Below are 288,358 nucleotides of genomic sequence, written 5' to 3'. Positions count from 1 at the left end.
GGACAGCCTGTGGATGTGCCAAAGATACAGACCCCCCCAGTACAGTAACTCTTACAACGTGCTCAAATTCCACCCCAAGTCATTGGGTCTGATGCAGGGATTACTGAGTTAAATTTGCAGGAGATTAGATCAGAGAATCATAGTGGTCCCTTCTGAATTTAAAATCTATGGGTGAAATCCTGGCCCCATTGAAGTCAATGGCAAAGCTCCCAATGATTTAAGGGGGTGCAGAATTTCACTCTATGAATCTATTACTCTAAATAATTCAGACAGAACCCTTCAAAGAGGTGTGTCTGGTTTTGGTCGATTAAATATAAAACACCCTAACATTTAGTGTAAAGCCAGAAAGCCAATTAATCCCCCAGCTGCCTTATGCCTAGCAAAGTAAAACACTACCTAAGGCTTGCCTACACTACCCTAGCGTTGCCACGGTTAGATCATTATAAAGGGGGTTTATACCAGTATAGCCATTCTGGTACAGGAAGGGGAATTGCTATTCTGGTATAAGTCAGTTTTATAACTGCACCCACACTAAAGCTTCTGCCAGTATAAGTATTTGGCGGTTGGGGGGGGGGGTAAGGGAGGGGGGAGAATCACACCCTTAACTGAAATAGTTTACTGATAAAACTTGTAAGGATGGGCCAGGCTCAAGACACACAATTATTATGAGCAGTAAATTAAAAAGAAAAAAAAACAGCTGGTCCTGAACCAGTGCCAGTTTCTTGTTACTCTGCATCGATAATATCTCATTATGAGCTGGGTGAAACCTTGGGATTGAGAGTGATATGTTACTTGAAGGGTGAGTTCACACCTAATTGTAAGTATAAACCCTGCCTAAAACAAAAGGAGTGTGTGAACCCACCCAGGAGCTTTGGCTGAGTATTGTTTTGGGTATGTCGAGGGTGCAGAGGGAAGGCAGAACAAAAAAACCCTGAGATTATGTCTACATTACATCATTTACAGCAGCACTTCTGGGGAGAGCTCTCCCGTCGGAGTAGTTAATCCACCTCCCGGTGAGCTGGTAGCTATGTTGAGGAGAAGCTCTCTCACTGGCAGAGCGCTGTCTACACCAGCAGTTCGGATGGTATAACTAAGTCACTCAGGGGTGTGGATTGCTCTCTCTAAATACATCAGAGGGGCAAATACCGGGGAGGGAGAGGAGTTATTTAAATTAAGCACAAATGTGGATACAAGAACAAATGGATATAGACTGGCCATCAATAAGGTTGGGCTTGAAATTTGGTAAAGGTTTTTAACCATCAGAGAAGGGAAGTTCTGTAACAGCCTTCTAAGGGGAGCAGTGGGGGCAAAAAAACTAACTGGCTTCAAGACTGAGCTTGATAAGTTTATGGAGGGGATGGTATGATGGGACTGCCTACAATGACATGTGGCCCATTGGTGACTGCCAGTAGCAAATATCCCCAACGGCCAGTAATGGGACACTAGACTGGGAGGGCTCTGAGTTATTACAGAGAATTCTTTCCCAGGTGTCTGGCTGGTGGGTCTTGCTCACATGCTCAGGGTCTAAACAGATTGTCATATGTGGGGCTGGGAAGGAATTTTCCCTGGGTCAGATTGGCAGAGGCCCTGTCAGTTTTTCACCTTCCTCTGCAGGAAGGCACAGGTCACTTGCAGGTTTTACTAGTGTGAATAGTGAATTCTCTAAAAAAGAAAAGGAGTACTTGTGGCACCTTAGAGACTAGCCAATTTATTTGAGCATAAGCTTTCGTGAGCTACAGCTCACTTCTGAAGTCTTTAAACCATGATTTGAGGACTTCAGTAACTCAGCTAGAGTTTAAGGGATCTATTACAGGAGTGGGCGGGTGAGGTTCTGTGGCCTGCAATGTGCAGGAGGTCAGACTAGATGACCCCGTCTAACTCCCGACAATGGTCCCGTCTAACTCTGAAGTCTGAGTCTATGTTTGCCCCAGTGCAAGCACAAGGGGATGCATTGGATTGTACAGCACCATGGAGCTGCTCCGAAAGACCCAGAGTGGGCATGGCTGAGTGGGGTTCCTCCAGCGATTCCCTGGGGGATAGCTCTTTACAAACCTTTCTAAAGGTGTAAAAAGGTCCACTGCCTTGTGTATACCCGCAGCACAGATGGAAGTACTGTGTTTCCAGCAACTGCCACCTGGAGGTACACCCGTCCTCCAACCCAGCTCATTCTAGGGCCCAGATCCTGGAAGATATTCACACTCTAACCTCCATTGATTTCAGTGGAAGTTAGGAGCTGAAATACCTTTGAGGATGTGGGTCCAGGTGCCTTAATTTGGCCCATAACCAGCAAGTTGTACTCACAGGTACAGAAGAGTCAAATATTGTGTCTGAAATTTTAAGAAGACTGAATACATTTATAACCAGTAACATCTGTGTTTCTGTAAATGGAGGTAAGGGTAATAATCTCAATACTCCAGGGCTATTCACCGCAGGGGTCAGGAAGGAATTTTGCTGTTTCTAATATATTTGCTGCATTTTGACAGTGTTCTGTATATAATGTTTGTCAAGTGCTTTGGGGCAAAAGGTGCTCTGTAAGGGTAAAATATTATTATTACATGTTCCTACTGCTTATCTGGTAATTATATTTCAAGTTACTAACCATATAATTAGCAGTTTCCTGTCTTCATTGCTCTATAGGGGGGGAAAAAGAGAATTACTCTGTAACAACACAGTACTTTCCTTGCATTGATGTGGCCAGTGTAACAACAGTTATTACATGTGAAGGTACACAGAGTCCTGCCGTGGAGATCTCACTTGGCCACCTTGATAACCTAAGTTGCCAACAAGCCAGCTGCGCAAACCTTACATATTTGAGATATGATACATTCATACTGATTACTAAGGTTCATTACCTGTGGCTAAAATTTTAACACTACAGAACACAGCTTTGCAGATCTACAATGGACTGTATCTAACCTGGAGGCCAAGGATGAAAGGGAAAACTGGCTAAGTGGATCTATTTTACCTCCCACCTGCTAAACAAGAAGCTGATCTTAGCTGGGTTCTGGAAACTTTTGTTTCTGTTTGGGACCCTGCAGCCTTCCACACCTTTTCCTTCATGACGCACTGGATTTTCATGTTGGCCTAGAAGTAACAGATGCAGATTCCTCCCCTTCTAAACTGAACCACCATGTATCTATTCTGTTTTGAACCTTGAGTCACACCAGTCCCCATTCCCTGTGCAGTACTTGATCATGCTCTCTCTCCAGTGTTCCCAGAACGTACTGAACCTGGGACTGAGTCTGAAATGTTTCATTTACAATGTTCCCTGAAGCAGTCCAATAGTCTTTTTTTACTCTCCCAGTAAGCAGCATTTAAATATCCAGTGCATACGGGGGGGGGGGGGGGAGGATCTCACTTGTATCTCAGGTATTTTTCTGTTTACTCATGTAACCCTTCTGCCCCTCAGAGTTGGCAGCAACAAGGACCGGGTTCAGTATCTAGGGGTTCCATTCCAATAACGCAATGCAAAACCGGCTCGAGCCCCAACCCAGTGACCGGGGCAACTCTATACCACCCCAGCTGGGCGCCTCCAAGAGGCCATACTTCCCCTCTCGCAAGCACAGAGTCTGAGTGTAGCAAAAGCCTTTTAATAACAGAGAGAAACAATGTGGCATTATGTTGGGGATACACCACCAACAGGATTCCTAACACAACCCATGAGCAAAAAACCCACCCCAAGCAAATAGGGGCATGTCCTTTCCCTTTGGTTCTTGAGTCCAGCAACCCCAAATCACCCAAAGTCCCAAAAGTCCAATGACCCAAAAGTCTCTGTCCCTGGTCAGGGCAGCCCCAGAGTTCAAAAGTTTATCTACAGAGCTTTACCTCCCAACCTGCGGGGAGATGGGGGGGGGGGCATTAGACCTTACATGGTCCAAAACCAATTGCACCAAGTTTCCATGGGGCTCTGCTACACCAGCCGTCCCACAAATCACTCCACTCTGCCAGCCACCCCCATGAGCTGCTCTGCTCTGCCAGCCGTCCCACAAACTGCTCTGCAATATAGCTTCAGGCTCCCCCACTACTTAACGCAACGCTCAGTGATTTCAGCTCTTAGTCAGTTCAGCTCTTTGGTGAATTCAGCTTGTAGTAGGGGAGCCTCAGTGCTGGGGCACCATTAGCCTAAAGCGAATTCAGCTCAGCAGCCTGTAACTAGACTCCTAATAGAATCAAAATTAGCTCTGATATTCCATAGTAGAGAGAGGAGAAAGTGCAATTAGCATGTAAGGCCCTCACCAGGAGGCCCATATCACCAGGTACTAATACCTATCACCAACCTCTCTCCAGTCACTGGCAGTTGGAACCCATGACCCTTTCCTAGCAAGTGCTGATTAGTTGATGGTGAGTCCCTCCATCATAACAAAAGGCCAAGTACAGTTCCACTGTCCTTGAGTCACATAATCAGGATAATAACAGTTTATTCCTGCACCAATAACAGAGAAACTGGGGCTCCTACAGCAGCCAAAGTGACCATCTAGGCGGAGTGGGTGTGCCTATGCAAATGAGATCAGCCCCTGAAGTTCTTTTCTACAACCCACCATGACTTGCCACCAGATGTCAGGGCAGAGCTCATTCTGACTCTGCTTACACTCATTAAAACAGGATTATGGATTTTTATATCATGTTTTTCTCCCCCCTGTTATTTTGGTTTGACTCCTGATTCATGTCACTGAGATCAGGATTCCCTATAATAAGCTTCCCAAAAGTTTGGGCTTTGTGGGATCTGGGTCATAGTTCAGCCTGTGAGAGAGAGTTAAAAGTCCACTCTTTTCCCCTTCTTCATGGTACTAAGCACCTTCAACTCCCATTGGCTTCATGGGAGCTGAAGGGGCTCTGCATATCCCAGATCAAATGCACCAGCCCAGCATGGCTCTGGATTTTCCTATGCTTCAGAAGATCCAGGCTCATCTCTTATATTTGCTATCTTCAATATGCTTTACAAACAATAATTCCTTCATTCCCCCAGTACCGATCGAGATATTGATGTATTTGTATTACATCCATTTTACAAATGGGAATGCAGAAGGAGAGAGATTAAGTGACTTGTCCACATGAACAGAGTGAATCAGTATCTGAGCCCAGGGGAGTGGGGGAACCCAGGAGTCCCTGACTTCCTGTGCTGCACTCAGACCCCCTAGACCTTTTTGCTTGCTAAGTACACTCTTGTTAGTTTAGGTTTTCTCTACATCTTCTGTTAATCTTCTTTTTGTATGTTTCCTGTTATCTCTTCTAGCCTTTTTCATCTCGTTTGCTGACCTTTAATCCTATTACGAGGAACTATTTTAAAAGGTCTGTTTGCAAGTGATGCTTTAACAGCCTTTCCAAAGTTCTGCCTATTTTTACGGTTTGCTGAGGTAAGGAAGCAATCTCTCCTTCATCTCTAGCATCAGATCTTACTGCGTCTTATTCATTTCTTATTACCGGGATAAACCTTAAATCCTCAAATTCTTTCTAGTCCTTATTCACTTTTGACTCAGACAAAATACCCATTGGGCCTGCTCCTCAGAGTCCTCTTGACACTGTTCTGGTAATATGAAGGGGCTTTAAAGTGTGAGTAGATTTCTTTCATGCCCACTTTATGGCCATTTTACACAGCTAAATAGTGTAAAAGGGCTTGGTGTAAATGGGAATCAGACCCACTGACTTCAATAGGCATTTTGCCTGAGTAAAGACTTCAGGAGTTGATCCGTTGTTATATATTTGCAGTTTTACCTGCCCTGCAGCCACTAATATCCCTTATTTAGCTAAGGCCTGGTTTAAATTTGATCAAATCAAATACTGTAAACATTTAGGCAACAATCAAAGTGGACTTAGACCTTTTTTGGAGGTTCAAAAACCTTGGGTGAACTTAAAGAAAAAAAATTCCCCACCCCTGCCCTCTGGAGCCAGCTGGAAAGGGGAAATTCTAAAACGCGACCAGAAAGGCTCCCCTTGGAGTATTAGAACCACATGATAATGGAAATTTCACGAGGACGTCCTCATGGCGTGATTTACAGCCTGGCTTCCAGACCTCCGTTAAGATTCTTGTCTCTTGTTGTACAGTGTGATTGTAATCTCCTGAGTGTAGATCTGAGGGTTTGCTTCAGCCCGTTCTACAGTGACAGGCCAATTGCAAGATTCAGATTGCAAATCCAACCAGGGGTGTTTGGATCTGGGTCCCTCAGAACTTTCCAGTATTATTTTCATATCTTTGCTCTGCTGCTCTGTAATGTTCCTTTGGGACCTGATTCTGCATAGTGTTAAATACCCTCAAACCTTAAAGACATACAACCAGGGCTGAGGCTGCTCAGATCTGGTGGTGTTCAGCACCTTGCAGGACTGGGACCTTCATGTATATTCTGGTCCTTTTGTTTTTCAGACATTAAAGGTCCAGCCCCGGAAGCACCCACCAACTCCCCTTGAAGTCAAGTGACTTGCCCAAGGTTACATAGCAAGGCAGTGTCGGGAGGACAATGGTTTGGAATCCTGGTTACTTGACTCTGCCTCATGTCTAACCAACTAGATCACAACTTTATCATTGACTCCACCTGGGGACCAGGATTTCACGTAGTATTACCTTTCCCATTTGTGGGGATGGATGATGAGAATACTAACATTTACCTACCTAGCTACATGTGGCTGCCGAAAACGTAAACCCTGTTTATTTTTGGATTTTGCTTATGGTATACTATCACTGGCCCAGTTTTACAGATGGCCAGGCTACAGCACAGAAAAGTTAAGCAACTTGGCTAGGAGCCAGCATGATTTGGTGGATTAAGCATAGGGCAGGGTGTCAGGCTATCTGAGTTCTTGCCCTGCTTCTGACACTGACTTGCTATGTGACCTTGGGCGTGTCATTTAACGGCTCTGAGCCTCAGTTTTCCTGTCTGAAAAGTCAGGGAAATGTAATTTACTTTCCATGTAACACATCTGTGTTTGTAAAGAGCTGCATAAGAGCTAAGTCTTGCTTAGGTCAGGCATATCTGGAGAAAGAAATCAAGACCTCCTAGCTACCAGCCATGTGTCTTTCACATGCATTATTGTGAACAGTTTTCAGTCTCCCCCCAGAATTTCATAATAGATCAAAATTTCAAGCAGTTAGGAGTCATGTGAAATGTACTGGTGACATATTCCACAGAAATTCTCTTGAAAAAAAATTTACCAGTTTCACCCCACTCTCTGTGTAACTTAGAAAAAATAAAGCACAGACTGCCTGAATTTTCCTGGTTGTTGTTTAACTAATTACTCATTTTCAAGAAATCAAAACTAAAATACTCCCCAAATTGTCCTCCCACAATGACTAACTTTCTACCGACGCGGCTTACTTTAGCGATACCCAAAATAGCAAACTTCTAATCACATAATCCAAACAAGACAGGATTTAGCGCCTCTTGCTTTAGATTTTCTTTCTGGTCTCTCATTAGAATCAGCATTTTAACTAGTCTTCTCTCCATTAGAGTAACATTTACATTGTTAATTTTTTGTTAATGCTTATTTAGCTCAGCATGGTATGCTGCAGGGCTTTCTGAAGACTCCTCCACAACGGGAAATGAACTGTTGCTATATGAGAAATTGTTGTCAGCAAAGTTTCCTCTTGCAGTGGCACTGAAAACAGCTTCATTGCTAGTGTAGACTGCAGCGAGTGTAGGACCAATCCTTCCTGAGTGAAGACTTCCGAATTTAGCCATAAAGCTTTTTCGGGTCCTTCTGGAGGGAAAGAGCTCTTTACAGGGCCAGAAGACATGATTTGTTATACCGTGCCATTTAGAAAGAGCAAAATGAAGTGCCTTACAAATATTAAACTATCCACATTAATCTGTCATGAAAGTCTTTTTGCCAGCTGCAGAAGCAACTCTGCTTAGAGTAGGTTTTGATTATACATATATACACAACTATACCATAGCATGTGACAGGATCCTAGCATAGGTAACTAGAGTACTTCAGGGATAACAGCTCTTTATTATTTCCTTTTTCCTCCCCTTCTCCAGCTTTCTATCTGACTTCAGAAGACACCCCAGGAAAGTAGGTAGTCTAGTAAAGTAAGCATTCTATGTCTGCTAATGAGCTCATTTCCTCTCTACTCTCCAGACTGGTTTCTCCTCTCCGACCCCATCAGAGAATCCAATAAGGCCCAATCTAAAAGCTCCTTAGAGCATTTTAATTGCAAAATTGATAACATCTCATGCCAGTAAACTTGGCTCCATTAGTGAGGGAAGTGCCTTGTGTGGAAAATGAGGTCCTGGAAAGATATGATGGCCAAATGCACTTTACCACCCTGCTGGAATGGCAACACTTACTCTCTGCGTAGCTATAAATCATTTACAAAGCCATGAAACAGGACATTGACCCCATGGCCTAATTTTAGAAGGACAAGGTTATGCAAGGTCATCAAAATCAACCATAGCAATTGCTCTCTTTCCTCCTTCTTCAGAGTGCTTGTAATTTACCTTGGTATTGCCTGTTCCATGGGGGAAGCAACTGTGCCATCCTTGATTCAATGCAACTTCTGACGCCATGTAATATTTAGTAAGAACTCAGGAGTCAGGCTGCTTGGAGAGAAGACAGCACTTTTATTAATGGCATGAGCGTTCAGCTCATCTTCAGTCTCCTCAGGCTTCTGGAAATACCTCATTGGCACTGAGCATATTCAGAATTCTAGCCCAGGAATTAGCACAAGTTATTTCTAAATTATCATTGCGTCGTCTGATTGCCATAGCCATGCGCATACCAGCTGATATATAGGTAGCAAAAGCCTGCAGGGTTTCTCACAAGTTAAAATGTGTTGCCTCCTACAGAGCTCAACCCTGCAAGTTGTTGAGCATTTGAGATTCCTCATGTGCTCAAACGCCAGAGGGCTCGACACCTTGCAGAATCAAGCCCATAGTACCTATGGGTGAGGTAATATCTTTTACTGGGCCAACTTCTGTAGGTGAAATAGACACGCTTTTGAGCTCCACGGTGCTCTTCTTCAGGTCTGGGAAAGGCATGAGTGTGCCAGCAAGCTATGACCTCGTCCACCTAGTCTTTCTCATATCTTGTCACCAACACAGCTACGACAACCCTGCAAACATGTTTTAAAGTGCAGTTTTAATCAGAAAAGTGTTAATCAGAGTAAGTGAGATCAGAATCAAGCCCAATGTGTATAGATCAGCTAACAGGGACATGGCAAAATCTCCCACTCCTGCATCATGTGACAAAACTGTGAGTGTAGAATCCTTTGTATTCTCTCTGCTCTGCAGATGACACTTCTTTTTGACTGGCTGCTCTCTTGCCATCACCTGCTTCAGAAGAAAAGCTCCTAGTAAAGAATGTCAAGATACAGTCACTTTTAAATATGCAATATAATATGCCCTCACTTCTTTATAGGTTTTTTTTAAAAGTGCCGGTTCCTAAGGAGGTGCCAGCCGAGTCCTCTATCTGCTCACAGAACAGTTACAGCATGGCCATCAGTAGTACAACCTCTAGAAGGGGAAAGAGAGTTGGTTTCTCATGGCTCATTCAACCCCTGGCCTGTGGTGAGATTGACTTCAGTGGCTGGTCATTTTTGCCCTCCACAAACTGAGCTGAAATCACTAGCTTATTTCACACAGCCATGAGTCAGATATCACATCCTGAGGTTCCGTGTCTCTAGCTAGGAATGTATTTGGCACCCATTGCTGTATTATCTGAGCACCTCACAGACACTGATGGACTTATCCTCACAACACCTGCATGAGGTGCGGAAGTACCCAGTTCGACAGAACTATGCTTTCTGTTGAGCACGGTGGTCTTTACTTTTTGTCCTAATTTGCTTTACCATGTGGTTTGCATGCTGTTAAGCTGTTGTCACAGTTTAACCCAAAGGCAGCTACATTTCCACATTACTGGATGGAATGGATGGAGTGCTCAGGAGCCAGGTTTGTCAGGACATGGCTCTTTCGTGAATTGCAAGAGCATTCAGCACAGCCTGGGTCTGCTCAAGCTTCTGGAAGCATCTAGTTCATGCAGGATATGCTCCCATGCTGATATTATATTCTCTCATTTGCATAATCACTCACATATGAGTAAAGTGATACATGTATAAGCCCTGTGACCTGAAGTTCCAGAGGGAAAAGAGCTCTCTACTCCCTCTCTTAGTAAAAAGGGGAAAGTGCTGTCATAGATTTATTTGCATATGCTACCCAATTCCCACAATTCCTCTAGTGACACTGGTGGAGTCACCATAACTAGACATGAACATGGCCGGTCATGGGGTCACAGAGACGGGAAAGACCTCTGCCTGTATAGCAAAGTAGGATTCTACTCCAGGGCCTGAAGTACTTACTCTTGGTTCCCTTTTTGTAGGGACTTAACAGCAAGAGGTGATCCAGAGAACAGCAGCAGCAGAGCTAAATGGACTCCAGGGAAGTCTCACCTCCACAGCACATTAATAAAGCTGAATCACTATGCTGAGTTAGATGGTGGTACCTCTGCGTGGGACTAAGCAAGCAGCTCCTTTTGGACTGGAGGCAGGCCTGCAAAGGGATATTTGGATGCTGCTACTTGCTGCTCCAAACCCTGAATGGGTTTTGGTGGATGGGTGAGGTGGTGCAGTCAAGGTAGTATCATAGAAGATTAGGGTTGGAAGAGACCTTGGGAGGTCAGCTAGTCTAACCCCCTGCTCAAAGCAGGACCAACCCCAACTAAATCATCCCAGCCAGGGCTTTGTCAAGCCTGGCCTTAAAAACCTCTAAGGATGGAGATTCCACCATCCCCCCAGGTAACCCACTGCAGTGCTTCACCCCCTCCTAGTGAAATAGTTTTTCCTAATATCCAACCTAGACTTCCCCCACTGCAACCTGAGACCATTGCTCCTTGTTCTGTCATCTGCCATCACTGAGAACAGCCTCGCTCCATCCTCTTTGGAACCCCCTTTCAGGTAGTTGAAGGCTGCTATCAAGTTCCCCCTCATGCCTCTCTTCTGCAGACTAAATAAGCCCAGTTCCCTCAGCCTCTCCTTATAAATCATGTGCTCCAGCCCCCTAATAATTTTTGTTGCCCTCCGCTGGACTCTCTCCAATTTGTCCACATCCTTTCTGTAGTGGAGGGCCCAAAACTGGACACAGTACTCCAGATGTGGCCTCGCCAGTGCCGAATAGAGGGGAATAATCACTTCCCTCCATCTGCTGGCAATGCTTCTACTAATGCAGCCCAATATGCCATTAGTCTTCTTGGCAACAAGGGCACACTGTTGACTCATATCCAGCTTCTCATCCACTCTCATACACTGCTGCTTAGTCAGTCGGTCCCCAGCCTGTAGCAATGCATGGGATTCTTCTGTCCTAAGTGCAGGACTCTGCACTTGTCCTTGTTGAATCTCATCAGATTTCTTTCGGCCCAATCCTCCAATTTGTCTAGGTCACTCTGGACCCTATCCCACCCTCCAGCATATCTACCTCTCCCCCCAGTTTAGTGTCATCCGCAAACTTGCTGAGAGTGCAATCCACGCCATCCTCCAGACCATTAATGAAGATGTTGAACAAAACCAGCCCCAGGACTGACCCCTAGGGCACTCCTCTTGATACCGGCTGCCAACTAGACATTGAGCCGTTGATCACTACCCGTTGAGCCTGATGATCTAGCCAGCTTTCTATCCACCATTCATCCAATCCATACTTTTTAACTTGCTGGCAAGAATACTATCACCTGTGGGATATTCTCACTGGTGGAAGGGAAGGGAGTTAGACAGATTATTACCAAAGTTACCGGAAGAGGGGAAATATTTTTCTCTTTATTTGCATATATAGTCTGCTGCTGGGTTTTCCTAAATGTATGACTCTCTTCTTTTCTCCCCATGAATGATTCTTTGTTTGTACACAGTCTTGAAATGCCTGTGAATGGGGAAGTTCTACCTCCTAAGGGCACCAAGGAAGGGTGCATTTAGTTTTTCCCAATTTCTGGATAGGTGGTTGAGCTGGGTTAGTTATTTGTCAAGAGGAATCATAGTTGTATTGAACCCAGCCCTTTTAGTCACTGTTAGCCACTTGGCGGAAGGTTTACACCTACCCTTACAGAAGTGTGCATAGCTTGTATGCTAGTGTCTTGTCTGCTGGGATAAAGCCTTTCCCTATAGGTACAATCATGAGTATTTCCATTTCTTTTTAACAAAACCTGTCAGAAAAGAACAGCTGAGCATTTTGGAAAACGTTGAGAGAACATTGAGTTGAATTCTGCTATTAACTACATTGTTCATACAAACCTATCTGCTTCAGTGAGGCTGAGCAGGTATACATAGGAGAGCAAAATTTGGCTCATTGTCTCTAGAAATATTTCTACTGATTATTTCATAGTCTAGGGTGTGTAGGGATTATCCTCTAATCTCTTTTTTTTATTTTAAGGAACATTTCTCATGAAAACAGGAGCAGTTTCACTCTGGAGTTCATCTCCAGCTATTTACTCTTCACCTGAAGTCCTAACCTTCTATAATATCATGGCCATCACCATAGCAGCCAACTATGATGCTTCTAAAAGAACTATTATTATTTGTAACATTAGCTCTTAGAAACACTGTGATGGGGTCTGTCAGGCCTTCTTTGCCCTCCACTTAGGAAAACCCTACTCAGCCTTGGGCACCAAAATGACTTAGTCCTCCAGGAGCCTAGAAGGACTGGATAGAGGCAATAACCAATCAGAAGCCAGCAGGCTAGTGCAAAAGGCTTGCCTGCTTCACCTCTACGGGAGTGCTGGGTGAAGCTGGGACAGGAGCAGAACCCTGGAGCCAGCTCAGGGACTTTGTTTAAAGTGCTGTGATGTTTTGTGTTTTTTACTAGTTTAAAGGTGCAGATTCTAAGTTTGTTTGGTGATAAACCATTTAAGGACTGATACTGAGCTCACTGTTCCATCCACGCTGAAATCATGAGCGCATTGTGCTAGGTGCCTTATGTACACACAGTGAGAAATAACACCTGCCCTGAAGACCTTACAATCTAAATAAGCAAGATAGGCAAAAGGGTGGAAGGGCAAACAGAGAGATGAAGTGACTTGCCCAAAGACACACAGCAGGCCACTGGCAGAATCAGGCATAGAATCCAGGTCTCCTGAGTCCTAGTTCCATGACTTCCCTACTGGAGTACACAACCTCTAGAACTATGACTTTAGCTGAGGAATAAGCCTCAGAAATCTAGGAAGCTCCTACTCATTGAATATCCTGTTTCCTGCAAATGTCCCCCAGTCATGCAAAAAGGGCAAGAAAAATAGACCTATATTGTCCAGAAACAGATTCGTGTGAAGGGAATTCACAGCCAAATAAAAAAGTACTCAGCTTTGTTAAAGCAGTGATAAATGTCCTGGTTCTCGTTTACTCTTAGGCTGCTTTCCACTGCTGTGGTACTGTAAAGAGACCTTACAGTGGACCTAAATTATATTTACACTTACTTTAAGTGCCATTATTGTGACAGTGAGGCATAGAACAGCTTTAGTGTAAATGAGAATCAAGAACAAGGTTGTTAACAGACTTTTCACTGATAGCAGTCTTGTTAAAACACTGTGATTGTTTTTAAAAAAATCATTGGACACAATATAAATTACTTAAATCTGGAGCTAGGAGCGATACGTGCTGGCATTGTCAGGAAACGGATGCCGATTTGGTTCATATGCTTTGGAGTTGGCTCAATATAATCTGATTCTGGAAGAAGATCAATAGTAAAATTAATTATTTTATGTCATCTGACATTGTGTTTAAAGGAGAACATGCTGTTTTGGGGTTACAAGGTACCATGTGGAGACTTGATTATTCCAAAAAGTTCTGGCTGTGCAGAGCCCTGATAGCACCTAAAAGATTTATTCTTCAATATTGGAAGTCAAAATCCAGTCCAATAATAGAAGAATAGTATACAGATATAGCTGTGCTAGTATTCATGGCAAAGAATTCCTTCTGCAGTAAAAACTTATAAGTGAACAGACTTTGTAGAAATAGTGAATAAATTGGTGGGCTGGGTTATGACTTTCTTCTGGTGCCCTTTCTCCTCCCTCTTCCTTTTCTTCTTTCTGCTTTTTTTCTCCTTTCCCTCTGTTTGTCTCCTCTCTATTTGTATTGCCTTTTATATCATTTATATTTCATTTTGTGTGTAAAACCTAATATGATTGATAATTTTATCTTCTGTATGGTAACTTCAACAGTAGTGTGTGGGGTGGGAGGGGTATTATGTTTTGTTATATAAAAATTAAATTTTATAAAATGTTTAAAAGACAGGATATTCTGTGGAACTCGTCACTAAATATAACTAAAACCAAAAGCTTAGTACAGATTGGACATTTATATGAATGAAAGGTTGAAATTCACCCCATGGAAAGGAGAAGCACGCGGTCTATATGCCACGTAAGTCGTCCAAACAGGGCTTATATAGTGTATAGACTCTTTAAATTACAATGGAGCTCTAAATTCCAGCCATGCTTAACATTAAACACATGCTTAAGCGCTGTCCTGAAGAGGGATCGATTTATGCACTTACTTAAGTTCCTTCCCAAATATAAGCCTAAGCTAGTGTGGAGGAACCTTGACCAGAAGTCACAAAATCCATATTTTGAGGCCTCATGTGGGATTTAAGTGGTGTATAGACCTTGTGCTTGTCTTCTGCCCCACAGCGAATTTCACCCTGGTGAATGAATATTTGCCATCACCATCTGGTATAGCCAAGGTCTTAATCTGATGAACTGGTACCATTGCCTAGAAAATAAATTGGGAGACACTGATATAAAAGCGAATTGTAGGTTTGCAGGGTCCAAAGGTTTTTTACATTAAGGCAAGAGTGCTCCTGATAATAGAAGCAAATACTAAGTCAATTTGATTGTAAATCAGCTAAATAAACAGACCTAGGGTACTTTGTTCAGTTTGTCATTATAAGGGATGTAACATGAAATCCTGCTAAACAAATAAATGATAGAGGTATAAACCTGTTAGAAAGAATTAATGTACTTCACACCAAGGCTATGCATTTCAGCACTCTTCCCTGCACTTCCATAATTGATCACCACTGAAGTAAGCATTACCAATCATGTAAATTTAAGATTATATCATTCGATCCAACTGAATTATGTTTACATAACCCCCTTTAAGCACCTTGAGACAATAATAGCTCAGGGAAATATCCTGTTGTTAATTTTAAGATGCTTTAAGGAATCTATGCATTACAACTCCTTCTGATGGAACTTTGGCCATGCAAGATTTGTCTAATCAATTGGAGACAGTTGTATACAGATTTTCAGATTTATTTCTACTTTGAAAGAGACCCTCCGATGAAACAAATCACCTTGCTGAAAAGGTGGTTCTTGAATGATGTTGCATGTTGTGTCTGAGGATTCTATAGGTGGCATGTTTCCCCAGTTCACCAGCAGCTTTTTATCTGCTACACTCAGCATTTGAGGACTGCTGCAGCAATTAAGGAGCGGGCATGGAGAGGGGAATCAAGTTGCATCATTTCTGACTCATGCATCGTCATTTTAGATTTGACAGTCAGCAGCCACATCACAAGAAAACCGTCCTGAATCTAGAATGACTAGGTGTGTGATTTTAAGGATGGCAAGTACAGCAGCAAAACACAATGCTGGTTTGATTTTTATAAACTACATTAAAGTGAGGGTCTTCAGAGAGGGATAAAATATTCACGTACTATATTTGTTTCCCCACCAGTAAACTGCACAAAGATGACATCAAAATAGGAGGTGGAATAAGTATATGCATGATGTCTCTTCACAAACTTATTTAATTCACTAGAAGGGACACTTTTCATACAGCAGCATCTTATTTACAGTGAACCACTTCTTTATGCTTTCTGTAAACATCAGAAGCAATTTCTGATAAATTACAATCCGGGAACAGCAAACCAGCCGTATCACCTGAGCTGCTTAAATGAATTCATTATAAAATATACAGCTATTTTTCCTGTGATTTTCTTCAGATCATGTTTGGAATCATTATTCTTGTGAGTTTTCTTTTCCGGATTTTTTTTTTTTAAATCTCCTAGGAAGAAGAGGCTTCTGCAATTTTTTTTTTAACTTTATTATCCTTGACCTGGAGTGCCTTTGATTCTACTGTACGACAGTCTTTGTTATTGTATATCACTAGCAATTGTGATAACACAAACAGTCCAAACAGCAGGTAAGAGCTAGTTTAAATTCAGATCACAGATTTATCCATGTAACTGTTTGAGAAAGGAACCTGTAATTTTTCAGTGACCTCTGGGCCTCTCTTTACCGGAATGAATGCTCTCCATGAAGTAGTAGAAAAAATGAAATATTGTTTGCCGTTTTACTTGAATCTACTACTGCCTTCTTATCAAAGGGATTGTCTCCTGCTGACTGCATAGAAAACAGAGCACAAGAACTGACATTGGTCATTCAAAGTATAAAATCCTGCAGTGCTGGAAAGGTGATTTGAGATGTAACAGCAGTTAGCATATTTTCTTGTTTTCAGTTTTAGGTGCAGAAAATGACAGTGAAATAGTTTCTTTGGATTGGACCTGAATTTGTTTGAGGAGGCCTTTGCCACAGTGAAAGGTCTACTTAATGTACTGTCATACAACTCCTAAGACAATACAATGGGTAGTAATGAGAGACTTTAGATATTTGTTGGGAAAGTAACACGACAAAACACAAAATGTCCAGTGAGTTCATGGAATGTATGAGGCAACTCGAGGGAGGGTCGCCAAGGGTCAAGGGTCAAGGGTCCACAGCAATCAACTGCCCCACCCCAGGAGACGGGAAGGGGTGGGGCCAGAACCTCTTCCAGCCACACTGCCTGGGACGCTGCCCAGCGGGGCACAGCCTCCCGGCTGCCTGGGAGAGCCCCTGGCTGCTGCAGCAGCAGGCTGCCCCGCCCCAGCACCCAGGCTCAGGTTCTGGGGGCAGGAGCCGACTCGGAGCATGCCAGAGGTCAGGGAGGCTCCAACTTGCTCAGCTGCAATCACGGAAGCCAAGACCAGGCAGGAGGCACCCCAGGACTGCCACAGCCAGCCACTCTCCCAGGCAGCTGCTGCACTGCACCAGGCAACATCCGGAAGTGGCTTTGTCCTGCTCCCTGCCCGGCTCTGGCTGCCAGGAAGAGCAGCCAGGAGGGGAGCCAGTGCAGTGGGAGGACATCGCCTCCCCCCCGCCACACACACACACACAGGTAACGTGGGTTGGGGAGGGGACGGGGAGAAGACACATGGGGAGGTCACATGTCCTCCCCTTCAGCTCGGGGGGCACCAGTTGTCCAACTAATTTTGTTTCAGAAGGTGGAGGAAGTAACCAGAAATACAGTCATTTTAGACTTGAATCAGACTAACCGAGAGGAATTGGTTGGGAATCTGAAGGCTGAAGGCAATTTGGGTGAAAATCATCATGAAATGACAGATTTCATGATTCTAGGGAAAGGAAGGAGTGAGAGCAGCAGAATAAGGACAATGGACTTCAAAAAAGCCGACTTTAACAAAGTCAGAGAACTGGTAGATAAGTTCCCTTGCGGAAAAAAATTAAGGGAAAAAGATGTGCAGGAAAGCTGGCAGTTTCTCAAAGAGACAGTATTAAAGGCACATCAAACTGTCCTGTTGTAGGAAGAGGCCAATATGGCTCCATCAGGAGCTCTTTAATGGCCTGAAAATCAAAAAGGAGTCCTACAAAAAGTGGAAACGTGGACAAATTGCTGAGGAGGAGTACAAAAGACTAGCACAAGCATGTAGGGACAAAATCAGAGAGGCTAAGGCACAAAATGAGGCTTTGTCTACACGACCGCTTTTTCCGGTAAAAGTTTTGTTGGGTCGGGGGGTGTGAGGAAAAAAAAGACCTCTGCCCTATTTAAGTTGCACTGGCGAAAAGTACTGGTGTCAGCTCTCCTGCTGACATTCCTCCTGCCGCTCTCTGTGGGGGGGTTAATTATGCCAGCAGAAAAGCTCTCTCCTGCCGGCAAAGAGCAGCTACAGGGGAGACCTTACAGCGGCACAGCTATGTAGTGTAGACATAGCCTAAGTCACTCCAAGCAAGGGACATCAGACGCAATATGAAGAGGTTTTATGACTCCATTAGGAGCAAGAGAAACATGAAACATGAACGGACCCGCACCACAGGGGTCCCCATGAAGCTGAGTCGCTCAGGCTTCGGCTTCAGTCCCAGGTGGCAGGGCCCCTGGGCTTCAATCCTATGCGGTGGGGCTTTGGCTTTCTGCTCTGGGCCCCATTAAGTTTAATGCCAGCCCTGCTTGGTGGACCCCCTGAAACCTGATCGCGGCCTGCCAGAGGACCGTGGGACCCTGTTTGAAAACCACTATCCTCGGGTACTTAAGGTACTAGCTGAAGCAATCTCAGAACCATTAGCAATTATCTTTGCAGGCTCATGGAGGACGGATGAGGTCCCACAGGACTGGAAAAGGGCAAACATAGTGCCAATATTTAAAAAGGGGTACAAAAAGGACCCAAGGATTATAGACCAGTCAGTCTAACTTCAATATCTGGAAAGATACTGGAACTAATTATTAAACAATCAGTTTGTAAGTACCTAGAGAATAATAGGATTATAAGGAATAGCCAACATGGATTTGTCAAGTTAGATCATGCCAAACCAACCTAATTTCCTTCTTTGACAGTAGTGGATGTCAAAATGTAGTGGATGTAGTGGATAGGGGGAAGCTATGAACATGATGTATCCACTGATGTAGTGGATAGGGGGAAGCTATGAACATGATGTAGCTTGTTTTTAAAGGAAGGCTTTTAACACAGTCCCACATGACATTCTCATAGGCAAGCTATGGAATTGTGGTCTAGATGAAATTGCTATAAAGTGAGTGCACAACTGATTGGAAGACTGTACTCAAAAGTAGTCATCAGTGGTTCGCTGTCAAACTGGGGGAATGTATCTAGTGTGATCCCACAGTGGTCTGTCCTGAGTTCAGTCCTAGTCAATATTTTCATTAATGACTTGGATAATGGAGTATAGAGTATAATTATAAAATTTTCAGGGGACACAAAGCTGGAAGGGGTTGGTAGCACTTGGGAGGACAGGATTAGAATTGAAAAAAACCTTGACAAATTGGAGAATTTGGTCTGAAAGCAACAACGTGATAGTCAATAAAGACAAGTGCAAAGTACTACATTAGGAAGAAAAAATCAAATGCACAGATACAAAATGCGGAATAACTGGCTATGCAATAGTACTGCTGAAAAGGATCTAGGGGTTATAGTGGATCGTAAATTTTATGAGCCACGAATGTGATGCGGTTGCCAAAAAAGCTAATGTCATGCTGAGGTGTATTAATAGGAGTGTCGTATGTAAGACATGGGAGGTAATTGTTCCACTGTACTCGGCACTGGTGAGGCCTCATCTGGAGCACTGTGTCCAGTTCTGACCACCACACTTTAAAAAAGATGTGGATAAACTGGAGAGTCCAGAGGAGAGCAACAAAAACCATTAAAGTTTTCGAAAACCTGGCCTATGAGGAAAGGTTAAAAAAATTAGATATGGATAAAGACAGAGGGAGGACCTGATAACAGCCATCTAATATGTTAAGGGCTGCTATAAAGAGGACAGTGATCAATTGTTCTCCATGTCCACTGAAGATAAGAAAAGAAGTAATGGTCTTAATCTACAGCAAACCAGATTTAGGTCAGATATTAGGGAAAACTTTCTAGCTACAAGGATAGTTAAGCACTAGAATAACTCTTCAAGGGAGTCAAGTATCAGAAGGGTAGCCATGTTAGTCTGGATCTGTAAACAGCAGAGAGTCCTGTGGCACCTTATTGGCTAACAGACATACTGGAGCATAAGCTTTTGTGGGTGAATACGCACTACGTCAGATGCATGGGAGATTTCAGAGTGGTAGTCGTGTTAGTCTATATCAGCAAAAAAAACCGAGGAGTCCTTGTGGCACCTTAGAGACTAACAAATTTATTTGGGCATAAGCTTTTGTGGGCTAAAACCCACTTCATCGGTGCATGCAGTGGAAAATACAGTAGGAAGATCTATATACACAGAGAACATGAAACGATGGGTGTTGCCATACCAACGGTATGGGAGGATGTTGACTCCCCATCACTGGAGGTTTCTAAGAACAGTTTAGACAAACAGGGATGGTCTAGGTATACTTGATTCTGGCTCAGCACTGGACTAGATAACTTCTTGAGGTCCCTTCCAGCCCTAGAGTTCTATAATTTGAGACCATCCATGAAAATTCTTGAAGCCAATCTGTAGCCTGTGATTTCTGAAAACAGATAATTCTCCCATGTAAAAGGCTGGGGACCTCAGTGGTGTGATGGAGAACCATAGTGAGCAGCTTTCCTCAGCATCCATCTGTTTCCTTAGGAGACTCCTCCACGTCAGGTGTCCACAGACATTCCCATTGTTTATGACTGAACTCAGGGAATGAAAGAGCAAAGCAAACCAGTGCATAGATGATGAAAAATTGGATTCAGTGATGACAGACAGCTCCATCGGGTCTTGTCCCAGCTGTACCACAGAGCTACAGCAGAGCAAAGAATTACTTAGTCGAGCTGTTCAAGGTAGCAATAAATAGAATAGTCTGTTTCAGCCACACTTCCTCTCTGCCCATCTTGGGAAAGCTATGGGCAATATTCCATCTTCCTTGTTGATTAAAATCATTTGTAATCGATCCAATTTCCCGTCATCCAGGAAGCCAGTGTCAGCGCAAGAGGCCACAAATGCACCTGTGCTCTCACTCACTCTGCAGATGGTCAAGAGAGGCAGGCTGTGTGTAGGAACCAGGCTTATTATTCAGAAGCCCAGTGGTGAAGCACTTCTCCATTTGGGTGGGAGTTATTGGTTCCTTCTAGTTAGAGCAGAGAATTAGCTCTCCTGAAATACACCAATGTACAACCCCAAATCAAGCAACCATCTCTTGATGCTAAAGTCCTATCCAGGTTCAAACCTATCGTTTCTTGGGAAGATGATCAAGAAGGCATCTGCCAGTCAACACCAGGAACATTTGGAAAAAGTGGAAATGGTCAGTACCTTCTGATCTGGTTGCAAAACCCAACATATGCTGAATCTCTGAGCTTGTCAGATAGATGGCCTCCTTCAAGTCACAGATCCAAAACAGCTTTTCATGCTGATGTTAGATCAGTCTGCCTGCATTCAGTATCTCTAACCACAGAATGAGTGACTGTGGGGAACTGGATTGAAATAGTGGTTTTGTTCTCTCCTTTGGGGCAGATTTAAATCAGTAGGTACACCGGAAAATTATTCATCAACCCGGAGAGTTCTGCCAAATGGAGTCCCTGTGATTCCGTATTATCCCTTTGGTTGTCTGATTTACATGTGAAGCTACGCCAAGTACCAGTAAAGAGGTATGGACTGAAATACCATGAGGACATTTTTTGAATTAAAGTAGCACCAAGCAGCCCATTGTGTAAGGTGCTCTCTACATGCACATTGTAAGGGAAAGACTGGCAATCTAAATAGAAAAGAGGGGGAAGAGGAAACGGAGGTGTCGTGACTTGCTCAAGTCTATGGCAGAGTTCGCAGTAGAGCCAGAGTCTCCTGTGCCCCAATCTAGTGCCCTACCCACTGCCTCCACTCTAGATTGAGACGGCAATGTCCTCCCACTGTCCCACTGGCTGAGATCACAGACTGATGTGCAAGTCAATTAAGGCTCATATGGGATAAGACATAAGCATTAGGAATGGGGCCAATGTTCCATTTTGAGATTTTCACCTGTTCTTCGGTACCCTGGTTTACTGGTGCACTTATAAGGTTATCAACTTCAGAGTCATCTGGGGCCAGGTTTCAGCAGTGATTGAGAACGATTTCATTCGTCTCCAAAATATCTGGGAGCTGCAGCCTTTAATCCCAGATGTGGACACAGAGAGCCATGCCTTTGTAACCCCAGCGTTACATTACTGCAGCACACTTTATCTGGGATTTCCCTTCAGAAATCACCCACAGACTGCAGCTGTTGCAGAACACAAAAGTACGCCTGCTCAGGGGCCTTTACAAGAATCAGTAATGTTGTCACTCCATGACTTCTACTGTCAGCATATAGGCCAGCGAGGGTGCTTTTAGGTTTCACCACAGGTGGAATTCACCTCTATGCAGAAGGCTAATGCATGGCTTATGCAATGCTTTAAACCTACAAAATAAGGCTTAAATGGGATTTAAGTGGGGCATAGGCCTCCTGTACCCCCTTAGTTTATAAAGATCTAAATAATATAAGTCTACCTAAGGAATTGCCTATTTTCCTATGTCCTACTATGCTTATTGAGATCAGCAAGACTGGAACTGGTGACCATTCTTAGGTAAAGGACCAGAGACTGTTCCATTACACCAATATAAATTGAGAGTAACTCCACTGACTTTCTCAGAATTAGTCCTGATTTATTCCTGTATAACTGAGCTCAGAATCTGGCCTATAAACCTGAAAGAGCAGGAAGTAGTTATCTCTGCCATTCTTCATCCTAGCATCTGTTAAGGCAAGACTGAAAAATTCATATTAATTCCAATTCATATTGTTTTGTTAGTCACAATGGAATGAGACTTAAACAATTGTTCTTTTTCCAGTCCCCTTTCTGACTATGTACTGGGGCATGTTTCCATCTCTCTTTTTTGTTTTTTTAATCAGCAAATTGTTCAATTAACATGATATTTGTCATTAATTATGTGTTAATGAACTGTATAGAACTGAAGAACATTTGACTAAGGGAAAGGATAGGCTAGTGCTGGTTAAAGCAGTGGACTGAGATCAAGGAGATTAGGTTATATTCTTGGTGGATTCCCTGGGTCATCTTAGATAAGTAATTTAACATCTGTGACAAACCATTTACAACACACACTTTGCTTCTTTACAAAAGAAAAACTTTCTAAAACTTTCTAAAAACGTACTAAACTTTCTAAACTACTACATGCCACAAGGGGCCACAGCAATGGTTCCCTCAACCCACCCAGCAATATTGTTAACCTATCCAACTATACTCTCAGCCCAGCAGAAGCAGCTGTCCCATCTCGGGGGCTCTCCTTCTGCCCCTCCACCCCCACAAACATGATATAGTTCTGTGGTGACCTAGAATCCTATTTTTGACGTCTCCGACTCAAGGAATATTTCCAACATACCTCTGAACAACATGCTAATCCACAGAGACCTCCTTACCAACACTACAAAAAGAAGGATTCTAGGTGGACTCCTCCTGAAGGTCGAAACAGCAGACTGGACTTCTGCATAGAGTGCTTCCGCCGACGTGCACAGGCTGAAATTGTGGAAAAGCAGCATCACTTGCCCCATAACCTCAGCCGTGCGGAACACAATGCCATCCACAGCCTCAGAAACAACTCTGACATCATAATCAAAAAGGCTGACAAAGGAGGTGCTGTTGTCATAATGAATAGGTCGGAATATGAACAAGAGGCTGCTAGGCAGCTCTCCAACACCACTTTCTACAAGCCATTACCCTCTGATCCCACTGAGGGCTACCAAAAGAAACTACAGCATTTGCTCAAGAAACTCCCTGAAAAAGCACAAGATCAAATCCACACAGACACAACCCTGGAACCCCAACCTGGGATATTCTATCTACTACCCAAGATCCATAAACCTGGAAATCCTGGACGCCCCATCATCTCAGGCATTGGCACCCTGACAGCAGGATTGTCTGGCTATGTAGACTCCCTCCTCAGGCCCTATGCTACCATCACTCCCAGCTACCTTCGAGACACCACTGACTTCCTGAGGAAACTACAATCCATCGGTGATCTTCCTGATAACACCATCCTGGCCACTATGGATGTAGAAGCCCTCTACACCAACATTCCACACAAAGATGGACTACAAGCCGTCAAGAACACTATCCCCAATAATGTCACGGCTAACCTGGTGGCTGAACTTTGTGACTTTGTCCTTACTCATAACTATTTTACATTTGGGGACAATGTATACCTTCAGATCAGCGGCACTGCTATGGGTACCCGCATGGCCCCACAGTATGCCAACATTTTTATGGCTGACTTAGAACAACGCTTCCTCAGCTCTCGTCCCCTAACGCCCCTACTCTACTTGCGCTATATTGATGAGATCTTCATCATCTGGACCCATGGGAAAAAAGCCCTTGAGGAATTCCACCATGATTTCAACAATTTCCATCCCACCATCAACCTCAGCCTGGTCCAGTCCACACAAGAGATCCACTTCCTGGACACTACAGTGCTAATAAACAATGGTCACATAAACACCACCCTATACCGGAAACCTACTGACCGCTATTCCTACCTACATGCCTCCAGCTTTCACCCTGACCACACCACACGATCCATCATCTACAGCCAAGCTCTACAATACAACCGCATTTGCTCCAACCCCTCAGACAGAGACAAACACCTACAAGATCTCTATCAAGCATTCTTACAACTACAATACCCACCTGCGGAAGTGAAGAAACAGATTGATAGAGCCAGAAGAGTTCCCAGAAGTCACCTACTACAGGACAGGCCTAACAAAGAAAATAACAGAACACCACTAGCCGTCACCTTCAGCCCCCAACTAAAACCCCTCCAACGCATTATTAAGGATCTACAACCTATCCTGAAGGATGACCCAACACTCTCACAAATCTTGGGAGACAGGCCAGTCCTTGCTTACAGACAGCCCCCCAACCTGAAGCAAATACTCACCAGCAACCACATACCACACAATAGAACCACTAACCCAGGAACCTATCCTTGCAACAAAGCCCGTTGCCAACTGTGCCCACATATCTATTCAGGGGACACCATCACAGGGCCTAATAACATCAGCCACACTATCAGAGGCTCGTTCACCTGCACATCCACCAATGTGATATATGCCATCATGTGCCAGCAATGCCCCTCTGCCATGTACATTGGTCAAACTGGACAGTCTCTACGTAAAAGAACAAATGGACACAAATCAGATGTCAAGAATTATAACATTCATAAACCAGTCGGAGAACACTTCAATCTCTCTGGTCACGCGATCACAGACATGAAAGTTGCGATATTACAACAAAAAAACTTCAAATCCAGACTCCAGCGAGAAACTGTTGAATTGGAATTCATTTGGAAATTGGATACAATTAACTTAGGCTTGAATAGAGACTGGGAATGGCTAAGTCATTATGCAAGGTAACCTATTTCCCCTTGTTTTTTCCTACCCCCCTCCCCCAAGACGTTTTTGTTAAACCCTGGATTTGTGCTGGAAATGGCCCACCTTGATTATCATACACATTGTAAGGAGAGTGGTCACTTTAGATAAGCTATTACCAGCAGGAGAGTGGGTTTGTGTGTATGTGTGAGAAAACCTGGATTTGTGCTGGAAATGGCCCAACTTGATTATCATACACATTGTAAGGAGAGTGATCACTTTAGATAAGCTATTACCAGCAGGACAGTGGGGTGGGAGGAGGTATTTTTTCATGCTTTGTGTGTATATAAAAAGATCTTCTATACTTTCCACAGTATGCATCCGATGAAGTGAGCTGTAGCTCACGAAAGCTTATGCTCAAATAAATTGGTTAGTCTCTAAGGTGCCACAAGTCCTCCTTTTCTATCTGAGCCTCAGTTTCACATATGCAAAATAGGGATAATTCTCCCTTCTTTACTGTGACTTAATTAACGTCTGTGAAGAAGCACTTTGAAGTCCTTGGATGGAAGATGCTAGAGATGTTTTTGAGCAGCTGCCATTCCCGTGGTCTCCCAAACACAGTCTACCTACTTCATAGAGTCCAAACTAATCTTCTCCTTGGTTTTATTAGCACAGAAATGAATAATAGTAACAACATAACATTCAGCTCAAATCTACTCCACAGGCTTATCTGCTTCTAGGGCTGCTACCCCAACTTTTCTCAGTCCACACCCTCAGTCCTGTGTTTCTAGAGATCCACATCCATCTCTCCTATAACTGGGTAGGTATTGAGCCTCTTGCCTCAGTGGGTGAACAGACCCCACTTAACCCTTTCCTAGCAGGCTAAAAGAGAGAGGAATGTTTTGTTGCCAACCCACTGGATTAGGAGGTAGGTGCTCTGAGTTCAATTCCTATCTTTGCCACAAGCTTCTTGTGTGACCTTGAGTAAACCACTTAATCGCTCTGTGCCTCAGTTTCCCACTTGTCAAATTGGTGTGATTATAATATTTCTTTTCGCCCACTGTATTTCTTTGTCTTCTCTGTTTAAAGTATTGCCAAGAGTTCAAAAATCGTGCATCGGTCCACAGAAAATCATGAGATTTTAAAAATAATAAATCGTAGGTTCTCTGTATTTGCCTTCTGGTTTTGAGCTTTTAAGGTTCACGTTCTCAAGCTTTTTTCTACAACCATGAGAGCTAGAAATGTACTTTGATTTTCACATAATCACATTACTTCAGGAACTGAGATTTTAAGGAAAAGTAGAGACTATCATGAGACTCATCATAACTTTGAGTTTTATGTAGATTAAGCTGTAAACTCTTTGGAGTGTGGACTGTCTCTTAATACGTACTGCATTTAGCACAAAAGGAGTATTTAGCTGGGAGTTCTAGGAATTACCATAATACAAATAACATTAATAACAATCAACAGCTGCTAATAGGGTGAGAGATTTCAGGCCAGACTGTTACCAATTGATTTATTTGTGTATTTATTTATTGTATTAGCCCATCTTAGAAACCAGTTCTTCCTCTATACAGAATTAACTTTTTTGAAGCATTGTCACTTTAATTTGTAAATGATATCATTGCAATATATCACTTACACTGAGTTACATGGGGTTGAACCAAATGTCAGTGTAGAGCAATGAACCATTTTTGTTATTTGTTACTGTATGGTAAGTTTATGTTGATTACTCTAAGTATCACTTTTGAAAGTTAACTAGCATTAAAGTGTTGATAATTTCCCACTTTTGCAATCATATTTGCATAGTGTACAACAGAGTTGAGGAGAAAAAATTATCTTAAGTGCTGTTTTTCATCAGCCCTGTCAGTCTCTTACTGTTTGCTTCATCTTGGTATATGGGGCATTCTGTGACAAATGGTTATGACATTTTTCATCTAAGCTTTGCATTATTATATAATAATCTTGTTCTTTCTCGTGAGTGCACACTTTACATGTAGTGGGGGAAGGGTGCAGGGATCTGTTTTACAAAAATCTTGCCTGCATTTATAAATCCTTTCCCTCCCCACCTTCACAAAACAGTAGCACCAGAAATGCTGCCGGTTTTCCTGTGGGCTCAGTCCTCCCCACATTGAAGTCAATGACAAAATTCCCAATATATCGAGTCTAATATATAAGAAGTGTGGGCCCTTTCTGTTCTGCATTCATTGTCTGTTCAGAATATTACTGAACAGAACAAATACAATTATTATCACAGGCCTGATTCTCCTTCATTTACCTCTTCAGTGAAGTCCCCCCCCGCTTTACACATAGGGTGATCAGATAGCAAGTCTGAAAAATCAGGCCTTTTTTATTTTGGAGTGGGGCCGGGGGAGGGACTGTACAGATGCACATATAAGACACAGCCCCTAATACAGGGACAGTCCCAATAATATCAGGTCATCTGGTTACCCTATTTATACCTTTATAAGTGAGAGGATAATCGCGCTTTACCGTTTTATTGCAGCAATACTTGTAAAAGATACTGAAACATTTCCTAAGCATTAACAGCCAAGAAATGAAATCCCCAGCGTTCAGAAATGCAGCATGAATAAGATATCTCCATAGCTATTTCTCCCTCAGTTACATCTCACCTTGGTTTTGTAACCAAATTTAGGATCTAAATGTACTCCTATTTATACTAGTAAATACAAGAATAATAATAATGCCTGGCATTGTGCTTTTTACTTTCAACACCCTTTTTATACATTTTCTAATTCATCCTTAGTCCTATTACTAATTAAGATTTTACTTTATCGTGTGTGTGTGTGGCGTCTTATATTTTGCAAAAACAATTGTACATGAGTTACTAATTTATAGTAAGTACCTACTTGAATTCAGAAGATTTCAAATTTGCTTCTCGGAAATATTACATTTTTGAAATGTTTGTCTTCTCTGCTAGTATTTATCTTTCTGCTTGCCTCACACTTCTCGCATGCAAGTACAGTATAGAACATGTTATGCTTTGCATTAATAACAGCCCAATAAAAACAGACAATATTCTTAGCTAACTATGTGTTGAGTTGTGTAGATCCTAATTCTACTGCATTAGCAACGAAAGAAAAGCAGATATTTTGTCCTTACTAAAAAAACACTTCTGTGATACAAATGCAAACCGACATATGGTAAAAATTGCATGCAGCTCTGCTGATTTACAGCACTCTCTTCACTCACAGATAATTCATTAAAAAATCAATTTCATACTCTGTGTGTGTATGTGTGTGTATACATATATATTTTATATTTAAAAATGTACTTTTGTAAATATCAGTCTATGAAGGTATGACATAGCTTTTCATACAGATGAGAGGGGGGAAAAAGCCTAAAATATATGGCCACCAGAAGAAAAAGCGAAGGTATCCTTAGAATTCATCCTTCAAGACAGGTCAAGATTGTGGGTTAGATAGCACAGCTTTTAAATCTACTACCTGAACCATCTGCTGTGAGTGCAAGTTGAATCTGCTTATGTGAAACACAACTATGTCGACATTTATATTGTGGTATACAGCACAAAAGGGAATAGAAAAGTGCCTGATTCAGGGCTCTCTCACTGACCACGGGAACAATGGGAGTAACTATAATGTATACTCGCGGAGATAGCAATATAAAACCTGAGGGTATCAAGGCCATTTGCATTGTAACCAGTGCAGCTTTCAAAACAAATAGCAAATTAAAAAAAAAAGATTTTTTTTTTAATTTTTACCACTGTTTCATAAAATAATGATTGAGTTGAAAACTGCAAGGAGGAAAAAATACCCCTGATGAAAAATGAATTTTGGCAACTTCAGACCACTTCAAAATATTAATAGTCAACATACATTTATAAGGGGAAGACCTGAAATCTCTCCCTTAAATCCCATACTCTCTTCTCCAAAAAAGTATGTGTTATTAGGACCAAAACGTTCAGTAACTTCCTAGTCAAAGAATGTATTTTTCCCTTTTTCTGGTATTGTTTGCTAAATGCAATGCACTGTTCACTTTGATCCACAGCTTTGAGATCTGTGCATTTCTTCCCCTCTAGGGAAATACACAAATCAATCACTGCATACAAGAGACAACATTTTTCCGCTATGCCCTTGCTACAGCAGGTGAAATATTGTTGAAAATGGCAGGAGGGGAATAAGTATGTGGAATAGGGAAAGTGCGCCATCATCTCCCTTTCAAAGGAAAATCCAGTAGTAAGAACAGATGTAAACAAAACTAGAGTGTTGCAAAAGAACATTAAGATGAAATGGCTGCTGCTCTGTTTGAAAATATTGGAAGGAATGAGAATCTCAATCTGTTCATCCTGATCTGACTCCCATTGAAGTCAATGGCAGAACTTCAAGGGGCCATGCTGGCCCAGTTTGGATGGCAATCTCAGAAGATGTTGTGCATTGCTAGCGAGGACGCACTTCTGTCACTGTTAAATCCATGTGAAATTTTCAAATTAAGTATAAACTAAACTGAAAAGTGAGAATAAAATAAATTCTAAGAGTGTCCGCATCAGGGGTTATACTGGGACAATTTAGCAGTATATTTATCCAGTATAATTATGTTGGTAAATTTTCCCATGTAGAAAAGCTCTAAGATTGAAGTCCCAGTATCCAGACTGTTACCACAGATTACAGAGCTTCTCTTCCTGTAGCTTGGACTGGAGTCAGGTAGTTTTGTGTCTATATAACTTCTTTTCCCCCCTTATTATTATTTGTAATGGCTTTGCTTCCCCCACCCCCTTACTGTGCAATTTACCTGGCTTCTGAACAAGAAAACCTTGGGGGGTTTTGTTGTTTTGTTTTTATTTTTGATTTTGGTTTTTTTTTGTTTTGTTTTGTTTTGTTTTCCCTTGCCAAAGTATATGCCTGGCTTTTTACATGGTCCCTAGAAACTCTGCAAAATTAAAATGTGAAAATTATAGGGTAAATTTTAGATTATCGTTTCCAGAAAACAGATCCTCATGTCACATTGAATCAGCCATCTGAAGGAATTAACAATTTAGTACATGATCAGTGGACACATGTTACATCAGAATAACACACTTTCTCAAAATGGTTGAAATGTTCACTGTTATGCTAATTCTTTTTACAGAATGAATCATTAATTCTAAATACAAAAGCTAGCATAGAGTATGTTGCTACAGGATATGTTTTTTTATTTTAAAACATAAATAAATCTGTTGCACTATAAAAGTGCTGGCCCCTAACTCAGAAGCCAATGGATCATAATCATCCTCTGCTAGGGATGCTATTTGTTTACAGTCCCACCTTTGGGCTTAGATCCCTTCCTCCAAGTTGCCCAGTGCATCCTGCCTTGTCTGTTTCGGTCCTTCTTTAGACTGTAAACTCTTTGGTGCTCAGATTGTCTATATTGTGTTTCTTGTGCAGCACTGAACACATTCCAGGTGCTTAACAAAAAAAAAATAAAAAATTATAATATAAGGTCTGATTCTGCACTGCTTGTACCCCAAAACTCCCAGAGACATCAGTGAGAATTCAGGACCAGACCCATAGTGAATTATTTATTTTTAGATTACCGTTTTCTGTTTATAACCTGGCCCAATCCTGCACTCCTTACTCAGGTAAAACACCCCTTGATGCCCTGTGTAAATTGTTAGCTGTAACATAATTTATAGTTCATGGGGCAAAACTATAGCATCAACTAAAGACAAGCGGATGAAACGAAAGAGAATTTACACATTGCCATTGATTTGCTTCACATTCTCAGTGAATGATTCTTCCAAAGTCATCTGCACTGTCGATACTTACAGAGCTCATCTTACTGGGTTTTGTGTGTGTTTGTGAATTGCTCATACATTATTCCAATAGGGCCCAATCCTGCCATATTCAGAGTACCCTGAGCTGCAGTTGCAGGATTGGGACATTGAATCTCATTTAGTTAGATGATTGATATTCAGAGGATACATCAGTTGTCCACAAATCATAGATCTGGCTTTGCATGTGTGTGTGTGTGTGTGTGGGAGGGGGGGTTGCTAGTGTCATTAAAAGGAGCAATTCTAAACCCATCTTAACTCACTTTGAAACCCTTCCCCATCCCACACTGTGTTAATACATAGGTCATGTATGAGCCCTCAAGGGATCGCCGGAATTAGGCTTGCAAAAGGGATGCAGCATCTTTTCAAAGAGAATCTACACAGATGTCATGCCATATGGACCAAGAGAATTCTGGCCAATTGGGTCTTTAGGAGTTTTATTGTGTAATTTCTTAATGTGTTAATATTTTGGGGCCCAGGGAGGGAATGGATCATCACTTAAGCCCCAAGGATTTATGTTTTAAAAGACCATAATGTATTTTCAAGCACATTATCAGGGTAGGCTCTAAATATCCACAGAAAATATGATATTTGAGGCAGTGGGGGAGGGGTGTTAGCTAGAAAAGTCCTTAGGGGTACATTTTAGCTATTAATTGTGTTGGTTTATAATCTGAGGCATTCCACCCAGACCTGCAAAATAGAAACAAGTAAAGCCAATGACCAGCACAGGACTCGTCATGTGAGTAAGGGCTGCAGTCAGACAACCTGTGTTCTAGACTCCAGTCAGCCTTTTGCTGACTGTTTCATTTTTGGGTGAGTCATTTGATCTCTCCGTCCTTCAGTTTCCCTACCTGTAAAATGGGAGTAATCATATTTACCTTACTGCAGTGCTGTGAGGCTTCATTCATTCATATTTGCAAAGTGCTTTGAGGGAAGGTGACCCAGAATGGCAAAGCATCATGGCTAAAAGGAGCAGAAATGGTGATTCTGGGGGGAGTTGTCTTCCTCTGCACCCATGCAAACAGTAATCTCACACACGATGTGTATATTTATTTTTAAGGCAAATAACCCATCTTTATATAAACCCAAGAGGAAACATTTATTTGATGCCAAGGAACCTATACATTATGTAGTGCCGTAGACACTCTGGGCCTGATTTTGATCCCATTTACTCCAGTGTCCATCAGGAGCAACTTCATTTAAATCAATGGAATGACACTGGTGCATAACTGTGTGAGTGCAGAATTACGCCCTTGGACATCAACTGGAGCCAGTAATGCAGTATTCTCATCACATCACTATTACTGTTGGCTTCTGATACTCAAAATCTCAGCTTGTGTAGGTGTGTTGTTCGGTGTGTTTGAATTGTGAACAGCTTAAAGCAGCCTGATGGAATTCTACTTGTAACTTTGTTTTACCAGGCAAATACTATGTCATTTGTTTCTTCCTCATCTGTCAATATGGTCAACGAGAGACAAGATGGGTGAGGTAGCATCTTTTACTGGACCAACTTCTGTTGGTGAGAGAGACAAGCTTTGGGGCATACACAGAGCTCTTCTTCAGGTCTTAACAACAACACTGGATGGGTTCTGCTCAATGGCAAATAGACTGTGTGCCTAGGCTGGTAACTTTTTGCAACCTTTATCCAAGTCTGATTACAAGTATTTTCCCAGCAAACTCTTCTGACTTATCAGGTTAGAGGAAAATGTCAGCAACTTCGGTATCATTATAATTGTATTTATTATTAATGGAAACAAAATGCCATTAACAGCCGTGAGGGAGAAGGAACCAAGAGCTGTACATGGTAACTCTGTGTGTGTAGTGTGTGTGTTCAGGATGTGCCGTGAGTTTGCGCTGGTGTAAGTGTAACCCACTGGCTACTTGCACATGCGTGTGTGTTCAAGGTGTGCAGTGCTTGCTTGCCTGTTTTCTGTAGTGTTACTGCGTGCATCTTCCAGGCCTTAACTTGAAAACAACAATCTATTTGTGCTTATGTAGCTGAAGAGGGTATGCTGGTGATTCAATGCAACACACATTTTAAATAAGTTGAATAACAGAATAACCCCTTTGATACCCTGTGAATGGTGAAGGGTTTCCGGTCTTGCTTAGAGCCTGTTTTACCCATTCTGGGTGCCACTACTGTATAAGGCAGACAAGGTTATAAACTAGAACAGTGCACACAAGAAGGATCAGTGATTCAATGTAGACACGTGTGTGTTACTTATCTCCAGTGTACATCCGGAGCTTATCGTGAGCCAAAACGTGCCCTTCTCCTTGAAATTCACCTTGAATGCAGTGAGCTGGGATATTTTTTCCCCTCCCTTCCCTGACAATTGTCAGTGGAGAAGCTGCAAAAAAAGCTAAAAAAGCCACTGCAGCCTGAATGCAGCCCTGGCAGCTGTCAGCTCTACTGCAGTGATGTCAGCTGCAAACCCCAGCCACCTCCACCACGAGCCCCCATCATGAGCAGCAATCAAACTCCTATCTGCACACACACAAAGTCACAAGAATAAGAATAATTACAGCAGCATGGCAATGAAATCAGCCATGGATGATGAGTGGAGGAGGAGGAGGAGGCTGAGCCTGAACCAAAACAAAATCCTCAACATAAAAATAAACCCAGCTCTCCACAGCTGCGTCAAACCCATCCCAATCAATAAAATCAAAAATTAATGGTGATCTGTAAGGGAAATTCTAAAGGCTCAGTGCATTCATTTGCCTCAGCCAAGGGGCTGCAAACTCCCCTCTCTCTCTCTCTCAGAGTGGGTGGCTGAGTAGGTGGGACATTGCATGTGACTTTCTTGCAAGGTGAAACTGCAGGAGAGTCAGTGAGGATGGCCTCTCCTAGGTTGCTGCTGGGGCCGAGGAGGAGGGGAGGTGGGGTGGGCTGGAGGCTCTTTCCTTCGAATCTGCTCTTTGATGTTCTCTTAGCTCCTGGTTTGAAAACCATCCTTTCCATGGACAACACCCCGGGCATAAAATAAAGAAAGGAGCGTCTCCCAGCACAGAGAGGAGGGATGCACATGGGGGCAAAGGAGTGTGAGGCGCCTGTGAGTGATGGAGGGGGCGGAGGGCTGGAGGGGGCGAGGAGGGGGGGGGTTATTATTATTTTTGATTGCGAGGATTATTTTCCTTTTGCTTTCGGTGCAGGGAGTCCGCAGATGTGTCTTTTTTGTTTGTTTGTTTTTTGGCTGAATCCTTTCGGGGGGGGGGAAACAAGTGGATCAACATCACGGAAGGAGGACAGTGAGCAAGCTCAGGGCTGGCTAAGGATAAATGGGATGACACCCCGCCCGGCTCGCCTCTTCTTTGCCTCTCCAAAGCGCCGGTCCTCGCTCCGGCTCCTCTGCGGGCAGCGCCAGGCTCTCAGTGGGTTGCTAAATGCGCGATGCAGCCTGGTGACTCCCCCCCACCCCTTAATATAGATTCTGCTTCTGTTTTGCAGCCTTTTGCCTTCCGATCCAGGCTCTTCTCCCGCCTCCCATGCATGCTAAGATGTAACCAGAGGCTGCTCTTGTTTTACCTAGGGGGAGAGTCTGCACCTTGGAGAGCATCTTTCCGTGGCGCCCTGGCTCTGGGTGGAGTGACTTTCCCCAGGCTTGCCTTAGCTTCCGTGATCTTTCCTTTTAATCTTTCTTCTTCGTGTAGATCTGTCTGGTTTTTGGAGGTGCCCGGGACTCGCTCCTGCTGCAGTTTGCTAGCTGCACACAGCCTACCCACCCATGTCTGCCCCCCACCCCCAAACAGCCAAGGGATTATGCACTCAGAGATACCTGGCTCGCCTTCTGCACCAGCCCCAGGACTGGATGGAGAAACTCAGAACACAGCCAGCCTCGTGCATCGGGGCACTGAGCGGTGTGAGGAGCTTGGGGCTTAGTTTGCGCCTCTGTGTTTGTGGATTGCATGGGCGGGGGGGGGGGGGTTGGATGAGCTGCTGGATTAACGGCTAGGCTTGCTTAAACCTGTAAAACAAAATGCATTTGATTTGCAACAGCTCCCTCGCCCACTGAGCCGGCCAGTCCCCCTCCCACCCACCCATCCCTCTTCGGGCGCGGGCTGGAAAGAGAGGGCGAGGGGGCTCGAAAGAGGTAAAAGCTGGTCCGGGGGAGGGATGAGGGGGGTGGAACTGCTTGGCTCTCCCCCCCCCCCGGGTTTGTATAGAGGGGAGCACGGGGCTGTGTGCGGTCAGTGGGGGCGAGGGGATGGAGTGTGGGGGGTTATAGACAGGATGTAGGGGGGGATACAATCTACCCCCCCCTTTTCTTCTTCTTCTTCGCGATGGAGGAGTCTTTTGCCTTAGGGAGGTATGTAACCAGGGTGGATGCTACAGAAACTGTTTGGGTCTATTTTGTCTATTTCTCTTTCTTTCTGTTGCTCTCTCTCTCTTTCTCTCTTAATGATCTATGCTCATTATACTTGTGTGACCTTTGAAATCAAAGCCCAGTGTATTCCTAGTAAGGTGCATTGGCTGGAAAGGGATTTGGAGAGGGTGTCTGTAATGCACCCTGGCAATCTCTCTCTCTCTCCCTCCCTCCCTTCTTCCCTCCCTCCCTCCCTCTCTCTCTCTCTCTCTCTCTGCTGCATTTTGCATGAGCTATCTAGGTCATTAGCATTTTAGCGTATGCAAGACTTGACAAAGCTGATGAGAAGCCAGATGGGCCCCGCTCCTGTTTTTTTTGCACCACTTGGGACCTGAGCGAAAGGACTGACTGCAGCAGGCAAACGGGGAAGGTTTATTACTCTCACCCAGGCCCCTTTATTCCAGCACATCGGCTTTGCGGCAAAGCGCACCCAGTGCCTTGCAGAGGGTAGGTAACGGGATGACCCTGCAGCCACCGATCGCTTCCTTCTTTCCCCCTTTTTTCCCCTCTCCTTCCCTTCCTTCCCCCCCCCCCCTTCCTTTTGCACGGCTGGCTGAGTGGGTGTCTGCAGCCTTGCAGCAGCCATTGCAGGGCTGTTCATTGTCTGTGTGTCTGGGGGAGCAGGGTGGGTGGGAGAAACAGGGGAAGGAAGGGTGACCCCCCCCCCCCGCAATTGAAAAGAGACAGAGGCTCGCCGCAAACAGGAGCAAGGAGAACAAAGACAACCATTCAAATGCATGGCATGTTATCCCATTGTCTGTGTGTGTCTCCCCGGAGCGGGGGAGGCGGTGGGTGCGAGGGAGGTAGTGTGGGGGGGTTGTTGCTTTTCTTTTTCTCTCTCTTTTTTTTATCCCCCCCCCCTTTTTTTTTTTTTTGATTCCTTCTTCCTCTTCCTTCCTCCCGAGGAAAGGCCCCTCTCTCCGTGTTCACAGCGGACCTTGATTTAAATGTCCATACAATTAAGGCACGCGGTGAATGCCAAGAACGAGGCTGAATAGCATCGATCCCAGAGCAGAGGAAAAGGCAGCTGCAGGGTGCTGCGCCAGGCTTGTGTGTGTGTGAGAGAGAGAGAGATACAGCGATTACACCGAGTCTGTCTAATCTAACCGTAATGCAATCTCTCATCTGTTCTTTGCAAATAAATTATACATCTATATGCCATAAAATATGCATATATATACATATATGTGAGCCTTACACATACGTAAAGTATATATGTCTATGTCTATCTCTATCTCCATAGCTGTTACAGATATAGATATATAGATATATGCAATACTAATAGACAGATGCAATTGTGTATTTGTACGTTACATGGGGGTTAAAAATTTGCAAATGAGTTTCCATTTCTGCAGACGAGGAGACCTTTTCTTTCAAAAAAATCAGCCCCTTGACCATGTTTCTGTGGTGTGGAGGTCTCTGTCCCTTCGCCATCATCGCTCTCTCTCTCTGACCCCCCCCCCACACACACACACGCGCGCTCTTTTACTGCAGTTAGCTCTGTTGGGAAATCAAATATTCAGCTGTCACAGAGATCTGGATGTGACATGAATCTAGTTACCGTAAGGAAGAGCTGCTCAGTGCAATGCCTCCCCCCCCCCCCGTTTGTTTTAAATAGTTTGTTTTAAAATGTTAAATTGATCTTGATCAGGATGACTTGCTGAAAATTCAGGGGGATGGGGGAGGAGGCAGCCGGACCACTAGGGAAAGCCTTTTTCGGTGCCTGTTTTTGTATTTTCCCCTTTAATCCTTATAATGTAAATCAAAAGTGTCTGGGACAGATTTATGTCTGCAGGATCAGGCGGTGTGTAAATCTCTTGGAAGGATAAACATGTCATTTGTTTCCTTTGTATGGTAATGCTGCCCCCCCCCCCCAACAGCTGCCCCAGCCATGCATCCTCGCTACAAAAGGTCCCAATTACGCTCCAGAAGTGACCCATCATCTGCCTCATTATTCCCTAGCCCAGACCCAGGGAAGGAGAGGGCTGGGCGTGGGGGGAGGTGGTGTGTTTATGTGTATGAGGAGCGTGGGGGGGGGACGCAAAGCAAATGATTTACAGGATAGGAAGAAGAGGAGGCTGGAGAAGACCGGGCGAAGGCGGGTGGAGAAGAGGGATGGAGAATTGCACAGACAGAGGCGGGCGGACAGGACGCTGGAGGCCGCAGGGTCAGCAGAGTGGGTACGGAGCCTGCATGACACTTGGGTGTCAGCTAGTGAGGCCTAGCCTGGAGGGGGGGATCAAAGGGGGCGCAGACTAGAAAGGGTGTGAAGCCTGTGCGTGTGTAAATCTCTTCATCATTCAGAAGGATCCGCTCCCCTTCTATGCCCCACACAGGGGCAGCAGCAGGGAGGGGCTCCCCAGCTTTGGGGCTGTTGAAATCATTCAGACAGATAGAGGCTTTAACCCGGCTGCCCGGGTCTTACCGATCACTGGCTCGGTGGCAGCGCCGGACACCTGCAGCCTTCTCTCTAGACACCGCCAGAGCTCTGGGATCGCCAAGCGCCCTCCAGCCCCCCGCCGCCCTGCGGAGAAGGAGGCCGCTGTGAGACCCGCGAGCCCTGAGCTGGTAGGTCCAGCCCCGGGCCCAGCCCAGGGTGCAGCTGGCTGCGGGGGCAGGGCAGAAAGAGGTTCCGCCTCTGATTTGGAAGGGGCCGATCCTGTCTGGGCTGTGGCCCCAGCGGGGTCCTCCGCAGGATGCGGCGGCTGCCCCATTTCCCGTCCCACGGCCCGCTCGCGGGGGGCTGCTTGTTGGGCCCCCGGCTTCCAAACGCCCAGCTCCGGAAAGGGTTTTTCATTCGCTGTTTGTTTGTTTGTTTTTGCTGTTATTTCTCATTGCAGATGGAGGCCCCTGGACTAGCCATGTGAACGGGAGCTCTGACTCCTGTCAGCTTCTGCCTGGCTGGCGGTGCTCAAAGGCAGCGCTTTGGCATGTCACTGATTGCACATTACCTGCCCGAGTGTCTCCCCTCCCCAGTCATTAGAAGGTAATTAAACACACACTTCCAAATTATACCCAACACCTTCAAGGAAGGGCCTTGCTGGGGGAGAAGGTGTCGGTTTTCTGTTGATTACAGACAATTAACATGCATCCGATGAAGTGGGTTCTAGCCCACGAAAGCTTATGCCCAAATACATGTGTTAGTCTCTAAGGTGCCATAAGGACTCCTCCTTGTTTTTGCTGATACAGACTAACACCGCTACCCCTCTGCAACAATTCCTCTGGGTGTGGGACAGGTTTCTGCAACACAGGATCCAATTCCCCCCCCCCTTCTCTATTAGTGGCAAGAATGCCAGGCTGGGCCCTAGGAGGAAAGGAAATAGTTCGTCTGAGCGGCAGGAAATGCACCTGTCAAAACCCTTCTCCTCGCAGGCACTGGAAGATGCTTGCTCCAGGATGGAGAGGGCTGGGCGGGTGTGTAATCGACACAAACCGGAGTGGACTTAAATTCTGGGGGAGCGCTCGATCGGAGGGGGTGTTGTATGGGGACAGGTGTATCAAACGTGTGTGTGTAGAGCCCGTTAACACACAGCCACATCCACAGCTATATACTCCGTTTATGAGGATACAATCACAGCGGGTATTTTCTGTGTTTATCGCCTTGTCTGCTCTACACACGCATTAAAGGTCTTCAAACTTCGCTTCCTTTTTTGCAACCATTTTTAAAAATCCCTCCCTTTATTTAATATGTTTTCAGTCCATGAGGTGTGTGTGTCTGTGTGTCTGTGTGGTTTTGATTTGTTTTAATCTTTTCAGCTCCCAAAAGCCGTTTGCACCTTTGGGTTTTTTTACATTTGGTTTGGTTCATTTCGGGCTGTTGTAAACCAGGCACGCCAATAAAAGCTGGTTCAGTGGTGTTCTGTATCCGTTTTCTTTGTTGCAAATAGAGACTTTTCGCCCGAGTTTCTCTTCTTTTCTTCTCTTTTTTAGTTTAAAGATGGGCCGCTGTTGGTTTGGGGAAGGGGAAGGGCTCAGGTAAGCTGCGTGAAAGGTGGAAGGAGTCAGGTTTTTATATATAAAAAAATATATTATTATTTTTTTAAGAAAACTCAAACCTAGATCGCTTTAAAAAAATCTTATCTCCCGCTTGGCTCTTTCTTTCCCAAATATTTAGGCTGGGAAGGTGATGCAGACAAAGTTCAAACCTATTTTTCATGGGGAAGGTCAAAGGACCATTGGAAGTTGATGTCAAGGTCATTGTGGTGGGATTCGCAAAAAGAAAAGGAGTTCTTGTGGCACCTTAGAGACTAACCAATTTATTTGAGCATGAGCTTTCGTGAGCTAATTAATAAACTGGTTAGTCTCCAAGGTGCCACAAGTCCTCCTTTTCTTTTTGCGAATACAGACTCACACGGCTGCTACTCTGACACCTGTGGTGGGATTCATACCAAACATTTTTGTGTTTCTTGTAGAGGCCACAAACCTACAAAAATACACACACACACCCCTTTACAGTTAACGAATTTCCTGGTACATTTGGTCTCTAGATGATTATTTTTATTTTATTTTATCGCAGTCGGTAACCTCTAGTGTGGAGGTAGAAAAGGGCACTGGGATTTAAGCTAAGCAGGGATTTCTTTCTCGCTATCGGGCTGTATTTCTGTCCAAATATTCTGGAAGAGAACGGGGACGAGCGGTCTAGCCAAGGTGTCCCGAGAATGGTACTTTATTTAGCGTATTTAAACTGCTGTTCGTTTCCCATTTATTTATTTTTTTAAAGTGCTTTATCTTTGATCGGGGAGTCTCTATCCATTTAAACGGAAAGGAAATGTCCCTCCACGTTCCTAGGGCTGCCTTTCATCCTCGCTGGGCGCGCACTTCCCCTCCCTTGGGTACCAGTTAGGACGACAGGCGCATTTCCTAGTAGCACCAAATCCTTTCTAGAAAGGCCTTTTCGGGGGGGGGGGGGGGATGTTGCGTTTAAAGGTGGAGAGGGGAAGACCCGAGCGGTGCTAAGACTGGTGATGTTGCGAGCTGGGAACTTCAAACTCGCCACGGGATTTGGACCCGTGGACGAACTTGGCATTTGGAGTCCAAATTCGCCGGTGTCTTTTTTAAAAAGTTTAAAACAAAGCGAAAGAAAACGACCCCCTCCCCCTGCGCCCGAGCACTGCGGCGGGGCGTGTTTCTGTGGGTGACCAGGGCGCTGTCCTGTCCGGTCTAGTTAGGGCTAAGCCTTCAGCACCAGGTGGAAGAAAGGGAACGGGTTCCTCCCTAGATGGGACACGAACCTGGCGCGCCCGAGGAGGGTCCCTGCATGACTGGGCTAGCGGGCAGAATAACCTGTTTCCATTGCAGGGCAAAGAGACCCCAAACCTGGAGGGTGGGTTTGCCTTGGGTCACCCAGTTCCTGTGACACCGGCTTGACTCCAGGGTCAGTCCCGAGGACCACTGCAGGCTCCCGCCACCCAGACACGCCACCGGCAGCCGGGCAGCCAGGGGAGTGAGCAGCGCCCTCCGCTCCCGGCCCAGCTCCTTCTCGCCTGGCCGCTCCTCGCGCTGACCTTGCCGGGCTGCTCCCCCGGGGGGGAGCCTCGAGGCTCTGGCTGCAGTAGGGGCAGCAGCTTCGATGTGCTCCCCGCCCCTGCGGCTACACAAAGCCCCCCCCCCCACTGCTCCACTGACGCTCGCCCCCCCCCATGCATTCCCCAGAAGCCCCATTGTAAACACCCCCCCACCCCCAGGCTCCAGCACCCCAGAAAGCAAACGCTGTAAATCCCCCTCCAGTTCCCATTCCCGGGGCCTGATCCGAAGCCCGGTGAGTGAAGTCATTCCGCTGACTGCAGTGGGCTTTCGATCAGACCCACAGCCCACCTTCCTATAGCCCTCCCCAGCGCACCGCCCCATAGCCCTCCCCAGCCCCGCCCCTCCGGCCGCACAGCCCTGCTCTCTTGCAGGGAGCAGATCCCTCGGGAAAAATCATCTCAGTCCAAAATATCCCCCCCCCCCAAAAAAAAAATAAATCATTATCCCTCCTGAATCAACCCGCAGTAACAAAGATCCTCCCACCCCCTTTCTCGTCCCCTAAAGCTTATTCTCCTGCATGGACTGCTCCAAAGGGGGCCAAGGCTCCTAGCTAGAGAGAGACACGCATCTCTGCAGCTCCAGGACTCCTGGCTTCAGCGCTGGGGTAGGATTCGTTCCTGCTGCGGCGGGGACAGGATCGGGCCCCTGAGGCTAATCCCTGCAAGGCAGGGACGCAGGACCCCCCCCCCCCCCAATACACTTGTCAGGGATCTGAATCGAGGGGAGCGGTGCTGGGACTAGAATAAACCTGGCGGGGTTTAGAGACCTCCCTGACCCTGGGGATGAGCTGGACCCAGCTGCCTTTCTCTCTTTGGTGGAGGAGTAAGATATAGAAATGGGGGAGGGGGCACTAGGAGATGGGCTGGGTTGGTTTGTTTGTTTGTTTGTTTTTGTTTTTGTTGTTTTTTAACACGGGGGGAGGCGGGTCGTTGCAATTTTATTCCAAGCAGGTCAGCTTTTAACGTCCTCCCACCCACCCCATTTGATGTAAACATAAGGGTTAGAAACCTGCCAGGCTCCGGCCCCGGTTGGATTCTGTGGGAGACTTCAGCAGCTGGTGTGAAGAGTTGATGCCCCGGAACAACCTTCAGGCTCTGGACTCAAGGTCAATTTCCTCTCCCCCCTGTGGAGGGGGTGGAGTGACTGAGCCCAGGGCAGGCTGCAGCCCATGGGGGCACAGGGGGTGGAACCCATAGATAAATAGGGACCGCAGATGCAGGGGGAGAGGATAGAGGGGAAGATAGATAAGACCCAAATACACTTTCATCTACAATTTTATTTCATTTTTATTCCTTTCCACCTCCTCCGCCTGTACCCAATTTATGTTGTATTCAGAGGCCGGTTTAATGTCAAAATGATCTTCTTCTAGGCCTCAGTGGGGGTTTCCCCCAACCCTTTCCCTCATAAATCCCCACAGAGGTTTCACTGCCTTAATATCCCCATTTGAGGCTCTGTTAGTCACCTTCCAGTGAGATAGCCAATCAGGAAGGATCAATGCAGGGCCCTGGCACTGGGAGCCTCCCTTCAAGGTCAAGTTCAGGGTTCTCCTTCCTGTAGTGGGGTTTGCCCTCTTTCAGTTTATTTTTGTTTCATGTCTCTCACCCCACCAAAAACAGCCCCACCGCCCCCCGCCACAGTAAAACTGAGAGCATTCTAGGCTCCTTTTGATTAGATTTCAAGGGAAATCCTTTTGTAATACTCTGGTCACATTAATAATTTATAAATACATTAATACATTAATTCAATTAATTCAAATTTCTTAGATCTAAAAAAAGGAGAGTCCCATTTTTCTTTAGCTTTTCCTGGACAGCACCTTCATTCCAGCAGAACTCCCTGTGTGTGCAAAGCAAGACAACCCTCAGTTATACATGATTCATATTTCACTCATGTGTTGCCTCCCCGACTTCTCCCTTTCCCAGCAACCGGAATCACAAATCATCTTAAATGCTCTAAATTTAGAACTCCAGAGAGACTGTGAACAGTTGTTTTGATGATCTCATTGCTTTAAATAAAGGGGGTAAATAGAAAACCTGCAGTTCCTTCTACCACTATGGAATGTCTGCTCACCCAGGTACACCAGCACATGGCTTTACTCCTGTCCCTTTGCTTGGGCCTGTTGTAGAGAAGGTTGTTATTAAGGCACTTTGAAAAGAAAGAAACCCTGGATTTTAGCAATATTATTTCTACTGTCACCTAAATGCCCAGAGTCTAAAGAGTAGTCTTCAACTAACTCACTATCAGGAGCTGCAATTACAGATCAGAAAGACAAGGGGAATCAACAGAGCCAGGGTCTTCTGTTTGCATTTATTTGTTTATTTAAAGCCTAAAGGCCTAGATGAAAAGCTTGTATGCAAACCTCTAACCAAACTGCTTCAAGCTGGCTAAATTCTTTTTCACTGACTGAACAAGGCAAGGGTGTACGTGCAGAGAAAACATCATTTCCCACAAACAGGGCACGAGGAGGGGAAAAGGTTTAGATGAGTGACTTCTCCTCTTGTCGCTTACGTTTCACCATTGGACTTCTGGAAAGAGCCTCTCGCTTTCTGCATGCTGTCTTTCTACATATTGTGCATATGTGTATGCATATGGCTATGAACATAAGAACAGCCATACTGTGTCAGACCAATGATCCATCTAGGCCAATATCCTGTGTTCCAACAGTGGCCAGTGTCAGATGTTTTAGGTGGAATGAACAGAACAGGGAAATTTTGAGTGATCCATCCTGTTGTCCAGTCCCAGCTTCTGGCAGTTGGACATTTAGGGACACCCAGAGCATGGGGTTACATCCCTGACCATCTTAGCATGCAGCTGGTGATAGACTTATCCTCCATGAATGTAGCTAATTCTTTTTTGAACCCAGTTATACTTTTGGTCTTCACAACATCCCATGTCAATGAGTTGCACCGGATGACTGTGTTTTGTGTCAAGAAGTACTTCCTTTTGTTTGTTTTAAACCTGCTGCCTATATGTACACACGTACATATACACACGAGTCCTGATTGTCCATTGCCCTGCATGTTGTGTCATCATTTACACCAGAGCAAAAGCAGTGTAAAATGCTCTGAGTTTGATTCGGTAGAATTTCACACTCCATCTGCACCAGCACAAATGATGGCAGAAGGTGGTGTGCATTCTGTAGAACTAAAATCAATCATGAACAGATTGATCTAAGTTTGTATAGACCACTTATCACCATCACATCTAAACAGATCCTGGGGAACCATAATTTTTGACACCATTCTTCCCTCAGACAAAAAATAAATATACAGTAATATACAGGCTAGTGGGGCTAATGCTTTCGCAAAACTCCCATTGACTTTCATGTGAAAAAGGACCACACAAGGAGGTCCACACTGCAGAGGGAACCATCTTGCACTGGCAGGTAGATGGTCTATGCAATTTTTTGGTGAGGAGGCCAAATAGGGACTTCTCCCTCTCCCGAAGCTATATTTCATGGTTCGCATTGTTCAGTAAATTCCCAATGCAGGAATGTATTCTTCTCCCTCTTCCATATATTTTTCTGTGATTTGTTAAATGTTTTGCAACATCCTGGTTACCTCGTTCTCCAGATTTTTTTGTGGGCCTTTAGGGTTTTCTCAAATAAATCATTGTGAACTACATGACAGAAGAAGGAATCTCTCTGATATTCATGAAGACATTTTTATAAAAAAAAATATTATTTGTTCAGGGGGGAAAAAAAATTTCTATAGCTACCGAACGGATTCTTTTATGCAGCAGCCATACTAAAGAGCTAATACCTGGCTGGATAATCTCACTGTTAATATGGATTCGCCTGGTTGAAGTTGCTCTACTGGTAATACTTTACATGGGGATGACAGAAGTAATATGTGTGTGTGTGTGTGTGTGTAATTTTCTGTGTCAATTTGTTCCACTGTGAGTGTGAACCTTAAAAGTTATTTAATTTATTACAATAACACATAAAGCCTTTTAGAGCTGCAGACTTAGAAGAGGAAATTATGCACATAGGTTAATAACCTACAGCAATCTGACTGACAACTAAAATTAGACAAACACAGCAGAGTGATATGCTAAAGACTGTCACATTATGGGGATTCAAATCCAGACTGGTGAGGGGTTGTGTCACCGCGTGCCCTGCAACCCAGGGAGCCTTACAATGCTTGGCTGCTGTAACTCTCTGCCTAGGACACTCATAGGCAGCTTACACAAGCGTGCAGGTCACACCTTGAATGGTAGACAGCCCTGGCTTAGCAGATTGGACCCCAGCAGCAGACTGACTCTCAGATGTCCACCAGCCTTGGTTACAAGGAGCCCAACACATTTTCAGTCCCAATTTCCCCCAAAAACATCCACCCTGAAGTGTCCAACCCTTTCCTGGATAGCTCAACATAATAAGGTTCAATGCTCCTGTAAAGAGGCAATATATACAGCAACTTATCATTTTAACCAGAGTTAAGGCTCACTTAAGTTAAACAGCACTGAGTTGGTTTATCATAAAAAATAAACAATTTTATTAACAAAAGAGCCTTTTATCTTTGAAAACTCATGGCGAACGGGGGAAGTCCCGGATGACTGGAAAAAGGCTAATGTAGCGCCCATCTTTAAAAAAGGGAAGAAGGAGGATCCTGGGAACTACAGGCCAGTCAGCCTCACCTCAGTCCCTGGAAAAATCATGGAGCAGGTCCTCAAGGAATCAATTCTGAAGCACTTAGAGGAGAGGAAAGTGATCAGGAACAGTCAGCATGGATTCACCAAGGGCAAGTCATGCCTGACTAATCTAATTGCCTTCTATGACGAGATAACTGGCTCTGTGGATGAAGGGAAAGCAGTGGACGTGTTGTTCCTTGACTTTAGTAAAGCTTTTGACACGGTCTCCCACAGTATTCTTGCCAGCAAGTTAAAGAAGTATGGGCTGGATGAATGGACTATAAGGTGGATAGAAAGCTGGCTAGATTGTCAGGCTCAACGGGTAGTGATCAATGGCTCCATGTCTAGTTGGCAGCCGGTATCAAGTGGAGTGCCCCAGGGGTCGGTCCTGGGGCTGGTTTTGTTCAATAGCTTCATAAATGATCTAGAGGATGGTGTGGATTGCACCCTCAGCAAGTTTGCAGATGACACTAAACTGGGAGGAGAGGTAGATATGCTGGAGGGTAGGGATAGGATACAGAGGGACCTAGACAAATTGGAGGATTGGGCCAAAAGAAATCTGACGAGGTTCAACAAAGACAAGTGCAGAGTCCTGCACTTAGGACGGAAGAATCCAATGCACCGCTACAGATTAGGGACCGAATGGCTCAGCATCAGTTCTTCAGAAAAGGACCTAGGGGTTACAGTGGACGAGAAGTTGGATATTAGTCAACAGTTTGCTCTTGTTGCCAAGAAGGCCAATGGCATTTTGGGATGTATAAGTAGGGGAATTGCCAGCAGATCAAGGGACGTGATCGTTCCCCTCTATTTGACACTGGTGAGGCCTCATCTGGAGTACTGTGTCCAGTTTTGGGCCCCACACTACAAGAAGGATGTGGAAAAATTGGAAAACGTCCAGCGGAGGGCAACAAAAATGATTAGGGGACTAGAACACATGACTTATGAGGAGAGGCTGAGGGAACTGGGGATGTTTAGTCTTCAGAAGAGAAGAATGAGGGGGGATTTGATAGCTGCTTTCAACTACCTGAAAGGGGGTTCCAAAGAGGATGGCTCTAGACTGTTCTCAGTGGTAGCAGATGACAGAACAAGGAGTAATGGTCTCAAGTTGCAGTGGGGGAGATTTAGTTTGGATATTAGGAAAAACTTTTTCACTAGGAGGGTGGTAAAACACTGGAATGCGTTACCTAGGGAGGTGGTGGAATCTCCTTCCCTAGAAGTTTTTAAGGTCAGGCTTGACAAAGCCCTGGCTGGGATGATTTAGTCAGGGATCGGTCCTGCTTTGAGCAGGGGGTAGGACTAGATGACCTCCTGAGGTCCCTTTCAACCCTGATATTCTATGATTCTATGATTAAGTGGTTCAAGTATAAGGAATGAAGACGGAAGGAATTACGAGTAAAACAAAACAAAATACGCTCCGAAGGGCTGAAACGTAACTTAACAAGCTACTATCTGGGTTCCAGGTAAAATCTTACCACATGCTCCCAGCAAGATGACTCAAAATGGCTGACCACAGCTTTGGCTAGGACCTCTTCACAGAAGAACAAAGGGCTGGCTGGCTTCCCTTGTGTCCCGAAGTGAAAGAGATCTTAGGGGCTCTCTTCCCCTTACTCTATAGTTCAGTTCCCAAAGACTCCAACCCTCCCACTTGGGTGGAAGGACCCAATTTGCTCAGCTTGCAAAAGCACTCCCCTCCTGCCTCTGTCCCATGATGGATGCCAAAGGTGGCTTCTGTCCTTCCTTGTTATATCTCCCAAAGTTCAATTACTTGCTTCAGAAAGCAGGAAGCTGTCCTGTGTGCTCAGCTTGCTGTGACCACCAGGAAGCTGGCCTCATGCTGTTCTTCCCATGCTATGGGCTTCCCATGCCCTGGCATGTAAATGGGGCTTCCATTGTTTTGATTCTGCCATGCTTAATTTACACAGGAGACAGGTAAATAGCTGCCCCTGTCCTGTCTGGGTGGGAACTGCTCCTTCCTTTGTTTGGCCACACACTTTCAAACATAGTATCAGTGAGTATTCATAATTCCTCACATAGTGTTAATAGGTACATTTCACAGTGCTATTAATCACCAGCGTGTTACAGACATTCATAAACAGAGCCCTACAGATACAAATTCATACCCACAAATGCAGATATCCGGGGATCTAAATCCGTATCCGCGGAACTGCAGGGCTCTCCCAGGAACTGCCGTGGCAAAAGGAGCAGAACGTGGGACCGCCACTCCCAGGCCTGCAGCTCCTCCGGCGAGGCTGTACTGCCCCCAGCCCTGCCAACTGCGGCGGGCACCAGGCTCGCCGGCAGCTGTCCCTGGTCGCGCTCTTGTGTTCAGGCAGCGCACACGCCCCCAGACAGGAGACGCTGCGTGGAAGGGACGGGGGCAGGGCTGTGGGCGGTACAGGCTCCTGGCAACAGCGGCCCCCCGGTCTTCTCCTTTCGCCGCTGCAGCTCCAGGGATAGCCCTGCGGTTCCACGGATACCGATTTATATCTGCGGATATCCACATCCGCGGGTATATATTTGTATCCGTTTAGGGTCCTATTAATAAAAGACCTTACATGATACACCAATAGCATATTCAATCAGTTGGTTCAATTGCTTATTATGTGAGGTGTAGGCCCCCCAGTTTCTCTTCTCTTCCGGGGTGTAGCCACACTGGGTCTTCTCCCCACCTTGTTCACTTGCTGGCTTTGCTTATCTGATATGTAAATACATTCTCATTGTCTTTCAAAGTACTCTGGAAGTAACTGCCCTTGGAGAACCACATTCCTGTGTTTTTGGTGGGGTAACTTCTGTTTAACTGGCAAACACAGCTGAAGAATTTGAAGAATTATCATTTCGGTCTGTGTCCATAACTTTTCATCATTTGATATTAATAACCAGTGAGATACTCTGAGAGAACCCGCTTCAATACAGAAATAAAACCTCCTCCAACCACTAGGGTGACCAGATAATCCGATTTTATAGGGACAGCCCCAATATTCGGGGCTTATTCTTATAAAGGCGCCTATTACCCGCACCTCCTCCCCCATCCCGATTTTTCACACTTGCTATCTGGTCACCTTACTGACCACACACCCCTTCTTGTCATCTACCACTCTACACTGGAACCCCTGTGGGGTATCATCAAACAACCACAACCCATGCCCAATGGGGACCTCCTCCTTAAAGAAATCTTTCCTGAACCGCCACTTCTGGCCTTCAAACAGCCCCCCAGCCTCTCCAAGCTCATCGTCGGAAGCAAGCTCCCCACAGACCAGCACACACCAACCCAAAATGGCATCAGACCCTGCCAGAAGAACAGATGTAATATCTGCAGCTCAGAAACATAATAAGGTTCATATCTCCCATATCTCCACTGCTACAATGATCAACACCCTCCCACAACACATCTTTCAAGATCCATGGGTGCTACACATGCTTATCACAACATGTGGCAGAGGCAACACGTGGGGGGAGTTATGGGGGAGGTTAAATGTCCCTCCAGATTGGCCTGCTGGGGGCAGGGAGGGAGAGGGGCTCTGTCTTTCTCTCCCTGTGCCACCCTCCCATCACGTTTGGCTGCTCTTCCTGGCAGCAGCGTGGGGATCGGGAGGAATCCACTTCTGCCTGAGAGCGCCTGGCTGGGAGGCAATGGCGGCCCACTCCCCGCCCGGCACCGGCTGCCAGGGACAAGTGAGCTGGATGCTCAGCCCTTGTCATGGGCAGCCAAGGCCAGGCAAGGAGCAGGCCGCAGTTGCCTCCCAGCCAGCAGGGCAGGCCGGGGGTCACTGGGCAGAGGCTACGTCGGGTGATCATGTGTCCTCCCCTTTAGATTGAACCCTCCCAGTATGGGGAGACACCAGTTGTCTATGATATGTGGTGTACCTTATCCAGTGAATTAAATACCCCCAGAACAACTACGTGGGTGAAACCAGACCATCACTATGCTCTCAGATGAGCTCACACAGGAAAATGATAAAAGACAAAAACACCCCGTCACCTGGCGGTGATCACTCTACACGTGACCTCTCAGTCCTCATCCTCAAAGGAAACCTGCACCACACTTTCAAAAGACAAGCCTGGGAACTTAAATTCATAACTTTGCTAGACACTAAAAAGCATGGCTTTAATAAAGGCTCTGGATGTATAGCTTATTACAACAATCTGTAACCCACAAATCCCCTTGCCTTCCCCATTTTGTTCTATGACTACAGGGGTATTAAAGGGTCACTTCACCTTGAATGTTCCTTTCACAATATGTGCTAACTACTCATGGTAGACAATTTGTTCCACCTTATATTTAGCGGTGACACTGAGTTCCTTTCCTAGACCTGAAGCAGAGTTCTGTGAAGCTCGAAAGCGTGACTCTCTCACCAACTGAAGTCACCCCAGTAAAAGATATTACCTCACCCACCTTGTCTCTCTAATATCGTGGGACTGATACAGCTACAGACACATGGCATATGACAGCTTTTAGATACAGATTCTAACAACCGTGTGTTGGGATACACCGGGCTGGTCAGGCCAGCTGAAACTCGCTGCTAGAAATCAGGGTGCCTCTTGCTCTCTGCCCTGGAGCTCTTCTTAATGTCACAAAGGCATATTACTAAAACTATGGCTGGGGATTTGTTCAAGATACCAGTCACTTACTTTTCCTAGTCAAATATTTATCGATGGCAGAATACTGTGGCCTATTCTATATATTTTTTGTTGCATTTCCTCCTCCCCTCCCCTAATATTTTGAGATATTACATAGCAAAGAACTAATACGGTGAAACATTACCAAGGAGAAAGCAAATGCTCTGCTCTAAAGAAAAAGCCTTTGTCAGGTTAACGAAAGATGGATAGGAACCAGGTATAAATGAATGTACAGGGCTACTACACCAGTTGTGTTTTCTTAGGTTGGTGTGAAATTCACCTGTAGTGTGGCAGTTCAGGGCAAGCCCTTCTCTGCTATTTGAGCCCTGCACACAGGCTATGAAAGGAGACTGTAGGTAGAAGCAACTATGGAGAGGTACCTGTTGGTTCATCCTCTGTGTGCCATTGAAAGCATGCCCATGCTGGCCCTACGCTGATCAGTGCAGAAGACTGCTGGGGCTATGCAGAGGGCAGACCAAGGGAGGAGCCACACGCCTGGATCCAAGAAAACACATAGAAATGTGCTTTTAACTTTAATTACATAGCAGCCTTGTTGAAGTCACATTCTTAAAATTAAGCATGTGCTTAAGTGCTTTGCTGGATTTAGGCCGTACAAGGATTCATTGGCTCCACAACCCTGCCACTGCTGGTAGGAGGAGATTTGAACTCTATTTTGGCCTTAAACTAGAATAACAAATGCAGGGGGCAGTGTAAAAAGGGCTGCATAGTGGTCTTGTGCCTTGGGCCTGAACTGCATAGATTGTACCTCCCCACCCAGCAGCATGCCACCCTTAATATTGCCCCCAGAAATAGAATATAAATACTATTGATAGCCTGGGGAAAATCTAGATCAAATTCATTAATTAATTGGTTATTTAATTAATTATTGACTGTAGTGCTCACTTAAGAGAACATTGTCAGGTTTGTCTGTCTGCCTGTCTGTCTAAGTATATATATATATATATATATATGCCCCCTACTCCTGGGGGAATTCTAGGCCACTGTGCAATGCAGAATTTTGCAGAAATTAATGTTGTGCGCGCAGAATTTCCTTTCCCCCACAGAAATGGGCTGCAGTGCTGCTAGCTGCCGATGGACTCAGCAGAGCCCAGCTTGCTCATAGAAGAGATTGCTGAGGGGAGGGAGAGGGAGCTAGAGGGTTCCTCGCAGCTGCAGTTCCCAGCATGCCTTGAGGGAATGCAGGAAGCTCTGTGCAAGCCTGGGACCAGGCATCAGGCTGTTTCTCCCTCGGGATCCCTGGTTTCAGGGGAGTGGGGGAACAGGTGTCTGGGCAAGGGGAGCCCCTGCAGTTGGGCTTTGGGGAGGAAGGGGGTAGAGAAACAGGAACTGAGTTGTCATCAAGGTTTCTTTAACTCTCTACTCCTGGGGGAAATTTTGTGTGTGTCTGTAGTGTTACAGACATACTTACTGACAGGTATTTTGAAAAAAATTACCAAAATAATTGAATTGGTGTGATTATGTAGCATTAGTTTGACAAATAGAATTTGCAGAATTTTAAAATCTTGTGCACAGAATTTTCAACTTTTTTTGGCACAGATTTTTTATCTTTTCGGTGCAGAATGCCCCCCCAGGAGTAGGCCCCCCCTTCAATTAATGTCGTAGTTGAATGCTGAATTTAAGATAATATATTTGCAAAAAGCAATGTCGCTTATTTATGCAGCAAGTTATCCCCACAGAGCCGCGGTTCTCAAATTACGGGGCGCACCTCCCTGGGGAGGCGTGGGAATGTGTCATGGGAGGTGTGAGCTGTTCGCTTCATTTATTTATTTATTTATTGTGAAGAGCTCCAGCTGTCAGACGCGGTTGGCTGGGGCCTGTACAGAAGGGTTGTGCACACCCAGGAGGTTGCAGGAGAGGGGACAAAAGGGACAGCTGGAGCCCCCTCACCTGGGACTGACATGCTGGAGTGCCAGCTCCCAAGCTTGGGCTTTCCTCCCCCACCTCTCAATCCTTCACCAGGAGGCAGCCCAGGCTTGGGCTCTCCTTCCCTCCTCTCCCACAATCCCTCACCAGGAGGTGACAGAGGGGCTCTGGCTACCAGCCCCAGGTGGCAGCAGCACTGCAGAAGTAAGGGTGGCAATGGGGGGGGGGGGGGGCTGAGTCTGCTGTGAAAAGTGACCCTTACTTCTGTGCTGCTGCTGGTACATCACTGCCTTCAGAGCTGGGCGTCTGGCCAGCAGCCGCTGCTCTCCACTCTGTCTTAAGAGCTGGGTGGTGATATATGTACTTGTGTGGGAGGGAGCGCATGAAAGAGCACAGACACAGAGAAGGGGGGGTGGGATAAAATACGTCTGAAGACCACGGCCATAGCGTATTGAAACAGAAAGAATTTTAAAAGCCACATTTAGGGATCCTACCTGAGCCTGCAAAAGGCATTTGCACCGGGGGGACATATATGACCAGACAACATCCCATTGACTTCTGTGAGACTCTGCCTGCCTGGATCCCTTTTTACTGTTGCTGTTTGTTTTCCTTCTGCCTTTTTCAAAGCTTGGACAGTGAACATAGAGACTAGTCAGAGGAGTTCCCCCACCTCTTTCAATCCTTTTGCTACCAGCTTCAAGGGCTAAATCCTGGACTGGACAGGGCACACAACTCAGTCATTCACCTAGGAATATGGCCCCTAGTTTCTAACAGATTATTCTCAAAAAGGAAAAAGAGTTATTTTTTCATTAAACACTTGAGGGGGGAAAGCCCTTGCCAGTGTCCTTTATACAAATACAGCCAGAACCAGTGTCCTGGTTTAAACATCACATTATGAGAGCTCAGAAACTTTTTGGCAGCGTCCCACTCTGCCATGTTAGGGAGGACACCAGGCCTTGAATTCGTTCCGGGAATACCAGTCAATGGGTCTGATGCTGCAGACCCTTATTAATGCAAAACTCTCATTGACCGCAAGGTCAGGCCTTGGGTCTTGGCATATCACAGAGCTGGCAGCACTAATGGAAAGGGTGTCACCTCCACCATTCTCAAAGCAACTTCTGCCGGGAGATTTACAGAGCAGCAGCACTGATGGCAGCTTGGGAGGAAAAAGTGCCAAGACATCAATTAACAGGAGGCGTGTGCGGGGGAAGCATAGCGGGCATGGAATCAACACAGGGCCACTCACTTGGATAAAATGCCTGTGGGAGAAGAGGAATTTTATTTTTTTGAAAGTCATAAAGTTTTATAATAATTTATTTGTCAGGCGTTCACCGTGTGACTGATACATTCACAAAGAGAGAACGACTCCAGTCAAAGGATTGGCTTTTAAGACATGACGGAGGAGAACTCTGAAACTGTTTGGTAAAACCTAAGAGTCCAGTCCTTGGCCTCACCCAATCCCATTTAACAAGATGTGTGTGTGTCAGTGAGTATATGTGCATGTAAAATCCAGGAGGCTGGTCACATGAGGGATCTGGAATGACAGTGCTGGTTAGCTGAGCGAACATTTGCCATCTCACTCCCAGAAACAACAGCAGTGTGTACACTGGGAGTAGGTGGTGTGACAAGGTGTATAGGCCCCATGCTGACCATGAAGATGTCAGAGGGGTTCTGAGGGCAGGACTAGGCTGCTGGAGACTGCCTAAGCTGGAGACTGCTGGAGTGACTCCTAGAGCCACAGGGGAAGATCCCACCCAGGAGCTTTTCATCCAGACCCTATGGAGAATGCAGTGAAAGCCCAGAGTAAGTTGGAGATATTTAAGATTTAAGAAGTCCCGCAAAGGGCAGGGCTAGTTGTAGGGAGCTGGGGGCCTATGCTGGAGACATCCAGTGTAATAACTGGAAATGGTCAGGTTCTCCCACCATTTGGGAGAGAAACCTCAGGGGACTCTCTTACGGGTGGATTATCACCTTAAATGACTGCTTCTTGGAGCAGCTTGTCCTGCAACCCACAAGAGGAGAGGCAATTCTTGATTTAGTCCTAAGTGGAGCACAGAATCTGGTCCAAGAGGTGAATATAGCTGGACCGCTTGGTACTAGTGACCATAATATAATCAAATTTAACATCCCTGTGGTGGGGAAAACACCACAGTGGTCCAACACTGAAGCATTTAATTTCAGAAAGGGGGACTACACAAAAATGAGGAATTTAGTTAAAAAGAAATTAAAAGGTACAGTGCCAAAAGTGAAATCCCTGCAAGCTGCATGGAAACTTTTTAAAGGCACCATAATAGAGGCTCAACTTAAATGTATACCCCAAATTAAAAAACATAGTAAGAGAACCAAAAAAGTGCCACCGTGGCTAAACAACAAAGTAAAAGAAGCAGTGAGAGACAAAAAGGCATCCTTTAAAATGTGGAAGTTAAATTCTAGTGAGGAAAATAGAAAGGAGCATAAACTCTGGCAAGTGAAGTGTAAAAATATAATTTGGAAGACCAAAAATGAATTTGAAGAACAGCTAGCCAAAGACTCAAAAAGTCATGGCAAAAATTTTTTTAATTACATTAGAAGCAGGAAGCCTGCTAAACAACCAGTGGGGCCACTGGACAATCGAGATGCTCAAGGAGCACTCAAGGATGATAAGGCCATTGCGGAGAAACTAAATGAATTCTTTGCATCAGTCTTCACAGCTGAGGATGTGAGGGAGATTCCCAAACTTGAACAATTCTTTTTAGGTGACAAATCTGAGGAACTGTCCCAGATTGAGGTGTCATTAGAGGAGGTTTTGGAACAAATTGATAAACTAAACAATAATAAGTCACTATGACCAGATGGTATTCACACAAAAGTTATGAAGGAACTCAAATGTGAAATTGCAGAACTACTAACTGTGGTTTGTAACCTATCATTTAACTCAGCTTCTGTACAAAATGACTGGAGAATAGTTAATGTCATGTCAATTTTTAAAAAGGGCTCTAGAAGTGATCCTGGCGATTACAGGCCTAATTTCGGTACCAGGCAAACTGGTTCAAACTGAAGTAAAGAACAAAATTGTCAGACACATAGATGAACATAATTTGTTGGGGAAGAGTCAACGTGGTTTTTGTAAAGGGAAATCATGTCTCACCAATCTACTAGAATTCTTGGAGGGGGTCAACAAGCATGTGGACAAGGGGGATCCAGTGGATATAGTGTACTTAGATTTTTAGAAAGACTTTGACAAGGTCCCTCACCAAAGGTTTATCTTAAGCAAAGTAAGCTGTCATGGGATAAGAGCAACGGTCCTCTCATGAATCGGTAACTGGTTAAAAGGTAGGAAACAAAGGGTAGGAATAAACGGTCCGTTTTCAGAATGGAGAGAGGTAAATACTGGTGTCCCCCCGGGATCTGTACTGGGCCCAGTCCTATTCAACATATTCATAAATGATCTGGAAAAAGGGGTAAACGGTGAGGTGGCAAAATTTGCAGATGATACAAAACTACTCAAGATAGTTAAGTCCCAAGCAGACTGCAAAGAGCTACAAAAGGATCTCTCAAAACTGGGTGGCTGGGCAACAAAATGGCAGATGAAATTCAATGTTGATAAATGCAAAGTAATGCACATTGGAAAACATAATCCCAACTATACATATAAAATGATGCAGCCTTAATTAGCTGTTACCACTCAAGAAAGAGATCTTGAAGTCATTGTGGATAGGTCTCTGAAAACATCCACTCAATGTGCAGCTGCAGGCAAAAAAGCTAACAGAATGTTGGGAATCATTAAGAAAGGGATAGATAATAAGACAGAAAATATCACATTGCTTCTATATAAATCCATGGTATGCCCACATCTTGAATACTGCGTGCAGATGTGGTCGCCCCTTCTCAAAAAAGATATATTGGAATTGGAAAAGGTTCAGAAAAGGGCAACAAAAATGATTAGGGGTATGGAACTGCTTCAATATGAGGCGAGATTAATAAGACTGGGACTTTTCAGCTTCGAAAAGAGATGACTAAGGGGGGATATTAAATCTATAAAATCAAGACTGGTGTGGAGAAAGTAAATAAGGAAGTGTTATTTATTCCTTCTCATAACACAAGAACTAGGGGTCAACAAATGAAATTAATAGGCAGCAGGTTTAAAACAAATAGAAGGAAGTCTTTTTTCACACAACGCACGGTCAATCTGTGGAACTCCTTGCCGGGGACGTTGTGAAGGCCAAGACTATAACAGGGTTCAAAAAAGAACTAGACAAGTTCATGGAGGATAGGTCCATCAATGGCTCTTAGGATGGTGTCCCTAACCTCTGTTTGCCAGAAGCTGGGAATGGGTGACAGGGGTTGGATCACTTGATGGTTACCTGTTCTGTTCATTCCCTCTGAAGTACCTGGCATTGGCCACTGTCAGAAGACAGGATACTGGGCTGGATGGACCTTTGGTCTGACCCAGTATGTCCGTTCTTATGTTCTTAATACAGTCATTTGGTACAAACAGCACAGAAGGGAAAGAACAAGAAACATCAGCTGAATGGCCATTAAAACTTTAGGGGGCTCACTTCTGTTCTTTAGCCCTTTCACATGTAGATATCCTACATGGCATAGAGGGACCCATTCTCTGCCTGTTATTCTGTCTCTCTGACATACAAGCGCCATGAGCATACAGGAACATTACAGGGTGGCTCCATTCTGGACAGACCACACTGTCCTTTTACTTATCCCTTTCTAGACTTGGCCACACAGAGCAGATGATCAAAGAAAAGTACATGATTTTCCCTCCTCTTAGTAGAGGGCACAATACGTGGTCCCCACACCATCTCTACCATTAGGATCACTTTCTCAGGATGAGTCCTTCCAGCTCCCCATGGCCTCAGCCTTCAAGGTCTAAATCCTCACATGACCTAGCTACTACCATGCCTAGATACAGTGACCGAGGGGCACTGTGTGTAAATCCCTGCAATACAGAGACAGAGATAGACCTGTTCATTGACACAGCTAACTTTGGGCCTATACCTCTAACCCTTCATCACGCAAATAGTGCCAATGGGATTACTCACAGGAGCATGAGAAGTCTGCAGGATCAGGCATATTATAACACTTCACATTGATATAGCACTTTACACCCAAGGTCTCAAATCACTCTGCCAATGTTAATTATGCCTCACATCACCCCGTGGATACAATTAAAACATCCATTTACCAGCTGGGTAACTGGGGGATGGAGAAGTTTTGTGACCTGCCTAGGGCCATGCAAAGAGGCAGTAGCACATCCAGGAATGGAACCCCAAAATCCCAGCTCCCAACAGCTCACAGACACAGGAAATAACATTCCTAAATAGAGAACCAGGTCACAGCGATGGGGTGTATAAACCCATCATGCCACAGCCACTAAGGAGGATCCAGGGAACTACAGGCCAGTCAGCCTCACCTCAGTCCCTGGAAAAATCGTGGAGCAGGTCCTCAAGGAATCCATTCTGAAGCACTTGAAGGAGAGGAAGGTGATCAGGAACAGTCAACATCGATTCACCAAGGGTAAGTCATGCCTGACCAACCTGATTGCCTTCTATGATGAGATAACTGGCTCTGTGGATGAGGGGAAAGCAGTGGACATGTTATTCCTTGACTTTAGCAAAGCTTTGATACGGTCTCCCACAGTATTCTTGCCAGCAAGTTAAAGAAGTATGGGCTGGATAAATGGACTATAAGGTGGATAGAAAGCTGGCTAGATCATCGGGCTCAACGGGTAGTGATCAATGGCTTCATGTCTAGTTGGCAGCCGGTATCAAGTGGAGTGCCCCAAGGGTTGTTCCTGGGGCCGGTTTTGTTCAATATCTTCATTAATGATCTGGAGGATGGTGTGGATTGCACCCTCAGCAAGTCTGCAGAGGACACTAAACTGGGAGGAGAGGTAGATACACTGGAGGGTAGGGATAGGATACAGAGGGACCTAGACAAATTAGAGGATTGGGCCAAAAGAAATCTGATGAGGTTCAACAAGGACAAGTGCAGAGTCCTGCACTTAGGATGGAAGAATCCCATGCATTGCTACAGGCTGGGGACCGACTGGCTAAGCAGCAGTGTATGAGCGTGGATGAGAAGCTGGATATGAGTCAACAGTGTGCCCTTGTTGCCAGGAGGCTAACAGCATTTTGGGCTGTATAAGTAGGAGCACTGCCAGCAGATCGAGGGACATGATCATTCCCTTCTATTCGGCACAGGTGAGGCCTCATCTGGAGTACTGTGTCCAGTTTTGGGCCCCACACTACAAGAAGGATGTGGAAAAATTGGAAAAAGTCCAGCGGAGGGCAACAAAAATGATTAGGGGACTGGAGCACATGATTTATAAGGAGAGGCTGAGGGAACTGGGATTATTTCGTCTGCAGAAGAGAAGAATGAGGGGGGATTTGATAGCTGCTTTAAACTACCTGAAAGGGGATTCCAAAAAGGATGGAGCTAGACTGTTCTCAGTGGTAGCAGATGACAGAACAAGGAGCAATGGTCTCAGGTTGCAGTGGGGGAAGTCTAGGTTGGATATTAGGAAAAAACTTTTTCACTAGGAGGGTGGTGAAGCCCTGGAAAAGCGTTACCTAGGGAGGTGGTGGGATCTCCTTCCTTTGAGGTTTTTAAGGTCAGGCTTGACAAAGTCCTGTCTGGGATGATTTAGTTGGGGATTGGTCCTGCTTTGAGCAGGGGGTTGGACTAGATGACCTCCTGAGGTCCCTTCCAACCCTGCTATTCTATGATTCTATGATTCTAAGGGACCATTGGGAACATCTAGTCTGACCTCCTGTATAACACAGACTGGGTATATACTGTGTATAACAGAGACTGGGTAGATACAGCCACAGCAGCCAATTGGCAGACCATCAATAGCTGGGATATTAGCCTGCAGACCCAGCAGGAAGGATGTAGAGGATTCTGTATCAGCTGCTGGCGCTGGTTGGAGGCCACTCGGGGAGCTGGAACAAAGTGCTGGAAAAAGTTGCTCTGTAAAAGCGGCTGAGGGAGCAGAGGGTAGCTGCTTAGTACAGAGTCCGAGTAGCGCTGATTCTAGGGGCAAACAGGGTCTGGCCCTGGGCAGCAGCTTACAGGACCGTCTGTTTGTTGCAGTCTTTGCTACTCTAGAAGGGTGGGGACTGTAAGTGACCCACCTCAGGGGCTGAGTCATGAGAAGGGGCAAAACCACTGCAGGCTAGAAGGCGCTGTGGGTAGGGGCCATCAGACTCAAAGAGGTTGCTGTGCCATGCCTGCCCATGACGGGGTACACTGGCTGGTGAATGACCCCTCTAAAGAGGGGTGCCCATTTGTAGTACCGCTGGGGTGGGGGAACCCCCTCTGATTGGCTATTTCCCCTACTGCCCTGCGTCTGCTCCTCTCCCATTGCACTCCCCACTACACCCGGCCTGGGAAGGAGGAGTGGGGAGGTGAAGAACCCCAGGAGCTGCAGAAGTGGGGCAGTAGGAATGATGTGGGGGCTGGGGTGCAGACTTGATATGCGGCAGAATTAATTGCTGGGTAGGGGGAGGGGCAGATGTGGGGGTGCTGCTAGATTTCCGCCCACCGCCACATTTTTTGAGACCACGTCAAGCCCCACTCAAGCACTGTTATTGGTTACTGGCCCTGGTCTATTCGAGTCTATTCCACATAGGTTTTTATGCCACACTCTTCACTGTGGTGTCTGAGTGCCTTCCAGTTGTGCAGTAAGCCACGTGGCTACACATCTGTCACATGTTGTTTGTTCTCTCATTGCCTCCCCAGAGAGAGAGACGTGTGTGCCATGGAGTGTCCTGTTTTGTTTTTTATTAAATTAATATACCTGTCACTGCATGTGTGTACTAGAGATGGCAAGGTCAAAGAAATGCACCTTGCGCTTGAAGCAGAAAGTGTTGAGATTTGTGATGGCTGTTGGTTCCTGGGGTAGGTCACTCCACAGCCTCGGACCACCTCTGGGGAAGGGTCTGTCTCCTGCATGGACAAACTTTACTGTTATCGTTGCAAGGTACATTGTGCCAGAGAAGCAAAGTTGTCAACCCCTGCTTTTATCCTCGACCTTTAGATAGTCTTTTAGGTATCCTCAGTCCACGCCATGGATTGTTCGGAAGAGAAGGGCTGAGATCTTGAACTTGATTTGAAATTCTGTGGGAAGCCAGTTTAGAGAGCAGAGGGCAGGTGTGATATGCTGCACAGAGGAAGGCATTTGCAGAGCACAACAAGTTTTCTGGTGTTATAAAACCCTGGAACTATACGACGTATTCTTGAATGCCACCTACAAACAAACACTCTAACTGTATACACAGATGCAAACAGAGCACTCTAGTAACAGCACCAAAAAGCAGCGTAGCTGGCTAAATCTGACAGTAGAAGAGAAGGTGGGTAGTTTGGGGTTTTTTTAACTTTCCCCACTCCCGGCAGAAAATTTGCTAATTTTAAAGGAAAGTTGCTAGTGCATAGATATCCATCATGCTTCCTTGTGGTCATATTGGTTTTTACTTTAAAAAAGCCAAATTGGGGCTATTGTGAACTACCAATTAAATAACTTGACTAAAAGGAGAAAGTATAAAAGACTATGGGGTGGAAAATCCTATTCAAAATTCTAATTTGAAGGCAGTTCCTCTTCTAAAGGCAAAGCATCAGATGAGGAAGAATCACGTAATTTAATCATTTATAGTATCTTTCAACACATATGCCTATTGGAACATTGCAAGGCCTGGTTATACTCTTAGCCACACTGGTATGAGTCTGGAGTAACTCCATTAAAAGTCTCTGGAGTTTCACTGGTGTAAAAGCAGTATGAGATCAGAATCAGGCCCTAAAACAATAATTCCATTTTGCAAGTCTAAAGCTATTAATCAACTAAGCTGTAACCTCCTGTAGATTACATTCTTATCAGAACCTCTTCAGTTTTGAACACAAATTTCTGTAATTTTTTACTAGAGATGATTTCAAGCTACACCTTTTACATCAGGATCCAGAGTTACAGCACCTCCTAAATTCAGGGCTCCTCAGCTCTGGACCCAAAGTTTAGACCCAGGAGTTTGGTTTAGACCCAAGTTTGACTTGATAAGGATAGCCCTTTAAAGAGTGTGGGGCCCAGGCTCCCCTCTGATGGATCAGCAACACTTCTAGCTGATCTTGATCATCTAGAAGTCAAATGGCCTGTTTAATTATTAGGCCCAGCTGGGAAGTGGTCATGAGAGGCTTACGAAAAGGGTTAAGTGAGCTGAATTTTGGAGAGGAGTTGCTGTTAGTTTGAGCTCTCTCATCACATGACTTGTCCTGATGTAGAAGGAGAGGGCTGTAGAGTGAAAGGCCTCTGAGATTCAGAAGACTGCTTTGATTGTGAGTTTTGTATTACCTTGTGAGTTTTTGTTTCAACTAATAAAAATGTGTCCTGGAAGAAAGGCCTGAAAGACTGGATGTGGTAGTGAGGCTGGGGAGACAGGCCAGCTGCCTACAACACATCAGTGAGATGCCAGGTATACTATTCTAGCTGTGTCCTGTCCTGTTCCAGAATCATGAGACAGACTTAATCTAAAGGGGGGTGTCCAGTTCTTCACTTGTGTAACTAGGAAGAGTAAATGACAATGGGTAGACTTACAAACAAGTTTAAAAGCAGGAAAACCAATGAAGTAAGGGGCTTATCTGTAGGTGTGTGTGTATGTATATGTATGTATGTATGTATAATTAAAATATATATATAAAAAAATGGGGATTAATTTTTTTAATTGCAATTAATTTTTTTGAGTTAATCGCATGAGTAAACTGTGATTAATTGACAGCCCTAATATATATTATTATTAATCGCGGTTTTAATCACACTGTTAAACAATAGCATACCAATTGAAATTTATTCAATATTTGGATGTTTTTCTCCATTTTCATATATATTCTGTGTTGTAATTGAAATCAAAGTGTATATTATTGTTTATTACATATATTTGCACTGTAAAATGATAAAAGAAATAGTATTTTTCAATTCACCTCATACAAGTACTGTAGTGCAATCTCTTTGCCGTGAAAGTGCAACTTACAAATGTAGATTTTTTTTTTTGTTGCATAACTTCACTCAAAAACAAAAACAATGTAAAACTTCAGAGCCTACAAGTCCACTCAGTCCTACTTCTTGTTCAGCCAATCGCTATGACAAATAAGTTTGTTTACATTTACAGGAGATAATGCTGCCCTCTTCTTATTTACAATGTCACCAGAAAGTGAGAACAGGCGTTCGCATGGCACTTTTGTAGTCAGCATTGCAAGGTCTTTACGTGCTAGATATGCTAAACATTCGTATGCCCCTTCATGCTTTTGCCACCATTCCAGGGGACATGCTTCCATGCTGATGATGCTTGTTTAAAAAAAATGTGTTAATTAAATTTGTGACTGAACTCCTTGGGAGAAAATTGTTTGTCCTGTGCTCTGTTTTACCCACATTCTGCCATGTATTTCATGTTATAGCAGTCTCGGATGACCCGCACATGTTCATTTTAAGAACACTTTCACTGCAGATTTGACAAAATGCAAAGAAGGTACCGATGTGAGATTTCTAAAGATAGCTACAGCACTCGACCCAGGGTTTAAAAATCTGAAGTGCCTTCAAAATCTGAGCAGGACAAGGTGTGGAACATGCTTTCACAAGTCTTAAAAGAGCAACACTCTGAGGTGGAAACTACAGAACCCGAACTGCCAAAAAAGAAAATCAACCTTCTGCTGGTGGCATCTGTCTCAAATAATTAAAATGAACATGCATCAGTCCACACTGCTTTGGACTGTTATCAAGCAGAACTCATTATCAGCATGGACACATGTCCTGTGGAATGGTGGCTGAAACATGAAAGGACATGAATCTTTAGTGCATCTGGCACGTAAATATCTTGCGATGCTGGCTTCAGCAGTGCCATGAGAACGCCTGTTCTCACTTTCAGGTGACATTGTAAACAAGAAATGGGCAGCATTGTCTCCCATAAATGTAAACAAACTTGTTTGTCTGAGTGATTGGCTGAACAAGAAGTAAGACTGAGTGGACTTGCAGGCTCTAAAATTTTACATTGTTTTATTTTTGAATGCAGTTATTTTTTGTACATAATTCTGCATTTGTAAGTTCAACTTTCATGATAAAGAGTGCACTGCAGTACTTGTATTAGATTAATTGAAAAATACTATTCTTTTGTTTTTTACAGTGCAAACACTTGTAATAAAAATAAATATATAGTGAGCACTGTACACATTGTATTCTGTTGCAATTGAAATCAATGTTTGAAAATGTAGAAAACCTCCAAAAATACACATAATAGTGTGTGTGTATAATATACTAGTGTAGATATGTTGCACCCTAGTGATACAAGGCTTGCACCCATGTAGATTATTCTGGTTTCAGACCAGTATCAGCTATATTTGTGCAAGTCCCTTTACATGCTGGTGCAGCATGCCCCCTCTAGGGGCTGCACTGGTACAGCACCAGTTTAGCTAGACCTGTATGTGCAAAAAGCAAGCTACTGAAGAGACTCCCATAAGGGACTGAAAGGCAAAACCAAACTTGCTTTGGATTTGTCCTGTAAAGTTAATTGTGTGTACGTGTTTGCAAGATTAGGCCCTCAGGGCTTGTTTGTATGGGAAACCTTTACCTGTTATATCCGTGCAGATAAACCACTAGTTATACTGGTATAACTCCCCATGTGGACACTCTTATTCTGGTATAAGAGTGGGGTTTTTTGGTTTAGATTAAACCCCTTCCAAAACAACAAACTCTACCAAAATGAGGGCGTCAAAACAGGGAGTTAAGTTGATATAACTCAGGGGTGGCCAACCTGCGGCTCCGGAGCCACATGTGCCTCTTCAGAGGTTAATGTGCAGCTCCTTGTACAGGCGCCAGCTTTCCAATGTGCTGCGGGGTGCTCACTACTCAACTCCTGGCTCGGCCCCAGCCCCTTCCCCTGAGTCTGCTGCGCCCTTGCTTCCGCCCTCCCCCGAGCCTCCTGCACATCACAAAACAGCTGATCGTGGCAGGCGGGAGGCGCAGGGATGGAGGGTTAGGTGCTGATTGGCGGTGTTGCTGGCGGGTGGGAGACGCTGGGGGCGGGGGGTGAGAGCTGACCGGGGCTGCTGATGTGTTACTGTGGCTCTTCGGCAATGCACACTGGTAAATTCTGGCTCCTTCTCAGGCTCAGGTTGGCTGCCCCTGATATAACTCATCATTGGCAACCGGGTATCCAAACTGGATTGTGGTATATGCGTAAGAGGTCTAATCAGTAGTAAACTATGTAGGCTCAAATTCACACCTGAGTTCATAATGGTTTAACTTTCCTGTATAAACAAGCCCTTAGACTGTAAACTCTTCAGGCTACAGCATAAGTGCCAACTTTTTCCCAGAGCCGGTGGGTGCTCACCCCGCCCTGACTCCACCCCTGCCTCGCCCCCATTGCAACCCCTTCCCTAAAGTCCCCACCCCAACTCTGCCCCCTCCCTGCCCCTATTGGTCTCCTTCCCCAGCCCCGCCTCGTCCCGGAGCGCGCCGCATTCCCCCTCCTCCCCACGCCCTCCCAGCACTTGCTGTTTTGCAGCGGCAAGCACTGGGAGCGAGGGGGAGAAGCAGGGACGTGGCGCGCTCAGGGGAAGAGGTGGAGCAGAGACGAGCTGGGGTGGGGGCACAGGGTGGGGAGCTGCCAGTGGGTAAAGAGTATCCACCAATTTTTCCCCACAGGGGCTCCAGCCCCAGAGCACCCACGGAGTCGGCGCCTATGGGCTAGAGTCCTTGTTTGTTGTTCCGAAAGGGGCTAATGGCTGCCAGCAGCTGTCTCAGGCTATGGCTACACTCTCAGATGTAGAGAGCCGGGAGTTAAACCAGGCCTCGGAGACAGCAGCAGGGAAAGCGCTGCTGTGTGTTCACACTGGGCTCCTTGTGACTGTGGAGCACGTCCACATTAGCAGCTCTTGCAACGCCACGGAGAGCAGAGCATCGTGGTAGCCACCCCGGTGTGCAAGCGGCTACAACATGCCCTGGAGAGCTTAAAAACAGCCCAGGGCATAGCTGTGGCTGGGGCAAGCAGCCCAGGCTGGGGGGGGAGGCACAGCTGGGGCCATGCCCCAATCAGGGCCCAGCAGGCCCTTATAAGAGGGCAGTGGGCCAGGAGCAGAGAGACTCTCTCTAGCCTTTTGAGAGGGAGGGACCTGGCTGCTGCAAGCTGAGTAGGGTACCTACACTGGGGCAGGGTTGGGGGAAGGCCAGAGGATCTGGGACTCCGGCCTGGAAACCCCCCAGGCTTCAGGCCTAGTGTAAGGCCAAATACGTAGTGGGGTTGCAGGGGGCAGCCCAAGGGTAGGCGGAGACAGCAGGTCCAAACCCTCCTTGCCGGTGATAAGTGGTGATCATACTGCAGTCCACTCCAGGAAACAGGGGCTAGATGGTGACTGGCAGAGGGCGTATACTGAGGCGAGGTAGGGATAGGGGTTTGGGGGTTCCCCAGGGAGGGGAGACCCAGCGGGACTGCGGAGCACTGCAAGGGGGCAGAACCCCAAGGAAAGGGTCACTGGGGTCCGGGAGGGACATGGGGGCAAGCGGGACACTGGCCTGCAGAGGGCGCTCTGATGGCTGGTGAGCTAATTCCTGAGACCTCCAGCAGGAGGCGCAGCAGGGGTGAGTCTACATTGTTCCCTGGGCATCCTACTAGATTGCCAGCTGCTTTTCAAATGAGGGGGTAGGAAGTGTGTTGTGTGTATGTGGGGGGAGAGACAGTGTGTTTTGGGGGGCAGAGTGTCAGCATGCATCTTGTAAGTTCAGACAGTGGCAGGGGGAAGGGAAAAACCCGACATCAGCCCCCACCCCCCTACCTCTCTCTCTCACACGCACACATGCATGCACAAATGCCTGCCTCTGGAGCAACAGCAGCATTGCACAGCAATGATTTGCTTTGTGCCCCGGAGCAGAGAAGCAGCTGGCTGTCAGAAACGGAGCTTTGCAAGGGGATATCTGCATGCCTGCAGCTGAGTTTAAAACAATGACCGAAGTAGCCACTTGGCTTCAAGGGATTATGGGACTTTCCGGAGGCCAATCGCAGCGTGGTAATGCAACCCATTGTCCACACCGACACCCGGGCGTTTCAGCCAGGGTGCAGCAAGCTCTATGCTTCTCGTGGAGGTGGATTACCAGAGGCGCTCCAGCCGCGGAGTCCAGGTACTCTCCGTGTCTTGCCAGTGTGGACACCTCAGGAGTTAGGGCGCCCGGGGCTGATTTAATGCGCTCTAACTTGCAAGTGTAGCCAAGCCCTAAGGCTAGGTCTACACGATAAACTTAAATAGATATAACTAGGTTGCGCTACACCCCTAAGCAATGCAGTTACACCAACCTAACCCCCAATGTAGAAAGCGCTATGTCAACAGGGGAGCTTTCCCCTGTCAACATAGCTCCCGTCTTGCAGAGGTGGATTAACTACGCCAATGGGAGAAGCTCTCCCGTCAGCATAGGAGCATCTCCCCTGAAGCACCACAGTGGCATAGTTGTGGCACTGCACTGTGTTAAGTGTTGACCTGCTCTTAGATCCAAAGACAATCACAGACCTTGTTAAAGCCAATGGGTGGGCCGTGTACTCTTTTACGCTCGCCAGAAAGAGCACTCAAACCCCTTTATGTAGTAAAAGCAATTGCAGACCATAGGGAAGGGGGGCATGGGGCGGGGCAGGTCAGAATTAAAATGGGCCAAGAAGTTTCCCTGGTTCCAAATGCAGAGATTAGTTGCAGGCTGCGGGGCTGGGGGAGAAAAGCCAAAAGGAGGATTTGTGAGGGTGAGTGTGAGAGGGAGCAGAGAGCCTGAGCTGCTTGGGCACAGAACTTGTTAGAGTGGCAGACTTGGGGAAATTGGGTTTGAGAAACAGGGCTTCCTGTAGGGGTTTCTGATTACATCAAGAACATTGCTGATTCATAGCACTGTTTTTTTTTGGGGGGGCGGTGTTCCCCCCTCATCCTGATGGGAGCAATGCTGCAATGTCCTGAATTTTGGCTAACAGTTTAGACCAAAGGGGCAACCTTTACTTAAGTGTTCAGAAAGCACTGTGTACACGTCTATATAAATAAACCTAGTACTGTAACTTGTTTCTTCTGAAGTCCCACTGGGTATGCAATTAAGTTTGCAAAAATAAATGTCATTGAAATTTTTTATTTCTGTAGAGTCTTTCACTCTTTGTATGTATTTAATAAGATTGTAATTCTTTTTTTAACAAACATTTGGTGTAGAGGGGAGACATGCAATCAGCCTATTTAGATCGCACATTTTACCTACTATTAAATTGTTATAATGGAATAATAAGTGTGATCTTGATTGTAAGAGGTCTGTTACCCCCTAGATGGGGTGTGTCTAACTTCTACTAGAGAACCTTTTACTTTTTTTAAAGCTACCAGTTTGTCAGAATTTTTGTGTGACTCCCCCACTAGTCTGATATTACACCACAAAAGTGTGAGCTCCCCCTTCTGCCCCACAACAGCAGTGCACTCAGAAGCACAGCTAGTCTGATTTTTTCGGAGGTGCTATGTACTCTGAGCTTCTGCTGGAGTCAACAGAAAGGTGAGGGTGCTCAGCACCTCTGAAGAACAAGGGCCATGTATTCCCAAAGCTGTGCATGTCCTCCATGAAGCATGTCAGGGATACCAGGAAATAAAGAAAGGGAAGATGTGTTGGTTTCTGCTGCACTATAAAGATGGCAGCAAAGAAACTTTTTAGACATCGTCCTGTAATAATTCTCTATTGAACAATATTCAAAACAATGGGAAACTAAAAATGGAAGAGAAAAGATCTGAGATAATCTAAGGTCTGGTCCAACTCCTAACTCCCAGTTGGAGCTGGGTCAAGCCTCTAGCCCATCCCTCAAGCTGTCTTTAGGAAAATGGGAGAAGGTGGGGAAACAATTAGCTCTTTGAAATTATTTAAAAGACAAGGCCGATGATAAGGGCAGAATGAGATCCAATGGCTGGAAGCTAAAGTTAGACAAACTCAAATTGGAAATAAGGCACAATGTTTAACAGTGAGGGAAATTCATCCTTTTACCAAGGGATGTGGTGAATTCACTATCACTTGAAGTCTTCAAATCGAGATTGGATGTCTTTCTGTAAAATGTGCTTTAGCTCAACCAGAAGTTATGGGTATGAAGCAGGAATCAGTGGGTGAAATTCTATGCTGTGTTATAAAGGAGGTCGGACTAGAAACTAAATGACCATAATGGTCTCTTCTGGCCTTAGAATCTATGGATCAATTCAAATATTTTTCTGGTGCTGGGGGATTTTTTAAGCAAAATCCTAGGAACACTTGCAGATAAACATTACTGCCCAAGTTCTGCCCTCAGATACATGTGCGCCTTTCCTCATGAACTGACATAACTTGTGGGGAGGTGGTGGCAGGGACTAGATAAAGTATTTGGCACACTACAGAGAGCAATCTTGCACTAGCCAAGCACTGATGGACTAAGTAGGGGTTAGAAGCAGCTTTCAGTGAAGTCAATAGGAAAAAATCACAGTAACTTCAATGTGAATTGGATCAGATCTTTGGGAACCTATTGGTAAAGTATGAGGCCTTTCTTGTTTTTAAATATTTTTATAGCAGATTTAGTCATTCCAAAATGTCCTTTTCTAACAGATTCAAGACTTGGGATGTGTACTCTCCAACCACGTAATACTATTTGATGCTTCTGTGCGTCATCTCTTAGATCACAGACAATGGAGGCTGAATATAATTGTGGAGGAAAGCTGATTATACAGTTGCTATTGGCTTCCCAAAAACACCATCAAAGTCAAAATTTACCAAAGGAAATTCTCTTTCACACAATGGGTAATTAAACTGTGGAACTGATTGCCATAGGATTTTACTAAAACCGAGAATTCAGAGGGACTGGGAATTTACATAGTGAATACTAACAAGTGTTGGAAGGGAGATAAAACCTCATGTTTCAGATCTGAAGCTATCTTCTAACTATTAGGGGTTAGGGTAAGATTTTCAAGCGGGCGAGTGGGGGCAGATTATTCCATATGTGCTTAGTGTGGAATTCTTGCATCTTTCTTTGGAGTATCTGGTACTGGCCACTATCAGATGGACCACTCATCTGATCTAGTCTAGAAATTCCTATGTCCATCACCGGACCTGGCTCTCTGGAGCCATTCCTGCAGTACAAAAGGACAGAAAGGAAGGAGGTAAGTGCTAGACAAGTGACACTGGACAGTAGAGGCAATTCCCACTAAAACTGTGATTTACATCTTCCTGAGCCTAAATAAATATGAACTAATTCAGATTTGGGCTGAACAATATTAGAACTGGATCCCAAAGTAAATTGAAGTATAGTCGCTTGATACATACAAATCATGCAGTGCCCATATCTGCACTAAGGATGTGTTTCCTGATGACTTTTTTTCACAATACATCACATTTTTGTGCCTCTGTTTTATTTTTATTATATGAGTGTGTGTATGTATATATAATTTTCATATTTATTCCAGGAGTTAAGCACTAGAATAAATTGTCTAACCTGCTATTAAAAAATCTCCAATGATGGAGATTCCACCATCTCCCTAGACAAACACCTGTCAGGGATGGTCTAGATCAGTGATTCTCAAACTGTGGGTCAGGACCCCATTTTAACAGGGTCACCAGGGTTGGCATTAGACTTGCTGGGGCCTGAGGCCAAAGCTGAAGTCCAAGCCACACCACTCAGGGCCAGAGCCAAAGCCTGAGGTCTTAGCCCTAGATGGTGGGGCTCAGGTTACAGGCCCCCCACCTAGGGCTGAAGCCCTTGGGCTTCTGCTTTGGCCCCCTACCCTGGGCAGCTGGGCTTGGGCTTTGACCCCCATGTGGGGTGGTGAGGTTCGGGAAGGCTCAGCCTTCAGTCCCCCCTCCTGGGGTCATGTAGTAATTTTTCTTGTTAGAAAGGGGTCGCAATGCAATGAAGTTTGAGAACCCCTGGTCTAGCTATAGTTCTGCCATGAATGCAGTGGACTGGACTAGATGACTTCTTGAGGTCCCTTCCAATCCTCTGAGTCTGATTATTTATATTCGGCACATGATGGAAAGGATGATCCTGTGGTTAAGGAACAGGACAGAAAGTTTGTTTACATGAACATTTAGTTCATGACAAGCTGGGGTTTGAATCAACCCTGCACTAGCCTCCCTTGGATGAACTCTCCGGAAGCACCCTGATGTGTATTAACAGTTGGTTAATACACTTTGAGGTTCTCCTCTTTCAAAGAGGCCGAATCAAAGTACATTAACAAACTGGTAATGTGCACTGACAAGGTGGACAGGACAATTGGTCTGAGGCAGGCTCATGAGAAGGAGATTCACCGCCCTGCTTGCAGTGAACAAAATATTTGTGTAGACAAGCGGGACGTGAGTTCTATTTCCACCCCTGCTGGATATTTTCTCCATGACCCTAGGATGAGTCATTTCCAATCTGAACTTTCCACAATTCAGAGTTTTGGCTTTTCTCTGTTAATAACATATAATGAGGTGAAACTATTAAAAGGGAAAAGTCATAGAAGGGCTAGAACCAAAACTCCCCATCCATACACCTCTGAACTTTGTGACATTTTGGACCTGGATGCAGATTTAGTGTCTCAGTCCCATCTCTGAGTATCAGGAACAACATTGTAACAATAAAATGTATTTGGCTGTGGAATAGTCTCTCCAGGGAGGTGGTAGAAGCCCCATCACTTTTAAAAGAGAGACTGGAAAAGGCAATAAAAATATATATTCTAAAGAGAAATTCTGCACCAGGGGGTTGAGCCTGAAGTGGGATGGACTAATGAGGTGAAGACAAGTGAATAGATGATCTTGTGAATCTGGCATCTACCCCAGCAGCACTATTCTTTGCCTCTCTGGCTAGGTCTAGTCCTGTGCAATGATAATTAGCTCCACCAGAGGTCAGTAGCTGACTTATTTTGCTCATCCTAATGTGGTTCCTTTTTTCTTTTTGAAGGCTTTGGAAATAAAATGAGAGAGAGCCAAATCTCTCACTCTTCCCATGCCAGGGGGTCCTATTTAGGAGGAACACCCATTATTTGTTAATATTTATGCTTTCACAGTTTCTTAATGTTTAATATTACCACCCATCACCATCATGTCTGAGCACATCACTTTGTCTCTCCATAAAGGTCACCTACTACTACTCCAAAGTATTTCAATTAGACACAGCGGATTAAGCAAAATTCCCAGATGCAAACTCCACAAACTTCAGTGAGGGAGGGGATTGGGATTGGAACCCGGATCAAGATCTGAATTTCAGAGCAGGGCCATAGCTCTACAATGGGAGTTCAGATCTGGATCAGAACTAGGCTACTAATGCCTAATTCATTTCAATGGAATTTTTAAAAATGTGTTCCTGTTTCTTCACTTCCTAAATTTCTTCACTTCCACTTCCTCATCCCTACATTTCCCCTGTTTAACACATCCAAATATTGGCAGGTATCTTATGGAATTGGTAGTATCAAGGATCAGTTACACAGGAAATGCCATGAGGGCTTTTGATTTTAGTAGCCAAGCTAAATTTAGTAGCCAAGCTAAACCTAAACTTTAGGAGATAAAGTTTCCAAGGTAGGGCTGAGATGCCAGCTTCCAGTGGCTGCGTTGCCAACTCTTGTGATGTTTAGCATGAGTCTCCTGGTGTCTGGCATCCTTCTGAAAGCTGCATCTCCTGGAGTGATGGTAGTACATGAGCATCTCAGCTATCATTTAAAAATACAAAATGAAGTGATTTCTCACCCTCATGGTTGTGGAGGAAAACTAGCAAATGTAAATCCTAAAGGCTTAAAAATCAGAAGGGAAATAAAAGGACCCAAAATGTATTGTCTTAAAGCCAGTCTCACGACTTCTGGGAGCATGACTTTGAATGCTTGGGGTTGGCAGGACTGCAGGGGGTGTCTAAACAAACTTTTTAAAATGTCCAGTTAATTTATTAACCATTAACTCAAGGTAATTAACACGTTTGTAGAGGCTGACTAATAATTTATCAATTAACTTCATGTTAAGAATTGAGCATTCTTGGGATATGTCTATACTGTAATTAAAAACCTGCAGCTGTTCCATGCCAGCTGACTGGGCTCACAGGGCTTGGACTGCAGGCTATTTAATTGCAGGGCTCACTTCCAAAGGTTTAGGCTGCAGCCCATGCTCTCGGACCCTCCCACCGCTTAGAGCCCTACAGCCTGGGCCCCAGCCTGAGCTCAGAAGTCTACGCTGAAATTAACCAGCCTCACAGCCCAAGCCTGAGTGAGCCTGAGTCACCTGGCATGGGCCAGCAATGGGTGTCTAACTGCAATGTAGACATACCCTTGGACAAGGCAAGGGGGGAACCTAGGGTTTATCACTAACACAGGGTAAAACTACCACTGTCTTGTTCACCCTGGTAATTTACCATGTGTCAGTTATCATGTTAGCTAAAACATAGTAAAAAAAAAAAAACAAAAAAAAAACCCACCCAAGTGTAGACAAGCCTAGTGAAGCCTCATATAAGTACTGGAAGTGGGAAACCCTTTCTTCATTCACGTCTAGGGGGAAAAACTCCCATTGATTTCCAGGGGGCCAGGATTTCACCCTGTGCATCCAACTTGCCTTCAGCACTTTGGAGAGTTACTTTACATGGAGTTTAGACACAGGTCCCCACACTGGGTATGTCTACACTGCAATTAAAATCCCATGGCTGGCCTATACCAGCTGACTTAGGCTTGCAGAGTTGGGCCTAATGGGCTGTTTAACAGCAGTGCAGACATTTGGGCTCAGGCTGGAGCCCAGGCTCTAGGACCCTGTAAGGTGGGCATGCATACTGGCTGTGGTCATGGGTGTAGTTTGGGTGACATGGGGGGATATTGCCCGCCCAAACTGCAAGCCTTGGCCTGGCTGGAGCTCCCCCCGCCCTCAAATATAGAAGTCAAATTACGCCTAGGACTGTGATCCCTTTGCTCTCTGCCCTTTCATAGGGAAGTGAGGAAGAGCTCACTGAAGCCAGCAGTCCCAGAGCAGAAAGGTAGTGTTTATGTTACAAGGAAGGGAGGCAAATCCGCACCTGACTTAAAAACGTTTCCCCTCTATTATTTTTGTAAATATTCCCTGCCAAACAAGGGAGCTGTCACTCTCGCCTACAGCTACAAGGAGAGCCAGTTACCCTTTCTACTCCACCAGGAAACAACCCGAAGGCAGGCAGGGTTCAAATGAGAATCACCTTTCTCTCCCTTTAGCAGTAACTTTGCCACTTAGTGTCTTCTGTTGCTGCTGTAACATCATGTGCGTAAAACAAGAGTAGATTAGTCCTCCTTTTGCTGTAAGGTTTTTGGAAGACGTTTTATTAGCTTCTTTTAAGGCAAAATAAACTACAGTATTTAAAACGGGAAAAGAAAACAGCTGGCAACAGTGAGATCTGAATTCAACCATGCTCCTCACCACCAGGTGTCGCTCTTGTCTGCAGCTGCACAGTTTGCTGCTGGCCATTTTTAAATGCTGAATTTATGAATAAATTCTGTAACTTTACCAGGTGAAGGTAACAGCTCGGTTTTAAGACTCCCCCAGGTCTGACTGTCAAACCACCAACTGTCTAAATGTCGTGGTGTTTGGATCTAGTGTTTTAATTTAGCCCATTATTTGCTATATATGTGCAACATTATTAATACAATATTTTTTATCTATTAATATAGAGGTAGCTGGAAAATTGAGATATGGATTTAGACTTTGAATTTAACATCCCCTCTAAATCCTGAAGGCTTTTGAATCCACAGTTTTACCTTGGGTCTTTCTCTATTCTGCAAAAGAAACCCTGGCTTTGGCAGGCCTCCCCTGCTCTGCTGATGTGAAACAATAATGTGATTCAGCATATAAGGCTATAAAATATGCCAGTCTTTGGTGACAAGGGAATTCGTCTCTCACAGAAAACCAAGGGAATAAATGCTGCAAGCTTTGGCATAATTCTCTAAAACTTCAGTTGTTTGAGGCTTCAATGGATGTCTTTGTGCTTTCTTCTTATGTGTCCAGAACTGCAACTTTTCCTTGACTTCCCCTCACATAATTTTCCACTAATTCTGTTTTTTACTCTCGTTCAAACATCTTTAAAGACACCACGTCCAATTTATCATCAAATGAATCAAATCAAAATTCCAAGCCTTTAACTGGAGAAAGAATAATTTCTAACAAAATCTGAGAAACCAGTTGTGTTGAATAAGAAAGCTTATCAGCAAATTGAACAGCTGATAAAAACAAAATAATTCTTGGTCCACAAAGCAGAGACATTAAATCTAACTCATAAGGCCCCCTCCTGCGAACACCTAAATGTATCAGTTACATGGGGGAATCTTAGTACATGCATATGCTCTAGTGGTAGGGCCCCATATTGCCATTCAGAAGGATGGACTTGTATTAGAAGTGAAATGACCCCAATTCTGCAATGGATCAAAAGGACCCCATTTCTGCAAAGAGTACCATCATACCAGAACCTTGGACCCATGGGGAGTCTCGCTGGCTTTAATGGGGCTCCATTTAGGTGCAGGGATCCTTAGGTGCAGGCACCCTCATGGTTCTTTTTGCAGGAGTGAGGGAGGATTTGCTAGCAGCCTTCAACTACCTGTTGGGGGCTTCCAAAGAAGATGGAGCTAGGCTGTTCTCAGTGGTGGCAGATGACAGAACAAGGAGCAATGGTCTAAAGTTGCAGTGGGGGAGGTCTAGGTTGGATATTAGGAAACACTATTTCACTAGGAGGGTGGTGAAGCACTGCAATGTGTTACCTAGGGAGGTGGTGGAATCTCCATCCTTAGAGGTTTTTAAGGCCTGGCTTGACAAAGCCCTGGCTGGGATGATTTAGTTGGGGACTGGTCCTGCTTTGAGCAGAGGGGTGGACTAGATGACCTCCTGAGGTCCCTTCCAACCCTAATCTTCTATGATTCTATGACAGGAGCCCACATATGGATTTTTGGGATTCATTCTGGATAATCATCCAAACTATAGGATGCTGTAATGCTCTGGATATACCCCCTCAAAATTCCTGATGAGGATTTTGGAATAAACAAAGAAGGGTGTTCTACAGATAATCCATCTCTGTTTTTGCTCCGAACCCTGCAAATGCTGCAACATGACTTCAGGAGTTCAGTCATTTTATTGTATTACCCATGAAATGAGAACACGATCAATAAAGCTCTGCACTACGTATTTCCCTAGAGAGTCTCAGTGCCTTGATTCTACAAACCTCCCCAAGACAGGGAACACAGGAAATGCTTCTCCAAAGCATACATGAACCTCTTGAACCTGTAAACGTGTCCAAACTGTGGCTCATGACGTTTCTAGCATATCTGCTTGGGAATCGGCCAGAAATGCTGCTACGAGCTGACTTTTTTGCGGGACTTTGGTACTTCTGCTTTGGAGAACCTGACTTCTTTTATTTCATCCACGCTGCTCTGCCCATCTCTGCTTTGAATGCTGACTGGTCCTTTTTGGGTTGCACTTGAAGCAAATACATAACAAACTTGTCGTCAAGAGATTTCAGGGCTTTAGAATTGTTTCCACTTGTTTGTCTCAGAAAGATCAATTACAGTATATTTATATTGTCATATCTCCTTTAAATCAGACTGAAGAATGAGAGGAACCTGAAGATAAATTGGCATAGTAGAAGCTAACCTCAGAGTTGATATAATTACCAGTGCACTATCCCAGGAACTGCACAGAAAGCCTATGACAATATGCACGGCATCCAGAAGTCTTATCTTATGAATGTTTTATATTCGGTCTTTTGTTCTGACTAAAGGTTTGATCCTGAAGGATGCTGAGTACCCTCTGTGGAGTGCTGAAAGCCTTTAACTCCTGCTGACGTTGAAGGAAACTGATTAAGGGTGCTCTGTAGCTGGCAGGATTGGGCCCCTCATGACGTTTAACAGTGTGTATGGCACCAACAAGATCCTCTGCTTTAACTTTCCTAAGCCTGAATGATTTATGGACAGGAACTAGGTCTATAGCATATTAATAATTGATGTTTCTCTTTTGAGATGTACTCTCACAAATGATGATGTGAGTTTAAAATAGGTCTGACTTTTTTTTTTATTATATTGCCGCTCTGGATGAGGACAGAAGGCTGCAGTGTTTTCCACTGTGCAGTAAAATATAATTCTGTCCAGTCAAAGAGGGATGCTAGTCCCTTTTCAGAATCATACAATGACTCTCTAAAAAATTAAGGCTTCTCCCTCCCTTTGAACAGATTGCTAGGATGGGTCTCAGGCAAATCTGCAGATCTTCTCACCCCCATTCAACAGGGCTAGTGTGGAAATAAAGGGGGTCCTTGGTGGAGCTTCGATTGGCTCAAAACAACCAGTGTAACTTTGTCCCTGTTAAAGCCGTGGGCCATGTCTACACTACGGTAGTGCCACTGTAGTGCCTATGGTGTGAATACTTCCACAATAGGTAACCCACTTCCTTGAGTGGCAATAGCTAGACCAACAGAACTCCCCCATGACCTAGATGCATCTGTACTGGGGGGTTAGGTTGGCTTAACTTTGGTGTTCATGGGTGTGAATTTTTCACATCCGTGAGCTAGGTAGGTAGGTTAATCTAAATTTTTAAGTGTTGACCAGGCCTTTGACAGTCCAGTCACAGTGATCAACGCAGCTTGTAATCAGGTACCATAACAAAAGCAACTGGGCTCTTTCACTTGGGTATAATAGTGTTGAAGACAGGAGCTAAGTAAATGAATGGGAGGGAAAAGTAATGTCTTCCCCTGATGCTTGTTTGTTACTTAATTACATTAGTATTTAAGGCTAACCAATTTATTTGAGCATAAGCTTTCGTGAGCTACAGCTCACTTCATCTGATGAAGTGAGCTGTAGCTCACGAAAGCTCATGCTCAAATAAATTGGTTAGTCTCTAAGGTGCCACAAGTCCTCCTTTTCTTTTTGCAAATACAGACTAACACGGCTGTTACTCTGAAACCTGTCATTAGTATTTAAATAGCTGGAGCTAATCCTTGAATCATTATAGTGAATAGGGTGGGGAAGGAGTATAATTCACACATTTGCTATTACTATCCTATAGTTACAGACAATTCCCTACAAAGCGAAGCTAAAAGGTTTGTCCTGGGTTATGTCTACACTGCCGTAGTGTAGACACTTCCTACATTGATGGAAGGGTTATTTTGGTCAATGCAGGTAATCTACTTCTCCAAGAGGCAGTAGCTAGGTTGATAGAAGAATTATTCCATTGACCCTAGCTGTGTCTGCACTGGGGATTAGGTCGATCTAACTATGTTGCATAGGGCACAATTTGTCATAGCCTTGAGCCATGTAGCTAGGTCAACCTAAATTTTAAGGGTGAGCCAGGCCTAGACTAGGGAAATTCTCAATGGAGTAACTACATTGATGTAACTGCACTATTATAAACCCCTAGTGCAACTGACTGTTGTACAGCATGTCTACATTAGGGAAATTTTGACAGGTGCTACTGCATCGAATCATTGGACTGAAAGGGACCTTGAGAGGTCTAGTCCAGTCCCCTGCACTCATGGCAGGACTAAGTATTATCTAGACCATCCCTGAGAGGTGTTTATCCAATCTGCTCTTAAAAATCACCAATGATGGAGAATCCACAATCTCCCTAGGCAATTTATTACAGTGCTTAACCACCCTGACCGCTAGGAAGTGTTTCCTAATGTCTAACCTAAACCTCCCTTGCTGCAGTTTTAAGCCCGTTGCTTCTTGCTTGTCCTATCCTCAGAGGTTAAGAAGAACAATTTTTCTCCCTCCTCCTTGTAACAATCTCTTATGTATCATGTCCCCTCTCAGTCTTCTCATTCCAGACTAAAGAAACCCAGTTTTTTCTATCTTCCCTCATAGGTCACGTTTTCTAGACCTTTAATAATTTTGTTGCTCTTCTCTGGATTTTCTCTAATTTGTGCACATCTTTCCTGAAATGTGGCACCCAGAACTGGACACAATATTCCAGCTGAGGCCTAATGAACGTGGAGTAGAGTGGAAGAATTACTTCTTGTGTCTTGCTTACAACACTCCTGCATAGGTAAATACAAGATGTAATTACATCTGTTCAAATTTTCCTAGTCTAGAGAAGCCCTGGTCATTAAATTTGTGAAGGTTCTTTTCAGCCGAAAGGACTAGACTCTTCACTGTCTTTAAATAAACCTGCAGAAAACAGCAAATATTACATAAGACACCATGCCCTCTATAATGTGGATTCAGTTTCTCCGAGGTTCCTGGTGATTAAGATTCTGATGTAAGATTGATTGGGAGGTTTTGCAAGTTTTAATAAAAAGTTCTGTATTCACAGGAGCTCAAATTTCAGCAAAATATCAATTAAAGTAATTCATGCATTCATTATTGTTTAGTTATACAGCATCCAAAACATAATGTTCTTTTCATAACTAATAATAAGATAGTATATTATCCTTGCCCCAAAGAGTTTACAATCTAATTTTACATATTAAATAGTGAGTAAGAGTGACAGACAATGGAAAGGAAGATGGGGGAATGAGAGACAAATTACTGTAATTAGATAACCCTGTCAATCAATTTTGGTATGTGAACATCTTGATAGTCCCTTTTAAATTTATTTAAATCAGGTCTTTAGTGTCTCACGTTGGACACCCAAATACCAAGGTACCTTGAATCACTGGCCACTTTCCCTATCTATAGAGTGGGGGTAATATTTATCTTAACCATGTCTTGAGGTTCAGAAAGTGTTTGTAAAGTATAATACTTAGCTAGAAAATACCACAGAAGTTTAAAGCATGGTCCCATTGGAGCCACTTGGGAGGGCCATTGCTCACAAATGTAGGGAGGGACCACCTGAATGGATCAGATTAGCAGTATACCCCCCGGTTCGGCAGTCTGCTATGGAAAACTGGCCATCTCTTTGTGTAGCTGTATGATTTGGTCTGATCACAGCATGCTTGGAGTTTGGGGTTCCCCTCTACAATGCAGCAAACCTGTTTAATTCTTGTTACTGTTTTTTTTCACTTCCCTGATCGGTATGACCTGCTAGCCCTGTAGAATTATTTTTGGTCTTTAAGAAAGTGAGAAAACCAGCATCTTGACCCATCTGGTCAATTTAAAGATGCCATGGCATTTTTTCCCAAGTGTGGATGTTAGTTCCAGTGTGTGTGAAATGCCAATTTGAATATTTGTATTCTGTCAAGCTATTCTTCAGGTTGGTTGGGGGGAAGTGATGTATTTTAACTTGGGGTCCCAGTCTTCAGGATGGAAAGTATGCACTTAAAGTAAATCTTATCCTGAAACCATTTGAACCTGGGTTGGATTTTGTTTTGTTTTTGAGTCTCTATCATTCTGTTACAAAGCCTTGTCCCTGACTTCTATGTTGAAGAGATAAAGTATTACAATTCTAAGAGATTTTTTTCTTCTGCCTTCCCTGCAATCTGGCCTTTCACAGAGACAGAATCCTTGTTTTGAAAAAGACTAGAAACTACAGAGCTGTTCAACCATGACATTTAAATGAGTGAGATTTCAAGGCCTTGTATGCATTGGTTCCCAAACAGGGTTTTAAAAATGGTATCTGGAAACACAGTTGAACCAGCTAATGTAGCTAGGATGTAACATTGTTAAAATCATCTTTAAATACCATTAGTGAAATGCTGGGTCTGTTTTCATTATGAAACATGTTGTGTTTGGACAGTGCGTGTCAGGGTAGTGCCCTGTCAGAATAACACAGATTGGTCTTTTTGTGAAGACAGACCTAATTCTTCTTATAACCATATTATGGAACTTTATTATAGTCCCTGGTCTTTAACATGGTCTGTAACATGGTGATAACAGAGCTTGATGCCACATAGACAATCTACAACAAACAATTAGTACATGGCCAAGGCAGTACCATGTTGTTATAATGTGTTCTCTTGATTTAGTAAATCTTGTAGTGTAGCCAGGCCCTTTGTCTCGCCCCTATCTCTAAGCAGCAGGCATATGCCAAAATATTATATATCTCCAAACTATTAATCCTCAAACTTTTACATTTCTCATATATTCTTTATATCAGTGTACTTTTTCTTGGTACATTTATATGAAGCTATTATACACCATTTATAAATCATTGGCTTCCCATGTTAAATGTTACAATAACCCCCCCCCATCCCCATATTCCGTGTATTCGTATTTGTAAAGATTTTATGGGAAAACTCAAACTTTGCAAACCTCTCTGAAAGATTCACTGGGATATTGCTGCCCCTAGATGGAGAATTTATTTTCTAAACAAATATGACTAGTAAAAAGAGCATACAGGAAGCACTTTATAATCTATAATATGCACATTTCCTGGTGCTTGGAGGGAGTTAATATGAGGTGAAGCAGGGGAATATAGTGATATAAATAATTTATATTTTTACATTTATTATCATTTGCATTTCCATAGTGAGTAGGAGCCCTAATCATGGACGGGGACCCTATTGGGCTAAGCACTGTACAAAAACAGAACAAAAAGGCAGTCCCTGTTCTAAGGAGCTTACAATCTAAGTATAAAACAAAAGACAACAGATGGATGTAGACAGACGGAGGGAGTACAAGTAAACAATGAGACAGTATTGGTCAGCATAAGAGGTAGTGGTTTCTGCACAGCAACAGCCTAAACGTGGTCATGTTTTTGTAGGCATCACAGCAAAGAAGAGTACAGAGGAGTGATTTGAAGGTGGATGATCAGGTGACTACATACTACAGCCAGGGATCTCTAGCTTGAGGTGGGCAGTATATATTATTATTATATAGCAAAACACAGAGAGCTGGAGTGACTAGTCCGAAATCAGGTGTGCAGTCACCACCACACCACCTGGCCCTTCCAGAGCCGGGAATACCACTCGACAGCAGTTCTGACCTTCTCTTGTATCAATAACCACTAGACCATATGTGTTTTCAGAGCTGGGAACAGAACACTGTCTATTTAGGTATGTGCTAATATGGCTCTGTTCTTGTCTGAGAGCTTTGCAAGCTTTCAAAAATACAGATAAGTCAATCACTCTTTTTTTTTTTTCATCATAGCCTGTAGGCAAAATAGTCTGACTAATTCAGAGAGGTTGCTTGTTTGTTTGAAGTGGGAGAGTTGTATGTGCGTGAACAACTAATTGAGGAGAAGATTGAAGAAATTTTGGATTAATGCAGAAAGTGGTATTGTTCTGACGTCCTGCTCCAACCAGTAGACAGTGCTCTGCCCCCAGAACTGTACTAGTATTATCCAGGTACACTGAAGAAGGATGACTTTCATTCTCCCAGGTATAGACAGGGAACTGAGATACGGAAAGGCTTGCCCAAGGTCAGTGCCAGAGCTAGGACGGGGGCATAGCTGCACGCCTCCCCTCACCACTGGAGCCCAGAGCCCACACCCCACCAAGCTGGGAATGGAACCCAGGAGTCCTGATGCCTCAGGCCCCCAGCTCCCCCCAAGGGACCCTCTCCTAGAAATGAGGCCCCGCTCTCCCTGTTGCACCACACTAGCTCAGAGCTGGGCAGCCATGACCCCCCACACCTCTCCCATGTTACCCCACCATTGCCCAGAACCCGCTGGCCAGAGGCAGCCAGAAGGCTGGGGCGCCACCTAACATGGTCCCTGCAGCCTCAAGGGACTACATGCCCCAGCATGCAACGCTCTACGCGGAGCGACAGGGACCCGGGGGACTACGCTTCCCAGCATGCATCACCCCCTCCTGACCCTCGCAGCCCGAAGGGTGGCGCGCGGCCCGCTGGGGGCTGTAGTCCCGCTCCCTCCCGCAGAGAGTCGCGACGCTCCTCCCCCCGCTATCCCCTGCCGGCAGGGTGTCCGGTGCCTGCTTGGAAGACGGAAGCCGAGGAGGAGGGAGAGTCGGAGGAGCGGCGGGATGGGAGACTCCAAAGTGAAGGTGGCGGTGCGGGTCCGTCCCATGAACAGGAGGGGTGAGTGCGGCGCAGCCCCCTGCGCGCCCGGCCCAGGGGGGAAAGGGAGAGACACCGACCCCCCCCCGCTCTGAGTGGGGAGAGACCCCGACCGACCGACCCTGCCCCTCGCTGAGGGGGAGACCCCGACCGATCCCGGACCCCCCCCCCCCCGCCGCTCTGAGTGGGGAGAGACCCCGACAGACCCCGACCCCCTCCCCGCTCTGAGTGGGGAGAGACCCCGACCGACCCCGGACCCCCCCCCCCCGCTCTGAGTGGGGAGAGACCCCGACCGACCCCGGACCCCCCCCCCCCGCTCTGAGTGGGGAGAGACCCCGACCGACCCCGGACCCCCCCCCCCCCGCTCTGAGTGGGGAGAGACCCCGACAGACCCCGGACCCCCCCCCCCGCTCTGAGTGGGGAGAGACCCCGACCGACCCCGGACCTCCCCCCCCCCGCTCTGAGTGGGGAGAGACCCCGACCGACCCCGGACCTCCCCCCCCCGCTCTGAGTGGGGAGAGACCCCGACCGACCCCGGACCCCCCCCCCGCTCTGAGTGGGGAGAGACCCCGACCGACCCCGGACCTCCCCCCCCCGCTCTGAGTGGGGAGAGACCCCGACCGACCCCGCCCCCCCCCCCGCTCTGAGTGGGGAGAGACACCGACCGACCGACCCTGCCCCTCGCTGAGGGGGAGACCCCGACCGACCCCGGACCCCCCCCCACGCTCTGAGTGGGGAGAGACACCGACCGACCCCGGACCCCCCCCCGCTCTGAGTGGGGAGAGACACCGACCGACCCCGGACCCCCCCCGCTCTGAGTGGGGAGAGACCCCGACCGACCCCGGACCCCCCCCCACGCTCTGAGTGGGGAGAGACACCGACCGACCGACCCTGCCCCTCGCTGAGGGGGAGACCCCGACCGACCCCGCCCCCCCCCGCTCTGAGTGGGGAGAGACCCCGGACCCCCCCCCCCCCGCTCTGAGTGGGGAGAGACCCCGGACCCCCCCCCCGCTCTGAGTGGGGAGAGACACCGACCGACCCCGGACCCCCCCCCGCTCTGAGTGGGGAGAGACACCGACCGACCCCGGACCCCTCCCCCCCACGCTCTGAGTGGGGAGAGACACCGACCGACCCCGGACCCCTCCCCCCCACGCTCTGAGTGGGGAGAGACACCGACCGTCCCCCTCACACTTACACACACACACACACTAGTCCCTGAAGAGAGAGGGACACCCCCTTGCACGCCCCTCGCTGAGCAAAGCCCCGCACCAAGCCAAGCACTGTGTATGGGGGGGGGGGGAATTTACTGCCCTCCCCCCCCCCAGGGAGCCTGGCAGCAGGTAGCACCAGGGCAAGGGAGGAACAGACCCTGCTGCTGTGGAGGGTGAGTGGGGTTAAGCTGCCTCCACATAGAGTAGTTACCTCCCCCCCTTGACTAATTCATGTCCCCTCTGTAACCACCCCATATTTCTCTCCTTTATGAGTCTCATTCCTTCTAAGGTCTCCCCCTTCATAATCTTCCTCCGTCTTCTCTTCCTGTCTCCCACCTCTAGAATCCCCCACCTCTTGCACCCATTTTACAATGGGGCTCCTTCCTTGTCTCCTCACTTCCTTCCCACTCAGATTTCTTCCTTCCCTGTTTTCCCCCCTCTCATTCTCCCCCGCCCATCCGCTTTCCCTTCTCCCTTCCACCAAATGACTCCTCCCTCCGGTTGTGAGAGTGACCCAAAGTGTCCCAGACTCTATGAGGACATGAGGATAAAAGAAGCTGAAGAGGAAGTGTGAATTGACGAGGGAATTTTTAAAATACAACTTGCCTATGGGGTGTATTAATTACAGTCTGGGTATTTTTCTTTTCTTTGACTGTGATTTTTTTAAACTCAGAAAAATGCAGTTGTTGCAGCTGGTCAAGAAACAAATGTACAAAAGGAAATACAGTGTTGTTAAAAGTCAGGAAATAAATTAAGGAAAAAATATACATGTACACACAATTAGTGTCTCAATACAACACTTCTAATGCTCCTGAAACTTACTGTAATGAACAATGAGGTAATGCCAGGTTTGTGTACTGTTATGCAGTCTTAAAGTCTGACTGTCTTAGGGATCATCCTCTGGTAACACTTCAAAAGTTGTTCTTGTGTTTTTTTTTTTTTTTAATAAACCTAAAGGCAAGAGAGTGATTTTAAAAAACCTGTGTTGTAATTTGCGTTTTAATTTTCAGTAACATTAGTATGAATCTTGGGAGGTCTTTGGATGTGAAATGAGAAATAGTCTGAATTCTGTTCATGGTTATTGCTCATGATCCCTCAAAAGGAGATTTTAAAATATTATAAACCTGTTGCTGACTGACTGTAGAAGCTTAACCTTTGAAATATTCTTGACGTCTGCATGCTGTTATTGTCTTTGGACTGTAAATTCCTCAGGGTAGGAAGCTTTCTGCTGTAGATCTATAAAGTGGTATGCAAATCTATTTGTTATGCTTCTACTCATTTATACAATGCCTGGTAATAGGTTCTCTGCAGAAGAAGTACAAGGATCTCTCTGCTGAAAGGATTACCATTTTATCTATGGTACTATTGGTCCAATCCAGCTCCCATTATAGCTAATGGGAATTGGATTGGGCCCCATATAAATAACTACATCTGCCTCCTTGCAAGACAGGTTTACCACACTAACTTCTTGCTTTGCAGTGGGTGTTTGAGTAAACATTCATTGGTCCACTTATGTTACTTATTTGTTGCATCTTGTTGCAGATTGCATTCCAATACTATAAACACTTATGTGCATAATCTCATTGAGTTCTGTGGAACCACTCATATGAGTGAGGTCACCTGATGGTCTTCTGGGCAAGAACCATATCTTTGTTGTTGTGTATTTAGCAACTAACATAATGAAACCCTGAACCTTTTTGGGGTGCTACCAAAGTATCTAGTTGTTGTTGTTGTTATTATTTATTATTACTATTATTCACAGCTGTTTTCTTCAATTGAATAGAACTATGTTGGGGTCTCTTGGTTCTTTTTACTAAAGAATATTCACAAGCTCTCAATTTCATCATACAGGTTTTTGATACCAATCTGTAACTTCAAGTGAAGTGACATACATTTATTTTTATGGTAGCTAGGGTGAGTGCTGGACTTCACTTTATAAAAGCGTGTGATGTGACCTAGTTAAATGTCAACTGGACCCATAAAAACAAATAAGGGAAATCTAATGACAGACAATTTGAGCTCATAAAATTTATTTTTACACTTCTGTCTTCAAGTTTATTTTTCGTTCCAAGTAGTATTGATAGATGCGCTAAATGTGTTTGATTCATGAGACAGGTTTCAGAGTAGCAGCCATGTTAGTCTGTATCTGCAAAAAGAACAGGAGTACTTGTGGCATCTTAGCGACTAACAAATTTATTAGAGGAAAAGATCATATATAAATCCTTTCAGTTATCTAGTGATGTACCATACCTATATGTTAGTGTAGAGGGATCTTAACTATACCATACCCTTGTTCATCTTAACAATAACATTAGCTGAAAAAGATGGTTTAGTGATCTCTGCTTCAAATTTGAAGTACCTAGATTCCTTGGAACGATATGTTTAAATCTCTGTCATGTTAACTCAGACCTTCCTCTTTCCAAGGTAGATGAATTGAGTACCGCTCAGTTTGTTGAATGTAAGAAAAAGGATTCTTGTGTCAGCTTTGATATTAAGGCCTTCTTTTCAAGAGAAGGAATTTTCCTTAGGGCTTGTCTACCCTGGCAATTTACAGCGCTGCAACTTCCTCGCTCAGGGGGTGAAAAAATACCCCCCTGAGCGCAGCAAGTTTCAGCGCTGTAAAGGGCCAACGTCGACAGTGCACCAGCGCTGGAAGCCACGCTCCTTGTGGAGGTGTTTTTTTAGAGCGCTGGGAGAGCTCTCTCGCAGTGCTCTGCCACAACCACACAAGGCACGTTAAAGTGCTGCTGCGGCAGTGTGGGCTAGCCCTTAGTGTCCTTGCTGTGTATTTTCCACTATTATGCAATGTGCTGAGTGCCAACTTTCTGCTGCCCTGCACTTTGGAGGTGGTTGCATTTCCACTAGGTTATGAATATATTGTTTGTGAAATGTTCTGGATGAAAGGTACTGCAGAAATATAAATGATGTGTCTGAGAATTGAAGTTTATTATGCATGATTAATCTTTTTGTTATAGCATAGCTAGTTTCACAGATGAAGTGGTAAATGTCATATCTTGATGACAGTATGTGAAGCACAAGGATTTTACTCTCCATTATCCTCTTTAAAGTGAATGGTTAGAGTATATTAATATTAAACTCTCATAGTGTAAACAATAATAAACCTGGGGATCACTGTGGAAAACTATGCAGTGACACACAGATAAAGCATGTGGTTCTAGTTTGTTTTAGCTTGCTTAAAATATAATTGCATAACTGAGAAATGCTTATAACACCTTGGGCGTGCTGAGTATTTACTCTCAAAGAGGGACAATAATTATGATTATGGCTAAGATTATGTAACAGATATTTTCAGTAAAAATCATGGACAGGTTTCGGGAAATAAACAAAAATTCAGGGAAGCCCGTGACCTGCCCTTGATTTTTATTAAAAATATCCCTGACAAAATGGGGAGGGAGGAGGTTCCAGCTTCCAAAGGGGCTCTGGGGCCTGCCCACCCGCCACAGCTGGTCCACGGCAGGGGGGTGAGGGGGGTTGCCATCTGCAGGGGCTGGGAGCTCTGGGGTCCCTCTGCTGCCCAGCAGCTAGGAGCTGCTGGGGGCCTGCTGACAGCAGCGGTGCTGCTTGCTGACAGTTCCAGCCCTGGGCAGAAAATGTCACAGTCATCTCTGGAAGTTATAGATTCCAGGAATGCCTATGTTTGCTGTAACTTTGCTCAGATTTTTTTCTTCTTAGTTTTGTTTATTTTGAGCAGTTTTGACAGCACTTTGTATATAATCAATTGGTTTTCCCTTTGTTTGGGTCTTTCACATAGCAAAGGGAAGAAATAATGACTTTTCAGATTTTTCTGAAACAAAAGATGGCAGAGAGCATATGTGGTATCTGAAATTACTTTCAATTTAAAAAAAAACACCTAATTTTTAAGATGATGGTGCTTCTTTAAAATAATTTTTAAAAAGTCTTTTTGTGTTATAAAACTTCAAATTAAAAAACAAATGCTTTCAAAACTCTTCACATTTAATGCTGTTTAGATTACTGCATTTTTCTCAGCTTGGATAAACTTTAGTAAACAAAAACCTAACTTCTCATTTAGGTTCTCATGCAGTAGCATAATACCACAATGTACAGTTGTAAACTCTGCAGAGCCATATTAATCTGTTTTAAATTGGATAAAAGAAATTCCATTGTCATTAAAAAAAAAAAATCAGGTAAAACGTCTATTGGTCTCAAACTTTGTGAAAGCTTATTTTGAACTTTTATATTTTGGGCCACATTTGACCTGACAATGTTGCATTTTTAAATAAAAGCTTTAGTTATTTATACACTTAATACCATTTTCATGTTTCACAGTTTTCATACTTCAGCTATTCAGTATAAACCACATTAAATACACCTTTTAGTCCTTATAGCCAACAGATTTCCTAAAACTGAAATGGTTGTTTTAAGAGGCAACATAACTCCTCAGACTTGACCAACATTTTGATAAATTGCAGACGTACAAGTTTTACTTTAATATCTCACTTTTCCTTTAGAATTATCCTAAAGCAGTTCTTACAAACTATATATTAAGATCACTTTGTCTACCATTGAACTATAGCCCCCTCAGAGGTAGCTGTTTAAAAATACCCCACATAACTATGTAATAGTTCAGAAATTTCTACATATGCCTGATTTCTTGGGTCCCAGATCCAATCTATAAAATCCTCTGAAAGCTGTATCTGCCTTAGAACTGGTAAGTTAGGTGTGGACCTAAAGTTATATTTATCTACAAAATTTGAGGTGAAATTGGACATGCAGTTCCTTAATTTTCACCCTAAATAAAGAGATAGAGTTTACATAACCCTACAAGCTCTTTGAGCTAGGCACAGGGCTAAAAGCATATGGCCTGTGTGTGGGATCTCTTACAAGACTCATAAGGCTTGCCAGGGGGTTAATGCACTTAGGTGAAGCCCCACTCATGCAGCTCCTTAGGTGTTCAGGACCTGGGCTCTTCTTCTAATGATTTTAAGAAGATGAGTCTCCCCTCATGCACACCTTGGAGGAATCAAGAAAAAGGTGGGGAGAGAGGAAATGCCCACCATTTTCCTTTATGCCCCAGTTGCACAGTAGGAATTTTCAAAAAAAATTCATCATACTGACACGTATGAGTGATGAGTGCACATTATCAAACAGTTATTCACATGGCTTTGTTAAACACCTGATGCAAGTCCAAAGGTAAATTTGGGTAGGTGGCAAAGATACTTTTGATCGCTTTGGTTTTCAGAGTAGATGTCCCAATTCCCATGCTCTGCAGCTCTGAAATAGGCTTTTGTTACTCTACAGTAAATATTTTCCAAGATGATGAAACTGTGAAGTCTCAAATACTCCAAAAGTAGTCAGCTGATTACTGTATCCTGGTAGTATTCTTCTGTCTTCACTGAAACAAGTGGTTGTTGATTGTGCTTCCCCAGTTAATGCTGTATCTAGTCCCAGTAGATCTGGTAGTATTAATCAGTATTGCCAAACCCAAGCAGTCAATCAAGAGGTAGCCTTAATGCCCTTAATTTCCCCTTCCAACATAATGAATAATGTATAATTGTTTCTTGAGATCCTGTTTAACACATACCAATCTGTCTGCAGGATTTCTACATAGAGGGTGGTTTTACGGTATCTTTGTAACAATCAAAAGAGAGGGTGTATAATATGTGCTAAATCTGCTGGCACGTTTTTTTCTTCCTTTCTCCTGAGGACACGTGGTGTTGAGAAGCTATTCCATCTTGCTTACAAACTTCTGAATGTACTTCCCAAACAGATCTCTCTAAATTGCACTGAGACCCTGATCGGGTGGGGAGCCCCAGACAGGAAGCACTTCATTGCCCTTTAATCCCCTGGGTCAGAGGAGGACAATTGGCTCCAAACACAACGTTGATAGACCTACTCTTCAAGGCTGGATTGAGAATAATTCATCTTTTGTTCCACTTTGTGCTTTACACTAGAAATGTAAACATTTTTAGTAATTGTGAGGAATAAGCTGCTTATTAAAAATCTTGGAATGCAATTACTAGCCAACCAGACCAAGAAAATTTGGCGTGTCACAACTGTAGAGCATAAATATAAACTCAATTAAACTGACAGTACTGTGTGATAATGATAGGCAAGCTGATTGTCAGTACGTGGAGGAGGAAGTCAAAACTAATATTAGAAGAGCTTCGGAAATTTGCCTGGTTGAAAATCTTTCAGAACAAAACTACTTCTCTGGTCTTTACTGGTGCCTGGTGCTTTATATAATGCATTAGAAGGGAACAATTATATGGTTGGGTCACGTTAGATTAATTGGAACTAGTGCTCGCCAAACAAAATCTAGTTCTGGCACCCTTGCACCGTGGCTTTCTGTTTTGTGCTTATTCATAGGATGACAAAGACATAGGTCATTCTCACACTTACACACACACACACACAGGTTTTTTTTTAACCTTTTTGTGATCAGCTAAAAAACAAATCTATTTCCATTTTACATGTAGCCATTTATGAAATGAAAGAAACCTGCTTCTACTATGTTACTTTTGTAGTTCCCAGAAGTGTGCTAGGTGTTTCACAGAATAACTTGAAACACATGGTCCTTGCCTCAAAGAGTTTACAATCTAAATTTGAGATGTTATGCAAAGAGTGGAGGTGGGGATGAGGATTACAGTAAACATGGTTAGTCAGTTTAGGCATGAACACATCTTGGTGACTCAATTAAGGTTTTTTTTAGCATATAAAAGTGAGGATATTCTGTTCAGGTTCTTATTCAGCTTTCATCATCATAGTATCTGAGCATCTTTCAGGAGTGATTTAAGCAATATGACCAGTATCTGTCTTGAATATAGAAATAATATTATTTACTCATTTTGGGCCTTGTAAAAGTGGGTTTTCTAGATGTAGTGTCATAATATTGCTCCCATTTCACCCTATCGACAGCTCCACCTGTTAGTGAGTAGACACTTCAGTCTTGCTTCACTTCTACCAAAAACTAGTTTCAGTCCTTGAGGTGGAGAGTATTCCCACACTCTTCTAATGGTTTTATTACCTGTACCAGCTAGCCTATTACTTCCAGGGGTGTCACCCCTCTTCTCTCTAAGTGCACCTTGCTGATATTATACATGCGCACAATTATTACATAAAATGTTCCTAGTAGTTGGTCTGGAATCTGCTGGTGTCTCAGTGCTGGCAAGTGGCATGACATCTCTGTGTCACACCAGTGGATGAGTACATAACTGGAACTTGCCTCATACTAGGGCCAGCCTGCCCCCAGCTAGGTATGCAGAACTGTGACAGCAGCAAGGAGAGCCTTCAACAAAACTCAACTAGTACTTTCAGTTTGAAAAGAATAAATGCTTTTAAATCACACTAAATCAATCACAATAGACTGTCTCTGGCACTGAAGTTTAACACTAGTTCTGGTGTTTTTTTGTGTGGCTAGTGGGGAGCTTGGTGGCTAGAGGAAGTGATAGTGCATAAAATCTGGTACATTAAGAATGGCATTTGATACTTTTTTATTTCTTTATAGAGTTTGATCTGCATACAAAATGTGTGGTGGATGTGGACACAAACAAGGTTATTCTTCATCCTGTAAACACCAATCTTTCAAAAGGAGATGCCAGGTAAGACTCTTAAAATAAGAAGCAGTGGTCTAATACATTAGGTACGGACCTAGCAACTGGGAGATTTTGGTTCCAGCATATGATCTTGGGCACATTTCTTAAATTCTCCAATATAGTTACCCCCATCTTTAAAATGAGGCCAATAATGTATACCCACCTCAGTAAGGTACTCTTGAGATCTACATGTGATTCTAGAGAGAATACTTGCACACCACCCTTCCCTAACTAATATTGCAACCCATAATGCTGTTAGTTACCTTTTCATTTATTCATTTCTGTACTCCTGTGTGGGTTGTTTTAGATGTGACAGCTGATTTCAGAGCAGGGCAAAGTCTCCCTCATTTTTGGAAGAAAGAAATTTGCTCATACTTTTTCATGCAACTTTGCTTGTGTCTGGTCAGTAAGGGAAAGGACATGCAGGCATATTGGAGAGATCTATAGCTATAGTAGGTGCCTAGATATTGAGGGTATTAGATGCATTAGGAATGCTTAGCATGGAGATGACAGTTGAAGGCAGGGACTAACTTTTATGTAGAAAATGACCAAGAGACTGCAAATGTATTAACCCCTAAATGCCAAAGGTCCTGGTGATGTTTGAAAGAGGGGGAGAGTGACTGGCTTATTTCTTGTTTGCTCTCAGGAGAAGAAAGGAGAAACCGAAAACAAAGTGGGGGTGAAAGAAAGAAGGGTGAAGTGTAGAGAGAGACCAGTGAAAATGTACTGAAAACAATACAGTAAAAGAGATGACATTATCCATTATTTTAAAAAAGAGCAAAAACAGGAGTTAGGAAGTATATTGAAGCTAGGAAGGGAAGGAAAGAATAACAGGTAAGAACTGTAGTTCTTTACATTTCAAAAAACTTACTTAAAGTTGGTTGACAGTGTTAAATACAATGCATAACTACTTTTTTTTCCTTAAAATTACAGTGGTTTTGGGAGTGTAGTGGCACAGTAATTCATCCTGTTCAGAAGACTTAGTCTTTGGGCTAGAAGATGTCACGTAAACTTCTCAAGCCCTAAGTAGCATGTAGAAAAATGAGGCAAGAGGAGATTAATGAGACCCTGTGCAGACTTCCACTGATGTCAATGAAAAGGCTTCTGCTGAAGTCAGTGGAAGCTGGTTCAGGGCTTTTGTGACTTGCCCAAAGTCAAATAGGAAGTCTGGCAGAGCTAGGTATAGAACCCATATTATTTAGCTCATGATTTCAGTCCTCTGCTGTAGCCACAAGACCAACTAATTCTGTCTTGAAAGTTGTCTAAAACTGTTCATGTAAAGTCACAGGTAGTTGGTAAGGAACTTGTAGTTAAAATACCTGTTGTGGGTGGGGAATTCAGTCATGTGGTAGAAGTGCTTTCACTTCCCTGGACTGAGTCAGCTCACTAAACAATGGGCAAAGTTCAAATTTGCTAGACTATTATATTGGGATTACAAGGTGTGTATCCCCTATGAAGGGAAAACTAGCATTCCTCCCACTTCTAAGCAAATAGGCTGAAGGCGTAAGTACAAAACTGAGAACCATATAATTGGAACAAAGCCAGATGGAGGTTGGGGGTGTGGAACACAGTAGCTCATATTCATTGTGGGTTTTTTTTTATGGGTTATGTGGCCACCTCATCCCTGTCCTTTACCTGTGACACTGGCCAGTCTGATTAAAGTTCTGCATTACACATCCCTCCATCCACAAATGTCAGAAAATCTGGTACTGTTGCCAAGTCAACAGGCAAGCATCTGATGTAGTATTTTCCATTTCCCAGTTTCCACAGTCTGTGAAATATTACTTTAGGGACAAATACAGTCCTGCATAACTGAAAAGGGTAGCAGAGAGTCAGAGAAATTTGGCTGTGGTATGAGGGTTGAGGGAACATATCTCTAGCTAGCAGATTTATACCAAAACATCTGTGCTGTCCCTACATCCTACCCACACAAATTCCTCAAGGCCAGGCCCATGAGTCTGGAAAATTTCTCACTGCTATGTTCAAGTTTTAGGTAGAAGATTTCAGGCAGTAACAAAAATTCAATTGATAAGGTGTCCTAGTTTGGGATAAGGGACTGTGAAGTGAGGCTGTACATGAACAAGGCAATTTATAATTCAGTTACTAGTAACTCTTAGCCTCCTTTAAAACGGAATAAAAGGATTCCTTCTCCCCACTTGCCTTTCCCCTGCATCACAAAATAATCAACTGTAGAGTTTGGAAGGTTTGACTCCTTTTTTTTTGTTTTATTTTTTATTTTATTTTAAACATTAAACAATCCAGCAAGTCAACTGTTCCAGCTGCTTTATGGCTTTACTTACATATGACTGGATGTTCAGTGACTAATCTTTTAATGATACTCTAGATTTGCAAAGCAAAACTTCATAACTAGGAGTGTTGTTTAAAAGAAAAGTTGGAACTCCTGAGTTCTATTCCAACTCTTAATGGATATCTTGAAAACTTGGGCTTTAACATCTCTGCTTCTGTTTTTCCCCATCTGCAGGATGGATCTTGTATTTATCTATTTCATTAGAGATGGTGAAAATTAATGAATGCTAGTCAAATGATTTGAAAGCCTTAGATGAAATGTGTCTGGCTGTGTGTGTTTCTGAACAGGTTACACCTTGAAGACACTTATTACCCCTGCTAGCCTTCCTTAACCCAGGAGTGACCTTACATGGGACAGCGAAATCTAGCCAGTTACTGTATTGGGTAGCCCTTATTATGGCGGTGGCAGTAGTGTCGGTAATCTGCTCATGTAAAGTAGGTCAACTTCAAAATCTACAGAATAACCTCCAAGCTGGTTATGCTACAATATTAGCTCCAATCTTAGTTTGGTTTTGTGTGTGTTCTTCCTCCCTTTGTAAAGAAGGAAGCTATCTAACACACACACACACCCCACCCCCTCTGTTCGGTAACACTGTCTGCAAAGGCCTACCAAGAAAAACTTCTCTAAAGCTGCTGTCATAAAAATGCGTAGCTATAAATCCTTAGACGTTTGTCTTCCGTCTAACTCCTCCCATCCCCACCTCCAGACTTGCAGCACTGCAGTAGCACGGCTGCAGCACTTAGTGAATATGCTGCCTTTGCCAACAGGAGAGCTTCTCCCATCAGCATAGGGACTCCACCTTCCTGACTGGCGGTAGCTATGTCAACCGGAGAAGCCCTTCCGTTGACATAGCACGGTCTGCCCAGAGGTTGGGTTCACAGGCACTGACTTTTGTTTTTGCTGGTGGATTCCCCACCCCCACTCCATCCTGAGCCCCGTTGCCATTTGGCCTTTTCCCGTTCCTGCTCTGCCCCCTTCCCTGAGACCCCCCAAGCACCCCTGCCACTCTGTCCTCTCTGCCTTCTCCCCTGAGCGCCTCCCACTTGCTGTTCGCTCCTTTCTACCCCCTCCTGCATTAAGGGCCAATGATTGGAGGAGTGGGCAGGGAGGAGCGAACAGCTGTGGCCTCGGGGGAGGAGGTGCAGCATGGATGGGGTCCAAGGGCAAGAGGTCAAGCAGGGGCGGGGCCTCAGGGTGGAGTGCAGGCCGGGCACCCATAAAGTTGGCGCCTATGGTTATGTTGTTATAACTAGGTCACCTGAAAATCCACACCCTGGAGCAATGTAGTTATACCAAGATAAGTTCCTAGTGTAGACCAAGCCTAATTTTATCTTATGGAGCTGTTTGTGTTCTCTCTGTTGCAAAAGGTCAGAGCTCATATTTCCTCACCAACATAAAATTTTACAGTGCATTGTAAGCATTATTCAAAAGTTTATTAGTTTGTAGTTGGCATGGGGGAGGTTGTGACTTCATTTTGATAAGGGTGAACAGATAAGATCTGCATAACAACTGGGATGTCTGTAAGAACTAAGTTTTTGAATAACCCATAAATAGATTGCACTTCCTGAAGCTTCTACGGCTTCTTGATTCTAGACTTTTTTTTTGTTTAGAAAACATAGTATTTAAACAGACAGATTTTTTTTTTTTTTAAAGGCTAGAAATTAACTACTTTTGACCAGTTAGGGAAAAGGAGATAAATTACAGGGCATAATTATAATTGTGTGTAAATGATAAACCCTTGGTTAATTTGCATATTGGTCAAACCCAGGGTTATAAACAAAGAGCGATGGTTGTAAATTACAGCACTTACTAAATCAGTCCAATAGACGCCAGCATTACAAAAAATATTGGACTTTATTTTTAACCATGTGCCTTTATTAATCGCTAAAAGTAGTTTCAGATACTATGTATGTTCTTTAGTTCCAGTCCCTATTTATGGTTTTATAGTCACATTACTATTTTCAAAATCCTTCCCTTCCCCATTATTATATGACAGACTGACAAGCAAGGGACCTTCCAGGGTAAATTGTACAACTGACTATTTTATGCATTTGATAATTTTTGTATATAAACAAAAACAAACAAAAATGATATTTCAGTTATACTAATATTAGGTAAAAACTGTTCAGTTACAAGTGTCATTGATGGTGACCTTAAATATCTAACACTGCTCTGAGTAATAATAAATAAATTAAAAAAACATAAATCGTGGTTTGTTTTTTAGTGTTCAAAATGACAGCACAGTCTGTTGCTAAGGAAACTGGTTTCAGAGTAGCAGCCGTGTTAGTCTGTATTCGCAAAAAGAAAAGGAGTAGTTGTGGCACCTTAGAGACTAACCAATTTATTTGAGCATAAGCTTTCGTGAGTTACAGCCCACTTCATCAGATGCTGTAGCTCACGAAAGCTTATGCTCAAATAAAGTGGTTAGTCTCTAAGGTGCCACAAGTCCTCCTTTTCTTTTTAAGGAAACTGGGTTGTATAAAGAATTTACACAGTTTTCACTATCCCCTAAGGATTTTCAGAAAGCTGAAGATGAAATCAGCTGGCATCTTATTCAGCTCTGAGATTTTTTGCATCCTCAATATACATGTTTGGAACTCAGGAGTTACCTCTCCTTTGCTCACTTGATAAGCAGCAGCCCAACCAAATATAATCAAGAACGTTTTAGTGCCTTTATAAGATTCTTTGGCCACGCACCTTTTGCAGGTTTTTCTGAGGCAGATGTGGCAGCCTCTACAGAGACTTGAGGGGGGAGATGGCAAACAATTATGGGCTACAACCTTTTCCTGTAGAAATTCTTAACAGGCTCTACTTTGAGATCTATGGGGACATGGCAATTGGATCATTATGGCTACTGCTAACCACTTGGTAATATCCAGTGATGAGCTGCCAAAATCTTAACAACCGGTTCCCTCCTCACCCCACGAGGGGGTCGTGCCCCCCAACCCCGGGACTCCTGCCCCATCCAACCCCCCACGTTCCTTGACATGCCCCCACCCCCCCGGACCCTTGCCCCTTCCACCCCTGTCCCCTGACTGCCCCCAGAACGGGCAGAAGGGTCTCGTGGGCTACCGTAGTGGGTGCCCACCGCAGTGGGTGCCCACCCCGCCCCTAAGAGCCAGAGGGACCTGCCGGGGGGCGAGGTGGGGAGTCCCAGCGTTGCTTGCCTGGGGCAGCTCCCAGGAAGCATCCGGCAGGTCCCTCTGGCTTCTAGGGGTGAGGTAGCGTAGCTGAGGGGGAGCAAGGGGAGCGGCTGCTCCCCCCACTGATCACATCAAAAGTGGTGCCTTAGGCACTGACTCCATGGGTGCTCCGGGGCTGGAGCATCCACAGGGAGAATTTGGTGGGTGCAGAGCACCCACCAGCAGCTCTGCGCCTGGCCCCAGCTCACCTCCGCTCCGCCTCCTCCCCCTTCTCCTCCTCCTCCCCTGAACGCGCCACCCCACTCTGCTTCTCTGCCCTCCCCCCCCATTCCCCCCCCCGCGGCCTTCCCGCGAATCGGCTTCGTGCTCAGGCCCAGGGAGGCAGAGGTGAGCTTGGGCGGGGAGCGGTTCCCCTGCGCGCCCCGCCCCCTACCCCGGTTACTTGCTGCGGTGTGGGTGGCCCTCCTTGCACCCTCCGCCCCAGCTCACCTCCGCTCCGCCTCCCTGGGCCTGAGCACGAAGCCGGCGCTTGCTTCTCAGCCCTCCCAGGCTTCCTGCACAAACAGCTGATTCGTGGTGTGTGTGTGTGTGTGTGTGTGTGTGTGTGTGTGGAGAAGCACAGCGGGCGGAAGCATAACTTGGGGACGGAAGGGGAGCAGAGGTGGGCTGGGCGCAGGGCGGGGCAGGGCAGGGAGCTGCTGGTGGGTGCTCTGGAGCCACCAGATTTTCCCCATGGGTGCTCCAACCCCGGAGCACCCACGGTGTCGGTGCCTAAGGCACCACTGTTGCCCTCGCGCGACAACCGGTTCTAAAAGGGTTTCTAAATTTAACAACCGGTTCCAGTGAACTGGTGCAAACCGGCTCCAGCTCACCACTGGTAATATCCCTTAGGAGATAAATCTTATCTAGGTGAATTTGACAGGGTATTGAGAAAGCAGGACTAATTTCCATGGAGCTCAGCAAACAGCCTAGCTGTTCTAGAGCAGGGTGAACTTTTCATAGACCGCAGATTTGAATGAGTGGCTGATTTAATAAGTTTGAGATGAAACAGTAGATAATCCAGTATGCTGAACTCTTCAACTCTTTCTCTCTGTTGGGACTGATTGTTTTTTAATGAAGTTAAGAGCTCTTTGTTCCTGTTCCAGAAGAGAGGGAGATGGGGTTTTCCCCAGACCGGCTCTTCTCAGGTAATAAAGATGAGACAGTGTAAGAGGTTGATGTGTCAAAAGACACGGTGCTGGAAAATAATGATATTTGAGTTCAGAGTAATAAGTAGCATAAAACCAAGAGTTCTGAAGGGACTACAGAGTGAAGTGGCTGAACTGCTAACTAAGATATGCAATCTGTAGCACAATAATTGACTTGAACTTGTCCATAGAATAGCAGATAAAGGAAAGCTAGCTGATATATTATTATTTGGATTAAAAAAAAAAAAGGCTTTGGCAAAATCCCTTAAACTAAGTAGTGAAGGGGTGAGAAATAATTGCTGTCATAGGTTCGCTGTCAGCGAAGAGATGAGAGAGTAGGAATAAATGGTCAACTTTTTGCCATACTGAATATTGACATTGATTCATAAAAGGATTATCCATTTATATTGATGATGGGAGCCGTACACAGTTACATTAGGTAGGGTGACTTTCTTTTAGAAAGCATATCAACTTCATGATTCAGGGCATAAGCCATGACCACTTGTTTCTTGAGGTTACGCAGAAGCTTCCTTTATTGGGCAGGTTCCATAACTATTCAGTATGTGGTTTCCTGAACTTTACTCTGAAGCATCTGGTATTGACCATGGCCAGAGACTGAATATTGGACTGGATGGATCACTTGTCAGGTCTGGTTCTGCAATTTTTATGTTGCTATTTGACCGCAAGCCTGCTGGGGAAGGAGATGTTTCTGTGCCTGAAGATGAAAAGAGAATGTTACAATTTACAGCCTTTTTCTTTCCCGTTTCCTCCCTGTTGTTAGCTGTTGTTGTAGCTACTCTTGCTTGGGATGGCATCAATTCACAATTGATGTTCTGTGGGTGTAGAAACAGAACTTGTTAGTTAATTGGCTCTGTGCACATCAGTATGCTATTGAGGAATTTCTTGCCTTATGGATGAGTGTTCATATTCAGTTCTAAAGCTCCAATTGTGAGTGGAATTTATGGGTTACATATTCAATTTAGTCTTACACTAAACAAGTCTTCATACTGTGTCTTGTAATATAAAAGTATCCACTAAGGAAGATGGAATGGACAAAGCATTTATGAAAAAGTTCAAAAAAATCCTGGACTGTGACTTGTTAGCCTGTTGACAATGAGCTGAGGGGAAGCCTGCAATTCACAAGATCCATATTGGTGTACTGAGGGTCTGGAAATGGAGCTAACCAGTAACTCTAGTGAGCAAAAACAGCCTTGTGAGACTGATGTTTCCTGTATTACTAATATTGCCTGTGTAGCTTTGTTACCTGAGTGTTTGAAAACAGCATTTAACAGATGTTTTCAGTAAGATCACCTGGAGATCTTTCTTATGAAATTCCTTCATACAGACTCCTGCTGACATTTATAGATCAACTTCCTAAGGAAGCTTAAAGCTTAGCTATAAAATATTTCCTCTAATTCAGGCCTTTATCATTTAAAATTATGATTTAGCTGTTTGAGTGGTTGCACAGATTTCTGGCAAAGTCGGTTACTTTTTAAGTCAGTTATTAGTAGGACTTATTGTAGTACAAGGCGTATTAGATCTAAATTATGTAGCATGTTTCCTGATTTATGTAGTAGAGCTGAACTGTATTTTGTACTCAAAAGGGATCTTTAATTTTACTGAAATATTTCTGAAAGTGTGTGGGTCAGTGTGTGTGTGTGAGATATATAAAAAACTCAAATGCCACAGGAATTCATCAAGAGCTTGTGTGGATTCCTGAGATGCTTGGGCACTCTGCATGGCAGCTGACTGCCCATCCTGCATGGAACTTAAGCTGGGTAAGTGTGGGGACAGGCAGAGATAGAAGGATTTGAAACACTATCTTGAGGACATCAGAAGGAAGTTTCCAAGAGTATGCAACTGCCATCTAAGACTCATAAACCACACAGAAGTGGAGGTTCCACTCCTATGTGGTTTAGGAGTTGAATAACACAGGAAGGTGGCTGCCATGTGGAACACCTATCACGCATAGGAGTTGGACATTTAGGAGCTGTGCTAGAGAAGAAGGTGGCTGTTGTACAGAAAATGGTAGGTGTCTATACTAAGGAACAGGAAGGTGGCAGCAACAAGAGAATTTTTGCAGATTTGTGATATATGGATTAATGTAACATCCTGGCAAAAATGTAAATATATTCAGCCATTTGGGAGGTTAGATAACTGCATAATGTCCAGGGCCTTAAGTATTAATTTATGAAACTAGACAAATGTGGTCATCACATGACAGCCTTTGAGCTGGAGAGCTGTCTGATGTGGGACATGAAACAAGGATTCAGAAATTCCTACAGTTGTCAAATGAAACCTACTATAGTTATTTTAATGTTCTTTTTTTATTTTTAGAACAAAAAGTTGAAATGACGTGTGAATGGAATAAGAATCTTTTGGTTCTGCATTTGAAAGACAACCAGTTTGGGACTGAGAATATAATCAGGTTGTAAAATAGTTTCATACTAACTCAAGACTAAAAGTGAAAATGCAGAAACTAATCAAAAACTCTTGCTATGGAGCAAATGTAATAAAGAAAACCTGTAACTATCCCTGAAGGCTTTTGTGTGTTTAATAGGGCTATAAGAAGAAGCTGCTGTATTTTCTCAAGCAAAACATGAAATAAACTTTAAAATTTTACAATTATGTAAATGTCTAAAAGGATAAATGTTCTTCCCATCCCTCTTTCCTCCCCCCAGTCTGGCTCTTTGCTAGCCACTCTTCCCTTCATTGTGACCATCCAAATCAGAGCTATGTAAAGTTTTGTAAATTTTATACTGTGGAATATAACATGAGTGAAAACTCTTTTTAAATTAGAACAGGGTCTTGAGCATCTCCGAGCTCCCCTGTTTTCAGTGGGAGTTACAGGTGCTGAGCACCACTAAGAATGAGTCCTTGAATATGCCAGTTGTCTTCATGCAGCTTCATAGCATGTCATAAGCTATAGTCTTTGTCACTGAGACTCACAACTAAAATTGATTTTGAAGGCAGATTACAATAGGATAGGTTTGCAGTCTACAGTCAGAGATAAGACAAGTTTCTTTTTAGCCTTGTTAATCTGGCAAAATCTATAATAACCTACACTGTTTGCAAAGAAGAGAAGATAAGGTGGCATCCATATGTGAAGAGTATTGTTGTTTTGGCTGCCTTGTCTGAGAAGTGCAACCCCGACTGCATTTCAGATTTTTTTTTCTTCTTTTCCATAACATCCTGAACAGTAGTGTGTTATAAAACCACCTGTAATATGCCTGCCAACCTTAAGTTCACCTTACATAAAGGTGTTTTTGTTTTTTCAGGATATGTAATACAGCTGCAAGTTATGGAATGTCTTTTAACATTGTTGACCTACTTGCTACTGTCTTCTGCTTTCTATGGCATGGTGATGTTAGTTGTTAAGCAGCTTGCTATTCAGGCAAACATCTCTCAATAGTTGGAGAAGTTTTTTAATTGAGAAACAAGTCTACTTCTAGATGACATGCAAGAAGTGTATCATTCATAGTCCAGTCTCGGTGCAAATTGACATTAGCAGTAAAGATGAATCATCATTCGTGATTTAACAAAAAACAAGAGTCTTTATATATATGGCATATGAAAGCTAGAAAAATCATCTACATGAAAATATTGAAATGGGAGTCAGGTTTTTATGTCAACATAGCAATTTACAAAGAACTGCCCACAACTATTTTTTTTTCCTTTGGAAAAGTTAGTCTACATCAAAAGCTTGGTATACCAGGTCATGGATTTCCTTTTAAGGCTGTAAATGTAATACAGATACAGTCATCTTGGTGTCTTAGCATGTTTTAATTCGCCATTTCCTTGAATAATTTCATTTAGTTAATATCCCTGTCCTGAAGTCCAAGCAAAATGGGTGAAATTCTGGTTCCATCTGTCAGTTTGTTGCAGTGAAGGTAGGAAGTACCTTTCAAAAAATCCACATGTTTCTAAATAAGAAAAGAATTAAAATGTTCCAGCTTGATTGTGAACCACTTATAACTACTCTCTGGTAACTGTTTTCCAACCAGTTATGCACCCACCTTATAGTAGCTCCATCTAGGATATATTTCCCTGTTTCGTTTATGAGAAGGTCATGCAAGATAGTATCGAAAGTCCTACTACAGTCAAGATATACTACATCTACCGCTTCCCTCCATCCACAAGGCTTGTTACCCTGTTGAGAGTGATGGTCGCAATTCCACCCAGCCTTGGAGATACAGAGCTTCTCCTCCACTTTTGGGAGCAATTCCTCATCCCTTGTTTCAAGTTCAACATAATGGTGCTTCATCATCACTGTGGTTGGTGTGTTAAGAGCAGGGGTGGATCACTGCCTGCTACTAGAGGTAAGTAGCAGCCAGTGTCCTCCCTGTGGACAAAGTTGCATCCTCCTCCCCGGTGGTGTGACAGCAGTCCTCTCTAGGTGGATAGCTTCCTTAACCTTGGAGGCCTCTCTATGAATACTCTCAATGAATTCCTCCTGGGCACAGATGCTTATGAGCCTAGCCACCACCTCCTGTTGCTTTCCCACCTGCTTCCTGAGAGATTCCACCAGCAGACACCTCCTTTCACATTGGACAGTCTCCCCAGCTTGGCTTTCTATGAAAGGGAAATACAGGCCAGAGTATCTACAAATCCACATCTGGGTAGAGGCATCCATGGTCAGGTTCTCTGTCTGGATACAGATGCAGGTGGACGAGACAGGAGCAGCACCAGCACTGGTTATGCGGCCTTTCTTAACCATAGTGATTATATTATGTCTCCCTCCTACAGACTTCCTATCCAACTTCCCTGTTTGCTAGTTACCTTGGATCGCTTAGCCTCTGGCTTTTAATCCCTTCTCTTCTAGGTCAACCCTGCCTCCTTGTTAATCACACAGGGAGAGGGCAGTCACAAGGCTGACTGAGGATGATGAAGGGAACAAAGGCTCAAAGCATACCCAGACACTCAATCCCAACTGACACTGTGACTTAAACCAAAAAGAGAGAGAACCAAAAACCAAACAGCCAAACAAGCTCACTCACCCCAAGATTAGTACTCACAGCTTGCTCAGCAGGGAGTTGTCCTTCTCTCGCTCTCAAACTCCCCTGTGTGCTAACATGACCAATAACAGTTGTTAAAGAAGCTTTGTGCATTCTTATGGGAGTTCGTAGCTTTTTGATGAGGAAGGACTGGAGTATACATATTGAAATATTGTATATAGTCTTCTAAATATTATTCCATACCTGCTGTGGAAAGAAAAGTGCCTATGATTATTTTCTACATTGTTTGTAGTCTCATTAAGGGATATTGAGTCAGAGATGAATTTCATATATGTTAATGTGGTGGTGTCTTCATTGTCCCGAGGAATTTTAAACTCAGCACGCAATATAATTTAGAATTTGTAACTCTTAATTTGAGGTATTTGGAAGATTCCTGGGGAGGGAATAATTTTATAGCTTTCAAAAGTTAAATTGCCTCTTGAAATTAAATCTTTGATGTACTTAATTCTCCATTACATTCAGACAGCCCAAGTAAGGGTCATTGATCTGTTTCTGCTGTCACTTACACAAGTGTAAAATTGGCAGAAAACAGATTTGAGATCAGAACTAGGGGCCTTTATTTCCAAGCCTCAACTATATAGGGAAGATCTTAATTAATGAGAATCTTGAGTGGGTAAGGTACTCTTCTTGGTTTTGTTGTTCTATCTTTGTCAATGACCCTTAAGCAAAAGACAGAGGAAAAGATCATTTTCTCTCTTCCCTGCCTACATAATCCAGCATTTTATAGGTATTTTTGTTGTTTTTAGAAGCCTGTTATACAGGAATGCAGTATCTGCTGTTAGTTGTTCAAAAAGCAGCACCCTTCCCTCTGAACTGGAGTATCTGTCCTCACAGTAGAAAAACCAATAAGGTTCGCCAATTCATGGCACTCTTCTTTTTAAAGGGACACACTGCGTTTTTAAATTGATGGTTTAAAAACATACTTTACCTGCTGCAACTGAGATTATTACAACTGAAAATTTGTAATCCAGTTTTTGTCTCTTTCATGTAGTTTTATTGCCATCCCTTCAGCATGGACAATAAAAACAGATTGGCATATTAGCTTTGTTTCTTGTGCATTGAGAATTTACATACAGTACTGGGGAAATGTAAAATAACATTGTTTTGATTTTAAACATTACATGATTGAAAATCATGAACTCTCATATTAGGGCATGAACTTCTGGAAAAAAATGTAAGCATTAGCCCACAGGTGAGTGTCCCTTTGAGAAGTGGTGAGGCTGAAGGAACTAGAGCAAGCCGCAGTCTTCCCTTTTATTTATTCAGCAACAGTTCTGTATGATTCTATATATTTTTAAAAAACAAGTCACCACTGAGAGGAAGGATGGCCATCTTGGTAAATCTGGATTCAGTTCGTAGCTCTTCCACAGATTTCCTGTTTGACATTGGGGAAGTCACTTAATCTTTCGGGATGTATCTACCCTGTGGCTGGGAGTGAGACTCCCAGTGCAGGTAGACAGACTCACTCTATTGGGGCTCGAGCTAGTGTGCTAAAAATAGTGATATGGGTATTGTGGCTCAGGTTCTCAAGCCCATCCAGCCCCCTGGGTCCCAACTTGGATGGCTAGCCCAGGTCTCTGCCGGACCCACAATGTCCACGCTGCTATTTTTGGCATGCTCGTGTCAGTCTGTGTATCTGCGAGGCTCATTCCCAGCTGCATATCCTCTTTGCTTCTGTTCCCCATCTAGGAAATGGGTCTAAAGTTTTTTTTTCTCCCATTCTTTGGCTTGCCTGTTTAGATTGTAAGCTATTCAAGGCAGGAAGTATCTTAAACATTGTTGAACACCTAGCACAATGAGACCCTAACCTCATTTGGGGGCCTGTATTTGTATTATGTTAGCATCTAAATAATAATCACAGGAACTAATTTACTTAGCAGTCTTTACAGTTTCCCATCTAGTCACTTTGCTATTTGAATGCTAACAAAGGGCGCAGTAGTGTCTGTTTTGGTGTCTCTCCTCAACATGCATATGGATGGTCTCCCTGCCATGCTTCCTCTGTTTATCTTTCTGCAGAAATAGCCCTATAAAGTTTTCAGAACCATAAAGTGACCAGATTAGCAAAATGAAGAAAAAGTGGGACACCTGTCACTCACCTGTGATCATGGGTAGAAAGGATGCTAAGAGTTAGCGCTTTATAAATAAGCAAAACAAAACCCCCTTTAGTTTATATAAACTACTCTTGGGGGAATACTGTACCACTGTGCAAGCTCAGAATTAATATCCACCGCAGATTTTTCCCCCCACCTGCAGAATAATTGATTCTGACGGGGAGGCAAAGGGAAGCTGTAATTGTACATTTTGCCCACCATTGACTGATGTGGCATCAGAAGAGAGGGCAGCTGGCTCATGGGCTGGAGCAGCCAGCCATGGAGAGGGAGGGGGCAAAGGCTGCCTTTGTGATAGTTCCCTGTCCACAGGGCCAGGTGAGGAGGCACAGGATATGGGAGAGTGGGGTGGACAGAATGGGACACATGGGGCTGCTGGGGTGATCACACAGACTCGGGATGTGGGGAGCGGGGGAGGGTGCAGGGACACAAGGGGATGGGGGTGGCTGAGTGGGGGTTCAGAGTCACATAGAGACAAGGGCAGCTATGCCTGGCAGAATGGGGATTGGGGGTGCAGAGACACATGGAGATAGGCAGCTATGTCTGGCGGAGTGAAGATGCAGGGATACATGAGGGATACATGAGAAGCCTTTGCATTGCTTCCGAGGAGTGCAGGAAATACGGTTCTGTATTGTAGTTTAAATGAATTATTACTCAAAGTTTTGTACTAATACACCTAGTAGGAATCTATTGGTCAAGAAAACATTTTCTGAATCTTTTTTGTTGTCTGCATTGTTACGGACATACTTGCTGACAGGTATTTTGAAATAGATTACAAAAAATAAATGAGCCTGGAGTGATTATACTGTCATTTTGACAAATAAAATATAAAGAATTTTGCAGAATTTTAAAATATTGTGCACAGAAGTTTTAATTTTTGGCATAAATTTTTTAATTTGTTGGTGCAGATCTCCTGGCAGTAATAAACATTGATATACAGTACATCCATTATTTAAAAAATGTTTTGTAACATAAATTTCACAATAAAATTAATAACATGTAATTATTAAAAATTCAGCCTAAAATAGAGTAATCCTGTAATACAAAATAATAAATTACAATAAACTAGTCTTTCTCAACTCCCACCACTCTTCTCTCCTCCCCACTCTTCCCCTTTCCAGTCAGGGCCCTGGGGCCTCATTCTGTCCACCCCCGTTGCCCCACTCCCTGCATCCCAGGGGGAGCCTGTTCTCCATGCTGGTCCTTTTCCTCCCCTCCTGGGCTGATGCCGCCACTGCCCAGGTTCCATTCTGCTAGCCTGGATGGTGGCAGCTTTTGCCTGGAAGCGCTGCTGGAGGGAATGGGTTCTCAGGGCCTGCAGCACCTGCACTATTAGGGAGCAGTGTGGATAGCAGTTGAGCAAAAAATGGAAAATAAGGTGTTCTGTATTACGCCTTCAAACTTCTGGAGAAAGAAAGGGACTGTTCTGGGAGGACAGGATGTCTGGTTGTTCTACTGATTCACTGAAAATTATTCACTGATACAAAGGTAGCAGCCAAGAGCTGAATGCTGAATTCCATTTAGCTTGGAACTCAAACTGCCAACAGCAGATAAGCTATATTAGCTGACTCTAGAGTGGCGTCTTATGGCCTGTGCACTTTGACCCCAGTAGCAGTCGTCTGCATGGTTTCCCCCTACAGAACCTCTTGTATTTCTCCCTGCCCCTCACTCCCAAATATGAATTCCTTTGACCTTAATTTCCTAACAATAGCCACTGCAGAAGTAATACTGTTAATACTTAGCGCTCTATACAAGAGCTGTGCCAAACTGGTATGCTGTTAACTTTTCAGGTCTGTAAGGCACAGGTAGGTGTAGCACAGAACACGCACATTACTGTATGCTGAATCATAGCTGCAATACGTCATGGTAGTGCCTTGGGAGTAGGCAGAGGACAGCCCTTCATGACCCAGCCTCCACTGGTTGCAGCAGTAAATACAGTAGAGTAGTCTCATGCTAACTACTCAGATGCTTTACTTGTGAAATCAGTTGCAAGGTGAAACTGATTAGGATCACCAATAGTCTGACACATTTATTGATGTTTGTGATTTGTTGTGGAGCTCTGAAATGAGACTATTTGACTTCTTTTTGTAGGCTTTATTCTGGCTCTGTCTGTCTAATCTTATTTTTCCCCCCTTCCTCTTGTTTCCCTTATGGTACTTCACTGTTATCAGATGTTGTCACCCCCAGTCTAGAGGAATTTGCATACTAACGTGTTTCAGAGTAACAGCCTCTGTATTCGCAAAAAGAAAAGGAGGACTTGTGGCACCTTAGAGACTAACCAATTTATTTGAGCATGAGCTTTCGTGAGCTATATGTATGCATCCGATGAAGTGAGCTGTAGCTCACGAAAGCTCATGCTCAGATAAATTGGTAAGTCTCTAAGGTGCCACAAGTCCTCCTTTTCTTTTCACTGTGGAAAGTGTACACTTTCCACAGTATGCTTCCGATGAAGTGAGCTGTAGCTCACAAAAGCTTATGCTCAAATAAATTGGTTAGTCTCTAAGATGCCACAAGTACTCCTTTTCTTCATACTAACGTGGAGTTCTTAGGACTTCTGTGATAGCCAGATGTTCTGTTCACTAGAGTGGTCAGCTGGCTTCTCCCATCAGACTTTTTTTAGAACTACTTTCATGGATATAACAAGCTCACCAGTGCCAATACTAGGCATAGTAATATATATTCAACTCTAGTATTACAGCCTTTTCCTTTCCTTCCTCCCACCTCCTTCTGGTTCATCTTCAGAAGGGGAAGAAGTAAAATAGTTTTAAAGAAATATTTCATTCCCCTAAAATGTAGATTGCAGTAAGTTTTATACGCAGGTGTGCTCAGAACTGCATTTCTTTTGAACTTCAGTTTCTTTTCATTCTCCAGTTTGCCTGGAGTACACAGATATGAATGAAATTTTGGCTTGTTTGTACAATGAAGGCAGTAACCTTATTTGGAATTAAAGCCTTTGGAAAACATTGTATGTGCTAAGAAGCAGTGAGTGCCTAAGGGCTTGTCTACACTGGCACTTTACAGTGCTGCAACTTTCTCTCTCAGTAGTGTGAAAAGACACACACACACACACCCTGCCCCGAGCCCTGCAAGTTTCATGGCTGTAAAGAGCCAGTGTAGACAGCGCACCAGCGCTGGTAGCCCCTCATGGAGGTGTTGTGTTTTTCTTGTTTGTTTTTTTTTATAGTGCTGGGAGAGCTCTCTCCCAGCACTATGCCATGACTACAAAAGCCATGTTAAAGTGCTACTAGTGAAGACGAGCCCTAAGTCTAGACTGTATTTAGCATAAACACTAACTAGAGGTCACTGTATTATTGTGTCCATAATTAATGTGCTTCAAGGAACGTGTGAAACAGATTCATCTGCAAGGTGGTAAGGAAGTCAGCACCCCATGCCTCTTATGAGTTAGGCTTATTAATAAACAGATCAAAGTTCTGTATCATTTAGAAGAGATGTGAAAGAGTGAATAGTGGCCTTAAAGATGGATCTATAGAAAGCATTCCATATGTAAGGGGCAATGTCAATGAAAGCATGATGTTGAACAGAGATTAAGGTAAAGCAAAACTATTTAACTTCTAATTTAGATTACTTACAATACAGTGCTTGAGGCAGTGTTGTTGAATGGTTGAGTAGACAATTAGAAGTTAGGAATTCCTGGATTCTGTTACCACCTGTGTCTTAGACTAGCTGTGACCTCAAATTCTAAATTCTTCATTGACATGACAAGCTATAAAAGTCTTGCAAAAGTGATTACATTAACCCTGTGTTTGTCAGGCTTAATGTTTGGAAAAGGGCTGTGAGATCCTTAGTAAAAAGAGTTTTCGGGAAGCACATGCGTTATGAAAAATTAAGCTTATTTTTTATCACAAATTGGGCTTTAAGTTTTGATGTTTTAATGATTCATTTAGGGTGTTTCAGTGTCTCCAGATAAATAGCAACTAATTGCAATATAAATACTCTTACGAAGTTTTTTACTCTCTTCCTCTGTATCTGCATTCAGAGAGCTATAGAATATAATAAAAACAATTCAAAAGGACACAGTTTACTTAAATCACATTGCTATTCGAAAGGTTAAACCTAATAAGATTACTAGGAATAGCTGAAAAATTAGTTGAAAACTATGTATATTTAAAACATTCTGTTATAGTGAGTTCAGTTTCTCTCATTTAAAAAAATCCTTTATAAAATATATATTAACCCTAGACGGGAACAAAAATCCCCCATTAAAACAATTTCTAAAGTACTATAACCACCATATAAAATTTAAAACAGATAAAAACAACAGGCTGTGTATACAAGATCTTTGTCTCATTTAAAGAAAACCTATTACAGGTATATTATAGCTTGAATTTTGAGCAGCTGCAGGGTATTCTTATGTAAGTCTCTGTAGCCTTTGATGGTTTGTATATAAGCTGTAACTGCATGTTTAATATTGTGGGAAAATTATAGCAACATTGTTTCGGATTGGATTTTTGCAGATCTGGGAATCTATGTGCCTCTCTAAACTTCTGCTGTTTGAAATTATCATGAGTGGCAGACATGAAGGGAAGCCCACGAGGGTCTTAAACTAACCCCAACATGACTCTGCACAGTTGCCTGGTGGTGTCTGACCAAGAAGAGTGTTGTCACTTGGCCACATACTAAACACAAAGCAAACCTGTAATGGGTGATTACCTTTTAGCTTAATGTTGCTAACCCTTAAAAAGAAGACTGCTTGTAGCAGTTGTGAAGCAGAAAGTGGTATCTTTTTTCAAAAGGGGTTTTGTATGTGTGCACAGTATCCTGAGACTCACTCATCCTCTCCCCCTTCCTCTCCTTTCCATTGCATCTGGGTGGGATGCTGCATAAACATCGTAAAGCAGACTGTTAGAACAAAATATTGTTTGTTTCTTTACATTGCAACTGTGCATAAATTGAAATTATTCATGCTGGATTTAGCAGATAGGTGCCAGATGTTATAGGTGGCAGATGGTATTAATATTTTTGAGCCCAACTATTTTGTGCTGTAATTATTTCATACCTGCAGAAACCACTTTACCGGTGAATGAACTCAAGACAGTGATGGCTCTGAGTCAGCAAACTGGGAGTGGGAGGCTGAAAAAGTGCTATCCTTTTTAATATGAATTTGCTGGTAGCATTACTAGTGAATACATCCAGTTCCTTCCACAAGAAAAAGCCACTTTGCAAACATGGTCTGTTCCAGATTGTAAACTGGTGTGTGTGGGTTTGTTGTTGGTGATCCCTCAAGGTCGAGGATGATCTCTTTCACAGGTTTTATTTTGTATGGGTCCTTTGGTGATTGAGGAGTCTGATCCTTGAGCTGCAGGCTCATTGGCAGAAGTTGCAGGTGGTATTGGAAGTCAGGGTTTGGCCATGATTCCTGTGTGACAGTCGTCTGTCCTTTCTTTTCTGGCATTTTTCTGCGACCAGGGCAAGATGATTTCCATCAAAAATGGACGTTTCTTCTCTGACAAGTCTTTGCCAGTTATTCCTATCTTGGGCTACCATCTCCCAGTGTGTGGTGTCGATGCCACATCCCTTGATGTTTATCTTGAGGATGTCTTTAAAGTGTTTCTTTTGGGCTCCGCGTTTCCTTTCTCCTTTGGTGAGCTGAGGATACAGCAGTTGTTTTGGTAAGCATACATCAGGTATGCACACACAGTGCCCGCTCCACCTCAGCTAGTGCTGGATAATCAGGGCCACAACACTGAAGATTTTGGCCTTTGTGAGGACACTGACATTAGTGCAGCGATTCTCCCACTTTATGTTGAGGATCATCTGAAGAGAGTGCTGGTGCTTGGTGTCTCAGGTTTTTCAGGTGTTTTCTATAGGTCACCCAAGTCTCACAGCTGTAGAGGAGAGTTGGGATTACCACTGCTTTATAAACTAAAAGACTCGTATGTGTTCTGATGTTGTGATTGTTGAACACCCACCTGATGAGACAGTCTGCCAGAGACAAGGCCGGCACAGTGGATTCTGTGCTGAATCTCTATATCTGTCTGCCCTGTGAGAGATGGCTGCCAAGATAGGCAAAGTATTCTACATTTTCTAGTTCTTCTTTATTGATGTAGGTCTTCCTTGCTGGGTCTGATGATTGACCGGGAGCTGGCTGGCGGAGAACTTTTGTTTTGCCGATGTTCAGCGTTAGCCCGTGAGTTTTGTAAGCTTCAGAGAAGCAATTAAGAGCTGTTTGTAGATCCTCCTTTGTGTGTGCAACTACAGAACAATCCTCTGTGTACTGGAGTTCGATTATTGTTGCCAATATCACTTTCTTTCTGTCACGGAGATGAGAAAGGTTGAAGAGGTTGCCGTCAGTCCGATACTGGATGCCAATGCCCTGTGGTAGACAGTCTTGGGTTAACGTTTTCATAGCTGCTAACAAAATGGAAAAAAGGTGGGTGCTAGTACACAACCTTGTTTTACGCCAGTTCGGATGACAATGGGCTCAGAGGCAGAGCCACTGCACAGGATGGAGGCAGTCATCTCGTCGTGGAGTCCTCTTACAGTGATGGTAAATTTGCTTGGGCAGCCAGACGTTGACATGATTTTCCACAGAGTTAATGGCTTGCATATGTAGTATAACTATTGAATCTGGAAAGAGTTGCACAGTTTACTTTTCTGTTACAGGTGGGATAGACTCATCTGCAAATAAAATGGTGATTATTTCTCATGGACTGTTGGGAGTGTTCAGTAAATTAGATTAGCACCTGTAAATGCTTTCTCTGGAGGGGTGTAGTCCAATGGTTATAATTTATTCAGTGCCAGTTTTTAACTGTGTGTCAGTTTTTAACTGTGAAGGATCATCATTTAAAACAAAACAAAAAAATTCAACCCTTTCCTAGAGGGCCGGATTAACCTTTTGTGGGCCTGGCACCAAACATATTTGTGGGGCTCCACATGGGGACAGTGGAGCATGGCATGGGAAGGTCGATCCCCGGAGCAAGGGCAGGCCAGGGGCAATGGGACAAGGAATGGCAGGGGTGGCCCCGTTCAGCCCAGGCCAGCATGAGGGTATTGTTTACAAACCGGCAGTCATTAGACACACACTGGCCCACCAGGCCTTGTGCTGCCAGCATGCCCCTTCCCCTCGGGGGTGGGCCCATGCCATGCCACACAGCCGCCGTGCCTAACATCCCTGATTCCCTATGCCCAGTGCCCCCCCAGACCTGCCATGGCCAGTGCGCACCCCTCATAGATTCTCCCCCCTACAAATTCACAGTGTCCTTCACCCCACCACACCTGCCCAATGCCCCTCCGCCTACAGCCCCACCACAACTACACAGTACCCGCCCCAGCTACAGTGCCTCACACAGAGCCTCCCACTAGCACCCCAACACACACAGATTTCCCCAACCCCTCAGTGCTCTTCCCCACAGCCCCATCACCACAACTACACAGTGCCCCACATACCCCCCCCACTGCCTAGCACCCCAAAACACACAAACCTCCCACTCTGCCCCCCAGCGGTACTCACTGGCCCTGCTGAGGCAGCGCAGAGCAGGGATTCCCCCATCCCAGCACAGTGCTAGAGGGGTAGGACAGCTGAAGCTCAGGACCACAGAGTGGCTGCGTCTCCATCCCCCAGGGCTCTACCCAGCCCTGCCCACCTGGCGCTGGTAGTGCCCATGGCTGAGAGGAGGAGTTTCCTTGCAGGGGTGGGGTGGGGAGCTGCCGACTTCCCCAGCCTGCCGCTTCTGCAGAGCAGCAGGGAGAGGTGGGCCCCACCCCCGGGGAGCCTGAGACAGATGGTCACACAGGAGGAGTGGGCCAGGTCAGGCCAGGGCCCCTTTTGAGCGTCGGCCCGGTGCCATTGTAAACCTGGTACTGCTTTTCTACTGTAAGGCACGGTGACCTAAACTTTCCTCTTTCCCTGTTAGTTTGTGGATCCCAAGCATCAAACTACTTCCAGCAATGCTGTGTGGGTTTGTTTTTTTTCTTTTTCTTTAACTGTACTATGAAGGCTGCCATTGGGTGTTTTATGGAGGCTGGGGAAATACAGCTCACAGTTCTGCTGAGAACAGGGTTTTTATCTGGCAGATCATCTTACTGCTACCAAGGTTGGTATTAAATAAATTAGTGGCTTGGTGGTTTATAGATAGCAATAGAGTGCTCTAAGCATTTGGAATTGTGAGCTCAAATTGGTTTGTGAGGCTTTTTTCAATAGGTTTCTACTGACTCCAAACTTTTATCCTCTTGATTTGGAAAAAAAATAAAAATAAAATATTCTAGGCTTTCTGGCTGCAGAGGTAACCCTTTAAATGTAATGGAGTTGTGGAAAGTGCCGTTCAGACAATTTTCAGTAAGGCCTGGTCTACACTAGGGGCGGGGATTGATCTAAGATACGCAACTTCAGCTACAAGAATAGCGTAGCTGAAGTTGACGTATCTTAGATCGACTTAGAATCACTTACTTCGCGTCCTCGTGGCGCGGGGTCGACGGCTGCCGCTCCCCCGTCGACTCCGCTTCTGCCTCTCACCATGGTGGAGTTCCGGAGTTGACGGCAGAGCCATCAGGGATCAATTTATCGCGTCTACACTAGACACGATAAATCGATCCCTGATAGATCGATCCCTACCCGCCGATCCAGCGGATACTGTAGACGTACCCTTAGAATGTATCATTTATGCATTGTTTGTCTTAGTCATTGTGCCATATATCTGTTGACATTCAGTGCTTACAGTTTTAAACTATCAAACAACTTGCAACAGTTTGAGCCTATGCTGAAACAGCACAAACAATTCTGGGATGTGGAATCAAAGGAGAGAGAAGTGGGTGTGTGATAGTACCCACAGCTTTCTGGTGTTCATTCACTGAGTCACATCACAGTTGTAAGTCTTCGAGTTCTATTTTTAAACTCCCTGGAAGGTTTATCTTGCCTCAAAATGTTCCTGGTTCTCCAGGGAATGCAATAACCACACCGTCCCCAAACAGCCCAACTTCAATTACTTATCCTTCATATTGCTGTGGTCCAGGCACACCATGTTTCTTCTTGTGAACAAGGATCACGGCCATGACTCAATGTTCCTTTTTAGAGGCCTACTTAGGCTGAACTGTCAACCTTTCCCTCTAAGATTTCACAGATGGTAGTTCCTCTAGCAGTATGACAGGTGCTTTCCTTCACTTCCAAAGAAACTCAGCGCATTTTCCCACTTGCACAGGCCTGGGAAGAGCATGACAAGTTCATAGTTACTAGTTGGGTTTTTGTGTACATTCATTGTTAAGGCTGCGAGTTTATCATGGAAGTAAAGGAAGTCATGGATTCCGTGACTTCTGCAGTGGCCGGTGCACCTGGCAGCGACATCCCCCTCGCTCAGCTGCTAGGTGGAAGCGTGGCCAGGCAGCTTTGCATGCTTCCTCTGCCCAGAACGCTGTCTTCACAGCTCCCATTGGCCGGGAACCATGGCCAATGGGAGCTGTGGGACCGGTGCCTGCAGGCGGAGGCAGCGTGCAGAGCTGCCTGGCCATGCCTCTGCCTAGCAGCTGAATGAGGGGGGTGTCACCATTTCCTGGGAGCCCCACAGATAAGCACTGGCCAGAGCCCGCATCACCCAGTCCTGTGTCCCTACCCCCTCCCATATCCAAACTCTGCTGCTGTTGTGGGGGAGGTGCGGAGCCAGGGAGGGAGCCTGCCAGCCCTGCCAACCTCCCCCACGTCAGCACCAGCAGGGGTCCCGGGCTGTGTGCCGCCACCCACGCCCCCCTCAGCACTGGTGGAGGTCCTGGACTGCATGCCATTGCCCACGTGGCCCCCACACCCCAGCAGCCAGGCCGGCCTCCCCCAGCACCTGCGGGGCCCCTGGACAGCCCACACCCAAGTTTTATTTATTGGTATTTTTAGTAAAAGTCATGGACAGGTCGCAAGCCGTGAATTTTTGTTTACTGCCCGTGACCTGTCCGTGACTTTTACTAAAAATACCTGTGACTAAAACATAGCCTTAATCATTGTTAGTGCCACTGTATCTTGAACCTTATCATATTAAACATTACTTTTATTTATTTTGACCAAGGAGTGTGGGTGACATTCCTTGTGACAAAACAGTGAACCAACCCTGTAGCTACGGTGTGTGTATCATGAGTCACTGCCTTGGAAGAACTTATGTACTGTTTTTTTCAAGAAGGGTTAGTACAATGGATGTGGATTCATGCACTGATGCTGAATGCCCTATGCAGATGAAAAACAAGTCTTGGGTTGTGTGTGATTAACCAAGATTGCTTATTGCAATGGAAAATTTCTTTCTCAATTGCAGCTTGATATGATGGAACAGAAAGCTGAATTGGTATCAGTAGTCATGCAGGTTATTGCAAAGCATGCCAACTGAGTGTTGCTTATCTGCTGTTATTGGTCACGGAAAAGAGAATATAAATAGGAAGGTATGAAGTTGGTAAGAATGGCAAGATTATCTTCTTCTTTCCCACCTTGTCCCATTTGCTGAGTGTTACTGGTATCTTCTTATGTACCATTACCTGGGGCCTTATCAATTCCATGAAGAGGTTTTAATTCAGGATAATTGCTGCCATAATTTGGGATTCCCCAAAGGGGTTCATATGTCTTCACATATTGAAAATTATACTTTCAGTTTTCACAATAATAGGCTTCCAAAATGCACTTCTTTTTTCTAACAGTATATATGATTGTATAGCCAAATGGTTTCTAATAGGGTGTGGTAATTACGTAATGTTGGACTGATGTATGTCATCCCTCTTTTTTTAAAAGAAATGTGATTGTCTGATTTTTATCACATGCCAAACAAATTCTGTCTGACCTTTCCTCTGATCTTGAAAAATGAGATTTCTCTGCAACCTTCTCATTTCTGTATAGTAAAGAGTTGTTTGAAAGCAGGACCATTGTCAAGGCTGAAAACTGATAGTCCTCATTCTTTGCTAGGAATTTTTGTTTCTTTCTGTGACTTGGCTTTTGCAGTCGTAAACTACATTTGTTCCCATTAGCAACAGAGTTGTTGGTCATTGAACTTTAACAAAACAAAATATATTTTATAATTACTTTAGCTGGCTTATTCCTTGTTTCTTAATTCATTTATCTGATTTTATGTCAGTGTAGTGAGCTCATTACATAATGGTTGGTATGTCTGGAACAGCCTATAGTCAAATAAGCATCATTCTCTACTTACAGACAAAAGGCCTTCAGTGTTGTGCCTAGATACCATGGTGACTTGTACCTTTATACATATTTAGGTAAGTAGACTTGAGCTGTATTGTGCCCTTATGTGCATTTAAACTGTAGGCCCTTAAGGCAAGAGGGTCCATTATTTTGTGAATCATCCAACTTACTGTAAAGCATTCTGCACACCATAAAGAACTGCATGCACCTGTGGCACTATAAAGAATACAGCCAGACTAAGGAGTTAAATGGTGGGGAGAAAAAGATATATCAAGAATGAATGGCTGAGAGTTTAAAGCCAGACAAATTCAAATGGGAAGTAAAGCAAAAATTTGGAATAGTAAAGATGGAAAATACCATTGGAGCAAACTACCAAGGGGCAGGGTGGATTCTCCATCTGTTATGTCTTGAAATCAAGACTGGATGTCCTTCTGGAAGATGAATGCTTTAATGAAATGTGATGTTGGACTGAATAGAGGGGCAACCAAGTGAAATTCAGAACCCTGTGTTGTACAGCAGATCAGACTAAATGAGGGTCCCTTGTGACCTTAAAATGAGAGAGTGGGTATTCATTCATCTGGCACTTGGATATCAGCATGATGGGGGCAGTATAGTGATACATTTCAGTGGTAAAGGATATAATGATTTGATGCATTTTAGGCGATCTGGATTTGTCTTTATCTCCTGTTCTAGTAATCTCATACTACTGCTCATCACAGTAGCATCTAAGCGCTACTTATACAGGCTACTCAAATGATTGAGTTTGGTAGCTTTCTTGTAATCTCCATTTGTGTATATTCCAAAACCACTACACAGGCTGGCATGATTGTTAATGCAGGACTATTGGATTGATATGGGGAAGCTGTGAAGAATTGCACCGTGTCTATCTGCTCTAACAGTTAACTCACTGTCATGAGCTTGAAAAATATAGTCTATTTACCCTTCTACTATTACTTAATCCAGGGTGGGCAGACTTTTTGGCCTGAGGGCCGCATTGGGTTTCTGAAATTGTTATTTCAGCCAGGCATGGCTGACTTCTGCCCCATTCAACCCCCCCTGCTTCCTGTCGGGCCCCCTGGGAGCCCTGCCCCATCCACCACCACCACCACCCCGCTCTCTGTCCCCTGACCACCCCCAGACCCCCCCACCACTAACTGCCCTCCGCCACCCCATCCAACCCCTCCTCTCATTCCTGACTGCCTCCCGGGACCCCACCCCATCCAGCCTTCTCCCTGACCCCCCCCCGGACCCCCCTACCTCTAACTTCCCCCCGCCGCCCCATCCAACCCCTCTCCTTTCTGACTCTCTCCCCCCTCCCCCCCCGGGACCCCTGCCCCATGCAACCACCCCTTCTCCCTTTCTTCCTTTCTTTTGACAAACCCCAAACTTAAATCCCATTGAAATCCAAATGCTTTTGTGTCATCCTGGCCCGAGAGTACAGCCTTCATTGAAAACGCAGGTGGTGCAGTAGCACTGTTAATTACTCAGCATTTTCGGTCAAGACGACTAGCACACTTCTCAATGCAATTATTGCCTAATCAAGGGCCTCTTGTAGATTTTAATTGAATTGCTATGCACCTACATACTGTACTGATCTAAGATATTGAACACACCTAAGCAATAGACTTTACTCTTCAATGTATCTAAACTGCACTTTAAACAAATTACAGTAGTTAATCTTGAATACAGTTGCCTTTCTCTTGGTTTTCCCAAGATTTTGAAATGAAGCCCATTAAGAGCTTTGTAAAATCAGGGTTCCACTTCTACTTAGCAGGTGTGTTGTGAGGATTAATGTATGTTCAGTGTTTTGAAAACTTACTCAGCTTTTTGCATAGTGCTTTAAGATAGTAGGCTACTTTTAGGCCAGGCGTACTTCACTGTAAATTACTAGTAAGTATATGTGGTTTCCAGACTGAGGTTAACCCAGCTGGTTTACTCTACGATGAAAATGACATGCATTGTTTGTATATGGCATACAGCAATATCTGTATGTATATTTAATTGTAAATTCATTCATTGATATCTCAGATATGTACTGAGAGACTTCACACTTTAGTTGAAGGGGCTGTTTGTTGAATCTTTCACAAAGGCATCCTTTCTACCAAGTGTTTTTAAATCATTGGAGTCAAATAGGTGTTAAGCAAAAAATAATGCTTTAAATATTTTGTCTAAAAACCCAATCCTCTTTCAGTGGATAGAGCATTGGGACTCAGTTCTATTGCTGACTGCCATTGGCTTGCCTGGTGACTTTAGACAAGTCACATCACTCCTCTGTGCCTTCATTTTCCTCTCAGTAAAATGAGGATAGCTGCCTCCTTTGGTGAAATGTGTTGAGATCTATGAATGAAAGGTACTAAGAGCTAGGTGATGTACTAATTTCTAATGAACTCTTTTTTAAAAAAGAAGAAAATCTCTTTGATGTTGATGTTGACAGTCTTTCAAGCCAACTTTTATACATCCTAGTTTTAAACTCTTATCTTTCCCTTCCCCCTCTTCTGTGTGTGTGTTTTATCCCTTTTTTTTCCCGTTTCAACACTGGATACAACTGATTTTTTTTGTTTTGTTTTAATGCTGTGTTTTGTTTGGAGAAGCAATATTTTCCATTAGTCCTGTGGAACAATTAATGGAAACTTGTGTGTTTGAATTGCACAGCCCAACTTTTCCTCTGGCAGCATTCAGTCATTAAATTGCTAATGTGAAAATTAAAGTTCAAGGGGAAAAAATGAAGTCGGGGGTGAGGAGGCAGGATGACTCTGCAGCACTCATTTTACTGCCCATACTGTCGAAAACAATCATTTTCTGAACTTTTCTGTTTGGAAAAAAAAATCTGATTAATTTCCCCCCCCCCCCCCCCAATTCTTTAGAGCCTCAACTTCCAGTCTGTCACATCAACTGTGCTAGTCATGCATAAATGTTAATGTTGGATTGTCTGTTTAGGAGTAAAATACATGGCTGTTTTTCCTTTGGTTTAAAATTCGAGTGTTTACATAAGGTGCTAGATTAACATTGGAAACTTGACGTCCTCTCTCAGTGGAACCAGCAGAGCAGCAAAAGTGCTTCTTCGAGTGCTAGTCCATATACGTGCTCCATATTAGGAGACTGAACCTCCAGTACTCTTGAGTTGGAAAATTTTCCAGTCAGCAATATCTAATCAGGATGGTTCATGTGCCCTTCTTGTCCTTGTGCATATTGCATGGGTATAAAGGGCAGAATCATCCCACCACATCCAGTTCCTTCTCTACCACTTGTGGTACATGTCAGAGCAAATCTCTTTTCTCCAGTGATTACTTAGACGTTTCAAGTATTTAGGTGGGTCTTCACCACCCTTAGAGAAGAAGGGCTCTTCTCTCTCTGTGGTTGTCAGTGGTGCCAGCTGCCATGGCTGACCTAAGCATATTCCCAGTTTTTAAGAACGTCCTGTCTTGTTTGGGAGTAACAGCAAAGCTGTCTGTGTAGCCTCAGCGAAGGACATGTCCCTGAGCACTCTGAAATGTGCAAGTCCTACTCAAAACAGACTTGGTGCTTAAGGGAGGTGTGGCTGAGGGCTTTCCTTATGGAGCAGGTGATGGGGCCAGTCTCTGAACCAAGACTCTAGGTGTATAGGCCCTTGGAAGACTGAAGGCTATCGAACTGGCTGAAGAGTCCCTCAGGCGGGCACTTTCTTCATCTGGACAGCATAGAGAGAGATTTGTTTTGACCTCAAGTCCTCAAAGGAGAAAAGGTGAAAATCACCCTTTCCAGATCTGACTTTGAGGCTGCATAAGGCCACCAGACAGTCGGACATTAAAGGTACTTCAAAACTTAGAAAAAGTTCTCTGAGCACTGGATACCCACTGAGGCGGTACGGAATGTGCTACACAAACTCATTATTTTACATTCATCAGTACTGGGATGCATAGTAACTTAGCATAACTGTTCTCTGTTTACTACCTGATCAGAGACCACCTAGACAGGGTGACGTGTCTCCCCTGGCAGTCTTCCAGTCATGACTGGTTGAAGCACCTGTGCAGCGTGTGACAAAGGAAGTTCCATACAGCCCCAGTTAGCTCTCAAGTACTGTAATCACCAATGCCTCCATGTTTAGATGAGGGGCTCATGTGGGCAGCCTGGAGGCTCTGGGTCTTTGGTCCGTTACAGGAAGGTCCTCTCAAATCAATGCTCTAGAACTCAGGGCCATATACAGATCATGTGTAGCCTTCCTTCTGGACATTTGCGTCTGGTCAGTATTGGTAATATCAGATAACATGGCAGCAGTCTTTTATTTAAACATATAGGGAGGGGCCCAGTCATAGGCCTTGTGGCAAGAGGCCATCCAACTCTCGGATTTCCTCTTACAGTACGCTACTTTGTCCGCAATCCATCTCCCCATGGTGGACAATATAAAGGTAGATGGCCAGAGCAGGCATTTCTGCAACAATCATGAGTGGTTACTTCACATGGGGGACCTTCAGTACCTGTTCCAGCATTGGGAAGGCTCCCTACATGGACCTTATCATGACAGTAGAGAACAAAAAGTGTCACCGCTTCTGCTTGTGGGGAGATCCCCTGGATAGGCTCTCTTCCTGACATTTTTCTCTTCCTATGGACAGACAGCCTGTTGTGTGTGTTCCCTCCCATCTCTGCCTGCTGCCCAAGGTTCTGTGGAAGATCAAGTGTGAAAAAGCCAGAGTAATCCTCATAGCCCTGGCATGGTTGGGACAAATGTCGTTCAGGGACTACCACCAGTCTTACCACCCTTTATCTGCGATGGGGGTCTCGGCCTTACACCTGAACCTGATTTCCCTCCACCTGACACTATGAGTGCTCTCTGGTTGACGACAGTGCAGTTGGCCTTCAGGGAAATTTCCACTAGGTCCACCTCTCTAAATGGACATGGTTTACATTCTGGGTCCAACAGCATCAGGCAACCCCCATGTGTTTTGGAATACAAGAAATTATGGACTACATGTTACACCTGAAGCAGTCCAGTCTCTCATTAAACTCACCCCAGGTTCACTTTGCTGCCGTATCTCTGATTCACCCAATCCTTAAGCGATCTTAAGTCTTCTCCCACCCCATGGCAAAGAGGTTCTTGAAAAGCATCTCAAGACTGTACCCACCAGTGGGGGATCTGGCCCGAACATGGAACCTTATTCTCTCAAAGCTAATGGATGCCTCTTTCAAACCTATGGCTACATGCTCCTTACCCTACTTCGTAATGAAAGTGGGCCTTCCTCTTGGGAATCTTCTCTGTCAGGGGACTGCAGGCCCTGATGGGAGAGCCACCTTATACTGTTGTTCAGAAAGACAATCTATCCATGAGTTCGCATCCCAGATGTCTGCCCAAGTTGATGTCGAATTCCATATTAATGAAGACATCCACTGGTGTTCTTTCCCAAACATCTCATTGACAGAGCAGAGCAAAAACTCCATAATCTGGATGTATGCAGAGCCATATTGTTCAATCTGGACAGGACAAAATCCTCCTGGAAATTGACCAGGCTGTTTCTGGTTTATGCAGAAACAGTCAAAGGGTCTACATAGGGAACATCAAACTGAATTGCCCAATGAATCAGGTCCTGAGACTGGCAAGAGGGCATTTAGTTTCCTGACAGAGTGTGCACTCACTTCACCACAGCATAATCTGCCTTGTGGCCTCTCTAGCAAACCTCCCAATTCAGTGTATAATTGTACAGCAGCAACCTGTTCGTCCATCCATAACACATTCACAAAGCACTATGCGTGGGTACAGGGAGCCAGGAATGTTGTAAGATTTAGAAGATTTGTGTTGCAATTCATATTTAGAGGCTCCTTGTGCCCACCCCTGCAAAGACGACTGCAAGGGAGTCAACTACTGTGACATATGTATGAGGACCAGTGCTCAAGGAAGAAAGTGGTTACTGATCTGTACAGTAACTGCCATCCCCATTACTTTGGAGTCCTGATGTCATTGGCTTTCGTGATAGCAAAGGAACTGTGTGTGATCGGCAGGCTCTGCCTTTTATATCTTTGCCAAGTGCACGAGGAAGGGAAGGGTGCATGAGCTGCCCAATAGATACTGCTGACTAGAAAATGCTTTGGCACATGCACACTGGAAAATGCATTCACCTAATGCGTAATCAAATACATATTCCACAATGCAAAGAACATCAGTTGCTCACAGGTAACTAACCTCTTTATGCCTTCCCCACATTGCCCCAATAGTATGTCTCAACTGGAGGAAGACCACTTGCAGGTGAGTGCTAGTTTAGTGTCTACCCTTTCAGTCTTTAGTCTAGCTGTGGTGGTGGATTTCCATGATATGCGTCTTATAAGAACTGAATTGTGACCATCAACTCCAATGAACGTGGCCAGTCAATCACTGACAGGTAGGAGCTACTCTTGATCACTACCCACCTTAGATGAATGATACCTGGTGATCTTGAGGGGACATTGCTAATCTTTAAATTATCCATTCTACTCAAAATCATGGTTCAAAATGTTGCATAGGCTCTTGTTTGCCTTGCTTGCTTTTAAAGAAGCCAGATATGAAATTATGGATTAGATTTTCAGATACCAAGTGATAAATAGTAAATAAAAGAGGTTTTTAAGGCCCGGCTTGACAAAACCCTGGCTGGGATGATTTAGTTGGGCATTGGTCCTGCTCTGAGCAGGGGATTGGACTAGATGACCTCCTGAGGTCTCTTCCAACCCTCATCTACTATGATTCTATGAAATGCCATAGAAATGAGGTGTTTTAATGTGTCCTGTTGATGTAGCATTAAATGACATAACTGAACATTCAACACCTGCTGCATAGACTAGTTTAGTCAGCTGCACAGGTGAATGCTTAGGGATTTTATTAGCCACACTGTGCAGGTTACAATAATTGGACATCTTGTCTGTTTTGTCATCTTTGCTGCAGAACACTGATGGGTTTAAAGTAACATTGTCAAGTTATTAGGGCACAAAATTGACTTAACTAAAAAGCTGTCACATATTATATGCTACCTTGTTCATCTGACTATTTCCTGATGTGGCATTAAAAAAATCAATGTTCCATTTGCATGTGTGTTCTTATTTGCATGTAATTCAAACATGAAATATTCCATACATCTGGAATAGTGCAAGTGAATGGCATTATGTAGGACCTACAACAAGTTAATCATGCTTCAATAAGTGATTTGGAAACCTGAGCAATGCTTGTTCTGTACAGTCATTTTATTTTCATGGCTTTGGAATTACATGATGACTTCCACTCATGATGGAAAACATAGAAAACTATGTGAAACTGAATTTTAACAGGGGAGTAGCAACCAGTTGGTCTTAGTTCAAAATATTGCAGGTTATTCATTCTGTTTTTAAATCCTGGTATTAATCTGCCTAATTTCTAGTCTGCGGTCCTTTCTAAAAATAATTCTGTTTGCCCTTTCTTCTTTGTGTTTGATTTAAAAACCTCAATGAGCTCAGCCTGAATGGCATGGTGATTATGTGACACAATTGCTCCCTGCAATGACCTTGTCACCAAGGTTCTCCTTGATGCCCTTGTGAAGAGGCTCTCTCTTGTTAAAGGTGTGTGTATATGTGAGGAAGTGTTTGTCTTCTGTGTCACAGATGCTGTTCTTCTTTAAAGGGAAACTAATGATGTTTTGGTGGGTGAGAAGTCTTGTACTATAGATCCCCATATCGGAAGCACTTTTAATGAAAGACTGTTGGATTTTATTTTCTTCTTGAGGTCATTTTGGTGCTAAACGCTTTAGGCTTAAAACTGGGCCCACGTTCAAAGTGAAACTGACACTTCTTTAAAGCAAATCACATTCTGCTAAAGCTCAAGTTTGCTTAACTTTATTTTAAAGATCAGATGTTAAAAATTTAGTGAAGTTCCCCATATTCCCCTTTTCTCTTATGTGCTTTAACAGCCAGAACTTTATCAGCTATATTTAGTTCCTCGTCGTTGCTTGCTTTTTTGTGGAAGTCTGATAATATTTAACATGTGTTAAGTGTTTTAATCAAAGTAGAAACCAGATTGCTCCAAGACTGGAGTGGGTTGGGGCACAGAGGAGGACATGTCTTATTGCACCCGCTGTATTCTTTGATGGCCTGGGTTGCTGGGAAGCATCTGTGAGCTAGCTGCTCCTCTTGCAATATGAACATCATCCTGGAGCTCTAGATGACTTGCATTGTCTATTCTCATTGCTCACCTCTATATTAGCTTTTTTCCTTCAGACTTTCCACGGTTGTATTACCACAGATTTAGCAACATTATTAGTGTTGTAGTTGAAGCACTAGTGTGGACTCTTCTTTGTTTTTGTTGTTTTAAGTACTGTACCACGTCTTGTAACCCTTAACAGGTCTAGCTGATATAGCTACTAAAAGATATTTGTGTCCATGTTACACTAGAGTTCCACCACTCCTAGCAATGATGCTAACAATAATGGGAAATCTGAAGAAAAATGCTAGTGTAGGCAAGGATGTTTAGGTGGCCTTCAATTATATTTGCATGGTACCTTACTCTTAATTCTGTTGTCCAGAATTCTTTCCAGTAATGGTAGAACAAATGGAGAACAACATGCTGGTTTGCCAAGATCATCTCTGCAAGCTGACATAGTAGCTGAATTTCTGTCCCATAGAATACAGGGGAAAGGGAGAACCAACTGTCAGCTGTATTTCTGTTTGCCTTTTTTCTTTGTTCGTGCTTATGCTTAGAGTCATGGAATTTAAAACCAGAAGGGACCACCAAATTGTCTTGTCTGACGTCCTATATATCCAGGCCACAAACAACACCCAGCACCCACACCCTAAACCCAACACACAAAATTAGACCAAAGTGTTGCTGCCCAAAGGAGACGAGACTGTTATCTGTTACATAGAGAGACCAAGGTGCACCAATGTCTGAGGACTCTGCAATGGCAAGGAAATGGTTGAGTGAGATATACCCAGATAATCCTGGGAAGTGACCCCAACCCACACACTATGGACGAAGGCGAAATCTCCCCAACATCACTGCCAATTTGACCTGAGGGAAAATTCTTTCCCAGCCTTACATATGGTGAACAGTTAGACCCTGAGCATGTGAGCAAGGATCAGCCAGCTAAGCACCTGAGAGAGAGAATGCTCAGTGCCAACTCAGAACCCTGGCCCTCTCCGTCCAATGTCCCATCTTCTACTGTGGCCATCTCTGATGCTTCTGAGGAAGGAGACCAGGAAAAAAAACCCAGAATACATTGGGGGGTGGGAGGGAATTCTGCATGGCATACATTACTCTATCAAGCAGGACAGGGAAGCACATTTGGTGCTGTTTTGATCTCTAACTTACATCATAATGGAAGAGGGAGATCCTAATTTAGCCCAATCATCTGAGTCTGTTGCCAGTTGCATGGAAAAACTTGCACCTGTTAACAAGGACATTTGCTTTGTGGCTCAGTGCACACGGCTGACTTTTATTATTAAAATGAAACAAAACTTCTGAAGCTAGTTTATCTGATTTCATATTTCCAAGCTGTAATAAAGCAATACACTTACTCCTGGTCATACCATCTTTCCACATATTTGACTGTATGTTCTCTTGCTAAAACAGAGAAGGGCTGTGTGTGTGTGTGTCTCTCTCTCTCTCTCTGTAGGCACAGTTCTTCTAGCATCTAACTTTTTCTTTTCCTGTGGCAGTCCCAGTGCCATGCCAATCAAACTATTAGCTACAGTATATGCCAAACAGCTAGTACGTTAATTGGTAGCTCTCCTGGGTTTGTTGGTTTGTTTGTTTGTTTGAAGTGCCTGTTGTGGGCTTTTTTTTTTTTTGGTAGCTTTTTGTTGCGGGGGTTTGTTAGCTAATCCAAACACTCTTAATGAAAATTGCTCTTGCTTTGTTTTTGACAGTTCTTGTACTTTTTATAGACTGGCCAGCTGACTTTCTTCCCCTGCCAGCACATGACCCTCTTTCCTGTTTTCACAGTTAACCTCTCTTCTGAAGGAGTGAAAACTTAGATTTTTTTTTCATTTTTTAGAGAAATTTTTTCCAAAAAAATCATGAATCGTCTCATCCATCTACATGTGTATGAGTATAGTTATGATCAGAAATATGACTAGGTAAAAATTAGACCTATGAATTCAACTGTTCTTCTCCCTGTATCTGTTCAGAATTGCACCTGCTGTCTCTCCTGACAAAAATAATTTTCTTTTCTGATTCGTGCATCAACAAAATTAACTACATTCCTATTGCAAAATTTCTGACTGGCAGTGATGCAGGAGTCAGATACAGAGCATCGCTGCTTTTGAATTCCAGACTGAGTTTGTTGGACTGGCACTTACTTTGTGTGTGTGTGAGACATTTATTTTATGAACTATCAAATGTGATCCTGAGTAACCAAGACAACAAACATGGAAACTCATAATGGCATTTTTAGAGTGGCTTTTCAGAACAGAAATATATTTATGTGATTAGTGGATCATGGTTTAATATCTATGATCACAGTTCTAGCATACTACTAGCCATGCTACATGGTTGAGATGGGGTACAGACATGATTAGTCTGAAAGATTTCTGGAACTATTACCATATGGCGTGAAGCTTCTCAGCCTAGGAATATTTTCATGTGGATAGATGAGATGCAGTTTGATTCAACAAGCAGATTGACTTTTTTTTTTAAGTGGTAAGCATTGGGGTAGAGAATGCATTTTTCATAAGCTAAGAATTTTTTTTGGCCATACTTCTGCACAAGGATAATTCAAAACTGTTTTTGTTTCTAATTGAAACTTGGCAGAGATTGTCTTCAGTGCCTTTGCCATGTTTCAATTTGATTCACAATTAATAAAATTAATGCTTTCATAAGCAGTGTTCTACTCGTGTGCAATGTAATTTTTCTTTTAAATGCTTTGAGTTGCTATTTTCCAGATAAATACACATTGAAATTATTTGCTTGCAGTGCCATAGCACTGTTCTTATGTTCTTGTAGTACTTATTTAGTCACACTTTTGAATGTACAATAGTAGGTCTTTGAATATGGGATCACTTGTGAATATGCAGTCAAATAGAGCAATGAGTCACATTGAAAAGCAAGGAAATTTTAAATGGAAGACTAATTTATGTGACAGCCATTAGAAATTAAAAGTTGTGGTTTCTATAGATAGTGTAACTTGGCTCCCTCGGACATACTGTGTTTTAAGGGCTTAAATTTCAATACCATTTATATGAACGCAACATACTATGTGTACAGCCTGAGCTTGTGGAGTGAAAATATCCTCTCTACCAAGGACAGCTGGAATGAAGAAGTTATAAACTATTTAAAATAACCCTTGCGTACACATTACCAAAATTGATGGTTCTTCAACATGGATAAGCTCCTACAGCATTTGTGCTTTGAACTCTCATATTGTCAAGGAATTTATTTTTGACCCCACAAAATATTAAACAAACATCTTTGTAGTGCAAACCACATGTCACTGCAGCCAAGTAAATCAGAATAGCGAGAGAGAATGTAAATGAAGCCAGCTGACTTCTAGTACTATATATCAAGTGCTGGGGGTTACAGTGTGAAACAATGAAACTGAGGCTGGAGCTGAAATTTAGTTCAAATTTTAGATCCAAGTTCTCATTTAAATTCTCTTGAAAATCCAATTAGAGGTTTCAGGTTTCAAGGACTCATTTCCTGCAAAGAGTGATGTGCCAGAAATATAGCAAAACCCACACTGAAACGTTTGACTGCATCCTCATCCACTTAACTTCATTAAAGGCAAAAACTTACCATTGCAATTGGTCCCACTTGAAGTCTTTGATAATAGTACTCTAAAAACCTGCTTTAAGCTGCCCAGTTAGATGCGAAAGCTATTGGTAGCTATGAACAAGAGACTTCACCAAAATTAAGCATTGCAATATGGCAGCTTGATTCCTTGGCTTGTTTTTTCTTTACTTACAAAGTTCTTTACTACTGTCAGCAAAAATGAGTAGTCTCTTCAGGAAATGTTATAGTCAGTGGAGTTTTGTAAAGAGGCCATATGTGTAGTAAGTCCAAACAAAAAAGGGTGACTCTTAGAACTGTGGGGCTGGAAGGGACTTCTAGGTCACTTAGGCCATTCCCCAACCCGCTTTAAGACAGGATTAAGTGTACGTAGACCCTCTCTGACAGGTGTTTGTCTAATCTGTTCTTAAACCTCCAATGATGGTGATTCCATAACCTCCCCAAGTAGCTTGTTCCAGTGTTTAGCTATCCTTACAGTTAGAATAGATATTAAGAAACTTTCTAAATCTCCTTGGCTGCAAACTAAACTGGTTAATTTTGTCCTCAGTGAACACTGAGAAAAATTGATCACCATCCCCTTCATAACAACCTTTTATATATTTCACAACTGTCATCATGTCCCTCAGCCTTCTTTTCTCTAAACCAACCATGCTCAATTCTTTCAACCTTTTTTGGTAGGTTTTTCTAAACATTTTATCACTTTTGTTGCTGTCCTTTGGACTCTCCAGTTTATCCATGTTCTTCTTAGTGTGATGCCCAAAACTGACACAATGCTCCAGCTGAGGCCTCACCAGTTCCAAGTAAAATGGAACTGTTACATCCCATTTCTTCTTTGACACTCCAGTTAGTACACCCTAGATAACGTTTGCCTTTTTCGCAACAGCATAACACTGACTCTCATTCAATTTGTGATCCACTATAATCCCTAAATCCTTTTCTGCAATACTGCTGCCCAGCCATCTATTCCCATTTTGCATTTGTGCATGTGATTTTTTCTTAAGTGAAGTACCTTACATTTCACTGAATTACATCTTGTTGATTTCAGACCATTTCTCCAATTTGTCAAAGTCCTTTTGAATTCTGATCCTGTCCTCCAAAGTGCTTGCAACCCCTCCCAGCTTGGTGTCATCTGCAAATGTTATAAGCATACTCTCTACTCCAGCAGCTAAGTCATTAATGAAAATATTGACTAGTTACAGACCCAGGATGCCACTTGATATGTCCTTCCAGTTTGATAGTAAATTATTGATAGCTACACTTTGAGTATGGTCTTTTAACCAGTTGAGCACCCACCTTATTATAATTTCATCTAGACTGTATTTTTCTAGTTTGTGAGAATGTCCTGGGGATTGTTACAAGCCTTAGTAAAATCAAGCTATCATGTCTACTGCTTCCCACTAGGGCAGTTACTCTGTCAAAGAAGAAATTTATTTTTTCCTCTGATTAACAAATGATTCTTCATTTTGCACAGTAAATTTGTTTTACAAAACAACCCCCCTCATTAAACATATGTTTAATAGGCACAGGGGCTAGTTCAGATGGCCTGTGCATGTTTGTATTGGGAAATAAACTATGTCTCGAGAAAGGAGTACAAATGCATAACTTAGACCTATATATACTGGTTTCTGTTTTTACATCTTGTTAAAATTGATTTGTGGTTGGCAAACATGTGAAACGTGAGGTCTAGGATACTTCAGTGAAGGGTCAGTTTATGGTCCACTTATAAATCCTTTGAAAAGAAGTGTTTTGTAACTGAAACAGCACTACATGTAATCATGTTTAATTTGATCACATAGTGCTGTTCATGATTAAGTTATTTGTGGGCACTGGTGTTGAAATAGTTCTGTGATTTGAGCATCTACAATGTAATCAGCACTCTACAAGCTCAAATATTTGGTATCGCAGATGATCTTTCAAAGGGATCATTGAAGGACTTTTAATTTTTTTAAAGGAGGGATTTGAAAAGAGAAGGTGTTGTGATGTGTAGGAGGTAGTTCGATGTGTAAGGAGCAGCATAAAATGTGAAGGTGTTATTTTGGGAAGGAGGCTTGAGAGGAGTATAGAGAGAAGAGTTGGAGTAGGAAGAAATGAAGAGTTGACAGCTACTGTGTATTCATCAGTAACTGACCCTGTGACCCATAGGCACTTAAAATCTGTTGTTGTGAAAGGCTATGCTGCTTGAACTGCTGGGGTTGTCCTTAACTCCTCTTGAAAAAGTGTTAATGACCTACCTCTACCAGAGACTTACAAGAAGGTGTTGGTGTAACTTCTCAATAAAATACCATTTCTCTAGCAGTCTAGCACCTGTTCTCTCTCAGTACTGCTCAGTAAACATTTGGTATAAAATTTATAAATGAACATTTTAGTGAGAGACTCAAATCTTCAACTTTCTAGCTGCGTGGCGAGTATACCAGCAACTGTGCCCTCTGAGTTCTTTCACAGTGGGCTGGTATTGTACCCTGCTTGCGAACTGTTAAAGAACAAGATTGTCTACCCCATGATGGAGAGGCGCAGAGTCAGCAACAAGGAATACACCATTGGCTGAAGCCCTGATGGTGTTTGGCAGGAAAGAGAATGGGATTTCATTTGACAGTTTGTTTAGACGAAATGGGTACACATCACCTTGCTAAATAGCTGAAACCTCCTGCCAGAGTTGTAACGTATCCTGGCTGATCAATTATTTCTCTGCTATGGGCAGTAGTCTCCAGAAGACTGGTGTCATATTCTGCCAAAATTTATCATTGCCAGCTCAAGTTTGCCATTCGGGATATCCAATGTACTTTAGAACTGAAGTCATTTGTGGCCAGATACTCTTTACCTTGTCTACCTTACAGCTTCTGCAGTTGCTACCACTAGTTGAATTGCACTTGTATAGAAACATGCTTCCCAATTTTTATAGTATGGACAAGGCCCTAAATAGTTATGTAGTGTTCTTAGTTGGCTGCATTTCTGTGTGTGTGGATGTGGCGGGGGGAGGTTGTATGTAAGAGTGTACAAAGAGCTTTGCAATAAGAGGTACAATATAAAACACAAGATTATCAAAATGAAGCTTTCTCCATTAAATGTTTTAAGTCTGTCTTATTACTTATTTCCCACATGAGGGCTTTCGGTGGAGTACAATGGACATAAGAGTGTAGATGAGAACTATAGTGCTTCAAAATACTAAAGTTACGTAGTATGCTATTTTGAGTTGAGTATTTAAAAAAAAAATTATTCAGATTTGAAAATAGCCACAATGGTTAACTGTGGCTAGAGAGAGAATAACAGACGCTACCCAAGCAAGGGTTGAAATTAGGAAATTACTTGATTTTAAGGCTACAAGAAAAGGCCAAGGTGGGATGGTGGTAAGTAAATCATTTATTCGTGTCTGAATATCTGTGACCTCAAAGCAGAATTTTCAAAGCCTTTGTGATCCATCCCTAACTTTGAGCAGTCATCAGCTGAGCTTCCAGTGATCTGCCCTACATCAGCCATCCATTTTCTTGCTGGTTGTCCCCTATTACAATGACCCTTCACCATTCCTCCCATAATAACTTTCTCAAGGTTATTTCCCTCTCTATGCTTAATGTGACCAAAATATGTTCGTTTGCACCCAGTTGATTTCTGATTAGAGAGTCTGATCTTCACCAGCACCACATTTCAAAAGCTTCAGTTTTCTTCTTGTCAGCAGCATTAACTTCCCATGATTGACATCCATAAATAGGTTTTGAAAAAATTAAGCTTTTTACCAGTCGCACTGTTGCACATTTCAAGATGCCACGTTTTTTCCATGCATTTTTAAGGAAGACCATACCTAAGTGAGCCATCCCTAGTCGTCTTCCCATTTCTTTGGAACAGCCTCCTTGGTTGGATATGTGTGCTCCCAGATAATTGAATTAATCTACCATCTCACCAGCTTGTCCATTAATTGTGATGTCCACCTTCATTCTGTTTGTTAGTCATGTAAAAAACGAATGTGTATTTTGTTTTTGTTGCATTTGGGAGTAGTTCATATTCCTCACTAATTGTTTTTACAGACTTCAGCGTTTATTATATTGCTTAATGGTTGTACCAAAGAGCATCATGTCATCAGCATATTTGAGGTCAGTGAAAAGGTGTTCACCAAGGGAAATCCTAGCTCCTTCCTCTTTGTCAAAACCTTCCAAAGCATTTGTCATAATCAATTCAGTGTATAATTTAAGGAGGTATGGGAACAAAATACACGCTTGTCTCACACCCTGCCCAGTGGAAAACACTTCACTGATGCCTACTGCTGTTTGCACTGTGGTCTGTTGTTGTTGGTAGAGACTTGCAATGAGTTCAGTGAGATTCTTAGAAATCCACATGTCTGCCAGTATCCTCCAAAGATGGCTGTGTCAGACCATGTCACATGCTTTTGAGAAGTCAAAGAAGCACATGCTCAAAGGGTGATTTATAGTCTGCATTTTTCAATTTGATTCATATTTGGAATTTGGTCACGTATGCCTCAGCACTCTGTGAAACCAGGTTGTGGTGGTAGTTCTTCTTCTGTACTTCATTTCATGTGATTCTGGATTATGTAGAGCGAAAATTTTGATCTCATGCAATTTCAGGGAGGTGGCATGATAATTGTTATGCCCTTCTTTGGTAAGTGGGGATGGGGAATTCCTTCATCCAGTCCTTCAGCCGTTTTCTAGTTATCCATACATTGTTACCACTTAGATCAATACTTCACTCACCAATCATTTTCAGCAATTCTGGAGACACATCATCTACACCTGGTGCTTTGCCAGTCTCCATTTTCATAATATCACACACCTCTTACTCTTGCAGGATTGATAGCTCTGGCTTTGTGCTCTTTTCTGTCGTCCTGTATTATGAGTAGCTGTTGTGAGGCATACAGATTGGTAGAGTAATCTTTTCATCTGCATTTAATATCACCCTCAGTGAAGACTCTGCTATCATGATCTTTTATGTTATTTGGTAAGAAGTGTGACCACTGTGAACATACTTTTCTATTATTTCTCTTTATAATGTCTCAAGTTCCATACATTTTGTTCTTCCATTTTTGCTCTTGTCTCATTTAGTCTGCCTTTGAATCTGTCTGCTCAGTTCCTTATATTCTCTTATATCCTTTCCTCTCCAAGTCGTTCTCTTGCACTCAGCATCATTTTTTTGACAGCTTAAGTGACTTCTCATTTAACCATAGTGTGGTCCAATATCAACTTTTTAGAATGTGTGCTTTGGAGGTTGTGAGCATGATATTGTTCATTTTCTTCCAAGGTTTGTTGGGAGAGAAAATGAGGAAGTCTCTCTTATCCGAAGAGTCAGCAAAGCGTGTGCTCGGATAATCCGATCAGTAGCAGAGTCAGTACAGTTCGTCTTTGAGTAAGGGCAGTCAGTATGTCAGTCATACAGGATTATGTTCCCTAGGACAGCAGCTGGTGACATGACCCTGAGTTCTATGAATGTCTTGAAGAGGCGCTCACTAAAACACTAAGTTTAAAAATATCACCCTTGTAACTGGGGACTTGAATGTGAAAGTTGAGGCTGTAAATTCTCATAAAGTAATGGGAAACAAAGGTCTAGGTTCCAAAATGAGGAAGGCATTTAGTTGAATTCTGCTACTGTAATTACTTGGTCATTGCAAATACCATTTTGACCCAACATCCTAGACATTTATACATATGGAGGCATGACAAAGAACCAAATAGACTAGGTAATGATATGGCAATGCTAGGGGTGAAGTGTCCAGTGGGCAAAAACTTTTTCCTAGGTGCGGACTGTGGGTCAGTACTCATGGACCATTGGTTTGTCCTAGTATGCCTGTTCTTATCTCAGACCATTAGCTGTTGGCCTCAAACATAAAATTAAAACTTAAAAAGATATGACATTTGACTGGTCAAATGCTTTTGGACTTGTTCAGAATCAAAAAAAATTGTGTGACTTCTGCCCAGAATGAGTTTGAGGGATTGGCACCGGTAAAAGATGAGCAACTAAACTTGGAGGTGAGAAGGGGGACTGCACCTCATTTAAGCAAAAATGTGAACTGCTTTTGAAATGTGGAAGAAGTTGACATTCTCCGAAGACACAGAAACAAATGCTGAACATACAAGCAATGCAGCAGTCCTGTATTTAACAAATATGATAACATTTTAATAATGCTACTGTGTCGGTCCATTACGATGTGCTGATAAGCCTCTTTTGGTACTACTGTTATTAAAAATCCATTTGATCGAAGCTTTATTCCCATCTGTCCCTGAATCTGGATCTGCGTACTTTCTCAATTTCTCTCCTTTGCCCCAACAGTTGGTTTACCATCAAAACAAGCTCTCAAAGTAGTCAGAGCACCTTCATGTAATTCTGTAGTTTTTAGCAGGCATCTTTAAATACATTGGCTAACACAATGTGGCATTGATTTGGCCTGTGCAGAGTGCTGGCTCAGCAACATAGAGCTGAGGCAGCAGATGGGAGTAGAAATGTGGCAGTAAAGGTTCATCAGTAATTTATATAAATACATATAATTTTTCTTTGCTGTTCAGTAAATAGGTCAGTGAAATAGTGAATAGTGAAATTCCAGTACAAAGAATTATTATGGAATAAAAAAAGTATAGACTGGGTGTCAATTTGTGTAGAATGCAATCTGTTCCTTTCCTCTCTTGTGGCAGAACTGTGATCATGGGGGTCTGATCCTGCAACCCTTGTTCATCCAAATAGTTCTCCTTCAGGTAATGGGACTACTTGCGTAAATAAAGTCTGGCAGTGATGGGCCTTTAAGGAGGACCTGAACCTTTTGTGAAGAATGAGGAGATGGAGCAGTAGTTGCCAAATGCCCTAAATTACAAGCGATAACAGATAACTATCAACATTACTTTTTAATACTCTCTGCATTCAGCACATAACCCTAATTTAATCAGACAACTTCCTGGGTCACTTTTAATATTCTAATTCACTGAGGTGAGTGGGGAAAGTTGCCAATATTTTCAGGATTATACACTTGAAAAACCAAACCTATTTAGAGAAGGAACAAAACAGTAAGACACCTTTCATTATGGAAATAAACATATTCTCTAATCCCATTTCAGCCCATTATATGGGTTTTGGGCCACATCCAGGTTTTTTTAAAGTGCAGCTCTTTTAAGGTGTGTCTTGAAGAGCTGCTGAATTCAAGTAATTTCTTATTTAATAGTAGTACAACTGCACTGTGATTTTTAAAAAAAACAACAACAAAACCTCCCAAAGTTCCTCTGGCATCGGTGAGAATACATAGAAACTGCAACTTTTCCACTTATCACTGTGATCAGGATGTGTACCTTTGTGCTAGAGTAAGGAAATTCAAAATGATTATTGAACCACTGAGGCAACGGAAGTTATTTTTATCTTGATGAGTAGCATTTCTCATCCATAACTTTACCTCTGTTATGCATTTTTTCCTGTTCAAGTAATTTAAACCACATAGTTTGTTTTCCAATGCTGTGTTTTTTAAATATTTGAGCTTCTGATTTAAAACCTATAAAAGCATACAATTGCAACACAAAGGCTTCTAGACCATCCCTTTATTCTGCCTAATTCTGCAGTTCTGGTGTGTCTCTTTGATCCTGCAAGATACAGAGCATTTTCTAATTCCATTGGGAATTGAGGAGGCTCAGCATCTCACAGCATTGGGTCCCTTGGCTACATACCATTTCATTTCTGCTTGTGAGTTATGCATATCAGTGTGTGAAATGGATTACCATTTCCCTTTTCTGCCCTAGGCAAATATGAGCAAGACAAAGTGGGTGAGGTAATGTCTTTTATTAGACCAACTTCTATTGATGGAAGGGACAAGCTTTCAGGCTCCACAGAGCTATTCTTTGGGTCTGGAGAAGGAAAATAGGCTAAAGCGTTGTGGCTTGTGTAGTCGTGACAGAGTGCTGGGAGAGAGCTCTCCCAGCGCTCCCTTAAAAAAAGGGGCGTAGCTACGAGCCCTGGGAGTGCGGCTCCCAGCGCTGATGCGCTGTCTACACTGGCGCTTTACAGTGCTGAAACTTGCTGCGCACAGGGAGGGAGAAAATTGCAGCGCTGTAAAGTGCCAGTGTAGACCAGCCCTAGAATGTCCAAGCTAAATACAAGGTGGGGCAGATGGTTAAGTTTAAGGTGTTCACACCTGTTGTGGGACATCACTTAATTTTAAGCTGACAGTTGACACCTCTGCAGTCTTAGGACAATGGCCGGTTAGGCTGCAGCTGTGCTGCTGTAGCTCTTAAGTGTAGACACTCATGACAGCAACGGGAGGGTTTCTTCCATCACTGAAGTTAATCCACCTCCCTGAGGGGTGATAGCTAGGTCAATGGAAGAATTCTTACATCTACCTAGCACTGTCTACACTGGAGTTTAGTTTGGCATAGCTATGTTTCTGAGGGGGATGGATTTTCCACTTGCCTGGGAGATGTAGCTATGCCAGTGTAAGTTTTCAATGTAGACCAGCCCTTAGTAGTTGTAATGGGCCATAAGAAGTTCATGGTTTTTAGTGTCCAGCAGAGTTATGAATTTTAAGCACACAGACTTGTCTTTTTTGAAGGTGGGCAGGTTTCCTTTGAGGATGAGTACTGAGAGGTCAGATATGGAGTGAGTGCTTGTAAAAAGTTTCACTCACGGGCGATAGGGTAATTTTTTTCTCGAATGGACTCACACAGGGAAAAGTTGGAGGTTTTTTGAGCCCTTCAAGTACCAGTAAAATTGCACATGCATTCTTTATTGTAGCATGCATAGACAGGCTCTGTGTAGTAATATGCACATGAAGTTCATGTTCTTAAATTACCTCATTTCTGGAGGGATAGGTTGTTGAAACAAGAGCAAGCAGTAGGCACCATTATTGATAAATGTCATATTGAATACAGGATCCATAGCACAGTGCAAATGATGGATTCTGTATTATAGTAGCTAACATCTAAAATTGTTGTTTTGGAGCAGCGGGAGGAAATGGAGTCTGTATCTGAAAATGGGTAATCTGTTTCAAATAATTGAACCCAAATTAATGTTTAGATATTTGCAGGGACAGGTTTTTTTCTTCTAAGCTCTGAAGTCTGCTATACTAGTGCTTCTCAAACTTATTTGATCACACCCCCCTTCTTTGTGTTTGTAGTAGTTTATGCATCCCCCTTCTCCCACACAAGTACATATACCGATATATGCGGTGGCGATGCTTCACTTGAATCAGTTTCAGCTTCTTTGTTTTTCACTTGGTGTCAAGGTTCCTTCCCCACTCTGAACTCTAGGGTACAGATGTGGGGACCTGCATGAAAGACCCCTAAGCTTATTCTTACCAGCTTAGGTTAAAAACTTCCCCAAGGTACAAACTTTGCCTTGTCCTTGAACAGTATGCTGCCACCACCAAGTGTTTTAAACAAAGAACAGAGAAAGAGACCACTTGGAGATGTCTTCCCCCAAAATATCCCCCCAAGCCCTAAACACCCCCTTTCCTGGGAAGGCTTGAAAATAACCAATTTGTTACAAAATCATCAAAGACCCAAACCCCTGGATCTTGGAACAATGGAAAAATCAGTCAGGTTCTTAAAAGAAAGATTTTATTTAAAAAAAAAAAAAAAGGTAAAAATCATCTTTGTAAAATCAGGATGGAAAATACTTGACAGGGTATTCAGATTCAAAACATAGAGGATCCCTCTCTGGGCAAAACCTTAAAGTTACAAAAAACAGGAATAAACCTCCCTCTTAACACAGGGAAAATTCACATAAAACAAAAGATAAACTAATCCGCCTTGCCTGGCTTACCTATACTGGTTGCAATATTGGAGACTTGGGTTAGGATGGGTTGGAGAAATGGATTTCTCCAGTCTCAGTCCCAAGAGAGAACAAACACGTAAACAAAGAGCACAAAATAAAAGCCTTCCTTCCCCCAAGATTTGAAAGTATCTTGTCCCCTTATTGGTCCTTTGGGTCAGGTGCCAGGCAGGTTAGCTGAGCTTCTTAACCCTTCACAGGTAACAGGATGTTGCCTCTGGCCAGGAGGGATTTTATAGCACTGTATACAGAAAGGTGGTTACCCTTCCCTTTATATTTATGACACTTGGGTTTTTTTCTGTTGCACTATTGAGCCAACGATCCATTGTAATAAGAGCAACAGCAAAACTGCATTTGTGATCCACGCTCACAATTAAATGTGCACACCACATTGTAGCGAATGGATTAAAGTACAGATGGCAATGACTTTGTATAATGCTATGCAAACTTAACAGAAATCACTCAGAATGCACAGCACCATCTGAGGACCTGATATTTCTGGAGGAATCAACTTTGCTAGTTATTCACTGTGGTGAGTAAATTGTGTGCAGTAAGTTCCCCCGCCCCCAAAAGCTTCTCACAAATCCCCCCACCCCCAAAAAACCTCTGTGCTCTACTACCGTTGTATGTACCGTTAAATTCTTGTGAGCCTGCCAAACTTTGCACCCACCTCCACCACCAACCACTCCTACCTGCTCACAACTCCTTCCTTTCTCTGTCTCCCACGCTTCATTTGCCAACGTGGCTTCTTTAAGGGGCTTACCCTCACTCTTAAGCAGACCAGCTTGATTTGAGGGGCAGCTGGCCCTTTGCAATTCCTACCTGAAGAATGATCTTGGGCTTAAAAGTATGCAATTTGAAGTTAAGGGTTCTGGGTTATATTCCTGGCTGTGCCACACAGTTTATTTTTTAGATAGTATTTTCAGGGCCAAATCCTGCTTGCCTTTTGAGGGTGTCATATCTAATTTCAGTGGATCAACTTATGTGGGTAAGGTGAGAAGGATTTGGCGCCCACTCTGATGCCATAGTCATGGCATCAGAATTGTTTACCTGCTCAAATGAATCATGCTAGTTACAAAATAGATTTCTGTGTTACAAGATGTCGTAAATATCTTGGTAATCAGCGATGAAGGGAAAATAAAAACAGAAACCGCATCGCACTTAAAAGTGAATTTAATGCACTTGCAGGTTGGGGTAAGCACATTTAAAAAACTTTATATTTGGAGGGTAAAGGTACTTATTAAATGGCGTCTGCTTTTTAAAATGCAAAATAGTTTGCCACAAGTCTCTCAATGTTACTAGATGAGTGTGTTTGTGTTCTCTTGGGTTGTAGAGTCCTTAGTGTAGTTTCTAGAATAACTTCCGATGAATGCCTACTTCATTTGAGAATGAAAAGGTTATGGTCTGCTTAATAAACTTCGTGCATGTGCTAGCAGTTTTCTTTTCACTTTCTTTTGAATGGCTGTTGCTCTTTATCCTGGACTATTTTTCTCATTTCTTTGAAGTGAATTGGTGCTCAAACTGATTTCTCTTTCTAGTGTCACTATAGTGTATTTTAAGGGAGGAAAATACAGAGAGAAGTTAAGAAACCTCTTCCCCCCCCCCCAAAAAAAAACCAAAAAACAACCAAACAAAAACTGTTTCAGCTAATGTGGTTTCAATGTGAAAGGGTATAATGTAAAGTGTTCTCAAAAACTATTATCAAGACAGTTAAAATGGGAAACCGTTTTAAAAATGGTTTCCTCACACACTCTCTCCTTTGTATTGTGTTTATAGGGCTTAATTAAAATAAATCAGTCATGGGATAAGAGGGAAGGTGCTCTCATGGATTGGTAACTGGTTAAAAGATAGGAAACAAAGGGTGGGAATAAATGGTCAGGTTTCAGAATGGAGAGAGGTAAATAGTGGTGTCCCCCAGGGGTCTGTACTGGGCCCAGTCCTATTCAACATATTCATAAACTATCTGGAAAAAGGGGTAAACAGTGAGGTGGCAAAATTTGCAGACGGTACAAAACTACTCAAGATAGTTAAGTCCCAGGCAGACTGCAAAGAGCTACAAAAGAATCTCTCAAAACTGGATGACTGGGCAACAAAATGGCAGATGAAATTAAATACTGATAGTGCAAAGTAATGCACATTGGAAAACATAATCCCAACTATACATATAAAATGATGCTGCCTTAATTAGCTGTTACTACTTAAGAAAGAGATCTTGGAGTGATTGTGGATAGTTCTCTGAAAACATCCACTCAGTGTGCAGTGGCAGTCCAAAAAGCTAACAGAATGTTGGGAATCATTAAGAAAGGGATAGATAATAAGACAGAAAATATTATATTGCCTCTGAATAAATCCATGGTACGCCCGCATCTTGAATACTGAGTGCAGATATGGTCGCCCCATATCAAAAAAGATATATTGGAATTGGAAAAGGTTCAGAAATGGGCAACAAAAATGATTGGGGGATGGAATGTCTGCCATATGAGGAGAGATTAATAAAACTGGGACTTTTCAGCTTGGAAAAGAGACAACTGAGGGGGTATATGATAGAGGTCTGTAAAATCGTGACAGGTGTGGAGAAAGTAAATCAGGAAGTGTTATTTGCTCCTTCTCATAACACAAGAAATTAATAGGCAACAGGTTTAAAACAAACAAAAGGAAGTCTTTTTTCACACAACACACAGTTAACCTGTGGAACTCTTATTGCCAGAGGATGTTGTGAAGGCCAAGACTATAACAGGGTTCAAAAAAGAACTAGATAAATTCATGGAGGATAAGTCCATCAATGGCTATTAGCCAGGATGGGTAGGGTGTCCCTAGCCTCTGTTTGCCAGAAGCTGGGAATAGGCAACTTAGGATAGATCACTTTTTATGATTACCTGTTCTGTTTATTCGCTCTGGGGCACCTGGCATTGGCCACTGTCGGAAGACCGGATACTGGGGTAGATGGACCTTTGGTCTGACCCAGTATGGCCGTTCCTGTGTAATTGGCCTGAACTAGACTAACCTGGCTGTTGCTTCTAAATTCCAACTGATCATGGAGCACTTCCCTCTGCTACTTCACCCACCAGTAAGTTCTCCTTAAAGCTTCACAGCCATAGTGGGAGCGGGAGGAAGGGTGCAGGGAAGCATTGTGCAAACAGTTAAAGGGGTCTTCATTAGGAAAATTGCAGTCTGAATTCATCTGGCAGTAGCAATGGTGGAAGTGGTGGTGTAGCTCTGGCTTGGGTGTCTCCTACCACTGCCCTTTTTAGTGGTTTAAAAGCTCTTGAATCTGGTCTGTGTTCCAGCTCCAGTAGTGGAGTTGCCTTGGTGATGAACTTATGAGCCTGTTTTCTCAGTATAGACTTTGCTCAACTGGAACGTCGTTCTATAACTGGGATGTGAAAGTCAGAGTAACATTCAGAGGAAGGTTACAGAGCAGTCCTGAGCCTTCAGTTGAATTTAGACTTTAATTTTAACAAACAATTTAACAGGTTTCATACACAGAATCCAAAGTTACTGTAACTTCCTAACCAAAAATCTAAATTTATCACTAGTGTAAAGCACTGTAGTCAGTTGACTTGCTTGAAGTTACACAAAGGATGCACTTAGCCTCTGGTAACTATAGCAGTGAAGGGGCGGGGGGGGGGGAAGATGTTTGATAAACAAAAGTGTGAAAGGTGTTTACTGTTCACATTTTAAAATAATTTTCTACTAGAATTGCTCATGTACAAACCATAGGGGTTTTGGAAGTCTGTCTCCTATAAAACGTAGCCCTCACTCTTTCTGTACTAGTTGAAGAAGTGATGCTTCAATAGTTCATGCACGGAGGAAGTGCAACCCACACCTCTGCTGGATGTGGTGCTCTGTCCCATGTAGTGGCACTGAAACTACTTTTAGAGATTAATGAGTCTGCTACAGCCCTAGCTAACAGCCATGTGGCTTTTAGCTCATGCAGCAGAGGCTCATGCACTGAATGCACTAAGCTCCAGAGGCCCCAGGTTCAATTCTGCCCATTGATGACCGGGGTCTGTTGGTGTTACAGAAGCATGGCCTGTTGGTGAAAACAGGATCTTAAGTTGGGAGACCTGGATTTTTTTTCTGGTTCTGCTGTTAATTCCTCGTGACCTGCGGAAAGTGAGAGGTAGAGGTTGAGTTCCCCAGTTTGTAAAATGAGGATACAGCCTGGTGTGATGTTTCCTGGGGGTATCTAGGCTTCTGAGGCACCTCGGTACCACCTGGCCTTGGAGTGAGGAAGCCTTGTCTGTGTCTGCCATGGGTCAGCTCCCCAATTCCACTGGCAACACAAATGCTCCCCTTTCAGCCTACGCAGGCTCTGCTGTCCCTCTGGAGGTTAGTGATAGGCATGCTCAAACCTCTGAGCGTCCCTCTGGAATGTCTAGCCCCTATACCACTAGACACTCACAGTATTCATAGATTCACTGCTCCCAAAGAAACAGTACACCCCAGCTTACTAGATATGGCTCAGTTCACTGCTTTGCTTAACTCTTAGCACTTAAGAGCAGTTGACAGTGAAAGCAAATGAAAGTTTATTTAACAAAATATAGAAATTCAAGTGAGAGCAAGCAGAAATACTGGAAACGGTTACATATAAAATAAAGTCAAAACATGCATTTTAGAACCCAGCCTTAACTAATTATTGTCCTGTCTTATGGGGAAGCTCACCTAAAATCCTTCCAGCATATTACAGCCAGGCTTCCATTTATGAGACAAGCCATGCTTTCAGCTTGCCTCCTCTGTGGAAAAGTTTCAGGGTGCTTTCCTATAATCCGTTATATTCCCAGGTTTCTTCTTTACTTGGAAACAGGATGCCCCCTACTGGCTATTTTTCCTGAGTGCCTCTTTGTCTGTTTTGCAGCTCAGACTGTAGATAGGCCTCCATTGTGAAGAGGATAACAAGTACATGATCAGCCAGATACATGATGGATAAGCATCTTTTCCATCTTACTTCACTGGAGTGTGTTTATCAGCTTCTGGTGACCTGCCGTAACTCACATTCTTTAAGAACATGATTATCAGTACAGTTACATAATTCCTTAAACATTATCTGTACATACATTTCTCAGTTTTTATGATGACCAGTGGATTCTTGGCTCTTTGAAGAGACCTCACATGCCACCCTTTGGTAAATTTAATATGCATATATCTGACCCAGGGGATTCCTGCAAAATTCTGTGACACCCTGTGCCCTCTGCCAAGAAGGTCCTGAGTCACACCTGGTTCTTAAGTCCTTTTTTTTTTTTTAATTCAAATGAAGAGTGTTCTATAAATGTATTTTACTAGGAAATAATCCAGGAAAGACAAAGTAATGCACAGGAAAGACATTAAGCACTATATTCTGATGTCAAAAGCAAACAAAAATACCATTTGCTGTCTTAGGAGGAAGGGGTAAAGGCATAAAACAAGTTCTTTTAAAGCAGTGTCAGTGGGTGCAGGCTTCTGATGTTGAACAGTGAAAGAAGTAAAAACATGTTGACTGACTTCGTGACCTGCCAATCCTTCCTTCCATTCTTATGTGTCATGTCCTCCTCCTTTCTGATTTGGCAATGAATGAAAAACCTTGACACTGCCTTGCTTAGGCCTGGGTTATGCATTATTGTGTACCAGTATAACTATTTTGTTTAATGTGAATGTTTTTAATGGAACTAGGTATACTGGTACAACTGCTAGCATGAATAGTTATATTGGTATAAATGTGCTATATAACAATATAATTTATTCCCCTTCCTTTACATGAATAAGTTATATTGGTATAAGCATCTTTATACTTGTATAACTGTCCACACTAGGAGGGTTGTACCACTTTAACTATACTGGTATAGTCAGTGGTATAACTTGTGTGTGTAGACAAAGCCTTATTTTTCCTTCTTAATGATTTTTCAGTGATGGTTCTTGTGGTCTACTTTTTTTTGGTACTGTTCTGCTATTTAGGCCTATGTGCCAGTGTGGCTTTTGTACATGGTTAAATGATTGTTTAATGTAAACCAATTGCTTTATATTTTAGTGAGCAGTTATACAATTACATTACAGATAACTCTGGGCTAAATCCTGTATAGTAAGGAATATTTTTTTCCCAAGATACCATTACTTCACCAGTATTGGGCTCTCTAACCCATTGTTTTGAACTAAATTTTATGCTGATTTAATGTATTGTGCACTAAGGAACTATAGTAGTTGGTGGTATATTGAGAGATTGTCAGATTCCTCCAGCATTTCCCTTTTGTTCTCATCCCCACAAAAGTCTTGTTCTGTTGCTTTTGGAGCTGATCATTGCAGCTGCTGGGTTGGCTAAAGAACATCACTTTTGAGTAAAGTAATCTTTGCAATTGTCCCAGAGGCAGAGTACACTGTTTGTGCCAAGACCCAGGCCTGGGACCTTTTCATTGCCATGTGCAGCGCTGTCTACATGTGAGATTTTTCATACGTGTTTTTAAAAAATGTTAGTCACATCAACACTTATGGAAATTTGGGATAATTCACAATAAAACTGTAAGTTTGGATTGGTTGTTCAATACTGGGTGCTCTGAGCAGTGGCTCTCAACCTTTCCAGATGACTATACCCCTTTCAGGAGTCTGATTTTGTCTTGTGTACCCCCAAGGTTCACCTCAATTAAAAACTGCTTGCTTACAAAATCAAACATAAAAATACAAAAGTGTCACAGCACACTGTTACTAACAAGTTGTTTACTTTCTCATTTTTACCATTTAATTATAAATCAATTGGAATATAAATATTATATTTACATTTCAATATAGTATATAGAGCAGTATAAACAAGTCATTGTCTGTATGAACATTTAGTTTGTACTGACTTTGCTAGTGTTTTTTATGTAGCCTGTTGTAAAAATAGGCAAATATCCAGATTAGTTAACGAACCCCTGGGGTATGCATACCTCTGGTTGAGAACCGCTGCTCTGAGGCATAGCAGTACACCAACATCTAAATGTCTACTGACTAAAGGATAACATTTTAATCCTTTTGTCATAACACGATCTTTATGGGATACTCCAAGAGCTCAAATGTGATGAGGGACTAAGCAGATTACACCATACTGAGACTAATAACTCAGACAATTAATCTTCAACCAGATAATACTAAAAGCCCACAAAACTGTTCTTCTACATCTGACTTTGAAAAATGAACTAGCAGAAATTAGTCCTCAGTAGAAACTAAGTAACTTCAAATTATGCTTGGAATGTGTTGCATCTCTGAAGGAATTTAAGTAACAGTGATTTCTTTTGTTTTTGCTAGCTAGACAATTTTAGGATTTGAACTGCATATAAGCTTTCACATTTACTCTGTTTTTTTTTGTCTTGAAGAGCATACTTAGTTCTAAAAAGGAAAACTTTGCCAAGCTTATGGGGGAAAAAAAAATTCTCCAAACATCTTCAGTTTTAACATGAAGAGATATGTAGATGGAAGCTTTATAAAGTGATACCCGTGGGAGGGAGTGTTGTCTAGGGCAGTGCTACTCAAAGTGGTGGTCCGTGGACCGGCACCGGTCCGCGGACCCATCAGCTGCCTGTCTGCATGCATATAGGAAAAAAAAAATGCCGGTCCCCCACATCAGATAGCTTGAGAAGCACTGGTCTAGGGTACTGATAGCCAGAATTCTGTAATGCTGTTGTGCCTTAGGTTTCTCTTTTTATAAACTGTCCTCCTCCTTATATGTAGGTAAACTAACAACCCCTTTGAAGCACTTCGCAATCCTCTGAAATGTGCTATAGAAATAAGTTGTTAAGTGTGGTGGGCTACAGAAACCTAAAGTAAGCAGAGTTTCCGTAGTGGACGCTTCCTATCTCAGGCATATCTTGCTGCAATTAGATGCAGCACTAGTTGTATACCTTTTAGTACCATCAAGAAACAAGAGGAAAAATCATCTTAATGAAATCCTCTTATATATGCTAGGCATAGCAAAATATCTTCTGTTAGCCAATATATTTTCTTGGGGTAAATGGTTTTGAAAGATTTTGAGAAACAGTTTAACCTGGTCTGTTGCTTGCTTTCCACTTAAACCTGAAATAGAGTCTGCAGCTGGTATCTAGACAGTGAAGTTTCAATGTGAGAATGTATCCTCTGTCTGTTGGGACTTCTAAACATTGTGTACATTTTTTTCTGAACGCCTTCATCTGTTGATTACTCAGAGTAAGAAAGGGCAAAGTGAACTCAATCTTGGTACCAGATGGACCTGATAAAAAGATCTGCTTCAGATGGAGTACAGCCAGCTCATTTATCTCAAGCTGGTGCGAGGCCTTCTCTTATACGACTGTGGCTGCATCCTGGTCCAACACAGCTCAAGCTATCTGCATAGTTATTGATTGGGCATTGCTGGGGATGTTCAATAGGCTCCTGGATAGCTTACCTGCTTCTCATAAGTGGAAAGCCTCTGTAGTATATTACAGGGTGTGGGCTGATGGTGAAATACAAACTTAAAACCCACAAGTCCATTGTCACACCCCTCAGTGAAGTACCTGCAAAAAACAGTTCAGTAAAGCTTTGCCACTAACTTTGTTCTAAAGCTGTAGGATTCATGTCTTAATGTCAATAGAAGAAAAACTGATATGAACCAAGCTGCATTAATCCTTTAGTATTTGGATTTCTGTAGGGCTGACCCTAAGCTTCTCCCCCATACTGCCCAAGAAAACCTCTTTGGCCAGTGGCCAATCCTGAAATTCACCTTTCAAGCTGAAATGCTTCTTAGGTCCACAGGAGATCCTTTTCCTTCACCTTTGGACCCACAGTCCCTCAATCTGGCCTTTACTTAGTCGTTCCCTCCCTTATAATCCTAGGATAGCTCTGCTTGCTGTCCTTTCCTGGAAGGTAGCATTCCCAATTTCCTTTTCACTGGCTTTGCGGGTTAATGATCTGGATGATGGGATGAATTGCACCCTCAGCAGGTTTGTGGATGACATGAAGGTGGGCGGAGAGGTGGATACGCTGGAGGGTAGGAATAGGGTCCAGATTGACCTAGACAAATGGGAGGATTGGACCAAAAGAAATCTGATGTGGTTCAACAAGGACAAGTGCAGAGTCCTGCGCTTAGAATGGAAGAATCCCATGCACTGCTACCGGCTGGGGATCGACTGTCTAAGCGGTAGCTCTGCAGAGAAGGATGTGGGGATTACAGTGGAGGAGAAGCTGGATATGAGTCACAGTGTGCCCTTGTTGCCAAGAAGGCTAACGGCATATTGGGCTGGATTGGTAAGAGCATTGCCAGCAGATCGTGGGAAGTGATTTTTCTCCTCTATTCGGCACTCGTGAGGCCACATCTGGAGTATTGCATCCAGTTTTGGGCCCCCCACTACAGAAAGAATGTGGACAAATTGGAGAGAGTTCAGCGTAGGGCAACGAAAATGCTTAGGGGGGCTGGGGCACATGACTTATAAGGAGAGGCTGAGAGAACTGGGCTTATTTTAGTCTTCAGAAGAGAAGAGTGAGGGGGGATTTGCTAGCAGCTTTCAACTACCTGAAATGGGGTTCCAAAGAGGATGGAGCGAGGCTGTTCTTGGAGGCAGATGACAGAACAAGGAGCAATGGTCTCAAGTTGCAATGGGGGAGGTCTAGGTTGGATGTTAGGAAAAAGTATTTCACTAGGAGCATGGTGAAGCACTGGAATGGGCTACCTAGGCAGGTGGTGGAATCTCCATCCTTCGAGGTTATTAAGGCCCGGCTTGACAAAGCCCTGTCAGGGATGATTTAGTTGGGGATTGGTCCTGCTTTGAACAGGGGCTTGGACTAGAAGACCTCCTGAGGTCTCTTTCCACCCTAATCTTCTATGATTAATGGCCTTTGCTGTGCCTTTTTTTCTAACCTTCTATCAAGATAAGGTGGACCTATGTACCTGACTTAATTTTCTGCTCAAAGTAGTTATCCACAGATCCAAAGACTTACAGGAAGACCAACCCGCTGTTTGGGAATGCAAAGCAAAAGTCAGCGGCATCTAAATTCATGCTGAAGACTGAGACCGCCCTGCCCAATGAAAATCAACTCATTCCACAAAAGCTTTTTTTTTTTTTTTTTGCTGAAAAATTTAGCCTGATACAGATTTGGCTTTGTGGCATTTATGCAAGTAGTCAGAATCCCTTTTCTTGCCCTGGAGCACCACACAACTTATTTTCTGTCCTCCTAGGTATAACTGTTTATAGGGTGTTCTGTTGACAGAGACTACTGAGAGCCTCCACATGATTGAAAAGGGGTCCTCCTTGTAGAAAGTAAGAGAACAGGCTAATATTAACCAGGTTCTGACATACTTCTCTTGGGATAGCAAAGGTGGATTAGGTGTTGGAAAGATTGGTAGTAGGAATTTCTTGTGATTTATGGGGGCTTTTTCTCCATTTTGTGTTTGTCATCTGATTTGCTTTCCACCTTCCCACTCTCCCCATCTTGACTCATTAATTGTTACTGTAGCTTAACTTTGTAACAACTTTTACAAATTGCCTGAATGACTAAATGCTCTGATACCATACATTCAAGCACTTCCATACCTGGGTGTCACTAAGCAGCAGCAACAGATTGGAAACTGAGCCACTTGTAGTCTGAATGTTGCATTCAGCACTGGTTTAGGAAGTGGCCAAAAGAAAAGAAAAGGAATGTGATTTTAAGATGTTGCCAAAATGAGCAAAAATAACTTTTAAAATGTCACTGCTGATGTCACGTTAAGTAGGTTTAAACATTAAACATGATTTAATTTTCTGAGATCAGTGATTTTAATGAATGGGAATAAGAAATGCAGGAATCTAATCTCATAGGCATATACTCTGACCCCCAATGTTGGAAACTAGAGTCTCTTTTGATTTGATACTTAGTATGCTAAATATTTGTGTAACCTGCCTTCTCTCATTTCTAGTGAGAATAGGTGCATGTGGGTCAAGAATCATGAATGGTGCAAGGGTTTTAGGTTCAAAATAAATGATTACTCAGGGCTGCATATCTTTTGTCATTCTCAAACACCATACAGATTCCCCTACCTACAGTAAATGAAACTAGTAATAAACACAACTGTCTGGTATACAGTATATTTACATTAACAGAAGCGTCTATGGAGTTGCTAGGATTTAGTTAATTAAGCATATCTAGAATTTCTGTAGCATATTCCCCTAGCTGTAGCATATTCACCCTAAAGTCACTCTGATGCAGAGCAGTTACTAATACCTAAAAGTAAATGTGAAAAAAACCCTCTGCTTATCAATTTGAGACAACCTGGACTATCTAAGGTACATTTCACAGTTGTATGTGTAAGCACAACAGCACCTGATCACCACTCCGTTGCACAAAAGTTCTGAATCCCACTGCATTGAAGTTGATAATCTGTGGATTCAGGTTTTTTTGCTCACCATGTGGTCCTCATGACAGTGCGCGCCAACCTCAGGTTATGCAAGTGATTCAACCCACCCAATGCAGGAAGACAAAACTCTTTTGTCTTTATTCACTGCAGAGCTAGCCTGTGTGATTGGCGCCTGGAGAATCCCCATAGCAAAGTCCTACCATGTTACTATATCCTTGCTGTTTCTGCTCTTGGCTGTGAGAGTCTGGAGGCATAGCCAATGGTTTTGTGCTGAGACACTGCAGGTTTTTTCCCCAGTCAATTGTGTCAGTTGCAGGAGAACTTGTCAGTCCTCCCAGGAGGAACTGTGGGAAGGGCATTGGAGGACTGTCAGCACCAGAGTGATTTTTGTTTTGTTTTGCTTTGTTTTTTTGTTTTGCTTGTCTCTTCACTGCAAAATATCTGGTTCCAGCCATAGCTGAAGTGGAGCTTATGCTCTAACCTATAACCCCCAGCTGGATAAGCTAGCCCAGGCTTAATGCACTCCAAACCTGGATCGGATGTTTTCTATGTGGATGGTAGTGGGGAGGGAGAGAGGGATTGGTTGGGGGAGGTTGTGCTAAAATCTACTCTGAAACGAGTTAACATTGTAATGTAGGCCTATCCTTGCATATACTTCAACAATATTCAGAGTAGCAGCCATGTTAGTCTGTACCACTGTTCCTCATACGTTCTTGTCAACTGCTGGAAACAGCCCACCTTGATTATCACTACAAAAGGTGTGTCCCTTCCCTGTCGTGTCTCCCCCCCCCCCCCTTGCTGGTAATAGCTCACCTTACCTGATCACTCTCGTTACAGTTTCATGTTCTCTGTGTATATAAATCTCCTCGCTGTATTTTCCACTGCATGCATCCGATGAAGTGAACTGTAGCTCACGAAAGCTTATGCTCAAATAAATTGGTTAATCTCTATGGTGCCACAAGTACTCCTTTTCTTTCAACAACATTGCAACTGATACTATCTACAAATTTAGCTGTGAAACTTGTTTGACCACTCTTATGTCTCTTCCTGCTCAGCTGCATGTGTACTCTGCTACTGCAGCATTGGGTATCTTAAAGCTACACACCACAAACAAATATTTAATTTAAAACCGATATAGAGAGCAAGCATTTATAGTTGTATAGGTTTCTCTGTGGTAGATTGTAGTGTGACACAGTATAATGCAAGAATTCAAAACCAGCTTGTAAATGAATAGGCTACTTAAAATAGTTAATTAAGAGTCTTATAATTGGAACCATCGTTGAAGGAGCAAATAAGAGCTCCAGTTATGAAGACAGTCTTGGAGGGAGGATAGGTAATTCAGTGAGTGTACAATTAAAGTTGGAGTGCCCAGCTACAGGAAAGCATGGTAACATGCACAGAGGGGTATATAAAACTAAAAACGTGGTCTTTTTTTTTTTTTTTTAAATTTCAGGGAAATAATTCCATGAGTTCTGGTAACTCCATAAACAGCTCAAACTGTGCTCTAGAGCAGCGACTCTCAACATTTCCAGACTACTGTACCCTTTCAAGAATCTGATTTGTCTTGCATACTCCCAAGTTTTACCTCATTTAAAATCTATTTGCTTACAAAATCAGACATAGAAATATAACTGTCACAGCACACTATTACTGAAAAATTGGTTACTTTCTCATTTTTACCATATAATTATAAAATACATCAATTGGAATATAAATATTGTACTTACATTTCAGTGTATAGCATATAGAGCAGTATAGACAAGTCATTGACTTTATGAAATTTTAGTTTGTACTGACTTGGCTACTGCTTTTTACGTAGCCTGTTGTAAAACTAGGCAAATATCTAGATGAGTTGATGTACCCCCTGGAAGACTTCTACATACCCCTGGAGGTACATATACCCCTGGTTGAGAAACACTGCTCTAGAGATCTGAAGTCCACAGAGCCGTGGCTAAAATTATAGCTCCAAACTTCGGTGTCTCTTCTAGATGTCTTTGTATACTTTGAATGCAGTATACTATGTTCCTATGAGCCATTCTCAATAGGTAGTGTTCTTTATGTGCTTTGTTCTTTGATTTAGGTCTTCTCTTTATGTACAGCCAGATTAACAGTAATTGAGGCTACAAACATTACAGGATATAATGTGCGTATGCATATCTCTGAAGAGAACAAGGTGCTTATTTAGTATCAGGCCTTTAGTCTGTATTAAGCTTGCTGTTTTATGCAGCCTAGTGTAATCCCTCTTCTGAAAACTACAGATGTGATGTATGACTTTTGAGATTATGTCCTTATTGCTACTTTAATCCAAACACTGAATAATATGTGCTCCAGCAAGGCCTGAAAGTTTTTAAGTACCACGTGATAACATAATCCTGCCTTGAAATTCAAGACAGGATAAAACAAACATAAATGCGTCTGGGTTTACAGTAGAGTTATTTCTTCTAATAAATTCAAACTCAGTGTTCAGATTTGCAAAGAAAGTGAGAATTTTTGGATGGCACCCTTTAGAAATACCATTATGCCTTTAGTGTAAATAAGAGTTCATACAAAAGCCTATGAGAAGCCTCCAGTGAAACAGCATAAACATTTTAGAGGCCAGAGAGCCAGCTGAAATGTAAATGTACTTTGTTTACTTTTGAACGTTCCAAAATCTGAGGAGAGGATTGCTCCCCGTCCTTTTATGCCCTCTCTCTAGTCTTGAATCAGTTTGTCCTATGTCAGGCTCCCCTATCTCTGACCAATTGAAGAGTGATATAGGGTGACAAGTGCCACTATCTCCCCGTGAGTCTGATCATGCTGCCAGTGATGAACTCTGTATCCAAGCTTTGATTTTTTGTTTGGCAGACAAACTGTTACTGCTCTCTTGTGTTATTATCTTGCTTTTGGTACATATTCTGCTGTAGCAAGAGTAAGTAACTCTCTTGACTTGAACATGTGCCAGCCTGCCAGAAGGGTCACGCTCTAACTCTGCTCCTGACCCAAGGCTGCTGTCATTGCTGTTTGATCGGAACAAATGCTAATATTTGATCTGAACCAGAGCCAGATAGAAAAGTTTTTCTCCATGATGGACTGATAAGCAAACCTTCATTCTTTGAGACAGACCCAGTGGCACGAAAATAACCATGAATATAAATCAGCTTCACAGCCTTAATTGACCAGTAAAAAATTATTTCTTATTCTCATCTCATTACCCTTCCCTTCCCTGCCAAAAGAAATAAATTTGATGTGTCAGAACAGATTTCTGATTTCATTTGTAAGGTTCTGGAGAGGAGGAGGCTGGCTGTTTCCAAAGCTGTGTATTTTCTATATTTCTCAAGTCTTCTGCATGATGGGTTGGGTTGAGGGGGATCGGGGGGAGAGATTGCTTACATTGATGCCAGTCTACATATTTACATTTTTTTAATCTGATGTTCTCATTTTTTACTGTATTCAATAATATGGTATGATCTTTTCTGAATTGACCAACCTTCCTGAAAACATTTATACCGTCTTTTCTCCCCTGGAGAAAAGTGCCAAGAAAGTCACTCTGGATCTTGCTGTTGTGTATAAAACCCTTAACCTAGATCTGAGACACTCGGGAGAGTGCTCCTTTTCTCCACTCACTCTTTCAAGGCAACCTAGATTGACTAGGTTGTCAGTGTAATCTTGAGACTTACTGTAGATCAGAACTGGGTATGGGTAAAAGCTACCTTTTGGTTCATGGACAGAGACTGTGTCTATACTTAAACCTGTACAGCACTTCAGTGTAGATGCTCACTACAGCGATGGGAGGGGTTCTCCTGTCACCATAGTTAATCCACCTCCCTGAGAGGCAGTAGCTAGGTTGACAGAAGATTTCTTCTGTCAACCTAGTGCTGTCTACGTTATGGGATATGTCAAAATAGCTACATCTTTCGGGGGATGATTTTTCACACACTTGAGAGACATAGCTATGCCAATATATGTTTTCAGTGTAGACTAGTCCAGAGTCTGTGCAATTCCTCTTTAGTCAGTCTGCTAGACTTCATTTGCAACTATTTTAAGGGCTCACTACAAGGCACTTCTGTTTGGGTATTTATGAAAAACATGTCAGACCGTGAAATAAGTCCTTCCCTATGAAATCTGATCTCCCTGTGCTTCTGGGAGCACCCCAGCTGGGGGCTCCTAGCTGCTAGTCTGGGCTGGGCTGAGGTGGGACTTGTTCTTCCCCTGCACTGCCTCTCTTGGTGGGGAGATCAGACCTACCTCCAGAGGCAGCACAGAAGTGAGGGTGGTAGACCCTCACTTCTGTGCTGCAGCAGCCCTGGAGTTGGGCTTGAGGTTTCTGCCCCCCCACCGCCACCCCACAGCTCTGGCTGGTCACGGGGCTTCTGCCCCCTGCAGCTCCCGGAGCGCCCATGGTCTAATCCACCACTGGCTGAGGCTAGCAGCTAGGAGCCCTTGGCTGGGGTGCTCACAGCAACACAGGCAGATCAGCTTCACATCCATCTCTGGGAGCCTCCTCCTGCTGCAGGAACCTTCGGGGCTGCTGCACAGCTGTGAAGGTACCACAGAAGTGAGGTGGCAAACCCATGACCCCCTACAACAGCTTTGTGATGCCCCCCTCCCACCTTCCCGATCACCTTTTGAGTGGATCCCCCTGGTTACAACAGCTGAAATAGTGAAACTGACCAATTTTAAAACCCTCTGGCTGTGAAATTGACCAAAATGGACCATGAATTTGGTAGGGTTCTACTAGTGACCATATTCTTCCCCTCCCTATTTGTACTATCATAGTGCCTAATAGTCCTAGTTATTGACCAGCACCCTATTGTTGTAGGTATGTCCTGAGAGACTTTTGCCCAGTTTTGTTGGTATGGTTGGCTCCTTTGAGAATTAAACTAAGCTTAATTTGAATTTTTTTTTAAAAGTTAGGTTACTATGGAAAATATCCTAGATACTGCTTTTGGAAAGGGTGCTTCATAAGCTTTAGTTCCTATATTGGAAAGTGATTTTGAACTTGAAGCTGAAAGGGGAGTTATGGAGAAAGTTGAGTTTTCTAGTTAACATGTAATCTTCAATTTCATATTTAATGGGTTGTATTTCTTTCTCAGATCTGAGATCCCTATAATTAACTGTATTTTTGTCTTTGTTTTTTCTTACACATGCCCATTCTCATTTGTCCCCTGATGATGATTCCTCTGGGAACTGCAGGAGCCAGCCAAAGGTAAGTTTTTGATTACACTTTCAACCAGTGTTTTGAAAAGTTATGGTATATCAATTGTTCAGCCTTCAAATATCCAAATATTTACTATTTTTTTAAAAAGTGCAGTTGTTCGGCTGCTGTTTATCAAAAGAAAAACAAAAAAAATCCAAACTACACATTCCTCAAAGAATCTCCTTGCTGCAGAAGACCGTTGCACACGTCTAGCCAAAAAATGATTCTCAGAAACAAATGAGAACATAGTTGCATATTAAGCATTGAGGACTGTGAATGAATAGACTGTTTGTTTGTTTTTTAAAGCATTTTCTGGTATCTGCATTAGAGCAAACTCATTGCTGCTGACTTATGTTCCCTTCATATTTTGCATTTTATATGCAGATGGGTCTTATCTCCTCGTCCCACCTTTAAAAATTTAGTTTATTGGCATGTTTATATCGTCATTACTTATTGTTTTAAACAGCTTGTAAATGGGACTGATAAAATAAACCATATAAAATTACAGTAAAGTAAATCAGCTTGAATTTGTTTAAGCACAAAAATATAAAACAAATAAAGGTGTCTTGTGGAGGATGGTTAGAATGGCAGCAGAGGCATATATATCAGCTAACCACCTATATCGCTAACAAAATAAGGATGCCTTTTTTGCTTTGATTTGACTATAGTTTTTATAAGATGTCCTGTTGGTTTGTTTTGTTACAGGTGTTTGCTTATGATCACTGTTTCTGGTCTTTGGATGAATCTGTAAAAGAAAAATATGCAGGTAATATTTACTGTAGTCTTGTGATACTTTAGAAATGTGAGCAACAAGAGTGATGTAGTGGTGGGAGTCTGCTATAGACCACCGGACCAGGGGGATGAGGTGGATGAGGCTTTCTTCCGGCAGCTCACGGAAGCTACTAGATCGCACCCTGGATCTCATGGGTGACTTTAATTTTCCTGATATCTGCTGGGAGAGCAATACAGCGGTGCATAGACAATCCAGGAAGTTTTTGGAAAGCGTAGGGGACAATTTCCTGGTGCAAGTACTAGAGGAGCCAACTGGGGGGGAGCTTTTCTTGACCTGCTGCTCACAAACCGGGAAGAATTAGTGGGGGAAGCAAAAGTGGATGGGAATCTGGGAGGCAGTGACCATGAGTTGGTTGAGTTCAGGATCCTGACACAGGGAAGAAAGGTAAGCAGCAGGATACGGACCCTGGACTTCAGGAAAGCAGACTTCGACTCCCTCAGGGAACGGATGGGTAGGATCCCCTGGGGGACTAACATGAAGGGGAAAGGAGTCCAGGAGAGCTGGCTGTATTTCAAGGAATCCCTGTTGAGGTTACAGGGACAAACCATCCCAATGTGTCGAAAGAATAGTAAATATGGCAGGCGACCAGCTTGGCTTAATGGTGAAATGAGGGGGGATTTAATAGCTGCTTTAAACTACCTGAAAGGGGGTTCCAAAGAGGATGGATCTAGACTGTTCTCAGTGGTTGCAGATGACGGAACAAGGAGCAATGGTCTCAAGTTGCAGTGGGGTTGGTTTAGGTTGGATATTAGGAGAAACTTTTTCACTAGGAGGGTGGTGAAGCACTGGAATAAGTTACCTAGGGAGGTGGTGGAATCTCCTTCTTTTGAGGTTTTTAAGGTCAAGCTTGACAAAGGCCCTGTCTGGGATGATTTAGTTGAGGATTGGACCTGCTTTGAGCAGGGGGTTGGACTAGATGACCTCCTGAGGTCCCTTCCAACCCTGATATTCTATGATTCTATGATTGCACTCTGTTTACGTGACAGCTATGAAAAAGAAAGTATCTAACTTCTGTTCCCAGACAGATAATGGAGCAAATAATTAAGAAATCAATTTGGAAACACCTAGAAGATAATGAGGTGATAAGGAACAGTCAGCATGGATTTGTCAAGAACAAATTGTTTCAAACCAACCTGATAGATTTCTTTGACAGGGTGACAAGCCTTGTGGATGGGGGGAAGCAGTAGATGTGGTATATCTTGACTTTAGTAAGTCTTTTGATACTGTCTCGCATGACCTCATAAACAAACTAGGGAAATACAACGTAGATGGAGCTATTATAATGTGGGTGCATAACTGGTGGGAAAATCATTCCCAGAGAGTAGTTATCATTGATTCACAGTCATGCTGGAAGGGCATAATGAGTGGGGTCCCTCAGGGGTCGGTTCTGAGTCATGTTCTGTTCAATATCTTCATCGATGATTTAGATAATGGCATAGAGAGTACACTTATAAAGTTTGCGGACGATAGCGTTCTGGGAGGGGTTGCAAGTGCTTTGGAGGATAAGATTATAATTTAAAAATGATCTGGACAAACTGGAGAATGTTCTGGAGTAAATAGGATGAAATTCAATGAGGACAAATGCAAAGTACTCCACTTAGGAAGGAACAATCAGTTGCACACCTACAAAATGGGAAATAACTGCATAGGAAGGAGTACTGTGGAAAGGAATCTGGGGGTCATAGTGGATCACAAGCTAAATATGAGTCAACAGTGTAATACTGTTGCAAAAAAAGCAAACCTCATTCTGGGATGTATTAGCAGGAATATTGTAAGCAAGACACAAGTAATTCTTCCGCTCTACTCTGCGCTGATTAGGCCTCGACTGGAGTATTGTGTCCAGTTCTGGGCGCCACATTTCAAGAAAGATGTGGACAAATTGGAGGAAGTCCAGAGAAGAGCAACAAAAATGATTAAAGGTCTAGAAAACATGACCTATTGAGGGAAGATTGAAAAAATTGGATTTGTGTAGTCCAGAGAAGAGAAGACTGAGAGGGGACATGATAACAGTTTTCAAGTACATAAAAGTTTGTTACCATGAGGAGGGAGAAAAATTGTTGTTCTTAACCTCTGAGGTTAGGACAAGAAGCAATGGGCTTAAATTGCAACAAGGGTGGTTTAGGTTGGACATTAGGAAAAACTCCCTGACTGTCAGGGTAGTTAAGCACTGGAATAAATTGCGTAGGGAGGTTGTGGAATCTCCATCATTGGTGATTTTTAAGAGAAGGTTGGACAAACACCTGTCAGGAGTGGTCTACATAATTCATAGTCCATCCTTGCATGCAGGGGACTGGACTAAATGACCTCTCAAGGTCCCTTCCAGTTCTGTGATTCTATGATAATTACAATCCTTTATTTGGTAAAGGGCAAAGACCATATGGCATGGAAAACCTTTTCTCTATGTGGTTGCTCATTGTCAAGAGAGTAAGCAAAGTCTTAAAACTGCTACCTTAATCCTTCCTTCTTTGTAGTCAAACATAATGTTTAGAGTAGTAGCAGCCAATAAACATGCATTACAATCTATATACAGTATAGGTAATTGATTAATGTAACTAATTTGCCATTTTGATTCACACAGATATCTCCATTAAAATACTTAATCCAGACATATGAATTAAAATATTTCTATTCCTATTTCTACACATAATTTGAGAATCAATGCCAAGTTCACCTTTGTGGTAAAGCTTGCCACCACTCAGCCCAGTTCAGCAACACATGAGTAATTTCACTGTAGTACCTTTCAGAATTGTGGCCTTATTCTTTAGTGGTTTAGGTTGCAGTGGTTTAAAGAGTCCAGTCCTGCTTCCACTGAAGTCAATGTGAGTTTTATTGATTTGAATAGGAGCAAGACTGGGCCTTGTACACCCAAAAATAGGCCCTGATCCTACAGATCAGTGCTGTACGTGAAGAAAAGTCTTAGATGCTTTTGAAAATGTTACCCATAGTCTGTCATGTTTTCTCTGGATTAAAGGTTTGAAAACGTGGCCCCATCCTGCTGTCCGTAGTCAGGCAAAATTCCTATTAACTTCAAATGGAATTTTGTGTGTGTAAGATTGAAGAGCGGGCCTTAAATTTATAGCAGTACAGTATAACTAAGTTCTACTTTGGTCATTGGGTGAAAGAAATTTTACAGGGAAGGGAAAACTTTTTGAGAGAAGAGTTCTGAATATTTGATGTATGATTTAAAGTATCTTGCCATCTGCCTATGTGTTACATAATTATCAGAATGACACATTCTTTGACAGGTTAACAAGACTTGTGGATGGGGGAAGCAGTAGATGGGATACATCTTGAATTTAGTAAGGTTTTTGATACTGTCTCATAGGACCGTCTCATAAACAAACTAGGGCAGTATAACATAGATGAACCTACTATAAGGTGGGTGGACAACTGATAGCAAAACCGTACTCGAGTAGTTCCTCAATGGGTTCATATTAAGGCTAGAAGGGCATATCGAGTGGGGGGCATCTCAGGGATCTGTCCTGATTCCAGTTCTATTCAATATCTTCCAAAATTATTGGATAATGGCATCGAGAGTACACTTACAAAGTTTTCACACAATACCAAGCAGGAAGGGATTGCAAATATTTTGGAGGACAGGATTAGAATTCAAAATGGATCTTGACAAACTGGAGAAATGGTCTGAAATAGGGTGAAATTCTGTAAGGACAAATTCAATTGGGACACATGCAAAGTACTGCACGTATGAAGGAAGAATCAGTTTGCACAAGTACAAAATGGGAAATGACTGCTTAGGAAGGAGGATTGCAGAAAAGGATATGGGAGCTATAGTGGATCGCAAACTAAATATGAGTCATCAGCATAATACTGTTATAAAAACTTATAATTCTGGAATGTATTATCAGTAGTGTTATAAGCAAGACGCAAGAATTCTTTCACACTACTCAGCACTGACAAGGCTTCAGCTAGAGCATTGTGTCCCATTCTGGGCACCACATTTTGGGAAAGATTTGGAGAAAGTCCAAAGGAGAGCAACAAAAATGATTGAAGGTCTAGAAAACATGACCTATGAGGAAAAATTGAAAAAATTGAGCTTGTTTAGTCTGGAGAAGAGACAACTGAGGGGGGACATAACAGTCTTCAAGTACGTAAAAGGCTGTTATAAACAAGAAGGTGATAAGTTGTTCTCCTTAACCACTGATGGCAGGACAAGAAGTAATGAGCTTAAATTGCAGCAAGGGAGATTTAGGTTAGATATTAGGAAAAATTTCCTAACTGTAAGGGTAATTAAGCACTGGAATGAGCTACCTGGGAAGGTTGTGGAATATCCATCACTGGAGGGTTTTTTAACAGGTTAGACAAAACACCTCATGCGGTGGTCTGAGTAATACTTTGCTCTACCTCAGTGCAGAACACTGAATTAGATGACTTTATCGAGGTCCCTTCCAGTCCTACATTTCTATGATTCTGTGATTCACTGTACGACTGCTTTAAACAAAATCTAATTGACAAACTTTCCTCCACTCTAGCGGGAAAAGATGCAAACAAAACTTTTAAGGGTGGCTAGGTTTACATGTACTATTACAGTAGAAAAACTATCCTAAAGTTTGCTGATCCACATGCCTTATACTGTAATTCTCTCCAACATAATTGTAGTCTCTTCTCTGCAAAGATTTAATAACAAAGTGATATGGTGGCAAAGTCTATTACTATATTTTCACTTATTTTACAGAGTACTGTAAAGTACACTTACTAGTAGACCATAAAGTATTACCTTATTTAAAATTAAACTACAATTATCAAAATAAATGAATAAGGTACATTTTGTGAGTCTTCCTTTGTTTTGCTAATGCACAAAATTCTGTGATTGTCAATAGATGGTAGTTGAGTGTTCACAGAAAAAACAGATACAGAACCAGTTTCTAGCTTAATTTACAGGAATATAAATCTGGAGTAATACCATAGACTTCAGGGTAATTGTTCCAGATTTTATATCCATTGTCCCTCTCTCAAACCCCTTACTCTCTAATTGAGATACATTATGAAAGATTTACATCTTTCAGACAGTTAGTTCTTTTTGTCTGATTTGGAGTCTGAAGGGCATGACTGTAAAAGCAGTTATCTTTTTTCCCTGAATGTCAGATTTTATTTTATTTTTAGGTCAAGATGTTGTTTTCAAGTGCCTTGGAGAGAATATTCTTCAGAATGCCTTTGAGGGCTACAACGCATGTATCTTTGCCTATGGACAGACTGGTAAGTCATTGCAGAGTGTAAAAAGTGCTGTTGATGAGAAACGTGTAGTGACAGAAATAATTGTTCTGTGGCTAGCTTTGTGGCATTGCTAGGGTTTTTCCAAATACAGCAATGTAGATAAGGTGTGGGTTTTTTTCTGTTTGTTTTTAATACTTGTTAGAGGGCTGAGGTGAGAAGGCATTTTGGAATAACATTGCTAATTTCTGGTGCCCTGCTACCCTGCTTTCCCACACTGTAGATAAGTGTCTCCTGAATATTCTGTGATCATGACCGTCCTTGGGTTTGTTGCATCTTTAATATTCTGTAATGGAAGATCCCTGACTTGGCATTTAGGTAGTCATTGCTCATCATTTTTTAATTTGATAAACAAAGATGGCTTGGGTTGTTTAATTGGCTAACTTGCACTGTGTAGGTATGAAACTCAGGTAGGCATTAAATTGATGTACATGATAAGGCTGATAAGTGCTTTCAATCAATTTACATAGCTTGGCGTTTCCTTTTCAGCTTGATTTAATAAGTAGGCTGCCCTTCTTACTCTGTCCTTTAATTGGTGTCTTGGTTCCTTTACATACAGAAAATTGTGTTTAAAGATAATTGTGAAAAGTTCCAAACCATTCTTTGCCCTTTACTTCCCCCTTATTCCCATCACCCCAAAAAATCTGTTGTAAAAGCACTAACACTAGTTTCAAATGCACAGGGTCTGGAAAATCTTACACAATGATGGGTACAGCCGACAAGCCTGGATTAATCCCAAGACTCTGCAGTGGTCTCTTTGAAAGAGCACAGAAAGAGGAAAACGAAGAACAGAGTTTCAAAGTGGAAGTGTCCTACATGGAGATTTACAATGAGAAAGTTAGAGATCTCCTTGACCCCAAAGGGTAAGCAGTACACACACACAGGATGCTTGACCACGAACAATGTAACATGATCTTGTTTCTATGAGCGAAGGCTGTCTCCCTACCTTGCCCTAATGGACTCCCTATTAGGCATCCTATCAGGGTTCAAGACTTATCCCTGTTATGGGATAGTGTTGTCTTCCAGACTGCCCCCTCCACCCCGCACAAATAGCTGCTTTATTGTTATTTAAAGGCCCAATATGTGCCAAACACTTAGTCTCATGCTCAAATTGATTTTCATGAAGTGAGGAACAGGAAATTGCCAGCACTGTATGTATAGACAGGTGGGTTTTTTCTCTAGCGCACTATAACACTAAACCATTCCTGCTTTGAACGGTAGCTATGGGGTCTTGTCATCTTGTGTAGTGCTTTGAATGGTAAGTTGATAAAAATTTGTGGTTTCACTAAAAACCTTATTGTACTTGGATGGCTGCCCCTTTGTAAGTACAAATCTTTTTTTTTTTTTTAAACAGAAGCCGTCAGTCATTAAAAGTTAGAGAGCACAACGTCTTTGGTCCTTATGTAGATGGACTTTCTAAACTGGCTGTCGCCAGCTACAAGGTAAGGGACAATTTTAGGGACGGAATAGGTCTTGAAACTGGTAATTCTTATAGTCACTGCTCAAGTGGTTGTTTATAGTAGTGAGATTATTTTTATATTATGTTTTGGTAATTAAGGGATTAAGAGAGGATGTGCTTAAAGAAATCCTTTATGAAAGTCTTAAACATGTGAGTACCACTCTTACCACCTAAGATTGAAGAAGGGGGGAAAAAAAAAGGGGGAAATGGAAGATTTACAAGGCTGGTTTAATAGTTCTTCCTTGCTGCAACCTTAACTCATAGTCGTAGTAACCCAGGCTATACAAACAGTTTGGACATGTAACAGATTCACAAGGAAGGTTGGTGCATTGCCTTCACTGGAGAAAATAAAGAGCAGATACCCTGCTATGTGCTTTGAGGCTTGGTTAGGTCATTTCATCTCTCTGTGGCTCCATTTCCTCAAATGGGAACAAAGGATTAACTAGTTAGTATTTGTAAAGCACTTAAAATCCTTGGATGGAATGTACTAAATAAATGAAGAGTATTATTAATGATCATGTAGCAACCCTATGTTCAACCTAAGTAATTCAGATTCTAAGGATTGTGCAGCACAGTGTCTTCGTGAAGCTATTTGATATGCTGTCAGAAGAGCTAGTAATTATAAGATGGAATTCCAAAACTCTTATGCCTCTAAGCAGACCCACTTGCAATACAGAGGTTGGTTTATGAGTCCTGTTACGAGCACCCTGTTATTTCTTGCAGTCCTTACTACTAGTTTCTATAAATAAAATTATTTCACGTACATTTTCCGTACACACTACACAGCAGTCTTGCAAAATTCCACACATTCAGCGCAGGAAAACATTGTGTTTTTGTTTTGCTTTTTCCTTCCCCAGGATCATCCTGCTAAAGGTTGGGTGAATAAATTTTGTGACTGGGGCAGTAAGGACCATTTTCAAAATTGATGTACAATATGCAGCTCCTATGCCTCAGGGTCTCTCTGAAGCCACTGATGAATTATGGCATTCTAGGACTTCCCAAGCTTTTGTCCAGGAGAGAAACCTCATAGCCTGTTCTGTTGATTGTTTTGCTTTTATAAAATTTGAGGTTCTGTAAATTAAAATGCATGTTAATGAAAAGCTCTAACTACTGAGTGAGCTAAAGTGCTGCAGTATTTCACAAATGAAATGCCATTCTACTTTGTTCATTGCAGTAAATTAATGTTTTGTTCAGGCAGCCAACCAATAAAAAGGAATATGGTATCCCTCACCATGAAATCCAAATAAAGTTAACGGACAACGTACATATAGTTATGTTGTTTAAATTGAATTATGCTCAGTGATTGTTTACTGCTTACTCTTTAACTTAAAATAGCACAATATTGTGCTATTTTATCTTTAGAGACTTAAAAAAAATCAAACCCAGGGAGAAACTTGTGTCTATTTTACATTTAACAAAATTTTATTTTTACTATCTGTTGAAGTAGTTTAGTGAAAGCAATGTTTGTGCAGATAGTGCCTAGTACATATTATTAAAGGCCTTATGATTTTATTTAGGACATAGAGTCTTTGATGTCAGAGGGTAACAAATCTCGAACAGTGGCTGCAACCAACATGAATGAAGAGAGCAGTCGGTCACATGCAGTCTTCAAGATCATCCTCACACACACACTGTATGATGTACAATCAGGGGTAAGTAATAGCAGGAGATTTGCAGGTAGAGATTTTAACCTCTGATGTCTAATCCAAGCTACAGATTCTAATCATGGCTTTTATAATATGTTTAAATAGACTGCTGTGCTTGTGTACATATGTAATGAAGCTAGGTTTTTTTAGATGTTTTGATGGACATGTAAGACTGAAATCTGGCTTTTGAAATGCAGTAATATAAGGATGCAAGCCCAAAACTGCAGTAGATTTAATGAGGATTCCTCAATCCTAATATCTGAAGCAATAAAACATGTGTTTTAAAATAAGAGTTTGTAATATAGATTTGGGGGCTAGATGGAAAGTAAAATGTCTGCAAAACTGACTCATTATCCTCCAGATCCCTCCGTAAAGCACCCCTTTGGTATGATGCCTATAAAAAGCTTGACAGTGGTCAGCTGCTGATGTGCTGAAACCAGTGTCTATCGCACTGACCAATATTGTCTGTTTTCTTGTACTCCCCTATTAGTCAGTCTGTATCCATCTGTTGCCTCTTTTCTTATATTTAAATTGTAATCTCTTCGGGGCACAGACTGTTGTTTTGTGCTGTATTTGTACAGCACCTAGCACAGTGGGGTCCTGTTCAATGACTGGGGCTCCTAAGCACTACAGTAATACTAGTGTAATAATAGCGTCTGGGGGTGGGAAACTGAAGTATTGGAAGAGTGTTTGAATATAAAATTGGCTTTGTTCTTTACGAGCAAATATTTGATGGAACATTTTGTGGTGGTACACTTCAGAATGAAAAAACCTTTGTGCACGTATGAAGATTTCAGGTTGTAACTTTTTCATGGACTACTTCCAAATATCAGAGAGGTAGCCATGTTAGTCTGGATCTATAAAAGCGGCAAAGAGTCCTGAGGCACCTTATACACTAAAAGACGTATTGGAGCATAAGATTTTGTGGGTGAATACCCACTTCATCAGATGCATGTAGTGGAAATTTCCGGAGGCAGGTATAAATATGCAAGCATATATTTCCAAAAGTATGTTTGCTGAAAATGTTATAAAGATTTCACTTTCTCAGTCAGGAGTACTTTCTTTCCTTTAATTTTGTTTTACCTTTTATTGATGAGAAACATATTTACTTTTCCTTAACCTCTACAACCTAGCAGTGATGGCGTAACAAATTTAACTTGAAAATACAAAAATTTGAGAGGTTTCAGAGTAGCAGCTGTGTTAGACTGTATTTGCAAAAAGAAAAGGAGTACTTGTGGCACCTTAGAGACTAACCAATTTATTTGAGCATAAGCTTTCGTGAGCTACAGCTCACTTCATCGGAGAACTTCTGAAGACAAACTTAAACCAGTTTGGTTAATCTTATTAAGCTAAATTTGTCTTTTTCCTGTTAGCTATGTGCTGAGCCTGTGGCCCTTCTAAAGGCAAAGCTAACCTAACTAATCAGGTAACCAGTCTTAAGCTTCACAACTCCTTTTGTCTCATTAGTTCCCAGCAGTCAGTAAAATAATCAGATGTAGGAATATAGAGCATACTGATCAAATTTTCAGGTAACACAAAGCTGGAGGTGAGGGGTTTGCAAACACTTCAGATGATGGAGCAAAAGTTCAAAGGGATCTTGATAAATGGGAGAGCTGGGCTATAGACAACAAAATGAAATTCAATGAAGACAAATGTAAGGTGCTACACTTAAGTAAGAAAAAACAAATGCACAAATACAGAATGAGGGATAACTAGCCTGGCAGCTGCACTGCTGAGAAGTATCTGGGAGTTGTGGTGGATCAGAACTTCAACATGAGTCAACATGCTGCAAAAATAAATAAATAAATAAATAAATGCAATTTTGGGTTGCATTAACAGGCATAGCATGCAAGTCACAGGAGGTGATATGATAGTACTGCTGAGTAGACCTCAGCTGTACTAATGTGCCCAATTTTGATCATCGCTATATAGAAAGGATGTAGAGAAACTGGATAGGATCCAGAGGTGGACAACAAAGACAGAATGCAAGATATCTGAGCAAAGGCTGAAGGAACTGGGTAGGCTTAGTTTGGAAAAGAGGAGATTAAGGGAGGACATGATAGTGATCTTCAAATACCTAAAAAGCTGCCATAAAAAAGATGGAGAAAAGTTGTTCTCTCTTCCCCAGAGGGCAGGACAAGAGGCAGTGGGTTCAAACTTCAGCCTAGCAGTTTTAGATTAAAGCTCAGGAAAAACTTCCTAACTATAAGAACAGCAGGACAATGGAACAAACTGCCTGGTGAAGTTGTGGAAGTGCCTTCACTGGAGATTTTCAAGAAGAGGCTGGATAGCCATCTGTCGTGGTTGGTTTAGACACAAAAAGTCCTGCATCTCGGCAGGGGGTTAGACTAGGTGACCCTTTTGGTCCCTTCTGATCCTATGGTTCTATGAGTTTGATTCTATGAAAAGTGAACAATGTAATGCCAGCTGAGCATCCAGCATCATTGATCAAATTCTCCCCTCACTTTGAGGAGAGTGTGGAAAAACAAATTATACTGAATGTAGAATTGACATAAAGCATTTAGCTTAAATGAGTTTTATTCTTTGATTTTACACACCCCCAGTTTGCGTTCCCTCTCCCCGAATGTGGGAGTGGGAGGGGTCTAGGAGTGATGGATACAAGGCAGGAAATAGGTATTTTCCACTTGTGCTCTGTTTGAAGCCCCCATGGCTGAACGAGGAAGAACCAAAAAAAAAAAAAAAAAACCAACAAAAACTACTAATCACATTCTGTAGTTTTTTGTTCATTAAGCTATTTTGGGTTTTAAATAAGGGTTTTGTCCCTCTCAGCTCCACTGCTTTTGTCTGATTTCCTCGATGAAATTTGAATTCTGGGCACATTTTATCAGTTTGTTGTGGAAATATGTCACAGATTCAGTGTTATGACGCCACTCCTGTATCTAATATGGGTTCTGAAATGTGTGTGTTCACATCACCTGCATAATTTAGTAAGATTTTGTCTGTCTTATATTTGCTGAATATTGAATGCCTAAAAGTGGTATTCATCTGAATAGATGATAGATACAGTAGTTTTACCCACAAAGTGCTCTCCGACTCCTGTTCTCCATTTCTTTATTTTTGTCTCCTTGCATCCCTAATCTTTTTCTTATTGTCTAACCCTTTTCTCTTTCTTTAACTCCCCCTCACCCACCATGCTATATTTCTCTTTCAGTTCTCCCTCCCCGCCTCAGCCTCCAGATCACTCTCTTTGCTATGTCAACACTCCCTATAATGCTGTACTTTTCATGTAGTTTTCATGTAGTTTTTCTGTTGCTACATTGCATTTCTGGTTTCTTTGATGCTTCTGGTTAGGCTTGGCCCAAGATAGTTGTTTTGCTTTCCTCTTTCCCTTCTTGTCCTCCAGTGACCACCCTGCTGACTATGCAGCTATATGAATTTCTGGAACACGGGCTTCTGGCCTGGCTTTTTTTCTGCTGTCTTTGGGTTCTGAAATTAGATGATCCAACATACTGTGCTATGAGATGGAAGTGCAGTATGCTTTGAGACAAAGTAACATTTTCAAAAGTACCTGTATCCCAGTGAAAAAAATCAGTCCCATTGATTTTTTTTTTATGAGACATAGGTACTTTTGAAAATTTAATTGTACTCTTAGCACTTACATACTACAGTGATGGGAGCTACGGCAAAGCTTAAGATACTTATTAATTTAAGGGAAGTCCAAATCCCAAGTTGAATGTTTGAAAAATTGATTTTTGGTCCAGCTATAACTTGCAAGAGTGATAAGAATTTATGATAAAACTTTTATTGGGTTAAAGTCTACAATATGATGAGGGTTGAAAGTTTTTTAATCCTTTTCTTCAAGGAGAAGGTCTTTGGAAGGGATGTGGGAAACCTTCCCTGTCATCTTAGTATTTTTGTAAATATCTGCCCTTCATAAAATGTGGAATTATAACATACTTCCTGCTTTGCTCATTCTTATTTTCAGAATGATGCAGTCTGAGCACAGGACTTAGGTCAGCCTATACATGTCTCTCAAGGGTATGATTTTTTCACACCTCTGAGTGCCATAGCTAAGTCATCCTACGTTTTAAGTATACAGCAGGCCTGAGATTGGCATTCAGGAGTCCCTGACTCCCACTGTGGCTTTGGACAAACAGCTGATCCCTATTTTCAAAATGAGAAAACTAAGTTAGAGATGTTGCCCCTGATTAGATTGAGCGTCCTGATCTGTGGCTCCTAGTCCACTGTCTCCCTCCATTGGTTCCCTCCTCCCACTCTTCTTGCTTTATACCTGTCTGATACTGGCTGCGTTCCTCCCTTCCAGTACTTAGGTGTCTAGCTACAGATCTTGGAGTGCTTGGTGCATCCCACATTACCACTTTTGAGGCAGAAACTAAAGTAATAGAAGGATTATTTTTTGATTCAAAGCGCTATGTTTAAATGTTCAGTTCTTGTTATAATATTTATTTTAAAATGTGTTTGATAAAAGGTCCGAAGTAAGGAATACAACCTGCGTTCTTATTTGAAAACGTGGCAAACTGTGAAACTTAACTGGAAATTTTAGTGAGTAAAATCTTTTAACAGTAACTTTTCTCTTGTCCGTTCCTCAGACATCGGGTGAGAAAGTGGGCAAACTGAGTCTGGTGGACTTAGCAGGCAGTGAAAGGGCAACTAAGACTGGTGCTGCAGGTGACAGGCTGAAGGAAGGAAGCAACATTAACAAGTAAGGCTTTTAGTGATTTTTCTGACTGCTATTTTGTTAAAATAGGCCATAAAGGAAAGCTACACCAAACTTCTAATGCACTGTTTAATTAATAAGATTTCTGCAAGGTACTTGTAACCAATTCAGGCTTTTCTGAGGTTGTTTTGTATTTGAATGTTATTTCTATAGAAATTCTTAAGTGATCTGTGCACATTTTAAGAATTTAAGATGTGTTTTATGTTGGCTTATGCTCCCTGCAACAGTTATGTATGTAATTTGTGTTGCAAGGACACGATTATAAAGGCTGAAAACTTTTTATCTTGTGAGTTTCTCACATAGAAAATTGATACATTGCTAAGCAATGTAGCTTGTGTTGGAAGAGAATATTAGTGGAAATGCCACTGGCTAATGTTTTTGTCATAGCTGCTTTTTGGAAAAGCAGGGTCTTGCCTTACATCTGACACTCCTGCACTTGCAGTTATCTTCATGAATAGAGACTAATAATTATGAGAAATTGATGTGTACAAAAGGGGGACTAGATGGAGACCACCAAACTAAATTTCATTTGTCTGAAGTGGTGTTGGATGGGCAAGGGCTGTTACTGCTTTAGGTATTTGTTACACTGAAGCTATAGGTACCAATTAGATCAATATTAGTTCTGTGAAACTGAGATAAAGTTACACTACTTAAATGACAATGATTGGAAGGCTTTTGTTCTTCTCTGAGTGATTGCACATGCATGCCACTCTTGGTGTGTGCGTGCCGTGAGCACAATTGGCAGAAATTTCCCCCTCAGCAGTACCCATCAGACCAGCTCAAGTGTCCTCTGCTGCTGCACACCACCACATGCAGGTATAAAAGGCAAAGCCCCTCCTGGCTCCCCTCAGTTCCTTCTTGCAGCCCAGGACAGTTGTTAGAATTTGGTCTTGCTTTAGCAAGTTCTCTGTGTGTTTTTCTTGTATATAGTTACCTAGTTACATAGTTCTTAGTGTTAGTTAGTGATAGATATGTTTGTTTAGTATCCGTTAGTTTTTTCTCAGTTCCCCAATTTTGGGGTTCTGTTTGTCAGTACCAAGGAATGCCTCGGTCCCAGGTTTCAAGCCCTGTCTTTCTTGCTCAAAGCCGAAGCCTGCGAGCAAGCTGCGCTCTAGTTGTTCAAAGTGTTTCGGTGAGACTCACCTTAGGGATCTGTGCCAGATTGGCAAGGACTTCAAGCCAAGAACCAAAAGAGATGGAGAAGCCAAGCTGAAGTTTCTTTTAATGGAGGCTGCTCTGAGCCCACCTTCACAGTCTTCTTGGTCAGAGAGCGAACTGTGTGGCATGTGTGAGCGGTACACTGCCATTGCTGACTGAGTCCTGGCACCACTCATCCTTGCGGGTGCCCAGGAAGAAGCAGAAGTCTTCCAAAGACATTGCTGGGAGAGGCAGATCTCCAATCCCTAAGTCTGTCAAGAATGGGGGCAAAGTGTCGAATAGAGTTCAATCAAAATTGAAGCACTCCTCCACTCACTCTTTGGATAAAATGGCACAGTTGATTCAGGCACTGAAGCAGACAACATTGAGTCCAGGGCCCAAAGCGGCACATTTATCATCTGCGGCACCATCTTTGTCTCTTGTGTATTGGTCAGTGACTATTCCAATACCATCCATGCCAGAGGCATTTGCAGCTGCAAGGAACTTGCTGAGCTTATTAGCGCTGCTGTCCCCAGTGGGGCAGGAGATCTCTCTTACAGTATAGGTAGACTGTTCAGCATCAACCTCCTCGTTGCAGCACTCGGTATCAAATCAACCTCCCATGTCCCTGAGTCATCATCTGTCTGTACCATCCAGAGGGAAGCCAGTAGTGATGGCTTCTCTCTGTTCTTCTCTGGACTTTTGGCACCAGTCTCCAGTGCCAACTGAAATGGCCCCTCCATGGTCAGGAGATGCCGATTCTTCTTTCTTGGATGTTGGCTCTCATGTCTCTCAGCCACAGTGTGTGTCTCACCGCTTCTCTCCCATACTTTACCAGCCCGGGGTCTTGCGAGATTCTGCGACTGGTGCTGGCATGGACATGTAGCCAGAAAGATATTGGAGTCCAAGGCCTTTTGTAGCCATTCTGGAACCCATGAGCATTCCTTCCTATTTACAGATCCTCTGTGTCATTCATGTTCAGTTTCCTCAAGTAGATGTGGGGAGTCATCTCATCAAGTCCAGCCTGTTCCTGAGCAGGAAAAAGGTATTCAAAGGAGGATACTGTGGAACAACTATCAGAGGAGGCCCAGCCTCAACCTGTGCTAGTTTCCTCTTCTCCACTCCCTCTTCCCCCCCTCCATTAAGTAGTTCCTCGGGTGTGTCCTCACCCCCTCCTGATGACTACAAGGTTCTCCAAGAGATCTTTAAAAGGTGGCCTTAGCCTTGGACATTCAAGTAGAAGAGATTAAGGAGTTTTCTCACTGCATCATTGACATTGTGGCCCCAGCAGTGCCATCTGAGTTGGCACTATCAATTGATAAGGTGATTTTAGCGTCCATCAAGACTCTGGAACATAAGAATGGCAATACTAGGTCAGACCAGTGGTCCAACTAGCCCAGTATCCTGTCTTCCGACAGTGGCCAATGCCAGGTGCTTCAGAGGGAATGAACAGAACAGGTAATCAAGTAATCCATCCACTGTCGCCCATTCCCAGCTTCTGGCAAACAGAGACTAGGGACACCATCCCTGCCCATCCTGACTAAATAGCCATTAGTGGACCTATCCTCCATGAACTTACGTAGTTCTTTTTTGAACCCTGTTATAGTCCTGGCCTTCACATCATCCTCTGGCAAAGAGTTCCACAGATTGACTGTGTGTTGTGTGAAGAAATACTTACTTTTGTTTGTTTTAAACTTACTGTCTATTAATTTCATTTGGTGGCCCCTAGTTCTTGTGTTATGAGAAGGAGCAAATAATGCTTCCTGATTTACTTTCTCCACACCAGTCATGATTTTAAAGACCTCTATCCCCCCTTAGTCGTCTCTTTCCTAACTGAAAAGTCCCAGTCTTATTAATCTCTCCTCATATGGAAGTTGTTCCATATGCCTAATAATTTTTATTGCCCTTTTCTGAACCTTTTCCAATTCTAATATATCTTTTTTTGAGATGGGGCAACCACATCTGCATGCCGAATTCAAGATGTGGGCATGCCATGGGTTTATATAGAGGCAATATGATATTTTCTGTCTTATTAGCTATCCCTTTCTTAATGATTGCCAACATTCTGTTAGCTTTTTGGACTGCCGCTGCACATTGAATGGATGTTTTCAGAGAACTATCCACAATGATTCCAAGATCTTTTTCTTTCATGGTAACAGCTAATTTAGACCCCATCATTGTGGCTGTGGCAACTTTCTCCTCATTCCATCCCACATCAAAACAAGTGGGAAGGAGCTTAGCTATTATGTTCTCTCACAAGGCTTTAAACATTTTTATTCCTACCCTGTTCTGGGATCACTCATTGTCTCGGCTGCCAAAGAGAGGGAAGTCCAGGGGCCACAGGCGGCTATCTCTAAGCCAAAGGGTGCCAAAAAGCTGGACTCGATTGGTAGAAAAATTTATTCTGTGGCAAGGGTACAGCTTAGAATTGCCAACCAGCAGGCCTTATTGGGCAATATAACTTTAACATCTGAGATGTTGTCCTGAAATTTAAGGACAAGCTGTCTGAGGACACTAAACAGGAGTTCCTTTCATAGGTGGATGAAGGGAAGTTAGTGGCAAAAATGTTGCTTCAGGCTGGTTTGGATGTTACTAATTTGGCTGCTAAACCATGGCTTGTGCCACAGCCATGCTCATGGTTACAGTCTTCAGGGCTCCAGGAAGCTCAGCAGGATCATCCCTGTTTTCAGCTCAGACGGATGGTATACTTCACAGTTTAAAGGACTCCAGGGCAACTCTGAAGTCATTGGGCATGTATACACTTGCCGCTTTGAGAAAGCACCGTTGTCCTCAGCAGTCCCACAAATACCCATTCTTACACTTCACCAGGACCTATTGAGGGAAAAAAGTAGGAATTATAGGTGCAGGCCAACTTCTTCCCCTCCAGTTCCTCCTGGTCCCTCTAGGTGCCTTGGGGGTACTAAGCAACCATTTTGATGATTGAATCGAGGATGCCAGATCACTGCCCATGATTCTAGTTTCTCCTTCCCCTTTGTTTGCAAACCATCTCTCCTATTTTTTAGTGCATGGTCCCAAATTACTTCAGACGAATGGGTCTTATGTACCATGGAAGTAGGGTACACTCTTCAGTTTGTTTCTTTCTGTGTTCATATTCAGGGACCACTCTCACGAGGTGCTCGTCCTTCAGGAGGTTCAAACTGTCATCTGGGTGAGAGCCATAGAAGAGGTTTCTCAGTGTCACAGAGGAACTGGGATTTATTCCTGCTATTTTACAATACTGAAAGCAAAGGGACATCTCAGGCCAATTTTAGAACCACATCAGCTCAACAGATACCTAAAAAAGATAATTTTTTATTGTGTCACTAGCTTCCATTTCCCCCTCCCTATATCCTGGAGACTGCTATGCTACCCTCGACTTAAATGTTCCCTGTTTTCATGTGAAGATTTATCAAGACTATAGGAAGTATGTCAGATTCTTGGTAAACCAGTTCACAGTGCTGTCTTTCGGCCTGTTGGCAGCTCCCTGGATTTTCACAAAATGTATGGGACTGGTAGCTGCCTTCCTGAGAAAGTTAGGAGTATATATCTATCCCTATCTGGACTACGGGCTTGCGAGAGGCCATTTCGAGATTCAGGTACTGTAGCTCTTGTCCAGTCACATTGTAAGGCACTGGGACTGTTGATCAACTCAGAAAAGTCTGTCCTCTCACCCGTTCAGAGGATAGAGTTTATATGGGCTGTACTGGACGCGTGCGCACCAACCAAGAGTTGAATGGATATGTGCAACACGTCTCCAAGAACAGCAGTTACAGAACAGATAAGTAAGCTGCTTCTTCGAGTAGTGTCCCTATGGATGCTCCACAGTAGGTGTGCCTGCGTCCCTGCACTGTTGATCAGACAACTTTGGTAGCCATCTGTCCCACCCATGCATGCACTGCTCCTCACCTGCCAGGAATCTAGCCACCATGTGTGAGCAATCCCTCCTTAACAGCTCCTGGCAAGAGACGGAGCTTCAGCAGTCCATTCACTGATATTTAACTTCCTTTAGATTTGCTAATTTTAGCTTCCCTTGAAGCTTTTTTTCTTTACTTCATTTGTATTTTTGTTTGGCTGTGCCTAAAAAAGAAGAAAAGGTTTTCTTCTCACCAACCCTAGTGGGGGTGACACCCCCCCTCCCCCCCCGCCCCCCGACAAGGGTATGCCCAGCTCCAAAAAGTGTGTCTATCCCAGTGACTGACGGACACTCACAGTGCATTCGCTGCCTGGGAGAAAAGAACATTCCACAAAAGTATGTCTTGTGCCAGCAGCTGAAAGCCCAGGTCCAGAAAAGACAGAGTTTATTCTCAAACTCCTGCTCATGGAGTCAGTCTTTCAACCCCGGAGTCCCTACAGGAACTCTCATCGCAACCCCCTACGTCGAAGGGAGGTGAGCCTAGAGAGATGAGCCTCTAGGAGAAGGTCTGTGAGTCCTTGTAGTGAGCCCTGATGGAGCTGAAAACTATCTCCGGCTCCATCGGTATCATTGGTATCAACAGCACCAAACCATCTAAAACTGGTACCCAGGGCACACGTGGTACTGAATGACAGAGGAAATTGGACTGCCCAAAGACCCAATGGGCATGGGCAAAGAAACATCAGTACTGCAGGGACATGAAAAACATAGACGTTCCACCCCGGGGAAGGCTCCATGGGTACGGATATCAGCACCGGTACTGACTCCGGTGCATCTGGCATCAATAAACTTTGAGGCCAAGTCCGCATCTCCAACTCTATCGGTGCAAGCCTCTCTGCACTGACAACTACCTACAGTACTGACGTCATCTGCACCACTGGATTTCTGGTGTGCAACAGATCTTTCGATGTCCAACACACCTGACTCACCCCTACTCAGTATCGGGGCCCCAGTACCAAGTTTTCGCAGAGCCCTGGACTCACAGACATCTCCCTGCCATGCTCTGCCTTTCTCATTGTCAGAGTCAGAAAATGAGCAAGAAAACTTGGGTTCCAGCTGCTCTTCTCACCTGCCATATGGGGTTCAATTTTACTGTGAGCATCAGGCATATCATCCACCTGATCTACAGCCTCCCTGGTTTGGTCAGCCATGGTACCAACCACTGGGCCCGTACTCACCACAATGGCCACACTGGGACCCTTGGCAGGCTCAGAGACAGCAAGCCTCCCATGCCTCTAGCATGGCATATCAGCAAACAAGGAGACACCCTCCTTCTGCTGTGGTTTTGAGGGCTTCTGAACCCCAAGAACAGGCAGGAGAGGAGATTGAGGCTGAGGTGGAGGAAGAAGTCCCTCCTCAAGCCCACTTCTCATCATCGTCACCAGACAAGACGGTGATCCCCTCTGCCATCAATGGCTGATTTCACATTATTCCAGGACCTGGCACAGAGGGTGGCAGAAGCCCTACAAATACCCTTGCAGGAGATGACCGAATCTTACCACAAGCTGGTGGACATTTTGTATTCCTCCACCTCCAATTAGTGAGGCATTCCTGGACCCTGCTAAAGTCATATAGCAGAACCCTGCATCTGTCCAGCCAATATGCAAGCGTGTCGACAAAAAGTATTACGTGCCAGCAAAGAACACAGAATTTCTCTCTTCCCACCCGCCTCCTAATTCCATCACTTTGGATGCAGTTAACTGTAGGGGCTGCCAGCAGCAGTTCAGATCCACCCCTTATAACCAGGACTGGAAATGTTTGGATCTGTTCTGCAGGAAGGCATATTCATCAGCCACTCTCCAGTTCTGTGTAGCAAATTACCAAGTCTTATTGGCAAAGTATGACTACCAAAACTGCACAAAATTCCAGTTCCTTTATTGAGCAACTGCCTGATTCTCGCAAAGAACAATTCAAGGCCATAGTCAATGAGGGCCAACTGTCGGCTAAAATGTCCCTCCAATCCATGCAAGATGCAGTTGACACAGGGGCACACTTGATTTCTGTGGCCATTTTGATGAGACAGGCTTTGTGGTTTTACTTGTCCGGCTTTCCTGAAGCGGTCCAAACTACGGTGGAACGACCTTGCTTTTGAAGGGACAAAGTTATTTGCTGAGAAGACGATGCATCCCTTCACATGTTGAAGGATTCTAGGGCAACTCTTTGGTCCCTTGGGATCTATACTCCTGCCTACAAAAGAAAATACAGCCCTCAGCCACTGGTTAAGCCCAGCTCATCACAATACACATATCCGTACTGATTACAGAGCTCTTACGAGCTGCAGAGAAAGTAGCCTAAGTTCCTCAGGCGAAAACAGTCAGGATCTCAATCAACTTCCTCTCTGTTCTCCACCTCAAAATGGCAGTTTTGACAGGTTGGTTGAGGTGCCTATAGAACATTCTGCTCACCATCTCACACTGGAAAACCCCACACATCCCTTCAGAGACCATCTTATCCCGTTCTGCAGCACCTGGGAAAAGATAACCTCTGACAAGTGGGTGTTGGAGATCATTCAGAGTAGATACGCTATCCATTTCTCCTTCCCCCCCCTCCCAAACTTCCCCTTCCCTCTCCAGGAGCCCTTCTCATGAGAGTCTGCTGTGTCAGGAGGTAAGCCATCACCCCAGCGTAGGAGTCATAGAGCCTGTGCCCACACATCTAACAGGCAAAGGCTTCTACTCTTGCTACTTCCTAATTCTGAAGAAAAAGGAAGGTTGGAGACCCATACTGGACCTCAGAGTACTCAACAAATTATCAAGGTGAAGAAGTTCAAGATGGTCACCCTATCGACGATTATTCCAGTGCTAGAGAAAGGAGATTGGTTCTTGGCCCTTGACCTCCAAGATGTGTATTTCCACATTTCTATCATACCGAGTCACAGTTCTTACCACTGCCAGTACAGAATACCCTGCAGCAGAATACCTCTCATTTCCCCCCCCCCTCCTCCCCCGGGTATTCTCCAAGGTCCTCTCAGTAGTGGCGGCCTATTACGCACTCAGGGCATCATGATGTATCCTTACCTGGACAGCTTCCTTCTCAGGGCATGTTCTTTCACCAAAGCCCAGCGAATCACCCAAACTACACTGAATCTGTTCCAGAATCCGGGCATACAAATTAATGCACAAAAACGGATATTAACACTGGTGCAAAGACTAGAAGTCATAGGTGCTGACCTCAACTGCATCCAAGCGAAAGCACTCCTCCCACATCACAGATTCCTCAATCTCTCCATGCTGGTAAAGACAGTATAATCCAGCCTCCAGATCTTGGCCAATCACTGCCTTCAGCTTTTAGGGCATATGGCCGTGGGCACATCAGTCATAGCTCATGCCTGACTGCATAAGATGCCTCCAAACTGATGCCTCAGTTTGGTTTACAGGCCAAATGGAGACAGCATAGACAAATTATCATCAATGCCCACCAAGGTTAAACAATTCTTTGGCTGGTGGAAAGACCTGGTGAACGTATGTATGGGAGTCCCATTTGTTCAGCCTCCTCCATTGTTACTCCTGACCACCGAAGCATTTGGATATTAGGAAAAACTTTTTTCACTAGGAGTGTGGTGGAATCTCCTTCCTTTTGAGGTTTTTAAGGTCAGGATTGACAAAGCCCTGGCTTGGATGATTTAGTTGGGGATTGGTCCTGCTTTGAGCAGGGGGTTGGACAAGATGACCTCCTGACGTCCCGTCCAACCCTGATATTCTATGATTCTATGGTCCCTCATAGGATGGGGTACACATTTCAATGATCTCATGGTGCACGGCAAATGATCTTTATCTGAGAAACACCTTCTCATCAATCTGCTCAAACTCAGAGCGGTCAGCAATGCGTGTGCTCATTTTCTCCCCCTGATCAAAGACACGCACACAAAAGTCATGACAGACAATGTGGCCTACATGTATTACATAAACCGTCAGGGAGGTGCCAGATCACACTCCCTGTGTATGGAAGCACTGAAGTTATGTAACTGGTGCATTTCCCACATGGTCTTAATATTAGCAGCCTACCTGCTGGGAATACACAACACTACAGCAGACAACCTCAGTCACAAGTTCTCACTCATCCATGAATGGGAAGTAGATTTGATGGTCCTGCATAACATATTCCAACAATGGGGGACTATGACAGTAGATCTGTTTGCTACTTATCAGAATAAGAAATGCCCTCAGTACTGCTCCAGAGCTGGGATCAGATGACACTGCTTGGGGGACACTCCTCCTCCTCCTATGGGACAAGGGTCTTCTTTACACCTTTCCCCATTTCCTCTAATTCTGAAAGTCCTGTTGAAAGTGAAAAGAGAGAAACAAGCATACTGATTGCTCCCATCTGGCCCAGGCAGATGTGGTACTCTTATGTGTTGCAGTTGCCACTATCTCCACAGATGACTCTTCCAATCACTCTGTTCCTGCTATTGCAGAACAAGGGTCGCACCCCCCATTCCAACCTGTAGATGCTGTGACTCAAAGCCTGACTCCTTCATAGTTCCATCACATAGAGTCATTTTTCTCTGAGGAAGTACGGGAGGTGCTCTTACACAATAGGAAAGGAGCTACTCGTTGTACCTACCTGCAAAAGTGGAAAAGATTTCAAATCTGGTGTCAACCTAAAGGCGTCACCCCGAATGCAGCCACCCTACTGATAGTCCTGGACTACCTGTTGCCTCTCAAGAAATCAGGTCTCTCTATCAGCTCACTAAAGGTTCACCTAGCAGCAATTGCAACCTTCCATCAACAGGTAGAAGGATACTCTATCTTTTCTCATCCAACCACAAAGAGATTTCTCAAAGGCATAGCAAAACTCTTTCCCCAACCTAGACTTCCCACTCCTCAGTGTACTCTCAACCTAGTGTTAAAAGGACTGACTAGACCACCATTTGAACCCATGGCCACTTCTTTGTCTACTCACCTTTCAATGAAAACAGCATTCCTGATCGCCATTACCTCAGCAAGCGGGATAGGGGGGGATAGCAGCCCTGGTAGCACATCCCCTCCTCAGGGTGGTGTTCTCCAACAAAGTCACTCTTCGTCCACATCCAAAGTTCACTCCCAAGCTAACTTGCACGTTTCATATAAACCTGCCTGTTCAACTTCCAACCTTCTATCCTAAACCTCTTTAGGATAATAGGGAAACCATCCTCCATATGCTTAACGTGAGGAGGCCCTTGGTCTTCTATTTGGACAGGACAAGAGCATTTAGAAAATCTCTGAGACACTTTCTCTCTGGTGCAAATAGATCGAAAGGTGTAGCGATTTCAGTTCAAGGACTCTCCAAATGGGTCTCGAACTATATCAAGCTCTATTACCAGATGTGTAATGTAATACCCCTGTCTTCAATATGCACACACTCTACAAGATCAGTCACCTCTTCTGTCGCCTTCTCCAAAGGTATCCCTATCTCAGAAATCTGCAGAGCAACTACCTGGGGATCTGCACACACCCTTTGCAGAGCATTATGCTATCCTCATGGATTCAGCTGCAGATGCCAGATTCGATGCCTCAGTGCTGTCATCCATAATAGACTCAACTCTGAAACCCCAGCCTTCAGTAGTGGACACTGCTCGGGATGCACCCATAGGGACACTACTCAAAGCAGTGGAGCACCCATAGGGACACTACTCAAAGAAGAAGTTACTCACCTTGTGCAGTAGCAATGGTTCTTCAAGATGTGTGTCCCTGTGGGTGCTCCATGACCCACCCTCCTCCCCTCTACTTTGGAGTTCTGGTAATTGACTCTGCAGTAGAGAAGGAGCTAAGGAGGGATTTTCCATGCATACTGGCTAACCTCATGGCAGACGAGGAACAGTGCATGCACGAGCAGGGTGGACTGCTACCAAAGTTCTCCAATCGACAGCGCAGGGATGCAGATACACCCACAGGGGGACACATCTTGAAGAACCATAGTTACTGCACAAGGTGAGTAACTTTTTCAATTTATTTGGGCATCTATCACATTTAAAAGGGCTTTTTGAATTACAGATCCCTTCACTTGTTCATGGGTTGGTTACTTTCTCCATGCAGGTCCCTTACAACTCTTGGGCTGGTTATTTCTGCTCTAGCAGATCAGGCTGCTGGCAAGAACAAGAACAAATTTGTTCCATATCGTGATTCTGTGCTCACTTGGTTACTTAAAGTAAGTGAACTTCTCATACATCTTTGGAGTGGGTGGCATGAGGAGAGAGAGAGAGAATTTTTCCTTCGTAATGTGTAAAATATGATTATTCCATCATCTAACCTTAGTTTTATATGCAGCAGTCTTATCTTTGAAGAATTAGAAGGGTATTAGCCGTTAGTGTCTCCACAGGATAAATTCTATCTCCCCTGCTTATTGGTAATAACCCTGTGATGGCCAAAAGTATAGGGCATATTTTTGAAGTGATCTAATAAATATTTCGGTCCAGCTTTTTGAGTCAACTCACTAACAGCTACACTCAGAACTCTGGGGCTAATTTAACATGGGCCATCTCCTTATGACCTAAGTTTACCCAACGTCATCGGTGACATGATTAACTTCAGAGATTTTGGATAAGATGTTTAGCCCTTTGCGTCAACTAGGCAGGGGTGTATTCACAAAACATATTCCAGTCTGCAGTCCAGTTGCAGTCATATTCTCATGCTCATGTGAAATGAGCAGTTATGGAGTCAGTTTCTGTACTGCAAATAATTCTGATTTGAAGGTTACTGTTGCAAAAAGAAACTGTATCTAGGAGGACTTCAAATGAAGCTCATTGACATCTAAATGATTTTGTTTTGCTCCTGCTGCCTCCTTTTATATATAGTGGTTATAAAAGGATGGTAAGCTGCAGTTAACCAAAAAGAGAGAAGTTTGGGCAGTGACTGTGACACACTTAAGGAAAACTTAAGGAAGATCCTGTTTTCTCCTGGTCTTTGAATATGCTACTTTTAGAGCAAAAGTATGTGTGGTTGCTTTCATATCTAAAGCCAAAGAGGCAATTGCTTTCCTTATAGTGAGATGGCTTTTCCTTCCATTGGTACAGATTGAGTGACTGACAGGCAGATTGGCTAGGTTTTAAAATAATTGCATTATAGAGGTGCAGACCCAGTAGGGCATCAGTATCCCATAATGTTTAATTTTTTTTTCTGATTTTCCACATCAAAATTGTGAAGTTCAAAATGTTTCTCTCAGACTTAGTTATGAATCTTGGCAAGTTGGTATCTCTTCCTTCCTTACCTTTGTCCTATGCTTCCTTGCTATCAAGAGGCAATTATGATATTTATTGGTATAAAGAAATAAGCTGGAAAAGAAACAGATTTCTTCAGACCCACAAACGTTTATGTTGGCTCTATTACCTGGTGATTGCTAAAGCTAGATCCTTTTTTAGACTGCACCCAGCCTAACCACCCGCACATAATCCCTAGGTGATCTCTTTAAACATAATGTGATATGAATTCTCCATTCCCATAGTTTATTTGCAAGTGTTAATAAATAAAAAGTGAACAGTAAGATATAGAGGTATTTAAAATGTTTAAACTTTTTCCTATAATGAAATTTGGAAAAAAACAAACAGAACACACACCTCCCCCGGCCCTCAATAGTTGACCTTCATTGCAGTTCATTGCATCTTAGGCTAGATACAGTAGTGAAATAAAAGATCAACTGATATAGCCTCTTAGCACTATGAGACTTGATTTTCCCAGTGGTTACCTTTAACAAACCTTCCCACAATATTGTTTTGTAATAGTTAACATTGGGAAATTCAGTTAACAAGTTAACCTTGTAGATACTAAGATTTTAAACATCACATACTACAGTGATGAAGCTGTATAAAAGCTTCAATAGAATAGCAGAAGTGATCATTTTATTTTTCTTATATAGTAAATCTTTTTTTCACAATGCTGCCACACATAACACTTCCTATCTATGCTAAAATATAGCCTTGCCTTTATATTCACTGTCTTGAAGTTTGTTGAAACAAATGTACTTCGCTTCTCTGCAATGTTGTAATCAGCTATGCTTGGTTTGTTTCAGTTTACTGCAGTAGTGAGACCTATACATGTGTAACTGAATCTGAGGAAGCAGAAATGGAAAGCTGTTCAGAGGCTTTCCCATGTTGTTAGAATTAGTTATGCTGATCCTTTTCTAACATAATCCAGCAAATAGGTTGAGATTCATGTTTAGCACCTGCCCGATACATTATAGCAAAGATGGCAATCGCATGCGTAGTAAGGGCTGAAGCTCAGAAACAGAAATAGACTTTTGTTATGCCTTCCTCCAAGCAGCTCATTTCCTTTGTCCTGTTCATGTTCAGCCAGGTTAAAATCCTAACAAAGGCTTAATTTCAAAAACAGGCTCATTTAAGTGAAACTCAAGGGTGAAATTTTTAACTAATACCTAGTGAAAAAGATAATTTGATTGCATTTTAAAGAAAGGTCAAACTAAAAATTCATCAATTAAAGATGTCCAAGCTTGTTTTTAAAGTCTGAGCATTTGGGGATTGTTATTGTACAATGTGCCACTCCTTTTCAATGTGGTGCAGGAGAGAGAATGTATTCTAGGATACTAGGGAATAATCTATATTTTAGAACAGTGGTTTTCAACCTATTTTCATTTGCGGACCCCTAAAACATTTTGAATGGAGGTGTAGATCCCTTTGGAAATCTTAGACATAGTCTGTGGACCACAGGTTGAAAGCCACTGTTTTAGACCAAATTTTAATAACCATTGACATAATCAAGACTTTGTATTGCAAGATGGGCCATCTACTAGCTTTACTAATGTATGTTGCTTCTATCCCCTTTCCATCTATTTTCCTGTCCTGGTCTTTTTATCTTAGATTCTAAACTCTTCAGAGCAGGGACCATGCTCTTTTATCTTCGGAAAGCACCTTGTCCATTGTGGACACTACTGGAAACAAACTTTAATAACAATGCCAGTTGCAGCTTCTGGGTTCTGTACCCTGTTGTGTGACCTTGGGCAAGTCCATTCAGTATTTCTGTTCCCATCTTCCCCATTGTAAAACAGGTATAACGACAATTATTTATGTCACAGGAATGTTGTGAATCTCCGAACCCAGCTCAGAATCTGGCCCTTCAGGTTTATAACTTACTTGAAGATCCTTGGATGACAGATACTAGGGGCACAATTCTGTTCACATTGAAGCCATTAGGAGCCGCACCAGAATCATAGAATCTCAGGGTTGGAAGGGACCTCAGGAGGTCATCTAGTCCAACCCCCTGCTCAAAGCAGGACCAATCCCCAACTAAATGCAAGTGAGAACTTGGTCAAAAATAATAACCAATCTTCTTACCAACTTATCAGGCTTCTGATGTATTTTATCAATTATACATTCTCTTTATTCTGCCTTCTGTGTGGGTGTTCTGCAGTTTGAGGCACATTAAAAAGAAAAAATATAGAAAAAATGTAGGAACTGAGAACAGTGATCGCCTCGTAAACTATTTTCTTGTTCTAGGTGTTGGTTAGGAAAGTAATGTCTAAATTTCACATTCCAATAGTGTTCTCACAATAATTTTAGTGCCAACACATAGTTGGCTGGTTTTAGTCTTTTTTTCTTAGTTATTTCCATTCTGTTCTTGTCTCTGACATACTAAGCCCCCCACCCATTGCAGATTTACTCTTTTTCATTATGAGAGTCTAGCTTAGTCTCCATTCACCCTTCCCACTGTGCAATAAAGGAACCAGTGCCGTTGCACAACAGAGAATTATATATAAAAATAAATTGGATGCCCTGGAGCTGGGCCTGAACAGTCAACACAGTAATGGAGGGACCATTAAAAAATTAATAATGGACAGGTTATGAACCATGGTGGCGTATCACTAATAGCATGGCCCAGCCTCCTATGGAGAAGAGTTCCAATTTAGCAGTTTTATTATAAACTCTGCTTTCAAGCTAATTGATGCAATGGAAGTTCTCAAAGTGTAAACTAGGGACACTTTCCGTGGATTCTAAAAAGGGCCTGATTTTGGACATACTGTATATACAAACCTGGGATCGTTTGCCAATTGCTTCACATTTTTGAAAGTATTTCGGAGAGGAGAAAAAGTCCCTGGCTCAAGAAAAAACACCACATTGAAGAGGGCAAGTTCACACTGGATCCCATATAGTCTTCAATGGCTGCGATGTGAGTACATTGCTATTTTATTTGGAGTGGGCCCTGCAAGACAGTTATTTGCAGACATGTAGGGATGGGACTATATTATGCAGGCAAAGAGTATATTCCCATAAGCCAATGGTATTTATTCTGTGAATTTAAACATGTTGAGGATTGTTATGGAAAGCTTCAATGCGTTCTCCTGAATGAAATGATTAGACAAATAGTTTTAATGATGCCCAGTGGCAATCTTTGACCTACATTTAATGGATTATTTAAGATTAGAGCTCGTTGGAAATTTTCCATTAGAATGATTTTCTGATAGGAAAATAAAGTTTCCACAAAATTGAAATTGACCATGGGAAAATTAAAATGAAATATTTCATTTCAGATCAGTTCCACCCAAATTGAATATTTAGTTTTTTTAACAGATCCAAAATATTAGATTTCTGACCAGTTCAAGAGAACATTAGACTGCATTTCTCTATCAGGGCATTGCCTTATGGGAATTGTAGTTCAGGCCCCCATTCTATTGTATGGGCCTGGCTCTTGAAGGACATCATCTCCTGTTTAAGTGTACAGTGCTCACTTTGTATTTATTTTTTATTACAAATATTTGCACTGCAAAAAACAAAAGAAATAGTATTTTTCAATTCACCTAATACAAGTACTGTAGTGCAATCTCTTTTTCATGAAAGTTGAACTTGCAAATGTAGAATTATGTACAAAAATAACTGCATTCAAAAACAAAGCAATGTAAAACTTTAGAGCCTACAAGTCCACTCAGTCCTACTTCTTGTTTAGCCAATCGCTCAGAAAAACAAGTTTGGTTGCAATTTGCAGGAAATAATGCTGCCTGCTTCTTGTTTACAATGTCACCTGAAAGGGAGAACAGGCGTTTGCATGGCACTGTTGTAACCACTGTCACAAGATATTTATGTGCCAAATGCGCTAAAGATTCATATGTCCCTTCATGCTTCAGCCACCATTCCAGAGGACATGTGTCCATGCTGATGATAATGATCCAAAGCAGAGCGGACCGACGTATGTTCATTTTCATCATCTGAGTCAGATGCCACCAGCAGAAGGTTGATTTTCTTTTTTGGTCATTCAAGTTCTGTAGTTTCCGCATCGGAGTGTTGCTCTTTTAAGATTTCTGAAAGCATGCTCCACACCTCGTCCCTCAGATTTTGGAAGGCAATTCAGATTCTTAAACCTTGGGTCGAGTGCTGTAGCTATTTTTAGAAATCTCACATTGGTACCTTCTTTGCGTTTTGTCAAATCTGCTGTGAAAAGTGTTCTTAAAACAAACATGTGCTGGGTCATCATTCAAGACAGCTATAACATGAAATATGTGGCAGAATGCAAGTAAAACAGAACAGGAGACATACAATTCTCCCCCAAGGAGTTCAGTCACAAGTTTAATTAACACATTATTTTTTTAACGAGCATAATTAGCATGGAAGTATGTCCTCTGGAATGGTGGCCGAAGCATGAAGGGGCATATGAATGTTTAGCATATCTGGCACATAAATACCTTACAGCTCTGGCTACAGAAGTGCCATACGAATGCCTGCTCTCACTTCCAGGTGACATTGTAAATAAGAAGCAGGCAGCAGTATCTCCCGTAAATGTAAACAAACTTGTTTGTCTTAGCAATTGGCTGAACAAGAAGTAGGACTGAATGGACTTGTAGGCTCTAAAGTTTTACATAGTCTTGTTTTTGAGTGCAGTTATGTAACAACAACAAAAATCTACATTTGTAAGTTATGCTTTCACAATAAAGAGATTGCACTACAGTACTTGCATGAGGTGAATTGAAAAATACTATTTTTTATAATTTTTGCAATACAAATATTTGTAATAAAAAATAAAAAGTGAGCACTGTACACATTCTATTCTGTGTTGTAATAGAAATCAAAATGTTTGAAAATGTAGAAAAAATCCAAAAAATTTAATTTCAATTAGTATTCTATTGTTTAACAGTGCGATTAATCACGATTAAATTTTTTAATTGTGATTAACTCAAAAAAATTACTCATGAGTTAACTGCGATTTATCGACAGCCCTAGATAAAACCTCTGTAGAGATTCATCACCTTCAGCCCTTCAGTGAAGATGAATTGAGTTCACAATAAACAAACTTATATCTCCAGTGATCCTTGAGTAAAATCCAGGAAGATCTATTTCTAACTTTAAAAATCAAGCAGAAAAATATGTAAATAAATCTTTCATAACCTCTGTATAAATCTCAATGAAAAAAAACAAGACACATTTAAAAAAAAAAACTTTGCTAGTCACCTTTCAAAACAGATGGCCTAATTTTCAGAATTATTGAGCAAATCACTAAAGTCAGTGGAAACTAGAGGTGCTCTGTGCGTTCAGAAACTGGACCACAAAATTCTATCTCCAAAGAATGTGTTGGAAGCCGAATTCTTAATAAAGTAAAGGTGAAGAAGCGCAGAATTTTTTTTTCTGCTTTCTTGAGTGAGATGCCATATATATATATATATATATATATATATATATATTTTTTTTAAAGTGATTTCTGAGGACAACATAAAGCTTGGGGCTAACGTCTGATAGTAAAAGATTCTGATTAGATGGCTCGGTTAAACCTATTACATAAAGCGACAAAATGGTTAGTAATGACCAAACCTACATATTTAAATAATTATGTGAAATAATTAGCATGATGGTGAACGTAAACCACTGCTAATTAGCTGTATGGCCAGAAATAGAGCTGAGCGAAAAATTGTATTCTTGTCTTGCTGAACCAAAAAAAAATTTGTTTTGGGTTAAAGAAAACAGGACCAGAACTGAATGTTTTTTCTGTGTTTCACTTTTCAGATGTTTCACCTTTTATTTAAAAATAACAACATTTCAAAATGAAACACCGTTTTAAATGAAAAGTTGAAACATTTCATTTCAAAATGGCCAAAATGAACCATTTAAACTTCAATTCTCCCCACCCCATAATTTTTGGCCAAAACTATTTGCTGAATTTGACCCAAATTATTATTATTATTTTTTTTTTTGGTGCAGAAAAAAGCATTTTTTTCAAGGCTAATTTACTATTTGCTGAAAATTTTTTGCCCAGTTCTAGCCTGCAGCTATAAAATAAACTCATTTGAAATATGATTTCACTGCAGAGGTAACTCTTACTTGGATGCTGCCCCTTAACACACCCCTTCTATCCATGCACGGAAATCTGTCACCTGAGTTTGGTACTTTAAACCTGGGCTAGTTGGTGTGGCTGGGGCTATGAGTTAGAGCTCGGGTGTAGCTTTTACTCTGATTGGTAGCTCACTCACTTCGCAGTGAGGACACAGGCTAAATCACTCAAGTGCTGATAATCCTCCAGTGGCTTCCTATGTTACGCGGGGTTCTTTCAACCCAAAGCTATTGGTAACTTTTACTTTGTGCGAGGTGGTGTCAGGAAATAAATCAGGGGAGACACGACCTTCCGACTGATAGATTGCTGGCACAAACAGGACAACACAAGAGTGCTTTCACTTAAAGCTAAACTTTACTTAGTCTCAAGCACTTACACATGTCCGCAACAGGTTACTAAAACACCCCCAACCCTTGATAATTACCAAAGCTGAGTGTGGGTCTCGAGTGGCACAGAGGCAGCCCATCTGCCAGTGGGGAACACAAGATGCATCCAGAGGGAGAGTCCAGTCCAGAAGAGTCCCACTACCTCAAACTTTTCCCCCTTATTTATACATTAGTAATAGAATGACATGTCCCTTAAAGAAAACTTGTTAAGCAAGCAGTTCCAATGGTCAAGCAAGAGGCTTCCTTCTGATTATTGATTAACCAGGGGTGGGTTTTTCCCAGAGTTTGCAGCCTTGAGACCCCAATAGACATTCCTGGGGCACATCCTGCTCTTCTAAGATGCCTGTATCAGCAACTTCAACACAATCCTTATCAGGAAGGACGCGGGGTCAAGCTGTGCTTTCTGTGGCACTCAGAACCCCCTCCCTTCCTGCCTTGGTCAAGCTGAGTTTGCTACATGGCCACTTCACGGCCTGCTGGCTTGGCTGCTTTTAGCAATAAGCCATAATGGTTTCAGGCACTTTACTGGTTTGCTGACATCTCCCTGTATACCTACGGTTCCCCAGTGTGCCCAGAAAGGGCAGAGAAATTCTCTGATTTAGTGAGTCGTGTTCATATGTAAAGTGTGTAGTAAACTGGAAGAAAGCCTGAGCAGTTAAAACCAGCAAAATGGCCACTGAATCCTCAAAACCATTTAATTTAATAACTGGCCCATAAACTGATTGTAGGTGGTGTGATATTACATGTAACTTAGTGCTGCACCTGCCATGTTGGTTACATTTGCACTAAGGCAGGGATTGTCAACCTGAGGATCAAGACCACCCTGTCCTTCCCATCTTGCAGGGTAAGAGAGGAGCCCCAATATGTAAAAAGGGTCACAGTATGGAATACATGAAGAACTACTGCATTAAAAGACTTTTCCCCTTTGGCTCAGAGAATATGGATACATGACCTCAATAACGGTAGCTCCTAGATGGGATTATCTTTATGGCACCTTTTAAAGTGATATCCACTTCTTGAGGAACGCCTTCATTTTTCTTTTGTGGCATGATTTTCCTTTTTGGAAGATCTATTCCTGTTGTGTTAAACAGTTTAGATTTCATTCTGAGTGTAGCAAATTCAAGCTACAACTTGCTGTATGTAAAACAAAAATATCCAAAAACTTATAAACCTTTGTATGACAAATTGGTCAAGTACAATATCTTTGATCTGTTTTTTTTTTGTTTTTAAACAGATAGCATCAAGCTATTTACCTTCTAGGACAAATATTTTGTTTGGTATTTGTACAAATCATTCTGTATTGAACAAGCATTTATTATTAGCCCGGTCTCCAATTTGCTGATTAAAATGATGCACAGTAATATACTGTTTTCTTTCTGGTGTAACTTTTGTTGCAAATGTGTTATAGCTGTCTGCTTCTGCACCCTATGTGGGCTCATCATAGACGTGCTTGTTAGAGAAGGACACCCCACCAATGAGTTTAACTAGAACACAGAGCTAAGGTCAGGAAAGCCGACACAAGAATGTATAAATTACATCATCCCCTGCCTGTTGCATCATATCCATTGACTCAAAGATTAATTCCTGTGGATGGCAGGAGATGCAACTGCTGGTTTGCTTCACTGGACTTCTCCCAGTGGTAGGAAGCAGCTTTAGACACTAGAACAGGTTTGAAAACCAGTTCTTGCTCCATTGGCTTATGCTTCATTTAGAGCTGGGTTCCATTAGTCTCTTATGAGCTCTCTTCCCTTTCTCTCTCCCCAAAAATGGAGTTATAGCCATTTTGTGCCACTGCAACATGTTTCCTGCCTCAAGGGACCTCTACCAGAGCTTGCTGATTTAAACAACTACTGAATGTAACCTACAAAATACATAGATTGAGTGAGGTCCTACATTTCTGTCTTAAATAGTCCCTGACAATCATCCCTGGCATGTACTTGCTGATGTGAGGTTGCCAGATACTTTAGAATTACTTTTTTTAAATCTACACTCAGTATTTGTGAAAGTTGCCAGACTATTTGAGAACATGAAATGGTAGACGGATCTCACTAAAACAATAAAAGCCCCTCAGATGAGTGGAGGCCACTGATACCCCGAGATGAACTTGACAGCTCTGAAGATTAGTCTTCTGTATCAATCATAGAACAAATACAGCATAGGGAACAACAATGCAACGTTCCCTCACCCTTGGTCAGGAGGGACTACATCTAGGGAGAAGAAAGTAGTTTAGCCTAAATGATACAGTCCTTGGTCAATCTGTTTAGATGGACAATGATGCTGTCAGCAATTACAGGCCTGACTTTTTAGAACCCTCAATCAGATTGGCTTAATCTACCTGAAAGATGGGGTGTCTCTCTCCCTCCTGCCCTCTCTTGTTTCACTCTTCAACACTGAAACTCTGGACCAGTGATGAAGGCTCATGATTGCAGGAAAGAGAACCTTCTCAAGTGGCTTCTTTTCCTGGAGGAGGCACTCAGATATTATAGAGATAGGTACCAATAGAAGACCTAAGGAGGCCATCAACCCAGTATACATAGGCCACCCAATAGCCTTCAGATGCAAACAGCTTTTAGTTACTACCTACATGGACTGGATTTGAACTGGTGGGCTTGGGGTAAAAAGCTCTCTCATTACCAGTCCCCTCCTTTATTCTTCAGTGCTCTTTTTTTAAAAACAAATGAACAAAAAACCCTGCCTTAATTTCTTTCCTTTGCTCTCCTGCAGGACAGCCTTGGTGGTAATAGCAAGACTGCCATGGTGGCAACAGTCAGCCCAGCAGCAGATAACTATGATGAGACCCTTTCCACATTGAGATATGCAGACCGGGCCAAGAACATAGTTAACCATGCCGTGGTGAATGAAGACCCCAATGCCCGCATCATCCGAGAACTCCGAGAGGAGGTGGAGAAGCTCAGAGAACAGCTCACCAAAGCAGAGGTACAATATACTAGCTGTTCACAGCTCCTTTGTGTGTCCTACTTCATGCTGCTGCAATCCTATGAAGACACTTGTTGGATATTTTGTCTGGGCTTGAAGATAAACATCAGTAAGGCAATACTAGACGGTATCTATGGGGAAAATCAACATCAACTTTCTTCACCTCAGCTTTCTTCCTCTCCCCGTTTTTCTCTTATCCATATGAGGCTGCTGAGTGTTGACTAGTGGGGGTGGTAATGTGAGAGGCAAGCTTCCCTTGGAATGTTTCATTGAGTGGTCACATTGTAGTGTCCAAGCTTAGGCAGAGATCAAGCAGGGAGAAAGACATACAGATGGAACACGGGACACAGACATTTGAAAGTCTGTGCTTGCTATTGGGAGGGCTTTATCTAACTGCCCAGGAATACAGCAGAATTACAACACTTTCTTCAAGATGTAAATATATTCACATGTCTTCTGTTTACCTTACAACTTTCAAAATCATTTAACAATATTTATTATGAATATATCCCGTATTTCAGGTATTGAAGACAAGATATTTGTGATTTATTTGTGCCTCAAACTGAATGGAAGCATGCAGGAGCATGATCTAATGGTTAGAGAACAAGGCTAGGAGTCAGGGTAGTTTTGGGTTCTCTTCCCAGAACCGCTAAAGAAGGTGCTGTGATTATGGCCCCGGCCAAGTTATTTAATCTGTGTCTGTTTCTCATTCTGGAAAATTGGGATACTACTACTTCCATCAGAGGAGTGTTATGAGGCTCAATGGCTGAGATTTTCAAAAGTGTTTGATTTTTTTTTTCATGTTTTAGTTTTGGGTTTAGTGCACAAATAATGGAAGCCAGCTCTCTAAAACAATGTAATATAAGTGATCATTCCTTTCCTGTGTGTTAAATCCTACCCCCACCATCATCTCAATGGAATTGACATAAAATACAAAAATGGTACACCGCTTATAGCTAAAAGTCTGCACTGTAAAGATCATAAGCTGTATTTGTAGCCTCTCTTCCTCTCCAGCTTATTGCATTTGTATATGACCTATTTATCTTCATAAAATAATTGCTTGCACATATTTCTAAAAAAAAAAAAAAATGAACAAAATGTTTAGTGACCCATATGGACAGTCGCAGAATTACATTCTGAAGTTCACTTCTAAGTTTAGACCTTACAGTGTATTTTTTTCTTTTGGTGTCGGTGTCCCTCACTTTCTCTCTCAAATAGCTGTAAGCAGAACAATATCTGACACTTTCATTTTTTACTGGACAAATAAGATTTATTCCTCTCTTTTGATCTTTTTATTTTATCTATACTAGTTGAGTCAAGTTAGCCTAACTCTTCTGGAACTAATTCCAAAAGGTGGTACTGTGTCCACACTAAGTCCACCAACATTTCTGTGCTGATCTTGGAAACTAAACAATCAACTAATCCAGACTCTCTGGGGATGCGCCTGCTTTTTTACATTCTGGTTTTGGTCCTGTATATCTGAGAGCTTTGTATTTTGTAGTTATAACTATGCAATGTTGTGTAACCTGGGTGTCAAAATAAGGTAGTTAATGCTTAGCACTAACTTTATATATCTCATGTACATGCGCTAATCAAACCGCAACCAAAAAATCCTCCCTGTGTAGTAGGTATAATTGATCTCCATGCTGATGAAGAAGCAGACACAGATGTTAAGTGATTTGTCTAAGATCATATGAAATAACCAAAGCAGATTTAGAACTTGAAAATAACTTATTTCCAACTTTGTGCTTTTCTCACTAGATCCCATTGCCTTTGCTTAATCAATACTTTATTGGAATTAGGCATATTAGGCCTTTGTTCTAGAGACTGCACTGGCTTCCCTTTCCTTCATGGATACAATCCGTGCTATTGGTTATGAGCTATGAATTTCTTGTGATTTAGATACGTAAAAGGCCTTTCTGCAGGTTTTATCTGTACAATTGATCTGCTGAGATGCTCCAGCTGTCAGTCCCTAGACTTGTATATTGGGGGCTGGGGAAATTCCAGTAAAGGGGAGGAACCTATACTCCTAGCTCTTGCTTCTGCTCTTGGTCAAAGAGATCTGGAGTCTGTTCAGGGCATGCAGTGAAGTCTGTGTGCTTCTTGAGGACATTATGGTTGTGGGGTTAGGGAGTTGGTCCAATGAGGAGCTATGTTTCACAGAATCGTAGAAATGAAGGGTCAGAAGTGACCTCACCTAGTCCAGACCCCTCTGCTGACGCAGGACTAAGTATACCTAAGCATCCCTGACAGGTGCTTGTCTAGTCTGTTCTTAAAAACCTCCAATGATGGGAATTCCACAATCTTGCTTGGAAACCTATGCTAGTGCTTAATTATCCTTATAGTAGAAAGCTTTCCCTAATATCTAACCTGAATCTCCCTTGCTTGCATTGATTGACGTTGTGTAAACACCTAGTGGTTGACAGTATTTTCATTTTGTAAATGGAAATGATACACAAATAAGCATAAATTATTATAACAAATCTACTTCCTATCGAAGATAGTATAATAAGAATACCCCAGTACTAGTATTGGTGGACATTACATATGATACAGAAACATCAGCCCCATACCAATCTCAAGGGGAAAATATCTATCCACTTGGCTCTTAGAGTAAGCATGAGACTGAGTCATGAAGGCCAACAAACTTAATGAATTGACAAGGGGATAAAATTCCAGTGTTAAGCATTCTGTTAGGATCACCATGTCTCCAGCTTTGCAAAATACAAACAGGAATGTTTCAGCTGTCTGAGTGATCCATGTGAAAAAAAGTGATCTCTTAGGAGCCAAACCCAGGACATGCAAAAATAAATCTCTGCAATAATGACCATACAATAATCATTGGGACCCTAACTGCCCTTTTGTGGGAAAAATTACTGAGAAAGTGATAGCAGGCCAACCCCAGCATTTCTGACAATCTCTCTGATTCTTTTAGATACCAGCCAGTGAAGCTTCACAATTGAATATGGCAACAAGATGGGCTTAGTCTATAGTTGATCTCTTCTTGGCAATGGAAAGAATTCTTGTAATTGATTTACATTAGGGCAGATAAACTCTCTCTTTTGAGGGTCTGTATTTGGAACTAGCAGTACACGAGAGAAGTGGTGGTGATAAGTGATTTGGTTAAATGTGTCGAGGAAGATGAATTCTTTCTGCGGTAGGAGTGGGGGTTAAGTTTCCTTTATTGACCTGTCGAGTTGATGTGTCTAATCTAAGGTGTTAATATCAAGGAATTCAATGTCTTGTTTTTTCATTTGCAGGCTATGAAATCACCAGAACTAAAGGATCGGTTGGAGGAATCAGAGAAATTGATCCAGGAAATGACTGTCACCTGGGAAGAGAAATTAAGAAAAACAGAGGAGATAGCACAGGTTTGCATTTTCTTTGATTTTGGCAGTTAGGGAGAAAATCTTATTACTTACTTCCTTTGTTTATCCCTTCGTAATAGTTGTCAGGATAGCCCTTCACGTTTATGGGTAAGTAGGTCAAGTTCATTGCCCTTTTAAAGGGCTTTTGCTTAATTCCTGGGATAGCAGGTTACATCAGAGATTACTGCTCTGGGGACAATAGTAAACCTTCAGACTCTATGTAAATTGAGAGATTGCTTTAAAAAAATCCATGGATGGAGAGGATTAGAGGGATTTTATACCTTTCAGACAGTGAAATTGTTGACTGTGATTAAAGGTGGAGTGTGAGTGCATTCAATACAGAGTTATGTGCTGAATACCTCAGAAAACAAAGTTAAGGAGTATTCAGAATATTAAAAAATAATTGAACTTGCCTTTTTTTCTTTTTGTAACTTCAAAATCCCTCTATATGCTCAATGCCGCTCTTATCCCTGATGTTTAGAGCATTCAGCACATAACAGCAGACAATAAAGTTGAAAGTTTGTGCAGTTCACCAAGACTCTTTCCAGCCTTACCAAACAAATGTTGATGTAAGCACTTGCACTGAAAAACCTATTGAAAGCTGATGTAGAAAGCATATTAAATAGTGAGAAAATATAACCCTGTGGTACAAAAAAGTGCTTTTGTAGGTGACATAATCAGAAACAAGGTTAGCTTGTTGGCCTCAGACCTCTTGAAAGAAATGTTATTTACCTTTTTTTCTTTCTGCTCCTAAATTCTTGACCTGTTATAACATGTTTACATGGCTAAGATCTTCAAGAGCCTTATCATAGTTTCTGAAAAAAAAGTGAAATGTTGGCAGTGAAAGGATAAGAACTAGGGCTTGTGTAATGCTAAGTTTAAAAGGTTTAATTGTTAAGATGTGTCAAATGGAGTGATTTATTTTTGGTCTTGTGGCTTATATCCAACCTGCATTTTAGAGTGGGGGAAAATGTAAATGTGCAAAACCTCACTTCCATATCAAACCTTTTACTGACTATCTTGGTTCGTTAAAGATGAATACTTTTGCTTTTGCTGCATCAGGTTTTAAAATAGTAAAGTCTTAAGGGGTTTTTTTTTTCCCTAATGCTGTCTGATGGTAAAACCATGTTTTTAACTGCTGGAATTCTTTTGTAAAATGGTGTGTTTTTTGTTTTGTTTTTGTTTGGCTCTATTTTTATTAGAAAAAAGTGCTAGTTTATCGGGTTCTTTAATACAAACTTTACATCTTCACCTACTGTAATATTTCTTCCACACCAGGAAGCATTAATAACATAAATATACACCTCGAAGAACAGAGATGATTCAATACAATAGAACTTTGAAGAATCCACATTGTCCTTTCCAGGAGCATGAGGGAAGGAAATATTAAAAATGCCCAATATCGGATACAAAAGCACGGGGTTGAAAAGAAAAGCAGCGAGCTTTGGTGATGAGGAAAAAACATTATCAAAGCATTATGGGGAATTAAATGACAATTCTCTCAAAATTTTAGAAGCATACATTAGGGAAAGCACAAGTTATAAAAATTACTTAGACAAGTTAGATGTCTTCAAGTCACCAGATTCTGCTGTAATATATCCTAGAATGTTCAAGGAGCTGACTGAGGAGATATCTGAGACATTAGCAATTATCTTTGAAAAGTCATGGAAGATTGGAGAGATTCCAGAAGACTGGAAAAGGGCAAATATAGTGCCCATCTATAAAAAGGGGAATAAGGACAACCCGGGGAATTACAGACCAGTCAGCTTGACTTCAGTACCCGGAAAGATAAGGGAGCAAATAATTAAGCAATCAGTTTGCGAACACCTGGAAGATAATAAGGTGATAAGTAACAGTCAGCATGGATTTGTCAAGAACAAATTGTGTCAAACCAACATATCTTTCCTTGACAGGGTAACAAGCTTTGTTGATAGCGGGGAAGCGGTAGATGTGATATATCTTGACTTCAGTAAGGCTTTTGATATTGTCTCACATGACCTTCTCATAAACAAACTAGGTAAATGCAACCTAGATGGAGCTACTACAAGGTGGGTGCATAACTAGTTGGAAAACTATTCCCAGAGAGTAGTTATCAGTGGTTCACAATCAAGATGGAAGGGCATATCAAGTGGGGTCCTTCAGGGATCAGTTCTGGATCCAGTTCTGTTCAATATCTTCATCAATGATTTAGAAAATAGCACAGAAACTACACATATGAAGTTTGTGGATGATACTAAGCTGGGAGGGGTTACAAGTGCTTTGGAGAATAGGATTAATATTCAAAATGATCTGGAGAAATGGTCTGAAGTAAATAGGATGAAATTTAACAAGGACAAATGCAAAGTACTCTACTTAAGAAGGAACAATCAGTTGCACACCTACAAAATGGGAAATGACTGCCTAGGAAGGAGTATTGTGGAAAGGGATCTGGGGCTCACAGTGGATCATAAGCTAAATATGAGTCAACCGTGTAACACTGATGCAAAAAAACACACATTCTGGGATGTATTAGCAGGAGTGTTGTAAGCAAGACACAAGAAGTAATTCTTCTGCACTGATTAGACCTCAGCTGGAGTATTGTGTCCAGTTCTGGGTGCCACATTTCAGGAAAGATGTGGACAAATTGGAGAAAGTCCAGAGAAGAGCAACAAAAATGATTAAAGGTCTAGCAAACATGACCTATGAGGGAAGATTGAAAAAAATTGGGGTTGTTTAGTCTGGAGAAGAGAAGACTGAGAGGGGACATGACAGTTTTCAAGTACATAAAAGGTTGTTCCAAGGAGGGAGAAAAATGGTCCTCCTTAACCCCTGAGGAACGGATAAAAAGCAACGGGCTTAAATTGCAGCAAGAGAGGTTTAGACTGGACATTAGGAAAAACTTCTGAACTGTCAGGGTAGTTAAACACTGGAATAAATTGCCTAGGGAGGTTGTGGAATCTCAGTCATTAGAAGTTTTTAAGGGCAGGTTAGACAAACACCTGACAGAGATGGTCTAGATAATACTTCATCCAGCCTTGAGGGCTGGGGACTAGACTAGATGACTTCATGACGTCCCTTCTGATCCTATGATTCTATGATTGCTGTTTGGTATACTGCTGAAGCTTTTAATTTAATTTTTTTCCTTGGGCCTATGCACTTAAATTTTTTGCATAATACAGAAACTCTGTCTCTTGTACTTTTTTTTTTTTTTTTTTTAATAGAAAATCTCTCGTGATTCAGACCAGGAATCAACTCTTTCTTTGGCCTATGGGTCCTGTGTCTACCAATAGGTTATAGAAAACAACAGCCTTGAGTTTATGGCCTGGGACTGAGTGAAATAGCGATTTTAATCATGGTTCTGCCGTGGACTTCTTGTGCAAGTCGCTTAACCATTTTGTTTCTCAATTTTCCCTCTGTTTAAAAAAAAAAAAAAAAAAGCAGGGGGATTACTTCTTTTGTTCACATGAGGCAAGACTATAACAGGGTTCTAAAAAGAACTAGATAAGTTCATGGAGGATAGGTCCATCAATGGCTATTAGCCAGGATGGGCAGGGATGGTGTCCCTAGCCTCTGTTTGCCGGAAGCTGGGAATGGGTGACGGGATAGATCACTTGATCATTACCTGTTCTGTTCATTCCCTCTAGGGCACCTGGCATTGGCCATTGTTGGAAGACAGGATACTGGGCTGGATGGATCTTTGGTCTGATCCAGTATGGCCGTGCTTACGTTCTTATGAGCATTGTGAGACAACCCTGGGGAATTGCATGAATTCTCTCCTTTGGAATCCTAGCTTTAGTAGATGATGGACCCTCACCCGAGCATCAGTTTGTTCTGCTGAAAAGCTTTACATTTAGTTTTTGAGACTTTCCACTGCACTTTTCAGTGTAGCTCTGTTTAATTTCTGAGCTAGGTGGTATTATTAACCAAACTGTGGTCATTCTGTTAGGAAAGGATGGTAAGATAGAAAGATATCTGTCCACTACAAAGTCAAAAATGTTTGGGTGAAGAGTGGAATACTGGGAAAAAAACTTTTAACATTTCCCTGTAAAAGATGTACGCTTTTAATAAAGTACTGGTTTTAATAAAGTACTGGTTGGGGGGGAGGGATAGCTCAGTGGTTTGAGTATTGGCCTGCTAAACCCAGGGTTGTGAGTTCAATCCTTGAGGGGGCCATTTAGGGATCTGGGGCAAAAATTGAGGATTGGTCCTGCTTTGAGCAGGGGGTTGGACAAGATGATCTCCTGAGGTCCCTTCCAACTCTGATATTCTATGATTCTATGGTTTGTTGTTGAACTCTTAAGAAGTCAGTTGATGAGAATAATATGCCATCTTAAATGCTTCTAAAAAGAAAAGGAGTACTTGTGGCACCTTAGAGACTAACAAATTCATTAGAGCATAAGCTTTCGTGAGCTACAGCTCACTTCATGAGCTGTAGCTCACAAAAGCTTATGCTCTAATGAATTTGTTAGTCTCTAAGGTTCCACAAGTACTCCTTTTCCTTTTACGGATACAGACTAACACGGCTGCTACTCTGAAACCTGTTAAATGCTACTGTTCTTGTTTAGCAGGAAATCTTTCCTGCATTATTTAAATAGAATTTCAAATTTTTTGGTGTTCAGTTTCTATGGGACAAAGATGAACAGTTTGACTTGGCAAGGATTTGGCTGAATTTGTTGCCTCCTAGCTAAGAATGGGAAACAAAAGGCTGTAGAGGTGGCTTTGTGTTGCTGTTTCATTATTTCAAGGAGGCTATAGTGAAGCCCATGCAGATCTACAATGTGATCCTCACAACTATACTTGTCTTTCGCTAGCAAGATATAACCCTCTGAGACTATAGGGTTCCAACATGCACTGGCAAGAGGCCCATCAGAAATAGTTTCCTGGATGCCTTTAATTCAATAAGTTGCTGCTTATTATATTGGTTTGATTTCTTAGCAGGTAGTAATGTATACTGTAATATATCTGTTTCTTATACATCTTAAACATTAATATTTTGGCGGTTTCTCTTACAGGAGCGGCAGAAACAACTGGAAAGTCTTGGCATATCTCTTCAGTCTTCTGGAATCAAAGTTGGGGATAACAAGTGCTTCCTTGTTAATTTGAATGCAGATCCTGCTCTCAATGAACTTCTGGTCTACTACTTAAAGGTGAAATAACACTTTGTTTCAACATGTTTAAGTGGATAATTTAACCCTGTGGAAATGCATATGGGTAGAGAGTTCCTTATGAGAAACAGACTACAGAGGCATTGTTTAGTGTCCAGTGGTTAGCAAAAATGGCCCAAATACAGCTTTTTTTAAATTGCAGGTCATCTTTACTGTTACAGAGAACCAGAAAGCAATGTAAATGTGTCATAGTAGCATTTTGTATCCTTAGAAATTTTCCTTTTTGCAAGCAGTTGTCTGGCCTTTACAGCTCTTGTTATGTAGCTTTACTCAGAAAAGTGATTATGCAAAACTTGGGGCATCTTACTAAATCAGTTTGCTTCTCCATGTATGTTCACAGTTATATCTACTGACTTCTAAAATTAGTTTTTTACTTCTGTTACCACTGCAGAATCAATATGGCTCTGGGGAGAGGGCTGGGTTCTATTCCAGCTCATCTATTCTGGTGAAGTGCAACTTCTGATGGTAGAATTCCATATTATTGGTGTTGGGTGCAAAAGAACGAACCCAGCTTAAGTCTGGACTAGTTTGTAAATTGAGCAGGTTTGGTCTGGAGGCAGAGTGGCAAATGGAATCTATGCTGCAGTTTTAAGTCACTTTTCAGAGTAGAGCAGCAATTTAATGTTAAGTTCAAGTGCCAAAGTTCTCACATTGTTGGTTGTTAATGATTTCCCTCCCACTGAAGTGGAGTAATTTGTCTTGGGGCAGCCACATGATTAGCATTTGGGCTAAAAGTGGTTTTATGCTGCCTCTCTTAGGAGATGTATGTTGTCTTCTTTTTAGATCAGTCATTGTATATCACAGAGCAAACCGCTACCCAAAGAATTAAAACAAAAGAAAAAACCCTTATTCATCACTGCCCCTTATAACCATTAATAAACAACAAAAGAGCTGATTCAGGATTTTTGGAGAGGAGTCAAAGCATTTCCAGGCATCTTGTATGTAGGTGTCTGGATTCTGATTCATACGGCTAAGTCAGCCTCAACTCTGACAGCTATTGAGACTGTGGTGATTTCTTTGTTGCTTAATGTGAATACATAACAAGAATACATTAATGACAAAGCACATTCAGAAGGATGATCTCAGTCCCTGTGCAAAATGCACTCATTGTTATGTGGTGTAGGATGGGGAAACTAGTAAAAATAATACTCAATGTTTTTGGAATTCCCTTTCAGATAGAACCAGAACTATCTATCTTAGAGTTGTGGTTTGCTTCTCACTACTGTTTATAGTCACTAAAAATCAAATTTAGCAGCTATGTCCTGCTCGACGACTCCCACTTTGGGGTGAAAAGTTATTTTTTAGATTTTTTTTTTTTTTAAATTTCAGATTGATTTGTTTCAGACTTTCTTTTTGGGTGATTTTGGATTTCTGAGTAGAATGGGGTTTCAGTTTTGTGTCATTGTTGTGGAGAAAAGGCTTTTTCAAAGAGGAAGGTTTTTTGCAGGTTTTCCTGAAGATGATCAGAGTGTGGATCCACCGAATCTCAGAGCCAGCTCCCTTTTGTCAGTCTAGCAGTCCTCTTCAGCCTCTTTTGTGCTGAAACATCTGAGCTCTGCAAGAGCTGGGCAGCACTGTCTAGAGCTCCCTTTGGTTGGTGGAGAGCTCTATTCTAGGTGTAAAAGAGAAGCTGTGCCCAATTGTTCTGGGTATTCTACATGTCGACTAGTGCCACATACAACTTGCGGCACATTGTAAGTGGTCTGTTATGCTACCAGTATCTGTTCTTAACTAGTAGTCCCTTGTTAGCCTCTTACCACTGCTACTGTCACTTCTTTACATTGAAGGTACATCTACGTGCTGCCAAAAGAAGCATGCAGTGAGAGTACACACCCCTGTAGCTACCCTAGCAAGGACATAAATAACGTTGTAGCTGGCGAGGCATGGCTTAGGCAAGTAAAGGAACACCTGAAGGATGGGGATATTTATGTAAGTAGGGGAAGACTCTGGCAGCGGGGCAGGGTTCTCCCAGATCCCTGTTCCTGGAGCCTTTCCCTGCAACAGGAAAAAGCTCTGGCCGGGGAGGGGGATGGCGGCAGCAGGGAAAGAGTGAGCCATTCCTGTCTGGCTTTCCACTGCCAGAGCCTTTCCCGGGCACATGTAGTTACACACTGTAGTGTGGATGCAGCTTGCTTTCCACTGCAGCATTTGGCTACACGTATGCTACACGCTGCTGCTGGTGTGTAGTGTAGATGTAGCTCAGCATAGCACTTCTCAATTGCTAAAGGATTCCGAAGTGTGGGCCTTTTTCACTCTTTGCCGTGAAGGTCTAGGTCAATCTAAAATTTATTATTACAAATGTCACTTATAAATCAGTTCAGTTTCATTTCTCTGATTGCTTCTAGTCCTAATGTCTCCTTCCCCTTTTTTAAAGATTACTATAAGTAGCTTTCAAAACTTCAGTAATTAAGGGAGTAGGCATTCCGAAGGGTAGGAGGTAAGGGTGCGAGGTGTGCACTCACTATAGAGTAATCAGAAGGAAATGTCTGCTACCTGTTACTAACATCTGAATTGGATTCTTCCACAGGAGCACACGTTAATAGGGTCAGATGACTCCCAAGATATCCAGTTATGTGGAATGGGAATTCTTCCTGAACACTGTGTGATAGAAATACCCTCAGAAGGACAGGTTATGCTAACACCTCAGAAAAATACTCGGTAATGTTACAAAATATTGTAAAGTCAGCCCCATACCTTTAATTTTAGCAAATACGTTAGGGTGAATGGTGCCTGAAGATGATTTCTAAATAAGCTTCTTCACTTCATCTCAAGATAAAATGCTACTTGGCTTCTGTTTAGATTTTAATAATGAGCTTGCTGTGTTCCCCCTGAACAGCTCTGTCAGTGCATCTCATTCCTAATATATAGCATCCTTGCTCTTCCAGTTCTGGGTCTTATTGGATTAGATTTCAAACAGAATATCTGGGGTACGTGTGTCTTTTTTCTTAATGATGATACAGAAGTAAATTATAGTTTCAGCAAACACGTGCTAATTTATTTGCACATGTCTAAATTTAGCTGTGAGTGTCAACATATGAACTAATCTTCTATAAAAACTGTTCATATGTTATGTCAGGGGGCAATGGCGCCCGCCGGGGCAATTGACACCGCGCTGCCAAAATGCAGCTGAGAAGCTTTGCCATTTCTCAGCGGCATTTCGGCGGCGAGGCTTCTTTCCGCTGCCGCTTCTCGGTGGCATTTCGGCGGCAGAGTGTTTGGCACCCGCCACAGTCTGTTGGGAATAGGAATGTGCTATTCCCACAGAAAGATTGGGGACCACTGTGCTATGTTATCCGATTAAGTAATGGTACTTGGAAAGTAAATGCTACATTCCAACAAACCACAAAATTCCATGCACGTTTGGGGTTTCTAACAAAAGCTTAATGTTCCATATAATGTGGTGATGAACACATAATGGGCATGAAATTCCTGTACTTTATCGAGGTTCTGTATGTGCAGGCCTAGGAGCTTGGTCTATTTTAGAAATAAACAGTATAAAAGTGTAGTTTTTACCAGTATGAACCATAAAACTGGAGTTGATGATGTCTCCAGTAAACCATGCATATAGCCAAGATCTCCAACTTTTTCTTTACATGGTGTACATTTGTTCTCCCTGTATTTCTAAACAAAGTAAAAATAGCTGTGTTTCCTTCCAATGGGCTATATTCAAAGCCATACACTTTTTTTAGGCCCAATAGATTTGTTTTCAATAATGCTCTTCAAGTACAGTTTGTGTTTAAAAAATACTAAATATTATGGAGCTTAAATGAGAGTTTAAATCAGTTCAGAAATTGGTGAACCAGTGCTAAGTTACAGGACACATGCTTGCTTATTAATTTGTAATCCTCAAACCTGCTTTCCTCCCCCAAACTAACTGAGAGAATGAAACAAACTATTCTAAAAAACAGAACCTATCTGGATGTATTTGTATTAGGTTTTCTTCTTCTTTTCCTCACAGAACATTTGTAAATGGTTCTGCTGTTGTGGGTCCTACGCAGCTACACCATGGAGACAGAATACTGTGGGGAAACAACCACTTCTTCAGGTATAGAAGGTCTTAATCCAGTTATGACCTTGAGCCAGTTTTGCTTTAGCTTTTAGCACAAAGAATAATTTTGGGCCTCTACCCGAGCTCTCAAGATGCAGATGGATCATATGCTGCCCGTTCTATGGGTTTGTAGAGGCAATGCTGGCTAGAGGATGTTTTTGAATGCCCATTGTCATAGCCTCTGCGCACAGTCTTGGCTTGGTTGTAATGTGCTGAGGATGATTTTAATTTATGTATTTCCAGGAGGTTGTGGCCCATTTTGTTGTGGACTATACTACCATCATTAACACCTTTGTCACCTCCAGATTAGATTACTACAGTGCACTGTATTTGGGGCTACAGTTCACATTTTTCTGAAAGCTGATGTTGGTGTGGAATTCTGAAGCATCCTTGGTAAACAGTATGTCTCATTGTGAGCATATTACGCTTATCTGCAGTGTCTGCCTCTTGGTTTCTGGAATGGAGTTTAACGTGATTGATTTATAATTTCCTAAGTGACATGGGACTTACCTACCCGAAAGACCACCATGCTCCCTGGCATACTGCTACAGTTCTGATCATTGGAGACCCTCAGAATGGAGTTCCCTCTGTTTAAAAAAAGAAAAGTGATGACTGCTGGCAAGTGTTCTCTGGGAAGGGCCTCTCATCTTTGTAACTCGCTTTCCACCCTTGGTCTGAAATCGCCCAAATCTTTTGACCTCTAGGGCATGCTATAAAACCTAATTATTCTCCTTCCCTTTTGGAAAGAGGGAGGCTTGTGAAGGAGGAAGAAGAGGGGAATAACTTCAATGTCACCAGGCAGTTTGTTGATTAATGCGTGAGAGGGTTGATGAAATTCATGGAGTTGTAAATTATATCTGTATTGTTAAATGCTGTCAGAGGTGCCTAGGGGCATAGATAATCAGTGGATTATCAGATGAATACAGACTCCCAGTATGACACTGTGGCCAAAAGAGCTAATGTGATCCTGGATACATAAATAAGGAAATCTAGAGCAGGAGTAGAGAGATTATATTACTTCTGTATATGCACTGGTGTAACTGCTGTTGGAATACTGTGTCCAGTTCTGGTGCCCACACTTCAAGAAGGGTGTTGATAAATTGGAAAGGGTTCAGAGAAGAGCCATGAGAATAATTAAAGGATTAGAAAACATGCCTTATATAGTTATAGACTCAAGGAGCTCAGTCTATTTAGCTAAGAAAGACAGGGTTAAGGAGTGACTTGATTACAGTCTGTAAGTATTTACATAGGGAACAAATATTTAATAATGGACTCAACAATCTAGCAGAGAAAGGTGTAACATGGATTTTTTTTTTAAAAGGTATGCTCTCAGAATTGTTATGGGAAAATTCTCTGGCCTGTGTTCTACAGAAGGTTAGTCTAGAGCAGGGGTTCCCAAAAGTGGTTCGCGGCTTGTTTGGGGTAAGCCCCTGGCGGGCCACAAGACACTTTGTTTACCTGAGCGTCCAGTTCACCATTCCCGGCCAATGGGAGCTGCGGAAGCGGCGTGGACCGGGCCACCGCTTGCCACAGCCCCCATTGGCCAGGAACGCCGAACCGCGGCTACTGGGAACTGCAAGCGGCCGTCTCTGTGGACGCTCAGGTAAACGAAGCATCTCGCAGCCCACCAGGGGCTTACCCTGAACAAGCCGCTAACCAAGTTTGGGAACCCCAGGTCTAGAGGATAACAATGGTCGCTTCTGGCTTTAGAATCTATGAATAGATAGGTGTCCATCTGGTATAAATAGCTGTATCTGAAGGAGAGGAGAGAAGGGCAGTTGTACTTCCAGTCTGATATAGTGGTCCCGGTTAGGATGCTTTGAAACCTTTATTTTGACTCTACTGAGGAGGGCACCACCTTCATCCACACAATATTTTAAAAGGAAAATCTGTGGGTTGTGGGGACTTGCCTTCATTTTAAGAATCCTCTAAAAGCAAGTTTTATTACAGAGGCAGGGGATAAAAATTGTTTGTTTGTTAGACATTGTTTTTTCTTTTCTTTTTTTTAAAGATTGAGTTTGCCAAAAAAGAAAAAGAAAGTAGAGCAGGAGGATGAAGAGCAAGACAACTCTCTGGGGTGCAGCAACAGTGTCGAGCAGCTAGATATAGATGGAGACAATTCCAGTGAAGTATCCAGTGAAATGAACTTCAGCTATGAATATGCCCAAATGGAAGTTATCATGAAGGCACTCAGTGGCAATGGTAAGAGGCAGCAGATATATTAGAATACAAGCAGGGAATAGGATTACATCCTGAGTACCTTGTAACCCAGGAATCATTTTCCTTTCTAGCTTCCTACTGAATACACTTTCTTCTCTTAGTCACTTTACCCTTGAAGGGAAAAAAACCCTACAAAACTTGTTAGAATTCACAGTTTCTGTTCAGGCGAGACCCAGAACTAGAACATTGGGGATATCATGGTCTAGCATTGAGGTGTTTGGGCAGAGCTTTGTACTCTCTGATCCTGCAACTGACTCTGAAGTCAAGTTTTTTGGTTTCAGTAGCCTTATATAGCTGCCAAAGGTGTCCCACTTTGCAAAGGTGAGGGGAATTGATTCAACCTGACCTTGTCCATCTCTAACTTCCATTAGGTCACCTACCTATCCCTCTCTGATTTCTAATGCTAAACTATAGAACAAAATAACAATTGGTTTTGTATACTTTGACAAAATGTAATAGTTCATCTCTTCTAGTTATTTTTAATCTTTAGAGTACACTTCATCCATTGATCTGAGGGCTTTACAAAGGCAGAAAACTAGCAGTATCCCTATTTTATAGATGAGGACTGAGCCATAGAAAAGTGGTAACTTGTTCAAGATCATGAGATAAACTCATGGAATACAATCCAGGTCCCCTTAGTCCCAAACTCTGTGCCCTGTTCACTGGATCAGTGCTTCCCTCTAATAGCTCTGCACTCAGTGAGTGTCCAAATACTTCAATACTAGCTTCTTTATTTTCAACACCGGTTTAGACCCGATGCAGTCAATCTTGCAGAGCGTGGAACAGCAGTACGAAGAGGAGAAGCAATCCGCACTGGAGCGGCAGCGGCTAATGTACGAGCACGAACTAGAGCAGTTGCGAAGGCGGTTGTCTCCAGAGAAACAACACTTCCGCAGCATGGACAGGTTCTCCTCCCACTCACCCAGTGCTCAGCAGCGCTTACGCCAGTGGGCGGAAGAGAGGTGGGTGATGAGAATATACAGCATTTCTCAAGCAGTGGTGATCAGCCTTGCAGTCTTCTAATGCCAGCGAAGTCTCTTATAGATTTAAGATGCATTTGACTACAACGCATGTCCTTGGCTCCCAAGAAGAGCCCTGCAGAGAAGCAACAATGTTGTGGGGATGCCATCAGCCAAGAGGAAATGTCAGTGTAAAGATTATCAGACCATGCATTTTGTTCTAACAAGTCCTAGAAAATAAAGGTGGAAAAAAACTATTTTGTCACCTTATCTAGTCATTCAGGAATACTATCTACAGTGTATTCTCAAATGGCTCATCCATTTTAATTTGAAGTGAAGAATGGGAGATTGGGGGAAGTTTATGGACTCCTCTATAAACTATAGCACAGGGGTGGACTGATTCTCTGAGCCGCATAGGATAATCTTCAGAAATTTGAGAGCCGGGCACACCTGCTGGGGCTTGAGTCCCGGGGTCATGCCTGCTGGGGCTCAGCTTCAACCCTGCGGTGGGGCTAGGGGCTTCTGTCCCTCAGGGGAGGTGGGTACCGGGGCTTCTGCTCTGCGGGAGGTGCCTGCCCAGGCTCGGGGCTTCTGCTGTGCAGGGAGCAGGGGCTTGGGGCTTCAGCTCTGTGGAGAGCACCTGCCAGGGCTTGGGGCTTCGCAGCTGAAGTCCCAAGCCCCGACAGGCACTTCCTGTGGGGTTGAAGTCCCAAGTTCTGGCAGGAACCTCCCGCAGGGCTGAAGCCCCCCACCCCCCCACCCCCGTTTCCCCGGCACAGGGCAGAAGCTCTGAGCTCCTCCCACCCAGACTGGAGATTGGGGAAGAGGGGCATGGAGAGCTCTGCAAGCTGCACTTTAACTGTAAAAGAGCTGCATGCAGCTCACGAGCCATGGTTTGACCATCCCTGCTATAACAACAGTATCCAAAGATTGTCCCCCATGGAAGCAACACCTTCTTTCAGAGGCTGCAAACCTACTCTTATAGCCACTGCATTTCTTCCACTCATGTTCATCTATATGACCTGAGCAGTCCTAGGATGGGGAATAGAATAGCACTAAATGAAGGGAGGATTGTCCCACAGTCCCTACAAGACTGTGGGAGTTGGTCGCTGGCTCTAGTGGAGTAATTCATTTGGGTCCATAAGAGGGATCCTCCTTCCGCTTCTTAGAAAATCCCAGTGAAGGTGCTCAGGACTTCTGCCTCCTGTCATAACAGAATCACTGACAGTGTTTCTGGCAGTAACAGCAGCCTTATGGTGAAAGTGATGCTTTGCCTAAAGCAGAGGGTTAGGCAGAAGACACACACACCCCCACACACACCCCCACACACACCCACCCACACACCCACCCACCCACCCACCCCTGTTAACTTACACTGCCAAAGAAACATTTTTTGAAAAAATAAGTATTGAAATGAAGGCTGGAGCATTTCATCTCTAGATCACAGGTTCAAATCCAGCCCAGATCAGTTGTGACCATCTCATAATAATTTGGTGGCTTGTGTAGAAGGAATTTGGTGTCAGCATAGATCCCTGTGAAGAGGTCTCCGTATCACAGTAGGCACTAACTGATACACTCTTCTCGGAGAACAAATATTGACTGGATCATGGAGACTGAATTATCCTTTCATCTTAATGCAGTTCTTCCACTTCTGGGGTGGGAAAGGTGCGGAATAGCTCACACAGGTGCTGCCTGTTCTATGGATAAGGGGGAGGTCTTTGGGTCTTTGGACTTGGCAGCCTGGCAACTTTTGTATTCAATGAATTCATAGGTTTCAGAGCCCACGAAAGCTTATGTCCAAATAAATTTGTTAGTCTCTAAGGTGCTACAAGGAATCCTTGTTGTTTTTACTAAATTCTTAAAAATTTCAAATATCTTTTTTCAAAAAGACCAAGTTGGCATTTAGCTAATCTTTCTATTTTAAAATCAGTTACTTTGGATATTGATTCCTATGAATGCCCTACCTACCTGGCAGTGATCAGCCTTACGGTCCTGTGTGTTCTACTAGAAGTCTAGTTAGAAGTTTCCTCACTAAAACAATTTATTGGTTGTCCTCTTTTTCTTTCCCCCCCTTTAAAAGAGAAGAAATGTTGAACCACAGCCTGAGGAAGCTGAGAGAGCAAATTGTTAAAGCTAATTTGTGTGTGAGAGAAGCCAGTTTCATCTCAGAGGAATTGGACAAGAGCACGGAGTATCAGGTCACTCTGCAGATCCCAGCTTCAAGCCTTAATGCTAACAGAAAGGTGAGGCAGCAGCTCACTGAGCTTAATCATTGTTCAATAAAAGGTTGCCTCGTGGCGCACTTCACATTGTGATCCAATGGCTCTAATGATTCAGATAATTTGCCCCATGTTCACACTTGTGAATGGTGATGTTGGAAGAGCATGTAGCATGTTTGTTGTATCTGATTACATGAAAGTATGGAAATATGCTAGTTTATGGAAATGTGATGTGATGCGATGCAAGTTCTCTCAACTAGAACAAAATTCACCCTCATGTTGCCTGGTGCTAAAATTCCATTTTGCCTAAAAAAATAGTATTTCATAATGCATTAGTTTAAAATCAGTTTCTACAGCAATAATGCCAGAGTTTAAAAACACCAAGGATAAACTTTTAAAAACAATGAAACATGCTCTTAAGTTTGCCTGCTAACCATGGTCATTTGACCCAACTGCCAGTAATATGGGAGTCCCTCCATGTTAATCCCATTACGTTGTGATCACCTGATATAGTGGCCATAAAAGTAGCATTTCCTTTTTGTGGCTGTTCATTAAAGGGCTTCACTGTGCGGTTACATTTCACGTAAGATGACAAAAGCCAAGAAAGCCAAAGGTATAATTTAAAATTTCAATTTATACCTCTTGCTGCTTCATATTTTGCTATTTCATACTTGCCATCATTATTATTCTCTGTAGGGTAAATCATATCTCTCTCATGTACTTATCTGGCCCCCATCACCATAATATCTGAGCAACTCAGAATCTTTAACATACTTACCACAACATCCCTGTGAAGTAGGGAAGTTCTGTTATCCCCATTTTATAGATTGGTAAGTGAGGCACAGAGAGACTTAAGTGACTTGTCTAAGGTCACACAGAAGCATGTGTCAGAGCAGGGAATTGAACCCTGGTTTCCCATGTCCCAGGCTAGTGTCTTAATCATGGAACTATGCACACTTATGTTGACCAGATCATAAGAATTTAGGACAACAAGAGTCCAGTAAAGGATACGTTTCGACCGACACTTGGAATTTTTATTAGTCACTTCAGAACTCAGCCTTATATACGTAGAGTTTTTTGTCTATAAAGGTAATCTTTCAATAGGCTTAAAAATACGAAGGAAACATTAATTTCTTTTTTATTGTTAACAGCTAGACTTTGTATTGCACGTTACTGAAAAAATGTGACCACTCCTCCCAGGGAATTGTGGTATAATAAAATATGAACTGTCCTTGTAATGGTGGAATTTTTACACCAAGCATGTACACAAGAGAAGCACTGAAAAGAGCATGGGTATTGAGAAATTTGCTTACTCTTCTTAACATACTCAGAGGAGGACAGCTTCCCAGCCAGCAAGCCATGTGGTAGAAAAGAATAGCCCGATCCTCACTAATTATATAGGTGTAATAATGAATAAGTAATGTAGATATTTTACAAAAGAATAGCACAAGCATGTAGGAACAAAATGAGAGAGGCTAAGGCACAAATTGAGTTACATGTTGCAATGGACGTAAAAGGCAAGAAGAAGAGGCTTTATAAGTACGTTAAGAACAAGAGAAAGACTATGAAAATGTAGGTCCCCAACTTAGTGGAGAAGGAAAGCCAATAACTGATCAAGAAGGCTGAGGTGTTTAATGCGCATTTTGCTTCAGTTTTCACTAAAAAGGTTAATGGTAACCAGATACTCAACCCAAGTATTATATTAACAACTATATATTAACAACAAGGGGGAAGGAGTATAAACCAAAATAGGGAGAGAACAGGTTAAAGAATATTTAGATAAGCTAGATGTAGTCAAGTTGGCCGTTCCTGATTAAGTTTATTCTAGGGTACTTAAGGTTCTAGCTGAAGCAATCTCAGAACTGTTAGCAGTGATCTTCAAGAATGGATGGAACAGTGAGGTCTCAGAGGACTGGAGAAGGGCAAATGTAATATCTATCTAAGAAAAGTGGAACAAAGAGGACCCTGGGAAATTATCCACCAGTCAGCCTAACTTTGATACCTGGACCTTAATAAATCATTAAACAGTTTGTAAGCACTAAATGATAATAGTGTTATAAGGAATAGCTAACATGGATTTGTCAAGAACAATTCATGCCAAACCAACCTAATTTCCTTCTTTGACATTGTTACTTGCCTGGTGGATAGCGGGGAAGCAACAGACGTGATGTATCTTGATTTGAGTAGGGCATTTGACACAGTCCCACATGGCAGTCTCATAAGCAAACTAGGGAAATATGGTCGAGATGAAATTCCTATAGGGCAGGAGCACAACTGTCTGAAAGACTGTGCTCAGATTATTTATCAATCGTGTGTTGTCAAACTGGGAGAGTTTATCTAGTGAGGTCTCCCAGGAGCCGTTCCTAGGTCCAGTACTAGTCAATATTTTCATCAATGGCTTGGATAATGTAAAAAGTATGCTTATAAAATTTGCAAGCTGGATGGGGTTACAAGCACTTTTGGAGAACAGGATTAGAATGGAACATGACTGTCACAAATTGAAGAATTGGTCTGAAATCAACAAGATGAAATTCAATAAAGACAAGTACAAAGTTTTTCACTTAAGAAGGAAAAGTCAAATACACATCTACAAAATGGGGAATAACTGGCTACGTGGTAAGGATTGGGGGGTTATAGTGGATCACAAATTGAATATGAGTCAACAGTGTGGTGCAGTTGCAAAAAAGGCTAGTATTATTCTGGGTTGTATTAACAAGAGTGTTGTATGTAAGATCCAGGAGGCAATTGTCCTGTTCTGCTCGACATTGGTAAGCCTCAGATGGAGTGCTGTGTCCAGTTCGAGTGCCAGACTTCAGCAAAGATGTGGGAAATTGGAGAGGGAGTCCAAAGGAGAGCAACAAAAAAGATAAAAGGTTTAGAAAACCTGTGAGGAAAGGTTAAAAAAAACCTAGGTATGTTTAGACTTGATGAAGATGGTGGGAGGAGATGGACCTGATAAGTCTTCAAATATGTTAAGGGCTGCTATAAAGAGAACTATGATCAGTTTTCCATGTCCACTAAAGATAGGACAAGAAGTAATCTGCTTAATTGCAACAAGGGAGATGCAGGTTCGATATTATGAAAAACTTACAAACCATAAGGGTAGTTAAGTTCTGGAATAGGCTTCCAAGTGAGGTTGTGGAATCCCTGTCATTGGAGGTTTTTAAGAACAGGTTAGAACAGTGGTTCTCAAACATATTTGATTGCACCCCGCTTCTTTGTGTCTGTTGTAGTTTGCGCCCCCCTCCCGCCACACAGGTACAAATACAGTTAAAAAAGAAATCAACATGCAACTCTCACTACATATTAAAAACAGTAAGGCAGGCATTGATTCAAACAGAGCCAACTATCCATTGAAATAAGAGCAAAAGCAAAACTGTGATTGTGCTCAGTGCTTACAATTAAATGTGCACACTGCGTCGTAGCAAATGGATTAACGTACAGATGGCAATGACTTTGTATAATGCTGTGAAAGTTTAACAGAAATTTATCAAAATCCACAGCACCATCTAGAGTCAAATGTACAGCGCCATCTGAGGACCCGATATGTCTGGAGGAATCAGCTTTGCTAGTAATTCATTGCTGTGGGTAAAATGTGCGCAGTAAGGTTGTTTGTTCCCCCTAAAGCGTCTCTCTCTCTCTCACACTCACACACACACGGTGGGGGAATCTGCCCCTCATTTTGAGAACCTCTGGGTTAGAACACCTGTTAGGGATGGTCTAGGTTTGCTTGGTCCTGCCTCAGGACAGGTGGCGGGACTTCATAACTTCGCAAGGGACCTTTCAGCCCTACATTTTTATGATTCTGTGTTAAACATGTTATTGTAATTTTGCCTTAATAAAAAGTTATGAGGAAATAAATAAAAGGAAGGAAATGATTATGCAACTGCATGAGTTTGGACACTGTAGATGGTAATAAACTTACTTTGAATTTGCAGCCCCTTTCATTTGAGGCTCTTCATGAAATGCTTAAATATTCATCCTTGCAACACTTTTGTAAAGGAAGGGATCTATGAAGATCTCTGCCATTGTTGTTGGGATAAATATGGCAGTTTAACAGGACATGGCCATGCTATGTTGACAGTTGGACTTGGATTATACTATTCCAAATTTGGCTGCTTAAACTAGATATTTTTTTTAAATCAAAAAGTTACTTTCTGTTTAACTGTGTGCCAGTTGTCATGACATGGATTCCTTACTCAGGCCGTCTTCTCTAATGGTTTTATTTCTGCAGCGAGGTGCAGTTCTTAGTGAGCCTGCTATTCAGGTGAGAAGGAAAGGGAAAGGCAAACAGATCTGGTCACTGGAGAAATTGGAAAACCGGCTGATAGATATGAGGGATCTTTATCAAGAGTGGCAGGAGTGCGAGGAGGACGACCCAGTAAGTACAAATGGGGGGGAGAGACCAGTAATGTGGTGATAATGTTATGTTTAAAAAAAAAAAAAAGGGGAAACTATTGGGTGTAAGGAGGGTTGGCAAAAAGTTGCCACTTATCTTGAAACCTTTGCTTATTTCTAGTACTGAACAGAGACTCTGAAAGTTCTTTAATATTTCGTTAACCTGCTGTATCTTATCAATTTCATATTTCTTTCCACTTGTGATTTGACAGTGGATCCTAGAAGAACTAGGATTACAAGGAGAGAAGCTAAGTAGAGAGAACAAGAGTTGTGCTCCTGGTCAACTTTTGAATAGTGTGAATTTAAAATGGTTAATATAACCTGGCTGAAGATAGGCCCCAAATTTATCTTACTGTAAGCCCTGGTCTATACTACAAAATTACTTTGATATAACTACATTGCTCAGGGGTGTGAATAATCCACACCACTGAACAAGATAGTTATACCAATCCTATGCGTCGGTGTAGACAGCACTATGTCAGTGGGCACATAGCTACCGTCTTTCGTGGAGTTGGAATTATTAAGCCTACGGGAGACCTCTCTCCCATCAACTTAGAGCGTCTTCACCTGAAGCAGTACAGCAGCACAGCTGCAGATTTGGACTGTAGACTTGCCCTGACAGTTACCGTGGTGGTTCGGATCACTCTGCTCAATTTTAATTTCTTGCCTATGTCAGACACTCTAGAGGAGGGTTTCAGAGTAGCAGCCGTGTAAGTCTGTATCCGCAAAAAGGAAAGGAGTACTTGTGGCACCTTAGAGACTAACAAATTTATTTGAGCGTAAGCTTTCGTGAGCTACAGCTCACTTCATTGGATGCAGTATAAGGCATGTGGATCAGCAAACTATAGGATAGTTTTTTCTACTGTAATAGTACGTATAAACCTAGCCATCCTTAAAAGTTTTGTTTGCCTCTTTTCCCGCTAGAGTGGAAGAAAGTTTGTCAATTAGATTTTGTTTAAAGCAGTAGTACAGTGGGGAGATTTTATATACACAGAAAACATGAAACAATGCGTGTTACCATACACACTGTAATGAGAGTGATCAGGTAAGGTGAGCTGTTACCAGCAGGAGTCAGCGTTTACAGGCCTAAATTGTGGGAAAGCAGCATCAATTGCCCCATAACCTCAGCCGTACAGAACATAATGCCATCCACAGCCTCAGAAACATCTCTGACACCATAATCAAAAAGGCTGACAAAGGAGGTGCTGTCGTCATCATGAATAAGTCGGAATATGAACAAGAGGCTGCTAGGCAGCTCTCCAACACCACATTCCTCAAGCCATTACCCTCTGATCCCACTGAGGGTTACCAGAAGAAACTACACCATCTGCTCAAGAAACTCCCTGAAAAAGCACAAGAACAAACCCCACAGACACACCCCTAGAACCCCAAGCAGGGGTATTCTATCTGCTCCCCAAGATCCATAAACCTGGAGATGCTGGACGCCCCATCATCTCAGGCATTGGCACCCTGACAGCAGGATTGTCTGGCTATGTAGACTTCCCTCCTCAGGCCCTACGCTACCAGCACTCCTAGCTATCTTTGAGACACCACTGACTTCCTGAGGAAACTACAGTCCGTCAGTGATCTTCCTGAAAACACCGTTCTAGCCACTATGGATGTAGAAGCCCTCTACACCAACATTCCATACAGAGATGGACTACAAGCCGTCAGGAACAGTATGCCAACATTTTTATGGCTGACTTAGAACAACGCTTCCTCAGCTCTCGTCCCCTGATGCCCCTACTCTACTTGCGCTACACTGATGACATCTTCCATCATCTGGACCCATGGAAAAGAAGCCCTTGAGGAATTCCACCATGATTTCAACAATTTCCATCCCACCATCAACCTCAGCCTGGACCAATCCACACAAGAGATCCACTTCCTGGACACTACGGTGCTACTAAGTGATGGCCGCAAAACCACAGCCCTACACCGGAAACCTACTGACGGCTATACTTACCTACATGCCTCCAGCTGTCATCCAGACCAGACCACACGGTCCATTGTCTACAGCCAAGCTCTACAATACAACCGCATTTGCTCCAACCCCTCAGACAGAGACAAACACCTACAAGATCTCTATGAAGCATTCTTACAACTACAATAGCCACAGGCTGAAGTGAAGAAACAGATTGACAGAGCCAGAACATTACCCAGAAGTCACCTACTACACAACAGGCCCAACAAAGAAAATAACAGAATGCCACTAGCCATCACCTTCAGCCCCCAACTAAAACCTCTCCAGTGCATCATCAAGGATCTACAACCTATCCTGAAGGATGACCCATCACTCTCACAGATCTTGGGAGACAGGCCAGTCCTTGCCTACAGACAGCCCCCCAACCTGAAGCAAATACCAGCAACCACACAACAGAACCACTAACCCAGGAACCTATCCTTGCAACGAAGGCCATTGCCAACTGTGTCCACATATCTATTGAGGGGATACCATCATAGGGCCTAATCACATCAACTACACTATCAGAGGCTCGTTCACCTGCACATCTACCTATGTGATATATGCCATCATGTGCCAGCAATGCCCCTCTGCCATGTACATTGGCCAAACCGGACAGTCTCTATGTAAAAGAATAAATGGACACAAATCAGACGTCAAGAATTATAACATTCAAAAACCAGTTGGAGAACACTTCAGTCTCTCTGGTCACTCGATTACAGACCTAAAAGTGGCAATTCTTCAACAGAAAAACTTCAAGAACAGACTCCGAGAGACTGCTGAATTGGAATTAATTTGCAAACTGGACACCATTAAATTAGGCTTGAATAAAGACTGGGAGTGGATGTGTCATTACGCAAAGTAAAACTATTTCCCCATGTTTATTTCCCCCATCCCCCCTACTGTTCCTCACATGTTCTTGTCAACTGCTGGAAATGGCCTACCTTGATTATCACTACAAAAGTTTTTTTTTTTTCTCTCCTGCTGGTAGTAGCTCACCTTACCTGATCACTCTCGTTACAGTGTGTATGGTAACACCCATTGTTTCATGTTCTCTGTGTATATAAAATCTCTCCACTGTATTTTCCACTGAATGCATCCGATGAAGTGAGCTGTAGCTCACGAAAGCTTATGCTCAAATAAATTTGTTAGTCTCTAAGGTGCCACAAGTACTCCTTTCCTTTTTACTATAGAGGAAGAGAACAAAAACCTGTGAAACCTCGCCAGTTCATCAGTGCTGTGAAAATGACATTATATTATCAACTTAGTTTTTACATTATTTTGAATTTGATTCAAGTTAACTAGGTCTTACTTCAGACGAGCTGATCCATTCTATGATGAACAAGAAAACCATAGTCTCATCGGAGTGGCCAATGTTTTTCTTGAGTCCCTGTTTTATGATGTGAAGCTGCAGTATGCTGTTCCTATCATCAATCAGAAGGGAGAGGTTTGTCGTTCCTGTACATCATAATTTTTAGCTGTTTAATGGAAGTCATTAGGGCTTTTCAGTATTGTACTAAAGGTGCTCCCCAGCCACTGGTACATGTTACTAATGATATTTCAGGATCGAGTGGCTAGTCCTTTACCTTCTCCCTCCTCCCTCTGGTATCTTAATGATGCACCTGTGTGTTACTTGGGCAGCTACAAACCCCAGTCTCATAATAATGATGGATATGAAGTCAAGTAAGCTCCAGTTCCAGGTAGAGCAGTCAAAAATGAATGGGAGGCAATTGGGTACAGCCAAAGTAATACCTTGCTAATGGTAATGCTCAGAGGTCCCAAATGGGATTGAGGCTCCACTGTGGTAGGTTCTGTACAAGCTCATAAGAAGACTGTCCTTTCCGCAAAGAGCTTGCAGTCTAAAACAAGATAAGTGAATGGGACAAAACAATAGAAGGGAAGCAGAGGAGGGAAGAAGAGGTCCCATAGTGACAGATTAGGTATTCTCATAACATAGCAGTGCATTAGCATAGCTACCTGAAAAGGTTTGAAACCATTGTTTGGTGACATCTGATAATCTTTCCCACCTACCTTTTTTTCATTAGGTGTCAGGTCGTCTTCATGTTGAAGTTGTGCGAGTGAGTGGAGCGATTGGGGAGAGAATTGTAGGAGGTGATGATTGCACAGACTGTTCAAGAGAGAACGACATACAGGAGAACAAACTAGTTTGTATGGTGAGTTCTAGACGCATTCAATAAACGCTATTGTCACATCCTCAATACTGAGCCAACTTCTTCCTTTCTGTTACTACCCAAGTGTAAAAAACGTGATTAAATGTTTGTGGTGCATTAGCTTCCATGTTAGTGATAAATTACACTGTATCTCCTTTTGTTTACCACCTATGTTCAGTTATACTATCATTATCTTAGCTTGTGAATTGTTCAGTTTATACAGCCTATTTGAAAGCATCTTGGTGTTTCAAGATTTAAAGAAAACAAATAGCTATGAATGCTCAGTGCTGTGTGCAGTGTAGTATGCTGGTTGTATTTTTCATGAGCTTGCTTAATGCCCTGGGGTTCATAATTGGCTCTGAAATATCTGTCAAAGAATTTCATTTTCTGAATGGTGGATATAATGCAAGAAGACTGAATCTTGTGATCCTTTGGTCCCATAATGACATTTATTAAAAATCAAAACAAAAATCTCAAGATTTACCCTCAAACATTTTTATCACCCTTATTTGGGGCCATAATAAAACCAAATGTGGAGTCCTTTTCTTAGTAAATAATTCTTTTATTCAACCAAAAAAAAGATTTTGAGTCTAATAACCCTGATTTCTTGCATGTATATATGGGAAAGGTGTGGGAGGAGGGAACCTGTTCTCTTGTGCATGGTCGAGGTGGGATGGGAGGGAAAGCATGTTGGATGCCCAGCAGAGGGAGCTAAGTATGCAACAGCTCTATATGGTGTGTGTGTGCAAATGGAAGGCACTGGTGGCCACTAGCATGTCATGATACATGCAGATTACATGATCCAGAAATTAGGAAGTTACAATTATCTAGAGAATCCTAATTCAGTTGAACTTGGTTCTACTAGTAAAAAGGGAAACTTGCTTTGCAAAATATTACAACCTGTTTAAAAAAATGGATTGTACATTTAGAATAGAATATGACTCTGAAGATAAGGTTCCACTGGGCCTTGGTAAAACATGCAAAACAGTTCATAGAATATCATAGAATAGAATATCAGGGTTGGAAGGGACCTCAAGAGGTCTAGTCCAACCCCCTGCTCCAAGCAAGACAAATCCCCAACTAAATCATCCCAGCCAGGGCTCTGTCAAGCCTGATCTTAAAAACTCCTAAGGAAGGAGATTCCACCACCTCCCTAGGTAACCCATTCCAGTGCTTCACCACCCTCCTAGTAAAAAAGTTTTTCCTAATATCCAACCTAAACCTCCCCCACTGCAAGTTCAAGAGAGGTGGCAGTTTCTCAAAGACACATTATTAGGGACACAAGAGCAAACTATCCCACTGCGTAGGAAAGAAAGAAAGTATGGCAAGAGACCACCCTGGCTCAACCAGGAGATCATTAATGATCTGAAACTCAAAAAAGAACCCTATAAAAAGTAGAAACTAGGTCAAATTACAAAGAATGAAAAAAACAAATAAGTTTGTAGGGACAAAATTAGAAAGGCTAAGGCACAAAACGAGACTAAACTAGCTAGTGACATAAAGGGTAACAAGAAAACATTCTACAAATACATTAGAAGCAAGAGGAAGTCCAAGGACAGAGTAGTTCCGTTACTTAGTGAAGGGGGAAAAACAATAACAGAAAATGTGGAAATGGCAGAAGTGTTAAATGACTTTTTTGTTTCAGTTTTCACCAAGAAAGTTAGTAGCAGTTGGACATCTAACATAGTGAATGCCAGTGAAAGTGAGGTAGGATCAGAGGCTAAAATAGGGAAAGAAAAAGTTAACAATTACTTAGTCAAGTTAGAGGTCTTCAAATCACCAGGATGTGATGAAATACATCTTAGAATACTCAAGGAGCTGACTGAGGGAGGTATGTGAGCCATTAGCAATTATCTTCAAAAAGTCATGGAAGCGGGGGAGATTCCGGAGGATTGGAAAACGGTAAATATAGTGCCCAGCAAAAAAAGGGGAATAAGGACAACCCGGGGAATTACAGACCAATCAGCATAACTTCAGTACCCGGAAAGATAAGGGAGCAAATAATTAAGTTATCAATTTGCAAATACCTGGAGGATAATAAGGTGATAAATAACAGTCAGCATGGATTTGTCAAGAACAATCAAACCAACCTGATAGCTTTCTTTGACAGGGTAACAAGCCTTGTGAATAGGGGAGAAGCTGTAGATGTGGTATATCTTGACTTTAGTAAGGCTTTTGATACTGTCTCACATGACCTTCTCATAAACAAACTAGTGAAATACAACCTAGATGGGGCTACTATAAGGTGGGTGCATAGCTGGTTGGAAAATGGTTCCCAGAGAGTAGTTATCAGTGGTTCACAGTCATGCTGGAAGTGCATAACAAGAGGAGTCCCTCAGGGATCAGTTCTGGGTCCAGTTTTGTTCAATATCTTCATCAGTGATTTAGATAATGGCATAGAGAATACAGTTATAAAGTTTGCGGACAAGCTGGGAGGGGTTGCAAGTGCTTTGGAGGATAGGATTATAATTCAAAATGATCAGGACAAACTGGAGAAATGGTCTGAACTAAATAGGATGAAATTCAATAAGGACAAACATAAAGTACTCCACTTAGGAAAGAACAATCAGTTGCACACCTACAAAATGGGACATGACTGCCAAGGAAGTAGTACTGCAGAAAGGAATCTGGGGATCATAGCAGATCACAAGCTAAATATAAGTCAACAGTGTAACACTATTGCAAGAAAGCAAACGTCATTCTGGGATGTATTAGCAGGCATGTAAGCAAGGCACAAGAAGTAATTCTTCCATCCTCCCTCACGCTGATCAGGCCTCAACTGGAGTATTGTGTCTAGAAATCATGACCTATGAGGGAAGATTGGAAAAAATTGGGTTTGTTTAATCTGGAGAAGAGAAGACTGAGAGGGGACATCATAACAGTTTTCAAGCACATAAAAGGTTGTTACAAGGAGGAAGGGGAAAAATTGTTCTCCTTAACCTCTGATGATAGGTCAAGAAGCAATGGTCTTAAATTGCAGCAAGGGTGATTTAGGCTGGACATTAGGGAAAAACTTCCGAACTGTCAGGGTAGTTAAGCACTGGAATAAATTGCCTAGGAAGGTTGTGGAATCTGAGTCATTAGAGATTTTTAAGGGCAGGTTAGACAAACACCTGACAGGGATGGTCTAGATCAGAGGCGGGCAAACTACAGCCCGTGGGACCATGCTGCCCGGCCCTTGAGCTCCCGTCCCCTCCCGCACACCCTCAGTTTGCCTTGCCGCCAGCGCTCTGGGCGGCAGGGCTGCGAGCTCCTGCCGGGCAGTGAGGCTGCAAGAGCCCCTGGTGTAGTGTATTAAATTGCTCCCCGAAAGAATGTGCTACTTATGGTGTACTACTTAAGGCTGCCAGTCCTGGTGCTCTGAGCAGCATGGTAAAGGAAAGGAGGTCCTGAAGGGCAGTCAGGGGACAGGGAGCAGGGGGCGCTTGGATAGGCATGGGAGTCCTGGGGGGCCTGTCAGCAAGCTGGGGTGTGGATAGGCTTTGGGACAGTCAGGGGACAGGGAGCAGGGGGGGTTGGATAGGGGGTGGGGTCCTGAGGTGGCAGTTAAGGGCGGGGGCTCCTGAGAGGGAGTAGTCAGGGGACAAGGCGCAGGGAGGGTTGGATGGGGCGGGGTTTCTGAGGGGGTCAGTCCAGGGGCGGGAAGTGGGAGGGGGCGGATAGGGGGTGGGGACGGGGACCAGGCTGTTTAGGGAGGCACAGCCTTCCCTACCCAGCCCTCCATACAGTTTTGGAACCCCGATGTGGCCCTCAGGCCAAAAAGTTTGCCCACCCTTGGTCTAGATAATACTTAGTGCTGCCTTCAGTGCAGGCCACTGGACCAGGTGACCTCTCGAGGTCCTTTCCAGTCCTGTGATTATGTGAGTTCTTGGGTGGGCACGGCTTTTCACTTCATGCTCTTCCTAGCATCCTACAAGCAGTTGTGCTGGAATAATTTGTATTGTAGGGATGCTGAGAGCCATTGAACCAAACTATAAACCATGTATATATGGAAAACATTTCAAGCCAGGGGGTGCGGCAGAACCCCCAGCAGCCCTAGTTCTAGCACCTATACCTACAAATAGGGCAAGAATTACTTTAGCAGGGTGTTTGTAGAACAAAGGAAGTTTTCAGAAAACCTATGACCTTCTTTTTTACTCCCAAAAGTTAGTTGTTCAATGACACCTAGTGGTGACTTCCAGCTGGTTCAGCCAAAGCATTTTATCTACAAATATTTCAAGGCAGACTAGTCTTCTTTTATCAAGACATTTGTGTTAAAGTAACTGTTTAATAATTTTTAGCCTCCCAGTTGAGCAAGATGTTCTTTTAACAAACTGACTTTCTTTTGTGTTATGCTTGACTGTTTCCATTAAAATTGTTTACTGATTTAAAACATGCTTTTCTCTTTTTCCTTCCTCTAGATTAAAATACTTCAGGCTACCGGTTTGCCTCAGCATCTTTCCAACTTTGTGTTCTGCAAATACACTTTCTGGGATCAGCTGGAGCCAGTTACAGTTGCCCCTGAGATGGACCCCTCTTTATCTCCCATCAGCAAGGAGCCACAGTGTATGGTTGTCTTCGATCACTGCAATGTAATTTTTGTTTTATTTATGATTGCAATTGCAGACAGGCAAAGCAAGATAGTTAAATTAGTCTGCCATTGGTCTAGTCAGTTTCTTTACTAAACTTTGAATCATTACAGTAGAACCTCTTAGTTAGGAACACCTCAGGAATGGAGGTTGTTTGTAACTCTGAAACGTTCGTAACTCTGAACAAAACATTAGGGTTGTTCTTTCAAAAGGTTACAGCTGAACATTGACTTAATACAGCTTTGAAACTTTATTATGCAGAAGAAAAATGCTGCTTTTAACCATCTTAATTTAAGTGAAACAAGCACAAGAACAGTTTTTTCACCTTGTCAAATAATTTTTAAGCGTTCCCTTTATTTTTTTAGTACTTTACATTTAACACATTACTGGACTGTGTTTGCTTTTTTTTTCCTCTCTGCTGCTGCCTGATTGCGTACTTCTGGTTCCAAATGAGGTGTGTGACAGATCGTTTAGTTCCTAACTCTGAGATTATACTATATGGTCATTTATAGTAACTTAATACAGTCACTGAATTTGTAGTCTTTTACCTGCAAGCTGTTTTTATAAGCACCGTTTACTCTACCAAAAACATCACATAGAACAATAAAATGAACTAATAATAAAGGAAAATAGAAGAGACTGTATGAGAGGTGTGCAAGAGATCAGACTAGATGATTATGATGGTCTCTTCTGGCTTTAATGTCTGAAAGTTTGTGTTTGAGTTTGCCTGTCTGGAATGAGTTCAGGCCTCTTCAATTCAGGGTGTCTTCAATTCCCATCCTGGCCCTTCCACTGATTTACTGTGGCACTGGGCAAGTTACTTAACTTCTCTTAGTTTCCTTGTCTGTAACATGGAAGGATTTTGTGAGGACTGGTTAACATTTGTAAAGTGGTTTGAGGAAGGATGTTCTTTTGGTTTACGGCACTGGACTGAGATTTGGGCGTTTTGAGTTCAATTCTCAGCTCTGCCACTGACTCCCTCTGTCAGTTTGGGAAATTGGTTCTCAACCTATTTACCATTGTGGGCCGCATTAATGTGTTACCTGGGCCGCAGGTTGAGAACCACAACACGCCTTCCCAACTCCCCCCTTCTCCCCCACCTCCCCCGACCGCAATGCCCAGCACCTCCTGCCCAGAGACCCCTCCACAGAATAGGGCCAGGAGCAGAGCCCTGGTCAGGGGGCCAGGTGGCAGCTCCAACCCTGGACCCAGCTGTGAGGTAGGGCAGCCAGGCGGCAGCCCAGAGCCAGCAGCCGTGGACCCTTGCCATGTGGGGCTGGCCAGCGACCCTGACCCTGCTGCAAGGGCCTTGCAGCCTTTAGCACACCGCTAGTCCGCAGCTGTGTGCTGATTGGGCCGCATGCAGGCCATGGGTTGAGAACCGCTAGGTAAGTCAGATCATTTCTCTGCCTGGCTTCTGCATCTGAAAAATAGGGGTAATAACACTTCCTTTCTCACACCTTCTTTGTCTTATTAATTTAGATTTTAAGCTCTTGGGGTCAGGGACTGGTTTACTACATGTACATGTAGCATCTAGTACAATAGGCTTCAACCTCTTCTGTAGGTTCTAGGTGCTTCAGTAGGTGCTACTATATACAAATAGTTTGACCGGGGAAAGCACTAGAGAAGTGCCAAGTATTCATTTTTACCATATGCAGAAACTGAATGCAATTTGCAGGTAGAAGTCGGTACAAAAATCAGGACACATCAGCCTAGTGCTTCTGAGTGGAGAACCTTAAATGCCAGTGTCAAAAGCCTTTGATTTATGCAAAAAAAGCAGTCAGTGAAATAATAGACTTAGATGAATGGGATTATGTAGCTTGCCTGATCTAGAGTTCAACTTATATAGTGTATCAAACTAGTTAAGTCGTCAAACTGGGAAAGAGCCCTCTTGTACTAAGTGCTTTGCCATAAATATGTCCATTGATGAGCTCCTTTGTGAGAAGAGAGTAGCATGCAGAGTGAAAGCAAAAAGTCACCTCCAAAAGCATGTGTAGAATGGGGGGTTATTAATTTAGAAGGAATCTATGAGCGCAAAGAATTAAAGGTGTTAACATGACCCTGTAACTGTCCAACAGTAAACAGTTTTAAATGAGTTTTGGGGTTTGGTATACAGAGACCGCAGCCTACTTAATACATTGGCAAACACATAATTAAAAATCTTTTTAACCTTTTATTGAAGGTACAGTGGGAAAAAAAGGGGAAACGGTTAAAGCATTTGAAATGTTAAGTATTAAATAAGGCTTTCATCTTAACATCTCTTGTTCGCTGTCCGTTTAGTTGGAGAGAGTTCTCAAATAACCCCCACCAAGTTTTGTAAGGCTCTTAGTTGGTAACTGTCCTTTTCAGGGAAAAGAGAAGTTATTTGAGATGTCATTGCTGTTAAAATCCAATCCTGTTTCCTAAAAGACCAAACAAGACAGCAGACACATGCAAGGAGAAGAACAGCAAAGATAGAAAATGCAACTTCTGCCTCACTTGCAACCTCTCTGCTGGAAAAACATAGACACAGCACACGATCTTATCAGCCACTCTGAGACCTGGCAATCTTGTATCAGCACTAGGCTATTTAGGGCATTGCATTTAGCTGCCTTTCTGGTAACGGGCTTACAGCAAAGTATACAGTTTTGGCCAGCTAAGCCAGACTCTTATTAGACAAAAGAAAGAGAGAGGAAAAAGAAGTAATAAGGTAGAGAAGTAAAAGAATACATTGAGAGGGAGGAGACAAAATCTCATATTCCATGTGGTGTTTGGGATGTAGTTGGACCTGGTGGGTATGGCAGTGTCATCTGGATCCCTCTCTGGCCCAGACTGGTCAAGACATCTTTCAGGATTAGGATGACGAAGGCACAGAGGTATCACTCTGGACCCTAGGGCCCCGGGAAACAGAGTGAGCATCAGTTGTGGTGATGAAGCTTGCTCCTTCCCCTTCTCTTCTCTTTCAGTCAGCCAGCATTGCAGTAGTTAGCTTTGCCTTCCAGCCTCTTTTTGAGGCCCCTGAAGGTACTGATGGGTGGAACAGCCTATCCCCTCATTATTTTTGTTCACCAATTGGGCCTAATTTCTAACGCAACAGTTTTGGTCTATTGACTTCTGGTTGCACACTTTTCTTGCTTACAAGTCGGGACCTTAGCACGGTCCTTGATTTATATCAGTAGGCTGTTTTGTTTGGACTAATGCAGTGTTTCTGTTGCCCTTATGCACCTTTCCCCATCAACATTTATTGTTGAAGGTTATTGTGACGTTTTGTGAACTTTCACTCACTTTTCACAGTTGAGTTCAACATTAGGGTAAATTGGTAGGTCCAATTATCACAATAGTTAACAACGTACTCTTTTTAATGTTTAACTAGTTTTGTCATTTCCACATAGGAGTTTTCTGTAAATATTTCTGAAGACTTCATGGAGCATCTTTCTGAAGGGGCTTTGGCAATTGAAGTGTATGGACACAAGCAAAGCGATCCTCGCAAAAACTCAGCCGTGTGGGATTTGGGAATAATTCAAGCCAAAACACGAAGCCTTCGTGACAGGTAACTGCAAGGAGCAAACTCCTCCCACACGGTTTAAAATCCAGCCTCCCGGGCCCAATTTTTCTGGATTCTAGAGTGGGTTGGGGACCAGCAGTCAAATCCTGGGTTGAGTAGAAATGAATCTGCTGTTCGGATCTTTGTAACCCTCTGTGCTCACTGCAAAACCATCACGCAGGTTGGTAATGTAGGTAAAAATTATTGATAAATGCTCATTCATATTGTTTTGATTTAAAAGAAGAAAAACCTGAGGAATAAGACTGGATAATGTCCATATTATTTAGGCAACATCATAAATGTATGTATGGTTCTTTACAAAGAAACAAACGATAGTGGGGCTGATTTAACTGTAACTCTGAAATCAATGGACGGGAGAATTTCTTTGGTTACCTACCAACGTATTGGAGATCAGTCCATGTCATGAAGCGTTTACGATCTAAGGACCTGCTCCCGCTTTCATTGGAGACAACTCTGGTTTTGCCATTGACTTTAGTGGGAACAGAATAGGACTGTACGTTAAGACATGACGTGGGAAGGCAACAAACACTGGGAAAAATAAGGAGAAGGGAGACCCGACATGGGGGTTACAAAATTTCCTACTTCCAAAATTCAAGTTGATGAGATGAGCCCTTTTGCACATTGCCCTGTTCTTGATTTTTAATGGGGCAATTAACAAAGCCTTTGTAAGCTGGCCCATTTAGTTTTGATAGGTGTTCTTGATGGACAAGAGACCATCCCTCCTGATTAGGTTCACGATTTCAAAGCAAACTTTTTTTTAGTTACAAAGCAAAAACTTAAATATTACCTTATAGCATGTGATTAAGAAATTTTAAATGAGGTGAATGTATGCTGCAATTTCCAAGCATGTCATTTCATAAAGTCTAAACCAGTGGTTCTCAACCTATTTACCACTGTGGGCCACATATGCTGCTCTCTGTGTGTTATGTGGGCTGCATCCGCATCCATATATATATTATTTGTATGGCCCTGAGGATGTCATATGGGCCGCAGCTGCGTGCCGATTGGGCCACGAGTTGAGAACCGTTGGTCTAAACACCTGGTTATAAATCCAGTACCCATCTTTACTAACACTCAGGTGAACCAAAATGGTTTCCAGCAATGAATTTGTCAGTGCTGGCCTGAGGCCTAGAGCCTTGGCAAGAGCTGGAACCTGATCTGCCAGTGTCACACATGGGTCTTGCAGAATAAGTTTGTTCTTTTCAGTTTAGGGCTTTCAAAGAAGGAAGGAATAATTTTATAGGCTTTGTGGAAGAAGTGCATTTTAGGGGTAAACTTGAGGGAAGAGAGGATGTTAGTGATGGAGAAAGTGAGGATGGGTGCCACATGAAACCAGAATATCCTTAATTCTGCCCTTGGTAATGCTGGTTCAACTGCACTGAAGTCAGTGGGATTAGATGGGTATAACAGAGAGTAGAATTTGACCTTGATGTTTAATTGGCACTCGTTCTGATATGAAACTAGTATGAAGAGGTCTTGTGTCTACAAAAGTAGAGGGCAAAATGTCATCACTAGTTGTTAGCTCAGAAGTAGCAACGGGTAACTAAAAACCTTTTCCTGGCATAAATGACACTTGATGAAAAGTATTTCCCCTTCCCCTGCCTGTGATCTTTGCAAATACTGAGCAGAGTCATGTAGCTTGGCTCAGCAATTTTAAAAAAAAAAAAAAAAAACGCAAGAGAGAAGAGGGGGGGAAAAGTAAATTGTGAAATGGTATTTGGCATGTTTTCCAGATGGAGTGAGGTAACCCGAAAAGTGGAGCTCTGGGTTCAGATTCTGGAACTTAATGAGAATGGGGAGTACTGTCCAGTTGAGGTGATTCCTGCCAAGGACGTAAACACTGGTGGCATCTTTCAGCTCAGACAGGTAAGATGGCAGCTGCAGGAGTCATAGAATCATAGAAGGTTAGGGTTGGAAGGGACCTCAGGAGGTCATCTAGTCCAACCCCCTGCTTGAAGCAGGACCAATCCCCAATTTTTGCCCCAGATCCCTAAATGGCCCCCTCAAGGATTGAACTCACATCCCTGGGTTTAGCAGGTCAATGCTCAAACCACTGAGCTATCCCTCCCCCCATCATCTGTGAAAGGAGACCGGCTTTAACATTCTGAAGGAGCAGGGAATCTTGTATGTTGTACAGGTTCATAGAGTTTTAATAGTGGTCTTATGACAAAGGAACCATCAAGCTTAGGCCCAGTATTCGATCAGCTTTAAAGCAGTTACAGTCTAGAGGGAAATACATTGGATACCTTTTATATTTTGAGGTCCTCTATTATCCATCAAACAGGCACAGTGTGGGTAACAGCAGCAGAAACTTTCTCCACACTCTTCTGCCAGTGTGCTTCAGCCCTTACCTGGAGGGAACCACAGATGCTGGAGGATAGGTCATTCTCTATTGTTTGCTTAGTGTTTTGGCCACTGTGCTGAGACTGTCAACTGAGGAACCAGTTGATGGGTTATTGTTTAAAGATATGGAAACTGGACTGGATCAAATGCTCAAATCAAACTCCTCTCTCACAGGATGTAGAACAGCCATCAGAAAACAATTTTTAGTTACTATCAGCCCAGGCAGAACTTGATCGAAAACCTGATGCCAAAGTTCCCATTATCTTACTGCTAATCCTCTTAGCCAGCTACTCCCCTGTTCTCTGGTTCCTGCACATTTAATATTTTAAAATATAGTCCACTGGTCAGAGAACTCTATAAAATTAGTATCTGTTAAATACACACTATACCTCCTGCACTCCCAAACTACTATGATTTCCGATTCTGCGGAGTGTACAGCAGGAGCTGCCTAGCAAACACTGTTCCTAGAGCTTTGCTGACAACATCAGTGGTGAGGATTTACAACCAGGGAAGCCAGTCCCACAAAAAGTTAATTTCAGCTTCAGTAACATTTGCCAAATTACGTTCTCTCCCCTCAAGTGTACAAAGTCAAAACAGATCAGGGGGAAATCCTATGTTCAGTGTGTTTGAGTATTTTTGTTAAACTGTGTCCTTTGAAAAGTTTTCATCAACAGCAAATCGTGGGCTCAGTGAATGTCCCACACTTTCTTGTGGATTTAGACCTTGCAGTAGAAGTGGTAGTTCTACCTAACCAATGTCATGTCTCACATGAGAGCTTGCAGTACCACTTTCTATGTGTTGAACAATCACCAGATTCAAATTTACTATATATAAAGCCACCACCAGTAGAGGTCTCTGACACTAAGTTTTCACAGTTCAAGACTTAGTTCTTCAAATTGTTCCCTTGTGAAGGGGCAGTCACGGCGAATCCAGGCTGAAGTGAAGTCTGTGCAGGAATCTGGGACCTTGCCTCTAATGGAAGAAGCCCTACTATCTGTTGGAGTTGGCTGTGCTCAAATAAGGCATGTCAAGTCACAAAAAGTTCATGAGACTCATCAGGTAAGTTCCTGTCTCATTAAGAGATCTTTAACAGGAAGAAAAAATGATCATTCAAAGACGTGCGGATGCACCTGGAAAGCTGTGGAAAGCTCTTTTTGGACAAATTCACTTCTGGAGCAACTCCACGGGCTGTAAATTACCTTACTCTGTGTGAAACAGTGACTTCTAAACACTGTTTTGACAATACTCTTTCAGTGAATATGGGTGGGTGAATCCAGATTCTGACTTTCTCTAGGAAATGCTACCAAAAAACCTTTCCTCTTTGCCAAGGACTTCCACCATAATAGGAATGAGACTTGCAACACTAACACACACTTTTGCTTTACCCCCTTCCTCCTCTTTATTTTAAAATAACCCTACTAAATGAATAAAAACATAACCCCTTTTCAAGAAGAGTGTTTATACACCCTGTCACAGGGTGGCACAAAGAAAAGGAGGACTTGTGGCACCTTAGAGACTAACCAATTTATTTGAGCATAAGCTTTCGTGAGCTACAGCTCACTTCATCGGATGCTTCCCCTTGTCCCTATGTCCCGTGCTTGGGCTGGCCAAAGAAAGGGTCTCAGACGCCTCTTGCAGGTGCTTCACCCGTGTTCTTTTATTTACAGTGGCTGTACAGTCCCAATTCCCCCAACACCTGTCCCCACTCCGACCCCTCACTGGGTCCTCTAGCCTTTGAGGCTTGTGTCAGTCCGCAGACACAGTGCCTCAACCCTCCTACCTTCCTGCCTGGCTTGCCCCATTCCTGAGCTCTTCCCTGGGTTTATATGCCTTCCCAGTCATCAACCCAGCTGGTTCCACTAGGCTCAGCAGATCACACTGAGCCTGCTCTCATTAGGGCCTGCAGCTGGGCTCTCTGCTAAGGGTCCTGGCCTATACACCCGGCCACCCTACAGGGAAGCCAGCTCTTTAGCAGGGCACCCAAAGGTTTTATACCTCTGCCCTGCGACATACCCCAAAAAGGTAGAAAAGCCAGACACTCAATGAAGTCTGCTAGGAACTTTGGTTTTGATAATTGATTTTACTTGGAAGACAGTTGGATACAACAACCATGGGCAGCAGTATCAAACCCTAAGAAATTATAATGTATCAATGGGGATTGTACTTAAATAATGGCTAATTTGATTTTGGAAAAGTTTAAAATTAAAGGAGCAAAACTTCAGTTACTTATTTTGAGTTTTAGGAGAGCAGAGATGTATGTTGCTTTTGCCTTTTAAAATCACCCTAACGCCCCTTGTCATCAGTTGGAAGTTCAGTGTGGGTGGGAATGAATGAATGGGCTTGTGACATAGCAGCTGCCTCAGTTTCCCCACTTTGGTTGAATGTCTCTTCACAGTGGTCCTCCAGCTCCCAGCAATGTTGGTTGACTTCATGCTTCAGCTAAACTTTACTGCAGGAGAGTCTTCTTTCACTTCTTTGTCCCATAACTAAACTGAGCAGGCTCCCAAATCTATCTCAAAGCTCAACACTGGGGCGACAGCTAACAAGGTAGAGGTGGTCTGAGCCCAACTCCCTTAAAAAGCCACTCCATCCTGTGACCAGGCCTTAAAGCTTTTAGTTTTACAATTTTTTTGAAAGCTATAATCCACAAAATTAAATAACCTTTTTTTATTAAAGTGACATAACCATCTACTTTAAACTTCTGGGTTCTTGGTCTACATATCTGCAACTCTAGTTTATTTATCTTTCATGTGTATCAAATTTTCTAAAGACCTTGAAACTAAGAAAACGTATGCCTTTTTAATTTTAACGTTCACTTACATAAAATTTGCTTTTGTTACTTAACTCATCACTGGAGTTCCCCATTATCCCTTAAGTAGCTAGATAAATATTTACGCAGTGAGACTGTAAGTATAGGAATGAATTTCCAAAAAATTTTTGGAAATCCTTTGCTTTTTTTTCTTTTTCTTCATTCAGTGAATGGTGCTTTGTGTCTCACTCCTGATTGCCATCGTGATGATACTTTCTAGCAAGGGGCCCAGTTTGATGTAGGTCATTTTGATGAAAGGTTCTGTGTCCCATCAGAAAGGACTGAAAATCAAAGTGTCAGAGCTTTTGTGGGGTGACTGCTACTGTGACTTTTGTTTTAACTTTTTGGTTTTAGAATGGGTTTAATATGTTAACATTTTCCCCCACTAAATGGCTTGCCTTTAAAGCTACCTTAAAACTAACCTTTTGTCAAACTTTGGTTTCCCATGCTTGCTATAACAATTCCTACCTCTTACTAAAAAGGCAGTAGGTTCTCTCTTTAGTCCTATCATGTATCCATCAGAATGGATAGATTGCAAGTGCCTTTTCACTGTAATTATTCGTTCTTATTTAAACCACTCAAGTGTTTTAACAGTCATTTCTTGGCAATTAGATGTAGTGATTAGAATCCTTTATTAGTGGAGTTTTCCTTTAATTGTTATATAAGCTATGAAAATACATTCCAGTTGTTTATACTAAGTGATATAAATCCTCAATTACAATACCCTTCCAAACAAGATTTATAATGGAAAAGTAAGTAGTGAGTGCAAGTGGCGCTGCTATTCACTATTAAAACTGTAAAGCTGGTCTACCAGCTTCTGTCCCCAGTGTACTACATTGCTGGACATTTTAATCAGAATTACACATACAGATGGTAATATTTTAACCATAAATATTGCTTTTGCATGTAATGTATTTTCTAGTATAAAAGCATATATGAATGACTTTGATTGTTTGTTTGTTTGTTTGGGTTTTTTTTGCCTAGGAAGGAGAGGATGATATGGACAGTTATCAGGTAAATACAACAACATTTATCTTACTTCAAATATTTATATTTGTAGATCAGATTGCCTGGTCTAATTTTCAATATTAGATAGACATCCAACATTGTACATCCCACTATATGAGGCATGAATATCTAAAATGTCACTGTCCCGAAGACTGTAAAATCTCACACACATTTTTACACTATATAATATCTGACCCAGAATTAAGAGGCATTTTTCTCTCTGAAAGAATGGGACACATTAATGTATGTTTCCTGAACAAGGCATAGTTACTTTCATTTTATCTATTTTCTGACATGCTTACCCTCTGTATCTACAGCCAGTGGGTTAGGGTTGGCTGTGCTCAGAGCAGTCATAGGTATAATGTTTAAGATGCATAGAAACAAAATATTTCACACTATTTTATGTTATGAACATGGTTTGTATTGGACTTGGGAATAAAATATTGGCTAGTGATCAAAACGGTCCTACTACTCAGGACAGGGATTCTATTCCTAGGACCACCACTCACTGTGACTTTGAGCTAGGTATTTAATATCTGGTTTGACTTCCCCCCTGTAAAATGGGGATATTTTTTTTAACTTCACAGAGTTGTTGGTGTGGTATAATATTTATGATACATTGTCATTAAAAGTACACAGGAGTACTTTTCAAAAAACATCTGATGCTCATTGTTGCTGTTACCAGTAGCATAAGCATATAAGGATAACAACAAGAGATCCTGTGTTTAATTTTCTTTTTGGAGGGCTGGAGAGGGTTCTAGGTGCATTTCTACAAGACTATAGATGTTCAAAACCATGCAGGTTACGGTTTGCTTCAGTCCTTTTCTCTTGATTGATTAAATGCCTAACGAAGGAGAAGAAATGTGTTAGGGAAGTCTTTGGGGGGTGGTACAATAATAGGATGAAATTAGGCAAGGGGGAATTCACGTGGAATGTCAGGAACAATATCTTACCAAAAATAGCATGGCCCCAATCCGGCATTATCCTCTATGCTACAGCCCACCCATAATGCAGGATTGAATCCTTAGACTGGAACTCTGTAAGACAAGGACTGGTTCTTACTATGTGTTTGTAAAGCACTTAGGATTAGAGCCCCCATCTGTGCTGATTGTCGTTTCCAGGCCCTGCCGCAATATTAGTGTTAACAATAAAGTAAGGCTGTGGGACAGTCTAAATCCTGTAAATTTCTTATTTCCACGTTTTTGTTGCCTAAATGAGTAGTAGGGAATATAAGATAACTGGAGAGACAGACTTGCCAGATCAAGTCAAGACTTGCAAGGGTGGGGCATAGTCCAGTCAGTGGATGTGACTGAATGTGAGGAACAATTCTGTAATAAAGGAGAATAATGGGTAAACTAGATGACTTAATGGAGATCTCTTCCATATATCATTTCTATAGTTATCAGAGCACTAATTCAGGGGGAAAAGTGGCCAAAAATAAAAAGTATGAGCAGATGGATTGAAAGCTACTTATGTTTTCAAATGGGAAACATTGGTTTTCTTGGATCAGTACTTACACAACTTGCTTCATTTACATAGGACAGGGATTTGGAGAGACTGCGTCGGAAATGGCTGAACGTATTGACAAAACGTCAGGAATACCTAGATCAACAGCTGCAAAAACTCGTCAGCAAACCTGGTAGGTGAAACATTATTGGAATGGGAGGGGTGAGGGTGTATATCGGTTTTTTTGGTAATGTGTGTGAAATTAAGTAGCAAGGGGAAGGAATAACTGAATCTCTGAAATCGTCCGTTTGGGGAGAATAATGAGAATAAGATTCTGACATGCACTCAAGTCACAAATAGAGAGCTCTATAGAGAAAATCTGTGTATACTTACAGAGTAATAGGTGTTTTTATTGAAACTGCCAGCAGGGTGACTAGATGAGATGTTTTTTGTTTTGTTTTTTTTTATTAAAGTCAGTAGGCCATTAACCTGTGGGTTGAGGCCACCAATACGTATCACGAAAGCTGCAATGGAAAAAATGCTGCCTGTCATTCTGACGGACTGTCCTACTTTTCCAGATAAAACAGAAGATGATGCAGATCGGGAGGCACAACTGTTAGAGATGAGGCTCACTCTTACTGAAGAAAGGAATGCTGTAATGGTTCCTTCTGCTGGCAGTGGGATCCCTGGAGCTCCAGCAGAGTGGTATGAATGTTACTATATGCCACAGTGGATATAAAAATGATGGGCAGCCTGTTCCTGGCTTAGATTGCTGCCATTTTCTGCGTCACCAAATGTGGGTTATGTACATCATATGACAAAAGTGGTTAAATTAGGAGTGTTAGTATGAATTAATTTCTTGGTCTCAATAATTGAAACCCAGAAACACTCCTTAGTAAATGATACTGTTATTGACCAAAATGTAATTATAAAACCTTTGGGGAAAAAAATTCATATTTACCATTGCACTTAGCATTTAAAAAAAACAATTAGCTAATATGTTAATTATGTCGTTCCTTCACTTAAAAGGCTGCTCAGTCATATTAAAACTCCAGGAGCAGTGTGCTTCTTGCTTAAGCACAGAGTCTGTTTAGTCAGCAGGTGTTGCACATAATTTTCTAAATATTAAAAACAATAAATTACACTGGACTGAGATTGCCATACTATAGCAGCTGTAGGTAACAACTGCAGTAAAGGATGCAAAACAGTTTCTATTCTAAGCCCCCGTATTCACTTGCTTCTAACTTGGGCTGAAGTTTTCTGTGCTTGGTCTCTACCCAAAGGTAAGCTTTTGGAGGAAAAGCTGATCAGCATTTGAGTTGTTTGGAGAGGGAGCATGGCTGTGAAGAAGGGGACACGATATATTGTGCAGAGTGTGAGAGAACCTCTAACCACACTTGCTGACTAGATCCTGTTTGTTTGGCTTTTAAGTTGAACTTTGTTAAAACCAATGCTTTTGAACCACAGGAAAGTCCTCACTTCTTACTGAGGACTTCTTGTATGCCATCTTTTGAGTTAAAAAGCTGTGAATATTTGAAAACTCCATATTGAGCATGCACAGCAGAAAACAGTGTAGTTGTAAGATACATACTTCAGAAGAAATGTATTGTGAATGCATGTGCATCTAGGAAATGTGCAAAGGGTGATTCAAACAACTTACTAACTTTTTCTAATTTTTTTTTCTTACAAAGTCTTTCTAAAATGTGTTATAAATATAGGAAATTAAAGGGATAATATAGAATAAAGCATTAAGGTTGCACCGTTAAATCACAACATATCAGGAAATTTGAAAGTTAAAATGTAAACAGCAGTGTTAATTTGGACATGTTGCACATATGTACTACTTCCTATTCCTATTTTTCTTTTTGGGTGTTTAACAACCAGCATAATAGTTGTGCAATGTGGGAGAGTTAACCTTGCTTTTGGAACCTTAATATTTGCATTTCTTGACTTTTTGTGACTAACAGTCCAACCTTCAGTTGCATTACTAATGCAGAGGTTTTTGCATTAATATGTGTACATGTCAGTGTAAATAAAGAAACTTTAAATTTGCTAATAGGAGTTTAGAGGCAAGAAAACATTTCTGAAAGCAGAGGTCAAATGTAAGAATTTAGTGGGAACTAGTGTAAAAGAAGTACCAATTTAGTTTGAGTCCCTCTATACCTGCAGGAGTAAATTAAAATAAAGCCATTTGCCAAGGTTATCACTGGCTTGACCTACAATCGCAGCTGTTCAGAATGTATTATATTGTTGGCTTGTATCATAAGGTACATGTGCTGGATAAATCTGCTTCAGTTTAAATGCCACCGTTGTCAATATCTTATATTTTAGGACTCCAGTGCCTGGTATGGAAACCCATATTCCAGTTGTTTTCCTTGACTTAAATGGTAAGAGAGGACAGAGAGCATTTGAAACAAACTTTGTCTAGCCAATAACATTATAGGAACTAAGAAGCAAACTAATAAAAAGAACGAATTCTTTGAGTGGCAGGTTTATTAATGTGAAAAGACTATTCGAACTACATTTATTTCATCCAACTATATTGTTTAATGCTCCAGAATACACAGCAATTACATACAGAATGAACAATACATTTTTATACTCCCTATGTTTGGTAGACCTTAAATAAGTGAAAAGACAGGAAGAAGGGAGATATAAAATAACAAAGGGAATAAAACTTAGAAGCTAACAATAAAAGCCAGTTGTAAATGCGGAATAATCATTCAAAAAGAATGGTTCTAGTGGAGTCCCACAGATCGTTGTTCTTGGCCAGTGCTCTTTAATATCTTTATCAAAGATCTGGAAAAAAAATGCTGAAAAAGTTTGCATATGACACAAATGAGTGGAATGGTAAGTGAGAATGTGTGTGTTATGCAGAGTGATCTTTGTCTCTTGGTATACTGGGCTCACTTGCCTTTTAATACATCCAGATACAAGGTCATACATATAGGGACAAGGAATGCAGGCCACACCTACGGAATGGGGGACTGTATCCTGGAAAGGAGAGACTCTGAACAGGACTTAAAGGTCCTAGTGGATAACCAGTGGAACGTGAGCTACTAGTGTGATGATGTGGCTAAGAGGAGTTAACATTGTCCTTGGATGTATAAGCATCACTAAGAGTACAGAGGTGGTGTTATCTCTATATACAGCATTGCTGTGACCATTAGTGTGACACTGTGTCCAGTTGGGGTGTCCACACGTTACAAAAATTTGGTGTTATCCTTTTTAAGGGTTCAGAAGAGAGTTACAAGAATGATTCTGGGAAAACTTCCTTATAGCGAGAGACTTCAGAAGCTCAGACTCTTAGCTTGCCAGGGCAAATGTTAGGAAGTTACTTGATCATGGTCTGTAGGTACATGGCAAGATTTCTGATTGTAGAGAGCCCTTTTAATTTAGCTGCAAAGGTAGAAAAAGATCCAGTGTCTAGAAGCTGAAGCTTGATAAACTCAAGACTATAAATATGGCACAGGATTTTCTTTTGTTTACAGTGAGAGGAATTAACCATTGTAACCACTTACCAAGGACTTAGTGGATTCTCTATCATGTGAAGTTTTAAAATCAACATTGGATGTCTTTCTAAAAGATGTATGGTCTAGGTCAACCAGAAGTTATGGGGCTTGATACAGGAATTATTGGATGAAATTATCTGGCCTTTGGTATGCAGAAGGTCAGACTGGATGATCATAATTGTCCTTTCTAGCCTGAAACTAGATGAAAATAAAATTGTGCTGGGATTTCGAAGGGAGTGGGGCACATAACTCTTAGGTTTCTTTGAAAATTCCAGCCTAGATGAATAGTAAACTCAAGGAATTTCCAAGGTGAGAAGTTTCTGATAAGGGATGTAAAGAGGGAGGGAGATAAACTGTTTCATATATAAAATATCACTGAATTAATATAAGCGTGCTTTGATATTGGCACTGGTAAGTACTAGAATGACTACCTAAACTGAGGCCTTGCTCACATGACCACAGGTCGGTGACTGACCACACATAGCTCAACCAGAATTGTGTTTGAGAGCAGTTTTCCAACCTACGTTGGCTGTTAGCACAAGGAACACATTGTTTTTTAAATTGTTCCAGATGAAACTGCTTTAGTTTCCTTGCCCTAGATAGCCCATACTGAAGTTCTAAGCAAGGGTGTGACACAATCTGTAACCACATTAGCTGTTAAATTGTAACTGATTTTCTGTGACCAAGTCTGTAATGATTTCAAACATTGCTACAAGTCCCAGGGTACGAAGGACCTCATATAGCACGCTTCATACCAAAGGCTTCCAAAGCACAAGCACACTCCCTGTACAATGCAACACAACAGTTTCAGGCAAGGTAAAAAGGATACCCTATTGAAGTGAAACTATGGTGGAATTTTACATAGGCAGAAAGTAATTGTCCAAACTGGCATTTGGCCAGTACACAAGAATTAATGTCACTACTCTTGTGCTGTTTTGAATGGAGTACAGTTCTTGTTTCTTTTAACATTTTTGAGTCTTCTGTGCTCCTAGCGGATGACTTTAGCTCTCAAGATAACCTTGATGACCCAGAACCTGGTGGATGGGATGCTACTCTCACTGGGGAAGAGGAAGAGGAATTCTTTGAATTGCAGATTGTAAAATACTATGAGAGTGAGGTAAGCAAAAGAACAGCCCAGAATGCTTAAGATCAGGAGTCTTCTCATCTTATTAACCTCTTCTTAACAGGGCTTGTCTACACAGGGAGTTATTCCAGAATAACTATTCCACTTCCAAAGTGGATTAAGATAATTCACAACAAGGCACTCTTTTATTCTAAATAAAAGCATTCACACATGGAGTTAATCTTTTTTTAATTCATACCTTATCTATTTCTGGATTACCTTTCATGTGTAGGCAAACTCTTACCTAGACATCACAGGAGTGCATCTAGACTGACACATTAAGTATACAGCTCTTGTACTTTCTAAGGCTGATTGTTTTTAGAATTGTTCTCTAGGAATGGAATTTTATTATATTCCCCCCAAAAAACTACATTAAAGTGGAGTTGCAGTTGTTTAGGTGCCTTAACGGTGCATTTCCATTTCTTAGCATGTTTTGATTTATTTTCAGTATAACCTTAACTCTGAATTTCCTGGTTTTGTAATGCTTGGTTTTGGGATAATCCAACATTCCTGTAAATTTCTTTTTTTAACCTTTAAGTTACTGGTACTTACTCCAAACTTTAACTCCAACTTAACACAGTTGTTTTTGTCTGGGAATTTCCTCAGACTTCTAAAATTATTAAAATTTTTCTGCATGCACTCTAAACAAGAAACCCAAAGAGAGTGCTACCATGTGATATTTCTAATTATTTGAAGATATGTAGTATCAACTTTCCATAATTTTATTTTTATTTTATGAGCAGGGAAATTCCTTTTCCCCTCTCAAGCCTAATAGGATTTCTGTATTTTACCAAATATTTTTAACACTGTTCAGGCAAAATATTTCTCAGCTGTCAAGCAAAAAAAAAAAGAAAAGGGGGGGGGGTGTCTTTAAGTGAAGTATACTGAAATTTGTCTTCCAAAGACTCACATTGTAATCAGCTCTGCTCTTTCTGGAGTGTCTTCATAAGAGCAAAATGGAATGATCCTGTCCTCTTAAAAGTTATAGTCAAAAATCTAGGAGATTGGTAGTTCTTTTTCAAAGGGAAATGTCCTTGTGTTTAAAAAAGTCTCAGTTCTTCTTTGGGTGCTGATCCCTATGTGTGTTCAACACTTGGGTGCGCATGTCCCTGAGTCCATAAATTCTAACAAGCAATGTCGGTTGGCCTGCACATGAGCATTAATTCTCCTTTTGCTCCAGACCAAGGGCATAAGAGGAAGTATTGACCAACACCTCTCCAGTTCCTTCTTACCCATCGCATGCCCTGACTCAGAATTCCTGTGTCCACAGATTTCTCCAACTTTTCTATTTCGTAGCCTGTAAATAATTTTATAGTAGTTTAGTTAGTTAGTATAGCTTGTTCTTTCCCCATACCAGAGATGCTCTACCCAAGATCCGAGGCTATGCCCAGAGCTTCAGGGTTCAAGAACTGTCTCTTGCCCTCACTCCTTCTCCACAAATCACAAATATCACAAATACTGTCTCTATTGCTTGGATAAGATGCACATTCCAGCAAAGTGCAGCATCTGTTGCTCATTTCCACCGCAACCACGTGAAGCTCATGACCTTCACTTAAGGAAACACCTTATGAAGAAGACGATGAGACCTCACTCTGATCCAGGCCACGGAGACACCCCCACACGCTGTACATTGGCTCCATCAGATGAGTAGTGCCCCCAACGTAATCTTAGAAGCAGAGTCTGCAAATGCTAAGCCCAAGGGCTCTTCTTCCACAGCTTCCCATAAGAGTAGGGGGCACTCTCACAGTTGCAAGGACAGATCCCTGTCGAGGTGTGTCCATAAGATATCCCTCCCAAAGGCCGTCCAGGCTGGGTGAGCCTTCGTTCGTGGATCCTATAGATCCAGGATTTTGGAGGACACAGTGTGCAAGAAAAAGGATCTGTTGCTGGCTCTGGCTTTGAAACACGAGGACTGACGTCTGCTGGTTCTGCCCAGAAGTGCTGGACCTGACTCTTCATTGGTACCAGCCCTCCCTTCAGAGGACAACCCAACTACAATTTCCCGGGACACGTCCGAACCATCGGTCCTGATCACTGGAACACCCAAAATGCCAGGACAACCAGACACCTACACGACACCAGAGGATATATTCCTCCCTTACCCTCAGCCTCCTCTCTCCAGCCCAGTCCTCCAAAGGGAAATTGCCACACTGGAGGACAAAACTGCTTTAGCACCACAAGAATCATCCCTTCTCTAACCCATGGGCAGGAGCATCCACCCTCATATACTTTCCACCTCACCAATGAGGAGAGAGCAGTTATCAGACTCAGGTGAGTAAGGCACCCCAGCCAGTCCATCTCCTCCTAGAGTTCTGAGCCCTGATAGAGAGTCGAGGAGATCTGGATGTTATCCGGTGCTATGAGGTCTCTCCCATCTGATTGATCCCTCCTTTTGGCTTTATTGGGGCCCATGGAAACTCTGTGGCAGACACCCCAGATCCGTCCAAGAGTCATACAACACCTCTCCTCGGCACCCACCAGATCTGTCACAGTTCAAGGAGGAGGAGGATATTGATTCGGATCTGCCAGCACCAATGGGAATCTCATCTGAGCTCCAGCTGAAGCTGTCACTCCATCCTCACCATCTCCACTGGACGACCATAGGCATACCAGGAGCTACTGCAGAGGATAACCAATGGCCTCCAGATACCACTGGAGGAGATCCATGACTTCCAGTACTATCTCCTGGATATTCGGTAGGCTGCAGGTCCAAGCAAGATGGCACTCTCAGTTAATGAGGCTATCATGGAGCCAGCCAGAGTGGTCTGGCATACCTCTACCTCATGAGTCCCCATGCCTAAAAGGACTGAGAGATGTGATTTTGTCCTTGCCAAAAAAGCTGTATGTCTTTTCTCCCACCCAGCACCCAAATCCCTGGTGGTACATTAAGCCACAAAGAGAGTTACAAGATCCCAAGACCACTCCAGCTCACAAGGGCTCGAAGAGGTTGGACATTCTGGAGGAAAAAAGGTTCATACCATGAACTGTCAGGCCTTGTTAGCAAAATATGATTTTAACAATTACTCTAGCCTGGCTGACTTTAAGGACAAGCTTCCCCCTGAGGACAGAGGCCAATTTCAGTCCTGGATAGAGGAGGGCAAGTTGTTGGCAAAGGCATTTCTTCTGGCTCCAGTGGATACTGCATTCAGAGTCTTGGCCACTGACACAGTTGTAAAGCATGAGTCTTTGCTACACTCTTCAACAAAGCGGTCCAGAACACCATACAGGACCTGCCTTTTGACAGGCCAAATTTGTTTAATGGAAAGCAGATGAGTCCCTACACTTGCTGAAAGACTCACGGTCAACTCTACGCCTCATGGGAATTTACACCCCAGCCCTGAGGAGACAACACCAGAGGCAGATGTATAGGCCAAGGCCAACCTCTCCACAGACATTATACCACCCACATCCACCCATAAACATCAGGCTTCAGAGGCATCAATTTTCAGCTACCATATATCTGCCTATTCTCAGCCACCCACTAAGGGCTACCTTTGACACCTCCGGTGATATCCTTCACTGCTCTTGATGCCACTTACCTCTACCCGCGTTATCTTTGGGGGCCACCTCTCACTTTTCACCCACAATTGGGACTCTATCACGACTGAGAATTGGGTCCTAGAATTCGTCCATTAAGGATATTCCACAGAGGTTTTCTCTCTCTCCCTCCCCACAAATCCCCTTCAGGGACCACTCTCATGAGGTGATTCTTAAACAGGAGGTGGACTCCCCCCTCCAACAAGGGGCAATAGAATGAGTGCCATTTCAGTATCAAGGAAGTTCCTTTGATTTCTAGTGGATCAGGAACGTTTCCAGTTCATAGTCCTTCCCTTAAGACTAGCAACAGCAAAGGAGTATTCATGAAGGTCTTCTCTGTGGTTGCAGCCCAAATGAGATGTCAGGGTACACAGTTTTCCCATATCTTGATAACTAGCTCTTAGTAGGTGGCCCCAGTAGAGGCAGTATTGACCGACACCCGGCGACTTTGTTCCTGCTCCATCGTCTAGCAGGATGGATGTCTGCAAAGAAAGAAAAGACCATTTTAACACCCACACAACAATAAAGTTTGTCAGAGCAGTCCTCCCCACAGAAAGATTTCAGTTTATGAGCAATCTGATAGCACAGATTACTTGCAGACCAAGGACTATGGTCAAAGTATGCCTTTCTCTTCTAGACACGTGGTCTTGTGCACTTATGTGACACCATTCACCAGACTTCATCTACAATGCCTACAGGCCTGGCTTTGGTCAGTTTACTCACCAGATGAGGATCACATCAACACCAGAGTGGCCATTCCCACCAGGGTCATCACCTGTCTTACCTGGTGGTTGAATCCAGAACCAGTGAAAGTAGAAATCCCCTTCAGTGCTCCTGCCCCAATGTCACTTTTCTAACGGATTCATCCCTTATGGGTTGGAATGCTCACATGAACAACCACACCATAAAAGGTACCTGGACCCCACAAGAGGCCAGACTGCACATCAATCTACTGGAACTGAGGGCAGTCTGCTAAAACTGCTTATACATTTACTTCTATATCAGAGTAACATCAGACAACAGCAACATGGTCTGTTACATAAACAAATAGGGCAAAGCAAGATCTCTTCCTAGAAGCAGTCAGGCTTTGGTTTGGTGCATCAGAAACTACACCACCATCCAAGCCACATACCTTCCAAGTGCTCATAACTCGTTAGCAGACAGGCTGAGCAAACAGTTCTCTGCAGACCCTGTGTGGGGAACACCTCAGTTGGGATGCAAAGGGATCCCAAAGAACAGGAAATTTCCCCCGTACTGCTCCAGAGGAGCTATGAGTCACAGCTCCCAGGGCAATGATCTCCTGTTGTCATGGACAGAAGAACTTACGTATGCCTTTCCTCCTATTCCCCTGCTACCACAGGTCTTGAGAAAGATCCATCACAACAGTGCTTGTAGCACCTAACTGGCACAGACAGTTTTGGTTCTCAGAACTCCTGAGAATTTCAGTCCCACCTCCTATCAGGATCCACACCTTTTCAGATCTTCTTACTCAGGAAGAAGGCAGAATCGAATACCGCAATCCAGAGCCACTCCGCCTGGTGTTTGGATGGGCATCAAAACTAGAATGTTTTTGCTCAGCACCCATCCAAGATATCAAAGTAAGAATGCTACCTAGCTAAATGGAGATTATTCTCTACCTTGGCTCAGCATAATCAGCCTTCTCCCAGCTTTCTAGATGTCCCAGTTGTTTTAGATTCTCCTATTTTTAAAAAAAATACCCTCAGGTCTTTCCATTAGTTCACTGCAGGTTCATCTTGCAGTGATCAGTGTCTTCCTTCCTCCAGTAGCTGGACATTCCATTTTCACTCACCCAATGACAGTGAGATTCATGAAAGGGCTAGTCAGGATTTTTCTGCTAGTGGTCAAACCTACACCTCAGTGGGGCCACAATCTTGTCCTGTCTATGCTCACCAAACCTCCATTAGAACCCTTGGCAACATGCCCTATGTCCTACTTGTCCCTGAAAGTGGGATTTTTAGTTGCTGTTTCCTCACTCAAAAGATTGCGCAAGATGGGAATCCTTATGGCAGACCCACCCTATACTGTTTCTCACAAGGAAAAAGGTCTCCTTTCACCCCCATCCTAAATTCCTCCCCAGTTATTTCTGAATTCCATGTCAACCAGACTATCCATGTATCTGTTTTTTTCCTGAAACTCCATGCCTCTGCTGAAGAGAGCCGCTTTCATTCCCTCAAAGTCAGACATGCCTTGACATTCTACCTGAAAAGGACCAGACCTATCAGAAGATCACCAAGGCTATTTCTCATCATAGCAGAAAGGTTGCAAGGACAAGCTCTATCCTCTCAGAGAATGTAAGTGGATTTCTGGGGGAATCAAGTTCTACCAATTAACACACATCCCTCCACCTGATGGGGTAAGGGCACAATCCATGAGAGCACAAGTTGCTGCTACAGCATCCCTGCAGGAAGTACCGATACTGGACATATGTAGAATGGCTACCTGGAGTTCCATTCACACACATACAAAACATTTTGTACGCTAGTTCAAGCAGATGCAACAGTGGGAACTGCAGTAATTTAAGCATCTTTGCTGCTAGCATCCTCGCACCCTCCTCAGTCTGAATGCTGCTAGTCAGTCATCCAGGTGTGGAGCAAGCATAGGGACCAGCACTCAAAGAAGTGGAGGTCATTTACCTGTAACTGGATGTTCTTTGAGATGTGTGGTCCATATCTATATTCCCCTCCATCCTACCACCCCTCAGTCCCCTTTTCTTCGGATCCTGCTGGATTCACAGTAAGAAGAACTGGACAGGTGTCAGCCCACACTGCCTCTTATGCCCTGGGTCAACGGACACTGCTTGTTAGAATTTATGGACTCAAGTGCATGATGTGCATGCTCATCTACATGTGGAATACAGCTAGGGATCACAGATCCCAAAGAATTTCCACTTACAGGTAAGTAACCTCCATTTTTAAACTCAAATATCTTTGTTGGGAGACTATATTGATTGTAAAATGACCTCTTATTAAAACAGACATTTGGTTTTTTCCACTTCTAGGTGAACTAGAAATTTTTTGAGTTAAAATTTATGTATTAGAGGAGATGCTTTCTTTCCTTTGCAGGTGAAAGTAGAAGCCTCCTGGGATTCCACAGTCCATAACTGCATTCAGCTCAGTAAAGGATCAGCAACAGATGAAAGAGTTTTCCTTATTGTGAGAGTGACTGTCCAGCTCAGCCATCCTGCAGAAATGCAGCTAGTGCTACGCAAACGTGTCTGTGTTAATGTCTACGGGAGACAGGTACATCTTTTAAAACCCTCCAGTGAGTTTTGACTCCCTGTCAAAGTGATGAGAGACCTGAGGCAAAGAGCTTTTGACTTGCTCTACACCAGAGTTCAGTAATTCCTGGTCCCCAGTCCTGTGCTCAGACTCCTAGTCTGTGCTTCACTTCACTGCAGCATTTTAACACTGGTGTACCCCTTGTTTTGGTGGATTTGATAGGTTGCCAACATCGGGTTGAGATGGAGGTGCGTATTTTTAAATATTTTATGGGAGCTGTGTGTTTGTAATTCTGAGACATGACAAGTGTCCCTTGAAGAAAAATGAAATTAACAGTGGCCTTCTAAAAAGAGTCTTTAAACTAACTCTTAGGCAGAAGCATTACAGAACAAAAAGAAAAGTGTCCAGTTCTTCTCTTGATGTAGTTTTTCTTTGGCTGGATACATTTGTTTGACATGTTGAAGTGATCTGGGTCCATTTTGTAGAAGCTTTGAAGATACCAAAATAATTTATACATTAATCTTCAGTTCCACTTCCTCACAAGTCCTGCTGGGGACTAGACTTGGAGAATCAAGAAGGTGGGATACTGTGTTTCACCCATCCTCAGCAGCTTCAGCTCTTTACTTTGGTACACTGTCATAAAGAAGCATCAGAAATAGCAACAACCAGCTGCTGTTTTGATTCCTTGTGTTTACTTAACACCGATTTGCTCTGTCCTGTGTGGGAATAACGAGGTGCTTCAAGTTGCTAGTAGTCTGTGTGATAATTTCAGTGTCTTGGAAGATTATTTGATTTTTTTTTCTCATGGCTTTTGTATGATGCTGCTAAATACTGGAGAGAACTTTTGTTTCAACATCATTAGTATTAATATGGTGAATAGTCTCTCTAATCCCAATCATTTAACATTGGGTAGAGTTTAGTAGGTGTTTCCTCATGGGCCAGGAGCTTGTGTTTTGTAGATTAGTGAAATTCGTCTCATTTGCCTATGGATCCTAAGTGAAACCTGCATTATGTTTTCCCCATCAGTAACATTGACTGCATCTGTTTCTAGAAACTGACCTCTCTTCCAGTCTGAGACATTTAGGGGTATGCTAGCAGCAGTTGTGGCTCACGTTGCTGTCTGTGGCTTCTCAGAACGAAAGTCCCTCTTGACCTTTTATTTTCTCCATTTGGCCTGTTGTGCCATGATGGAAGGTGCGGGGGGAGGAATAAATGGGAGGCAGGAGCTCAATGAATGGTCCCATTGAGGGAATGATCCCTGAAAATCTTCATTCCTTGATGAAGATGGTGGGAGGAGGGAGAATTCTGCTCAATGCTGCCCCGAAATTTGGCTTTCTATGCCAGCGTCCATATCCGATAAGGTGGGGGTGCTGAGCTGCTCCTCTGTTGGCATTACTGGAGGCAGAGTCTGAAGCGAGGCCAGAAGGGGTATGGCCAAGCTCCAGGCAGAGCCCTGTGGACACAACTGAGCTGCTGATAGTATTTGGAGGAAGAGAGGCACAGCACTAAATATTTGACAAGGTGCGAAGCCTTTCCCAGAAAGGAAACAGTTAGGCAAATTTTCCATTATCTAAAACTGGGGGGAACCCATTTCACAGAAATCATTTGCAGGCTCCATTTATCATAAAGATTGTATTGAGTCGCCATCAATGCCGATTTCCTCTGCAAGCTGAGTCTATTTGACAACACAAAAATTCAGCCTTCTCACTAGGTTTTTTTAATCCCCAGCGATAACTTTTCCAGGCTGTTCAGACTCAGCAGCATCTTTCAATGACTCATCTCTGCATTAATTCAAGAATCCAGTTCTTAACCCTGCGCGGTGCCAAGTCAGCATAAACAATGACAATGCCCTCTTAAATCATTCTTCATAACGATCTCTTTGGTCAAGAATTTAATGTCTTTACTTGTCAATATTCAAGAAAAGTCACCCTGGGGTCTCCCCAAAAAAGAAAAAATAATCATCTCAAACCAGTCAATCCTTTGTTTTCTAGTTAAGAGGTCACTTTGCTGTGTAGAAAGATAATCCCCTTTTTACATCTGTAATGAAGACAGAAGTAACTGATTTTGTCTTTATTTGGACTAAAGTCCTTTGAATGCTGCCTGCTTGTTTTGTCTGTTCTGTTGTTTGCCATATACAAACATTTGCTTTTGTTGAAAATGTTATTTTAAAACACCTTTTTTTTTTTTTTTTTAACTGAAACAACCATTTTTTCCCCTTTCCTTCTTCCTCTATAGGGTTTTGCACAGAGCTTCCTAAGAAGAATGTCTCACCGAAGTTCCATTCCTGGCTGTGGAGTCACCTTTGAGATAGTCTCTAATATTCCAGAGGTGAATAACTAGGAATTGAAAATGCCTGAAACTGTCAAAGGGACACCAACTTCTTGAAATCTCACATCTGGTTGAATATTCATTGCCTATTGTTGCTACAAGTAATAACTAAGATTCCTAGAACAGACAGAGATTAGACAAACTGTTTTTTTTGCACGTTGTGCATTTTGCAGCAATCTGCATTGTCTACCGTGTTTAGTCAGTTTTCCCTCGTCATTTGAGTGGGTCTTTCATACAGCAATGGGGAAGAGAAATATTTTAAGAAATCTTGTCCTGGGACTCGGGAGCAGGTTTAGTACCGGACTACTTTTAATTTTTTTTTTAAATAGAATCTAAATTTCAAGTGGAGGCTGTCCCTTAATAAATAATGCCTTGCTTTAACCCTTCGAGCACTGAGCCTCATCATACTTTCCTTCATTGCCTCCACTCTTGCCTTTGTTTGATCAAAACAGATGCCCAGTAACAGCCTCCAAGAAAGCACTGCGAGAGACAGACACACCTCCCACCCAAAGCATGTCTGAAGCTGTAGTCTCTGTTTTGTCAACTTTCTTAGTTTTATTTCCCTTCATATGGTAGCTTAGTATGTTGTAGGGAGCAGGCAAAGACCCAAATGTGGCTGGCTTTAGTGCTATAAAATATCTGAAGACAGACAATTTACTCCTGGGGGAATTCTGCGCATAATATATAAAAATTCTGCATATTTTACTTGTCAAAATAACATAATATAATCATGCCAGTTTCAATTATTTTGGTAATTTATTTCAAAATACCTGTCAGCAAGCATGTCTGTAACAGTACAGAAAACAAAAAAGATTAAGGAAATGTTTTTGACAAATAGATTCCTTACTAGGCATATTAGTACAGAACTTTTAGTAATAATTCATTTAAACTACAGTATAGAACCGTATTTCCCGCACCCCTCAGAAGCAGAGCAAAGGCTTGGGAGAGTCACGGGTAATGGAGGAGCTAAGGGAGAGGGAAGTAATTACTGGGAGGGAGCCTGGGGGTGAACCTGGAGGGTTGTGAGTTGTGGCTGGGAGAAGTATGCAACAGGTTTTTTGAGGGGGAGGGATTGTTAGGGAGTTGGGGAGCTTTTCCCATGCAGACCCTGGCTGACCTCAACCTCTCCCATTTAATCAGGCACATCTGTCCCAGTCCCCATTTGGCCCTGCACCCCAACTTTCTCCTATCCCCATGTGGCCCTGCACCCTCGCTCAGCCAGGCATGGCTGCCCCATCCCCATGTGGCAGTGCACTCCCCATCCTCTTGTCCCCATGTGGCCCTGCACCCCCCACTCCCACTCAGTGTTGTCACCCAACTAGCTCCTGTGTCCCCGCCCCAGTTTGCCATTCCCCTCCCCCCCAGCTAGCCCTTCTGGACTCCAGTCTGTGTGACCCGTCCCCTCCCCCAGCAGCTCTGGGTGCCCTGCTCTGTTCCTCCCCCATTCCATGCCTCCTCACCTGGCCTCTGCCCCCTCCCTCTCCATGGCTGGCTGCTCCAGCATGTGAGCCAGCTGCCCTCTTCTGACGCCACATTAGCCCCTGGCTAGCGAAAGGTATAACTGCAGCATGACCCCTCTTGTGGCTTCCCTTCACCTCCTCGAGTCCCCGTCAGAATCAATTATTCTGAGGGGGGGGTGGGGAATCTATGGGAGACGTTAATGCTGCACTTGCACAGTGGTGCAAAATACCCCCAAGAATAGTATTTACATTGCTTGATGGTGATATCTCCCCATGAAACTCTGCTGACAAGGAAAGAGAACCATAACCAGCCTTTACAGCTGAAGGGTTGTACTCATCAAAAACAATAGAAGCACCCATCTAGCTTCTATGCTGCAGGAGCTCCTAAAAAGTCTTTGTTAGGGATTCCTGCATGTACTGTAGAAGTAGATTAATTTCTTATCTAATTTAGGGGAAGATTCAATGTTGAATCAACATCATCCATTTTTTCAAAGCCTTCGTATGGTCTGTACAGGAAAGACGTGTTGTTTTTTGGTTGGTTGGCTGGCTGTATTTTTGGGGGTTTTTTTTAATTGGAAATATTTCCTTTAAACAAGGCAGCCTTTCTTTCCTTCTTCCCAGGATGCTCAGGGAGCTGAGGAGCGGGAGGCACTAGCAAGGATGGCAGCTAATGTTGAAAACACAGCTTCAGCTGACTCAGAAGCCTATATTGAAAAGTACCTGCGAAGTGTGCTGGCAGTGGAGAACATTCTCACCCTGGATCGTCTTCGCCAGGTGTCTTTTTTTTTTATTATTATTTTTTCCAATGCCAGAGTTGACATCAGTAAATATACTGACTGAGAACACTGTTGTGATAGAAATCTTTTTATCAGTGCATGCAATGGCTTAATAAACAAGAGGGCCACTTCAGTATATGCCTCAGCTCTTCAGCGTGTCCTGACACAGACTTAGAAGGAAGCAAGTGCATGATGGTAGCTCTTTCACATACTTGTTACTCCTTCGAAATTGTATGCAGTACAGGTAGGATTGAAGGCTTGATATCAAGGGCACTGTCCATTCTGGGTTTCTCTGTGTGTTTTGAAACACACTGTGCACTGCCAGAATTGTATTTCAAAAAAGATAGTTGTGTGTGGAGTTGGCTTTAAAATTAAACCCAGAGTTTCAGAAAGCAAGTTTTCTGAAGTCATTAGCAACTTGTGTCATCTTGTACATGCTATGCATTGGCGTAACCAAGCCTGTTCTATCAATAAGTGAGACACTGATTAGGTTAATCGTAAGTATTGTAACTTGATCTGTTTACCAGGAAAAACACAGGAGAGGGACACATTTATGGAAAATTGTATTTCTGGGTATAAATTATGCAAGCAAGAGAGAGAAAGTTATCCAAAACAAATCTGAGCATGTGCTTGCCCCCTATAAATTAACAATAAAGTGTGCTGCACTCTTAAGTATTGAAAGGAAGTTCTCTGTCAAATATAATTACTTTAAAGAATTAAAATAGGAGCTCAGCTAGGAAAAGGAGTCTCACTGTTCACATCTGTTACAGATATAGCCCTCTCATAGATGCAGGGCTATAGATGCTCAGTGACCTTCTAAAGATTATGTAAAATTCTAGCCATACCACTGAGCAAACAGTTACTAGTGGACCAAACTTGCCCGCTCCCTGTAGACTTCCTACTATCAGCATACTATATGAGACATTAAAGATTAAATTGTGAAGTCTCCTTTCTTCTATGGTGCATTAGGGCTGTATTGAAATATTTTCATGTATATGCAAAACCACACTTCGATCACAGTGTAGATGCTTGTAAAGTGTTTCTGTCCTGATGTCTTGACTGGTCTGCAGGAGGTTGCGGTGAAAGAGCAGTTAACGGGGAAAGGAAAACTTAACAGGAGGAGTCTGAGCTCTCCCAACGTCAATCGGGTAAGCGTGCCACAGTTGCGTCAATAGCTCCATGAGGAGGGCAGACCGTACAACACACAGGGCCCTAAGCTATCCAGGTGGGAGAATAAAACGATGAGTTGCCTCTGGTCTCATCCCCCAATTGCACCCTTCCTTGGTGGTGGGGGAGGTAAGCCAGCATGTGAATTCCTGAGCAGAGACAAAACCCACAAATTTCCATATCCTGATCACATAGGCTAGCATTCTAAACACCCACACCTATTCAGGCCATGTAAAAAGAGCCATGTGAAATGTACTTCTGTACACACTACTCTTTTTTGAAACACTGAAGGTATTTCATCCAATTATCAAGTTAATATTTTCAACTCTTTGTCTGAAGATCTCAAGGCACATTACAAATACCAGTACTAATGAATTAAGCCTCATACATATTTTCTGTAGAAATTATAGTTTCTGTTTAACACCTGAAGGAACTGGGGCAGAGATTTTGACCTGACCAAGATCACACAGGAAATCTGTGGCAGAGCTAGAGAGACAACCTAAGGGTCCAATCAGTAGAAGTTCTGCCATAAACTTCGGTGAGGACAGCATTTCACCCTAAACTCAGTTTTGTGCTATAACTGCAAGACCATCTTTCCTGCTCTTATGTATTTTCAAGACACATTTATAAGAGGTACTTAACATTTTGCAGAAACTAATGTATGTGTTCACTTCAACCATTTCAGATATCTGGAAGCCGTCAAGATTTAGCTCCCCTGTACAACCTTGGCAGTCAGAAGGTAAACGTTTAAAGCAATTTGTGGCCTTTGAAGACGAGATCAGGGAGAATCTCTTCTTCCTTTTTGTGGTGTGTGGCCCCAGAATCAACCCCATCACTGACCATAAAAAAAATATCATCAGGACATGGTTAAAAAGTAATCTCGATTTAAAGATCAAATAATTACTTTGAGAGACTTCTCAAGGCCTAGATAGACGACAGGGCCTTCCTATGACCTGCACAGTTTGTGTGTGTGCATAAATATGTATTCATATGGAGAATAGGGAGTGAGAAAGGAGTTTTAATGCATAATGCAATGGTATGAAGAAATTGAGTTTTCATATATGGTCTAATGTAGATAGTTAAATTTCTGTTCCATGTAGGAAATGCTAAAACATCTGCAAGTAATTAATTGCTTATAACCACATCCATAGAAATGTCCCACAGTTTCTCATTAAAATACTGTACTTCATTTAAGCATTGAGAGAAAAATTCATTATCTGAATTTTCAGTGATACTGCACATGGCATGCTTCAGAGTCCAAAGGTCCCAGCAGATGTAACTAATGCATTAGGTCCACCTAATGAGTGCGATAAAATTATTATCCCACTATAGTTACTATATTGTTCTTACTTTAAATGCCTTTGCTTTAAAATATTTCTGCTTTGAAAATACAGCCATTGTGCCTCATTTACATAAGAACGGCCATCCTGGTCTCTCTAGTGCCAAATGCCCAGTACTTCAGAGGGAATGAACTGAACATGACAATTATCGAGTGATCCATCCCCTGTCATCCACTCCCAGAGCATGGGGTTGCATCTCTGACCATCTTAGCTAATAGCCATTGATGGACCTGTTCTCCATGAATTTATCTACTTCTTTTTTGAACCTAGTTTTGGCCTTCACAGCATCTCCTGGCAACAAATTCCACAGTTTAACTGTGTGTTATGCCTTTTGTTTCTTTTAAACCTGCCACCTATTAATTTCATTGGGTGACCCCTAGTTCTTGTGTTATGAGAAGTAATAAATAACGCTCTCCATACCATTCATGATTTTATAGACCTCTATCATATCCCTGCCTTAGTCATCTCTTTTCCAAGCTGAAAATTCCCAGTCTTTTTAATCTCTCCTCATACAGAAGCTGTTCCATATCCTTAATCATTTTTGTTGACCTTCTCTGTACCTTTTCCAATTCTAATATATCTCTTTTGAAATGGGGTGACCGTAACTGTTGACATTGCACTCCATATGATTTTATGAAAATATGCTAATAAGTGTGAATATAATGTAACTGGAATATGCTTCATGCAAAAGATCTCTTGTAAGGTACCATTACAAAGCTTATAATCCACTGAGTGTGGTCATCCAATTTGTATAAATTTATCATTCTTGTATCTGAAACTAGAAATATGAAATATAACTCTGAGGTCCTGTTGTAATTATGCAAAGTGTGGGCCATTAATGGTGGTTTGGAATCTTGATGGCTCCTATCAACTAGGACAATTGGTTGTAAATAGATCTGTTTACTTGCAAGCCTTCCTGTGAGTCAGGCCAGGAAAAATGAAGGCTTGGGGTCTCCCAGGATATGTGACCATGTCACCTAATACTGGAATCCATCTTAAACCTGGTGCTTTCCCATCCCTCCTTCTAAATGGAAAACCCAGAGAGACAAAAGATTCCTGCCTTGTGCCAAAGCTAGATAAGGGGGTGGAAGAACAAAGTGGGCAGTCATGAAAAATCCCCTAGCTACCATCTGAGCTGAAACAAAGACTGTACTAGGGGAAAAGATTGGGCCCAGACTAGGAAGGAGTGCAGTCTGTAAAAGAAATGTATTGGAACATAGCTGAGGGTGAGATTTTATCTGTAATCAGTTTCTAATGTATTAGGCTTAGACTTGCGTGTTTTAGTTTTATTTTGCTTGGTAACTTATTGTTCTGTCTGTTATTACTTGGAACCACTTAAATCCTACTTTTTATACTTAATAAAAATCACTTTTTGCTTATTAATTAACCTAGGTGGCAGTATTAATACCTGTGGGAGCAAACAGCTGTGCATATCTCTCTATCAGTGTATAGAGGGCGGACAATTTATGAGTTTACCCTGTATAAGCTTTATACAGAGTAAAACGGATTCATTTGATGTTTGCATCCCATTGGGAACTGGGTGTCTGGGTGCTAGAGACAGGAACACTTCTTAAGCTGTTTTCAGTTAAGTCTACAGCTTTGGGGGCACATGGTTCAGACTCTGGGTCTGTGTTGGAGCAGACCGGCATGTCTGGCTCAACAAGACAGGGTACTGGAGTCCCACGCTGGCAGGGAAGACTGGCTCAGAGGTAGTCTCAGTACATCAGGTGGCAGTCCCTAGGGGGTTTCTGTGACCGAACCCATCACAAATGTGCAGAATTCATGGTGTGGGCATTCCATGAATTTATATAGTGGCATTAGGATATTTATTGTCTTATTATGTATCCCTTTCCTAATGGTTCCTAACATCCTGTTTGACTGCTACTTTACATTGAGCAAACCATGACTCCAAGATCTTTCTTCAGTGGTAACAGCTAATTTAGATCCCCTAATTTTGTATGTGTAGTTAGGATTATGTTTTCCAGTGTGCTTTACTTTGCATTTATCAATATTATTTTCATGGGCCATTTTGTTGTCTAGTCACCCAGTTTTGAGAGTTCTCTTTGTACAGTAACTGTTTGCTGTCTGTTTTGGACTTAACTATCTTGAGTAATTGTGTATTGTCTGCAAATTTTGCCACCTCACTGTTTACCCCTTTTTCCAGCTCATTTATGAATATGTTGAACAGCACAAGTCCCAGGACAGATCTTTGGGGGACCCCGCCATTTATCTCTCTCCTTTGTAACCTTTTATTCCTACCTTTTGTTTCCTGTCTTTTAACCACTTACTGATCTGTGAGAGGATTTTCTATCTTATCCCATGACTGCTTACTTTGCTTAAGAGTTTTTGGTGAGGGACTTTGTCAAAGTCCTTCTGAAAAGTCCAAGTGCGGTATATCCGCTGACTCACCCTTTCCCACATGTTTGTTGACCCACTCAAAGAATTCCGATAGATTGGGGAGGCATGATTTCCCTTTACAAAAGCCATCTTGACTCTTCCCCAACAAATCATGTTCATCTATGTTTCATGCTACACTGAAGCCAATGAGTAACTCCATCGAAAACAACGGTGTTGTACCAACCTGAAACTGTTGTAACTGAGAGGCAACTTAGCTATCGGACACATCTTTTTTTCTTACATTGTCACAAAGCTCCAGCTGTTCAGGTGCAGCTGTTCCATAGTTCTGTAGAAATGTGTAACTTGTGGCATGTTGAAGTGATCCACAGGCCTCCTCTTACTAGTTAAAACTAACTAGATGGACATGAAACAAGCAAATGTGTTACAGTCCTGGATTGGCAGCTGGGCAGTGAATTAGAAGACGTCACAGGTCTTTTCTACATCTAACCTCTGTGATTCTGTAAGGTTTCCATGGAATAGTCTGTCATTGTTAGTGTCCAGGTGGCTCGCTCTCCCCAACCCTCACTCACCTTCACTGGGCTGGGGCAGGGGCTTGGGGTGCAGGACGGGGTGAGGGCTCTGGGCTGGGGTTTGCAGGCTCTGGGCTGGGGTTAGGGATGAGGGGTTTGAGGTGAAGAAGGGGGATTCAGCTTGTGGGGAGGTGCTCAGGGCTGGGGCAGGGGTTTGGGTGCGAGGGTGTATGAGGGCTCTGGGCTGGGGTGGTGGGCTCTGGGCTGGGCCCAGGGATGAGGGCTTTGGGATGCAGTGGGGGGGGCTCAGGGCTGGGGCGGGGGGTTGGGGTGCAGGAGGGGTCTAAGGGCAGGCGGTTGGGGCTCGGGGTTGGGGCACGGGCTTACCTGGGGCAGCTCCTGGTCAGCGGGGGTAGGGGGATGGGCTAAGGCAGGCTGCCTGCCTGTCCTGACACTGTGTTGTGCATGCCCCAGAAGCAGCCAGCAGATCAGATGCTAGAAAAGATGGGTGGGCAAGAGGCTCTGCGTGCTGCTCTGGCCTGCTGCAGGCACCACCCCCTCAGCTCCCAGCCAATGGGAGTGCAAAGCCGGTGCTTGTGGCGGGGGCAGCGCATGGAGCCCCATGGCCCTCCCACCAAGGAGCCGGACCTGCTGGCCGCTTCCAGGGTGCAGCGTGGAGCCAGGACAGGCAGGGACTAGCCTGCCTGAGCACCGCCGACCGGACCTTTAACAGCCCAGTTGGCTATGCTGACCGGAGCCTCCAGGATCCCTTTTCGACCGGGTGTTCCAGTCAAATACCAGACACCTGGTCACCCTAGATGGGGCGTTACACCCTAGAAATGGTAGGAGATTCTCTTGCAGCCACCAAAACAGTCCCTCTGGAAATATTCTAACCAGGAGCCAGAATGGTCTTACAGCAAGAGTTGGCTCTTCATTTCTTTGCACATAGGTGGGTGGCAGCACTTCAGAGTAAGAGATGGGGAAAATCCTTTGCCAGGAGTGTGTGTGTAGTGGCGCTTTTTAGAAATCCATTCAAAATGAGCTGTGCATATCGACGTCGCAGGCATGTACAGGTTTTTACAATGGGCAGCTTCTGAAGAGTTAACCCACCATCACCCCTTTGACAGAGACCTTTATTTAAAATCATTATGAGGACTCACTTGTGGGCTTTAATTTTTTTTTAACGCTGCATTGTAGAATTAAACCATCCAGTTGGGACAGGGAGGAGGGAGACATTACTGTCCTAACTCAAAAGACAATAGTTACTCCAGCTTTATACTCTGGTAACTGAGCTGCATTTGGTCCTATCTCTGTCTTTGAGTTATATCTGCTTGCTTTAGAGAGGACAAGCCAATTTTTTACTACAGAGCTGATATGGTTTTTGGGGGGAGAGAGGAATTCTATTATATCATTACAAGTGCCAGATGAGTTACGATTTAGAATCTTTCACTGGTAATATAAGATACAGCAGGATTTTTAGATCCCACGTCACTTGCACTGGCTGTTAACTGTGGGATTTTTTGGAAATTGTAAATTGAGCAAATTGGATACAGAGTCAATGAGAGGGGCTAAATATGGAGTCTGATCCATTTACAGTCATTCCTCTGACTACAACCACACAGTGATGACATTCTTTACAAGTAGGCCCTAAAATATGTTGTTAATGATATCCATTCTATCCTGGTCATGTCTGTCTCCCTTTGAAATCTATGGGGAGCTGCAGCCCATGTTGTATCTCAAAGCCATGTGGGAAGGCAGGGCCACTTGAGCTTAAACCCCAATTGGCACTAGTGATATTTCTCTAAGTTGTATCAAAGTAGATCAGTGCAAATTAGTGCACTCTCCTATTTATTACAGCAGACAGGGATAGGAATGGGGCCAAGGCAATATTTAAGAACAGTGACTGGGCTTGGATAGATGAGACACGAAGGCTTTCATTCCTGTGGTTTAGTGGCAGCATTTTAACAGCCTGCCAACTGGGAAAAAATAGTTGAGGTTGGTGAAACCTAGAGAACACTTTTAGGAAATAACCCATAATATTTGCTGTAAGACTCCTGTGCACCTTGGGGCTGACTCCAAATCAGCTTCTTAAAATTCTTCCTGGAGGATAGAGTGCTAGATTGTCAAGGACCAGCAGAAAAGAAAGAAAGCACTGGGAAAACATTCCAGAAATCAGTGAGACATTTTAGAAACAACCTTGTATCAAAACATGGCAGGGAACATGTGCTTTTCCAGTGGCTATTTTTGATTTGCTAAATTAAGTCCATTGACTTTGGTGTTCAGTCATTTGGCAGTGACCATATACTGTGTACATGGAACTACAGCTCCTTCAGACAAAGGACTTATAAGCACTTTTCCCTTCCCCTGCCACCCTTCTTGGTGGAACCTAAAGTTTCATGGCCCTGAGTCTAACCAATTGGCATTAGTTATAAATTTAGACGTTTCAGTCAGTAAATGTACAAAACAAGCGAGAGCCATATCTAATAAACATACGTGAAACTTGGGAACTGCATCAAGTTTATATATAACACATTCTTGCATTTTTTCTGTCCATGGTACAAATCTCTAAATAGCTCTTGGTCACTGAACAAGTTTATATTCATATTGCATAGGTCTTTTCCCTTCCATTGACAGTTGACCATTCTTTCCCCCCTCCTCTTACCTCTGTACTCTTTGGGGAATATTATTTGGTCCCTTGGGTTCTGTTATCCACTCTATAGTGATCTGTTCTGTTGGCAGTACACCTCTTCACTCTATGACCGTTAGAGTAGCTCCAATTGCCACTGCAATATCTCCTCTTGGATGGCCTGCTGGCATCTCAAAGTCGATGGGTCTTAGTCATCCTGATGAATCTTGCCTGTTGTCCAAAACTGGGAGGATCTTTCCTCTCTCTTTTTCCATGTGCTCAATGCTGAGAACTACTGTTCTTCAAATACTTGTACACATGGATGCCATTCTAGGAGCATGTGCCTCCCCATGATCCTGTGGGCATAAAGGATGGAATGGGCCCAAATGCCTCTCAGTTTCTTCTTATCGCCTATGGCAGTAAAACAGAACTTGTGTCCACCTGCTACCCTTTAGCACTTTTCTGTTAGTTAGAAGCAGTTTAGTTCTTAACATTTCACTTTATTTAGCCCGTTGGCAAAATAGTAGAAATAGTTGTTAGGGGGCTTATTCCTTCACCCACTTACTTCCCTGGTCCTTCTCGCATGAACAGAGAGCAACAATACCCAAAGTCCAAAGGTGCAAACAATTCAATGTTTATTGGGGTGAACTTCCAGCAAGCATGATTCCAGTTTCCTTCCTTAGTGTCCCCCTTCCCAACTCTGACACCACGGAGCCTTACACCTGTGTCCCTGTTCCCATTCCTGCCCTTAGCCAAACATGATTCTAATTTCCCCACTCCCATTCCCTGTTCCCATTTCCCCCTTTAGCAAAACATGATTCCAGTTTCCCCACCCCCATTCCCTGTTCCCATTTCCCCCTTCACACCCACCCACCCACCCACTCACTTCCTGATTGACTGCAGACTATATAGTAAAACTTGAGTTCTGCTTAGCTATACCTTAACCAATCATTTTCCTGAAATGTAACTAACCAATCCTAACCTATTGTAACATGATTATGTAACCAATTATATCCCACCACTTTAATTAGTTTACACCCAGCAAAATTAATTATAGAGATTATACAGACAAACAATAGCAAAGTGGGAACTATAATGACAAAACAATACAGAAGTGAGGACTTCACATCCCAGTATTGATAAGTGAGTTCTTGCCAGACAGGATGCTATCAAACTAAGTTTCCTTTTACATCTTCTAGGCACTTCCCTTTCTCTGGAGGTGATAGGCATTATCAGGACAGGAGTGTATTCCTAGCAGCCCAATAGCACCTTCTTTCAATGTGACTAGTTTGGAATGTGAGGATGTGACCGGTCGCTTCCCAGCTTATGGCTGCCTCTGTTGCTTAGTCAAAGGCCTTAGCCTAAGCTCAGGGCCTCAGACTGTCACAGTAAGAGAAGGACCTTTCACTGGCAGACAGTGATTTTGATTCTTTCTTTTATACCTCTAACTAGCCAAGTGATAAGAATACACCTGAATTCTTAAAGTACAGGCCTTTGCAGACAGGCCTGAATATCTATATCCTAACACTAGGGTTTTAGAAAATCTGAGACTCCTCAGTACTGAAGCATCGACCTTATAGCTGTGGCACGGTTTCCAGGCTTTAAGTCCTGCCCTTCCTATGAGGCAGCAATGCCCCTGTATGAGGGGCATTCTCAAGGCCTCTTTTGCCTTGGAGAAGACCCCATTCCTGACAAGTGCTCCATCTGTAGAACTTTCTCCAAATGGATCCAGAAAGCCCGAGTCACTTGGCTGAAATTATTTCTATTGGAGCGATCAATGAAGGGCACTTTTGACTCAGAGAATCATGAGTTGAAAGATGATTCAGCAATTCATAAACTGCATTTGGCCAGTGCTCTGATAAGCTATCCATGGTACCTAAGTCTCCATAGCTACCAAAAGGCCTCAGACTTTGTCTAGAGGTAGCAAATGATCAGTACAGACCTCCGGGGATCAGTCAGTTGCTCCTGCTGACTGGCAGAAAGGAGCACTATCCTAAGACCCAAACGTAGCATCAATCACTTTTCCTGGTACCATCAAAGCACAGTTCCTTTTTCAAAGCCTGACCTACAACCTGGATCAGTTCTACTGCCTGACGCATGCTCTTCAGCACTGGCACCATGGCAATTGAGCTCCGTCACCGACCTTTCTATATTGGTACCAGCTACCTCATTACCATTTGCACTGATGATGTTCTCACTGGTGTGAGAGATGAGACCCTCACAGGCCCTGATCTCTACAGTACCCCTTTCTTCAGAACCGCCTTTTTCAGTACTGTCTGTATTTACAACTTCTAGAGACCTAGCTATTATGCCTGAACTAAAATCTCCTAAATTAGCTCCACCATCTCACATTAAATCATGATCTGCTAGGGCCCAAGCAACCTCACTGGCATACTTGAGGAATATTTCTGTTTCAGAAATTTGCAGGGCTGCCAATTAGAGACTCAGTACATATTATTGTTCAGCACTACTTGTTAGTTACAGCTACTGGATCTGGTGTCCAGTTTGGTAAAGCGGTCCTGAAATCTTTATTTAAGTAGACTCCAAGCTCCAACCTCCTTAGGGTGATAAACCCTAGCTAATCACCTAGGGTGGGATTTGTGTGGACAAAAACTTGAAAAAAGAATGGTCACTTATGGTAACCATGGATGTTTGAGATGTTGTATTCACGTGGATTCCACAACCTGTCCTCCCTTCCCACTACTGTGGAGTCTTTTAGCTTTGGGGTTCTGTATTCGCAAAGGAACGGAAGCAGTTGGGCCTGCTCCACCTTTTATGCCCGGGGGTGGGGGGGTACAAAAGTCTGTGGTGTGCAGACATCATATCAACGGATGCTGCAGGCCAAAGTGCACATAGGGTGCATGCAAGCCTAAATGGGATCCAAGTGAACAAAACTTCTCTAAGAACACTTACTGTACAGCAAGTAATTTTTCCTCTTCAACTTCTTCCTTCCTTTAGTGCAGGCCCTCTCTAGATCCCACCACTTAATATCTCCACATTTCATCCCTATCTGCAATGCTAAAACACTAGCCCATTCTCTAATTACTTCTCTCCTTGACTGCTGGGTATCTGCCATAATCCAGTTTCTTTTTCTTCCATCTCTCTTCCTTCCAAGTGTATAGAACACAACAAGCAAAGTCATCTTCGTTTCTTCCTGATCTTATCTCCTTTCATACTACTTGAACCTATACACTAGCTTTCCTTCAGCCCAAAGAGCAAGGCTGTCCACATCCATCTGTTCTCATTATATTCTGCTCTCCCTCCCTTTCATGCAAACTTCAATCTTGAATTCTACTTTAGAAGGCCACGAAGTCTTCCTTGATTTTTGGGTTAGAAGGTGCCAGTATGATCATCTAGTCAGACCATGCATAATTATAGAATTTAACTCAGTGATTCTTGCAATTAGTACTCAGTGGTTGTAAGCGGACAAAGGAGTCTGCCAGTGTCAATGGGAGCTGATGATGCCCAGCACCTTGTGGGATTGAGCATTCAATTCAACTGAAAACATTTTGGGGCATGGGTTCTGTCCTTAATTTTGCACATTCTACGTACTGCAAAGCATTGTATATGCTGGCATGCTGTATAAGTATTAGCAGAATCTCCACAAAACTTTTGAAAATATAAACTTACTTTTCTTCTAGGGTCGATGGGAGAGCCAGCAAGATATATCCAAAATTTCAACACATTCTGGTGGGATGACCCCGTCTCGTACATCTTTGTCAGGCTCTACTCAGCAAACCCATTCTAATGATCCAGGTAACAGCTTTCCCAAAGGTAAATTGGCTATGGTAAAAGTTTAAAGTGAAATATTCTATTTGGAACTTCAGGAGAAAAGGGGGTGGAGGTAGTCCCCTGGATATACAGTTAGAATTTAAAAAAAGAGAAAAAAAAAAGAATGCTTATTGAGTTCTACTGTTGTGCTCTGTACTGTGCAAACATGCATTAAGCATCAGTAAGAACTTAACATTCACTGTCCTGAGTATCTGCTCTACCCGTTGTCTTTCTTTACTTTGATATGAGGAAACCACAGCTCTGCAAACCCTGGCTGGTATGATGAGTGTTTAATGGTGCCCACTGTTTGTGAAGACACAGTCCTTGCCTCCAGAAGCTGAAATTCTTAAATAACAGACAAAGAAATTCAGAAACATAATAATACACCATATGTTGCAAGTAAAATTTGCAAAGGCTGCAAAGCTACCAACGTATTAGAAAATAACAAAGAGCAGATCGGGGTGGATATTTTGCATATAGAGCTCAATGTATAACGGAAGAGTGCAGTGATAAAGTCTGTTTTATGTACTAGTTATAACTAGTGTTTTTCTCAAGGGGGATGAGAACAGAGTGACAACAGTAGAGTAAAGGAACAGGTATGAGCTGGGAGAGCTCTATGACCCTGCTTATGTACCAATGCAGTCAAAATTACTTACTTCTAATCCATGTAGCTATTTCTAGGGTGTGATTTAGTAATCAAGTTTACCTTTTTAAAGTTTTGCAGTTGTATAGTAATATTTTATCATCTGTGTTGCTTGTTTCTGGATTTTAAAATTCTACTACTGCAACTCTTAAAGCATTTAGTGTTTCCGAATCCATGTGTGTATCTTAAGCCTTGGCATCCTATGTGAGAGCGGGAGCTCTTATCCCTGTTTGACAGAAGGGCAAACTGAGCCTCAGAGAGTTTGTCTCTTGCCCAAGATCACACATTAATTCAGTGGAAGAGCTGGGAATAGGAACAGGAGTCCTGACTACTAGTCCTTTGTTGCTCTGACCTCTAGTCAACTCCCTCCCTAGTGCTGATTACAACATTAGAAGGTTCATAGGTTTTCTATTGTGAAAGAATCACAGCTGTTGATTACACTTTTTTAAAAAAACTTTGTTGACAGGACTCAGTAGCCTGGCTGCCTCCTACCTGAATCCAGTAAAATCCTTCGTGCCTCAGATGCCAAAGCTGCTTAAGTCTCTCTTTCCTGCTAGAGATGAGAAAAAGAGCAGGCAGACCTCTCCTCTTGCCCAGCAGGTAAAGAAATATATATATACGCACCCACACACAACAATATTGGTGAGCACTGTTATAATGACTTGCTGGCAGAAAGCTGTTTTGTATGTTGCTGTAGGCAAACCAAGCTTTTAGTCATAGTAAAAGCTTATATGATACATTTCCCCTCCACTCTATCCAGAGATAGTGGAGAGCTGTTTTAACTTATTGGTACTCTCAGCCCACTTGGCTTTTTAAAAGTGCCAAGTGTGCTACTAATGTGATTTATGGTAATACCACTTGCAGCAACAATAGTAAAATTTATGAAGTGCACTTAGTGTTGTTTGTATATTGCCAAGTGGAAAATGTAATTCTATTTTTAATTCCTGATTTCGTTTCCCATCACCCACCCTTTAGCACCTTTTCCCTCTGACTCGCGCAATGCACTTGGAGCAGTAGTTTTTATTTCTATCCCCGTCTATTCCGCATGCCAGAGAAGCACCTCATCTTTTTCATATGCTGTGTAAGTCTCCACCTGTTCCAGATTCAGCCCTTGTGCTCCAGGTAGCAATGAATGCATAGTTAAATATCAGAAAACACTATCCTTTATTTTAGAGAGACATTTATAGCATAATAGAAGTGCTCAGATACCCCAGTGATGGGCACAGCACAGGGACATGAATGTGAGAGAATATTATTTCTGACTATTAAAAATAAATAAATTGGCTAATGCATAAATAGCAATGTACAGAGTTTCTAACATTTGGTTATATTGGAAAGCAACCCAAGGTTTTCCAAGACTATTGGATCAATATAATGAAATGAAATGATAAAATTAATACAAGCTTAATACTTTTAGTTTTCTTAATGTAACAAGTCAGCTGCATTACAAACTCAGGTCACCTACTGTCCATAAGAAACATACATATATTCTTCATTGCTCTGTCAGTAAATGAACTGAGCTTCCTAATCCCCATTGGGAACAGCAATACATAGAAGAAAAAGCAGTAATTGAAGCAGAGCTATAGAGCTAGCTTCCTCCTGTATGGCACCAAAAGATAAATATCAACTGTTGGAGTGTGACTTGTTTTTTAAAACATAAATGATATTGTAACTTCACATGATCTTACTTGCACTTCATTTATAATGGGCCTGATATAAACATGGACTCATGGGTTAAATGCAGGCCGAAGGAATGTAAACAAAGGGTATTAGTGATAAATGACAATGTATTGAGCAGGAGGTGCTACAGGGGTCAGTGTCAATTGTTCAGCTTTAAGCCCTTTTTAATCTGGCAGAGGCGTATGGTAAATTTGCCAACTCCTGCAGATGTTACTGAAGTGGGAGGTGATGCACATTCCACTGAAGACTAAAACACAATAAAAAAGATGTGGCCAGGGAAGAAATGATACTGAACCTAGAAAAATACCAGCTGGTGCACCTTGAGGTACAGTGGCAGGACAAAACTCTCTGACCTCCAATGGCAAGGAAGATAATGGAAATGGTGTCATGCCAGCGATGGTAGCAAATGGCCAACTAGAAAATATTGCTGCCAAAAAAAAAAAAAAAGCCAATGTGAAATTCCGGTGGCACTTGCAAAGGAATTTCATCACTTAAGAGGGAATTGATGGGCTTCCTTCTGGTACAGAGTGCACCTTGAATATTGCGCGCCATGAGCAGGGTGCCCTTTAGGTGCCGTATAAATACCCAATTATCAGAAAGCAATCAACAAATTGGAGGGAATTAGAGAAGAGCAACAAAAATGACTAGAAGGCTGGAGGGATTGATTTACGAGGGAAGAGTAAAATATCTAAATTGGTTTGGCTTCACGAAAGGAAAAATAACAGGTAGAAATGTGACACGTCTACAAGCATTTGAATGCAAATAATGAAGAGGGAGACTGATTGCTTAGAGTTCAGGGGGATATAACTAGAAGAAGAGGGATGAAATTAAGCAACGGGAAACTTTAGAAATTTTTGTTGATACTAATTGAAAAGTAAGATCTATTAGATAATAGAGTCTAATAGATTATGAAAGGAAGTAGTGGAAGGCCTTATCTCAAAAATACACATCAGTCCACAGACATTAACAAGAAATAGTTTTCAATTACTTGGACAAGTGACAGCATGTACCTTTGTGACACAATATGCCACGTTATGCGTTGGTGTTTCCAGGGTTGGCTCAGGATGGTTTATACGCTGGACAAACACAACCTGAACAAGCTGGTGTCAGTCCCTTATCAGGTATGAGACTCTCCCAACTTGTGGAAAGACCTACACAATGTTTGTGCAGGTGTTCCATTCATCCAAGTCTTCCCAACCATCACCATAATGACAGATGTGACTCTGGCAGGTTGGGAAGGGCATTTAGGGATCCATACCATTCAGGGCACAGTTACATATCAACCTCCTGGAGGTGAAGGCAGTAAGGAATGCCTGTATCCACTTCCTGCCATTAGTCAGCAACAGATCCACAAAAATCATGACAATGTAGCCTGCATGTTCTATATCAGCTGGCAGGGGAAATGAGATACTCTTCTCTTTGTGCTGAAGCAATGAGGCTATGGAACTGGTATATAGCCAACCACATCCTAATTTCAGCAGCCTACTTCCTGGGCATACAAAACATGTAGGCCAATGACCTCAGCAGGCACTTCTTCCAGGACTATGAATCGGAGTTGGACTCCAAGATTCTCAATCACATTTTTGTGAGTTGGGGCATTCCAAAAGTGCATCTCTTTGCCACAACTACGAACAGGAAGCACAAACTATTTTGCTTGAAAGGGGGTTTGGGCCCTCACTCACTGGGAGATGCTTTCCTCATTTGTGGATGAGAGGCCTTCTGTATGCATTTCTTCCAATGGCCCTGAGATTGAAAGTGGTAAACAAGATCAAGCAAGACAAAGCCAAGATCATAGTAATAGTTCGAACATGACCCAGACAACCCTGGTACTCTTTCTGGTTTGTCCAGCTATGAGTCTTTCATCCATTTCCAACCTTCCCCACCAAGATAACAGTAGACTCTGTCCCAACCTGGGAATTCTTCGCCTCCAGGCTTGGTTAATGGATTGTTCGCAGGAATAGAGATTTCCTGTTCTGCAGAGGTATAGCAGATATTAAATAGTAGGAAAAGATCTATGCATCATACTTACTTGCAGAAATGGAAAAGATTTCACCACTGGTGTGATCAGTGATATCTATTGTCCGTTCATTCTTCACTTTCTGCAGCCTTTGAGTATCTGCTGGAATTCGTCAGAATTATCTATGAGTTCTGTCAGGGTTCGCTTGGTGGCTCTCAGTCTTTCATTCCCCAATTGAGGGATTCACAGTGTTTGTTCATTCACCATGACAAAATTCATTATGGGATTGAGGAACCTTTATCCTTACGTTAGAGAACCCACTCCTATATGGGATTTAAATTTCATACTCAAATGTCTTATGAAATCCCCTTTCAAATCTATTCTCTTCTTCACCTATCCATGAAAATGGCTTTCTTGGTGCCCATCACTTCTGCTTGAAGAGTTGGGGAAATGGGGTCTTTATTAGTGGATCCTCTCTTTACAGTGTCCTTGAAAGGTAGTCTCATCACATTCACATCCTAAACTTCTACCTAAGGTATTGTTTGAATTTCATATCAATCAAGTCATCCATCTCCCAGTTTTCTTCCTGAAACCACACCAGAGCAGGGAGGATGCTGCCTTCCATACCCTAGGCATCAGGGGGTGTTGGCCTTTTATTTGAACAGAACCAGATCATTTAAAAAGTCTCCAAGATGTGTCAATAGCTGACAGGTCCAAATGTCCACAGTCTCCATCTAGAAACTTGCCAGATGGATTTCTGGGTGTATTATTTCTTCCTATGCATATGCCTGTTTATCTCTTCTTAGAGTATTAGCCCATTCCATGAGGTCTCTCTCTACCTCTCTGACATGGTTCCCATTGTTGAGATCTTCAAGGCTGCAATTTGGTCTTCAGTACATACATTTTCCAAGTACCACACAGTGGTTCATTCTTCCAGACCAAATGCTGTCTTTGGGAATGCAGTCTTCTCTTCAGTATTGGACTCAACTCCGAAGCTACCTCCTCCTGTTGAGGATACTGCTCTGAAGTCAGTTGAAGTGGGGGCACTTCTCAAAGGAGGAGAGGTTACTCACCCTGTGCAATAATTGGAGTTCTTCAAGATGAGTGTCCCTCCATTTGGCATTGGAGTTTTCTCTACATGACTCTTTGAGGGCAGTCTGCCCGTACAGCCCTATATGTCCTTGGTGCAGAACACCAGGGTGTGTAGTGCACATGTGCGGGCCAAACAGCCACTGCGACCAAAAATCTCCGATCAAAGGTGCATGGGGCATAAGCCTGTTTGAAGTGGAGCACCCATCTCAAACTCCACCTACTGCACAAGGTGAGTACCTCTCCTTCACCATGACTAAGCAGTTCTCAGAGAGTGGGCAAGTGTATGTTCCCAAATTTAAACATATTTTCTTTTGGTGAAGCCATAACTTGAAAAGCTCGAATACTAATCTACAGCAAAAACCAAAGGTTTTGAGTACTTGTTCTGAAAATTATCAAAAATTTTCAACAGTAGATTCTTATTTCCTCCATATACTTTTGCTTAAGTAGGCATCTGCCTTAAAGTAAGATACGTTTTTGTATGTGTTTCCTTAGCAAGATGGTCTCTTCCAGTTCCATTTTTTGTTTGTAATCAATTGCTGTCTGGGTTCCAGAAATGCAAAGACATTACAGTGAAGCTGGTGGCAGTTGTCAAAATTGCTGTCTTTGACCTTCTGATGCAAGTTTAGTAACTAATCTGGAGAATAATGAACCGCAATTAATGAAACCTGCTCTCGTATTCAAGTGTGTTTCTCAGACAGCACATAAAATAATTGAAAGAACTTCCTGCTCTCTAATTAGTTAGATTGAATTAATTTGGCATAATAGGATTCTTCGTGTAACTAGCAGATCAGCTTCCGATGAAGCTGTTTATATACCTAAAAGATTGGCTGCTGATGAAGCTGTTTATATACTTTTAAGTTAGAAAATACACATTCTCTCTGACTAATCTGGTGCCTTTAAATTAATTGCCAGTATTTCGTTAATAAAAAGCAGCTATATTCTTTAACCATTTGTGATTATTTGACTCGTTCTGTACTTTCCATTGTTCGTTCTTAAAACAAGTTAGTGATGCCACATGCAGAATTTGTTTTTTTCCATTCTTCTTGTTGATGGGGAGAATTAATTATTTTAAATTCCATGTGTGGAGGAGGGAAGGGTGGGGGTTGAATCTTTCTAGTTTCTAGCTATATATTTGCTTAATTATATTAGGTGCGTGTAGTTGAAGCTTTATTTCTTTATTAGCATATTGTTGATTCCATAGTCTGAGCAAGACAAATTTATTCTTCACATTGTGACCATTTTGGTCTGTCTGAACTGCTCATGTAGTGGCATTTTAAGATATCACTGTGTGTTGGTATTTACAATGTACATATCAAAGTGCAGTCCATACCTTTTCAGAGTCATTGCAGTGGCAAAAGCAGACTCCTCAGGCTGGTGTGAACTTATTCAACGGTTTTAAAATATTTCTGAAGATTCATTTTTTCCCTCTCCAGATACTAATATGAGGGGAGCCACAGAAGTATCTGAGTGCCTAGGTGAATAGATTTTGTTAGCATATTGCTGAAATGAAACGTATTTTTGTGTCACAGCTCCCTTACAGAAGAATCTCTTGTCTGAGTTTCTGTATTCTAATGTCATAATTCATTGCTGTCTGGTTGTGTTCCAGAAATGCAGCGATATGGCACGGGAGAAGAGGGCAGCTAACAAAATTGTTGTCTTTGACCTTCTGACACAGGTTTAGTAACTAATGTAGAAAATAATGAAACCCACCCAGATAAGCAAACGGCTTTCTTTGGCATACATACAATTATTTATGTAGTGCCATAGATGTGCATGATTCTTAGCATGATTGAAAGGACTTCTGTCCCCTAATCAAATATAAATAATTTGGGATCATAAAATCCTTTTTTTAAACATATGTCTAAAAGGCTTTTTTAAAGGTTTGAATAATCATTTGTGTGCTTTAATCAGCGTGGCTCAACAGATCCTTCATGGCCAACTGAGCTAATATGCATCTAATTCTTGTTGACTGAGTTGTTAAGGCATCAGTTTCTTGCCAAATTCAGCTTCCCATATCATCCTTTTAAATACAGTTGTAATGAGAATGATTATGTAAAGCTAATTTTTAAAGCAAACTAGTGAAACTCAGAAAATCTGAAATTTTTAAAAATCTTGTTACAAATTAACCTTTTAATCTTTCTGCTTGGAATTAGGAATGAAATAAATTAACTGAACAAGCAACAATATATATTTAATTTTGCACTAAATACAATGTGTGTGTAGCTCATGAAAGTAAATCTTAGGTTCTCAAACTGACAAATTTACATTTAATGAAATTATTATTGGATGTTATACCCAAGTAAAGAATTTTTCAGCAGCTTTTTTGAAATGGCTGTTTGACTGTAGTGCTGTCAGACTGACAATCCTTGCAGCTGAAGTCCATCCCCATCTTCAGAGAAGGCGCAGCATGGGCAACAGCAGTGGAAACTCCCTGATTAATGCCCTGCTAGTGTGCTTTAACCATGACCTCAAGGGACAACTTCTAAATTGGAGGGTAATTCTAGGATCCCTGGCCCAATCAGTCCTTGCCCTCTCTTTTGATACAGTGAATGGGCAAACAAGTGCCTATTATGGTGGAGGTTTTTGTGATATGATCACCTGCCTACTGGGATCTGGTATTCTCAGTCCAACTCATTTCACATAGGTCTACAAACCTTGCAGAATCAAGCCCCAGATTAATAGTAAGATCTGGAGCACTCCAGCGAAGCATATAAGTATGTGTTTAACAGGTCTACTTGTGTGCTTAACTTTAACTTCAGTGGGACTAATCACATGCTTAAAACTAAGCATTTTAGGATTTAATCCAGTGACCTAGAGTTGAAAAGCTCTGTTTTTCATTACCAGTCCCCCAAGCCATCCTATCTCCTTTCAAGCAACTTTTTAAAGAAGTGACTTAATATTTCTTTTTATCACTGTAAGTCTCTTAATTAGAATTCATATGATTTTTAAATTTCTGAACTAGAGAACTATTTAACAGGACACGTATAGTAGACTTTTCTAGGTCACAATATAGTGATTGGCTACACAGTTGTGAAGTCTCCAAATGTCCTACACAATTATTTATATTTTTAACATGAATAACTCTTTTTTATAAAATCTAAAACAAATTGTGTTTAGCAACTCTTACTGGGTAGCTATTACCAAACTGGGTTCTTTGACATTCTCTTTCGGTCAAGGTTTGTCAATTCATTGTAGATCATATGCCAGAAATTATCTCTATGGGAGGCCTGAATGAATAGACCAAGGGCCATATTCTGACTCTCAAATGTATGTGCAGCCACTGTTTACTTTAGTGGGAACTCTTCTCAAGCATTTGAATACGGAATGTGGCTCTGGATGCAGAGACCTATATTTCATCCAGTGCATGTCTTCTCATAAACACAAGTTGTTATAACAAATTGCATTAATACTTATCATTTCCCCCCAACTAACTTGACTACGGTTCATAACAAATATTTGTTTTAATACCTTTACTACCCGATGAGAGTAAAAAGTATCTTACCAATCCGTTTCCTACCAACAGCAAAGTTGGTTAAGTGCCACTTTTGATAATTGCTTTTTTGCTCCATACTTTAAAAAAAAGTTGTCTGGCAAAGGTATCTTAAGAGTTTTTGTGTGTGTCATACTTTCAGGAGGAGAATGGTATTTTAGCAGTTGATGAGGAATGATAAAACTGTTGTATTTCTTTTGTTTGATATCAACAGGGCTTTTAAATTTTATGGATTTACATGCTGTAAAGACTGAAGGTTTTTGATAAAATACAGGAAAGTGTGGGGTTTTCTATTTTTTTGAAGGCCAGGTGAATAATGCTAAAAATAAAAAGAAAAGGAGTACTTGTGGCACCTTAGAGACTAACAGATTTATTTGAGCGTAAGCTTTTGTGAGCTACAGCTCACTTCATCGGATGCATTCAGTGAAAAATACAGTGGGGAGATTTATATACACAGAGAACATGAAACAATGGGTGTTACCATACACACTGTAATGAGTGGTCAGGTAAGGTGAGCTATTACCTGCAGGAGAGCGGGGGGGGTGGGGGAGAGAACACCTTTTGTAGTGATAATCAAGGTGGGCCATTTCCAGCAGTTGACAAGAACGTGTGAGGGACAGTGTGGCGGGGGGTTGGGGGGGAGGAGAGATAAATATGGGGAAATAGTTTTACTTTGTGTAATGACCCGTCCACTCCCAGTCTTTATTCAAGCCTAAGTTAATTGTATCCAGTTTGCAAATTAATTTCAATTCAGCAGTCTCTCGTTGGAGTCTGTTTTTGAAGTTTTTTGTTGAAGAATTGCCAATTTTAGGTCTGTAATCGAGTGACCAAAGAGATGAAGTGTTCTCCAACTGGTTTTTGAATGTTATAATTCTTGACATCTAATTTTTGTCCATTTATTCTTTTACGTAGAGACTGTCCAGTTTGGCCATTGTACATGGCAGAGGGGCTTTGCTGGCACATGATGGCATATATCACGTTGGTAGATGTGCAGGTGAACGAGCCTCTCATAGCGTGGCTGATGTCATTGGGCCCTATGATGGTGTCCCCTGAATAGATATGTGGACACAGTTGGCAACGGGCTTTGTTGCAAGGATAGGTTCTTGTGTTCTGTTGTGTGGTGTGTGATTGCTGGTGAGCATTTGCTTCAGGTTGGGGGGCTGTCTGTAAGCAAGGACTGGCCTGTCTCCCAAGATCTGTGAGAGTGATGGGTCATCCTTCAGGATAGGTTATAGATCCTTGATGATACGTTGGAGAGGTTTTAGTTGGTGGCTGAAGGTGATGGCTGTTATTGTCTTTGTTGGTCCTGTCCTGTAGTAGGTGACTTCTGGGTACTCTTCTGGCTCTGTCAATCTGTTTCTTCACTTCCGCAGGTGGGTATTGTAGTTGTAAGAATGCTTGATAGAGATCTTGTAGGTGTTTGTCTCTGTCTGAGGGGTTGGAGCAAATGTGGTTGTATCGTAGAGCTTGGCTGTAGACGATGGATCATGTGGTGTGGTCTGGATGAAAGCTGGAGGCATGTAGGTAGGCATAGCAGTCAGTAGGTTTCCGGTTTAGGGTGGTGTTTATGTGACCATCGCTTATTAGCACCGTAGTGTCCGGGAAGTGGATCTCTTGTGTGGACTGGTCCAGGCTGAGGTTGATGGTGGGATGGAAATTGTCGAAATCGTGGTGGAATTCCTCAAGGGCTTCTTTTCCATGGGTCCAGATGATGAAGATGTCATCAATGTAGTGCAAGTAGAGTAGGGGCGTTAGGGGACGAGAGCTGAGGAAGCGTTGTTCTAAGTCAGCCATAAAAATGTTGGCATACTGTGGGGCCATGCGGGTACCCATAGCAGTGCCACTGATTTGAAGGTATACATTGTCCCCCAAATGTGAAATAGTTATGGGTGAGGACAAAGTCACAAAGTTCAGCCACCAGGTTTGCCGTGACATTATCGGGGACGGCGTCATGTTCATGACGGCTTGTCGTCCATCTTTGTGTGGAATGTTGTTGTAGAGGGCTTCTACATCCATAGTGGCCAGGATGGTGTTTTTAGGAAGATCACCGATGGATTGTAGTTTCCTCAGGAAGTCAATGGTGTCTCGAAGATAGCTGGGAGTGCTGGTAGCGTAGGGCCTGAGGAGGGAGTCTACATAGCCAGACAATCCTGCTGTCAGGATGCCAATGCCTGAGATGATGGGGTGTCCAGGATTTCCAGGTTTATGGATCTTGGGTAGCAGATAGAATACCCCTGGTTGGGGTTCCAGGGGTGTGTCTGTGCAGATTTGTTCTTGTACTTTTTCAGGGAGTTTCTTGAGCAAATGGTGTAGTTTCTTTTGGTAGCCCTCAGTGGGATCAGAGGGTAATGGCTTGTAGAAAGTGGTGTTGGAGAGCTGCCTAGCAGCCTCTTGTTCATATTCCGACCTATTCATGATGACGACAGCACCTCCTTTGTCAGCCTTTTTGATTAAGATGTCAGAGTTGTTTCTGAGGCTGTTGATGGCATTGTGTTCTGCACGGCTAAGGTTATGGGGCAAGTGATGCTGCTTTTCCACAATTTCAGCCCGTGCACGTTGGCGGAAGCACTCTGTCAGAGGCTCAGTCAGCTGCACATCTACCAATGTGATCTATGCCATCATGTGCCAGCAATGCCCCTCTGCCATGTACATTGGCCAAACTGGACAGTCTCTACGTAAAAGAATAAATGGACACAAATCAGACGTCAAGAATTATAACATTCAAAAACCAGTCGGAGAACAGTTCAATCTCTTTGGTCACTCAATTACAGACCTAAAAGTGGCAATTCTTCAACAAAAAAACTTCAAAAACACACTCCAGCGAGAGACTGCTGAATTGGAATTAATTTGCAAACTGGATACAGTTAACTTAGGCTTGAATAAAGACTGAGAGTGGATAGGTCATTACACAAAGTAAAACTATTTCCCCATATTTATCTCTCCCCCCGCCCTCCCCCCAGTGTTCCTCAGACGTTCTTGTCAGCTGCTGAAAATGACCCACCTTGATTATCACTACAAAAGGTTCCCCACCCTCCCCCCAGCTCTCCTGCTGACAATAGCTCACCTTACCTGATCACCCTCATTACAGTGTGTATTGTAACACCCATTGTTTCATGTTCTCTGTATATATAAATCTCCCCACTGTATTTTCCACTGAATGCATCCGATGAAGTGAGCTGTAGCTCACGAAAGCTTATGCTCAATAAATTTGTTAGTCTTTAAGGTGCCACAAGTACTCCTTTTTCTTTTTGCGGATACAGACTAACACGGCTGCTATGCTAAAAATAAAAGAACTGAAAAATGTCAAAATAAGAAAACTATTTAAGATCATTTTGATCACTTCTATAGCATTTTTTTATCCATAGATCTCAAAGCACTTTCCAAACGAGGATATTGTAACATCTGTATTTTACAGATGGGGAAACTGAGGCAGAGGTTGTGACACATGGTGTCACTGCCAGAGTTGAGAATGGAGTGCCTAAGTCTAAATGACATGCTCTGTCTGTTGGAACACGCTGCCTCTCCAAGACCCTAAATCACTAACAATACTTGTGTAGACTTATAATTATAACTCTTGGTGGTAAGGACTATGCTCTAGTAAATACTTGAAAGGTTGAGCCAGGAATGACGAGGGAAAAATAATGTCATTCTCCCTAGCTGCTCCTGCTTCAGATGCCACTCATAGTAGATTGTAAGGAGTAGAGATGTTACATATGATTACTAATCTTTTGATGGGTTCCCCAGTCTTGGTTTCCCCTCAGAGAGGTTCAGATGCAAACAGTCTCCAGCAGAGGGAGGAGCAGTTGCCATTAAAGCCAGGGAGGGGCTACCTGGCCTCACACCAATCAGAACAGACCAGGCCCTGCTGCTGTAGAGGAGACCAAGCTTGTTTGGGGGTGGAGAAGGTTAGGTGCCCTGCTGGGCTCTGCCGGATTGGGTCCTCCTTGGTGAGGCTCAGACGCCTTCCTGGGATTTACTCCTTGGCCTTTTAGTTCCAGGGATCAGGTTGGTGGGTGGAGAGGTGATACTCTCCTAAATGCCACCTTATTTATGACACCAAAATTAGCCATTGCTCACCATAAAAGGTGCAGATCTTATGCATAATTTAAAGATAGTCCCTTTCCTTTTTAATGTGCTTTGATCAGAAGTGAAATATTTAACAATGACAACAATTAAATAATCATTACTTCATAGAGATGAATGGGAGTAGTTCACACTTCTTCGAGTGATGATCCCTATTGTATTCCACTGAGGGTTTACACATTGCACCATGCGTTCAAAGCTGGAGATTTTTCAAGTAGCAGTGTCCATTAGTCCGCACACGTGCCCTTGCTTTGCCTTATGGTTTCATCCAAGGTGAGAAAGGGCGGGGTGGACCAACCATGTCACCAGTTCCTTCTAATCGACGCATGGTCCTGACCCGGACCATCAATGTTCTCTTGTGTGTGACGCACCTTTTAAAGAGAGTTTAGTTGTATATAATTTTACTAGTGCTATGCTGTTTTACTGTTTTAATAGTTATTTGGAGTAGAATTAGGACTTTGGGGGATCTGTTTCCGGGTAAACACCCAACACACACACACGGTTACTGGACTATGCCAAAGACCCTAGGCTTTAAAATCTCTGCCTCCTGCCCGTGTTCTTCTTTGGTCAGCGATAAACATCAATGCTGCTTGGGAGAAGCTCACATTTCATCCAGGTGAAGTATCAGCCAATCCTTCCCGAGCCATACCTGAGATGGGCAGGCTCTCCGCCTCAAGAAGCATCTCATGGAAGTCGCCATAAGACCTCATTTGGACCCAGGCTGGGAACTCCCCCATACATCACCTGATAACAGCCAGGATTAACGCTGCTGGCTATGGAGACTGAGTCTGGCTCTGTCAGTGCCAACACTATGGACCCCATGTCGGGGCCTAGTCTGGAGGTAAGGAAGCAGGCATGTAAACATGGCAGTAAGTCTTCCTCCAAACCAAAGAAATGGGATGCTTCCTCCGCAAGCACCAGCCATGGGGAAGCAGCGCACTCCAAGATGCATAAATACGACAAGAATCTGCACAAACCAGCAGATCTATCAGCACCAGGTAACGAGCCCAACACACCGTCAATGTAGGCCCACCCTTAAGGTATGGGATCCGCCCACCCCAGGAAAGTCCACCACTCTGGTGCCAATTCCCACTATAGAAAGAGTACCATTAACGCCAGGGAAATCGGGAAGGGCTCCAGAGCCCCAGGAACTGCTGTGGTAGAGCCAAGATCTCCATGCCTTCTGCTACCATCCACCTCTAGGGAGGCCAGATCTCCCACCCAGGACATGCTGCAGTCAAAACACCCTTCACCATGTCCTCCAATGGTCTACATTGGGGTGGGCAAACTTTTTGGCCCGAGGGCCACATCTGGGTATGGAAATTGTATGGCGGGACATGAATGCTCAAGAAATTGGGGGCTGAGGTCAGAAATGAGGAATTCAGGGTGCAGGAAGGGGCTCCAGGCTGGGGCAAGGGGGTGGGGCTGTGTATAAGGGGTTGGGGGTGCAGGAGGGAGCTCCAGTCTGGGACCGAGAGGTTCTGAGGGTGGGAGGAGAGATCAGGGCTGGGGTTGTGGGTTGAGGCACATGAGGGGGGTCGGGGTGCAGGCTCTGGGCAGTGCTTACCTCAAGGAGCTCCTGGAAGCAGCGGCATGTTCTCCCCCCTCACCCCCCCCGGCTCCTACATGGAGGCACGGCCAGGCGGCTGTGCACGCTGCACCGTCCCTGCAGCTCCCATTGCCCTTGGTTCCAAGCCAATGGGAGCTGCAGGGGTGGCGCTTGGGGCAGGGGCAGCATGCAGAGCCCCCTGGCTGCCCCTACATGTAGGAGCAGGAGCGGGGATATGCCAGTGCTTCTGGGAGCTGAACAGAGCCATGGCATGAGCAGAGCAGGGCAAACCCCCAACCCCTCTCCCTGGCTGGAGCACCGGAGCAGGGCAAGCCCTGGACCTCACTCCCCGGCGGGTGCTCAAGGTCCAGATTAAAATGTCTGATACGTCGGATGCAGCCCCCAGGCCGTAGTTTGCCCACCCCTGGTCTACATGCTTCCACTGGCTTCAACAGTACTGCCGATGGAACCAGTGTCTGAATTTTTGTACTCGGGGGATTCGGATGAAGTGCAGGGGCTACCCATCCCTTACTGCCACTATGAGTACCCGAAGAAGTGGTCTACATTGTGGCAATATCCTCCTCTCCAACCACAGAGGAGCTGCTGATTTCCTATGCCCTGGGGCCTGACGCAGCACCCTCCGGATCTGTCATGCTGGCCTCTTTTCTGGACTCTGGCCCCAGTACCCACCCTCAGAACTCACCCGTTCCATGAGGGAGACTTCTGTCTCCCTGTCTAGAGTGCCCTCAAGAAGACACTCCAAGCCAATCACGGAGGAGGAACCACTGAGTCCGGTTCCAGCAGCACAGCTGAAGCAGGACTGTTTTTTGTCGTCTGCACCAGATGTTGCAGACACTTTCGCTTCCCTCTCACCCCAGATGACTTTCAGCAGTTCCAAGATCTCCTGCGGAGGGTGGTGGGTGAACTTCACATCCCCCTGGAGGAGGTACAAGACACACAACATCAACTCCTGTGCATCCCTCACTCATCGGTACTAGGTTGCTCTGCCAGTCAACAATGCCGTCCTCCAACCAGCTCAAACAGTTTGGCATGCTCCGGCCACATGCACACCTACCCCCAAAGGGGCAGAAAAGAAATACTATGTACCAGCTAAGGGGTCTGAGTTTCTTTTTTCACTCCCCACCCCAGTTCCCTTGTGGTACAGGTTGCGACGGATCGGTCCAAACAGCAGTACCCACGCTCCACTCCAGCTGATTGGACCTTCTGGAATACAAAGTCTTCTCCTCAGCTTACCTCCAGTTCAGGATTTTGAATTATCAAGCATTGCTTGCCAAATACAACTTCCTGAACTACAGCAAACTGGAGGACTTTGCTGAAAAACTGCCACAACAAGATCGGGTCCAGTTCCCTCCTCAAGGACCACTCTGACAACAGCATCCTCACCTTAAAGGTAAACTCCTTTCTACAAAGAGGGGAGATAGAGCAGGTTCCTCCGGATTATCAAGGAATGGGGTTCTATTCAACTTACTTCCTAATACCAAAAAGAAGGGTGGATAGAAAGCAATCCTGGATCTCCGTTGTCTCAATTGGTTCATCTTCAAATCCAAGTTTCATATGGTCACCTTAGCAGCCATCATTCTGTCATCAGAAGAAGGCATGGGGTTTACGGCTTTCGATATGCGGAACACTTGTTTTCACATAGACGTTGATCTGACCCACAGATGGTTCCTGAGGTTCACAGTAGGCCCTTAGCATTTTCAGTACAGGGTCCTGCCATTTGGACTTACCATTCACCAAACTTTTCACTGTTATGATGACCCATCTGAGGCATTATGGGATCTTTGTATTCCCATGTCTTGACAACTAGCTCGTAGCAGTGCAATCCAGAGACGAAACCCAGATCTCGACCTCTATGTTGCTCAGACTCTGATCCTCCCTTGGAGTCAGCATAAATGTCAAAGTCCCTGGACTTTAGGGGCCTCCATCAACTCAGTCACAGCACACACTTACCTACCAAGGGACAGATTCTAGACTCTGCAGGAACTCGTTGCCTGCATAGCCAACAGTCCTTCTGTCCCAGCCAGGATTTGCCTATCCCTCCTTGGCCACATGGCCTCATGCACATGCCTCATCACCTTCACCTTCGCTGCCTCCAGATGTGGCTTCAGAGGGTTTACTCACTCATGCGACATGCCATGAACCTTATGCTGACCGTTTCCCCCCGAGGTACTCATCCCTCCAGTGGTAGATGGACCCACGACAAGTCTGTGTGGGAATCCCCTTTCTCCCATCCTCCCCGGACAGAATGATCATCACTGACTCGTCCCTGGAACAGTGGAAGAGCGCACATAGGAAACCACAGGGCAGTTGAACATAGACCCCACAGGAATCCAGGATGCACATCAACATTCTGGACCTCCCAGTTCTAAGGAAGGTGTTCCAAGCATTTCTCCCTTCCAGCTGTTCTCATTATATTCTTATCATGTAGGACAATGCTATTGGGGCTTTTAGAGCACTGGATGAGGTGCAGGCCACCCAATACCCCAGGAGAACCTGCTTCAATACAGAAATAAAATCCCCTCTGACTACGAACCTCTAGTTGTCACCTACCACCCCACCCTGGAACCCATATCATCAAACTACTACAAACCACACTCAGTGGGGACCCCATCCTGAAATCTTTCCTGAGCCTCTTCTGGCCTTCAAACGACCCCCCAACCTCTCCAAGCTCATCATCAGAAGCAAGCTCCCCACGGACCAGGACACACCAAGTCAAAGCAGCACCAGACCCTGATAGAACAACAGATGCAAAACCTGCAGACTTATTTCCACTGCTACAATGACCAACACCCCCCAGAATACATGTTTCAAGATCCATGTATCCTGCACGTGGTGTACCTCATCCAGTGCACAAAATGCCCCCAATAGCAGCTATGTGGGGGAAAACAAACAATCACTACGCTCTCGAATGAACTCACAGGAAAATAAGAAAAACACCACATCACCTGTAGGTGAATGCTTTTCACAGAGTGATTTCTCTGTATCTGACCCTATGAGTCCTGTGCAACACTTTCAAAAGATGAGCTTGGGAGCTTCAATTCATTACTCTGCTGGACAGTACAAATCATGGACTGAACAGAGATACTGGATTTATGGCTTATTACAACAATCTGTAACCCATTAACAACCCCCTTCAACTGGCTCCTCCCACCCTCCTTTCCTCCCTATGACTGGAGGGATGTTAACAGGCTACTTCACCTTGAATGGACCCTTGAAATATGTGTTAACTACTTGTGCTAAACAATCTGTTCAAATCTCATATTTAGCAGTGACATTTTGTTAGTTTCCCAGACCTGAAGGAGAGCTCTGTGTAAGCTCGAAAGCTTCTCTCTCTCTCTCTCTCTCTCTCTCTCCACCCAACAGAAGTTGGTCCAATAAAAGATATAACCTCACCCACTTTGCACATATTTTTCAGTTTAGCATCCTGCATGTTGTAAGCTGTGGTGCCTCTTTTCAAAAGGAACTGCTGGGTATGTAGTTTCTTACGGACTGAGATAGAGCACGTAGTGTTGAAAATCTTGTAAGACTCATGTTGTAGACGGGGAGAACATTTTGGCAGGGGAGTAGGTAGGTTGAAATCTCTATTGAATTTCAGCCGTTTCTAATAGCAAATCTGTCTGCTTGTTCAGTGATGTCAGCTGAAGTAGCATAGGCAACTCCTCTGCCTTTTACTTCCTACCTTGAGATGTTCAATGGTCAGTCTGGCAGAGAAACAGCTGTTTAGTGGCCAAACCACAAAAATCTTTTTTATTTACACTTTAAAACCTTGCCCTGTGTAGTTCTCGCTGTTGCATGTGTGTGGAAATGCAGGGACGTTCTCATTACCTGGGTTAAGACAACATTCGTTTGTCCCCTCATGGTATAGTGTGGGTCTTCAGAGTCCAATTTAAAAAAAACAAAAACAAAGCTCAGTTTGTCTGTCACTAAAGACTATTTGTTATTCCAGAATTTTAAATACATATTTTAAAGGTTTCCTCTTTAATTAAACCAGTTCAGCAATATTTAATCCTTTAAGTGAATAATGCTGGGTTTTTTTTTCACCCCTGCAGCCTGTCCCACGAATTATGGTTCAGTCTGCCAGCATTGATGCCCATGCCTCAAAGTTAAAACAGGTAGGCACGCTATATGGTCCACAATATCCTACGGCTGGAAACTAATGGAAACAGCAGCAGTGCTGTATGCAAAGGCTACTGCTGGCATCGTTACTTCAAACCTCTTCCATTTTTATTGTTACTTCACTTAGATAATTAACTGTAATGTAGGTTGGAATGGTTTTTTATGTCCCGCTAAATTCTCCTCTTATATTGCTTGTTACACTTTTATATTTGAAAGCCTTGCTAATCATATAGGGTGACCAGATCGCAAGAGTGAAATATCAGGACACATTGGGCGAGCAATGTTTTGGGGGGGAGAGACAGACACAGGTGCCCAGCCCCGACCGGAGCCAGAGGCACACTAGTCCGCCTGGCCCTGTGCTACCAGCATGCCCCTTCTTGTTGGGGGTGGGCCCATGCTGTGCCACACAGCTCCCTTGCCCAGCGCCCCCCGGATCCACTATGCCCAGAGCCCTCCTACAACCCTTCCACCACAAATGCACAGTGCTGTGCACACACACACCCTGCCCAGCACCCCACACAGAACCCCCCACTCGCTAGTTTCCCAATGCACACATTCCCCTCCCTTCCTTCCTCCCTCCCAGTGCCCTTCCCCACAGCCCCACCACCACAACTACACAATGCCCCACACAGACCCCCAGTGCCCTGACACACACAGATCTCCCCCACTGCCCAGCACCCCCCAACAGGCCCCCACTGCCTAGCACCCCAAAACACACAAACTTCCCCCACTGCCCAGTGCCCTCCACACCCTCACAGCCCAGCACCCCCCAGACACTCCCCATCATACCCTCCCAGGTGGGGAGTCCTGGCGGTGCTTACCTGGGGCGGCTCCCGTCCCCGGAAGCATCTGGCAGGTCCCTCTTTCTCCTAGGGTCCGGGAGGGGGGAGGCACAGAGGGCTCTCTGCCCACTCCCGGCACCTGCAAGCCCCGCCCCTGCAGCACACGGTGCTCCTGGTGGCGGGCGGGCACCGGGAGCTGCCCCAGGAAGCGGTGAGCAGCGGTGGCACAGCTGTGATGCCACAGCTGCGGTCCAGAGCGTCCCGATATCGGGACAAAGGGCGTCCCGACCAATGGAAGGTCAGGATGTGGGACACGTCCCCTAAATCAGGATTGTCCTGATAAAATCAGGATGTTTGGTCACCATATAATCATATGATTGCATTAGCAGGTAAGTATCTAAAGTTTAGCTGCCTGCTGCTTTGAAAGGCAAATTGCTGGGCTGGGGTGCTTTCTATAAACCGAATGTATCTCTTATTCTGAGCGTTCAGCTTGATTCTCAGTTTTACATTTCATTCTAATTCATGAAATCAACATGAAAAAGACTAGCACTAACCTGCAGAGAAAACACTCTTATGATCTCCCACAGTTCAGCAGAATTTCAACCTTATGAGTAGCAAATCAGTTTTCTCCTATTGTGCTTATATTGTCTTAATAAAATGTGTGTTAAAGCTTATATAAAAGGGAAAACCCAAGAAAAGGATAGAGCATCTACATGTACAGCACCCTTCCCCATAAAAGAACTAAAAATATATTTTAATTGACCATAACGTTTTCAGAAACTTTTCTGTAGTACATTTCACTCAGCAGTAGAAGGCTAGCCTTTGAGTCTGAAGCACCAGTAATTCAATCAAATTCTGCTTTCTCTAAATGCCACTTATGTTTCTGTTAGAACAGCCTCCTCAAGGGAGAGTGAAAGTCCCATCACTTGGGACATTTAAAACTAGATTGGGCAAAGCACTAGAAAATATCTTGAAAAGAAATAAAAAGAAAAAAGGTGGGTGAGACAACATCATAGGCCTCTAGATTATGAAAGGAATTTTTTAAAAATCTTGGCTTGCACTTTGGAAAAAAAAAATTGCTCACAGAGACCTAGCTGTTATGCTCAGGCAGCATATGGCATATATCTCATCTTTTGTCAGAACCCCCTTTCCCTATGGCACACCTTGATGGATGATTGATGGATCATGCCCATCACAACATGTGGTATACCTTATCCAGTCCACTAAATGCCCCAAAGCAACTATGTGGGTGAAACTAGACAATCACTATGCTCTTGAATGAAATGGAAAATGATAAAAGGCAAAAACAACATATCACCTGTGGTGAACACTTAGGTCAGCTATAGAGTAATCTATCAGCCCTCATCCTGAAAGGAAACCTGCACAACACTTTCAAAAGAGGAGCTTCATTACTCTGCTAGATAGTACAAATCATGGACTGAACACAGACACTGTATTTATGGCTTATTAGAAAAATCTGTAATCCAGTAACCCTCTTTTTGTCCTGTGACTGCAGAGGTATTAATGGGCCACTGTACCTTGAATAGTCCCTTACAACATGTGCTAACTACTTATGCTAAACAATGTGTTTCACTTTGTATTTTGCTGCGATGCTGGGGGTACCTGTCCCAGACCTGAAGAAGAGCTTTTTTGGCTCCAGAGCTTGTCTCTCACCCACAGAAGTTGGTCTAATAAAAGATATTGCATCACCCACTTTGTCTATCTAAATCTGAAAACTCAAGGTAACTTTCCACTCCAGTGGATACTAATTTAGAACAGAAAACAAAAATAAACACCGGTGAGTTAGTAAATAGAATATGTACAAGTTTGCCTTCTTCATGCCGCACCCCTCCCCCCCCCCAAAAAAAAAAAAAATTTAAAGACATCCTAATCTTTTAGAGTACATTTGTTGGCAAAAGTTATTGATCCATCATATATCGTAAACTGTACAGCCAAGAAATACGTCACTAAAATGGGCTGTTAATCTCAGTGGTGCAGTTAATTTCATACTCTGAAAGTATGTGGCGGTGGCAGAATTGAGAGGGGAATGGCATTTGGAAACGGGGATATAAATGACAGTTTACTTAAAAATGCATGATTTATCAATCCTGAGTTAAGCCAAATAACTGTAAGAGACTTATAGATCATGGCTGTTTCATATTTCAAATCTTGACATTCAAAAGGCAAATGACCATTCCTGTGATATAAATAATCTTTCAATAAATATTGGGGAATATATTTTCTTTGCTGGACGCTATTTTTTTATTAATGGAAGAAATGCACTGATAATTCCACCAGGTTTGTAAAACTGGCTATAAATCAACAAGCACCTGGCCAGCTCTGCAAATGTGCAGGGATTTGGATAAACCTGAGGTTTAGATAGTTCCAGAAGGCCATATGTCAGCATTATCAGCCCAGATGTTTTGAATACCATAACCCCATACTTGTCATCTTTTCAGATTAACCAAGAAGCGGGGAAAGAACCATTTGAAATGGCCAGGCAATCTACAGAGGCAGAAAAGAACCAAGAAAAGATGCCCAAAGTGCCTTCACAGCAGCATACCGCAGACATTCAGGCACAGGACTCTCAAGAGGGGCCTCCAAGTCCCCTGAGTGAAGCCTCAAGTGGTTACTTTTCTCACAGTGTTTCAACAGCGACACTGTCTGAAGCACTTGCTGCAGGGAACGAAGCGATTGTTCAGACAGGTAGTCAAACGTCTACAGTGAGCGACATCTCCCCACCTACCCCAGCTGTTCAGATAACTTCTGCTACTAAAATTTCAATGCAGACAGAGTGCACTTCAGAGGGCTACCCTGCTGTTAAAAGAGATAATCTAGCTGCTTCTGACCTCAGCGCTGCCCATGTGAGACCTAAGGACAGCAGCGATGTGAATGGTAATGAGCATCTAAAGTCCAAGTCCTTTGTCTCCCCTGTGACTCAGAGCGAAGAACTAGATGTTGCCTCTATAGCCATTGATGCGAAAAGCTACGTTTCTACCTCCATCCCAAAGAAGGAGCTGCTGACAAAACAGTTAATGGCTTCAACAACTGGAGAGTCAGTGGGACAAGCTGCCAGGAAAAAGGACCACACAAAGTCCGCTGCTGCTTCAGAATCGAAAGCTTCCAAATCACAGCTTCAGCCTGACCTCTTGTCCCAGCCCAGCACTACAGCCTCTCCATTCAAAATCCAAAAAGTCAGGACATCTGAGCTCAAGTCTTTTACATGTATGCTGGGGGGAGATTCTGGGTGCCCTTCAAGCACAGAGGAAGAGAAGGAGAGAGAAAAGAACCAGGTGACTGCACAAGGGTTGAGCCATAATGGTGAGGAGACAGCTGATGAAAAACTGGAAGCGGCTTCTGATTCTGAAGATGCCAATGAAATCCCAGAATGGCTAAAAGAGGGAGAATATGTCATTGTCGGCATAAATAAGACAGGCACAATTAGATATGTTGGCCCAACTGACTTTCAAGAGGGAACATGGGTTGGTGTGGAACTTGATTTGCCTTCAGGTAAGATATGCTTTGTGGCAGGTTGCAATGTGATAAATACTAAACAGCTCTTGATATCCATTCATAACAGGCAGATTACGTACGACACCTGGGTGGACTCATGATCAGGGAAAATGTTTTAGGCTATGTAGATTAGATGTTCAAGAAAACAGTCTTACCTTGATTACTGGAACCTCCCTCAGTCTGTCCCTAACTAACATGTGTTTGCCCAGAGTGCCCCGCCAATGTAGACTGTCTCTGCTCTCACCACATAGTCCCGCTTGGTAGGGGGCTTATTCCTTCACCCACTTACTTCCCTGGTCCTCCTCGCATGAACAGAGAGCAACAATACCCGAAGTCCAAAGGTGCAAACAATTCAATGTTTATTGGGGTGAACTTCCAGCAAGCATGATTCCAGTTTCCTTTCTTAGTATCCTTCCCAGCTCTGACACCACAGAGCCTTATGCCTGTGTCCCTGTTCCCATTCCTACCCTTAGCCAAACATGATTCCAACTTCCTTACTCCCATTCCCTGTTCCCATTTCCCCCTTTAGCAAAACATGATTCCAATTTTCTTACCCCCATTCCCTGTTCCCATCTCCCTCACCCACATGCCCACGCCCCTATTTCCTGATTGACTGCAGACTATATAGTAAAACTTGAGTTCTGCTTTGCTATACCTTAACCAATCATTTTCCTGAAATTTAACTAACTAATCCTAACATATTGTAACATGATTATGTAACCAATTATATCCCACCACCTTAATTAGTTTACACCCAGCAAAATTAATTATACAGCAGACAGGAACAATCACAGAACCAGACAGAGATTATACAGACAAACAATAGCAAAGTGGGAACTATAATGACAAGACAATACAGAAGTGAGGATTTCACATCCCAGCTATTGATAAGTGAGTTCTTGCCAGACAGGATGCTATCAAACTAAGTTTCCTTTTACATTTTCTAGGCATTTCCCTTTCTCTGGAGGTGATGGGAATACAATCCTATCCTGATAGTGCCTGACAGCCCAATAGCACCTTATTTCAATGTGACTAGTTTGGAATGTGAGGATGTGACCAGTCGCTTCCCAGCTTATGGCTGCCTCTGCTGCTTAGCCAAAGGCCTTAGCCTAAGAACAGGGCCTCAGACTGTCACAGTAAGAGAAGGCCCTTACGCTGGCAGACAGTGGTTTTGATTCTTTCTTTTATACCTCTATAATTAGCCAAGTGATAAGAATACACCTAAATTCTTAAAGTACAGGCCTTTGTAGACAGGCCTGAATATCGATATCCTAACACCGCTCCTCAATAATTTATTGGTTTCTTGTGTCCTGATGAATCATTAAAACTGCTAATCCTCACCTTCGCCTGCAAAGCCCAATACTAACAATCTACAAGTATATAAACTTATAAACCCCAAGGAAAGAAGAATTTTCTAGGGAGGCCCAGAGTGGGTGAAACAGGAATCATGGGATGCAAATGAGCAAAGAAAAATTTGGACTAAATAGAAGATGAGATGTACATTAAACTGGATAATCTCTCTCAAGCTGTTTAAAACTGGACCACAAAAGCACACAATTATATAAAAAGCATGGAGTAATCATGCACCGAGGACCAGGGAGTAGACTCGATCATTTAATGGGGGAAGAAGAGGGGTGTTCAATTTCCAATCTGTACAAGTGCCGGTCAGTCGGGAGTAACAATGTCTGACCTCCAGAGATGCTGCTGGTGATGCAAGCTTCTCTGTGAAGAAGAAAAGATGCTGCTCCTGCTGGAGGCCTGTTAATATTTGTAGGTCTCAAGCAGTTCTCAGTGTGTTGAGGATGTGGAACAGAGAAATGGTGGCCCCAGCGTGAGCGGTCTGAAAAAAATGAGATAAAGATACAAGATAGGGGAATGGCAAGATAGGGGAATTCTACGCCAAGGCCCCAAACGTTTAGAATTTGCTTCCTTCTCCACTCCATAACAGTTCCATTATTAGCCTTCAAGGTGCACCTGTTTCCCTTTGCCCAAGAGGAGATGGATGTTGACTAGGGTGAGTGATGCTGATCCAGTCTATCTAGGTATTAAAAGGGGTCAATATTTATTGTCATTGGGTTAACTTGACCACCATGTTTGTTTAGTCTAATTTTTTGAAGTTTACTAAGGGCACCGCATGGGTGCTCTTTCTATAGATTGTAAACATACAAATAAACGTGCAGAATTGGTGTTACCAGTAGGCCACCTCCACCTCTGTCCTGTTTGATCTCTCCTTGCAAATTACCCACTTCCATCTTTTGCCAGTCATGGGAATTGTGGACCCTGACCATGCCTTTGTCCAGGAAGAGTGGAGTATCTAGGTTCCAGAACTTTATCCCCCATGTGGTTACCACCTTGGTGCCTTTCTCCTATGAGAGGAGACTGGGTGACGCTACCCTCTCTCGTCTCACAAGACACACAGCAGGTCTTTCAATAAAACAATGCTTACTTAAAAAGAAGAGGATTTCAAATAAAATATTTGTCTCAACATACCTGGATTCATGCTTGGTAAAAACTAAATTAGATAAGGCATTCTCGGCTTAAGTTTTACAGAAAAGAGACACACAGCTTACATGTCCCAGAGAGCAATCTATGGTTCTGACTTCTGTCAGTTATGAGAGTCCATGTGCCCCTGTTTATAAATTTTTTTTTCCAGCTTCAATACCAAATGCTAGGGAGTTAACTTATTTCCCCTGCTCCCAATCAGTCTCTCATCTTCTTGAAGCTCTTGTACATTCACACATGGCTGGTGATTGTCTGCCTGACTGTCAGGGGAGAAGATTGTTTAGATTGCCCTATCCCCTGTATGTGGGGGAAATTTCATCTCATGTCTCCCATCTGTTGGAGTATAGTTTATTTCTAAAGTAGATTCACCTCTCTGTTATAAAATTTAATTTAAGAAATAGAAACAGAGGTTCGTATCTTGTCACAGTAAACCGTGGATTGAGCAGAATGCTATATCCTCCACTTCAAGGGATTTCAGCACCCACAGCACAGGTACCCACCAGTGGCAAAGTGGTCTGGCACTAGAGTGCTTAGGATGAGGGGAAACTGTCAAGACAAAAGGGTGAAGCATGTGCTATGTAAGGATGCTTCTGATGATCAATGATAGTTCTTGGCAAATGGAACCTATGGGTTTACAAAGATAATAGTGATTTGTCCAGGTTTCTAGAACAGAGCATTTTGGAGCTACATTGCAGTGATCTGTGTAGTGGACAGATTGAAATGGAGAGGGTGGATATGGCACCAGCAATAATAAAATGAAATCGCCTGATGTTTAGAGGTGCTAAGGTAGGGTACCTACAGCTCCCTTTGACTTCCGTCTATCCTGAAAATCAGGCCACAACACAAAGTTTTTTTCCTCCTCCCAGATCTGTTTTATTTGTCACTGGATTATGATTGTGCTTCTGCACAGAATATTTAAACATCTGGTAAGTTTAAAGAATTCCTTTCAATAGATGGTGGAAGGTAGAAAAAGGCTAATGGGCCCATTCAGTTTCATACTGATTATCTCCAGAAAATTGACACCCGGCATTCATTTCTACCTGATTTCATGAGTTTTGTGTGTTGGCTCATAACTCGGTTTTATCGGGTGTCCCATGGACTGAAGGTCAATTTATGGAATCCTTTCTGATCACTGCTACAATGACATACAGATGACTCCAGTGATTCTTTAAAATGAGGAGTGGTCATAAGTAAATATATCCACAAGGGCAAAATTCCTTTTGTAGCATCTTTCTTTTTCTTGTTAAAGGTAAGAATGATGGCTCCATTGGGGGAAGGCAGTACTTCAAATGCAACCCAGGCTATGGGCTCCTCGTGAAACCAAACAGAGTGAAAAAAGCCACTGGAGCAGCAAGACGGCGGAGCGCTGGGCTTAGGTTGCAAGGGGGAGCTACACCCGAGAACCGGAAGAACAACAATTTCTCAGGCTCAGCTTCCAACCTGACATCACTGACAGCCCTTGCCAAAATGGAAGGATCTGCTCTCCGACCCGAGAAGATCCAGAAGAATGCGGAGAATAGGAAATCTTGGGCTAACTGAAAGAGGCGTACAGACCCCACAAGCTGATTCGAAAATCGCTTGTGAAGCTGTTGCCAAAGTGGATGTGCTTGCAACATTAAACCAACCTGGTAAACTTAGCTCTGGCAAACACTAAAGGAGGGGTTTTTCCTCTACTTTTGTTGCTGATATGTTAAATCTTTGCCTTGTCATGGTGATGGATCGGTGTGTTTAGGCTCCTGACACAAATTGGGACACTTCATTGTGTGGCTTATTTCAAATAGTGAAGGTTGTGGGTGGGGGTTTAATGGTGCTGCTTTTAAGTCATTCACAGAATGAACGGCCAGATCAGTTGTTCAAAGTATTTTATGAGTTTCCAGCAGCTGCGAAAAATTAACTGGACCAATTTTCCCAACCCACAACATCTATACTTCCTTAAACATGGTTGGCCATTCTGTAAACATCAAAATGCAGCATGCAAGGCTCCATCCTTGCATGAGCTGTGTCTGTATCAGGCAATAATGAGAAATGGATACAGTTATAAAGAAGAAAGAAGTTGTTATATTTAGAAGGAAACAGAACAAAAATAATCAACTTGGTTACATGACCTGGAATGAGTGCCTATCTTGAATAATGTTTGTGTCTTTCTACTCTTATTGAAATCAATGGGATTCCACCCAATCAGTGACTTTTGATCACTGTTTTTTAAAGGCATATTCAAATTTAGTTAACCCACTAAATAGATTATAGTTATTATTTTAACAGGACACAGAATCTGTTCACCTTCCTTTCCTCCCTGGACACACTGTGGAATATTGCTCTCCTTGTTTCTTTAGTTTGTCTTCAGGATTTTTGCAAAGATATCAGCGGTCTCTAAAGTGCTACAGAATTTATAACAGCTTTTTCCAGTTCTGTCTGTACTGTCTGTTGGTGACGTACTCACAAAGAGAGATGTGGCATCATGCACAACCTTCACTGGCATTTGCATTTTACCAGATTTCATAAAGTGAAGGCTTGTTGTTCCCACACTGAAATGATCCAGTTGTATTTATTTTTATTTATTGTGTTAAGAAATATTAAATACTTGCGCTTCACAATCGCCCACTGCCTGCCATTGCACATAGGCGCTCTATTTAGCGTCATACTGAATAGCCTCCCCTTTGGAAAGGCTCCTGCCTAGCCAGCAAAACCCTCTTGAGATTGCTCCTAAAATCACTTTATTGGAAGGATTGCACATTCTTCCTCAAAACTAACATTTTTCTGGAGGGTGGAAGAACTGGCCTGGCTTTTGTTGTTTTTAAATTTGATTTTATCTTTGGTGACCTTCGCTAGTTTTTAATTTCCTGTGGCATATGTAGATATTTTCTAACAAATTACGTAAAGAAAAAAATAAGACTTAATTGTACCGTATATACAGAGCTTCTTATACCTTGGTTAGTAAACATTGGGGGACTAGAAATGTTGAGCAGTAGATGTTTATAATCTATGTGAGGAACATTCAGGATGCTAAATTAATGGTCAAAACTTAATATGTATCCATCCTCTGCCCATGCTGCACAGGTGTGTCTAAGTGCCTTAGCCATCTGGTTCAGGTATCCAAGGGAAAGATACATTGTCATCAAAGTAAACTTTAAAGGAGGTAGGGATGCTTAGTGAAGGAGATAATTATGCTGATTGACTGTAATTAATATCAATTTATGCAGAAGGAGTAAAAGTTAAAATAGAAACTAATCAGTAGTTGGAATAAAATTTGGAATGGGACAGAATACAGCATTCTAAATACTGCCAAGCATTAGTACATTCCTATCAGCATTGTATAGTTCTGCTCTTTTCTAAGTTTTTGTAAAGTAATTTAAATGTACAGGCAGGTTTGTAAGATTTTCGTAAATGTACAACTTTTCTCTTCCCCTGCACAAAGCTGCAACACGGGTTGTCAGAGAGGGGTTGGCCACCCACTATACTAGTCTTGGAAGGCTTTTTATATTTCTCTCCTTTCAAGCCTCAAAACATGGGGAAATTAGCAACAAAGACTGGAGAAGCTAAATCCTGAATTTAATTTTAGGAATAATTCTTTTTCATAAACATGCTACCTGCAACAACAGAATTTATTTTATTAAGCAGTTTTATAATACTCTGCAATGAGATACTACACACTAACCAATAAAAACAACGAGGAGTACTTAATTTATTTGGGCATAAGCTTTCGTGGACTAAAACCCACTTCATCAGATGCATGGAGTGGAAAATACAGTAGGCAGGTATATATACACAGTACAGGAAAAGATGGGAGTTGCCTTACCAAGTGGGGGGTCAGTGCTAACGAGATAATTCAATTAAAGTGGAAGTGGGCTCTTCTCAACAGTAGAATACCAAGGGAGGAAAAATCACTTTTGTAGTGGTAATGAGGCCAATGTAATCAGGGTGGCCCATTTCAGACAGTTGACAAGAAGTTGTGAGTAACAGTAGGGGGAAATTAGTTTTTGTAATTACCCATCCACTTCCAGTCTTTATTCTGTCCTAATTTGATGGTGTCCAGTTTGCACTTCGGTGATATATGCCATCATGTGCCAGCAATGCCCCTCTGCCATGTACATTGGCCAGACCAGACAGTCTCTACGCAAAAGAATAAATGGACACAAATCAGACGTCAAGAATTATAACGTTCAAAAACCAGTCGGAGAACACTTCAATCTCCCTGGACACTCAATAACAGACTTAAAAGTGGCAATTCTTCAACAAAAAAACTTCAAAAACAGACTCCCATGAGAAACTGCAGAACTGGAATTAATTTGCAAACTGGACATGATCAAATTAGGCCTGAATAAAGACTGGGAGTGGATGGGTCACTACAAAAACTAA

The 288,358-nt window shown here is 42.7% G+C and overlaps 1 protein-coding gene across 5 annotated transcripts; it reads left to right on the top strand.

Annotated features, from left to right (window-relative positions):
• Positions 1–81,531: 81,531 nt before the first annotated feature.
• KIF13B (kinesin family member 13B) lies at positions 81,532–287,725 on the top strand. 5 transcript variants are annotated; one of them, XM_073335648.2, is made up of 40 exons: positions 81,532–81,655; positions 90,332–90,425; positions 153,180–153,192; positions 153,889–153,949; positions 159,098–159,190; positions 159,888–160,068; positions 160,560–160,647; positions 162,182–162,316; positions 166,882–166,994; positions 178,074–178,185; positions 188,408–188,620; positions 191,881–191,991; positions 196,980–197,114; positions 199,660–199,790; positions 201,091–201,177; positions 203,192–203,382; positions 204,152–204,362; positions 206,440–206,602; positions 210,813–210,959; positions 214,237–214,386; positions 214,985–215,113; positions 219,511–219,681; positions 223,050–223,207; positions 224,956–225,088; positions 226,478–226,624; positions 229,359–229,388; positions 230,922–231,021; positions 231,407–231,533; positions 233,160–233,215; positions 235,333–235,457; positions 242,084–242,260; positions 244,475–244,567; positions 246,649–246,801; positions 247,874–247,951; positions 248,656–248,709; positions 258,445–258,559; positions 259,684–259,817; positions 277,139–277,201; positions 280,447–281,497; positions 285,252–287,725. In XM_073335648.2, exons 1-40 carry the CDS (start codon positions 81,601–81,603, stop codon positions 285,539–285,541), a joined length of 5,868 nt encoding a protein of 1,955 aa, XP_073191749.1. In that variant the 5' UTR covers positions 81,532–81,600; the 3' UTR covers positions 285,542–287,725. The 5 variants fall into 5 exon arrangements, with proteins under 5 accessions (XP_073191749.1, XP_073191748.1, XP_073191751.1 ...); XM_073335647.2 differs by having other exon boundaries at positions 258,445–258,577; XM_073335650.2 differs by lacking the exon at positions 247,874–247,951 and having other exon boundaries at positions 258,445–258,577.
• The last annotated feature ends 633 nt before the right edge of the window (positions 287,726–288,358 follow it).

The sequence above is a fragment of the Lepidochelys kempii genome, chromosome 3 (genome assembly GCF_965140285.1).
Source record: "Lepidochelys kempii isolate rLepKem1 chromosome 3, rLepKem1.hap1, whole genome shotgun sequence".
NCBI lineage: Eukaryota > Metazoa > Chordata > Testudines > Cheloniidae > Lepidochelys > Lepidochelys kempii.
The sequence above is the reverse complement of the archived record's forward strand: the minus strand, read 5'-3'. Positions and strand labels throughout refer to the sequence as shown.

Bases quoted from the DNA above. Each gene is read 5' to 3' on its own strand.
- KIF13B (XM_073335647.2), top strand. From the start codon at position 81,601: ATGGGAGACTCCAAAGTGAAGGTGGCGGTGCGGGTCCGTCCCATGAAC. The intron at 160,069-160,559 runs GTAAGCAGTACA...TTTTTTAAACAG, and splicing joins GATCTCCTTGACCCCAAAGG to AAGCCGTCAGTCATTAAAAG. The intron at 281,498-285,251 runs GTAAGATATGCT...TTCTTGTTAAAG, and splicing joins GGAACTTGATTTGCCTTCAG to GTAAGAATGATGGCTCCATT.